This window comes from Bemisia tabaci, chromosome 6 (genome assembly GCF_918797505.1).
Source record: "Bemisia tabaci chromosome 6, PGI_BMITA_v3".
Lineage (NCBI taxonomy): Eukaryota > Metazoa > Arthropoda > Insecta > Hemiptera > Aleyrodidae > Bemisia > Bemisia tabaci.
In genome coordinates, this window is record NC_092798.1 from 44,716,793 (window position 1) to 44,925,173 (window position 208,381).

At 40.7% G+C, this 208,381-nt stretch overlaps 3 protein-coding genes across 3 annotated transcripts; all 3 read left to right on the forward strand.

Moving 5' to 3' along the window:
* Positions 1-4,650: 4,650 nt before the first annotated feature.
* LOC140224835 (uncharacterized) lies at positions 4,651-8,690 on the forward strand. Its single transcript, XM_072301573.1, has 2 exons — positions 4,651-5,366; positions 8,201-8,690. Exons 1-2 carry the CDS (start codon positions 5,321-5,323, stop codon positions 8,482-8,484), a joined length of 330 nt encoding a protein of 109 aa, XP_072157674.1. The 5' UTR covers positions 4,651-5,320; the 3' UTR covers positions 8,485-8,690.
* Positions 8,691-40,166: 31,476 nt separating this feature from the next.
* LOC109042908 (uncharacterized) lies at positions 40,167-206,840 on the forward strand. Its single transcript, XM_072301575.1, has 7 exons — positions 40,167-40,500; positions 87,541-88,012; positions 186,194-186,301; positions 187,512-187,676; positions 189,412-189,509; positions 191,841-192,009; positions 201,984-206,840. The coding sequence occupies exons 2-7, from the start codon at positions 87,886-87,888 to the stop codon at positions 202,256-202,258; spliced, it is 942 nt and encodes a 313-aa protein (XP_072157676.1). The 5' UTR covers positions 40,167-40,500; positions 87,541-87,885; the 3' UTR covers positions 202,259-206,840.
* On the forward strand, positions 175,711-179,051 carry LOC109042907 (uncharacterized). Its single transcript, XM_019059884.2, has 2 exons — positions 175,711-176,037; positions 177,001-179,051. The coding sequence occupies exons 1-2, from the start codon at positions 175,981-175,983 to the stop codon at positions 178,810-178,812; spliced, it is 1,869 nt and encodes a 622-aa protein (XP_018915429.2). The 5' UTR covers positions 175,711-175,980; the 3' UTR covers positions 178,813-179,051.
* Positions 206,841-208,381: the final 1,541 nt, after the last annotated feature.

Sequence of the window (208,381 nt, forward strand, 5' to 3'; positions counted from 1 at the left end):
TGATTAGTGAAGTTCTCCGGCCCGCATCGATGATACGGAAAATTGTGGTGGAAAATGTGCGGTCCGCGCAATTTTCAAGTATTGTAGGTGATAAGATTCCATTATATACCGACTTACTGACTGAGTCATATATTTCCTTCATCTTGCGGAATCTGGTGGTCAATTTCTTCGGGTCACCTGGTGTGATCTTAAGGGGTTCTTGTTCCACCTGTCATAGTGTAGCAGGTGGCTTTAGGTGTCTCCCAAAATTTAAGAACGATGGGGCGAATCTCGTTTATCATAATCAGCCTCGTTGCTAATTTGAATTTCAATATTAAACCTTTTGCCACCAACAGATTTGGCTTTAATGTTTAATATTGAGAGTTTATCCTTTTCAAAGTTTTTAGAGTTATATGGATTAGCGTTATCTCTGACACTTGATCCTCTCGTCCAACGATAGAAGTAATCAAGGATATTAGCAATTCCTTATTCTCTTCTACACCAAAGATTTTCTTAAATGCCAAATCGACTCGAGGTGTTATTTTATCCATATATCGATGGTGAAAGTGCAGAAGTCCGTATCTCGATTTTTGAAAGTTTTGAGTTAGCTGCATAAACGTGTAGTTGAAGATGTCGTCTATCAGCCAGCAAGAGATTATAATCGAAAAAACTCGGGAAGTCACCTAAAACCGTAGAACTTTTTTCGCGTATCTCGGGCTTAAGTGCAGGAATGCGTATCTCGTTCAGGCCTGTTCATTTTCCGGCGCGCCTTACGCACAACCAATCACAACGCGCGCTCCTCAGCATCGTTTCCCGCCAACATCGCACATAAGCTGATCAGCTGTTCTGTGTTTGTTTTCAATGGTTTTCATTCATCTATCTAAAGGAAAAGTTGATGTGGATAAATGTGGATAATCAGGCAGTCCAGCATGCATAATATCTGTGAATGCTGGTGATAGGCCGATAGTGCCCGATAGACGAGGGAAGGGGGGGATTAGGCTCTGTTACTTGTCATTAATGTTGCATACGCTTGTAATTGAAGGCGGATTATCACTCGAGGGCCCTCCAGTATCATTTCTTCATAGGAATCTACTACCTACTAGCAGCGCGCGGCGTTCATGTCCATTTTTACTCTCTGGGCCAATGCAATCATGAACTGATTGAACTGACGGTTCATCACAACGGTCAGTTTTATTACAGTCAATCCGGTCAAACAATGCTTCATTTAGTGTATTGGATCGACTAAAGCTTCTAAATAAGTTTTAAGGTTGAATAAATTCTATTTTTGATCTTAATGATCAAGAGTAGCTTCAAAACGCTAATTGCAGAAATGCGTATCTCGTAATCTAATGTCAGTTTCCAATCATACAATTCTTGATCCGGCCGTATGAGGTCAAACTAAAGCTTCTGATAAAGAATTGTAAGCATGAAATTCTTTTTTCAGTTTTTAAATGATCAAAATCCGCCAAAAATAGGTTTAAAACACTAATTGTAGAAATGCGTATCTCGTGATAAAGTGTCAATTCTTAGTGCCGAAAACGCGAATCTCGGCATTTCGGCCGTATTTTCTAACAGCGCATGAAATTATTCAAATCATTGATGAAGTCTGAAAAAGCATCTTATTCTTGGTATCCTCAAGAATTATTACCCTTCTACTGACAATGAGGAGGAATGTCGACAGTTTTTTTACTCTCCTGAAAAATCGTGTTTTCCGAGATACGCACTTCTGCACTTTCACCATCGGTATGCTATAAGCATGGTTTTCTAAGATAGACGATGTGGGCTCTTCTTCAATAAAAAACTAATCATTAGTGTCACCTGCATAATTATCATCAGTGTTAGTCAGACTGCCAGGCTTATCAAAATCTTCATCATCAGAGCTGATGCGAAAAATTGTTTTACGTACTTTATTTAGATCTTGATGTGGTCGAATATATAAAGTTGATCGGTAGGCCAATCCATGGATTACTGTTCCGTCTACTTCACTATCTTGCGGAAGATTGCGGATGAACAACTTTGCAGCCTTTACCCTCATAACAGTGTTGTCACATGTTGCTAAAACCGGTAGCTCTTTCAATAAATTTTTTCCGCACCTTCTCTGCAGTCAGCCTTGTCCCATACAACAAAAGCCTCTTTTCCACACATGTGAGGACATTCTCCTTCTTTAAACTGGAGAGAGATTCAATTTGCTAACATGCTAGTCTTCACCTAGGCCTACCACGCAGAAAATTGAGGTGATTCCGACGGTTGCCATTTTTTAATTCAGAGCAACGTGCAATATATGGCATCAATTCGTTTCATAATATCAGCTACTCGTCATTTTTCTCGAATTTTGAGATAGCAGTTCTGTTGTCACGAGACTAAAGAATTCATGTTTTTTGTCAAATTTGACAAAAACATTCGACGTAATAATATGCAGGGGTTCTTATAGAGGAAAAATATCGCATTCGATAGTGATAAGGAAACAGCACTCGATAACAACTCTAGTGCCTCTTTTAGAAATGACTTTCTTTTCCTTCTGAACATTTCGTGGAGCATGAAATAAAGGATCCGAAAACAAGAGAAGTCTACTCAAAATAACCCGATCAGAATGTTCTCGAGAGTCTTTTCTCGAAAAATTAGCCCCAAAATCTCGATAAATTTTGTGTCCTGCTTCGGCTGCCTCTTCGGATAACTGGCCAATAGGTAATAAGGCACGGGAATTAAGTGAATGAGTCGCGAACCTTTTCTAATCAGAACTTGCATTCTTCCTCTTCCGTTCGGGCGCATCAAAGTGTAATTTAGAGAACGGTTCTGATTCATCCTAGTCTCGTCCAAGTAGATAATATGACGCGGATTTTACTCTTTGTAAGTTTCATGCGTGCGCGTAATGAATTTGTTTCTCGACGTGACCATATCACATCGTTGCATCAAAATACCGACCACTGCTGTCTTTTTCATGTTCAAAACTCATGGATTTTAAAATGGAACCTACCGATCGTTGGCACCCTTTGAAATTCAACTTTTCCCTCATCTTCTTGTACCTAAAGAATAAGCCTGATGCAGAATCCCTCGAAGTCGGAAGCAATCGGCTCAGCGGGGAAATTGGATTGTTCCTTTTGAATACAATTAAAACTAAAATGATAAACTTACATTCCTTTGAGTGAAACAGATATAAAGTGAAATTCTCATCTAATAATAAGAAATAATAATAATAATCGGCTTTTATTTAACAATTATATGCATACACATTTTATTTTAATTTCGTGACTAGATACCCATGGCTAGATGCTGTCTGGGCAGGGTTATGTACGATGACATGAAGTTGTTTGGTTTTCCTAATGTTACCTAAGTATTTCTGATAATAAAGGACTTAAGTCCACTCCCAATGTTACATCTTATAAACACGTTAAATCTTTTAAAACTATCGTCTAAAAAAACGATTCTCAAATATGTAACTGAATAAAACTCAATAACTGAATAAAATACGCTTTTGTGTTTCTGACTTTGCTGTGAATTCCTGTAGTGAAATTAGGGATCTTAGTTGGGTTTGGTTTGGTCGAGCAACTAAACTAACTTCCATGTAACGCAGAGAGTATCATAGGGATGGAAGGCGCTCCAAGCCGAGTTGGCGCTTTTGAAGTTTTCTGTCAATGAAAGCTTCTAACATGTCCATTGCAATATGAAGAGTTAACACGCATGCCGCTTGCAAAGTGCTGACTATTGCTGACTACCTGCGACATAAATACTCCTGTGTTATCGTGGATGTGTTCGATGACGTTAGTTGCGATTTGCGTTTTTATTCTTAAAATTCTTTCGTAGTCTATGATCAAGTCTAGTCTTTAGAGAGAGTCGATTAGCTTTTTATTCCTCGATAGTTTGTGAATCATCAACCTTGGACCGACATTTAAAGGAGTTTCGCAAGAGCTATGGAAACAGGAGGAATCCCGATTTTTTGCCTGCCTTTCTGTTGAGCAAAATGGGGACTCAAAAAATGAACAAATAATGTACGTCCGCAGTATCACGGAAAGCAGCACATGGCATTTGACAACAAGACACATAACTATAATTATGAAAACAACAAAAAAAGGAATAGTAATTAGAGAAATAATAGCTATTATGAAGATGATATCAGTTAGAACAAAAACTCTGTTTAGAATAAGTCAAGGTAGGTTACATTTAGAGAATTTACAAGGTAAGTTGTTACATTTTTAATTGTGACTTATGACAATGTCTAAAAAAATATTGTTCCAGTTTAGTCATACGCGAGACTAAGCGTTAACATACAGTTTTGAAAGGGGCACATTTTGTCCGCAATATTTTTGAACCGATACTGTTCCTTAAATTCCTTTTTTGCCATATTTGAATTTGTAGTTTTTTTATCAAATCTTCTCATGTATGGTTCTGAGTTTGAATTTACCGACTAGGGTTTTTCACCTCTAAGTGGAAATCATCAAAATATGTGTGGTGGCTGTTTAAAAGGAAATAGAGCTATATCTCCCGTTACCATTTGAAATAAGTATTACATGTTGTGCAATAAACACTCGAATTCATCGACCAAAAACTCAGACAAAATGTGAATAAATTCTCAATAAAGTTGCGCCTGTGACTCTGAAATTGCACAATCTTTGCACCCAAGAGAAATTGACATTAATGTTGATTTCGCAGAGAAAAATTGGATAATGAGAAATAATAATCTCCAATGAATACTCCTCAGCAAGGATTTTTCATGGGAACAATTAGAATTTTCTTCTCACCAAAGGAATTCTGGTTTTGTCAAAAATAAAATTCTGGTGTCCGCAAGAGATCCCCCATTTTGGAATGATTTTTCTATTGATATTCTCTGCGTCTCTTTCAACCGAATAAAATGATCGAGTGAAGTAAATATCTAAAATCTGACGATTCCTACAATTTTGCACCTTATTGACACGTCCTCAATACTCATGCCACTTGTCAACCATTAATCAACCTGATGCATAGTTTTGCAGCTCCACGATATAAATTTATTCAAACTGGAGTTCTTCCCCGGTTCACGTGTTATACTCAAGGTTGATCCCTGAAGTTGCAATATTTTTTGCCCTCTAGATTTCTTGGCATGTGCTCATTTTTCAACTTGACACCACTCGAAATATTTGAGCGCGAGAGTCTCTATATTTTCCATTTGTATCGTGCGGTTTTGGAAAAAAGTCCTTTGGAAGCTTTCCACCCATTCTTTAAACCATTTGACGATCGTAAATCAATATCTAGGCTATAAATATGTTTTTGTAGGTGTTCATACACTTTGATAGAGCCTGAGGCTCTTTCCCACATTCGTTCACAGCTCCGTTCATTTACCAAGTCTAGTGTGGTATGAAAACTCACGATGCGCATTTTTTACTTTGGCACATTAGTTCTAACAATTTTTCTACGTGAGTATCTTGGTATCTCTTTTGAATACGTGTAAATAGTAAATACTAACCACATGAAATAAAAATGTGCATATTGTCGCTTTGATACATTTTATTTTTCGTGTGCCACTATTATACTTGAGGTCGAAACTGAGAGTACGATTGTAATTAACTGGAGGTTATATTGGGTCCTCCGGTGTCGTCTTCAGGGTAAAATGGGATTTCATTTTAACGTATGCATGAGGGCGACACAAAATAAGTATACGTCATGAAATTAACTATAACTACTTAATTTAAAAATTATAAGAATAAAAACTGAAAATCAAACCAATCATATTCCTCAATCAATGTGCAGTGAAAGTTTCTCGGAAAATCCCTGACTCTCTCCCATTTTTGTTTTACTGTAATGGTTCATTAATCACTCATTGAAAATCGCATCCTTTTTGCCTTCTCATTTTTTTCTTCTTCATTTATTAAAAAAAAAAGCATTTCATTCTTAAAAGGAACATATACCTAATATCGTATTTTTTAAGGGGAAAAATAAAACCAACATTGATAAGAAGCTAAACGAGAAAGACACAAAGATAAAAATCGGAAAGGAAACCTAACTTTTCCAACTTACGAGGTGGTGGAGATGCCTCCCTTTCGATGCGGAACTTTGTCCGCATCCCCTCCAGCCTCGTCTGAGCAGGCTGGCTTGACAGGCGGCTATCTCTTGTCAGCTTCTCATTTCCTTTTCTGTACTTCTTCGTAAAAAGCTCCATTTTTGGGGGGGCTGGCGGTGGTCCTCTGGTGGTGGTTCTTGAGGCGTGAGAACTATAGTGGCTGTGGTGAGCGTGATAACTAGAGCCTCGGTGACCGTGTGAATAATTAGAGTGGCTGTGGTGTCCAGATTTTCTGAATTCCGGGCGGGGCGGAGCCGGAGCCGGGGTTTCCTGCGGCTAATTGAAGCGCAGGAATCGTATTGTTAGGTTCTCGTCTCCTTGATCTGAAACATATTTTTGATATGATTTTAACTTAAATTGATTTTAAAATCTGCTGATTGTGAAAAATTAAACCCTGGAGATCTTAATCAATTACTGGTGCTTATACCCATTGATTGTCCATCTACCCTATACTCTTACTGCATGAATATTATTTACTCGCTAAACAACGGCAGATGATGCGTTACTCATCGCAAGGAATGATTTCCTTAAGGGGCCATACATAAATTAAATAGGACACTTTTCCCAAATTTCCGACCCCCCTCCCTCTCGTAACTCACCGTAAGGCATCCCTTACCCCCTCATAAATTAAATAACGTTTCCAACTGACGAGGTGGAGGAGATGGCTCCCTTTCGATGCGGAACTTGGTCTGCATCCCCTCCAGCCTCGTCTGAGCAGGCTGCTTGTTGTCAGGTTGCTTTTTTCCTCTATTGCTCAGCCATTTCCGCGTAAAGAGCTCCATTTTTCTAGGCGGAGGTCCTCTGCTGCCTTTATGGCTGCTGCTGGGGTGAGAATCGTGGTGAGAAGGTCTGTATGTGTTGCGAATGGCTGTGAATTGAACGGCTGCTTTGGTGCTGGTGATAATGGCGTGTGAATTCGGGGCGGGGCGGAGCCGGAGCCGCCGTTTCCTGCGGCTCATTGGAGCGCAGGAATCGGATTGTTAGGTTCTCGTCTCCTTGATCTGAAATATATTTTTGATATGATTTTAACTTAAATTGATTTTACAATCTGCTGATTGTGAAAAATTAAACCCTGGAGATCTTGATCAATTACTGGTGCTTATACCCATTGATTGTCCATCTTCCCTGTATTCTAACTGCATGAATATTATTTACTCACTGAAAAACGGCGGATGATGCGTTACTCATAAAAAAACAAAAAAAAACAAACAAACAAACAAAAAACAAAAAAAAGCAAACACACAAACAAACGAACAAACAAACTGTAGGTATTTACGATACAATAAATCAGTGTTAAAAAAAAACATTATTCATGGAATAATCACATGAAAATTATTTATTTCTGACTGTAAAAAGGAAAAACATCAACAACGAAATTCCTTTAAAATTAGATAGCTTTATTTTACGGATACACATTATTCCAACATTAGTTATCATTATAATATATTTAATTAATGAGATATCATCAATAAATGATTTCCTTTAGGGGCCATCCATAAATTAAATAGGACGTTTTTCCCAAATTTCCGACCCCCCTCCCCCCTCGTACCTTAATGTTCACTGAGCGATCCATTCATTTGTATTTATCCTTTTGTCTTTATTTATTTCTCTTTTTTTATTTGAAAGGTCAGAAATTCAACCCAGATCATGTCAGAATGCAGATGCCCCCCAACGTTCAGTTCCATTCTGAGGTGCTAAGGAAGAACGCCGTATGATCATTCAGACGTTGCCAAGTTTCATTCGATAAAACCTGAATTTACTGGGAAAATAGGGAATATTTTTTCCAAAACTTTCAGACAATTTTGTACGCAATTTAATCTAAAATATCTGAAATAGTTACGGGAAAATATGCACGAATGCTGTCAAAAATACATGATTTATCAATGGAATTTTGGCAACTTTCGAATGTTCATACGGCGTTCTTCCTTAGCATGGCAGCATTCTAGTAATCCTTTAGAGAACCTTTATCGAAATTAAAGTTGTCTTCCACTTTATTTTCATCCCTCCGGGAAAAATAGTTTCCCGCAGGAAAATCATACTCATGCGTAGCTCTCTTTTCCTCAGGAGTTTAACAGTTCTTTTTTGTGTATTTAAAAGTGTGTTATTTAGACTCTCCGTTCTATACATGCTTGTCGAATATCAATCATTACGTTTCATTTAGAATAAATAATCCTCTTTTCCCTGGAGCAGGTTTCGTGACGGCGAAATGTCCGCAACTCCCATGGTCGCTTATCGTCCACGTGACCGGGATGGAACAATCATCATACATGATTGGACCGGGACAAGCTCACATGTGTCGCAACTTATGGGAATACAGGAATCCTCTCCGGGAGCTCCAGACCCTCGATGATTGTTTGAGGATTTACACTAAATTCGAGGACTGTAAGGGCCCGAGTATTCCCATGCCCAAGATGACCAGATGGAACTGGGCTCCAACTCGGAAGGATAGACCCGTGTCTATTGGCTGCTGTTGAGCTGCGGAAATGTAACTTAAACGAAACCACTTCATGCAGCACACGGCAAGAGAAAATGTTGACTTCCAAGTCAACAAGACAGACAAGACTTGTCGTTCCAGTCATACTTCGTTTTTTTTATTTAAAAAAATACTGTATAGACACAAAAAATGAATCATGTATTCACGAAATATTCTTCCACAAATAAAGTTGAAGTATATCCGTCATGGCCTCGCAAAATCCACTTTCCCGAGGTCAATATACAATAGGAAGCAAATGAATGAAAAGAGAGAACACAATTCAGCAAGGATAAGCCCAGTCTTTTACTTTACTTTTTACTTGTACGCAACTGTATCTCACTAACCTTTCCTCAACAATAATTACCAAAGACTTAAACGTTACCTCAAACTTTGGCATGCATCACAGTACGATTAGGTACAAATCTAGCCAGCTAAAAACGTTCACGGGCAACCATCAGGATAAACCTCCTCATAGTCTTAAAAAAACTAGATATATTTTGAAAAGAACGCGCGCACACGCACAACCCCTTATTGCATGCTAAAATTAAAAGACCTCTGCAGCCTAGTGTGCGAATCACTGGTATTTCAGGGACCTCTTGACTATGTCTACTTAGGTATCGTCCACCAACGCTTCGGTTTTGGGTCTCTTCCTCCTCTAACAGTAGCGGGGGTGCCGTCGCCACTGTAATACGATTCACAAATACACTCTCGAAACCCTCGCGTCATTTATTACCTACAATATTTTTTTTTTTTTTATTGTTCACCCTCTTTACATAGACATTGGAATATTTACAATATGATGAATCCTAGACCTAAGACTAAGACCACAATAAATTATGTAAGTCTTAAACGTAATAAAAGAGCTTACTCGCATAATAATATAAAATGAGGGAGCTAATTACCGCACAAGTTTTCACGTAAATTAAAAGTTTTAAAAAATGTTGCTCGAAACTCATCTGCCAATGGAAAAAGTCGTCGCAAGTGAGTGAAAAAAAAATGTTTTTTTTAAAACTTTTTATTTACTCGCATAACCTTCCAAATTCCCGCCATCAAATACACGAAGAGTATTTACATATACATCAAACACACGAAGTATCAAACATACATACGCATCAAATACACGAAGTGTTCCGGCTCGCACGAGCTAGCGGAAACAGCGTCTCTTGTTTCGGGGAACAAGTTTTGACGAACGAGCAGTTCGTCGACCAAGTTCCGCGAACCGCCCTCGTTTGGACAAGACCTTTAAAAAGAGGAGGAAACACTCCTCGGTGGATAAGAGGGGTCCTGGACGGATCTCTAAAATACGTCCAGTTGAATAGAAATATTCCGGTGAAGTAGGAGGAGAGACACACCAAATAGATCGGGACCCAAAGAACGTGGATTCCGGTTGACTTCAGAAAGGTTGGAGAAAACTACTTCCGTGTGCATGAAAACTATTAGACGGGGTAACAAAGTAAGCACGGTGTTGCGAACTAGGGTTACGTAAGCTTTTGCTTGTAAGTTTCGAACCAGTACTTGACAAATAAACATACTAGAAAAACACAAAGCGAGATTTGCTCAAAACAATTTTAAGCTACCCCTTGCGGAATTAAAACATTCCCAAAGCATATACAGGGTGTACCAACACTGACTGCGTCTCAATTCTAGATGGATGCCAAATCTTCCCTGTTTTTGCCTCGGATGTTCCTTGCAATTGGCAGTAAACGAGACAGTAAGCAGAAGGCATTTAGGGTTTGAAACGATGGATCTACTGAAACAAAAAAAAAAACAAAAAAACAAAAAAAAACTAGTTTTGGAAAAAATAAATCCGAAAGATAGCAATACAATCGTCTTAATTGTATAGCTCTGGCTATACATATAGAGTTTGAGACGCTTCCCTTTTTTTTGGCCTCGGGTGTTCCTTGCAATTGGCAGTAAGCGAGAGAGTAAGCACAGGGCATTTAGGGTTCGGAACGATGGATCTACTGAAACAAGAAAAAAGAAGTAGTTTCGTAAAAAAGAAATCCGAAAGATGGCAATACAATCGTCATATATGTATAGCTCTGGCTATAGAGTTTGAGACGGCTCCGGGTCTGCTGAATAGCATTTCGCTGAGTTCTATCTGGCTGTCGGGCCGATTAGCTGCAAGGGGGCTACGGCTACGCCCCTTAGTAATCCATAATAAGAAAGAGATGCTTGGGCACATTCAAATCTGAAATAGATTTAGGATTAACTGTATACAACTTGTACTTTCTCATCTGTATACAATACGTGATATGGATTTCAGTCGATGCCGGAAGCGCTGGAGTGCTAAATTCAACATCAATCATCCGTCCGCTATATCTTTTGGAGATACGACGACATCAACCTCATCACTGTTGGAATATATTCACCTAGAGCCATCATCAAATTGACGGAGTTTGTTCTACGTCGTTAAGATTCGCCTTCTGTTTTGGAAAATACTACTTTGCTTGCATGCAAGTATTGCAGCCCTACACTGCTCACAGGCGTCACTGTTATCTTCATGTAGTGTCGGAGAGAGCTAAATTAACAGATCTCATAGCATGTGAACGTTTTCAGGGGGCTGGAGCCTTTTTTATGTAGAAGGCAAATGGTGTTTAATACGACAAGAAGTGCAATGTGCGGAAATACTCCCCTCAGCTTCTCTTGGTGGAAAATAAGTGATACATCGTACTATTTGTTTGCATTAAGTATACGGAATCACAGAATGGTTTCAGATGCTGGACAGTCCAATTTTGCACGTTCTCCGGGAAATCAAATTGACGCTTCAGTATAGGTCTATTGAACGTCTCATTAACATTGCCTGAAATCTAATACGAGCTACTGTGTTTCCTAAAATTATTAGCCTGGATTGTCTTAAAACACGTAGGTATCAGAGAGGCTCTTGAGGGTTAGAGTTTTTTTACGGTGGAAAAAGTCTCGAAGTTTTTGAGTTATATGTTTATACATTCATTTATGTATTTTAATCTCGATTACACAACAAATCACAGAATAATAAAAATAAATATACATAAATAAATTAATTTAAATAGAAACATGTATGAAAATCTTGTGATTATCACAGTGTATTCATTGGAGGTTAATTTTTCGCCAATTCCCTATACTCGAGAAGTATCTGGAATTACACAGCAAATTGATCGCTGTAGTTAGCACCATACATTGATGTATTATACTATTCGTGGTCAGTGTATATAATATCAATTGAAGAATTTCATTGTAGTTGTAGTTTCGTGAGGAAATTATGTATGTAAATTTCTATCAAAAAAGAAATAAAATGAGAAATTCATGCAAAATTGTCACATAATCCGTATGGCCGTCAGCGAACTTGAATCGCCATCTGCAATCAGCGTATCGTAATACACAACATAAATTTTTGGCGCTGTGTGACGAATTCGAGAACCTGTCGTTCTTCAGGATCAATTTGATCTATCTTTCTTTTTCGCCGTGCTGGATCCATGGACATAGGATGATAACTAATATCATGATCGGTTGATACTAAACGAGCATATAAAGTCTCTACATGACAGTTGTTAATGCGTTGTGACTTTATTGAAGGATCAATGCTCTGCAACGAAACCGACACGTCCATATCTTCAACGGATTCAGGGAGGGGCTGGACATCCTGATGACTGGGTTGAGGTATAACATTCTGATCATCTACAACCATTCTTTCTGGAACGTCAACAGATTCAGGGGCTTCAAAACGCACCCACTCAGGCCTAATTTCAGCAAGGTCATCGACTAGACCACCAGAATACCCTGTGATGTCATAATCCGTGATCGCAACTTTACTTCGTGATTGATTTCCACGAATAAGGCCGTCTAAAGAGCTGTCTTGTCTGTCATCAACGAGGTGTGGAACGATAGCTTCTTCTGAACGCGCTAAGTCAAGAATAAAAATGGCGTATTCCTTGGCGAGATTATAATCTATAGAAGCACAGAGGTTCTCCAAGGCGATAGGGTCGCGGACACACTCATAGTGAGTGAAAAGTTCAAGAAATTCACGTTGATGAATAATGACACGAAGTTGGTCTACAGTTGGTAATGGTAGAAAGCCCATATCATCGATTTGCTCCATTTGTACTTGCTGAGGTTAAAGAGGAGATTGAAGGAAAGAAAAACTCCACTACGAAAACAACGAATGACATAAAAGATGTTTTCGCTGGTAAACGTATATTCAAAAAGGAAAACGTGTCGGAAAACGCCAGTACGTGAGCGGCACGTACACCGTTGAGTGGAGGCGCGTAAAGCGCGATGCGCTATGAGAAGGCGAGGGGAATGCCTGACACGCGACGATACGCCGCGAGAACCCTAAACCGCGGTGAACAGCACCGCGAGAGGTAATCTGAGCCGCCGCGTACAGCGCGGCGAGAGGGACGCCTAACGCGCAGCGAAGCGCCGCGAAGGCCCTAGACCGCGGTGGACAGCACCGCAAGGAGCGCACTGGACCGCCGCGTACAGCGCAGCGAGGGAGGTACCTAGCACGCAGCGAAGCGCCGCCAAGGCCCTAGACCGCGGTGGACAGCACCGCGAAAAGCATACTGGACCGCCGCGTACAGCGCAGCGAGGGGGATACCTAACACGCGGCGAAGCGCCGCGAAGATCCTAGACCGCGGTGGACAGCACCGCGAAAAGTATACTGGACCGCCGCGTACAGCGCAGCGAGAGGGATACCTAACACGCGGCGAAGCGCCGCGAAGACCCTAGCCGTGGGGACCTACCAGGTCCTCACCGAGTGAAGCCCGGTGAGGGATGAGCCAAGAGAGAGCTCGGCGAAGTCCGCCGAGAAACGCCTCAGTGAAATCACCGCGGCGATCTAACAAGCTTTGCGCTAGTGCGCTGGAGAAGGTCCCACGGAGATGACTCCAAAGGGCTACCCGCAGTGATACACCGCAGTGAAAGAGGAGAGAGAATCCCGCGGAGAAGCTCCGTTGGGATGGCCGCTGTGAAGCACTGCGGAGAAAGCGGAGAGGAAGAGTGAAAATGGCTTACCAATTTTCCAAGCGAAAGATGACAACTGATCCGTTCGGCTGCTGGTTTTCTTTTTTTTTTTTTTTTTTTTTTTTTTTTTTTTTTTTTTTAATAAGCAAAAGTTACAAAATTAGGAATCACAGAGAATGCCAAAATATACAAAAATTTTCTTTAAGACAGGTTTCCAAATTGGAATCACATAATTTAATAAGTGGACATTATCACATTTTTTCAGAGTATTTTGCCATAACAACTGGCACTTACTTAATAATACATGGAGATCCATTAGGAAAATTACTTCAATACTGAACATAGGAACAATCTTTCATCAGTATGCAAAATGGTTGAACTGTATCAAAAATAGGTATACAATCTTTTATTAGAATTACAACAAGGAATTTTGAATTTGTCTCATCGAGACTACATAGGAACACATTAAATCAGGAAGAAACGTATATACAGGTAGATCAGATGAGTGATGATTCTAGGTCTACTTAGCTGCTTTCTTAGTGCGAGTGGTTGGGCCCTTTCCTGTAGGTTTCCTTTTGGGAGCCTTCCGTGGTTTTGGGTCACCATCGGATGGGTCATCATGCATATCATCGTCAGCGTTGTCATCGTCCTCATCATCGTCGCTGGGGGGCTCCTGAAGGTCCCCCCTTAAGAAAAATCCTTTTTAAGCTGCTCGATGGATTCTGCCGATGCTGTTGTTCCAGTGTTGATAACTTTTCGAAGTGCCTCACCGGCCCCCGCGGCGGCCGACGCCTTGAACTGTATGAGAGTGTTTTGCCACTGGGGGTCAAAGTCTGGATAACTCTCCACTTTTCCTGGAGATAGGTGGGGTGATTGCGCTAATGTTGACTTTGGCATCATGCTCAGTATGAAACCTACAACCTAAAGGGGGACCCCTAAAGGGAACCTAAGGGGGGGGGGGGGTTTCCCCCCTAAGGGGGGGGAAACCTAAAGGGGGACTGCGCTTTTTGAATAGAAAACGGATAGCCAGTAATCTGAAAGAAAAAACGCCGTAATACACAACATGCATTTCCTCACTCTTATTAAAACCTTCAACAATGATATCTGCTTCCATAGCACGCAAAGTACCATTCGAATTCAATTAAGGTGAAATTTGTTTTTATGACATGACTCGTTCTTTTTCTTCGCTATCACACACTGCAATATTTGCTCCTGACTCTATTGTCCAATATTCGCTTAGTTTCTTTCCCGATATTATCTGCAACACTGGATTTTGCATTATACTTGTGTCCGTAACTTCTGCGGTTCCAGCCACCATCAGCAATCACAGGTATAACAGGCAGACCCTCCAAAAAGCTAGCCTTTCTTATGGTAATATCTTGCTCTGTTTTGCCTGCTTCCATCATGTCTGTCTCTGGAGCTGGAGCATCAAAGAAAACCTGGAAAATAGGTAATAAACAATTAGAATCGAAAATGACTATCCTTATGAAATAATTCCAAGTATCTGCGCCTTGCTTTCAAGAAATGCATGTTCGAAAAGCTGTGCAAGACTTTTAAGGTGCTGTAAATATTGATTTTTCCTAAGCTTGCTCTTCCAAGCAATTATATTATACTCCAAGCAAATAAATTATAAGTGCCCTCTATCTATTATTCTTTATCTGATAATCAGTAGTCATTTACTCTCCCTCTCGCAAATAAGAATGAAGGTCCAACAGAGTGCCTTTCAAACGCTGTCCAATTTAAATTTGTTCTATTACTACAGTTAGCTCACAGCAGACTTAATTACGGGTTATGCTTCATTTGCTTGAAACCGAGCTAAGGGCTCGCATAAAGGACTACCTAGTCAGAGGGTGAATTAAAGTTTACGTGGGAAATATTGACCGTCGGTGCTGATGTGATGATGGCGTCATGTACCTGGTGCACACAATGTAGGTATGCCCAATGCGGCACAGTTCGTTAGCTGAGAGCGGACGCTACGGACCCGAAACATGAGGAGCAAATTAGCATCAACAGAGCGCCTGACCCATATCCTACTAGAAATTTTGGAACAATAAACGACCGAACGTAAAAAAATGTAGGAGGAGACAAATGACAATTCACCTCTAACGTCAATATCTGCTGTGCTAAGGAAGAACGCCGTATGAACATTCGAGAGTTGCCAAATTTCCTTCAATAAAATGTTTATTTTTGTGGAAAGTTATGAGTAATTTTCTTTGAGATTTTCAGGAACTTTAGGTGAAATTGCAAACAACAATATCTGAAAAATTAGAAGAAAAATATTCATGAGTTTACCAGGAGATTCGTGTTTTATAAATGGAAATTTGGCGATGCCTGGGGGTTCATACGGCGTTTTTCTCTAGCACGGCAGTATTTCACTGCATCATACCCCAGGGTTCATTTGCATGCGTTGTAGTATTTTTCTCGTCAACTTACTCGCGCGATGTCATTCAGTTTCAAAACTTTTAAAAACTCTCGGAACTTTGTTTCCTGTGCTCACCATAACGTCCAGGGCTTACGAGTTTTTAGCGTTAATGCTGTTCCTCGAATGAACGATTCGTTTGTGGGAGAGTTACCAGTGTCCTCCTATTATGAGTACATGCAGCTTATTATTTCGAATTTCGTTTCCGTTTCCGCTGTGAAGTCCGCTCAGGCATGGCGATGAAGGTTCTCGTAGACTCCTAGGATGGAAGTCAACAACTCACCGAGAGGAAGGCTCAGGCATGGCGATGAAGGTTCTCGTAGACTCCTAGGATGGAAGTCAACAACTCACCGAGAGGAAGACTGTACCTAACCTTGAGAGTGGAACGCAACTATACAACCTTTTTAAATTAGAAAATTCATCGTAACAGTAAGATGGAATTTTGCTGCTTAACCCATAATATTCAGAGAAGAGAACTTCGAAATTAACCATTAAACACCCAGTCCACCATCAACAGCTGAATTTTTAATCCTAAATGGCCAAAATTCAGTAACAGCGTTTACATTTTTAGTGTATTTTCCGAAGAAAATATTAGTGTATTTTCCGAAGAAAATACACTATTGCATTCTCCCATGATGTCGGACCCAGACCCGAGACCTCGTGAAGAGCACCGATCACGGGTCGTAGATCACGAAAATATATGCCATTCAAATTCATGTGTGTATATAAATATGTATGTATATATATAGTTAGTTAGTTATTATAATTTTGAGACATTCAGCGACTCAGGCTTGTAAGGGTGTATGTATGTATGTATGTATTTCCGCCTTTTTAAGATTTTTCGATTTTTGAGTAGTTATATCTTTCTTAGGTTGAAAGATATTTTGACCAATTTTTTTGCATTTAGTAGAGACTCATTAGAACTACTATTCTGCGGAAAAAAATTGAAATTTGAGGCAATAGATTTTGAGGGGTGGGGCTCGAAAGTGGGGGAGGTCAAATCTTGTCCACTCGATAACTCGAGCGAAAATGAATATTTTGAGCTGAAATTTTTACGGGTGGTAGTTCTCCCCTAGGACTGGTTTGGTATTGAATTTGAGCTAAATCGGCCGAGCCGTTTAAAAATGGCGAGCTTTGAAAGTTTTAGGCGAGGGGTGCGCGGCATGAGGGGAGCCGGCCGGAGCAGGGCCGCCGCACAGTGGGTCGGGGTGAAAGTTTGTGGACAAGCTGATCGTCGCACAGTGGGTTAGGGGGAAGAATGTTTTGGACAAAATTTTCATCGCACAGTGGGTCATGGGGAGGAAGCTCTTGGACAAAATTTTCGTCGCACAGTGGGTCAGGGGGAAGAAGTTTTTGAACAAGCTTTTCGTCGCTCAGTGGTTCAAGGGAAGGAAGATTTTGGACAAACTGCGCGTCGCACAGTGGGTCAGGTGAAGAAAGTTTTTGGAAGATCTGTTCGTGGCACAGCGGCCCACAAAAATCCCACTTCGGGAAATACACTTCCTTCCCGCGGTGGATGCGCGGGACACTTAAAAAGAAGAAAAACTAGATGTGCAGACGACTCTGAAAAGAGGCGTGCGAAGCGCGCGTCTTTTTTGAAATTGATCCATCGTGAGCGCCAAACTTGATCGAAAGTATCGAGAAATTTAAAAGAAAAATAACCATAACTTTCCTCAAATTTAAATTTCCTACCCAGCGCAGCAGGTGATTATTTGTTGATTATTGAAATTGATAGACATAGAAGACACAGGGAACGTGGAGCGATCCTATTGGCTGATATGGGTGGTTGTCATAGACCAAGGGGAAAACTGATGGACTAATTACATCTCGTGGGTTGCCGTTAGTCTATTAACCACCACCTTTGCCCATCGGAACGATCCGCCACCACCAATAGGATCGCATGTCTTATTTGTCGATCGCTTTGTGTTGAAGTTCTATATCATGGAGGTGATGAAGCGAATAATCACACTTCTAATAACTGGATTTATGACTTATTACTTTATTAAAATTACTTTTACATGCCGGCCTAGCATGATAACACCAGCGCGGTATCACAGAATTTGATCAGGTTCGAGGTGAACCAAGATGGACGTGCGAGCACGATCTAGACAAAGATTACATTTTGTAACTAGACAGAGATTACATTTTACATCTCGTGGGTTGCCGTTAGTTAGTCTATTAACCACCACCTTTGCCCATCGGAACGATCCGCCACCACCAATAGGATCGCATGTCTTATTTGTCGATCGCTTTGTGTTGAAGTTCTATATCATGGAGGTGATGAAGCGAATAATCACACTTCTAATAACTGGATTTATGACTTATTACTTTATTAAAATTACTTTTACATGCCGGCCTAGCATGATAACACCAGCGCGGTATCACAGAATTTGATCAGGTTCGAGGTGAACCAAGATGGACGTGCGAGCACGATCTAGACAAAGATTACATTTTGTAACTAGACAGAGATTACATTTTACAACACTATGTCTATCAATTTCAATAATGAGCCCGCAGGGGTATTTCGAAACATTTGAATGTTCATACACCGTTTCCTTCAGCAAGCGGAATGGTTCTTGCGATGATTAAATACTGTTGCGACGGTCTGAGGATGAGTTATGAGAAAATCCAGTCTCGGCCACTTTCCGTGTCTGCGGAAAGTAAAACTGGAGCGAACCGAAAAGGCAAAGAGCGGAGCGCTAATGAAGCAGAACGGAAGACGCTTCGAACCGATCCTGGAGACTTCTGCCCATGGTTCGTACTGTCATGCTTAGGAAGAACGCCGTATGTACATTCGAGAGTTGCCAAATTTCCCCAGATAAAAATAGCGTTTTACAGGAAAGTTGCGCATAGTTTTCCTTGAAATTTTGAGATATTAACGTGTGTAAAAAATCGTCTAAAAAATTTGAAGAGAAATATCCAACAGTTTTCTTGAAAATTCGTATTTTATCGGAGGGAATTTGGCAACGCCTGATAGCTCATACGGTGTTTTTCCTTAGCACGGCACTGTAGGTCGGGGAGAGGGGGAGGGGGTCGTGGAGGCCGATCCGAAAGTAGGTGGATTATTTGCTGATGAGGCCGACGGTGGACTGTTCGTGCGCCGATAATCGATGGATCCGTCCGATTCGCAACTGCACTGCACGCTCCGCGCTTCTGGTGGCGGCACTGCACGCCGCCGAGTGCACGCCGTGCACTACTTCCGGTCTCGTTGCGCCCCGCGCCGTAGCGCCGAGCCGCCTCCAGTCCAGCACCGGTCGACGCCAAAAGCAGCTTCTATTTTACCGATCGGCCACGGCTTTTGTCCCCCGATAAGGCGAATCACCACTTAGGAAGCGCATTCTCGCGTTGGATCGGATGGGCTGTCTGAAAACGATCCAAAAAAACCCGTATTTTTTCGTGAACTCTATCTCAGAGTGAAGGGACTCACCACTCTTATCTCGGCTATGGTGGGAGCTTTTACTTTCGGGACTGCAGCATTCTACTGTTGACTAACCTACATGGATGATGTTAAACAATGTGTTGGCAGTTTCGTTTTACAAACAAGCTGAAAATGGCCGAAGTTTGGGAAACTTCTTTGGCTCATGACGTCACCCGAGGCTCATCATCCACCATGCACGCACTCAAAAAACAAGTATGGGAAGAGTGACTTGCCGGCCGAGTTATGGATCATGGAGCCATGAAACATAGTTCGTGGAGCCATGCTTATAGGTTCACGACCAATAAAGTATGGCTCAAAAATCCATGCTGTAGACGGTAAGTCACTTTAGTTAGAAATTATGGATCTCCGAGCCATTTTTTATGGGTCTCAAAGTCATACCTTTTTTTGAATGAAGGTAGGTCAACAGCCGAAAAAGAGTGATGACTGTTGCTCCCCCATAAGTGTCCTGTCCATAAGGAACTGTTGAGTCCCCGAGCGTAAAAGCTTCCACCTGCTTCGCCAAGAGTCTCTTGTCTCTGTCTGTATGTCTTGTAAAATATTAGAGACTTTGTGAATCTGGCGAGAAACTCGGCGATTTGTCCGTACTGATGGACGGGTCTGCAGTACTGCTGTGCTAAGGAAGAACTCCGTCGAACATCGGGATGTTGCGAAATTTTCCACTATGAAACATTTGAACATCTCCGCCGAAATTATCAAAAACTGTAGATTGAATTTCGAATGAAATTCTTCGAAATATCGGGAGAAAAATAAACACAAGTACTCCTATAAATTCGTATTTCATCAAAGAAAATTTTGGAACGCCTGCAGACTCATACGGCGTTTTCTCTTAGCACGACAGTGTAGAGCCCCAGTGATTGCACCAATGCTAGTAATTTCACCGAATCCAGACAAATTGATCAAATTAACGCGAAAATTCGCTCAGTGGTCTATCGCGCGGAGCCGTAAAAGAGATCCCAAATCCCTCTCCGTAGACAGGGTGTCTACCGTTCCCCAAAAGTCCCCGCAATGTCCCCAATTATCCCCGATTTCTGAATATTTCTCATTCGAACATTTCTACGCATGGATAATCTGGCCTCGAAATTCAACTCAGAAGAAGCTCCTCCAGTCTTTGAAAGATAATTATTACTGCACGTAAGATACTTAAGAGTATACCCAGCCGAGTAAAGGCGCGACAAAGACATCTACGCACGCGACATCGTATTCAAGTTCTATTGTCTTCAACCTGCACAATTTCTTTCGCCGAATAGCTGGCCTGGGACACGCTGTGAGAGTCGTATTTACGAGTAGTTTTGTGAAGCGTTAAGTCGGCCCATCTAAGAAATACATGTGTTGTGCCGATTCCTACATCTGCGTACGATTTGATAATCCCTGTCTTATAAAATTTTGTCAGATTTGATCGCACATTAGTCCAAAGATTAGAAGTTTGACTGTCGAATTCCTTTCATCCAACGATCCAACCTAGCGTTATGACAATATCGAGAGGAATGGATCATGTCCGTCGGGTTCCCTAATTTAAAGGCCAGACGGGGCCAAAAATGATCCCGAAGTTGCGTTTCGTGATAGCCATTGTGTTATCCCTCCCCCTGTCCCCGCCCTTGGATGCAACTTGAAACATGGAGCTCTAAAAAGCGTACCAATTTTTAGCCCATAAAAGAATTTTTCCTGCCGTACTTATTTTCTTCTGCCGTAACCAACTTTTATCACGTGAGGAATAATTTGTATTTCTACCATGTCATTCAATCAGGTTAGCGCCACAAACAGCAGTTCTAAAAGTTGCTTTTCGCCTGTCTCAAAACTTTTATGAATCAGTCGGAAAAACGGATGAGGTCGGCCAATTGGGCGTATATCTGCCAAACGGAACTGTGTGCATTATGACGTGAGCCCTGTTATGCATATATTCTCATGGGTCTCAGGACTCATGTCTCAATGCACATAGTTCCGTTCGGCGGAAATACGTCCAATTTATATTTAGTCCCATTACGCTGATCGAGAACTACTCTAGGCAGGTTTGATTCGTTTTGGTTCATCCGCGAGCTCGCGGACGTCACAGGTCGACGGCGACCTAGGTCGCCGTCGACCTGTGACGTCTTTTTCGCTCCAGAATTAGAAATACAGATAGATAATTTTAGATCATTTCAATCGCATGGAAACGTGACTTTGAGCTGCTCTCGCGACTTACCTAGACTTACGGATTCGCTCTCCCGCACAATTACTGTTGTCAGGTCGCCGTATATCACGATTTCACCTTCCGAAAATCTGCGACAATAGGTGAATTGTTCCCGCACTATCTTGGTACCTTGTCAAGCCCACGCTTCTAACTCAACTTTAAAGCCATTCCCCTCTGAATATTTCATCTTTCAGGATGAATTTTCCAAGCACGATCATTTGAAAAAGAGGTACATTGGTGGTTAGATTTTCGTTGCCCCCAATTCCTTTTTTTGTTTCGCCGCATGCCTAATAACTTTGAGTAATTTTCATGGCAGGTAGAATATTCAAATAAGTATATGTCAGTTTTTTTTTTTTTTTGCTCCTCAGTATTTTACTTAGTTTTATACAGAGTTGATAAAATCAAAGAATAGTTAATTGGTGCCTTTTTCCCCTCTTTTTTTAAAATATTTCTTCCGTTTGCATGCACTCTAACATTGAATTTCCAGAGGTAGATGATTTAGAGAAATCCTGTGATTTGAAAGCTGTAAATTTCTTGTAGCAGCTGTAATAGTATCCAATCTACCTGTGTTAACATTACAATCTACTGAAAGAGTAATATGGCTTTTATTAAACTACCTTGTGTTTAGTTCTTTCCTCGCTGTTAGTAATTTTTGACCCTTTGGAGAGTTTGACCTTTGAACGATACATTTCCTCGCTGGTTTTTATACTGCAAAAGTTGTAATTACTGAGTAAAAGTACGAAACATTTTGGAACAATTTGCACTTTAACGTTCCTGTGTGAAGTTAGCTCGAGAGAGCGCAACATGAAGTGGACCGTGACCAAATACAGGATGAGTTTAGAAGAAATGCCAACTCGATCCGTCATTGGGCTTTGTTGATGGTGCACTGGAAAAAAAAACACATTGGATCTAGAGTCCAGACTCTTAAAAACATCGACAAGAAAAAATACTCTTGTTTCTATCAGATTTAAGCTTAAATCAAGAACCAAGCCTCTTAATTTGAGCGGATTTCCTTTTGATTTAAGCTTAAATCTGATTGAATCAAGAGTCCATTTTCTTGTCAATGTTTTCAAGAATCTGGACTCTAGATTCAATGTGTTTTTTTCCCAGTGTGTCAACTCGCCCTCCAGAGGTGCCATCTGTAATTTTTTGATAATCGTTACCCATAACTAGGAATTGCAACCATCATGCAGGACATTATTTTATTTTACATAGCCAGACACCGTAAGCCAAAGGCTAGTGTGGTGGCCGTATGTTTGGTATTGGCAACTGATTTAACTCAAAAAAACACAATTACAACAGTTTTTTACAGTTGAAGAAGAGAGAATTATAAAAATTCAGTAGAGACATACGTGCCTTTTAAAAGAAAAAAATATACTGACTCTATCGATGTACTCTCCCGAAAGAAAATTATTAAGATTTGTTCCTACGTCAAAATAACATTTAATTTATATTGACCCTATGTCGTGGTTTTTTTATCACTACAATTTAAAATAGGGTCAATATTACACTCACAAAAATTATTCTCTGAGCGTTTAATTTGGAAGTGGAGCGGGAATCCGAATACTGCCCATTTCTCAGCGGAAAAATCCGTCCGGAACTATTCCGGCGTCGCACAATGGATCGAGTCAATGGGAGAATTCGGACAAATTGTGGGAACCTTTAAAGCTTATAACTCCATTCATACAAATCTTTAAGGTTTTTGATGTGGATCCATAGGTTTTCTCGTGATCTTTTCGTTCGGAAGCAACCCTTAAAATTTAAAATGTGGCGAAATAAACCTCAAAATTTTTAGTTCTAGTAAAAAATTTCATCTCCTACCTCTCTAATTGACTCGATCCACTGTGCGTCGCGACTCGTTCAATTTTTTTCAGTACATTAACTCGGAGCAATGGCGTCATCGAAGCGTCGCGTCGCCAGTGAAAGTAGGAGACGGAGGCAAACGGACGGAGCAGGGAAGGAAGACGAGACAGGAGACACTTGACGCGACTAGAGAATAATGAGACTGGATAGGTGAGAGATTATCTAATCGCTCGGGATCTTTGATCTCGCCGAGGGGCCGAAGGGGGGCTTGGGGACTCCGTTCGGGAGCGGGAGCTTGCAGGGTCACCGGGGGGGGGGGGGGAGGTGAGGATTATCCCGCCGCAGGATGTCCACGCGCACGTCAGGGGTTTCCCGACTGGCGTGCAGTGGCGAAAATTTTGATTGAAGCAAATTTAAATTTTTTATTCTATCCATTAAAATAAAAAAGTTGCATCGTCATAAATGATTGGGAAAAAAAACTACTGATGGTTACAACAAATATGAGATATTACCTCATTCCTCTAAGGTAAGATGTCAGCTACATTTACAACAAACGTCATCATTAACAATTTCAAAAGATGAATAATCTGCCTGTTACAAGAGAATGCAGCAATGACATTCTGTTGTACGCTTTAGGAAACATACATGAGTTCCTCGTGGCGAAAATGAGGAGGGCAATAATCTGCCTATTACAAGAGAATGTAGCAATGACATTCTGTTGTACGCATTAGGAAACATACATGAGTTCCGCGTGGCGAAAATGAGGAGGGCACCGCAATAATCATCAAAATTCTCCCGCTGCATGTTAGCAATTATGATTGCCTCTTGTAACGATGCCCAATTATTGACAATACTACCAATCAAAATAGGAGAACCCCGCGAGTTTTTATTGTACACCCCTCGTGCGTGTATTTTTGTCTCATCCTCAAGTAATACATCAAAAGAAGGGGAAGAAATGAGGTTTTCAGGCGAGTTATCGTCGGCTACGTACGCAACGACGCGACGTCCCTTCAACTGGGAAGCAACGAATCAAGACTCCCAGACTTTCTGCCCAAATAACTAATGTTCCTTAGGAATTTTACCTAACATGAATTTTCGAACCTCAAAAGTTGTGCTTCTGGACCTGATTTTCAGCGATACGTCTCTCGCTATTATGCTTTTCCATCGCTCAATGCATTCGACTTCGGTGGAGACTCGTGCTCATTCCAGATCTCGTGAAATCTCTCATTGTTTCCACTTTACTATCGACTTTTAACTACTCGCATTCTGCCGTGCTAAGGAAGAACGCCGCGCCGTATGAACATTCAAGAGTTGCCAAATTTCCCCGAATAAAACATGAATTTTTGAAGAAAATTATGCATCTTTCTCATTGAAATTTTCAGACTTTTTAGATAAAATTACGTACGAAATCCTCTGGAAAATCGGAGAAAGAATACTCACAAATTTTCCTGAAAATTGTTGATTTGTCGAAGGAAATTTGGCAACACCTGAAGGCTCATACGGCGTTTTTCCTTAGCACGGCAGCATTGTGGCCGGAATCGAACATTTTACCGGCTCGAGTTACTGCGCCCATTGTTATACGACGACGCAACTTTCTGCCCGGCTAACGGCACATGTCGCGAGCCCCAGGCGCCGTGGATTCTCGCGAGAGCGTCTGACACGGGAGGCTCGCAGCATCCGTGTTAACGTTAATCGTGTTAATGACTGATAAAAGATGCAACATGATAACAGTCTGCAAATAGCCACTCGGAACGCTAAATAGCTTTTCATTAGTCGCCGACATCAATCTCGGATAAGCGCGTTTAAATGCTCCTGTCACGTAGAACAGGGATAATTGCTTCCGAGCCGGAGATAAATCGTTCGAAATGCGTCCTACTCGCCCCTTTGTTCGAAAGTTCCAGCTCGGGAGGAAAGGAAAACGTCTGATGGGAAACCGTAGGAAAAACAAACCAGGAACGCTTTTGACAATTGTTTTGAGCCGCGGCTTATTGGGAATACGATAAGGTTTCCCTCACCCGCGACACTTCCTTTTGTTTCTTCTTGATTACTCACTGCCCTTTTGTTCGAGTGTGTAAACACCAATCTAATCCTTTTATGCCCGCAATGAGTTCCTTTCGACTTGACGGAGGCGGCTTAATGTTTTCAGTAGTTTTCAATACCGTTGCGCTATCTACATGGGCGCAAGAGAAGAAATGTTTTACGGAGGTAATACTTCAAAGCCCAATTCACACTATCAAACTTTTCTTTCAACTCTTGGATGCAACTTATCGAATGAAAAGTTGGACAGTGAGATACTGACTAAACTGACGAGAAAAAACGACAATTTGATGAAAAATTGAAAGCAGGGTTTCGATTGGGTTCCTCCCGGAAGGCGCCGGCTTAGACGTCCTGTGAGAGGTTGGCAACAAGGGGTAGAGGAGGAGATCAGAAGGTTCCAATTGCGTGATGATCTCAGGGAGGATGGGGGGCAATGGCGATTGGGCGTCGCAGAGCGCGAGGCTGCGCTGTGAAAGCGACTTAATGTATGTATGAAAAATTGAACGGAAACTTGAATGTGACGCCACATTCAACTTCTCGCTCAACTTTCCGTCCAATTGGGAAAGTTGACCGGAGAGTAATTAAATCAAATTTTTTTTGTTCAACTTTCCATCCAACGTTTTGTCCAATTATGTCGGACGAAAAGTTTGATCGTGTGAAATGGGCTTACGACGAAACTTTGACTCGGAACTTCTATGAGAGCTTCTCTATTAAGGCGATTTCGATAGGATTTGAAAGTATGAAAGTTCCAGTGCGATCATCTTGAAACTCTTGCCCCGTCATCTCGCAGGTCTGATGTCTCATAATCCTTCGGGAAGACTAAAAACTTCACGAAGTCTTTAGTATAATCCTTGTTTAGTTCATTCGTGTATTCTTTCACCCGTTCCCGTTCTTGTGCTGCCTATTTTTTGTTGGTCCCATAGTGTGTTAGTCGTCGAAGTAACCATTTTGAGATATAGCTTATTTTTTGTCAAAACTACCTTCAGAAGCGAATGTATCAACAAATCTACAGCCTATAGCTGTAGTATTTCTGAGCTTTCTATTTGGATAAAATCCTGTAAAAATTAAAATCATTCCGCTTTAAATATACTGAGGTTTTGACCCGATGCTATTTTAGCTATCGAGTAGTCCTGCTTGTCTGAAGACGAGGACCACATGGCATTGCTCGTAACATAATATTGTTTTAAGAAGAGTAAAAATGATACCTAATTCCTGGTTCCATGTATTTTACCGATAGCTCTGGGCCATTTTTAGTGTTTTTTTTCTTGTAAGCCTGTAACTTAACGTATGTCTGTTCAACAGCGAGTTCAGTGAGAGCTGGATACGCTAAACTAAATGACTAAAAAATTGCCTGTGTGTATTTTAGCTTAGACCCCACGAGGTTCTCATGTTATAGAATCAGAAATAGCCGATGATAATTGACATTCGTTCGCCTTAGTAAAAATTTCGATCCTTCTCTGTGTAAAAATAGGAGTTTTCCGAAGCATTTAATCTTTTTGGATCATCGATTGCTTCTAATGCAGTTTAAGTCGTGCTTTTCCCCAAAATTGATGGGCAGCTGCTGATCTTCCAATCGCCTGGATTCTCTGAGGCTGAAATTGTGTCATCAACTTGTCACAGACAATTGGACTGAGTTAAGCAGAAAGGAACCAACCCACATTATGGAAAAAATTGAGTTATGAGTGGTTTAGAACTCAACCACTGCTCTACTATCTATCGCCAAAAATTCAAATTTTTTTTTGGAGCAAATTTTGCAGAAATTGAACTTTAAGTTTGCCGACATCGGTTGGTCCAGTGGTTAGCGCAACTGATCACAGACCTAGATGTCCCGGGTTCGAATCCCGGCCTCGGTGGCACGATTTGATGGTCTCAGATCTTGTCACCGTGGAGTGGCATGGATGTTTCTCTTCGTTTCTTCCTTCGTTTCTTCCTTTGTACTTCCGTTTCTACTGTTGTTGTTGTAATCTTCCCATCATTTAGCGGTGGCTGTTTGTCTACACGACTAAGGCCAATGAACTATACCTAGAGTGCGTAAGCTCTCAAAAAAAAAAAAAAAAAAAAAAAAAAAAAAAAAAAAAAAAAAAAAAAAAAAAACTTTAAGTTTAACTTTTACATTGAGGCTTATGCAGGAGCTAAACTTTAAGTCTCTTTTTCTCGGTTCGATCCCGATGTGGCTTGGTTTCTTTCTGTTTAACTCCGTCCAATTCATCGAAAGCAAGTAATATTCTATAGGTTAATTTCACCCCTATGCACAGAGTAATATACTTCTGGAAGGAGCTGAGCCGGCAAGCGCAAGGGTAAAAGGCCAACGACTCATAATCGGAACAATCGGATTAGCCGGCCGCAAAGGGATAGCCGGTCTATTGTCCGATGGCATCTCCGCGCTCACCTGGGCGGGCAACAGCTGGTTGAGACGGGGAGTCGCCCGAGGCGCGTGGCACCTGTCGCGGTCCCGGAGAAAGGTTTCAACCTGTGTGAAAATCATTTATTTACAACCCCATTCACCATTCACCTCCTTCACCCCTCGGGGCCTTCCCAGGGTCGGGGGAGGTCGGCGCGTGGTGTTTCGTCATCCCGCGCCTCCCTGCGCAACCGGAACGGGGAAGCCGTAGTCGAGTCCCGCGCTCCTGTGTATCTCATTTCGGGAGAGCTACCTGATGCCTCAGCCTCATGCCTGTCACTCCACTTGTCCTTCGGGAACAATGCTCTGCGTTCACTGAGTCTTCTGTTCTACCTAGAGTCCCTTTATACTGAGAGTCAAGACAACACCCCCTTATGGAGTCACAAACGGGAATAAAGATTACACAAATCGAACGTTTTTTGTAGTCTTTGATCGCCCCATTCTCCAATTCCTTTCTCCGTTTCTTCTCTTATTCCGTTTTTTCCTTGCCGAACCCGTAATTCTCTAGTCCATTTCAGATTATAATCTTTGCAATCGGTGAAAATGTTATCTTTATTCCCGTTTGTGACACTGCAAAGTCCTAAAATACGGGAACCAATCAGAAATGTATTCAAATTGTCTTGACTCTCAGTATAAAGGGACTCTAGTCCTACCGTGCTAAGGAAGAACGCCGTATGAGCCTTCAGACGTTGCCAAGTTTCCTCCTATAAAACCCGAACTTACTGGGAAAATTGCGAATATTATTTTCTAAAAGTTTCAGACAATTTTGCGCGCAATTTAATCTATAGTATCTGAACATTTTATGGATAAAATATGCATGAATGATCTCAAAAATACATATTTTATCAAGAGAAGTTTGGCAGCCCTCGAGGGTTCATACGGCGTTCTTCTTTAGTGTGGCAGTATCGCCCACCCGAGTTTTTAAACCGGAATTAGTGTTGGATACATATTCTCAGCCGGAATACATTTTGTATGTATGTATGAATATACCTCCGTCGCGAGCTGATTTTCTAATCAAGCGAGTTAATCTCATCAATGATTTTGTGTTGATTCTTGATTTCAAATTCTTCACGCGGCCACGGATCAAAAGGACGTATATTGGACCGCGTTCAGTAGAAAGGAACCAAGCCACATCAGCCATTGCAAGTTTAACTGCGCAATTTAATTTTTTACAAGAAAACATTTATGAGGATTCCCTTAAAAATCTTGAGGAATTTGCTTTGTATATACCATGCCAAAAAATTCTCTAAAATTGGCAAAAAATCCACATTACCATTTTCATGTGAAAAATATAATTGTTCAAGCAAATTTGGCATTAACTGATGTGGCTTAGTTCCTTTCTGTTTAACACGGTCAATTTATGCTGAAAGGGGTTAAAGGCAATATGTGCAATGTGCATAGGATTTGCACGCAGCATAGTTTCTTTTAGCATGAAGACGTCCAATAATTGATCTGATTTGATCAAAACCACAGTGAGTTGAGGACATGAGTTCTGCTCAGCCTGTTTTCTGCAGCTTCTTCTTCAGATTTGCCGTTTAAAGAAATGCATGTTCGATTTCTAATTTTGACGGTTCCAGTTCTTCTTCACTGGTATAATAATAATAATATACTTTTATTTGTAAATGCACATTTTTCAACAGCTCGAACAAATATTTCAAGGTTAGTGAGGATAGAAGATAAAAAAGAAAAGAAAGGAAAAGAGAATACAGATTTTTTAAAAAAGGGCGTATGCTAAAGACTCCGCTTCACTGTAAAAACATCTGGCAATAAAGACATTTTTCATCACATTTAGGAAATTTGAGTCCCTGTTTTGCTTTTTAGAGCTGAGGGGAATTTTTCAAATAGGATTTGGCCGCGTCTTAGCGAGTGGCTGTTCCTGCAGGTGGCATTTTTCAAAACATGGAATCTAGTGTTGGTTTTACTGAGAGCCATAGGAGCTAAAGATGTTTCAACTATGAAATTCGAAATGGACCTGTAAATTACGAGGGAGGGAACGGATAGAATTTTTAGATCAATGAAATGATTTGTGCAGGACTCTCCTGGCGTTAGGTTCAACATGGTTCTTATAGCCTTCTTTTGGATAATGAAGAGTTTCTCCAGGAGAGCGTTTTTTACAATTAGACCAAATAGTTACGCAATAGTTAATGTGGGACATAAATAGGGAGTGGTAAACTAACATAAGTATACTAATATCACAATATTCAGAGAGGACTTTGATTACAAATATGGCAGAGTGTAAAATGCTGCAGATGATGTTTATACGGCTATCAAAATTTAGCTTATTGTCCAAAAGAATCCCTAAGTACTTCAATATGGAGACCAAATCAATTTCTTGGTTGTCAATCAAGATGTTGAAGGAACCTATACTATTTTTGGTACTCAAAAATATTGTCTGGAAGCAGGGAAGAAATCGAGAGAAAACTGTTCCGGAAAATACGCAGAGGTGTGCTGCAGCACGTTTTTTGAAATTTTAAAATGAATACTACACATCACTCTTTAATCATTGGTGGTATCTCATCTCACAGCAGAGTGCAAGTGAGAAGTTCTCTTGTTTATTTAATGTGACTTACCAATTTGGAGTAACTCAGGATCTCGAATTGAGGCCTGAAATTAAGTGTAAAACTGCATTTTTTTAACTAGAAATGACTATGCACGCCATGGTGCATGCAGATTTGACTTCCAATTTTCTTCCATTTTGACAAAATTTTACCAAAAATATTAATTTATCAAAATGTTTCGATTAATTATTATGATTGCCCTCACTAAATCCACGAAAAAAATGCAGCTGTTCGATTATATTCATGCAATTTATTACGCATTTGCCTCCTTGCTCTTATGAAAATGCACGTCGCATTGCATGAATCGTTTAGTAGCATTTTAACGAACAAATTGATGGCAAGAATCCAAATGTAAAATTTCAAAGGCGGCGTTGTCAGTCTCATTTCTCCAATTATTTCCGAACGATGGAATTAATGACCAGCGTTCATCTTAATTCTTATTCAATTTTATGACACAGTTGCACGCGAAAGTAGAATAAGGCGCATCCTGAATCGCAACGTTGCCTTTATTTCAAAATGTTTTATTCCCACAGGGAGGAAACTAAATATTATTTTTACCTACCTTTTCTTCGCCTCATGAAAAGTATGCAGCGAAGATTTCAGGCAGTAACATTCGTCTGTTTTTTATCACAATTTTTGGGGCATTTGAAGAACAGTAGTCGAAGTACGCGTTGTGATATTCCTTTGAAATGTCGAGAAACAGTGCTGCATACCTCGTCTCAAAAAGGGGGTAACAAACCATGGACAGGACATTTTAAGTCACGATATTTATATTTCTTGAGCCTTGCATATGCAATCATTTCTGGTATCTAAAATGAGCAATATGGGGGCTGTTGTGGCACAGAAATTGAATCAGAAAGATACGAGACACACAAGGAATGGACTTAAGGCTGAGAGTTTTCAACAAGGCAATTGAAATTCGTGTTTTCATGGTTGTGTGATCGATGAGGGGCTAAGAGTTCAATAAACGTTGAAATTAGGACTTTGGCAACAGGGCTACACCGCGGCGCGTAATGGCCTCATAGTTTGGGCTCAGGTCATTTACAGTTCCTGCTGCAGTTGCGCACTATGGAATAGTCAGCGCTACGCCACGCTGCCTCATCTTGCCTAAGGATTATGGGCCTTCTGGGCGAAAACGAGAAAAAAGAGGCGTTTTGTTTGAAAAACCATGGAGGTTTTGGGCGAATATGTGATTATCAGTGAGACTTTCGGGCAAGGGCTGAAATTTTATTTTGTTACTAGGGGGCTACGCCCCCTGGCCGCTACGCGGCCCAACCCCCTGAAGGCGCTCCGCGCCATCAATGGGCCGCTTCGCGGCCCTATTTTTACCCTCCTATCAGTGTTAGTTTTATGTTTCCCCTAAAAAATTACGATATGAGGTATACTTTAATTTTAAAATTTACTTAAAATTACTTTAAAATTAAAGGGACGCGTTTTGGAATGACTGCCTGTGAAATATTGCAGTAAAACATTGAACAATGATAATCGGGTAATATTTAAGATTTTATGAGTCGGAGATCGAACCCACACCGAAATTCAAAGTGGACGCATTCGACGTCTTAGACGACTTGGCCACCGCTCGACGTTAGGTCGCGTCGGTGCGAATCTTGTGTAGATAAGTGCAGAGCTGATGCGCAGGCCACACGGCTACTGCGCAACCTCCTCAACCACTGCGCATCCTCCCGCGCATAGCGGTAGCAGTACCGGAGCATTCTGTAAACTCACTCACTTTTATAACGTGATTTTAAAAAAACCTGGGTCCTTTTTTCAAAATCTGATTACAGCGGGCTCATCTAGGGCCCATTACCTGTCGATTTACGCAAAAATCATGGAAATCGGCTCGGTAGAACGCTCAAACGAACTATGACAAAAAGTATAAATTTACATTGTTTAAATGGGAGAATTCGCAACTTTACCACGTAATATAAAAAAACCTGGGCCATATTTTGAAAATCTGAAAAGAGTTGGCTTATCTAGAGACAATTGTCCGTCAATAGCCGCAAAAATCATGAAAATCGGCCCGGTAGAACGCTGGAACTAAGCGTTACCAGTTTCGCAAAATTAGGAGGTCTTGGAGCTTATAGTATAGATTTATTCTGCACAACGTGGCAAACAATTTCTCGTTACTCTGTATAACATATTTCTAAGCCGAATCCACCAATAAACTCGCACCGCACTTTTTGTTCGAACACCGAAATGTTTTTGATCCTTCTTTTAAAATGTTTGATTGCGTGAACTTAAAATTATCGACAACGATACTTGGTTTTTCTCTAAAAGTTTCGTAAACCGCACTTTTTTGTTTGTTCATCGTGAAACTGTATGTGACTACCGCGCTGAGCCGGGGACAACTGGGGAAAGTTCGACGTGATTTTTCGAATCTCAGGGTGCCGCTTGTGATATGAGCTAGTACCTGTCTACCCATCTGCACAAAATGCAACGCGTAAAATGCGTGTTCTGTTGCCAAGCATTGAAACTCAATTTATCTTTACCCCGCCCAAAAGGGATTGGACTGGCCTAAATCCACCGAAATCATCGGTTAAAGTTGAAATTTTTTCAGTGATCGTGACCTCTGCTGACAATGAGTACCTAAAACTTTTTCCGTAAAAGTACTCGTTAAAAAATTGACGCATTATATGTTTTATTAATTAATTCTTTGGCTCACTCATTGTATAGGTGAATCTATGGTCGAGGGGGGTGGTTTTCATGCTCAATAAGGTACATATCTCATGCTTTTCTGTATGAGATCGCAATCATGCTGAGTTAAACTGTTCATGTACAAGTGTGTACCGAAGTACTGCCGTATTACACTGGAAAAAAAACACATTGGATCTAGAGTCCAGACCCATGAAAATATTGAAAAGAAGAAATACTCTTGATTCAATCGGATTTTTGCTTGAATCAAAACGAAATCCGCTTAAATTAAGAGGCTTGGTTCTTGATTTAAGTTAGATTCTGGTTGAATCAAGAGTACTTTTTCTTGTCGATGCTTTTAAGTGTCTGGACTCTAGATCCAATTTGTTTTTTTTCCAGTGTACTTGCCATTCCTTTCCTTATGCAAGTACGTGATTTTTCGAATGAGCCAGAAATCGAACTGCATTTTGCAATTAGGAACTGCAATTTCCGACTCATTTGCATAAGAACTTATCTGCGTATGGGAACTTACGGCGAATACGTTCTTTCTAAAGAGAACTGATAAGTGTAGTTTTTACTTGCGGAATGAAATCCAAGTTTCTTTGAGTTCGCCCAGGTTTTTTTTCTCTTCTTTTTTGAGGGAGATGGAGCAAAATTCCCTCCTTTCATAGACGTGGCTCAGGATGAGGGACGAGCCGGCTGCGTGACCGCTGCTCCCGTGACGTCATGACGAGCCCACGCACGTCGTCGCGGCGCACTCCTGGAGGCATTGCCGTCCCGCGTCGCGTCCGTCGCGTCGCATCTGTCCGATCGGCGCACGGCGGATCAAGTCACTGGGAGGGGTCGGACGAAATTTCGAAACTTTGAACGCATACGACTCCGTGTATACTGAACTCTGAGGTTCTAAAAGTGGTTCCGTTCGTTTCCTCGTGGAATTTTCTATCGGAAGCACTCCTTAAAATTTAAATTGTGAGGATGTAAACATCAAATTTTGCAGTTTTAGTCTTAAATGTCATGGCCGACCTCACTGAAAAAAAATTCTTGGCGTTTTTACCAAGGTCCATTGGTACCTTCACCATCTCACTTTTTTTTACAAATTATTCGTAATTTTATCAAGACAGACTGGTAAGCTTACCTCCAAACCGGTATTTTTACTGTTTTTTTAGGTAAGAATACCACTTTTATTGGTAATCAATTCCCGGTAATTCGACCACAGTCGATAAAAAATATTGGCGTTTTTACCAAGGTCCAGTAAAATTACCGAGAAAGTTCAATAATTTTACCGAGTTTTCTCGGTAAAATTACCAATTCCATAAATGGTAATTTTACCAAGAAAAAACTGGGATCAAATAAAACCCTGAATTCTTGGTAATTTTACCCTTTTCTTAGTAAATACACCGAGATTTTTTTTCAGTGCTCTCCAATCGACTCGATCCAGTGTGCGGCGGCAGAAAAAAAAGGACGAAACCCGGAGGAAGGCGAAATAATGCGTCCGCAGCTCGTTATGGGCCGCGTCACACGTGACAATTCGGTGAGAAAGTGAACCCACTCCTGTTGCCGGTTTGACGTGGGAATCCTAACGTCTTCCCGCGTTCACAGCCTCGTTTAAAGTAAACAGTTAGCACGTGATAAATGATGATGCCAGACTTTGACGATGATCCGCATGGGTATTACTTCCGTGCTGAGGATGAACGCCGTATGATCATTCGAGAGTTGCCAAATTTCATTCAATGAAATTTTTATTTTTGAGGAATGCTATGAATGTATTTCTTTGAAATTTTAAGGAACCTTAGGTGAAATTGAAAACAACTATACCTGAAAAATTAGAGGGAAAATATTCATAAGTTCACCAGGAAATTCGTGTTTTATCAATGGAAATTTGGCAACGCCTGAAGGTTCATACGGTGTTTTTCTTCACTGAAAAAAAAAAACACATTGGATCTAGAGTCCAGACTCTCAGGCATCTCAGACATCGACAAGAAAAAATACTCTTGATTCAAATGGATTTTTGATTAAATGAAGAACCAAGCCTCTTAATTTGAGTGGATATCCTTTTGATTTAAGCAAAAATCTGATTGAAGTAAGAATATTTTTTCTTGTCAATGTTTCCAAGAATCTGGGCTCTAGATCCAATGTGTTTTTTTCCAGTGCTTAGCACAGCAGTATAGCTGGACCGAGTTTAACGGGAACGCACTAAAAACCGAGAAAAATTGAATTGAAGTTCCATTTCTCCATAAAGGTTGTTTTCTTCTTTAATGCATCTCAAGACATCCTCTTTATGAATATTCCTAAAATAATTGATACCCTCACAATAAGAAAATGTAACCGAAATTTTGTGTTACGATGAGGAGTAAAGCATGATATAACCCAAGCTACGAACCACTAACCTGGCTAGAACCTGAAAGGAAACCTGGACTACGAATCACCAAAAAGTTCCTTCATCTCGCCGGGTATGCAATTTGATCTCCGGAGAGTTAAAATAGTTGGTTGAGGATGAATCTAACTGCATAATCTCCTCGCGGCCTTCCCTTTTGAACTGCTGCGGGCTACTAACCAGCTGATTAAATTGAAGTTATCCCTCACCTTATCGGATGTGCCTTCCAATCCCCTGGGAGTGAAAATTGTTGCTTCATATCGAAGCAAACCCTGAACATCGAGGCACGACCCTCGCTGAACATGCTGAAACATTCAAAGATCCTTCATTTGATTGAGTATGCGATCAGATCCCCGTGGTGCTAAAATAGGTGCTCAAGGTCAAATGAAATGCTTGCAGTGCCAAATAGATAACAGAAGAGCCAGAAAAAGTTGAACTTACTTGCTCTCAGGGTTTTTGTCTTTATAGTGCTGTGGTTAATAATGCTGAAATTCTCTACTCACTTCAATATTCAGCTATTAGAAACTCTCATTCGACCATCAAATTCAAAAAGTAAAATCTGAGAAACCGCTCCCCCGCCCTCTCGTAATTGTATCCTAATTACGAGTCGGGAAGCCTTTAAGTTTTACGGAATGTCCTCGTCGAATACTCCGGTGCAAACATTCAATGACTGCCTGCCTCGGAATTATGCCGAATGTTCTGCAAATTGCATTATGGAAATTTTTGAAAATCAGTTCATGCATGTTCCGAGCAAACAAAATAAATATTCGTCCGTTTCTTTTTTGCATGACAAAGGGGGACTTCGAATACTTCTCATTATATCACACGTTTCAGACTGCAAATTAGTCTACTGACTTTTGGCTGCGCTAAGTTGCCGCACTTCAGCGCAAACGAAAACTTTTGGGCTGTCGACTCGAAACCTTTGCGCTTATGGGCTTCTTCACTTATATCATATGTATAAAGCGAATAGTCTTGGTCCTATAAGTTGTGAGTCTTTAAGGAACTTGCCAGACTCATTGTGTACTTGATGTATTTATTCCTACATATTTCTGATCATGATCATTTAGTATTTTTGCCACCTCTTATTTCATAAAAACTCATTTATGCATCATCAAAGCTCTTGGTCGGGTTTTTCCATCCACTGTTTTTCTCAGATATATTACCAGAGTTCTACTGAAATTTGGCGGAATTTTTGAGCATTTACCACGCGTTCTAATGCATCGCCGCTTGGTACATGTATTCGCTCTCGTTTTAAGACACTGTACCTACAACTTTGATTTCTTCCACCACACGGTGTATGAACTTTTTATGAACACCTACCTACACATTGCTGCCCCATAAACGTTTACATCGTTCTCTTTTCCGGCAGAGTGTGTAAATGTTAAGTCTATAACCCAGATATATTTATGTGTATTCCCTCTGTGGCAAGAAAATTGTAAAAGGAATTCGTACTTAGTACGAAAGTAGATTACTAATGTCTGTGAGTGTCTCATACTGCAATCAAATTTATGATTTGATCATTCATTGACTCATCCTGCACAAATAATGATAAAAGTTTACTAGAATCAGGAAAAATACTTTATATTCACTCATTTATAATCTTTTTTTTTCCTTCGATTTTTCTTTCATAATATCTTTTTTAAGTATCTCCGCCGAAGGAGCGCACATTTTCATTTGACTCACTGCATTCATCTGTTGTATCTATACTATAAGCTCTCAAGCCTCCTAATTTTGCGAAACTGGTAACGCTTAGTTCCAGCGTTCTACCGGGCCGATGTTTATGATTTTTGCGGCTATCGACGGGCAATTGTCTCTAGATAAGCCAACTCTTTTCAGATTTTCAAAATATCGCCTAGGTTTTTTTATATTCAGTGGTAAAGTTGCGAATTCTCCCATTTAAACAATGTAAATTTATATTTTTTGTCATAGTTCGTTTGAGCGTTCTACCGGGCCAATTTCTAAGTTTTTTGCGGTAATCGACGGGTAATTGGCCCTAGATGAGCCCGCTCTATTCAGATTTTGGAAATAGGACCCAGGTTTTTTTACAATCACGTTATAAAAGTGAGTGAATTATCAGAATGCTCCGAGACTGCTACCGCTATGCGCGGGAGGATGCGCAGTGGTCGAGGAGGTTGCGCAGTAGCTGTGTAGCCTGCGCATCAGCTCTACACTTATCTACACAAGATTCGCCCCGACTGCCTCAGGTAGAGCGGTGGCCGAGTCGTCAAAGACGTCGGAAGCGTCCACCTTGAACATGGTATGGGTTCGATCCCCGTCTCCCGAAACTCTTAATTATTACCTGATTATCAATGTTCGTTGTTTTACTGCAATATTTCATCAAGTAGTCATTCCAAAACGCGTCCTTTAGACTTCAAAAAAATAATTTTGTTTCTTTATTCATCAAAACCAAAAATTATTTCATTCTAAAAGTAAAGTATACCTTATATCGTAATTTTTTAGGGGAAAAATAAAACTAACACCGATAGGAGGGTAAAAATAGGGCCGCGAAGCGGCCCATTGATGGCGCGGAGCGCCTTCAGGGGGTTGGGCCGCGTAGCGGCCAGGGGGCGTAGCCCCCTAGTATTAGGTAATTCTCTACCCCATTCGGAGTTTTTCCGAATAATCAAAGCATTTTTAGTCGGTGCATCTAGGAGTGCATTTCAATCTGAAGCTGGATTTATACTCCATCTCACTTTAGTTCACCTGCCTTTGTTACAACTATATTGAGGGCAATTCTTCCGAGAACTTTCAACGCAAGCATCGAGACTTTGGGATTATGCAGCCAAAGTGCACGTTTTCAAACCTGATGGTCACCTCGACCTTAGAAGAAAGTCATAATGTATGCATCGTGTAAGTCCCAAACTCATTTTCTCACCTTCACAATTTCCACCATCGTATTTAACACAAATGAGGTCCCACTAAATTCTTCTTTCCTTCAAGCATTACTTTCCAGAGAGTACACTGGAAAAAAACACATTGGATCTAGAGTCCAGACTGTTAAAAACATCGACAAGAAAAAGTACTCTTGATTCAATCAGAATCTAGCTTAAATCAAGAACCAAGCCTCTTAATTTAAGCGGATTTCGTTTTGATTCAAGCAAAAATCCGATTGAATCAAGATAATTTTTTCTCGTCTATGTTTTCAAGAGTCTGGACTCCAGATTCTGTTTTTTTCCAGTGCACTTATTAGGTTTTACAAGAACTTTTAATTTCGATTATTACGTAATGCGTAACGCTTCCCCTAGGCATTACGCAGTTTCCCCCTGTGACTTTCCATCATTAAATGTATGAAAAGTAATGCTGGAACAGCGTTGCCAAAACTAAAAATTCCCCAGGAGAGAAAAATGTTGGAAGAGGACACCCAGCGGGCCTCCGGCAATGAAATTCGGCAACAACTGATGTGGTTTAGTTCCTTTCTGTTTAACACGGTCAATTTAAAACTTTTAATTCAGATTATTACGTAACGCGTAACGCTGCCCTCAGGCATTACGTAGTTTTTTCCCTTATGACTTTCCATTATCAAATGTATAGTACTGTTGGAACAGCGTTACCAAAACTAAAAATTCCCCAGCGGAGAAAAATGTTGGAAGAGGACACCCAGCGGGCCTCCGGCAATGAATTTCGGCAACAACTGATGTGGTTTAGTTCCTTTCTGTTTAACACGGTCAATTTAAAACTTTTAATTCAGATTATTACGTAACGCGTAACGCTGCCCTCAGGCATTACGTAGTTTTTTCCCCTTATGACTTTCCATTATCAAATGTATAGTACTGTTGGAACAGCGTTACCAAAACTAAAAATTCCCCAGCGGAGAAAAATGTTGGAAGAGGACACCCAGCGGGCCTCCGGCAATGAAATTCGGCAACAACTGATGTGGTTTAGTTCCTTTCTGTTTAACACGGTCAATTTAAAACTTTTAATTCAGATTATTACGTAACGCGTAACGCTGCCCTCAGGCATTACGTAGTTTTTTCCCCTTATGACTTTCCATTATCAAATGTATAGTACTGTTGGAACAGCGTTGCCAAAACTAAAAATTCCCCAGTGGAGAAAAATGTTGGAAGAGGACACCCAGCGGGCCTCCGGCAATGAAATTCGGCAACAACTGATGTGGTTTAGTTCCTTTCTGTTTAACACGGTCAATTTAAAACTTTTAATTCAGATTATTACGTAACGCGTAACGCTGCCCTCAGGCATTACGTAGTTTTTTCCCCTTATGACTTTCCATTATCAAATGTATAGTACTGTTGGAACAGCGTTGCCAAAACTAAAAATTCCCCAGTGGAGAAAAATGTTGGAAGAGGACACCCAGCGGGCCTCCGGCAATGAAATTCGGCAACAACTGATGTGGTTTAGTTCCTTTCTGTTTAACACGGTCAATTTAAAACTTTTAATTCAGATTATTACGTAACGCGTAACGCTGCCCTCAGGCATTACGTAGTTTTTTCCCCTTATGACTTTCCATTATCAAATGTATAGTACTGTTGGAACAGCGTTGCCAAAACTAAAAATTCCCCAGTGAGAAAAAGGCTGGAAGAGGACACCCAGCGGGCCTCCGGCGGAGGAGCGTGCGTCCGGAATGCTTTCGGCGGCGGTAAACGTAGCGTCATCGTCACCGGCGCGGCGGTAATGCATCGAGCACCGGCGCGGCGGTAATGCATCGAGCACCGGCGAGAATCCAACAACCAACAAAAGCCGGGCCAGAAGCGGCCTCGATCGCGACTCGCCAGCCCGTACAAATATGCATAAGTTGGTACCAGCCCGACCGACCCGACTCCGCGCCAGCGAGAGCCCGGCCCGGCCGCCTCGTCATAATGTGGCAGTAGTGGCTCATGACTCCACGGCGGCTCCCCCTCCAGGTTGGCTAGTCTCGATTGCTCCCCACCTGTTTGCCCCCCCCCCCCGGCTCACGGTTCCCCTCCCCACGGCCATCACACTCTCGCAAGGTGATTTAGTTACCAGTCCAGTCCGTTGTACGACTAATCCTATTTCTTATTCCTTTATTCGGAGTTATATTCGTTTTCTCGGTTTCTCCTCATCGGTCGCGCCCCGAAAGTTGTGTCCAGTGTTTTCCGGTGCCTCTCCGGGTGTTTTTCCGTGGAATGTGATTGTGTTTACAGTGTTGCTGCGCCGTGTTTGGCGCGATGTGAATCCCTCCAGTGGTATGTTTACAATTTGAATCATCGCATCCCGCGACGTTGACTCGAACTCCCGGCATCGTTCTGATGGGAATCGACACCTGAGAAGGTAGGGAATGATGAGTTTTATTCAATTTTATCACGCGTAGCCGATCACGAGAGATATGATTTTAAAATGCGGCTAAAGGTGTTATGGCGTCATCTGGCCCTACGCTTGCGCAATTTTGTTATTGCACCGACCGCTTCGGAGGTTTGTTTGTCCAAACACACGACCTGTTGGCCAGGTGTCAACTTTCGTATTCAAGTGGTGTTTGTTGCCTTGAGCGAGTAAACCGAATTTCTAGAAAGGAATGTGTTCGTAGCGAACAACCGTCAGAAGTGAGCAGTGGGAATGCAGAGTACCGCTACACAATACGCATTACTATAGTCTTGTGCAACGATATAAAATGAGCGCAGAATAGCAATGGTTCTGCAGGTTCTTGGCTATTCATTTGATCTCATAGAACTTGTCAAGCCCTTCGTTAATACCCTGGAGTGATGTCAATAAGTTTTATACGTATGTCCAACGATATCGGACGTCTGGGACTTGAAACCAGACTTTTTAGGGACTGTCATAGCCTCATAGCATTCAGTCAGTTGTCTTTTCTCCTATATATGACACGTCTTTAAGAACCATGAATCGTTTACACACGCAATAAACATTACTTTTTCCTTTCTATAGTTTACATCGAGTCCGAGATCTTTGCCAGTAACATTCTAATGTATCACCAATTTTTAATTTGGATATTTCTAAGCGAGACATACTGGAAATTTGCTGAGAAAATTGTTTCTTGAGACTAGGTACGACGTCGGTTCAATTCAAATAATTCATCACTACAAGCCTACGATTATGTTCATGAAGTTTCTCTTATCCTGTCTCATCTGTACATGATTCAAATTAAATAATCTGATACTAGAAGTACACCTATAGGTGTACTTCTAGTATCAGATTATTAGGGCCGAGCGGAGATTCTATTTAGTTATTTTTTTCGCAATTTTTCTCAGACGTCCTATGAATAGCTGAAAACGTGACGAATGATCTAATGTCAATGACTTTAAGATAGTCTTTAATGACCGTATAATCATTAAATCCAGCCCGATCGGCGTGTATCCCCAAATTCCATGGGCACGGGTGGTCGTCTTCAGGTATACAAATCGTGGAAATCACAGGTAGCAAATGTTAGGTCATGGGCCTCATGTTTATTCATAACCAATTCTGATCTCATCATATGAGGCTGCAAGAAAACATGATTCGCAAGAGTGGATATTTGTTTTGAGGATATGTAATGAGGTTTTAACCTGTGAAAATAACCCGAGGGAAATTACGAACAGCAGTAGCACGGTTGAGGGGAGCTCCATTCCTGAATCGATGGTGTGAACCAATGAAATCACCTCCACTGCCCTTTTGCTGCCCTCTATTTTCGCGCAGAGTCAAAGTAGATGACGACAGTTTTCACTTTGTCTAGGTACACCGTATGACGTACAGGTGGGCACAATGTGGCGTAAATATTTCGGGAAAATTCCAATTATGGAATTTGAACAGTTTTGTCCGTTGCTTTTGCATTTTTCAATACGAAACATAATTCCTAACCGTTTATAGGGTACCTCTTTTCTGTAAGTCACTTAATTTTCGAGAAAATCAATTACAAGTCGAAAGTGTCTGTATCCGCCTAGGTCATACAAGAATTTCGGAATGTAGCCACTTCCATTTATTCTTATTGATTTTTGGGTACCTATTTCGTCCTTTAATTTTAACTGTAAGTCCCTGTGACAATATTCCACTCACATTGGATCAGACTTTGTGAAAAGAGTAAAATGTATAACTTCCAAAAACTTCGATCGATTTCAACTTAAATTTAAATAAGTCCCCGCACTGGAAAAATAATACATTGGATCTAGAGTCCAGACTCTTGAAATATTGACAAGAAAAAATACTCTTGATTCAGTCGGATTTTTGCTTGAATCAAAACGAAATCCGCATAAATTAAGAGGCTTGGTTCTTGATTTAAGCTAGATTCTGTTTGAACCAGGAGTACTTTTTCTTGTCGATGTTTTTAAGAGTCTGGACTCTAGATCTAATGTGGTTTTTTCCAGTTCGTGTTACCGCGAGAAAGCCAAAAACTTTCAGTCGTTCTCTCATGTGAATAACATGTATGCAATGCCTCAAGCAAGCTGAGATACGTGCTTTTGCAATTTTCCCAGCTGTGTATCATCAAGCCGTAAAAGCTACCTCCACCTCCACGGCCTTGGGGCTTACGTAATCGCAGGACAAATATTTGCGAGCGTGTCGAAACCATCCACTCGTAATCCTCACCGCGAAAGTGAGTCGCGTTGCCACCTATCGATCAACCCTGGTCCTCAAAATATCAAATCACGAAAACTCTTCTATGTCTCTCATCCATGCTGCTTTCGCAGACATGAGGCGATTTTAGTCGTGCAAACTTTTTGAGTATATTACCTCCAGAACGCACCCGTACAGTCCGGCAACCGCGCGTGCTGTGTTTACTATGCATTCTAGCAGTACGTTTAAACTTTAATTAATGTTGACAACCGTTTTGTCAAGTCTGCGTTAATTTACCCATAAGTTTGCTCGTCTTTGATCATTTCGATGAAAATTTAACGATTCTTAGACTTTGAAGCGGAATTTAGCGTTCGATAGTTTTGAAATAAATCAAAATTCCAATCTTATTTTGTCTCAAGCTCAAGAACAATACGAAAACTCAGCCTAAATTGGATCGAAAGTTAATTCAGGTTCAAGGAGCCTCATTTGAAATTGGAAAATGTTGATAACTTCGTTCATGTATTACTGCCCAAATCTTAGGTTCGAAAAAAGTCTATTAAGGGCTCCAACCCTATTTATTCTTTTGAACCATGTGCGAACACTGGAAAAAAACCACATTGGATCTACAGTCTAGACTCTTAAAAACATCATGAAGAAAAAATACTCTTGATTCCATCAGAATTAAGCTTAAATCAAGAACCAAGCCTCTTAATTTGAGCGGATTTCCTTTTCATTTAAGCTTAAATCTGATTGAATCAAGAGTCCTTTTTCTTGTCGATGTTTCAAGAGTCTAGACTCTAGACCCAATGTGTTTTTTTCCAGTGAAGGGTAAAAATGGTTATGAAGTTCAATCCCTCGACCACCGCCCGTCGCGTCGCTGTTAAACGTCACGGTTCAGGTGCTACGTCCGAAGGGGGAACAAATCGCGTGACTTTGATTTAAAATACTCCTGCCCCAATTTATAAGTTCAAAAAGGATTCTTGTAAACGTTCAAGGAAATAGCAGGGAAAGAGACAGGATTGGGCTTTTGGCCAGCACTGAACCTTGCATCTTTCTATACGAGGGCCGTCCCAAAAGAAACCGGACTTTTGTCATAGAAGGCGAACGGAGCGTTGTAACGAAGTTTTCTTGGGCTTGTTTGAAAGCTGATAAGCTACTGAAGATGCTTGTTTTTACAGAATGCAAAAATTCGTTTTGGTAAGGAAACTACACGCTTTGGAATAAGGAAAGTCAAACTCGAGTTGCGGTTTTTGTCTTTATTTCAAGAAAAATTTAGATACTACCTAAAAAAAACCCAGGTTTTAAGTTAAAAACTTCGTTGCTCTCTGATTCAAATGCTTAAAAATAAGGAAATTAACATTTTAAGCAGCTTACCAAGCATAACCTATTCCCCTCAAAATACTTGCCAGCTTTGTCGATGCATTTTTGCCACCGTTTCTTCAACTGGGAGAAACACTGTTGGAAATCCTCAGGTTTGAATGATCGCAATTCCTTCAAGGTGACCTGACCTGGCTCCGTGTGATTTTTTCTTATTTCCACGACTTAAATCTACCTTGAAAGGTCGACGTTTTCAAACCATTCCGGAAATTCAATAAGAGAACGCATTGTAGGAATTGCGATTATTCAAATCTGAGGATTTCCAACAGTGTTTCTCCCAATTGAAGAAACGGTGGCAAAAATGCATCGACAAAGCTGGCGAGTATTTTGAAAGGGAAAGGTTATGACTTGGTAAGCTGCTTAAAATGTTAATTTCCTTATTTTTAAGCATTTGAATCAGAGAGCAACGAAGTTTTTAACTTAAAACCTGAGTTTTTTAAGTAGTATCTAAATTTTTCTTGAAATAAAGACAAAAATCGCAACTCGAGTTTGACTTTCCTTTATTCCAAAGCGTGTAGTTTCCTTACCAAAACGAATTTTTGCATTCTGTAAAAACAAGCATCTTCAGTAGCTTATCAGCTTTCAAACAAACCCAAGAAAACTTCATTACAACGCTCGGTTCGCCTTCTATGACAAAAGTCCGGTTTCTTTTGGGACAGCCCTCGTATGTTAATGAAATAAATCCTACGTAAACCTGAAGAGATTAAGGTGCATCAAATGCCTAAATCATTGCCTATAGCTCAATTGAAAAAATCAAATTTTTTTGAGCCATTTGCACCAACAACGGAGGCTAGGGTGGTCCAAACTGGGCAACTTCGGAAAATGAACCGCGACTCAACCTAAATTTGTTCCTTACCATCCAAATATGATACCTGTCAAATATTTTCGTTCTCCGATAATATTAACACGTGCCGACTTGAGGCTGAAAATCTCCCAAAAAATTACATTGATTTAAATGGGGCGAAAATGGGCCGATCCGAGGTATTTCGTTTTTCGGCTGTAAAATGCGCCAAAATGCAAATAACTTGCTCTTAACTTACGATAATACCTAGAGGCCTATTGTGAATGAGAAAATCACACATTCGACCCAATGGGAGGGGGGAGGGGGTCACAGCGGAGCCGATTCATAGTTGCTGGGGCGCCGCGTAAAGCATCATGCGCTAGTGTGATACGCTCCGGGCAACTTCGGGAAATGGACCGCGTTGCTCCCTAGATTAGTTCCATTTGATCCAAAAACGACGCCGGCCACGTCTTATTTTACTCTCTGATAATCGTCTAGTTCATCGACGAAAGATTTTTCACATTCTGAAAAGACATCTCTGCACTTATTCGCATTTCCTGCAAGTACCTCCATTATTCATAAAGATCATCCACTTTTTTAACACAATGAGAATTGTAATGCACTGGAATTCTCGCTTTGTTCCAGAAAATGAAAACTTCCTGGACCACCAGGTGTGCACTGTCGAGTAAACTTAACAGGACTTCTCGTAAATTGAAGAACAATACGCGTAAAACTTGTTTCTTTGACGGGAGTTTACTCCCTTCCATTACGGGGGAGTAATTGCCGAGTAGATACACGTTTCGTTCTTTTCGCAAAGTTGGCTTTGAAAGAGCCATAGTTTCACAAACATATCATGAAAGCATCGATGATCGATCGGCGGACAGACTATGACTGCCAAATGCACTCCGCTCCCAGAAAACATGAGATTTTCTGCAAAACTTAGCAGTTTTACCAGCAAACCATTGTTGCAATGTACTTATCAGCAGGTCACTTGATTTGCTTTTCAAACTCTAGAAATAAAATAATTTAATTTGCAGTACGCCAATGCGTATCAGGGAGCAGGGAGCCCGAAAATGCGAGCGCGTTCCTCTCTTATCAGTTTGGCGCATGGAGCCTCGCGCAGGGCCGCGGTGCCTAGGAATCGGCTCCGCTGTGACCCCCTCCCCCCCTCCCAATGGGTCGAATGTGTGATTTTCTCAATCACAATAGGCCTCTAGGCATCATCGTAAGTTAAGAGCAAGTTATTTGCATTTTGGCGCATTTTACAGCCGAAAAACGAAATACCGCGGATCGGCCCATTTTCGCCCCATTTAAATCAATGTAATTTTTTGGGAGATTTTCAGCCTCAAGTCGGCACGTGTTAATATTGTCGGAAAACGAAAATATTTGGCAGGTATCATATTTGGATGGTAAGGAACAAATTTAGGTTGAGTCGCGGTTCATTGGGCCAAACAAAAATTTCCCCATGTTAACTTGGACCACCCTAACGGAGGCCTTTTTAGCAATGGCGAATCTTGATCGTAAGCAAGGCCAGCGGACAGGCGGATGTTAAGTTTTAATGCCCGGCTTATTAGAAAAAAATCGATGCGGTCAGAGGTCATTGACCGTTGGCTGCTATAAATGGGTCATTATACAGCGAACCACCGTTTACAGGGTTTCAAGTACGATTAGTAGTTTTAACAACACTTGATTCGAACCTCAAAATTGTTCAAATACAAGGCCCTTCGTCAATCTCTTCGCTTTGAACCTGATCTTCACACAATCAGAAAAATTGCACCATACGACTGCATACTTTAAAGACTTACTTTTTATAGTTTGTTTGTTCCTAAGACCCTTCAAGTGCTTTAAATAAAGTATATAGTTTCAGAAATTAGATCATTGCAAAACTTACTCACAAGAGCTGCATCATGTTCCGAGTTGTTACGTCGAACAAAACATGTCTTTTATAATAAGCCGCATGCTTTTACTTAAGGGAATGCAAATAAATAAGCAACCAGTTCTTGACGAGGGTGATACCTCACCTTAAAATTATCAGTGAGTTTAGTTATTTTGAGAAATACCTCTTGCGCTCTTTCCTCCGTTTTTCCGTGGACTTCTTGCTCGAAACTTTATCCCAGGGCACAAAAAAAGAGATACAATGGGTCTGCCGCGAGCAAGAAATACGGCGAAGTAAATTACAGTAAAAGGTCCTTGGCACCGGAAGACTTAATCGAAAAGTATGTCAAATTGGTCCGCACCTGTCTTCACCATAAAGCGATATTAAGTCTTATCTTTCATTTTTGAGCTATTCGGCTTTATTCTAAGCCAACATAGGGTGTAAACTTGCATATTAATCCGAAATTTTGAGCTTCGAAACTGCAACATTAACACTGTGAATAGTATTGTCTCTAAACTGTGTTTTCTCAACTAACCAATACACTGGGGAAAAAAACACATTGGATCTAGAGTCCAGACTCTTCGAAAAATTGACAAGAAAAAGTACTCTTGATTCAATCAGAATCTAGCTTAAATCAAGAATCAAGTCTCTTCATTTACGCGGATTTCGTTTTGATTCAAGCAAAAATCCGATTGAATCAAGAGTATTTTTTTCTAGTCAATGTTTTCAAGAGTCCGTACTCCAGATTCTATGTGTTTTTTTTCCCCAGTGTACATTGTGTTTCAGGTTTTGTTTAAAAAATTTTAAAGTCTTTTGGGTGAAGAATAAATTTACAACATTTCTTTCGCCAACGTGCCAACGAGTTTTACTTTAGTGTTTTTCGGATCATTTACTCGCATGAGCAGTCACTTCGAAGAAATTTCAGCAAGTCCAAATCGTCTTGCTTACGGTTTTTCATAATTTTGAATTCCACTGATTTCTAGCTTCATCGAGGAAATTCTCAACGGAAGCTTTTAGTAACACCTCTCTCTCGTTGCGAGTCGCGACATCGTGACAAGTTTGTCCCATGGTTGAAGAGCAAAAGCAAATTATAATTCAAGTACCAGGAACTCATGAGCCCTACATTCCTCGCCGGTAAAGGGGCCTGAGAGCTCAAGAGTATAACGCTCGTATGAGGATCTGGTACCACCTTTAGGTTTACGGTTCAGAACACGAGAGTCCCGGAGGGCACCGTGCCGGAAATAGCGTGCCGGTGCCGCTCTGCATATCGTCGCTCCTCTGACGTGAGGGCGTATCTGTAATTCCACATGAGCCCCGGAAAGCATAGGATTATATGGAGATCAGGGCTCACGTATAAATCGAGATACGCCCTTACGTCAGAGGAGCGACGATATGTGCGATACCGCCTTTCACGCGAAAATAACCGCGGTAGAGTGCCTTTGCTCTAATTCAGAAAATATTTTCGGCGCGTAAGATGCGAATGAAGGCATACCGCCCGGTTCAACGTGCCTTTGAAGTGCTCTAGATCACAGGAATAGAGAAAAAGTAACACGGTTTTCATGCTGCTGTGTGTATAGAAAGTACACCGTATAAGCCTCTGAGGATCACCGAATTTATTCCGTTTATAATGTTATGTTATGTATGTGTGATGTTTTAGTTCATGAATATTTACCCTCAGAATCTTCAGACCTTCGATCAAATGTCTGATGAAACTCTTTGAAAATTAGATCCTAAATATTTGAAAGTTTTCCGGGAGGTTGGTATTTTTAAAAAAAAAACTTGGGGATATCCAAAGGCTTGTGTCTTAGCATACGAGCATAGTTCACTGAACTTGGTTTACGCTATGTCCAATAACTCGCCCGTTAGTTGACTTCATATATTTCCGGGGGAAGCAGCGTATTTTTAATATAAGAGCGAATAACATCGCAGACGATTTTCGCGTTTTTGCAGTTTCTCTTTTGACATACTGTGCATTGATTAGTTGCAAATGTGGAAACAGTTCAGGCTCGTATTCTCAATAGTATTTTACGTATATTCTGGGCTGGGATCAAAAAGTATACCCTCCATGCGTGCAACAACTCTGATGCATTCACGGATGTCCCTTAAGAGGCCTCGCAGACTTTTTTTGCTCAGGTTTTTAGTGTGTCCATGCACGCGATCGCTGTGAATTGTGCGTATTGGAACCCGCTTTTACGATTCGATTCCAAGGAAAAAGAAACGATCCTTCCAAAAGATCGGCGCAGCAGCGGTTCGTTGTTCTGTAGACAACATTGACCGAATCTTTTAGTTAGAAATTTAAGACTTCGTTAAAACTCAGGCGCGAGTCACCAGGATTGCACCTAGGTTCCATAGGTTAACGTCCAATATGCTAGCCACTCGTACTCGCAAGCTCACAATCAGAGGGACATGCTGGAGAGGGAACAAGACAGCATCATTCCAGTAGGACACTCTTCATCCCTAGATGTCGCTGAGTAACCTTCGGTTTCAGTCCAATTAGCCGGAAAATTTGGTCGACCAACTATGATGTCCTTTTGGTTGATCTGACGAAAAACATTTTTTTAAAAAATATATAAATAAAGGATGTGCCCCATCAAGGAGGGTATTTCGGCCCTAACTTTGATCGAAAATTGAAACAGCTTAGACTAATATCATGTATGGTCAAATCGACTCTTAATCATCTACCCTGTGAGAACTTGTCCTTATTTGAAGTGTTTTATAAAGATTTTCGCCTGATTTACCAGCGCAAATTAGTGAAGTTTTGCAGTTTTCTCGAATAATTACTCATTTTCGGTCCTAAATTAGTTTGATTGTGTATGAGCACAAGCGACTATCACTTTCTTCTTTAAATATGTTGTGGTGGGTGTGCTGAAGATTAACATATTTAAAGAAGAAAGTGGTTGTCCCTTTTGATCATACATAAACAATCTAATTTAGGACCGAAAATGAGCAATTATTCGAGAAAACTCCAATTAATCACTACTTTGCGCTGGTAAATCAGGGGAAAACCTTTCAAAAACACCTCAAATAAGGACAAGTTCTCTCAGGGTAGATGATTAAGAGTCGATTTGACCATACATGACACCACTCTAAGCTGTTTCAAATTTCGACCAAAGTTAGGGCCAAAATACCCTCCTTAATGGGACACAGGACACATCCTTTAAAAAAAAACAGAACCAAAAGTAACCCAAAACTCGGAATTTTTTTAACTGTGTGATCCTTGGTTCGTAACAGCTGCAATCCATTGAACCGGGTAAAGGGCACTCAAGTCGAAACGGAATCAGGGTTCCGGATTAAAAATAACCGAGGAAGGAGCGGGTATGCTGATGAGCCGGAGCAAGACTGGACGAGTGGGCTGGCCGCCACCGCGCCGCTGCGTCGTCATAGGTGACCACGACCACTTTCTTTTCGAATGGCAGTTGGCGAGGAGTTGCACAACGCTCAAATTCGGAGAGCATGCCACACTACGGACCGAGTCGACGGCCCAGGCCGGCTCGGAGGTGCTCGAGACAACTTGACAACACGATGTTGCCGTTTCAAAGCCATCGTTTATGTCAGCGTAGTATGTCCTGTCACTCTGTAGCCGGATGGTTGAAATTTTGTGTTCGTCGGGTGGACATGAGATGACATCGGTTAAATGGCGAGCACTGTAAGAAAAACACATTGGATCTAGAGTCCGGACTCCTAAAAACATCGACAAGGGAAAATACTCTTGATTCAATCAGATTTAAGCTTAAATCAAGAACCAAGCCTCTTAATTTGAGCGGATTTCCTTTTGATTTAAGCTTAAATCTGGTTGAATCAAGAGTCCTTTTTCTTGTCAATGTTTTCAAGAGTCTGGACTCTAGGTCCAATGTGTTTTTTTTCCCAGTGAGGCGCAATTGGTCGGCCATGTCTTATCACTGCTTTTTTTATGGCTTTGTTGATTGGAATGGACGACAAACTAAAGGTACCTCTTGAGTTTCCGACAGTATCTCGTCCATTCCAATCGATAAAGCACGACAAAATAGCGATAAGACAATTAAGACGTAGCCGACCAATCACGCTTCGCCATTTAACCTATATCATCCGTATGTCCACCCGACAAACACAAAATTTCAACAATCAGGCTGCTGACGACGTTGTAGCACTCTGCGGGCTGATAATTGAAATTGACAGCCAAAAGATATAAACAAAAATATGGAGCGATCTTATTGGCTTAATCTGGCGGCTCTTATAGACTAAATGGGAAAATCAGGGACTAATTGTAGGGTCTCTAGTCGGTTACCGTTAGTTATAGTCTAATGCCAAACTCCTTTGTCCATTGCAACCTCCCGCTTCCACCATTCGGATCCCTCCATATACCTTTTGTCTATAGCTTCATCTATCAGTTTTCTGCTTTGTGTTCTCACAATTCGGAAGAAGAACAGGCTCTCAGAAAATATCGACCTTGGCTCGATTATAAGCGTCTAACGGACCAGCTGCATATTTTTTCACACATTTGAATTATCATTGTAATGTTTGCATATTATCGATTCTTAAAAACCGTAGAGTGCATACATACATCACGTCGCCTTATATTTCCGTTTCAATCCCCACCTTACTGGGCGCCCTCTACGCCTTCTCCCAGGAGGAATCCAATCCAGGAGCTTCTTCGGCAACCTATCTTCTACCATTCTCTAAAAATGTTCACCCCGTATAAATTCGTCATAATGTCATGTATGATGATCGGGCGAAGAGGAAGTCATGCATAGAGCCTTCTCCCTCTCTCAGTTGACCTGGAAACCACAGTAAAAATGACTGCCAATGATTCCTTAACCTTTCAGACGATTCCAAGAGGTTCGACTTAGTATTTTCATCATTAAATGATCGAAAACTTGCGTAGAGGTCTGAGAACGCGAGGGATTTTTGACGGCAACAACGTCGCCGTTGAGTGTCGAGGCAGAGACTCAGAAGCGACCGGGACAGACGCGGCGCGGAGTGGCGTCTTTTCTTTCGTCACTCCTCAGTTATGTGCTATGTGCATTGAGTTTGTTAGTCGCGACCTTGGGCGTCGCAAGTCCCATGCCCGGTGTAGCCACCGTTACTGCCAGTCAAACGCCAGATCGACACACAGTGCGCCGAAATTGCATTCAACTGAGGTGAAGGCGAGTTCGCCGGCAGGCCGTCCGATCGAAGTTGCAGCACTGGAAAAAAACCACATTGGATCTAGAGTCCAGACTCTTAGATACAACGACAAGGAAAAGTACTCTTGATTCAATCAGAATCGAGCTTAAATCAAGAACCAAGCCTCCTAATTTAAGCGGATTTTGTTATGATTCAAGCAAAAATCCGATTGAATCAAGAGTATTTTTTCTTGTCAATGTTCTCATGAGTCTGGACTCTAGATCCAATGTGTTCTTTTTTTTCCAGTGAGTCCGTGGAAGTAGCGCTCATTTAAAAGTTGCGCATCATTTCTCCTCGATCGTTTCTAAACGAATATACGGACATTACTTCCAATTTTAGCAGTTACCGGTATGGAGGGTCGGGTTGTACCACGGGCGTGGCCAGAAATTATTTTGACCCGAGGAAGGGGGGGGGGGGGAGATGAGGGCCCTGTCGGGTCCGGATTTCATATTTAATTTAACCCTATTTTCCTACTTATTATTTAATGCTGGATTTTTCGTTTCCCTTGGACTTTAAATGAATGCTTTCTTATGGATGTGGCTCGTATTGTCTCCAGGAAGTATCAAAGACGAGATCGCTTGATTTTTGGTAATTATCTACCAATGAATGAGCCTTGTTGTTGAAAACTCCGCGGAAGAAACGAAAAAATTGTGAAAAGTTAGGAAAAATTTGTTCGTTTCATAATAAGTGAAACCAAAGGTATTGAAATGCAGCCCAAGCACAAAATAAGTAATGCAACCATCAGGACATGTCATGTCATAACCATCGAAAAAGCATGAAAGTTCAATGGAATTTGCTTACTTTGCTCATTACTAACACTTGTATTGAAGAATATGCATATTTATGATCTTACCCGGTGTAGCAAACAAGTTCTGTTGACGGATTACCTAAATTTTCCTCAATGGAAAAAGAGGCAGACTTTTGCCCGAGACAGTTCCTCCTTTCGCCCATAGTGCGCGGTCCTCTTCATGACTGACGTCTCAACGCGGTGCTTGACGCGCGCTTGCGTATACCTGTTTCTTATCATGCACCAATTGCTGTATTGCGTTCCGCGACAATAGGAACGTGCTACTAATGGAGTCTCTGCCCGCCGGCAAGTAGGACTCCTTCATTACGGGCGCGCCTTGAAGAATGCTCACTGGAATAAGAATCGGCATAAAGACATGAGGACTGACGCTAAATCACTTTCCGCGTAATTCAAGCGGCAGAGAAATACTCCAATCGTATAGTAAATATTTTGGTGCTAACCTTTGAAGGTCAGTGAAAGAATACATCAACTTTAAAAGAACCTCTTCTAACTTACATTCGGTTTTTATGATACCTTATGGACAGTTTAAGGCATAGAACGTAACGTCCGCAACAAAAATAAGTCTCCTAATGAAGTCTCTGCTCACGAACTACTTCATTACAAGCGTGATGGCACAAAATATTAAAAAAATGTCAATGTCCCTGATAAGTATATTTTACAGGAGCTGAAGGCAATTCCCAGCTTAGAGGAATTTCCTCGAATGATTTCATAACGTATGAACATATCTGCTGGAAAACACGGCACGATGGCACCAACATGGACTTACTCATAAAGTATAGAATTACATCAACACAACGCTACGACTCTGAAAAACATCGCAACACAATTCATTATGACCTCATGAGCGGGATATTTGAAAACGTTATCTATCGTGTAAATGCGACCGAGCCTCTAACTAGCTTTTAATTATCTTTCTTCTTTTTAATAGCTGCTGAAACGGGCAAAGTAGCCTAAACCAACGTGTCGCCATATTTTTCGCAAGTGTATCTCTCTATCAAAGTTGCCGGAACAAGCCGGAGTTTCAAGTGGGGATTCTCAAAATTGTGTGCCACCACATAAATCCTTGTACGTTTTTAATCAGCGCTAATATTAATCTACACACATTTCCATCGATTTCCATCGATATCTACCCCTTTGTGAAACACTGGCCCTCGCCCTCACGAGCGCGGCTCGCGGAACTTCGGGCGAACTTGTTCCAGGGACTTACTATAACTTAAATTGGTTAATCGAAACTTTACTTTGTGGAACTGATCCGCCCTAACTAAGCTCGTTTACATAGACTGTGGACAAAGCCTCAGAGCAATAATGCCATGATACCGCGAAAAAAGTGGTTAGCAGCATATTGAGTTTTGAGGAAATTGACGATTATGTTCCGAGCGTTAAAATTACCAGATCAGAGATGTTCCATATGAACTCTTTAATTTTACTATTACCCCCTTAAGATGATCACTTAATCGTAATACTTATTTTTATTAGTCATAGTCACTACCAATCAACGTTCCCCATGGAACACCTCTGTTTTAGTAATTTTAACTATAGTTCTTTTCAGTGCGCGGCAATTTGTTTCAATCCTTTGCAAGAATGCTATTTTTAAAGTTATACCATAGAATCTATGGCGGCTTTTACAAATAGTGTTAATTAATGGTATTCAAAGGGTGAGGGTTGCAAATTATCATGAAAAATAAAATCTTGAAATTTTCCTGAAATTCAGAAATTTATTACTGATATTGGATATTATTTTCCGAAATCAAGTGCCAAAACTTGTGGGTTTTGTATTTTTTATTGCGTGTCACAAGTCTGTCTTTGGCGAATTTGTGAAATTTCATGAAATATTTCACAGAAATGTTCAATTTTTTATTTGCTTCACTTCACTTCACTCGTGCAACACTGCCGATAAAGGGCAAGTCTTCCAATCTCCCAATTCGGTTTAAACTTGATGCATTTTGGTGCGTTTCTGTTTCTGGTATACTCAGCCCAGTCGTGAACCAGGTCGTACTTGCAGTAACTTTGCATGCGAATGAGGGTTGATGCGTGATAGCGAGGCAACAATGCATGTGAATGAGCCATGGAAGCGCTGCAGCCGCTCCAAGAACTCTTCTCACCTATGCTCCTGGAGCCAGAGCCAGCCGCTCAGGAGCAGCCGTCGGAAGAAGTAGTTCAGGGCCGAACCGCAGACTCCGAGACCCGACCTCCCCCCCCCCCCTCTCCCACTCTCACCCCCAAGCGGCCCCCTCTCCGCGTACCCCGTCGTCCGAAGCGAGAACAGCGTAACTCCCATGGAGTGTTTACGTAGATCCGCGGTTCTTGCTCACCAAGGGCCCTCGGTTTCTTTCACCCGCGGGAACCCCATTGGTGGACGCTGCGTGGAAAGTAAACAGCGAAGACTGGCGACCCGAGGAAGTGGCGTCGCAATTTTTCCGCCGTTGTGAATCTCCGCTGATGATTTGCATTCTTGAAGGCGTGTAATTCAGTGGCGAGGCGTTAATGATCGATTATCGGCATTTCCCCCTTGAAGCCATGGTCAAGAATCGATTATTAGGTGTTCTTTGCGAAAATCCTGTGGTGTACTTTGCGAACACCCCGTTTATCGATCCTTTTCCATATGCTTAAATGGCAGATCAATCTATACACAGGGTTATTCAAAAGTTACGCACCACTGGCCATAACTTCAGTCCTAATTATGATATCGATTTGCGGTTTATGCGCGTTTTTCCTCATATCGAAGGAGGAACTCTTTTAGGTACTTTCCATTTTTTTTATCCCCTCGGAGAAAGGGGGGATGGGGCCAACTCAAAAATTTCAAATGGCCACCCCCCTCATGGCCAGTGGAGCGTGACTTTTGAATAAAGGCGGAACGGCACGCCACTGGTGTAATTATTGTCAGCGTTTGGTTGTCCGAATGTATGGGATTCGTCCTCGCGTTTTGAGACTGCTTTGAGGGATGATGTTTCGGAGCTTGATTGTTTATTTCCCTGAAAAGAAATTTTTCCATGTCGGCCATGCTTTCATTGCTAAGTTTTAAAGGATCGCACATTGCACCTAATGTATGCTTTTACGACTATAGAGATAAACCGAGTGGATTTACTGATACAACTTATTTCTTTTTGTGTTTCAGGTATGAAAACTTTTGAAAGCGAACATACATTGCCCTGGAATTTTGTCAGAAGATTGAAATATAGGTAAATGATCACCATGGAGTTATACCATTTTATCCCAATTTTTTGAGGTTCTTGACTCATTAAACAATTTTAGGACCTGACTGGAGCTTCATAATCGGCTGAAGTATCATCTTTTTATCTGAATCCATCACAAAAATGCACCACGTGCTGCTTTGGTTTTAAAGTCCTTAGAATCCTTGCACCCGTACTGCCGTGCTAAGGAAAAAGCCGTATGAACATTCGGGATTTGCCAAATTTCCTTCGATAAAATGTTCATTTTTGAGGAAATTTACGAATATTTTTCATTGAAATTTTCAGAAGAAAATTGTTAGATAAATATTCCAAACAATTCCTGAAAATTAGTGTTTTGCCAGGGGAAATTTGGCAACGCCTGAAGGATCATACGGCGTTTTCCCCTAACACGGTAGCGTAGTGCACAGTAACGCATTCAGCAGCACATTCGCGGGGAATCGCACCGGCTCGGCCGGAAAGTCGAACGGGAAACGAAACCAAGCGGAAATCGAGACAATTAATGGCCACAATGGTGAATGGTGAACGCTGGAACTCGCAACAACTATCTCGTCTCGTACAACTGCATACGGCCATTGAATATTCCACGATAATTATACTCCCTGCTCCAGATCCGAGACACCGGGGCTTTCGGTGACACAAGTGACAGAAAGGCCGCGTTTTTCGAAAGTTCCAACAGAATGAGAGATGCGTGAAGTTGGAAACCTAGTTTTTTGGTATTGTTGGCCGCACACCTCTCCGCCTGCCCGCGAGAACAATGGTGCAATCCCAGCGTTTTGAAAAATGCAAACATCAGTATTTCAACCGCTGTGAGCGGTCTTGGGGAAAATTCCGAGGCCTAGCCCGGAATAGTTAACTCTTAAACTTTCGGTGAAAGTTCAGCAATTCGGAGCTAAAAACTTAGCTTTATCTCGGGTACACAAGTTATCGTTTCAAGTTTTTCCAAATTTGGACCGATTTTTTGGTTTCCAATAAATTTGAGTTTAAAGGATAGACGAGTGCACGTTATATGTATAGATAATTATTCATGCTTTGGAAGTACATTTTTATTTTTTTCGTGTTTTGTATCTGACGGCCATCAACAAAAATCTAGATTTTCACGTATAGGCAAAAATAACGCAATTGTCATGAACCTGTTGGTTTTTATGAACTGGAATAACTTCGTCGTATCCTTGACAGAGGAACGTAACCTCATCCTAAGTTTGGAAAAGTAGCTCAATTATTTCGACTTTCCCAAGAATAAAACGGTGCAATTTATTCCCCAAATTTAACCATTTTTGCATGTAATTCAAAGGAAAATCATTGAAATCTTCAGTAGAACTGCCCCTCAGTCTAGTCACACAATATAATTTGTGAGTGAAAGTATACCAGCGTCGCAATTCAATTTAAGTACCGTTTGGGAAATGATCAAATGTGTAGAAATTTTGTGACAGCGCGTTGTAAATTTACATTCAGGGGTTTTCAGTTTTATCACTGACTCCAAGAAAAACTCAACGGACAGACGTCATTCTGTGTTTTTAAACAGTCCATCAAGTTATCAAGTAGTCATCAAACCTATATCGGGAGTAACAATTTTTCATTTCATTTCATTCCCTTTATTTTTAAATGCATCAAAATCATTTCATAACCGATATTAAGATCGAAGATTCTGGGCAAATATATTTAATGTGTTCCCAGAGGAGTATAGGCAACAGTGACAGTGAGGAAATAAGTCAATGGAATTTCCATCCTATCTCACGGCATAGATGAAACTTTTCCCCATAAGGTCATCCGTTGGGATTTTTATAAATGATCCGTCTCTTAACCCCCACAATTGTAGCAATATGAGGGTGAGCCTTGCCCCGGAGCTGAAGTCGTCTCCTTGCTGTTGAGTTCGAGCCGATTGAGAGTTCAACAAGCGTAACTCCTCTTTCACCTGCTCCTGTGTGCGAAGCAGAGCACATTATCGGGTACTAATACTCCACTTAAAATGTTACGGTCGGAGCAGCGCGGCATGGCGTCGAAAAGTGAGGAAAAAACGGAGGAGATAAAAGTGGAACTAATCGGCAGCTATGGACATTGTTTGTTCATCAGGCAGCTCTATCCTTCGCCTCGGAGCATTGACAAATGACTTACGTGCCCCCGCAAACAAATCCGTGCTTAATTTTCGACCGCGCATCGTCGTCCCGTAAAAAAACGGCTTACGGTTCCCTCCGGTGGTGCCAAAAATATTCTCTCCGAATTATGCTTATTTTTCAACTTTCTTTTTTCGAACTAAGTAAAATTTCCAGTAAAGTAATGTTGTGATTGTAATTATATAATTAACCGCGGAGTTATAGCGTTTAAGTACCGTGAAACATCTTTTCCCGTCAAATTGTACGTAAAATTCGCAAAATATGCACATCGAGTCTATGGGGATAAGGATTAAAGTGATCTTGTAAATTAGTCCGCCTTCATCTGAGAGGGTCGGCAAAAGGAGCTCACGTGAGCAGTAATTGTGGTATCTGAATGGCGAGGCTGTAGCTGTACTGTTACGTTGTCAGGATGATACTACTTTTCAAACGTCAAAGATACCGCTTTTGCCTATCCTCTCAGCTGAAGGCAAAGCTGTTTATCCAAGAAATCTAGGATATTATGAGATAAATCATTCGTCCCTCACGATATTATCGCTCTGTGACAAATTTCCCGTGTGATTCTAGCACCAGTCCTTACCTCACTTTTGCTTAGAGGGTACACGCCACCCTCGCAAATTTAAAGAATGAAGTGGGCAAACTTCTGCGATGGGAATAAATGAATGTTTTTTCATTGTTGTTTCCCTCAGTATTATCTCCTAATGTTATAAAAATATCCGGCGATTGAGTTAAATCGTCGATATTATATGAACAGTTGGACTGCGTTATGCAGCGAAGAGCCACAGGCAACAGCTCCTCATATCTTGCAAAAAAAAAAAAGAATCTGAAGATGACTGCAGTCCCTTTTCATCGCATAACAATGTTCATCAGATGAAAAAATCATCCTGCAAACTTCATACATAAATCGATCTGCTTTCAATTAATTTATCATAATGTCCCATAATCGTAGCAACATTGTTCTTATTTCCTTGCAGCGAAAGTTGATCCAGGTACGGACCTGTGTAAGGTAGTTACGACTCTGCAATTTTTTGTAAATGAATGTTTTAAAAAGGTTAGTAAATAATCGATCTGACACCAATGTGCCAGAGCCTGACAGTGTAACAGTTTCATCCGCCCTGCCCACAAGCTCTCCGATGCACTTTTTTAACCTGTCGCAAACGAGGTACATTGGTGGTGAATACCTTTTTCTTTCTTTTTTGTCACTGAGCGGAATAAAGGGGAGCTATCTTTCAACTGTTGTTCATTTGATAAGCTACTGTTTCTTTTGAAGTTCCGGAATCCTGAACGCATAAACCAACGCCGAAACGACCGGTAAAGCTTTTGTGAACCTACTTTAAGCCGCTGTGGATTGAGGTCAGCCGAGACTGAGAAGTAACAAACGGTTAGGTCCAATAACACGTGGTCTGGGAATACACATGCGTTTCGGATGGTTGATGCTGTTGAATCAGGCTGTGAGCTAATCAATTCCGCGGGGTTGAATTTTAAACGCCGAGCCACGCAGTATGCATAACCACACCATGGAAGATTCTATTTGAAAAAACTAAATTTTGAGAAATTCATTCTGAGAAATGAAATTTTTGGAAGTGTTGAAATAAGTTGTTTCTGACTGAAGTCTTCGATTTACATCATCATCCTTGAAAATTAGGCAAGTTTGTCGCCTGCGGGCTGATTATTGAAGCAATTGATAGACAAAGCTATAGACAAATAAGACAAAATGAATATGGAGGGATCCGATTGGTGGAAGCGGGTGGTTGTAATGGACACAGGAGTAGGTAGTATCCTAACTAACGGCAACCCACGAGAGACCCGGTAGTTAGTCCATCATTTCCTCCCTTAGTCTATAGAGACCATGCATTTCAACCAATAGGATCGCTCCATACTCCCTTTGTCTTCTTTGTCTATCGCTTAATCTATAAGTTTCATTATCGATTTGAACAATCGATCTAAGATGACTCATTCCAGTTTCAGAGTTGTTGTCCTTGTGAACTTTATTCACGAGTCCGAATTTATGACACTTACTGCACTGACTCTGTTAGAAACTTGCTACGCTTTTACGTTTTCAATTACGTAATACGCATTCATTTTGCATGCAATTTTAGAGAAGTAAAATTGTTTGTTTTCGAAAATATGTAGACTTGAATGACGCTGTTGTATTACTGAGCAAGAATCACTGTTTTTCCAATCAATGATTGATACTGAAATGCAATGCCATCACAACAATTTCGCAACAGAGGGATGGCTGCATCTAATTAGTGCTCTAATTTGGTGGGAGTCTTAATTTATCCGTGTAATCGAATAGGACCGGCATATTCAAACGATCCACGGAACTGAAGTCACTGCGAGTTACAGCTCAATAATTGAATGAAACGCTGCTTTTGTTTGTGTCAGCGTCAATTCAAAAATTGTAGTTATCGGAAAATAGAGTAAACATCCTGCTTCGTTTGTGAAAGTCAACGAGTGGAGCTTTTTGTTTACGAATATGCTACGCGGTTTCGCGTCTTTCCGAATGAATCGCTGTTTTGGAAGCTTTGGATTTATATGTTCGATCTAGCTTCAGCACTCGGAGAATTTACACTTTCATGTGTATCTAAACCAACTAAAACTTTTTATTTCGGAATAAGCGTGAGGTGTGTTCCCAGGCTGAAACGAGTCTATATCAGGATCAGCATCAGTGGTTTTCAAGTTACGATATCAATTTTGACAATGCAATAGTATTGGGCGAATTTCTAAGAATTAGATGTTATTGATGCACAATTTTCCTCCCAGAAAAGAAGCAAAACCATGAATATTTATACGATGTATAGTTCAAGAAAGACATATTATTTTCTGTGTACACGTGTCAATCTAAATTTATGCTGGTTTAACAATGTCTACATGTACCTAAATTTTATTGTAAGCACACGGCAGGATATTTTAGAGCTAGGAAACATAAGTTATGCGTGTATTGAAGATTTCCTCTTTGTTCAAACAAAAACATCAGCATGCTTAACCGTGAAACATTTAAAACAGCGGTTGGCAAGGCTTTTTTTCAACACAATTGCCGAAGAAGTTTCGGCTGGAAACACCACAGCCCTCTTTAGTTAGATGAGAACTGTATAAAAAATTTAAAACCTAGTACCAGGTCGCACCTTTCTAAACGAGATGAGTATTGTTGCGACCAAAGTTGAAATAAGCCAAGCGCTTGACTCGCTTGACCGATGTTGGGTGTTAGTGTTTTGTGTTGACCGTTTTATCAAAATTTTTACAACCACTTAAATCATCTCGTTTGGAGAGCTACAATCTAGTACTAAGTTTCAAATTTTTTATAACAACTTAAATCATCTCGTTTGCAGAGGTACAATCTAGTACTAAGTTTTACATTTTTTAACAATGTTTTACACTTCTCGTACAACTTAAGGAGGCTCCGTCGTTACAGCCGAAACTTCTGGTCAACTGTGTAAAGCCTTGTTACCCGCTGTTTTAATTGTTTTTTAAATGCATGTCTAGTCACGGGCTGCGGAACATCCAACACTTCTCGGCGGGCTGTTAAAACCGAGTGAAGCGACTGCATACAATTCTGATAGTTTCGCGTAAATGACCCATCTCCAAGTTATTCTTTTCAAATATTACTTTTTTGAGTTAAGAGAGGGAACGTCATCCTATTAATTCGTCTCCATCTTCGGTAGCACCCATCATAATGAATTTTTTAATTGATCGTCTTTTTCCTTTTGACATGTCACTCCTACCACTATGTCTGAATTTTCCATTTCATTTTTCAAACATGTATTATCTATTGATTCAGCTTTACGTTCGCGAGATGTTCTCGGCGGAGAAAGGATGTTGGTGAAGAAAAAAGCATAAAGAGATATCCGTGGGAGGAATATGAAAGCATGCTGTATCATTGACTGAATAGGGTTATGAAATTCCACCATTAATCACCTTCATCTTAACTTTCTGCTTAATCATTGTAAGCGTGCAAACTGCTTCCACAAGTTTTTACGAGGAATACAGATCCAGGTTTACAATCCAGGCGTGAACTTATATTAAGCCATATTGAGCCACCATTCAATCATCCGCTTGATTGACGCAATATCAAAATGAATGCAGATGGCCGGAAAACTCATGAAAAAGATTGAAGTCTCCTCTTCCATTCTTTTTCTCGACTTTAATTTTCAGGTGTCGATTTCGACTTGATCTCCTGAGCTCCAATTTGTGTTTCTTTTCTATACCTATATCTTTTGTTGGGTGTCCAAGGTCTGGCCCAGAGACAACCGGCCTCTTTACAAAAATTCATACTAGAACTAGTGGTTTACAAAAATGAAATGCGGTTATTTTCTTCAGTAGAACGGGACCTTTATCTCGAAAAACTCATAATTGAATCAGCTGTTTCCAACAGAGGATGAGACAATATTTGCAAGAGCCCTGGAGTATACATTAAAATACATGCAATCTGTGGTTTATCTAAAAATGGCATTCCTCCGTCTTGAAAATAACTATTTTAATAGTCACATTATTATGGTATTGCCTTTTCAATGAAAATAATGTTTGTCAATAACTGTCCATATACGCTCAAAAATGTCCAGTATAGCCGATATTATCAGCGCTTGAAGTGTGCAATCGAGAAAAACGTATAGTTTTGAGAAAGGAAGCCATTTAAAGTTCTCAACGTGTATGATATTTAGTGACTCAAATTGTCGGATGAAGGGCACCCCCGATTGTGCCTTTTATCGCTATAAAATGAACAGGACCTATACTATCCATATATTCGGAAAGCTCTCAAGGGGCTCAAAACGTAAAACACTCGCAAATTTGTAGAATATGATTGAGTCAGCTCCTAGTCATAATATTTCCATGGCAATACGATGTTTCCCTACACGCCCCGCATCCAAAAACCTCAGAAATGCGTAAGAAATTAAACGAATGAAAACCGAATCAATTTGCTGTCATTTAGAACGGGCGTGAAAGCGGTCGGATTACGGGGCTACAAGCTCATCCCGTGCAGTTTGCATTAGGGCGGTTTTCCGATTCTCATCCCCACTAATTTCTCCGCCTTTGCCATCAAAAGGAAATGAAATCATTCAATTTCAAAGTTCCCCCGACGGACTCAATAGAGTAATGCTTCTTTTCAAATGACGGTATAAAATGAAGAGTAGGACTCGAATAGACGCAACGACTCAAGCCGGCATAACTCCACGAGCTTTGCAGCCCTTCAAGCCGGTAAAAAATCATGTTCCTGAGGTCTTGCCATTTAGGTTATTTCATTTTCAACCTTTCAAATACGCCCCCGTTGGATTCCATGGGCTTGTGGATTAGGATTGATCGAAGACGGGGGCATGCGTTCTTTTTATCGGGTCTGATTATTCAGTCCGTCGCGAGCCTTTGCGGAATAAATTCATTGAGCTGTCATCTCTGCCTTTACAAGCCTCGGCTGTGTAATCGATGAAACCTCCGAACGAAAGGGTCAGCCCAGTCTTTGAACTTTTCAATTCGTTGGTCTCATACATTGCTGTCGAGTTATGAGAAACCGTGCAAAATAAGTAATGATGAACAGTATCACAAATGAAGGCACCAAGTTTCCGGTGTCGAGCTAAACGCTGATCAAGTTCGAAAATTACACCCCTCACAACCCTCTAGTAGCTTCACAACCCTCTTTGGCATAGCGTTACGAATTCCTAACAGCGTATTTTTTGGTTTTGGTTTTAAAAATTGAATTTTTCCTCTTTGACATGATTTTGCAGATTTTGATTAGTTTTTACTTTTTTTTTTAATGAATGATCCCCAAAAAATTAAAATTTTGAAGGAATGTGGTACCCCATGTTCCTCATGCAAGCTACAAAGTACATTAGTGTCTAGAAGCTGAGATCCGAAATTAATTCATGTCATAGAGGGAAGCAGTATTTTTACTTAAGAATTGAAAGTCTTAGAATTTTCAACAGCCTCCCTCTAAAATCACGTTTTCTCTGTAAACTTCAAACCATCGTCGTTCCTGCAAGGTTTGGATTGCTTAAGGTTTCTTGTCCGGAAATTGTGTTAAGACATCCATTTTTACAAATATCTCTAAATTTTGGAAGGTTGCGCTGCTTTACAAGCAAGGTTATGATGCATCACAAGTGTGAATCAAAGTTTGGCTTCCGGATGGGGCACCAATCTTCACCGTCATGAAAGGTATGGGGAAAGACACGAACGCAAAGAACATATTTTCACGGGACATTGCCTCTTTGAAACGGTGCCATTCGTTTGAAATTACTTCAACACGTGACTCGTTATTTGACGCATGTGTTCGTGCGTGTGTGAGTTGCTGTGCAAGTGATGAGTGCGTTTGCAGAAATCTGTCTGGTGTTTTCTTACCTTGAGTTTTATGACTGCAATCTCAGTCGGACCGTCTTGTTTCAAGTTACTGTTGAGAAATGTGGGAGGAGGTCGGTAACCATATGGGCTGCCAAATTGATTTTCAGCCAATACGTGGCCGTAATTGGTGGAGGCCCCCGTCAAACCAGGAGTACATGTTAATTGATCTACGGTAGATTCAACCTTCGCGCTTCAACGTTCACCTTAGTTCTCTATGTTGGCAATATTACTCTGGGAGATAACGTCAGTTTTACCAGTTTCTTTCAACGTTCAGTCAGTGACATGTTATCCCCATGAAACCTGTTAAATCACGGGTTAAAAAACATTAGGGATTACCCCCTAAAATTGTGGCACCACCCAAAGAGCGACGCCAAAAACGACCGGTTTTTGGCACAATTTGGGCCAGAAGGGATTTTTCTGAAACCGGGCCCAAACGATACCTTATGATACCCTAAAACTCTGCTTAAAATTTTAGCTTGAGTATACGCACGATTTTTGAGAAATGAGGGGGCAAAGTTGCCAAATCGCCATCATTCTGGACGGCATTTCTACAGCAAAAAGACGGGACAAATGGACGAATAAGTTACATTTTTGATGGGTTTCGGCTGTAAATGTTCTTATTGGGCCCCCAAGCATTTAACTGTGTTCAGTTTCAAAAATTTTGATCGCACAATGGTCAGAAGTGGGGAGAAATCGTCGACAAATCAGGATTCTTTGTCAAATTTTTAAAAATGGAAATAAAATTGTCGGTCTACTGCAGTTTTCATGGCTAACAATGTTCTTATCGGTCCTCAATGCATAAAATTGTGTTCAGCTTCACAAATTTACATCGCACAGTGGTCAAAATGACAGAATTAGTGGACAAATTAAGATCCTCTGTGAAACTTTTTAAAAATGAAGTGAAACTGTTGGTCCCCGGTAGAGTTTAGATCCCGGAAAAACTCTTTAAATTATTTTTTGGACTGTTTAAATCATTTTTTAATTTTTTCTCTCCATTTTTCTTCTTTTTTTTAAATTTCTGAAAGTTTGCATATTTTATTGAGATAATGCTACAAAGTCTATTCTATAACAACGTTCTATAGACAATACGGTCTGATATGCAGTAATAATTAAGAAAATTAAATACATGAATTTTTCCGAGATCTAAACTGTACTGGGGACCAACAGTTTCACTTCACTTTTAAAAAGTTTCACAGAGGATCTTAATTTGTCCACTAATTCCGTCATTTTTGACCACTGTGCGATGTAAATTTGTGAAGCTGAACACAATTTCATGCATTGAGGACCGATAAGAACATTGTTAGCCATGAAAACTGCAGTAGACCGACAATTTTATTTCCATTTTTAAAAATTTGACAAAGAATCCTGACTTGTCAACGATTTCTTCCCATTTTGGACCACTGTGCGATCAAAATTTTTGAAACTGAACACAGTTAAATGCTTGGGGGCCCAATAAGAACATTTACAGCCGAAACCCATCAAAAATGTAACTTTTTCGACCATTTTTCCCGTCTTTTTGCTGTAGAAATGCCGTCCAGAATGATGGCGATTTGGCAACTTTGCCCCCTCATTTCTCCAAAACCGTGCGTATACTCAAGCTAAAATTTTAACCAGAGTTTTAGGGTATCATAAGGTATCGTTTGGGCCCGGTTTCAGAAAAATCCCTTCCGGCCCAAATTGTGCCATTCTTGGCGTCGCTCTTTATCGGATGATAAGGACAATTCCAATTAATTTTGGTAGAACCGCAACATATCGGTTATCTACTTTATTCGGGTACTTATTTATTCTTTTTCTTAAAATACTATTTTCACGATTGATTTAAAAATAAGATCTTTCGCGATAGCGCGTAAAGTCGGAAATTGTAATTTAAATTTATAATGAAAAAATGAAGTTACAACTCAGACGCAAGTAATTGATTTCCTGCACGCATACATCCGACTCTTCTCTCCTCAGCCACTCTTCTCCCTTAATTTCAGAGTTGCATAATTCGCATGTTCTTCGACGACAATACTGCCATGCTAAGGAAAACAGCCGTATGTATATTCGAGAGTTGCCAAATTGCCCCGGATAAAGCATGTATTTTTGAGAACGATTATGCGTATTTTTCCTTGAAATTTTCAGACATACCAGACGAAATCGCGAACAAAATTGTCTGAAATAAATTGAAGAAAAAAATTCACGATTTTCCCAGTAAATTAAGCTTTTATTGAAGGACATGTGGCAACGTCTGAAGTTTCATACGGCGTTCTTCCTTAGCACGGCGAATAATTGATTCTCGAAGCTGAACGAAGGGATTAAATGAGCTCCGGCGAACCGCTTTGCTTCTCTCGTTCACCAACCCTTTAGTCACGATGGCAAGGACAATTTCGCAGGTTTCTTTTCAATCTGTTTCCGTGCATACTGCAAATTGCCTACGATCAACCCACCAGAATTAAGAAAATGAGGCTCTTTCAGAAAAAAACGTATCATGCATGTTGAACTTTGATTATAACTTAACCGATACGTCTCCTAAGTCGAATGGAAATTGATTTCGTGATTGAAATGCCATGGAAACAGGTGACTAGGTAAAAAATCTTGCAATTCTGCAAAATACGTTGTTTGCTGAGAGACGCACACCGCTGCATGTTTAAGAACATCGCTATGATTTTTGTGGTTAATTTTCGGGGTGGAGGTCTTTTTCATGATGCAAACATGTCATATGGATCGTATTCGATAGTGGTTCGATGTATTTTCTGGTTCGAAACAACAGAACATAATCTCGAACAAAAATTTTAGGATTTAATTTTGAAAAGCTGAAAATGAGAAAATTCCTAACAATTTCACTTTCCATCGCCGTTTGGTACTGGAAAGAATTGAAATTTGATCACAGAAAACCCGTTACCGCAGATTTCTAAATTGACTTCTGAGGCTATGTTTACATGTTGAACTAATTGATATCGATACAATCTCCTGTGTGATGTATCGAATACGATCTGTTCATTTTCTCCTAATAATTTGGATGTACAGCTCCGTTCAAAATGTTCATAGTTTTTGCTCACGTATTCATTAGTTATGCATCAGGACTTGTTATCCTCAGTTCAAGCAGCTAAGCATAGAACGTACGATTTTGTCATATCTTTAGTCATGAGCACGTCTCAGAATTTCATCTTACAAAATTGGAATAAAACACTGGAGCACTCACTCGCCAGAAAACGGTAACCGTGAGAGCGAATGTGAGGAGAAATGTTTCACTCGGAAATATGTGAGGGGTTTTTCATCCAAGACTTTTGCAGCATAGTTTTCAAAATTTTACGGATAAGTTCCCTAGTTGGCCAAAAAAAGATACTTTTAGCTCTTCTACGGATACACCCGAAACTTCATGTAAAATTTAGCGTGAAATCTCACGTAAAAACATGCGTGGTACTTTTATAATTATTTGCAAACAATTGTAAACAAATTGTGGGAGTTCGCTTATTCTTACTTCGCATTGTACTTTAGTAAAGCATTAATTTTAGTGCATTTTTTTATATCTAACCTTCTAATTTGTATGAGTAATATTAATCAGTTCTTTTAAACGGACAAATTGCACAGTGCTATCGTCTTATATGAGACAATAGTAAACTGCAAAGGGCATTGAACTGTGCCTCTGTAATATAGTTTTAAAATATACGACTACACTTTTCAATTCACGTGATAATAACTGATAAAGGGAAATTGAAAGACTATTGTGGAAGCTTGACGTTGTAAGTCACCGGACTCCCGCCCGGACAAGTAGAAAACTCGAAACAAGCAGCTAAAACACACGTAGCAGTGGCGTGGTGTGCTTTGCTATATATTAATTGATCTGTCATTTAAACCTATGAAAAAGGCTCGATAACTAGGCTGTTCGCAACGAACACCTTAATAATCGATTCTTCACCATAGCTTCAAATGGGGAATTCGATAATCGATCATTCACGCCTCACCACTGACACTTAGCAGACAATCCAAACTATAGAGCATTATTTTTCGAACGTGCCGGAGTGGAGAAGATGATTCCTATAAAAAAAAGTTTCATAATTTCAATCATAAGTTAGTACCGTCTTGAAACTTTTTATATAGTTCTCAACTAACGTGGCTTGAAGATTGGAGTTGTTGGACTAAAATCAACCGCATTATTTTCGAGACGAGTTGTCGGTAAATATTGGACAGGTTGTTGGATATTCCTTATTTTTGGCGTAAAATAGCAAGCCGAAGAAAAGAAAATTAATCGGATTGAACCAAGATGAAAGTCTTTTTACGGTAACGTGCCTTGTTGCTTTGAAAGGAATATTTGAAACTCTATTCCTGACCGTTCTCAAAAGCTATACGCAATCTTTAATCAAACCTTATAGGGAAAGTATGCACTTTTTAAACAAATCTTCTGAAAAATGTCCACCGTCGGTAATCAGCCGAGTGAAAATTTCAAAAAAAAATTTACTCTCGAAACAAACTCGGAAGGTGAAATTTACCACCCAGGAGCATAATTTTCAGCCAATACAACGAAAAAAACTTATGAAATAAAAGAGTAAAAGAAAAAGGAACACAATGAAATGTTGACGAAGCGAAGAGAATGAGAGCGCTGTCTTCCAACCGGAAAAATGAAGTTGATTGACAGATTGACTGAAGACTGACAAGAAATAGTGCATTTACATATGTTAGAAATTTCAACCGATGGAAAGGAAACTTTTTAAATTTTGCGTCTTTCGAGAGTCGTGCCTGTGAACATTGATTAATGGACATCTCCAGACTACAAAGTGTATAGCATTAGAATTTTGGAGTCCACCCGCGCTGTTGTCTTATTTTCAAATAAAACAAAATATATCTCATGCTCAGAATTCTACTTTTCATGAGATCAAGTATTTTCTTGCGTGGCTCGGTATCGAAAAAGTATCTAAAACCGCATATATGACTCGCTTCTGTATGAAGCACCTTTTTTATGCACTCGATGGACAACTTTCCAGCAATATTCACACCTTAAAAAAGCTTGACAGGAGGAGTCAAGATCATTGGTTCGGGCTTCCGAAATTCGGCGGTAGTGCCTAAAGTTCGGCATAGTTGTCTGAGCTTTTGCCGGTTTTACCGACTTCGCATGTAGCCGAGGTTGAGCTTTTTCAGGAGTGAATTTTGCTGAAAATGGTTTGGTTATTATATCTGCGTTATACATTTTGCGTAGCCTCCAACTCTTCGACGAATAGCTGCTGTGTTAGTTTCTCACACGTCGCGTCTTTACGAATAGGTCAGTCGTGCTGGTCACAGAATCGTGTTTTGATGCTTAATTCTTGTCAATTAGCGAAAAATGATAAGATCTGTCTAAACGACAACTTTTTACGTTCCATATTAGCCCAGGTATCGCCCTTTGAAAAGTTGGGTTTTTGACGTCATCCACCGCAGTAGTGACACCCTTGCTTTCATCCGAGTATCACGTTGAGCAACCAATGTAAATGTGGGTGACACCGACTGATGAAAACAAGGTGGAAGAAACTAGGGGTGACATTACCACGGTTGATGACTTCAAAAACCGACTTTTCAAAGGGTGGTATCTCGGTAAATATTCGACGTAGAAAGTTGCTGTTTGGATAGAGCGTATTATTTTTAGCTGATCTATATGAATCAAGCATCAAAACACGATTCTGTGACCAGCGCAACTGACCCATTCCTTACCTCAGGGCCCAGAGACTTTTTCTTCAGGGCGGATTGCGTTAAGAACTCCTAACCTGACCACCAAAATCCAGATGTGAACATTGCAACTGACCGATTGACGGCAACACAGCCCGCCAGGTCCTAACGAAGCTGCATTCCGCCTTGGGTGTAAGTTCAAGTGGTCATCGCAACTGGGACCGTCTTAAATTCGTGTCACGTTAAGCACCTGCGTATTATCTTGTCCGTGCAGTGTTGCAGTGCCGCTTTGAAAATCCGAATTTTAGGACCACGAAATAAAGGATCTGTGCGGGATGTGACAATCGCGGGGGAGTAAGCGACGAGCTAATATTTCTCTGGCTGCGTCGTGGGCGGAACGGAGAGGGATCGGGGGAGCGCGGTGGAGGAATGACCTCAAACAAACGAGGATGGAACCGCGAAGACGATATTTTGATTGCCCCGGTATTAAAATAACATTTTCAGCAACTTAATCGCGAGCTTGCACATTGCACTAGGCTCGTGCCGTCCGTGCAAAACGGAAACCGCGGATCTGCATTGGATTTCCATTGCAGTTGAGCTGTTCTTGATCAGCGAAGTAGCGTGTTGCACCTATAAACCGCGCGTATCTCCTCTTTACAGGGTGATCCAAAAGTCCCTTCCACCCCCTCTAACTTTTTACCTAATCAAGGTAAAGAATTGGAACTTGGGGGATGATCCTAGGTCAAAGGATGCTACTTTTTGGCCCCCCTACCTCTGGATACCGATTTTCGCATCAATCCGTTGACAAATAACCGGTGTGAATTTTCGGCCGTTTTGAACTTTAGTCGGCCGCTATTTTGAAACGGTTTGAGATATTGACTTCGGGTTTGCGCGAAAATTTTTCTTTTTTTATGCTCCTTCGAACGAGCTATCACAAAGGGGGTCTTCCTATTTGAAAATTTCAGGGGGCCAAAAAGTAGCTCCCTTTGACCTACACTGGAAAAAAAACACATTGGATCTAGAGTCCAGACTCTTAAAAAATACTCTTGATTCAATCAGATTGAAGCTTAAATCAAGAACCAAGCCTCTTAATTTGAGCGGATTTCCGTTTGATTTAAGCTTGAATCTGATTAAATCAAGAGTCCTTTTTCTTGTCAATGTTTTCAAGAGTCTGGACTCTAGATCCAATGTGTTTTTTATTCCAGTGTAGGAACATCCCTCAAGTTTCAAATCTTTACCTCGATTAGGTAAGAAGTTAGAGGGGGTGGAAAGGACTTTTGGATCACCCTGTAGTATATTTTTGCCGCGGATTAGAATTTGCACTTATCAAACGAACCATTTTCCCGCAGATCCGATTTTCAATTCACGTCCGCGGCCCGCGCGGAGCGACCCGAGTTAAACTTCGATTTTTTCCGATTCGCTTTTGCTCTCGCAGGTGGACTCTCTTCGTGTGCTGAACGAGGCATGTCCTAAGAGGTTTTTTCCCTCGCTTTGTCGGAATATTTGCATATCAAAGCTAGCAAAAAATGGACCTCCGAAAGTGCTGCAGCGAGTGATTGAAAGGTGTTAAAAAGGCGCATCTAAACGGATTGCGTATATGGAAAGGATTTGACGAACGTTGCCGAACTATCAGTCCGCGAAAAGTTGACCGAGCAAGGAGGTTGGCTCTCGTAGCGATAGCCGCTGTGCGAAACCACGTACCTCCGTTTGCGACTTTATAGACTTCCTACCATACTTTATTTTTTAACTGGGAAAATAGTAAACTTAATTTCTCGAAAACTGTCTTGATTTTTTTCGCTATGAGCAGAATATTCCGCAGAAATTTCAAGTAAACCTATATTAATACACAGTAAACCTCGGATTAACCGAAGTAATGTGGGGTTTAGCCAGTTCGGATCAGTGGTTTGGTGTGCTTTGCGATACATCGATTCATCTGTCATTTAAACCTACGGAAAAGGATCGATAATCAGAATTTTTGCAACTAACACCTTTATAATCGATTCTTTACCATAGCTTCAAGTGGGGAAATATCGATAATCGATCATTCGTGCCTCGCCACTTTGGTTCGGAGAGCCGAAAGTTTGGATATCCCGAAGTCAGTTAGTACCTTTCGTTAAATGAAACGTTAGTCGTTGAAATTAATAGAAACCACTTTAATTTTATCCTTTAGCATACACATATTTCGTATACTTTTACAAAAGTTTTTTTGTTATACAAATAAAAAATATTAAAATTAGTTGTCTGTTTGAAGCATAAAGGAATTATGAGGTAGGTTGCAATGGTAGTAGTTCTATAGTATAAAATTAAACATTAGTATTTAATTTGAGTCTCACAATAACAACGGTGAGGCTAAAAGTGTCCTTATTTTATTTTTCTTGTTTTGTCGGTTGAAAATGCGGGTGTGATCCCTGCGAAACGTCCCGGGCTTTTTATTTTATTTTAAGTATTTCTTTGAATTATTTGCGGCCTTAGTCCCGTTTTAAGTTGTTTCTTTGTTAGTGTTTCGGGCGGATTAAGTTGTTTTTTCTATAAAATTAAATCTTGCAACGTGGGTCAGCTTTAATAACCTTATAAATGGATCTCATGTGCAGTGCGCGTGGAATCCAAGGACCTGTCCTTTTCTTCGGTCTATCGTCCGTGATCTCCACTTTTTAAGGTTTTATTCCTTACGTGGGCTTGGAAATTCATCTGCCTTATCTATTGTGCTCCTGATCTCACAAAGGGTTCCGTGTTCCACGCTAGGTTCTATTGACTGTCTGGTAGTCGTAAGGGTGCGGCCAGAATGCTTACTCTAACTTAACGCGTTTGACGTTACGGCAGTTGCATGATGAAATTTTGTTTTATTTTTGTGTTTAAATTTGGTTGTAGGTACTACATTGACTTGCTAGTAGTCAATTAGTTCATTCTGAGGCAATGGAAGGAAATTCGACGCCGAAAAATTAAAAAATCATGGCACGCATCGAATAGATATGTATCCAAACAAAGTAAATGTATAATCTTTTTAATGGAACATTACTTTGTTCAATAACGTGTCTCTTGGAATGTATCAGATATATATCGACGGTGTAAGTCGGCAATCACATAACTCGGTTTGCGACGTCGTAGACTTCCTGTTATAATTTAATTTTTGAACGGAAAACGCAATTCCTTAAAACTGCCGTGATTTTTTTTCCTCTGTGCGTAGAAAATTCTGCAAAAACTTCAAGGAATGATGTCAATTTGTTCTCCTTTTAAAAAATAACATTGAGGCGGAGATTTTTGGACACCGCAAACGAGTTATGTGATTGCCGACTTACACCGTCGATATGTTTGACGGGGTTGTACCACACGTCACACTCTTTTCAACTAAGATTTTGTGCAGGAAATAAACCAGTGGTTTCCATTGTATTATCAAACTCATTTGGGTTATCTACTACAAATATATTTAGCAGCTAATGAAGTTGTTTCACTCGAAGTCGAAACTTCAACCCGGTAAAAAAGTAAACATTCATGCCTAGCATGCAGTCACATAGCTCAAGTTGACGCGCAGGAACTTGAGGTGTGTTCTCTTCCACACCGGAAAAGATTATCTCCCTGATTTATTAGTCTCGAATTGAAGTTCAATAATTTCAAAGGTTTTACCGCGTGTTCGCGGACAGGAGCCGAATCATAAGTCAAGTTCAACGTTGCGATAAAAGAAATTGGGGGTTAATCTCTGTTACGTTTGCTGAGTCCTTATTTTTATTTGATGATTTATGACGGTAATACTCTTTGGCTATCGTATTTTCTCTCTAGCTAGAGCGACTGGCAGTATTCTCTTCTCGAAAGACGGGCGGGCTGTGGTTATTTTATCTTATGCTGGAATCGGATAGTTCTTTCACCTCATATGGTGCCGTATAGCCTCTAACTCCAAGCATACGAATATGTAGGACGTAACTGCTAACCGATGATGTGAAATAGTTTTTCATTAAAACTCATGCGCGACGTAATTTTTGAACTACTTGATAGCAATTAAGTCACAGCCACTCCTTCCTAGCAATCTTAATTCCGATCAATGCTGTTGTTTTCAATGTCGACGCTTTTGCCTATGTGTGCGAAGCCGTTTTACGAACAATATCCTCTCGCGAGCAATTGAATCAGTGAGAACGAAAACACACCAACACGAAAAAAAGGAAAATAATCAAGACACACGTAAAACTACACAGTAGTTGAAAAAGTTAACACAAGGAAAAGATCTTTGGTGCTGAAAGACAAGTACTTAAGGACACTTTAAAGGTCCAAGTTGGAACAGGTGCGTTAACTTCCATGACCTTTTTGAAAACAGACTCTCTTTCATGAAAATTGAGCATTTTTGAGTTACCGAGTTGGCGCGTTTTCGTTCTCACTGATTCAATTTTCTCCCCCTCTCTCTCCTCTCTTCGGGAAGAGAATTTGGACGGCCTCAGAGCTCCAACTCAGCTTGTAATCTCGAGTGTAATTCGAACCGCACTCTAATTCCGAAAATTGTTGGTTGATTACCCGTAAGAGTTTGAGAGTAAAAAGAGTTTAGGCATTTACTGGGAATCCATTGCTTCTTGACCCGCATGCCTCCGACCGCAAGGAGCTAATTAAATATGCGGGAAATTCGGTAACGAATTGTTGCACCGCATAATCAGCCCAAACCGCAGTAATGCGAGTGCATGAGATTGACTACACTGTAGAGCAAAAGGAGCCCCGCTGGAAATCGGAAACCCGCAGCGCAGCGCCGTACAACGATGAGTCGGGCACGGATCTCCGTGGCGCTAAGGAAGAAAACCGTATTTACGTGAGGTTTCAATCGGAATCAGGTGGTTTCTGCTCGTCAGGGGAGTACCTAGAACAATGAGCCGGGTGCGGATCTGCGGTCATGAAAATGAGCCGCAGTGTTGCTCGATTGTTTATGAAATGTGAGCCTTGCTGATTGCGGAATTGTGTTTTGATGATGGCAGGCAGGGACAATAAAACCCATCTCTTCTAGCTTCTAGGCGAAGGTGGGGTATATAGCCACATATAGCATATATAGTTAGTCACAAGAATCTCCGTAACTGACTTAGAGCCGTTTTTAAGATCTCTTGTCAACCTCAGCGGGCTGATTGTCGAAATTGATAGACAAAACGATTGACTAAGAAGACATGAGGAGTATGGAGCGATTCCGTCGGTTGATATGGACGGTTCTTATAGACTAGGGGGGTAAATGATGGACTAACTATCGGGTCACTCGTGGGTTGCCGTTAATTACAAAGTCTATTACATGCGTCCTTTGTCCATTGGAATTACCCGCTTACACCAATAGGATCCCTCCATATCCTTTTTGTCTCCTTTGTCTATCGCTTTGTCTATCAATTTCAACGATCAGCTCGCTGGTCATCAAACCAGTGGTCAGACTCTGACTAGCAGTCAATCTGCTAATCAGCCCAACTACTGGTTTGCGAGAGAGAACTAAGGCTGACCGGGACTTGACCTGAGGAAAACCGGGATACATACACACCTGAACCTCCGGTCAAGCTCTTGTCAGCTCAAACCGTCAGTTTGACAAGCACCTGACCAGAGCTCTTACAATTGGCCCTTACACTCAGATGAAACGCATAGCCACAGCTCAAATAATGTCTGCGGTACACGTATATAAAAAACGTGTAACTGAGAGGTCACTAAATTCCTTGTTAAAGAGGTCTGCTAGGTCTGTATAGGTCAATTATTGCGCTTCAAGAGTCACTTCGAAGGCCGAAGATTGGAGAAAGAATCAAGGAGCGGCACAGTTTAACGGGACAGAGCAATCTCCCTATATAAGTCCTTCGAGAACTCGGTGGTAATGTAGCATTGCGTCCATGATATTGGACTCCGTGAAATAATGTTCGGCTGCTTATCACGTCCAAGATCTTGAACTTCACGCTCATCACTGTAATGAGGAATATTTTTTTTCGAAAAATCAAAGTGAGCATGCCGTTCAAAATTGTGGGATGCAGATATTCTCTGATGTTTGACGGTCATAGAGTTCAAAAATTTACCAAGACAATTTTTGTGAAATAAAGACGAAATACATATGTGCGCCCAGAAAATTCCTCATTGGTTAGGTTAGTTAGGTCGTTAGACTAGGTTAGGTCAGTTCAAGTTAGATTATATAAGGAAATATACGATTTTATATTATGATGAAAAATGGATGGACGTTAAAACTACAGAAGGTCTCCTGGATATTCGACTCCTTGCTCAAGCGAAGAAGTGAAAAGTTCACTGATGAGCATGGAGTCTATAGACGAGATGAGCAGGCAAGTATATGAAGGGAGAGCATGGAGTCCAATATTTTGGACGCGATGCTACATAATTGGCTCGGTGCCGGAGGCTGTATCATTATCAACCATTTGCTTATGATTGTGTGACCATTGCATATGATCCTACTTGATTCGATCTCAAAATTTTCGTGGGCTTCGGTAGGCTATGGCAACGGCGTGAATGCGGCAATTGTTTGCGAATGCTTCTACAGGCAGCACGCCACGCTGATTGATTTACCCGCATCAAGCTCGACGTTGGTCGATCAAGGTCGATTTCGGCCATAGCCACGGACCTGTACTTCTACAAACTTGGATGTGTCACAATTGCAACTTCGATGCCTCAAGCTGAATCATCCGTATTGCACTTCTGGTCGCACTCGTCTCCTAACAACCCCCACCCCGGAAGCGTATCTAGGAAAACCCATGCTATTTCAGAGAATTCCAAATAATAAGTAGGGAATAGATTTAAATTCACCCTGATCATTAATTCAGATGCCAATTCTTGTCTTCGGTACCCTCAAGAAAAAACGCATTGCCTCTTCTACCGTGCTAAGCAAGACCCTGTGTAGATCCATCAAGATTTTCTCTCGCTGGAACTTAACACTTTATAACATAAAAACTGTTTTACTCATGCACCTCCAATTTTCAAGTCAAGTCATAGTACTTGCAAAAGAATTCTGCAAAAACACTGCTCCAAGGTACACAAGTTTTTCTGCTATGATACGTTGTTTCCAAAAAATGTAAAATGGCGTTTACTGCGTTTTTGCGTTGCACGGCAGTCTTGCCCACCGCGTTCGTCAAAATTTCGAAGACCTGCTCTGGAAAGTTACACGTGAAGGTTACCAAAATGTTTTTCGACCAGGTAATTCTCTCGCTAGCATAAATTCAATTACCATCACATATGCGCGCTTTATAACTATACCCGGACGAGTGACATTGGTAACTAAATATCGTATAACACGAAAAAGTAACTCAACGCGGTAACTTCTAACTTTCCGAAGTAGGTCATCTGAATTTTGACGACCGCTTTGTGTCAGAGGCAATGCGCTTTTTCGCCCGTGGTGTTTGATCCGGGTCAACGTGGATAGAACACGTGTGGAGTAAATTCGGTTAAAGTACTTCGAAAAGTTAAAAGCCAAGAAATTAGTGTCTGCGCCTGTAAAATATCGTGAGTGTCAATATGATATTTTTTCTACGATAAGGACCCAAATTGTGGTTTTTGCCATTTGGGACACTGATAGGTTCTTTTCCTTAGTCTTTTCTTTTACATGTTCACCGAAGTTTGTCGTGCATTTTGGGGGAAAAACTGAACAGTCAGTTCCGATTTTCATTTAGTTTGAACCAGTTTGACCTTGAACACAAAATTCAGAGGAACACATATAAAAGTTTTCCCTAGCTCCGTATCAAAGACTTTCTTTTTTATTTTTATCGGGAGTAATTTGTTAATGGCTTTCGAATGCTAGTCAAAATGTTTCCGGTCGACCGCTATTAGGATGTGAGTGAAATCAGTGGCTGCAGCATTACTTCATAGGATCCGTTCCTGGTTGTTGACGCTATTACGACGTCCGCCGATTTGGACGATTATTATTTTAAGCGTCACGAGTTTCATAACATCAACTCTTCTGTAGATCAATTGTTATGACCTCCAGGTCTCCGAGTCAAAATTGCAGAAGCGATGACGATCAGCTTGAAACTCATTGTTTCGCATGGTTTTGTAACACGCATGAGGTACATGACCTCTCCAATCAATGCTTAAGAATACAGGAAGATGCATGATGCAAAAAACAAAAACTGACTGTCTGTGGTGATAGACCGATAAAAAGCTAAAAGACTGCAACTGTGTTTCTTCATAATAATTAACACGCAGAACGCAAAAATGTTTTTGATTTTAGAATCAACCGATGAGCGAAAAATTTGTCATGTACTGCAATACCATAGATGAACTCTAAATCCCTGTTTAAAAAAAATCAATTCCAACGCAAGTCCAATAGGAAATCTAAAACATGTTTTTCTGTTCGGAAAAAACCGTTTTTGATTCAGGCAATTATTTTTTCTTTTCTATTTTTTGGTGTTCGTGAACCTGCAAAGAAAAGTTCAGCTTAAATACGGAGGCATTCTATCGTTTAATAGACTTCCTATAATTTTGTACTTATAAATGGAAATCTATTCCAAGTCAATTCTTGAAAACTTCCATGATTTCTCTTTTCCGCTGTGCGAGAAAAATTCCGTGAAAACTGGAAGGAATGACGTTGATTCTCTCACTTGATTTTCTGAGTTCAAGTAAAAGTTATAAATCGTTTTTCAATTCATGTGTAACCGCGATATATAAATAATTTGTAATATATTTGATTTTTTGACCCCTTCAAAAAAGTAATATGAGATCGGAGATTTTAAACACAGCAAACGAGTTACGGGATTTGGGAGTTCCACCGCGGATATGAGTTGAAATTGGAAATTTTCAATCAGTCCATTGTGTATTGCGTGATTTTTTTAAGAGGGCGGATATGTTTTAAGGCGCTCGATTTCCCACTGTCTAGTGATTCTTCATGGTCTATCATAGAATTTCCCAAAAGTATACACTATACCCAAGTCAATAAGTGGCGCGTACATGGTATCTATTCGGTTAGGATGAACTAACATCTGCTGCACTACCCTACAGTAACTAGTGAGGTAATGTATCTTTTTTTTTTCGCGGAACCGAACATTTAACTTGCGGTAGAGGGTGTCTTCTTCCCCCTCTTCTCCGCATCTCTTGACCCGCGTGTCACCGCCGCTCCTCGCGATGTAAATTACCGAGGGTGAAATGAATCTTTCATCCACCCACGCTTTCAGGAGTCTGTTAGTGGACTCAAAGTTGCCAAAACGGATTTTTAAATCCATCTTTTCGAATATTGTAAGTATAACTGCGCCCCTAACGATACCCAATGGTGATGTTGCATGTGTGAGAAATTTGCGATTTGACTGTTGATTCTTATGTAAAAGTTCGCGAGAAACACGATGGTGCCACTGGTTTTCTCTGAAATCAACTCTCAAGCTCAAAAAAAGCTCTCAATAAGCTCATTCATCGTAGGAAATTGGCAACTCTCGAATGTTCATCCGGCGTTCTTCCTTAGCACGGCATTGTGCTTAATTTTGTACAAAGCAGTGGGTCATTGGTCATCGTGAGTTAAATCCTACTTTCATTATTTTCAGTTGTTTTAGTTCCCCTTCGATCAATCATTCTTGGAAGAGAGTATTCCTGTGGTCCTATTTCCCGGAACTAGTACCAAATTTCGGAACTTTTGAGAATTTTCTGGATTTTTCCCGGAACTTTTGAAATTTGTCGAAATCTTCCGGATCTTGTGCATTTTTCGGAACTTTTGAAAAATCTATAAAGAATCCCGGAACTTTCGACGGTCACGGAGTAGGGGGAAATTTGAACAGAAATGTTCCGAGTCCCGGAGCTTTTGACAGACATGGAATGGGAGTACTGGAGTGTTCCCTCTTCCTCCTCATCGAACCTAACCGCTATTTTGCAACGCTGCTTTTTTCTCGAGACGACCCCATCGAAAGTTACGGAAACGATGCGTGGCTTTATGTGGGGGTGGAGCAGCGGGTGTAAATCATACTGTGTAGGTTCAGTCACTCGAAGTTCGGACTCGATGACGAGATATGAGAAACCCGAGTCCCGATTTCCCGAAGGACTCGGATACGTTTCAATTAGAGGGAGTCGTCCAGTGGCGTGGCGTACTTTGCGATTTATCGATCGATCTGCTATTTAAATCTATGGAAAATGATCGATAAACAGGGTGTTCGCAACGAAAGTCTTAATGATCGATTCTTTACCATAGCTTTAAATGGGGAAATATCGATAATCGATCGTTCACGCCTCGCTTAGGAGTCGTCACGCGTCATCTTGAAAAATGTACCAAGTTTCAGGTGCTCTGCTAAGGCTAGATTAATGCTCATTTACGGCACTCGGTGGGCAGACTTCTCGCTGTCACGGCTGAAATTTAAACTTCAGAATGGTTGTGAAAAATGTCATCTTTCTCTCATCGTCAACTACCGGGAATTGCCAGCATCACGCCGTTTTTTTTTTTACCAAGCACGATAAAATTGGACCACCTTCAATTGAAACACACAATGTTTCTTAGAATTTAAACCGGGAGGAAGTGGTTTGAAGTTTTATTCCTCCGTGCACTGAGAAAAAAAGTATGGTTCCAGCGACTTTTATATTGTAATCACCAACAGACTCAGTTGTCACGAAGACCGTACTCTATAATCGCATTCACCCAAAGTACGGTAAATCCCATCAGATGTCAGGTTATCTATCTTTCTATCAATCTATCCATCTATCTATCTATCTATCCATCTATCTATCTATCTATCTATTTATCTATCTATCTATCTATCCATCTATCTATCTATCCATCTATCTATCTATCTTCCGATCTATGTATCTAGCTCCTCAGTATCATTGTGTGAAAAATTCTGTTGACTGATACTAGAATGTACCTTCCGGTAAAATTTGATAGGTTTTATCAGTGTGAGAGTTAATCTGATGGACAAAATTTTACGAATATATACACACAAAGTGATTACCATAGATGCAAGATCGCAGGTTTAATATTTTCATGTTCAAAATATTTTTTCCCCTCTGGATTTTTGAAAAGAAAACGATTAGTTGAATTCAAAACTACTCCTAACTCATTTTTCCCCCCTCATTAATGCGCTTTGCGCGTTTCCGTTCATTTCGGTCTAATTCAATAACTTTTTCTTAATTAGATCATCAAGGAAGATTGTGGATTCATCGGATTTTTTTTTTCTGGTGAAAAAAATTTCCTAATGGGGAACTTACTGGCACTCCATCGCCATTATCAAACTGTGAATAATTTCTTTTCTCCCTAAGTGAGGTTGGTATCTGGACATTGATTTTCAAATTCTTGCCCACTGCATGCACTGTGAGCCGATTCTCGGGTTTCCTGGTAGGCGACTTTGAAATGATATCTTGATCGGGACTTCTGGAATATTTTAATTACCTCCTCGCCAAGGATTTTCGTAACTTGATGCCTTTGAAACCGTTGATCTCATCGGGAGCTCATCGATTTGTCTACCGAGCTCCTTTGCTACTGTTGCGTGACGTCACGCAAGCCAATAAGTAAACCGGTTCCCACAGAAGGTGGCTTAGGTATATGTGACAGTTCTAAGGGTGATAGACTGTGCATCGCTGCGTGACTTTTCTGCTTCGTCCGAGTTATCTATTTTGGTACAATTTTACAAACGTAAAATTGAAGCCTTTGATGTGATTGCATGATGTTTCGTTACTCGTGGCAAACAGGGATTTTGCACGTGTTTCAGATCCACATTTTGTTAAGTTTCTGTATGATTAGATAGAGCTGGTCAATCTGTACCAATAAATAACATGAACTTGAAACAGAGAACGCTAATTATAAAGTTGTAGTTATTTATGTCTAGTTATATAAGTTTTGTTTTTTTTTTTTTTTTCGTTTTACTTTGTCAAAGCTTCATTTTTCTACAAGGTCTGATCCAGGAAATAAACTGTAGCTCAATTTTGTGCCTACGAATTGATCGTATTTTGTATAGGGGTTAAATGTTTAAGGGGAAGGGACAAATATGTCTCTAGGCATAAGCTCAAGCTATCCGTACCTACATTCTTTCTGTATCTCTTTTTGCTTTTCATTGAATGTTGAGAGTAGTTTCGGTTTTCCGAGAATTCTTATTTTCTTGTGTTGATTCATTGGTTGAAAGTTTGGGAGTCTTATTAGGCTGAATAAAAGAAAATTTGTGCGTTGAAATAACATGGACGTTTTGCCAATCATTCATGTTTAGCATACAGATGCACCGTGGCTATGAAGTAGATAGGGGGATCAAGTGACTCTTTTAATACCAGCGGAGACCGCAAACCGCAATTTGACTTGCAATCCCTTAGCTATAATGTTAAACATAGCCTCGTAACCGTTCGTTGAAACTGTTTCCTCTGGTCCGCTATTTTACAATGAAGCAAAATTTGTAAAGATTTTGTGAATTTAAACGATGTTAAGCTTACATTCGGAAATTACGCATCCAAATTAGCAACATATTGTGGGTACCTATTACAAATGAGTACATCTTACCAAACTAAAAAAAAAAAGCAAAAAAACCCCCCAAAACAGACTATAAATGAAGCAATGCTAGAAAAAAATGGCTTGAGTTGATACTAAACTCTGCGCCTATTGTTTTATTTTCTACACGAGTTAGGAAGCATTAACCTCGTAACATCACCGACTAACTTAAAGTGTTCAATGATCTAAAATAATAGACAGGAAGGGCGCTCATCATAAAGTGATTTTCCACTTTTATTTTCTCAAATGAATTCAAGGTAGTAAAGACCCATTCTCAGAACGAGAGCTCACCTCCATTTGAAAGCGGAGATTCTCTTTTTTAAACGATCATTGCTTCCTTTTTCTCTCCGAGAAGAGTAAGTGTGTATAATCAAAAACGGGGAGACTGGTAGCCATAAAAATTCTTGCATGAATGTTCAGGCTATAACTTTCTATATTGACACGTTCTTCCTGCATCGCTTTTTACCGATCATGAAGCCAACACTTCACTAACAGACCAGTCATCAGTTAGCAGCTTGTGTCTAATGAGTGTGATGTGCGAATGAGTTTGTTCGCGGTGTATGCATTTTCTCCAGTACATTACCTCTTCGCTGCAATCCTCTAACTTTGGAATTTGAAACTTTTCCAGAGATATTTATCACATATTAAATATGTAAGTGATCAGCTAAAAGGTGCTCGTTTTTGAAGGTCAGGAATCATGCCGATTCATTCATTCAAATTGATGACTATTGCAGCACGAAGGATAAACATTTTAACTTCTATACCCTTCTCGCTTCTGCTACCTCTACATTTCCAGTTTAGAAACGTCACTCAAGAAACTCAATCCCCCCCCCCCCAATTTTTCATGAAAGAACGTCCCTGCTATATCCATCGAAAGCACAGCTATGAAATGAGTGAACCTTAAAATTCTTTGGCATATAAGGAAATCCCGACTGCAACATCGAGTGAATTAATCCAACCGCCGTAAAAAAGGAAGAAAAAGAAAAATACCATTCAAAACCACACGCCACCTTCATATTTACAAAAATAACCAGTCACTCACAATATTTAGAAGTTCCACTTTTCAATAAGAATATTTCAAACTCAAGATTGTTTTGATAGCGATGACCCTCACGGATGCATCCGATTTTCAAGCGACACACAGTAGATCGAGTTATCAGGGGAGGTGGGACAAAATTTTGCAACTTTGAAAGCTTATTCCTCCGTATATATGTCGCAGGCAAATAGTAAAATCAGGCATTTTGTCAAATGCCGAGGCAAATAGTCAAATATTCTAACTAAATTTGAAATTCTGATTCTTGACCTAATTTTAGACCAAATAATTCATCGCTCCTGGAAGAAAAAATTATCAGTAAAAATTTGCACACACAATAGTTTTTTTCAACAATTTTTAACTCCTGAAGAGACACTGATCTTGAAATTTTCAGCATGTCGTTAGGTGCAGAATTTTTCTTTTCAACAATTATAAATATGAGAAGCAATTGAAGAGGAAGAGACAAAAGGAGCTCGTAGGTTTTATAAGTTATTTTTCCAAAAATAGTGAAAAATCGTCAGCTCTTCGCCATAAATTCGCAAAATTTTTTAGACCGTTAATATAGTACTATTTATTTTGCCTAGGCATTTGAAAAAATGCTTGATTCCACTATTTGCCACTATTGCACTAAAATCTTGAGGCTCTAAAAGTGGTTCCATTGGTTTCCTTGTGAAATGTTCTTCTGCATGGAGGCACCCCTTAATATTTAAAATGTGACGAAATAAATATCAAAATTTGTAGTTTAATTTAAAAATGTTATATCCGAGCTCTCTAATTGACTCGATCCACTGAGCGGCACATGTTGGCGGTCATCACCGTAAGGATAGTTTTGTTTTTGCCCGACGGATATGAGTTTTGAAAGAGTCGCCTCGCTATGTTGACAAAACAGAGGACTGCGATCGGGGTCGGCGATCTTGAATTTTCGAGCGAAGTTATGAGCGTAGCGTCGCCGTTGCGGACTGCGTGGTGATTTCACGATGCCCGAGCGGAGAAAGCTGCCAATCCGCCTCAGTCGAAGCTAGACACTCGCTCGGACGTGCGTGAACGTAAACACGAGGCCGTTGCCAAAATTTGCGCATCTTTTTCGCAATCTCCGACGAACGTTGTCAATACCTGTAGAAAATTGCAAGCGTGCGAAAAGAGGTATGTATACAGAGGGCCAACCCTATGGACGCTAGTAGTGTGCCACGTCACAGAAAAGCGATGTGTGTATCGATTCATTCTCACTGTTGGGATTGGAAGAGGTTATGTCATTGCTGTTGTTTGGATCCAATCCAATCCGATGTATTGGAGAATCCCCATGGTGACGTCACCACACTAGCGGCTGTATACAATGGAGATGTTGCATGTGTGAGGAATTCGCGATTTGACCATTGATTCTTGTGTAAAAGTTCGCGAAAAACACGACGGTGCCACTGGTTTTCTCTGAAATCAACTCCCAAGCTCAAAAAAAGCTCTCAAGTTGAGGCCAAAATGGAGGGGATATCCCACGCTATCCTGAGAGTCCACGTCTACATCAAGACAAACTCTCCATGCAAAGATAGAGGACAAATACATTGACAGGACTGCCACTTTATTTGGGGACTCCAAAACTGAAAACACGGCAACCCTGCTAATGGATTTGCTCCATATCTTTGCATGGAGAGTTTGTCTTGATGTAGAGGTGGACTCTCAGGATAGCGTGGGATATCCCCTCCATTTTGGTCTCAACTTGAGAGCTTTTTTTGAGCTTGGGAGTTGATTTCAGGGAGAACCTGTGGCACCATAGTGTTTCTATGTGTTCGAACTTTTACATAAGAATCAATGGTCCAATCGCAAATTCCTCACACATGCAACTTCCCATTAGGATAAAGAAACCGAGAGACTGAAAGTCTTAAGACAATTTTTAATCGTTTGTAATACAATCATGACTTAAATCAGATTTTATGAAACTTTATACTGCCGTTTTGTCATCAATAATGCCCAGCCGACTGTAGAAAACTCAAGCAAAAAGGTTTGAAAAGACCTCGTGCTGAGAGTAGCTCTGAACTCACTAAATATCTCCTAAAAGACTCCATCATTTACCTTACGCATTTAAAACTTGCCGGGTGGATTTTAATTAAAGTAGAATTACAAACAGGAGCTTTAGGATGTCCACAGGGTGCCGGCGCCATAGGACTGGAGATCAGGAAAAGTCGGATTTTCCCTCCATGATTTGCCGAGGGACGTGAAAAAATGTCAGGGAATTTAATAAGTAATTTTTTGCTCTGGATTAATTTTTCACGATTAAAAGAGTTTTCTCGTCTGAAGATGCCTGAACGAAGACTCAGGGTTGTTTTGAATGCTTATATAAATGACTATTTAACGATGTTGGGTGGATAATAGTCGAAATGCATCCGAAAATATTGATTACTTCCCAAGGAAATACTATGTAACGATGTGTGGACTCGCTCATTGGACTTCTTCACCATCTAACATGTTTTAATTCCTCTGTCCTCCAGGGTCGGACTGGCTCGCATCTGAGGATGCAGACCCTTGGCCGGTTGAAGGGGCATAATGTGATCTTTCCTGGTGGGGTATCCCCTACAAAGAGAGAGGTTGAGAAAATTTTGATAAAGCAGCACAAGTTTACGCTATTTTCAGGTTCAACGTTTATTAATAAATCGCAAGGAGTAAAACTTGCAAAATTGAACGTATTGAAGTAACCAACAGACTTCTGAAATTAAAGAAAACATAAGAAACTAAAGCCACTAGGACGTATCCAAGCACCATTATTTCGAAAAGAACCGAGCCAGTGCTGCGGTTTACACGAGCCTAAGACGTGGGTCTGCAAATCCATCCTTAAAAAGAATCAGACAAGAAACTGAAAAAAGAAGAAAGAACGAGTATCAAAAAGCTGAAGACAGGAAAGACGTATTCGAGACTCTTCTTTAACTTTTCTTCCGAATATGAGCGACACCTCATTGACAGCATATAGCAGAGCATTGAGAGCTCACGCTTCGCGCCGTCGCGCCTTCAATTTTTCGGATGCAGCACGGACGTCCATCGAGTACGAATAGTTGTATCTCTGCGCCGTCGTGAACGCGCATATCCTTTCCCTCCCTCTATTACCATATTGTGTTTGTTTCCGTTTGTCTTATTCGTAATTGTGCTTCAAGCAGCACGCGAGTATCACGGAGGAAGGTAGGAGAGATGTGTTGGGGCCTCTTTTTTAGTTTTTCTAACGAATCTGAGCGACACCTTATTGACAGCATAGCAGAGCACTGAGAGCTCACGCTTCGCGTAATCGCGCCTTCAATTTTTTAGATGCAGCATGGACGTCCATCAAGTACGAATAGTTGTATCTCTGCGCCGTCGTTAACGCTCATCCTTTCCCTCGCTTCCTTTCCATATTGTGTTTGTTTCCGTTTGTCTTATTCGTAATGGTGCTTTAAAGTAGTAGCATAGAGCAGAGCTATGCGAGTTCACAACTCACGCCATTGCGTCTTACATTTTTCATATGCAATGTGGACATCCATGTTGCGCGAATAGTTGCACCTATCGCGTATACACTTCAGATGCCTCTTAATTTTGAATGTCGAGATGAATTAAGGTTGAGTTTGCCCGAGATATGCTATGGTATGTCCAAATCAATAGTCATTTTGAAAAAGAAGAAATATGTCTAAAGGTCTCTCAAGCGGTCTATAAAGGGTGCGTGTGTCTAAAAATCGAACCGACAATCGCTTCTAAGGGAGTTACACATAGGGAATGAAGGAGCGGGGTGATAAAGCGCCTGTATGTCAACAAAAAGGTGAACAATTTACAGAAAAGTGTTTACGCTTCAGGAAGTAGTTCTCGGACCTCTGTTCACCAGTATCATGCGTAAAAGCACCTTTCTTTACTCATTTAAGAAATTTTCCCGGTTATATTCTCGGTCGTATTTTTTTTTTCTCTTCTTATTTTGCTAACTGTAAGAGGGGCGCGCTTATGGGGCGTATCTGCCAATGGCAGATTGGCTTTATGGCCAGTCCGAGCCTGCTGTCCTCACTTTACTATCACCATTTCAAAAGCTATCTTTGGGAACAGTAAGGTGTAAGTTAACGGCACTCCTTGTTCTTGTTTTAATGCAGGTTCGTAAATTGCGGATCGAAAAAATGAAATTATTTAATTTTTGATTGAAGTAATTCTGTCAATTTCCAATTTTTACGTTTATTTTTTGTTTAATCTTGTATTCTTTCTTTGTTCCAGGGGCAGACCGGAGCTTCAAAATCCGACTCAATTTATCGTGCTACAAATGTGATATTCGATTTTCAATACCATCCATAAGTATAGCTGTGATTTTAGTGTTAAATTCGTAATCCGTAAGGATAATCCTGTTTTCCTGGTAAATTCCGCCGCGAAAATTCCATCCGATGCGTCTCGGATCTCGGCCAGTTGCACGCGGCACATCCCTAAAAAAGTGATTTTATTTCGAGTGAAGTGTTTCGCGGGCGGGGTGGTTTATGTTTTTTAGGCGTGATTTTTCGTGCGGATCAATTTGGGCGAGTCGGAGCAACGGCGGGGATTTTTCGGCACGATGCAGTTTAGTGTAAAATGGCGGATCCCAACAAAAATAGGGCGCTGTATTCCACCGGCGTTGCCTGTCTAGGTCTTGTATGCTTCATCCTCGGCACCACCGCAGTTGCTCTCCCGCTATGGGGTTACTTCGACAATCCACACGGTGAGTCATCTCCACAACTCTTTACCATCCATCTATATTGGAATAAGAAAAAGAAAAAAAAAAGGAAAAAAAAACACTAAGAAACAGAAGTAGGGTGTCCACTAGTCCAGAATTTCCGGGAATAGCCTTGATTTTTTACGGGCGATCTGAAAGTGCTGAAAAAGTGCGGACATTTCGCAAGAAGGTCCGGAATTTTTTCCTTCGGACCACGGGGCGGGGTGCTTTGGAGTCCGGAATTTCCGGAAATATTCTTGATTTCCTAAGGGTCGTCCGGAAGTATTGAGAAAGTGAGGAAATTCCGCAAGAAGGTTCGGGATTTGGTCATTGATGTTTTGCACAAAAACACGGTAATTTTTAAGTGCAGAGCCATTTAAAAGACATATATCCGAGTAAGAAGGGGTTTCTAACATGGAAATGCCAATTTGGAAAATGAAAAGGCTGATTTTGTGTGATCGCCTATATGAGTTTGATAAAAAATATTTGTCAAAGGGTGGACTACTTCACAGATGACTCACACACGCAGATTCAAAGAACTTTTTCCTGACTTTCCCTGAAAGTGGCAATCACTGTTTTTCAACCAGCTACTACACCATAATACAACAGTAATTTCATTTCATCGTAACTGCCATCTCACAGTGAAATGAGAAACAAATTGTGACTATTCGTAATAAAGAGGGATCTTACCAAGAATGATATGGTAAAATTCAATTTGCTTAAATGGGAACTTCTCTATCTTATTCCTGGCTCTGCCATCCCAACTGAATAAGCCAGCTTTTTCCTCACCAATCAGTACACTTATAACATTTCTTCCAGTAAAATTTGGATACAAACATCGTTTGGTGACTTTCTCGTTGATAATAGTGGCAATCTCTGAGAGACAGAGAGAGGAAGACAAGCATTCCTTTAGAATAAACGCAGAGCCATTTCAAAGGCATATATCCGAGTAAGAAGGGGTTTCTAACACGGAAAGGCCATTCTGGAAAATGAAAAGGCTAAGTGTTTTCTGCATCCCTGATCGGACGATCTCCATCATGCGTAGGTATCGTCACTTCAACGTCATTGCGTGTCGAAGGGAGACACGCAAGGACCGCGCTTCGCACTCGACACGGTCATAGAAACATAGCTGCCAGATCACACTCCCGGTTGTCTAATTCTTAATTGTCCTTCGCTGGGAACGAACCTAACGCGCCTCGCCATCAACGGATGGGATAATCCCAGCCTCTGATTGCTGCTTAAAGACGGCTAGTTTAGGTAATCAAACGTTCCACTTCCTCGTCGGCCCATTATTTCTAATCGCTCTCGAACAACGCACCGCGCCGCTCGATTCGGAACGTCGTAAGCGCCGCGGCGCCCGACCGCGACTCGGGTTCTTCCTGAAATAAAGGGCGCCGAAGCGGCGCGAACGACGCATTTTGCCGGTGACATTTGGCGGGAAGAGCGGAAGGCGCGGGGCCGAAATGACCTCAGTATTGATTCACGTTGCGCGCGGTTTCTCAATTGGAGTACGTGCGCGTGCGTAGCCCGGTTGCACCGGCCGGAGCTGCAAGTGCATGGTTGCGGCAAGGTCGCCGTTAATTGTTCCCGCGAATTATGTTGAAATTGCCGCTCCGCTGAGTGGGTGGTCCCCGAGGCCCGACTACGTGCTTCTCTTCCGGGGGAGCGTCCCGTTTTCCCGCGGATGCATTTTAGGGAAAGGATGACGTTTCCGCACAAAATTGCCGATTTTGACGTTTTCTCACAAAGTCCTGGATTAACATTTACGCACAAAATCAATCAGCAAAATCCTATTTTTGGCACAACTTGGCAACACCGCGCACATATTTGCAGTATCTCTTCCGGCGGAGCGTCCCGTTTTCCCGCGGATGCATTTCAGGGGAAGGTTGACGTTTCCGCACAAAATTTCCGATTTTGACGTTTCCACACAAAAACCTGGAATGACATCTACGCACAGAATCAATCAGCAAAATCCTATTTTTGGCACAATTTGGCAACACCGCGCACATATTTGCAGTATCTCTTCTGGGGGAGCGTCCCATTTTCCCGCCGATGCATTTCAGAGGAAGGTTGACGTTTCTGCACAAAATTTCCGATTTCGATGTTTCCACACAAAAACCTGGATTGACAATTACGCACCTAAATTAAATAATTAAAACCCTATTTTCGGCACGATTTGGCAACACCACGCACATATTTGCAGCTCCTCTTCCGAGAGAGCGTCCCATTTTCCCGCGGATGCATTTCATGGGAAAGTTGACGTTTCCGCATTAAATCTCCGATTTTGACATTTCCACACAAAAACCTGAATTGACATTTACGCACGAAATCAAGCAGCAAAACCCTATTTTGGCACGATTTGGCAACACCGCGCACATATTTGCAGCTTCTCTTCGGGGGGAGCATCCCATTTTCCCGCGGATGCATTTCAGGGGAAGGTTGACGTTTCCGCACTAATTTTCCGATTCTGAAATTTCCACACAAAAACCTGGATTGACATTTACGCTCAAAAGCACGCAGCAAAACCCTATTTTTGGCACGATTTGGCGACACCGCGCAGATAATTGAATCGTGTTTCTCTTAATCCACACGCTAAAAATGTAGAGAAATTAGGAGGAAACATTTGACTATAACCCACTATTCATCCGGGAGCGCTACAGTTTCGGTAAAAGATGCCACATAGCAACGCAAGTTTTTTCATCTTTTGATGGTAAGAAAAGAGTTATACCAGATGGTTGTGGTATTAGCCGTTTTTAAAAGTACGAACCTTGAACAATATTTTGTGCGGAAACAGCGTGAGTTTTTTACACATCAAAGTACATAATGCGGTTGAAAAAGAGTGGAAGTAACACGCAATTTCGTTCTTCTCATTGAAGATGAAATCATTATGCCAATGAACATCCCAGCGATAGACTGTTTTAATTTTCACCAGCTCTCTCTCTGAGCAAACAAGTATCATAATTATTGTTCTGCTTGATGCGTGAATTAACTGTTAAACCACTGAATACGCTCATCTAAAGGCTAAGTGCCAAACCTACACAGTCGCACAACCTGCAGCATCCCGTGTAGTCTTTAATGGTATACACACATCAGTGGCGAGACGTGCATGATCGACTATCGATTTGAAGTTATGGAAAAGAATCAATTATTAAAGTGCTCGTTGCGGACACCCTGTTTATCGATCTTTTTCCATAAGTTTAAATGTCGGATAAGTCGATGTATCGTAAAGCACGCCACGTTACTGATCGACTAACGATATTTCCCCATTTGAATTATGGAAAAGAATCGATAATTAAGGCGCTCGTTGCGAACACCCTGTTTATCGATCTTTTTCCATAGGTTTAAGTGTCAGATAAGTCGATATATCGTGAAGCACGCTACGTTATACTGATACCCATTAGAAATAACGTATCATCGGATAAATTCGTTCATAACGAGTAATTAATTATTTGCCGTATTGTACAGCGTTACTGCCAAGCAATCCAAAAGTAGATGAAAAGCTTATCTTTATAGAAGGAAGCATAACGCCGTAGGCATTGCACAGAGGTTATGTATCCTAACATACTGCCGTGCTAAGGAAGAACGCCGTATGAACATTTAATAGTTGTCAAATTTCCTTCGATAAGATTTTTATTTTTTAGGAAAATTGCGAATCTTTTTCCGTGAAATTTTCAGACGTGTTAGATCAAATTATAAACAAAATTATCTGCGAAATTGGTAGGCAAAGATTCAACAATTTTCCTGAAAATTAGTGATTTTCCGGGGGAAATTTGGCAACGCCTAAAGGCTCATACGGCGTTTTTCCTTAGAGCGGCAGCATAAGCCTTTAACCTCGTGTAGAAATGACGCCCTGCGCGCACACGGAGCTCAACGACCTTGAACTTTGCTCAGACTCGGCGAGTAAGTAAAATTTCAGCGAGTGCAGTACGATCTGAACACTCGAGTCAGAAACGGTCGGATGTTTAACTCCGGAGAACTTGCCAACTCCAATAACGGACCTCGTTTTCTTCCTCCGTAATTGACTCATATCTACCTCACCCCATGTCCAACTTAAACAGCCAGCTGCCAAGTTTTATGAATAAAGTTCGTGGGAGCTGACGCAGACGAAGAAAACCTCAACGCAGTCGTGCAGAGCGAAGACACTGTATTTCGAATGGTTTTTTTTTACCTTCCGGAAAATTGCGAGAAACTTAAATCCTAGCTATACAGTCTGATGGATTTGCCTAAAAATATCCTGCGGAATCGTAATGATCCGATTTAGCCCGGGAAACTGCACAAACTGAAAGTTTTGCGACGTTTATCTCTCAACTTAGTTTAGGTCACGGAGAACACACCTTGCATGTAGTTCTTTAATAGAATTTTAATTTGATACCTGATCCGAGGAAAGAAAAACTAAAATTCTGAAAATTAGTCGAAGCTGGAGAACGTAGAGATCGACGGATAGGAAGAGGTCTTAAAATAAAAAATTATGAATTTTCCGACCGTTCGTTTGAACCGTTCCTGAGAAGAATTTAAAACCTCCTCAAAATGGGCGTATTTATGCTGAAAGGAACTATGTGCTAGTGGAAAGATGGGGTGTGCTCGTGGAAGCTGCCTAAGAAACATAATTTACAAGTGGATATAGCTCCTTTTGAGAAAATGGAAACGCGGAATTTTCTATTAAATGAAAAGAACCCGTGAGCTGTGAGCATGTGACAAGAGCTTTGTAGACAGGGCTCATGAGTTAAAGACCGCGTTGCAGGTCGTTGTTGCCGCTGACGTCACTGGCGCTATATAATATTTCTCATTCATTATTATGGCCCGAGCACTAACGAGCACACCCCATCTTTCTACTTGCACATAGTTTCATTTAGCATAAATACGTCCATCTTATCGTTAGAATGGAACGTTCTCGAAATTGCCGTGGACCTGGACCCACCCGAAAATTAAAAAGTTTAGGAGTAACAAAACATTCAGATGAAATGCATCAAATTACGAATGAAGACGAGGAGTTGATGATGATGATAAGAGAGTTCGGAATGTTTCCATCCTAGTCCTATAATGAAAAAAAAGTAACTTGGATCAAGCATGATAATTCTTGAATTTGCCGCCAGGAATTTTTTTAATCTTGCTTTAAGCTGACTTTTTCTTGATTCAAGTAAAATAATGCTTGGGTTAAGCAACAAAGTACTTTACATTAACCAGCAAAATTCTTGATTTAAGAAAAAATTCTTCTTGGCGGCAAATTTAAGATTCTTTTTTTTTTCCAGTGTATTTTTCAACCCTCACGCCCCTCCTGATATCTGTGACGGCGCACTGGAAAAAAAACACATTGGATCTAGAGTCCAGACTCTTAAAAACATCGACAAGAAAAAATACTTTTGATTCGATCGGATTTTTGCTTAAATCAAGAACCAAGCTTCTTAATTTGAGCGTTCTTCCTTTTGATTTAAGGAAAAATCTGATTGAATCAAGAGTATTTTTCCTTGTCAATTTTTTCAAGAGTCTGGACCCTAGATCCAATGTGTTTTTTTCCAGTGCGTGAAGTGCATGGCGCCACGCCACCGGGATCTCGAAAGTCCGTCGACGTCAAGCGCCAGTAGCTGGAATTGGTGGCGCTGAAGTGAGGGACCGGGAAGCGGGACTTGGTCTGTGGCCGGGCATAAACTTAATTGAAATCTACGGCCGTCGCCGGGGCCAGGAGACTTGAGACTCGGTTAATAAGATATAGGTGCAAATAAAATACGTAAATGGTACCAGACTGAGGTATGCCTCAACACGCACTAGTTAATAGGCTCTTAATGATCACCGGCTGCAGCCTCGACAACCAGAGCCACCGACCTAGATGCAATTTCTCCGCGTTGCCAATCTGCCCCATTCCGCATTCGATGAGTTTAACTTGAAGATTACGGGGACACCCCTGACCGCAAACTTGAACTCTAGCCGGTCTGCTGGTGACTGGTGAGCTTTCCAGGTATGCGCCGAATTTACAGGGTTTCCGACTTGCGTGCAAACGGGTCGTTATATTTTATCACATCAGTGCAGGCAATAATAATTAGGAATTGGGGCATAGTTGCGCTGGTAACAGAATCCTGTTTGGATGCTTGATCCTTGTAAATAGCTAAATCTCATCAATACGTTCATGGCCGAAAAACTTATTTGATATGGAAAGAAGAAATAAAGAGAGGGGACTACTCAAAATTGCAAGAATTGAAAAATGTACCATAGTTGCGCTGGTAACAGAATCCTGTTTGGATGCTTGATCATTGTAAACTAGCTAAATCTCATCAAGACGTTCATGACTGAAAAACTTATTTGATATGGAAAGAAGAAATAAAGAGAGGGGACTACTCAAAATTGCAAGAATTGAAAAATGCACCATAGTTGCGCTGGTAACAGAATCCTGTTTGGATGCTTGATCATTGTAAACTAGCTAAATCTCATCAAGACGTTCATGACTGAAAAACTTATTTGATATGGAAAGAAGAAATAAAGAGAGGGGACTACTCAAAATTGCAAGAATTGAAAAATGCACCTGAGTTGTAAATATGTCTTCTCTGCATCATAATTTACCATGATTCTCATGGAAAAATGAAGGATTCGTAGATAAAGTGGAAACATTCCAACATTATAACAATAATAAGTGGTGGCAAATTTTAAATTGAATAATCATTGTCATGAAAAAGGACAGGTGTCTTATTATGTAAGTGTAATCAGGTCCAACACATAGTTTTCCTTTTGCAGAAGTTTTAGGAGGTTCCAAAGGATTAATATCAATTATTTAATCCGTAAAGATACAATCATGAGTTCAACACGTTTCGTGAATCATTCACAACTGTGCATACTTGAGCAAATGTTCTTGTATCGTGTTTCACGTTGGCAACATTGTTCGCAATTACTAAGTATGCAGGTATGTCGGAGTAACTGTATCAAGATGGACTATGTAGTTGATACGATGGTTGAGAACGGTCTATCACACTGGGAGATTTCCATGCCTGTTGGTCGCCATGAGCTCCTGGCGTTGAGCGTATCATAAGTGTTAATAAACTAGACGGAGTGCTTACGTTTCTCATTTGATTTCCATTTCGTTCGTTTCCAATCATTCCACGAAGGTGGTCGTCACTTATGACGTCTGATTACACATCAACGAGACATTTATTTCCTCACGAAATCGGAACTAGTTTTCTTCCTCATTTTCTCATGGACGCTATTCTTGATTTAAGATCGAATTATTACCAATCGATCGACGAGAATCCTTATTAAAGTTATGAGATCTCCTGTAAACTTTATGAGACATGCAAGAAACTGTTTTTTTGTGATTTGTAACGATTACAATTCAGTAAAATTTACATATATCGACGGTTAAATTTCGAAATCACTGCACTGTGTTGCGACTTGAGTAGTGGACGTGGCATTTTGACACACTGGAAAAGAAGTCTCTTGGATCCACAGTCCTGATTCTTAAAACATTCCACAAGAAAAAATACTCTTGATTCAATCGGATATTTGCTTGAACAAAAAGGAAATCCACTTATATTATATTAGGAGGCTAGGCTCTCGAGTTACGGGAAAATCAGATTGAATCAAGAGTATTTTTTCTTGCCAAATTTTTCAAGAATCTGGGCTCTGGATCCGAGAGACTTTTTTCCAGTATATCCGTGCTGATATGTTTGAAGAATTTTCATACTTGTCTCGCAAAAATTTGTGAGAAACATGACAGCATTGAGTTGAGTCTGTAAGTACCAAAGTTGTCAAGCATACGTTATTTTATAGATAGATATAATTTAACCACTCTTAAATTACGAAGGAAAACAACTTTGACTAACATTAGATTTCTTAACTTAATTTATCAGCATTAAAACATTTCGATTGCCTGTAGTCAACAGATTTTTTTAAAACATGTTTACCTCATACTTAGTCAGAGATCTTAGTTAGAGATCATTCTGACTGCAGATAATTACGTGCAACGTGGGGACTGCAAGAGTCGCTTCCGAGAGGCAAAAGCCAGGTCTCAAGACACTCGACGAGGAGAGATAGGATCGATGAGCCGATGGAATTTCGGCAGTGCATCTAAATTTCGACGCCTTAATTTCATGGCAGAAGTCTGAGATGATAATTAATTTCCCGTCATCAATCACCTCGCGCACCCCTTGTCGGAACGCCGCTTCCCGTAACCAAATCTGAAAGTCGCGATCTTGCTCGTTCATCAAGTTTCAAGACGGATTAAACATTGCAGACGTCTTGCGCTATCAACATCGGGGCCTATCCGTATCCGTACAGTATACCTCCCTTCGATTCCAACTAGCTTCCTGGAATCTAGTCCTCATTATCATTTTTGATGTAGGTATTCTCCTACCTCCGAAAAATGGAACAACTTTCAATTTTTACATTTGAAGAGTTTCGGGACTTATTCAATTAGAAACCAGGATTTTTAAGGATGGCCGCAATTTTTCGGGATTTTTATTTTGGCACTTAATTTTGATGAAACCCTTAAGTGCCGGGACAAATCGAACAGTTTTATTTATAGTAAGGAAAATGAAGTTGAAAACCTTGACTTTTTCATTCGTCGCTCAAAGACTAATTTGTCCTAATAGAGTGCGCTTGCACAGGAGAAATCCTCCTGCTTAGGTTTTTCATCGTAGATAATCTTATCTGCACCAATACTCTCATTCGGAGCTCCATATCGACTCAGCTCCGAAAAATCTCCAAAAATTCTAACCAAATCGGTATTTTCGCTCTAAACTCCGGAAAAGAAAACCGTTTTTCCCTGAAAAGATTCAAGGAAAAAGACGAGGGAAGAAACCCTCGGTCCAGCAGAGAATTCGCTCTTGAGAATTTTTTAATCGGTTAAAGTAGCAAAAAAATTGTTTTTTTAAAGCTGTTTCTACACAACTTCCTACTCAATGAGCACTGCTCATGTAATCAGCTCCAAAGTGACAGGACAATCGTACGGATCATGTTCTATTTGTAGAACAGGCAAAATGTAGTAACTCCATCATGATCTTCTGCGAGAGTCTGGGTCCCCTTTCTCTTTCATTTTGTGTGCAGCAGTTTGAAAACAGGTCCCCTTTCTCTTTATTTTTGTGTGCAACAGTTTGAAAACATGACCTCAAGGCCTAAATTTACGTTTTTTCGTTTAAGGACGGGCATCGTGCAACACAACGTCCGAAAATTTCTGGAAAAAGACGTAGACACCATTGCGGAGAGTTTCTATTTATCCTTCAATTTTCCCCATACTCGTGTGCGAGCCTGTTTGCTTGCCCCGAGAAGATAAACGACCTCTTTACGTCGAAAAATATTCATTCCTGAACTCGGCGTATCATCCGCCGGCGTCTGTTCGTGAGACCTCGCCAAAAATAAAAAATCACGGGTGGGGAGGGGGATGAAAAGAGGGCTTTTTATTAATAAAGGGTTTAAAAACCACCAACACGTCGAGCAAAAAATCCCCGGAGCGAAAACAATACCTCGAAAAATGCCGCACACCCACTCCTGTTCCGCCGTGCTAAGGAAAAACGCCGTATGAGCATTCGAATGTTGCCAAGTTGCCTCTTGAAAAATATTTATTTTTGAAGAAACTTGGAAAAATTTGTCATTGAAATATTTACACACTTTAGACCGAATTACGAGCAACATTTTGTGAAAAATCAGAAGAAAATTACTAACAGATTTTCCCAAAAGTTCGTGATTTCTCGAATGAAATTTGGCAACGTCTGAAGGCTCATACGGTGTTTTTCCTCAGCACGGCGGTGTTGAAAGCGGGGCTGACGTGCGGGATCGCCAACTCTTACACCCCCACTTTCCACGACCCCCGCACTCCACCCTCAAGACGGCTCCTGAAAGTGAGAGTGAAAAAAGGTATGAAAAATTGTAAGCGTATACAACAGGTTCCCTGCGGTGGCTTTAATTTAATGGCTTTTCATTTATAATAGTGAGGTGGAGTGGGGGGGTGGAGGAGGGGGAAAACAATTTTACCGCCGCGTCTCGCCGACTTGGTGGGGACGTACCTTTCTCCCCCGCTTGAGTTTCCTCCTGTACCTGTTGAATCTTGTGACAAAACTCCACTCGAAGCTTAATTCAACGTCTCCCTAGCATCGCACACTCACTGGGAAAAAAGTCGCTTGGAACCATAGTCCATACTCGTCATAACCATAGTGAAAAAAAGGAGGTGTTTGCATCTTGAGGTTTGTTTACCTTGTGACGAAGGTCGGTACAACCTTGCTAGCGAAATGCGGAATTCGAAGTGTGAAAAACAGACCATTTTTTCGCTTGAATCAACTCATTATACAATTTCAAGCACTTTTTATGGAATGAATTTTTCCTTAAATTACAGCATTTCCAAGAAAATCGATGATAAAAGTCGCTGTGCCGACTTACGTCATCCAAAAAAATTCCAAGTTGCCCAAAATGTAAACACCACCTTCTTTTTCTCTATGCTTCATAACATTGACGAGAACAAATTCTCTTGATTCAATCTGATTTTTTCTTGAATCGAAGAGCCGAGCCTCTTGATTTAGGCGGATTTCCTTTTTTTTTTCAAGCAAAAAGTCCGATTGAATCAAGAGTATTTTTTCTTTTCAATGTTTTTAAGAGTCTGGACTCTAGATTCAAGCGACTTTTTTTCCAAAGCACGCCTGAGCTTGTTTCTGCCATCGGTATTAGTGATATTTAGTTGGGCACGGAGGAAAAAACTTCATGCATGGGACCCGAAGATGAGGTCATTTGGATCTCTGAAGTTTCCGGATCACGCATCCGAAAACTTGAGGTCCAGCTGCCGAAGTTCGGGTCAGATATCTGAAGTACTTCGGAATATACGGAAAGGTTCGAGTACACACAAAAGTACTTCAGGTGTCTGTGCGCTCAGGTATATTGTATTATAAGTGTATATTATATTATACATCTTATTGTATTATGTGTTGCGGCTCGCTCTCTTCTCGGGATCTCTAGCAAGCTACGATGCGATCAGAGGGCTCATTTTTCAATGTTTTGGGAGATAAATACTCCTCTGATCTTCATCCACACTTCACACGGAAAGAATTTTACAAATGCGTCCGTTTCAGAAGACTATAATCATGGTTGTACGGTTTTCATTAATTTATTATTTTTCCAAGCTGCATGCAAAGGACGGTTTACTTTATTCTCCTCGCGTGACGCGACGGAGTAAACTATTGGTACTGAGTACGGCGGCGTAAAATTTCCGGGTGCTCGTCGCACGACAAAACTGGGTCGGTCGATCGCTCAGCTATCGTCTTAAAATTTTGTGGGAGTCGCTCATTTCGGTGGAGTCATCGTGATCGAATTGTGAAGCAGAAAGGTGAGAACTTGTTGACCAAGTTACAGGCTTTATTAGGTCCTGTTGAAATCTAATTTTTTCTCGCCCGACACTCGCCGAAACTTCTTCGGTTCGCGTCACTCACTAATTTTGCGGTGATGTAATACCATTGTTGTCGAAATTCTCCCCCTAAAAATCGGTTTGCACCAATCAAAAAGGAACACATTTTTCTGTATCGTGTATTGATGCACCTGCAGTACCTATACAGGGCTCTGAAGAAGTCTGTAATATACCGTAAATCTTTCAGGCCCTTAACACTGGAAAAAAAAACACATTGGATCTAAAGTCCAGACTCTAAAAAACATCGACAAGACAAAATACCCTTGATTCAATCAGATTTAAGCTTAAATCAAGAACCAAGCCTCTTAATTTGAACGGATTTCCTTTTAATTTAAGCTTAAATCTGATTGAATCAAGAGTCCGTTTAGTTTTCTTGTCAATGTTTTCAAGAGTCTGGACTCTAGACCCAATGTGTTTTTTTTCCCAGTAAATGATTGTTCTAAAATAAGGTTAGGACCGAGGATGGCGCAGCTACCCTGTAATTTCAAATTATCCATTGTTATCACTTGTAAATTCACTCTAAAAAAATGAAAGCATAGCATTCATTTTCGAAAGTACATTCACAAGTTTCAATGATATCGAGAAAGTTTGATCGCCATCAGTTGTCTTCTACCGCAACGTAACCTAATCGCATCAAAAATAAACAACGGCGACCATCCTGTATGCTCCCGATGTGAATTTGGAGATCGACAAAAACGATATAATGTATTTCGGATACTTCGTGTGGATTTGTCGGCTGTCCTTTAGGGCCTTACCTAAAATGACGTTGGGTAGTTTTCCATTTGAAAAATGAATTATGACAGGAAGTCTGCAACGTCGCAAACTGAGATACGTGGTCTGGTAGTTTCACCGTCGAATGTGGAAGCTATCACTTACGGGGCCACACCATTCAACCCTGGAAATTACTGCCTCCTTGCTGGCTTTCCAGCGACTTTTTGGAGGCCCTATAGATAGTTGAACACGGAAATCCTGTAGAATCCCTGCGGAATTCCGCCTGCACGAGGTCTGTTTATACAGATTTTAAAATAATCGCGGTCAAAGCTACTACAGTTTGTCCCCGTCCATCCTCGAAAGAGGGTTTGCGTTGGTAACCCGCCTGGAAGTTAGGCAACATTGGAGGCTTTGCATGAGTAGCCACTCCGATCGATTCGCGACGGTCATGTTTCTTCGTTGAAATTTCACCGTTTAACGCCTATGAGCGCACGGCCAACTCACCTACTATCTTGGAGACCTACTGCTCGAAATCTCAGCCGCGTTTTTTCTGCCCACGCCCGGAGCCGGAACGAAAATCAGCGCCAGTTTTCCTCCGCCGATCAGTTTCCTTCTCGAAACTAGCGAAACTGATCGTTACGTAAATGCCGGGTGAGAGGTGGAGGTGAGCAATACATCCGCGAAAAGGGACGGGGGTTGTTTTAACCGATCAGCATCCGCAGAAAATGTAATTTTGCCGGAGACAATCGTTTTAGCAGAGTGATTTTTGTGTAGTTGTGTCGAAGTATCGAATTTTTAAATGACGGAAAGTTCTCTTGTGTCCTTGGAATAAGTTCCGAGTTTTCTAGTTCATTTTACCGTCAATACACTGAAATAAAGGGTCGGCTGATTTCATCCATTCGGTGTTCCGCACCAACTTACTTTAGCTTGCTATGTAGTACCAATAAGTTGCTGTACAACACCATTTTTGAGTTAGCCGTGTCGTAGTACCAGTAACGCAATTTTTTTTTTTTTTATCAAAGACAAAAACCCTTTATCCCGTGAACTTTAAATTGAAGCTAACATTTTAGAAACTCAAAATTTTGGAATGAAATAGTTTTATCCAGATCGTATCACACCTTAGGCTGCCTGGTGACGGCAAAGTCCTTCCTCTCATTTCTCAGCACAGTGGATAAAAATTTCTGCATATCTTCACCTTCTGGCCAAAGTATCACAAGTGCCATGCGACGTTTCAAAATTTCCACCGCCATTTTTTATTTTCTTACAGAGAAATTGTTGGTTGAATCTGTTTGAAAATGTCACTGAATTTTATCGGCAGCACGAAGAAAATTCAGTGAAATTTTCAAACAGATTCAACCAATAATTCCTTTGTAAGAAAATAAAATGGCGGCGGAAATTTTTAAACATTGCGTGGCACTTATTGTGATACTTGGGCCGAAAGATGACGATATATGAACAAGCTAGAGTGCCTGTACGAGGGTTGTCCCAAAAGAAACCGGACTTTTGTCATAGAAGGCGAACCGAGCGTCGTAATGAAGTTTTCTTGGGCTTGTTTGAAAGCTGCTAAGCTACTGAAGATGCTTGTTTTTACAGAATGCAAAAATTCGTCTTGGTAAGGAAACTACACGCTTTGGACTAAAGGAAAGTCAAACTCGAGTTGCGATTTTTGTCTTTATGTCAAGAAAAAATTTAGATACAACTTAAAAAGAACCCCAGGTTTTAAGTTAAAAACTTCGTTGCTCTCTTATTCAAATCCTAAAAAATAAGGAAATTAAAATTTTAAGCAGCTCCCCATGTCATCACCTATCCCCTTCAAAATACTCGCCAGCTTTGTCGATGAATTTTTGCCACCGTTTCTTTAATTGGAAGAAACACTGTTGGAAATCCTCAGGTTTGAATGATCGCAATTCCTTCAAGGTGTTCTCTTGAATTTACCGAAAGGACAAACTGTCAATCGCGAATATTCCAATGGTGTTCTGAGACGATTACGCGAAAATGTCCGCAGAAAAATAGGCCCGAGCTTTGGGGAGAGAATTCCTGGTTTCTGCATCACGATAATGCACCTGCCCATGCATCCCTCCAAATTCGCGAATTTTGTGCAAAGAATGCCATGAGTGTCCTCCCTCATCCACCTTATTCACCTGACCTGGCTCCGTGTGATTTTCCTTATTTCCACGACTTAAATCTACCTTGAAAGGTCGACGTTTTCAAACCATTCCGGAAATTCAAGAGAACACCTTGAAGGAATTGCGATCATTCAAACCTGAGGATTTCCAACGGTGTTTCTCCCAATTAAAGAAACGGTGGCAAAAATTCATCGACAAAGCTGGCGAGTATTTTGAAGGGGATAGGTGATGACATGGGGAGCTGCTTAAAATTTTAATTTCCTTATTTTTTAGGATTTGAATAAGAGAGCAACGAAGTTTTTAACTTAAAACCTGGGGTTCTTTTTAAGTTGTATCTAAATTTTTCCTGACATAAAGACAAAAATCGCAACTCGAGTTTGACTTTCCTTTATTCCAAAGCGTGTAGTTTCCTTACCAAGACGAATTTTTGCATTCTGTAAAAACAAGCATCTTCAGTAGCTTAGCAGCTTTCAAACAAGCCCAAGAAAACTTCATTACGACGCTCGGTTCGCCTTCTATGACAAAAGTCCGGTTTCTTTTGGGACAACCCTCGTATAGCGATAGTATGGACAGATTGCTTCATGGAGATCTTAGGGCCTAAAAGTGCAGCCATCCTCCTAACCAACTTCTAACACACAAAATTTCACTGCCAGTCTGCAGAGTCTGCAAATTCCAATTCTAACGAAGATGGCCAAGAATGTACAGAAATGAGCGTTCCTCCGCAAAAATGAGTAAATTTATGCCAAAACTGAGTCAAATACGTGCTTTTTAAACGATGGTTCGAAACAACAGTATTGCAAATTGTTCTGGATAATTGAAATTCATAGATTGGCTGCATTTCTGGGTCCTAACTTTTTTCGTAGAAGCATCGGTGAAGGTCTGATGGATTTTCGGAGTTTCACATCTATCCATACTCTCGCCATGCAAACAGGTACTCTAGAACAAGCCAGCTGCTTAGGCACTCCTGCCAAGCCGATCGACAGTGAACCCTCGGGGTAATTTTGAGTATATAGGGCAGCACCAGGCGAGGTATCCTGTTACCGTCACTGGTAACTTACCAGTGTCACTCCAGATCGGGCGCTAGTTGCACCGGTGCTAAGTATTCGGACGGCGTTAGGGATCGCTGGGTTGTTCTGACGCGGAAATCCGATCGAGATTCCCGGGGCGGCTCGAAGACGATTAGCCGGATACGGTTCCAGCTGGAACGTCAATCAACCGTGCTCCTGAGTGGAAGTCGAGGGTCGTCTTGGGGTTAACTCGTCCATCCGAGAGGAATCAATCGCCTCGAATTTCTCCCTGAAATCTCTCGAGAAGCGGACAGATGTTGTCTGCACTCACCGTCGCCCCGGTTTTGGGAAGCACTGTCGCTTTGTCATTGATATTAGGACCAAGTTTATCAGGAAGGAATTAGAGTCCATTTATAATGAGAGTTAAGACAATGTGAATCCATCTCTGATTCGTTCCCGTATTTCAGGCCTCCACAGTGCAACAAACGGGAATGAAGATTACGTTCTCACCAATTGCATATAATCTGGAATGGACCGGGGAATTACGGGTTCGGCAAGGAATAAACTGAATGAGAGAAGGAACGGAGGAAGGAATTTAAGAATGGACCGATCAAAGATTACGAAAAACTTTCAATTTGTGTAATCCTCATTCCCGTTTGTGACTCCATGAGAGGGTGTTGTCTTGACTCTCAGTATAAAGGGACTCTAGAAGGAACCAACCCACACTTTCGAAAAAATCGAGATTAAAATGTTTGAGTTCCACTGGCCGTATATTCTCCTCTTCCTAAAAACTGGAAGTCGAAAAAATAAACTAGTTTGTGAAGAAAAGGGGCCTCATGCAGGATAAAACTTCAAACCTCTTTTTCTGTTTCAACTTCATGTGGGTTAATTGCTTCCTGATGAACTCGGTCCATTTCTAAATTTCTGTTATTTGGCATGGTGCAACTCTTAGGCTGCTCTCGCAAATTATTTTTGCCCGAAGGCTTAAAATCATACAATTATCAAAATTAGTAGATCCCATGAAAATGGTTTCCAATCTTATTTTCTAGTTGTAATCTGAATGTTATTTTCACAGTAATAGGTGGTACCGGTAAACATTGCCTGGTAAAAGCCCAGGCCCGCCACATCCCATCTCGGGCCCTGGTACCAATTTTCTGGCCCGGGCCCCTAGCACGGGGGGGGGGTCCGGGGGGCCTCCCCCGGGAAATTTTTGAAATTTTAAATCTATTTGGACACATTATGAAGCTCTTATGATGGAGATTTTCCATCAATTTCTGCAGAATAATTACGCCTTTTTGTTTACTTTCAGCACCAAAAACTTTCGAATTGTTGCATTCAAAACATCTATAAAATTTTTTTTTGAGGGGGCAGATGATAATTTTCAATTCTATGGGGAGCCGGGCCCCCCTGGACTCCCCTTTCGTACGTCTATGGCAAGGGAGTTAAGCCATTGAAGTCGAGGATGCCCAGAAAGGAGCCTGTTAGCATCCGACGACGGAAGAAAATGAAACACAGTTACTAAAAATATCATTCTACATATACTCAAAATCTTGAAAATCTCTAAAAAAGTAAGAAAAATTTCATAGTGCCCTAGCGTGTTTTTGAAACTTTATTCACCTTTTGCGGAATTTTTAGGGTAATTTTTTCACTTTTCCCTACGAGACAAGGGTTACACATGAATTCGTAGTGGTTTGTCACCTGCGTCACGGGCCCCTCCAGGGCCCGGGCCCCGGTACCAAGGACCCAGTATCCCCCCCCTTGTGGCGGGCCTGTAAAAGCCTGAATAAAACAAACGAAGAATTCAAAAATAAAATGCCCCAATTGAATCAGACCACATATCATCCGCTATCTCTCGAAAGACTCATGAATAAATGTCCGTAGGTCATGTTAGTCTCAGTTAATGATAATCTTCGATGAGAAAGTTGCATTGTTGTAGACTGAGGGTGGCGTCCAATAGCAGTAGACTATGAAGGAAATCTCGCAACATCATTCTCCTGTGTACAATCTCTCCGCTTTGCAGGGAGAAGGAAAAGAGGGGCGAAAATCTAACTTCAAGACTCTTTTAATCGCTCGTTGAATAAAGCATAATCACGAGTGGGTCGATACTGTTTTATTGCGTGCAGTTTTGATTATGCACGGGTCTCTCAAGTGTTTCAGCCTTAATGATATCCGTTCATTAGTCCTTAAAAGACGCGTTGGAGAGCAGTCTTCCCCTCGGAAAGTTTGTACTCGTACCCCATGATTTCCCCGGGAACCTAAGTGAAAAAGCTGCACCAGTCGGTTTTATTAGATCGAATTTAAAAGTCTTTATTTTCTCTCGAATTTCCCTGATTTAATGATATTTGCTTAATGAAGACTATGGAATTAGTGGGAGTCTCGAAAGGATAAGAACTTTCTTTCAATGTCTCTTGTCCGCTCTGTCTTGATTGTGATGAAAGTAAATAAGTAAGAGTATCTGCCTAGATTCCACTGCGCATACTAAGTTCTTTCCTAAAAAAAAAAACGCTTGCAAGAATGTTTTAAGACTCCATTTGCTGTTCCTAAAAATTTACCGAAATTATTGTCTATTATTTACATGTGCCTAAATATTTTCCAACATTTACTTCCGTATAATATACTTTTTGTGTCAAAGTTCTTCCTGATCAGGCCATCCTCAAGTCCCTCAACAACTTTTTTATACTCACAAGATTCTTGAGCAAATTCGTTGTAGCTCCCAGGTGGATATACCAACCGCAATACTCAATGTTATGTTAATCGCAGTTGAGAGATACCCAATAGACTTTTGCGAGTGGGATTTAGGACCTTTTATTTTTTAATATGTCGTCGGGCCGATCGGGAACGGCCGGAAGTAGGGTATTGAAGTGGTCAAAACACGTACACGGCGAGAACGGAACAGATTAACGGATTTACGAGGAGGTTGCGATGAAGTTGGTGCGATTTGACCTTTATTCCCAGAAGAGGTGAGACCGCCTCCTCCTGTCGCTGCGATTGATGGATTCCCTCCACGCCACGGCCTGAGGGGAAAAATCACGTATCCAAGCACAGTTTGCATTTTGAGTTACGCGGTTCTGGTCATCGAGGGGCAGTATGTTCCCGGCCCAAGATCAACGCGTGGCTGTGCTCCATAGGAACCACTTCAGTTCTCTAAGTTGTCAAATCGTAGCTACAACCTGGGGGTAAGATTAGGTTTGCAGGATTTGTGACCTCTGCATTTAAAAGGCCTCGAACATATTTTACACTCTTTACAACGCCTTTTAGAATCGTTGAATTTGGGAAAAAGTCTTAATCACCCTCGATAAGTCTTGACTTGTGCACTTTTTGGTGAATTTCTTCACGTCCATCACTGCGGATAAAAAACACATTGGATCAAGAGCCCAGACTCTTGAAAACATTGACATGAAAAAATACTCTTGATTCAATCGGATTTTTGCTTGAATCAAAACGAAATCCGCTTATAGTAAGAGGCTTGGTTCTTGATTTAAGCTAGATTCTGATTGAATCAAAAGTACTTTTTCTCGTCGATGTTTTTAAGGGTCTGGACACTAGATCCAATGTGTTTTTTTTTTCCAGTGATTGAAAAAAAAAATCGATATTTTCATATTCCTTTCGCAGCGAAGACTTTCGGCACATAGATGAGCGTTAGCCGCATGACACGACGTTGTACTTTTATCTTTACACAGATAAACCCCAAACAAATACCAAAGATATAGAAAAAGGAATATGCATTTTTATGGCATTCATTGAGGTCTCTTAAATGTCGTCAAAGTATTTGTAAAATTTTGTTTGACATGTCTGAAAATTTCTTATGAGTTCTTGCTTTTGGCGATGAAAAACTCTTATGAAACCCCAGGAGGTCCTTGATAATTGTCTTTTAAAACTGTCAAATCTATGATCCATAAACTGTGTCCTCCGAAATTTCAAGATCCCCCCCAGACAAATCGGTCACTTTTGCGTTCTGCGGGATCGTATTTTGATTCTTGAATAGCCGAGGCTCCCAAAAAATTACAATGATTTTGACCATTATTTGACCGCCGCCAGTAATATTGGGGCAAGCAAAGTTTGGAGCTTGTCAAGCAGCTTTTATTTTCCGGCCGATTTTCAAACTGTATTTGTAATAGAGGGAGTGAATTTAGAAGAATAATTGGAATACATTTTGCAATTTGGACGTATAAATTCTGGCTCATCTGAAAAAACACTTTCGTGAATGGGGAAACTAATGGCACATACGTTGTTTTTAAACCGGGTCGGAACATACATGTAGTTCCTAATTGCAAAATGTAGTCCAATTAGTTGTTAGTGTTGGTTACTTCGCTCAAGCGCCTCATGGAGGGAAGTTACTTCAAAGCCACTTTTTCCTCCATCGCAAGTCCATTTAACTTGGTTTCCTTCGCTAAACACTTTTCAATTGAGCTCTTTGGAGAATGCAGTGGCAACGGAGTGTTATTTCGCGGACAAATCCGTGCCGGAGCAACAATCGTAATCCGAGAAGTGTGTTTGCCCCCGTAAGTTTTTTACGGCTCTTGTGTGGAGCAGACGGTCTTAACGATGCACTAAAACCATTATGCGTCAACCATCAAGGAACTTTACGAGTCCCTTTTGTTTCGATACACTATCTAACCAGCTTATCAATACCTCCTGTAACCTTTATCGAGTCTCTCCTTCCTCTCCCTCCCGCCGTTGTTGCAGTGTAATTGCAACATTCAAATGACATTCGTACTATCGCGTCTTACACGATGTTCGACTGTACAATTTTGCGAAGCTGAGAGCGAACTCCATTCGAACATTCCCATGTTTGAATTTTCAATGACATTAGGTCAAATTCTGGGTTAGATTTTTTGAAAAATTGGAGGACCCAAATGAACAAGTTGTTCAGGAAATCTGTGTTTTAATGGCTGTAGAATCATACGGCGTTCTCCTTTAGCACGATAGTTTAGTTACAAGCCTCGTTTTTTCCGCCTCCAAACATGGTGGATCTCATTGTTTAGCGTTGGACTGCTGTTGATACCCTTGCGCTCGGTTTAACGACCGTGCTTCGATTCATATGGCTTGACAAAACCATTGGCGTGGTTAAATTTTTAGTGCATCGTGATACGTGTAAAATTTCGGTCTAGACAAGAAAATCTCCCCATAACATAAACGTTCACTTCAGCTTTTCTAAGTTCAAATTTTACCAACCATTTTTGAAGCATTCAATTTTCAGTATTTAGGTAGAAGAACGTAAAATGAAGGATCTGTATCATCCTCCAAAGATGATGTATTTTTACCAGCGGTGCGTAAAAATTGAAGAAAAAAAAAGAAAGAAAGAAAAAAAAAAAGTGGTGGGAAAAATAAAAGTTGACTTCAGCATATCTGCACAACCATCCGCTGCTTTTCCTACTGTTAATCACTGGGAAAAAAAACATATTGGATCTAGAGTCCAGACTCTTAAAAACATAAACATTGACAAGAAAAAGTACTCTCGATTCAATCAGATTTAAGCTTAAATCATGAACCAAGTATCTTAATTTGAGCGGATTTCTTTTTGATTTAAGCTTAGATCTGCTTGAATCAAGAGTCCTTTTTCTTGTGAATGTTTTCAAGAGTCCGGACTCTAGATCCAATGTGTTTTTTTCCAGTGATTTTATATTTTTCAATTAAACGGATATGGAGTATGAAAAAGACGCCCATCCAGCTCCACGAAAAGGCAACGGTGAGAGCTTTCCAAAAATAGAACTAGCTCATGGTTGAGTAAGCTTCTGTTAGTTTTGTTGAAGTTAAGGCACTCAGGATAAAGGTTGAAAAATCCTCCACCTAATAATGATTCATTATTTACAAAGGCCGTGGTCCCCGGGCGTCTATTAATTCTCAACCCTTACCGCCACCGCGCCGTCCTGCTCAATTTTTAGTGCTCATCAATCTCCAGAAAAAGTCATCTCAGAAGCGATATTTTTTGGTTAAAATTAGAATGAATACCGTCAGTCACGCAGCAAGGTTGTCAAATAGGATTTTGCTGGATCAAGGCAGGAATTTTTCAAATTGACTGAAAAATGAAATAGGTCACCTGGTAAGCCGCTTTACCCTTTAAATTAAAACTAGGGGCTTACGGGGCTGCTTCGCAGCCCCTTATTTTTCCTGTACACTTTTCACTTTCACATGTTTTTTTTTTTATTTATTTATTTATTTTCATTTAATTTTCTGTTTTGTCTTTGAATCGGGTCTAATTATTTTTTTGAGAGAATAATAAACAAATGTTTTCAAAAATTGTAATTTTATTTAGTAAACTTTAAACTAAAATTTTGTTTTAATCTTCATACAAAATTATTCTTTAGGTTTTACATTTGTTTTCAAACTAATTTTAAAGAAGATCTTTTTTTATTTTTTAAATACTTTGCTTTTTTTTCGATTAAATTGTTGATTCTTCTTTTGCCATTTCTTTAAAAAAATTGCCCCGTTGCTCGTTGAGTCTTTAATTTTTGCTGAGAGAAACGCCCTTGCAGAGAAAGAGGCAAAAGCAACAGCACTATGATAATTTCTGATATGCTTTATGAAATTTGGAGAATATAAAAATAATGATTTCAAATCGGTATTTGTCCGAATACTCGGTAAAGAAATTAAGCCATTTTGGCAGCAGTTATTAAAATGACCATTGGACATTTCACCCTGAAAATGGCGAGCATCACAATGATGACAAATTATATTCATTGAACCGACTGAAAATTTGGTGACAAAATTTTCATCAAAGTTCTGATCATCAATTTTATACTTCCGAAATAAAGAAATGAAACTTTGATTTTCTATACTAATAACAGAGTTAAGTTCTTGCTTCACTAAACGAACATGCGAAGAATTCTGGAAAACGCGACCACGTTTTGGAGGACGACCGCCTCGGTCATTGAAAATTTCACCCATAACAACTGTTAAATTTAAAATTAAAATTAGTAAAAATTATTATTATTTTAACAAAATCATAACTGAAAAGTTCAATTTTTAAATTAAAAAAAATAAATCAGAAGAAAAAGGATGAAATGAAAATGGAAATTAATAATAAACATATTTATACACATTGAAAAGAAACAGGGTGAAAAGTTCTGATCGGAAATGAGAAAAAAAACTTGGAGGTTATTGACTTAATGAGGAAAAATTGGCAATAGGAAAAAGATGGAACCAATCATGAAAAACCGTAAAAAAAAAAAAAAAAAAAAAAAAAAAAAAAAAAAAAACGCGGGAAAAGAAAAATGTAAGTTGATGGCAGAGTTGAGTGTTGGAAGTAACCTCACTTAATGATGATTGTTGAATGAAAACAGCTGATAAAAAGACAGCAAACAGTAAAGTAAGATGCGTAGCAACAAAACTTATCCGAAAAACAAAAAACCAAAAACCCCCACTTCCCCTCATCCAATTTATGAGTTTTTAGGGATTTAAAAATCGGGGACGAACCCCAGAAAATAATTTATAGTTTTCCCGAAGCATTGAGAACAACACCTTTCAAATGAACCAACGCCCCTCGCAATTAGTACAGTGGTTGATTCACAATTTCATTCTATTTTTCAAATTAGATATTAAGATGGTCACCGTTTAGGGTAGGAGCTTGTAGAGGCAAGTCCTAGGGAAGGTCCGGATATTTTCCTCCCAGCAAAGTCTTCTCTGCGATTATCGTGCATTTTTAATTTTCACCCCCACCTCCTACCCCGTGAAGTATTTTTCACCATTGCTTAGTGAGTCAGATGAATTAATCATAGAATCTTTTCGTTGGGATAAATTTTCAAATTGTACCATAGTAAAAATTGGCGTATTTCAAAATACCATAGAAGTTCTTTTAGCCGACTGAAGAAGGCTATAGAAAATCATATAGCTGGCTGTAGAAAGTGGAAAAAATCATACGGCGGGGCTATAGTTCCTATCTCCGGGCTTCACTCTTTATCGCCTGGTTGTTGCTTTTTTGCCATCGCCTATAAAAGGCCATAAGAAATTGGGTAGAAATTCGTGTGCTTTGTAAATCCTTAAGTTCGCACGGAATCACCTTAATATTTACAAAGCGCACAATATATTTTCCTTTACTACTTATTTTTTTTCATCAATTAAAATGAGAATAATCCATACAGAGTGTGCAAACATTTGAAAGTCATGAGTTGAATAACGCTGATTCCGCCAGATTGAATATTAGAGCCGAACACAAATCGGAGCGGCGATGCACTGACGCCTACAAACCTAACAGAGATACTTCACGCATTGCGCAACGCGTGAAGTATCCCTGTTAGGTTTGTAGGCGCCTATGCGCGTTTCACGCTGGCTGCCCGCCAGCCGCGCCGCAGCGTACCACGGCGCTTGAAGCAACTATTTCACACCAGAGGTATTGCACAGTATCCAAATTGAAGGCGCTCCAACATATTAGGAATGACAGGCATCCTTCAAAAGTACGGAGCTTTCCTCGCAAAATGAATCAAGATACTACGGCCCAAAAAGAGAGCGGTAGTCCAAAAACTCACCGAGTCCTAGCATCCGTAATTATAGTAACGTTTAGCATATACTTTATCGCCAGGCTGTTGCTTTATCGCCATCGGCTATAAAAATCTATAAGAAATTGTGTTGCCGGCTATAGAAGCTATTGGAAATCTTACAGCCGGCTGTAGGTCTATGGTATTTTGGAACATAGATTCTACTGCCAATTTTTACCAGGGTAGTTGTTTGATCATAAACTAAAAATTTACCAGAAGCGTAAAGCATGCAGAACCCTCATGTTTGTAGGTATCATGCACTTCGTCGTAATTTAAACATTTACCTTAATTACGAATGCGTATGTGCATCAAGACATCCAGCTTTTTAGTTATGACAGATGGATGCTTAGAAACACGTTTTCGTGGCTTGCTGAAATTAATTATAATTACAAATAATTGAATAATTAAGTATAATCATTTCTTCTTCTTTTTTCAGGTATGTCCCAGCTATCCCTGTATCTTAAAAGTCTATTACAAACGTGAGTTTTATTGAATTACATATAAGATCGTTAAAACCTTGCAACCTTTAAATTTAATTTGTTTCTCTTCGATAATTCACGTTCAATTTCTACCCTACGTCGACTGAAATAATTATTTGTCAACATTACGTCACCTCTGGGCCAGGCCTGAGGAAAAGCTACCGATTTTCTCATCAAAACTATCGTCAATTTTTGGCCGCCAAGTTTAGCAGCGACCGCGGCTGGCCCACCCGGATAAGGGAGGCTTAAAATAATCCCACTCTCAAATTGAATGGACGATTCGAAAAGGGTCGTAAGTTCTGGGAGAATCCCGTGGCGCATACGCTCTTTCTAAAGTAAGCCGTTCAATTGTAATATTATTTTATGGGGCGACGCAAAATCTTGCCCATCATGAGGCTTCTCCGGCCATTTATTAAATTCCTCTTTCACGGTAATAGCTTTCGTTTAGCCACCGCCTACTCAGTGGACAGCCGGACAATTCGCCGTTGCCGCTCGCTGCTCGATTTCTAATCCTCGTGGGTGTCGTCTCTGACAGGGAGCGGAGCTTTTGCGAAGTGATTGGATTTCGATAATGGAGGTTGCGAAACACATTTCTTTGTTGCAATTCTCAATAACTCAGCTATAATAATTTTTTTATCGCTATAATTATATAATTTTTTTCATTACAAAAATGTTTTATTACAAAAAATCTAACTTTTTTTATTTAAAAAAAAGAAGCAGTGATCTTCATTGCTCGTTATGTTCACATAGTATTCTTCTGATGTTAAAATTGAAAAACAAGGAAAGAAATCGATGAAACTTCCGAAGAATAATGTTTTCTCTCAGGAGTAAATTTGGGAATGTTAGATGTATCCACCATTTTTCTACGAATAAATTTTTAAGCAGTGGCCGTAATGGCAGTAGATTATTGAGATGTTGTGAAATCCACCTCTGTAATCGATCAAATTCTCTGTGCATAGGTAAAAACCGTGTGCATGTCTGTTTGAACTTTAAAAAAAATTTGAATCCCAACAAAAATTAACCTCCTCGTCTGCGTACTCACAATCAGCTCTATGTATTTATGGATAATTTAAGCCCGAGCTTTCCTCATACTCGTTAAACCTAAAGAGCTTTTCATGAGCGTGGGAACGGACGTTGGGTAGGACCAATGGTAATGGTGTGTCACGGAATTTTACGCTGAGATAGATAGACGGTTGAATTTTCCATCTCCGCATTTAAAGGAACTTAGCCGTAAAGTAGGGAATTTGCTGGTGTCTGAAGTTTGATGAATTTTGTGTTTAAGTGGAAACTACTGAGTGAACTGAACACGGGGCTTCCTTTGGTTCATGAATTGAACAATTATTGGAGAAAATATGACAAAATGATCTAATCTGCTAAAATACACGTGTTTAAATGAGAAATGCCGCCAGATGACTTTTAAATCTATTTTTCTACTATTTCCGATACCAGGAAAAAATTGTAAAAAATTCTGTGATATCAGCTCTTTAAGCACTTACAGATAAAAAAATTGCATGCAAAACCATCGACAGGATTCCGGCTATAGCTATTTTACGTCTCATCGGCAACCTTCCAAATTTCCGCAAGTTTAATAAACGATGTAACGACAATTCGAGGGACGCCTTCTGTCTTCAACGGTGCTCATCATTTTTAGAGTATGTCATTTGCAGTCAAGATTATTTTTTCCTCGAGCAAATATTGCGAGATCCACTCATTAAAGGTCAGAAACGCAAGATGTGATCATCGTAAAATACCGGTCAACCTACCCACTTCACGCTGGTGACATGCGATGTCAATATGAAAGTGAAACCGCCAATAAACAACATTTACTTCAGCTCCTGAAGTTTTATCATCTGAATCACGTGCTTCGAGTCTTAAACGGATCTCATCTAACGACAGGAGCCTGTTATGGTCAAGAAATAATGAAAGTGTTAAAGAGGGAGGGAAGAGCTTTGGTTCTTTATGAATGAAATTTTCATAAATTGGCTGCAGAAGATGTATTGCCGCACTTATCGGAAGGATTTCTACAGTTACTATAATTAGATTTCTACAGCCTGAAAGAGAGGTCCTGTCCCAGCGCATTAACTTATTCACTTTCCTATGGGTGTAGAAAAATTCCGACAGTACCTTGTTGATTCAATTTCAACAGTGTAGCGCTGTAGCAACAGGTTAAAGAGCCTGCTTACGTCACTGAGTGCAGCAATAATGTTTTTTGTCCAAACAAATCGTCAAAATCCTTGGCAGCTGAAATTCTCTGACGAAGTTTCGCCACCGTGTCTTGTTTTTCAAGTAAATAAAAACTTTTTTTACTCTTCAGTTGATTTGATCTTTTGGAGAAGTCGGAAGTATTTGTTTTCCATGGCCGGAGGGTAGAAATCAGAAAATATATTAACAGAAGGGTTGGTTATTAGCATAAGCAAGGGATCGTGAAAGATAAATGCCAAGTGTGGGTGAAAGAAGGCTTGTAAAAACTCCCAAAAGGCAGAACTCATTCCATTACAGGCTCACTTTCAGATGAAAAAAATTAAAAGCACCAAAATTAATAAAACAATTGAGGATAACCTGACCCCAATTTTATCATACGACTATCCAGTGGTAAACATGCAACCTTTCAACATCTATGTTCAGTTCGCTGCAAAATTTTTCAATCGCTTTTTTTTTTGTTTTCTTATCTAGAACATGAGCTGATGACAGTTCGAAACGAGCTGTCGCATAGTACGTATTATGAATTGTTGAGCCTTTTTTCACCATTTTTTTTTTAGTTATCCTCTTCTGTGCCGCCATTTCTTGTCTACTATATCGTCGCCTCTCTGACGTAGACGTATCTCCATGTCCACATGGGCCATGTTATCCTTATAACTCGATGCTTTCTGGGGCTCATGTAGAAAAAGAGGCATACCTTTCCGTCAGAGGAGTGACGATATTTGTGTACCCCCCTTTCAAGGTGTAAAATGTCATTTTTTCGATACTAAAATTCTCGACGCACAGCGCAGCCTAGTTATCACCGAGCCACTATCCTCATTTGCAAGCAATAATCGCTACTGTGCTGCTCCTGAACAGCCATAGGGGACACGACAACCCAGAATATAAGATCATCATCACCGACTAATATTGTTCCAGATGTAAGAGTAACAACGACCCACCACTTGCCCTACTTACTGTCAAATTAAGTGCAATAGCAATCAACTTTAATGGGCACCAGGATACCTTCTCATTCCTGGCGTGTCCCATTTAATTGTGCATATTCGGGTGTCTCCTTACATCGTTGCCACACGGAGGAAAAAACTTTGAAATGAATGACCCTCGCATGGGCAATCTAGTATGTGAGTCTGAAACCTTGCACCGATGTGCGTACAGAGGCAATGATCAGGTTCGATTTATGGGTCAGACTGTGTGCATAAGTGCGACTGTGAGGGAGAGAAGGAGGAGGAGTTGACCAAGACGATTGCCGCGACCGCCTTATTGGGTCAGGAGGAGCGGCGTGGGTCAAGTTAACGACACCCGAGACCTCTGCTGCCCTCTGGCCGCGTCTCGCCGCAACACGTCAGTGACGTCATGCGATCCGAGATCAAGATAGAGATCGGGGCCTCCGGGGCCCTGCTCCTTGGACGCCTCCCACCGCGCGAGATAAAGCGTGTGCCACGATCCGCGAAGATTTGCAATTTTATTTCGATAATTTTTTTATTATTTTTTTTTTTTGTTTAAAAGAAATTGCTGCAATTGGGGAAAATTGGTTGAAGAAGCGGTTGCAAAGACAATTCTATCGGTGTTTCACCGGTTCGGTCTTTGTTGGTTATATTTTTCCAACTTGGGTGGATATAATTTCCGGAAAGTACGGAAATAGTACTGATTTTTAAAGAGCGGTCTGGAAGTACTCAAAAGGTGTGGAAATTCCGCAAAAATGTCCGGATTTTTTTTTTTTTTTTTTTTTTTTTTTTTCATTTTTTTCGCAATTTGAGCGAGAAATTCAATTCTTTTAAATTTTTCGACTTTCGACTGGAGGTACTGAAAAAGTACTGAATTCTTCTGTTGAGGAGGTACTGAATTTCTTGGGAATGTACTGGAAAAGTACTGATTTTTGGCCAGCCTGTTTTAGTAGACACCCTGAACCGAGGAAGGCTTCAATCAAGACGTTTCAGCCGAAACGTTTTCATTTTATTCGTGTAAATTAGCCTTGCCACCCGCTTTTTAAATTGTTTTATTATTGCATATCTTTTCACGGGCTGCGGAGCATCAATCATTACCTAATAACTTGTCTCCACTCTGCTAAACTCCATCTTTTTCCTCCTCACCGTGGGGCCCGTTCAGCGGAGGGGGTTCATTGACCTTGTGTTGCATGATGCAGGTTGGCGTCTGGCGAAACTAGGGTAGTAGGGTGGAAAAGCGACGGTGGTAGCTAGGGCGAGTGTGCGGCTGTGGGTGACGGTGTCATGCACCGGGCGCCCTCCGCGGCCGCTCGTGCACTTTGGCATGGACGGTGCATGGGTGCATCGGCGCTCGCTGCACGGTGCTTTATCGGTCCCACCGTCCATCCACGCTCACGAGCAGCGCTAACGAGGCTGATAAAAAATGCAATCAAAACAAATATTACTATGGTAACTACGGGCGCCCGCCTCTAGTGTCGAAGCGCACAGTAGCCGAAAAAAGTCGTTTCGTGACCATTGGAAGACCCCTTGAGAAACCCTGAATCTTGAGACAACATTACCTCGCCGAAATTGTCGCATCATAAGAGGCCACGTACCTGTTTTCGCGGGAATGCAATTTTACGACGTGGTAAGTTGTTGAAAAAAGGCCAATGTAACGTGCGGATATTTTGTTACATTTTAACGAAGTGACTAATAGTGATTCCTTATCGCAATACTTAAGTACACTGGAAAAAAAAAAACACATTGGATCTAGTGTCCAGACTCTTTAAAACATCGAAAAGAAAAAATACTCTTGATTCAATCAGATTTAAGCTTAAATCAAGAACTAAGCCTCTTAATTTGAGCGGATTTCCTTTTGATTTAAGCTTAAATCTGCTTGAACTGAGAGTCCTTTTTCTTTTCAGTGTTTTTCAAGAGTCTGGACTCTAGATCCAATGTGTTTTTTTCCAGTGTAGTCCAATTGATCTATTACTTATATAGTGACTGTATACGGGAGAGTATTGCCATCTCAATCATTTTACTACAGAAAAAGGGTGCCACTCTCTGATTGGCCGGCTATCATGGAGCCCCAAAGTTGGATCAATGTACACAAACCCCAGCCTCTCCGCTCCTAGTTTGGTCCAATGTAAACAAACCAGATGGTGGAAAAGTTCTACAAAGTTTTAGACGTGATTTTGGGTGCGCGATAGAAATTTCTTTGTATCCAACTTCTGAATTGAGTTCGGATCGAACTTTGATGATTATTTTTGCCGAAAATTGAGCTTTGAGTGTGATTACCATTAATTTCTCAGCCGATAATACGTGTTCCTCTGGGTCGGGTTTGTTTACATCGGTCCAACTTTGGAGCTCCATGATAACCTGAAACTGATAAACCAATCAGAGAGCGGAACAGAGATGACAACACTCTCCCGTATACAGGTACTCAAGTTGCCGCACTCCGAACTCATTCATTTCAGCAACTATTTCCTGGAAAGTTCCCTCTGAAATCCCTCTTTGCGAAGCTTCGACTTTTGCCCACGGAGCGGCACCTTGTTGGCGTCGTCGGCGCGATGGAACAATTAGGGCGAAACACGTGGAGCGTGATTCCCAGCGTGGGTAAGAGAGATCATTCGTTGCTCTTCCAGGGCCCGCATGGCTAGAGCAGGACGGAAAAGTCTTGTCCGTCTTTATCTTGGATCTGGGCGGGAAAGATGACCGAGTCCACGGCTACGACGTCCATGACCCCCCTTATTTTCTGTCGGTGGGGGGCGCGGACCCCCAATGAGGGGGCGGATACCCGTCGCGGATCACACGTTTGCGCCTCAGCCTCGAGTCCGTACGTCGCTCGGCATATCGACGATGCAAGTCGGCAATCGCATAACTCGGTTTGCGACGTCGCCAGGGTGTCTGCAAGTCCGGAATTTTCGGAAAGTCCGGAAATAGTATCGATTTTTTAAGGGGGTTCCGGAAGTACTGAAAAGGTGCGGAAATTCCGCAAAAGGTCCGGAATATTCTTCATTTTTTGGTCATTTTTGTCTCAATTTGAGCCAGAAGTTCAAACTTTTAAAATTTTTCGAATTTCGTCAAATGGAGGTACTGAGAAAGTTCTGAATTTTTCTATTGAGGAGGTATTGGATTTTTTGGGAATGCACTGAAAAAGCACTGTACAAGTACTGATTTTTGGCCCACCTGTTTTAGTAGACAACCCGGTCTACTACTTGACTGGTAACTGGTAAAACTACTTGACGTCAACGCTTGAATACTTCCGTGTTTTTTCCTCTTCATGCGAAGAAAACTCGGTGAAAATGTAAGAAATGATATAGATTTGTGCTCCTTCAAAAAAATAAAATGGGAGCGGAGGTTTTTAAACATCGCAAACGAGATTCGTGGTATGTTAGTTTCACAATCGATATGTAGGTATGACGGATCGTCAATATCCCGAATGATATATTTTGCCTATATACCGTCTGTTTCCCAAATGATATATTTTTCCTCTAATATACTGGCGTTTTCTAGTAAAACAAACGGTAACATGCGATTGCGCCAATCATTGAAAGAATTTCGATTTTTCGTAATCTCCCTGCGTCCTGTGTCTTTTGAAGCCGCATTCTTGTTCAAGCAGAACTTTCCACGCTGAGGTCTCTGCTGCTCAATCACAGTCATCAATTGGATAATTGATGAATTCAAGGTTGGTTTAAGACCAATGCCAAATCGCAGGAAATCGCCAAGATAATCGAAGCAGTATCCACAACACTGGTGTTCAGAGTACATTGGTAATGACATTTCCTGAGGATTACCATGTTCTCCGCTGAGGATAATATCAATTGTGGGGAGAGGTTTTAATCTTCATCACGCGAGAAAGAAAAAAGTATGACACGCACAACTAACATGATTAGATGAACTGCATTTTGCGATGAGATTTTTCATATCTTTAGTAGTAGTATTACAATGATTTTAGTATTCGTCGTCTCCCGGGTGGAAGAACGTAACTCTAGTCTAAGGTTGCCAAATTGACTAAAAAAATTAATTATTTTACAAAACTGTACCTGTGCATTTTTTATCCAAAATTCCTCTGATTTTTACTTGACACTTGAGGAAACATCAGATCGATTTTCAGTTAGAGATGCAATTCGTTTTTGTGTAATATGCAAGTTGTGAGGGGAGATTTGGCAGCATTAAAATGAAGTTACATGGAGGTCATGAAGGAAAAGACGTATTATGCTAACATTTCTTCTATCTTGCACGTAAACACTGGAAATTCAAACAATTTCCTTTTGCACACCCAAAATATCGCTTTAATTAAAGCAGGGAATCGCCCTCCAATTTTAATTTAATGATCCGCCCCCAATTAAGTTAATGTCTATATTTAGAAAGCCTAACAATAGTGAAATTCCAGCTGTTCCTGATTGCAAAATATAGTCAAATTTATTACTAAACGAAAAAAATGTTTCCTGTAGATCTGTGCGGTCTGGTGGAGTATTCCATCTGACAATGTGGGAGGAGTGGCGATGCGTGAATGATTGATTATCGATATCCCCCCATTTGAAGCTGTGTAAAGAATCGATTATTAAGGTTTCCGTTTGAACATCCTGTCTATCGATTCTTTTCCATAGGTTTAAATGGTAGATCACTCGATACATGACAGAGTGCGCCACGCCACTGGTCGTAGGGAACAATTCTGCCGTGTAAGGAAGAACGCCGGATGAACAGTCGAGAGCTGGCAAATTTCCTTCGATAAAATGTTTATTTTTGCGGAACGTTATGAATATTTTTCCTTGAAAGTTTCAGGAACTTCGGGTTAAACTACGCACAAAATTATTTGTAAAATCGGAAGGAAAATTTTCACAAGTTTTCCAGGAAATTTGTGTTCTACCAAAGGAAATTTAGCGACGCCTGGAGGTTCACACGGCGTTTTTCCTCAGCGCGGCAGAATTGGAAAGCTTCCTGGTGTGAATCTGAGCTCGGGGTAATTACAGACGTTAGAATCTGAATGACATGACCATTACGGTTATTGATGTTGAAGCCTTCTACCGGGAATTGATTTCGCCATCGCTTCGGTCCGGCCTAAGCCTCAAATCCATCAATTACAGCCACTCTTCGGTTAACGCGCCAGGCTCAAACTTCTTTTCGAGCACTTAATTTCAGGCCGTAAACCGTCCTGTGGATTGAAAGGCTTTCATTGATGATTTTTACGTAAGATCCACTCTTGGCGAGCTTTTCTTCTAACCTTGAGCGTTTTAATCGCTTCAATCCCGTCATTTAAGACCGTTTCGCCGAGAGCCTTTTTCAGCACCTCACACTCCGCCCCGTTCCGAGTATCAAACGTTGTCGAACCGCTCTAAAACACCGAAAAAAAATTTTCTTGAGACATGATAATTATGACCAACACTGGAAAAAAAACACATTGGATGTAGAGTCCAGATTCTTAAAAACATTGACAGGAAAGAATACTCTTGATTCAATCGGATTTTTGCTTGAATAAAAACGAAATCCGCTTAAATTGAGAGGCTTGGTTCTTGATTTAAGCTAGATCCTGATTTAAGCTAGATCCTGATTGCATCAAGAGTACTTTTTCTTGTCGATGTTTTTAAGAGTCTGGACTGTAGATCTAATGTGTTTTTTTTCAATGTATTGTCGATGAAATTTGTTTGTTTTTTTTTAAAGTTAAATCCTTGCGGATGTAACTAAACATCAATTTTCTCTCTATAGCTAAAGAAACTTTGTTTTGCTCTCCTTTTTTAACTTAAATTTAAAAATAACACTTTTTTGGACAGCGCTCCAGTCCGTGTACTTTCCTGCGTCACAGACAATCTTCAAGATGGCTGCCTTGCCACCACCTTCTGTATTTTCTCTATGGTGGTTCTGCGACGACGCCCGGCCAGGCTCCCCATTCTCATCCGTGCAGTTTGCACATCATTTTCCGGTGCGACTCGCGGGTTTTCACTCGGTGACCGCTGCTTCGCCGCGCCGTTAATTATCCTCGTAGGCAGTGGCGGTCACGCCGCGCGCGGTCCTCGAACCCGGGTCCCTCGGTCCCGCCCTGCGCCACCACCTATTCCGCAGACGTCCGTCCTGGGAATCGGGGTTGGATGTCTGCCCCATATTGACCTCGTTAAAAATTAATGTCGTCATTCGCACAAACAGTGGGCCACCATAAAGATGAAATTAATGTGCTTTCAGATAGTTGCAGCCGTGTACTCTCGCCGCACCGCGCTGAGGGAAAACGCCGTGCGATTTGGCCGATGCCAAATTTCTTCGTTTGACATATCCAGATTGGAAAAAGTACAAATGTTTTCCCCAGATCTGCATTTGTAAGACATAATGGACACTGAAAAAACGAGATTAGGGCTGGGCCCTAGAATTGCTTCATATCCACCGCCACAGGGGCAGGCCCTGCGCGGGTAAGGCCCAGCCCTACCTGGACAGGGTCTAGCTCTTGACAGGTAGGGCTGAACCCTGAAGCAGGTAGATTTGGGCTCTACGCGCGCCGGGCCTGCCCCTATGGCGGTGGAGGTGAAGCAATTTTACCTACCCGGTTAGGGCTGGGACCTTCGGTGCAGGTACCAGCCCTTAACTCGTTTTTTCCGTGGATGAATACAGAGATTGGCTTAACGTCTCGCTCAAAAGATGGTGGCGAGGTCAAGGGTCTGATATCGCATGACGGGGAGGGGAGAAAGTTTGTCAAAAGTTCTTGTATATTACACAAAAAAATGTCGAGTTTCTTCAAAACGTGGTGGCAGGGAGACTCGCTCAACCCCACACGATTTTACAGCGCAGGTGAATACCTACCTCGCAACAGGTATGTGACAAAAGGGAAGAGGGTTTCCGAATTTCCTTGTGAGGGTACTTTCCAAGCCTCCTGCAAGAGTATCAGATTAAGTTATACGAGCGTGGAACCTAACATGGAAGCTTGACGTTTCCGCACAAAAGTTCCAAGTTTGCACGGAAAAAACGAGTTTAGGGCTGGTACCTGCACCGAAGGTCCCAGCCCTAACCGGGTAGGTAAAATTGCTTCACCTCCACCGCCATAGGGACAGGCCCGGCGCGCGTAGAGCCCAAATCTACCTACTTCAGGGTTCAGCCCTACCTGGTAAGAGCTGCACCCTGTCCAGGTAGGGCTGGGCCTTACCCCCGCAGGGCCTGCCCCTGTGGCGGTGGAGGTGAAGCAATTCTAGGGCCCAGCCCTAATCTCGTTTTTTCAGTGTGACACTTCCATACAAACGCTTAGATTGACATTTCCGCAAATTTTATTTATTCAAAAAAATTTGCAACGCCGCGCAGATTATTGATTTTGAATTCGGCGGAAAGAGCTTTTAGGCAATAGGGTGTCTACAAGTCCGGAAAGTCCGGAAATAGTACTGATTTTTCAAGGGCGGTCCGGAAATACTGAAAAAGTGCGAAAATTTTGCAAGAGAGTCCGAATTTTTTTCATTTTTGTCGCAATTTGAGTTGGAAATTCAAATTTTTGAAATTTCTCGAATTCCGTCAGTTGAAGGTATTGAGAAAGTACTGAATTTTTCTGTTGAGGAGGTATTAAATTTCTTGGGAATGTACTGAAAAAGTACTGTAAAAGTACTGATTTTTGGCCAGCCTGTTCTAGTAGACACCCTGGACAATGAACAACAATATTTTAAGAGAAGAAGGAAAAATGTCAACTTAATTCCAATACCTCATCCGAGCTTGACACAAACAAGGCACGAAGCGGCCACTTTCGGTACAAGCAACGGTGCCAGAAGTTTTTCCACGGGAAATATTTTGCGCGGAAATGTCAATAACGATTTTTGTGGAGAAATGGCAAGGACAGAGGTTAAGGTTTTTGTGCGGAAAAGGCATACCTCCCCTAACGGTAAACAATGCAGTAGGAGACTCCATCAAGTTCCTTGCGGTATTATACGCTGGTTAAATCGCAAATCCTTCAAAAAATAACCGTCGGAAAAACTCCGAGATTTATATTTACATCCGGGAAACGGGCACACTGTCGGTGTGAGGTGCTCATCTCATGGGCTCGTTTTATTAGGTAGATTTCGAAGAAATATCTACCGATTGCAGACGGTACGACATCGTAATTTTCGGGAATTTTTGCTCAAAGAGCATCGATCCTGAAGCCCTAAGTTGAAAAATGTAGGTCATAAAAAAAGTACGATATATATTTATATATATATAACTGTTTTTTCCCGGAACTATCCATACGATCAAAACGAAACTAAGCATGGTTCTTCACTGCTATGAGGTCTAGATCAAGTTTCCTTTTTCGTGAAAATCGATCCACCCCTTATCCGGAAAATCTCAAGTCCAAAAGGGGATGATTTTTCAAACTCGTCCGATCTTAGTCGGTGATACGTCAGAAAACTCGTCTCGTCGTGGCCTTCAAAACAACCAATATTCACCTACCCTCTAAAACCACCCCTTATCCGGAAAATCTCAAGTCCAAAGGGGGATGATTTTTCAAACTCGTCCGATCTTAGTCGGTGATACGTCAAAAAACTCGTCTCGTCGCGACCTTCAAAACAACCTATCTTCACCTACCCTCTAAGACCACCCCTTATCCGAAAAAACTCAAGTTCGAGGGGGACGATTTTCCGACCTGTCAGGCTCATTAGGCGCAATTGTTTTCACAGAAACGATGAGTCGAAATCTACCTCTCGTTTCCACTGTGGCTGGAAAGCGTTTTTATGCTCACAAAGGGAAAGGCGTCATGATCCGTGGAGGGCAGACCCGGCGGCTCCGGCCGGCGGCGACCGTCGCGTCGCGTCGCCCGTCGGGCCGGGCCGGGGCGGCATAAGCAGCATAAGCTGGCCGAGCTAATAACGGGCCCAGTCACGAGTTTATCCTTGCCTCGTAAATCCCTCGTCTCCTCGCTCCTCTCTGCTCTGTCCCACCTAATCCTTAATCCTTTGTTTTGTCTGCTTTTTCACTCACATCCTCCTATCCTGGTCGCCCGGACTTCAGCTCCTCTGTCGCTGTGTTAGGTAAAAATGCAGTTTGAACTTTTGGAAGTTGCTGATAAAAGAGATCGCATTTAGCTGAAGGGAACTAACCCAATTTTTAGGGTCTAGTCCATGCCTAATCTCTTGAATCATGTCTAGATTATTTACTTCAAAAACAAGTGCTTTAATCCGTTTCGAATTTGAATAGGGGATGATTAGCTGTGATCGGTGAGCTCTCCTAGTACACGGGAAAAAAATTTCGTTCATGGGACCCGAAGTTGAGGTCATATGGATCTCTGAAGATTTCGGATCGCGCATCCAAAAACTTGAGGTCCAACTGCCGAAGTTATCGGGTCAGACATCTGGAGTACTTAGGTATGTAAGGATCCAGCGCGTTGACGAGTCAATATCAGGGCAAAGTCAGACCTTCAATACAAGCGGTGAGAAGAATTAAGCGGGACAGCGACAAATCATATTCAATGGCAATATTCAATTACAGAAAAAATACAATTTGTACATGAAGCAAATGCAGAATAGAAACTACAGACGATATTAAGGCATAGTAGAATTCAGTAGTGAACTAAAAGGCAAAATAGGAGATGAGAAATACAGACGGTACAAAAGCAGAGCACAATTTAGAAACTACAATCAATATCAATGTATACACAGAAAAACAGACCAATATGAAGCGTAGCAAAATTCGGTAAACGCAACTATTCGCGAGGTACAATAAGAACACAAGAAAAACAGACGGTACCAAAAGCACAACCCAATTTAGCAACTGCAATCAGTAGCAAAACAGATACAGAAACACAGACCAATATCAAGCATAGCAAAATTCGGTAACCGTAACTATTTGCGAGGTACTATAAGAACACAAGAAAAACAGTCGCTTACGCGACGTCGCAACCTCGCGTAGGTGAAAATGTTCAGGCGTGGCCTCTTTGAGGAGCTTTGCCAAATGTCTCATGTGCATAGTTACATTTGTTTTTTCGTGTTCTTTCATATGGTTACTGCGAATTTTTGTTCCGATTTTCAAAATTAAGGGATCAGCTTCCACTATATCTGCTACTTCCATGGCTAGAGTCTGCGTGTGAATTTGAACAAGCACTCGGCTGTTCGTAATTCCCTGTCGCGCACTTTGCATAGCTAGATAATTGAAGGCACTTTTTGCGATTGGAACGACGTACTCCCCCATAGATGAAGACGGAGTTCCCTGACAGTATCCAGCTCCAGCTGGCTTCCTTTCGTAAATTTTGTTGTGATCTAGAAGCTATAACGGAGCTTGCTGTAAGTTGGTTCCCTTCTGTGGGATGATTCAGTTCGATTCTTAGGAGCGTAAAGACGGACCAGTCACACCGAATAATTGAGTGATAATGATTTTTGTAATTATTCTTGTCTCAAAAATCTGTTTCAGTTGACGGAAGGCAAGACATTGATTGATTGTTCCGAGTGACTCTTTAAAACGAGAGTGCTATTGAAGTATTAACTTATACTCAATATTTTCCCCAACTTCGCAGGTGAGAATTTTCCCTGTGACGAAATTCCATGAAATGCGCCGTGAAGAAACAACCGTCAACTTAGCTGACCTCACCTCTACATAGCAGTAAAAATAATTCAGCGTTTTTTTTCTATTTCTTGTGAGGTTCGCCTGTGCCCGTGATCGATTCCGAAGGAAATAGATGGAACCTAAAGCTTGTAGCCTATCGGGCCAAGCAGACATCGGGAAAGTGAATTCGAACAGCGCAACGAGCAACGACAATGCCCCGATGTCAAATAACTGTCGGCGGTTTTGATTAATCAGGTATTCATCCTCCTCCTTCCCAGGGCGTTTCACACCCACTCTTCTGACGCGGCGGCGGCGGCGCTAGTTTCAAAGATGGCGGGCTCCGCCGGTCGTCGCGCTCCGCGTAGTCGTATTCAGTAATGACCTACTTGTGTATTACGCATTCTTTGAAGGTCGTGCGTTCCTCCGGCCTGCTCCATAAAATCCTCCTCGTTGGCTACACCTTGTCGCTGCTCGGTAAACATTTCCACTGTCATCCTTACGATACCTCATTAAAGATGTAGCGCTGTTGTCGGCCTAAACCATGCCGTTTGAAAGCTTGGAAATTACCGGAATAGGTTAGGGAACGGAATATTTAGGAAAGACCCGCACAGGCGCACAGTGGATCGAGTCAATCAGAAAGGTCGGACATGAAATTTTTAAATAAAACTGCAAATTTTGATATTTATTTTGTCACATTTTAAATTTTAAGGGGTGCTAATACAAGAAAATGTCACGAAAAAACCATTAACACCAGGGGTTTCCTCTCTTTTCGCTCCGAGATCCGAGAAATTTGCTAGTCCTTGTTGATTCGTCTATGAAGGCTGAAGAATAAGACGTGAGAAGTTATTTTTTTCTGAATTCCAGAGAATAACTTCCAGAGTCTTTTCCAGTAATTTTGAATAAAAAGTGAGGAGAGATGTAATTTTTCCCCGAAAATTAGGAAATGAAAAAAAATCAATAAATGACGTTATAGTCTGAAGACAGGAGTGAGGATCGAGGAAATTGGGCAAAATGTAGAATTTCCAAACAATAATAAGCAAACAAAGTATAACTATCGAAGAAATTAACATTTTTTCCCGGCAAGACGACCACCTACTTTCTGATTTTTTACTTAACTTTCGATCAGCCCTCATCGAAAAACACGGCAATTCCTCCTAATGTATCTTCAGTAAGATCTCTCGACAAGGTATCAAATTTAGTTCAGTAGGTTCAGGTCTCCTTCAGTCGCTGAGTAAACCTTTACATGAATGTATGTCCCAGTAAACTAGTCATAATTTAATGATAACTTAATCAGTCAAAGGTGAACGGCAACATCTTCGACGGAAATGTATCCCTCAACTTCTTGACAAGCTCTCATCAAACTCTCCCAGCTGTTAAAAATTTTGAGAATTTTTCCTCTGCCGAATCAAGTCACATTCTTTCAACATGAGAATCTGAACAACGGAAGAAACTGAAAGTCGCACAGCGCATACCTTCCTAAAAGTTGAATTTTTTCTCGCGCAGGTCGCAGGTGGCTTGCCATGTTTTTTTCTAAGGTTTCAATTAAGGCACAAGCTGTTTTGAAAATTTTATTTTATCCTCGCACTCTTAAGTATTTATCGAGAGATGGACCAACTGATGCGATTTTCTTTTGTTCGATGAACCTGTTGAACATGTGTGTCAACTTTTACGTTTTCTTTACATTGCAAATTATTTAAATTTTCACATTTTAATCTTAATCACTGCCCAAAGTACATTGTGATTTCGATGGTACAACTCATATATTAAATAAACCATAACCTTTCGTCAATAACCATTAATGTTTGTGTAGATTTACGTTTACATGTCAATGCAGTTTAAAAACGATAGCTAAATTTGTTCGATCTAATTAAAGAAAAAAAAAAAGAAAAAAAACAGAATCGCCCCGATGCACATGAGAGAGAAAAAATAATGTTGAAGATACGGTGCAGCGGAGCATAAAGGAGTCACACAGTGGTTTACTCAAGGCTAAGCCGCTTGCGTCTGTTGGTAAACATCATTAATACGTGTGCAAGGTCATGGAAAATATGAAAGAAAAAAGAAAAAATGGAAACCTTAAGTTGCACCGCAGAAACTTCCTAAGCGTATACACAAGTATGGTTTATACTGTTATGTCAAGTGGCATCGATTTCACACCTTGCGAGACTTCTTGTGATCTCTTTTGATCGACCCAAGTCTCTGAAACTGAATGAACATAATAAATGAAGAATTAAACCAACGTTTCCCAATGCTGCTTCACGAGTCAGTAAGTTTTTCCATGCGTTTTCCTGCACGTTTTGATGTATACCTATGTTTTTAGAAACTGAGTGGATTGGTTTGGAAATTATCTTGTGACACACGTTGTTCTATAAGTGCCATTATGGTGATATTGCCATACCGCGCATAAGTGCTCGCCAATGTTTTTAGTATAAGTACGGGATAGAAACTTAGCTGAACTTCAAATCAAACGCACAGCTTGTATGAGACGCTCATAATATTATAATACATATAACTCATTATACAACGACAAAAGAAAGGATCAGATAGCCTTGCGAATTGTTCCCTGTAGATGTAAAGCTGATAACCAAGGCATATTTTGACAAGAGAGAGAGACTGAAATAGGTACAGTGCATTTTCAATATTTTACTGTGTTCCTGATCACTCCCCACCTCCCGTAATAAGTAGCTATGTAAAGGAGGTAAAGTACTCCCTATAGTAGTTTTAAGGGAGGATTTACATAGATACAGCTAACGGTACAGAAGAAAATCGAGAAACCTATAAAAAGTTGCTCGCGTAATGCACGAGGACCGAGGAACATTTCGGAAGTTTGGCAACGCTGTAACGCCAAAAACTGTTCAATTTTGCAAATTAATAAACCGGCAGAGAGGTATAACTACGTCTAGTTTCATAATATCTTTAATTTTTGGCAAAATCCTCAATGATTCTTAAGTTATGAGCTTGGAACGTTACTTTTCAGCCGGGTTTGATTGGAATGACACTGGAAAAAAGTAGCTTAGATCTAGAGTCCAGACTCTTAAAAACATTAACAAGAAAAATTACTCTTGGTTCAATCGGACTTTTTGCTTGAATCGAAAGGAAATCCACCTAAATCAAGAGTACTTTTACTTGTTAATGTTACTAAGAGTCTGGACTCTGGATCCAAGAAGGATCATTTCGATATAAATGTTTACATTTTCGGGTTCCTTACGTTGCAGACTCCGCATCAAAGTTTACACTGAAAAACCGGCTTGCACTGGAAAAAAACACATTGGATCTAGAGTCCAGATTCTTAAAAATATCGACAAGAAAAATACAAATCAGATTCAATCAGATTTAAGCTTAAATCAAGAACCAAGCCTCTTAATGTGAGCGGATTTCCTTCTGATTTAAGCTTAAATCTGCTTGAATCAAGAGTCCTTTTTCTTGTCAATGTTTTCAAGAGTCTGGACTCTTGATCCAATGTGTTTTTTTTCCAGTGTGATTAAAAATTACAGCGAAGTGGATCATTTCGATATAAATTTTGACATTTACGGGTTCCTTACGTTGCAGGCTCCGCATCAAAGTTTACACTGAACAACCAGGTTGTGTTAATCATAAAAACGAACAGGAGATATTGAATAGATGCAGAAAAATTAATAGGCATGAGGCGTGGGACCCGGGACCCGGTGGGACCGTCTGACCAACGCGCTCCGTCCCCAGCCAACCAATCAATCGATGCGCTCATGAGTTGTACGGCCATTAAACTTTATGGGATAAAAAACCAATGCTGAGAGTCCCGTACGTTCATTCATATCAGGTTCCTTTCTCTTCTGGGATCGGATGGTGGGCGAAAAATAATAGCCGGAAAAAATAGCGGGTTATCAGGAGTGGGCATCGACACACGGAGACACGATACGGGGCCGGGCGCGGTGTGTGGTCAAGAGATACGGTCAGTTGAAAAATGAATTTTAATCCACCCGGCAGTGACATTAGCAGCATAAACAAAAGACAATTAACATTGCTCCGGTCGTGAAGGGCAAAACGGCTGCACCCGGAGGAAAAACCGCGCATTTACATCGGGGATACTATCGACGTTACGCGGTTTTCGCCTCGTCGAGCGGTGAAGGTCCGGCTTCGTCGTCGGTTTACGACTGGCCGCATAAAATTGCACTTTCTTAGCCGGGACCCGACGATTAAGCACCCTCGATCTGCATGGGGAGATAGGGCTCGGCTAAATGATCCGCGGCCACTAATGATACGCGAACATTTTCGGCGCCCGGTGTATGTATCGCATGTTTTCAAGTGTAATGGGAGAGACTTGAGTTGACCGCAAGTTGAATAGTCTTCCGAGCACGATTTTCAGGGGTTCTCGCCAGTTTCTTTTCTTTAACGATGTACGGAACATCCTAAGGCCATTCCAGAGGTGTTTGTTGTCTAATTCAGGGGTTTGAAGAACGACGGATCTTCCGCATTAGTGATAAGAGAGAGATGAGACTCAATAGCCCGAATGCAGACAACAATAAAAACACATTGAAATACAAAAAACAAATGGGTAGACAAGGCTAAGGAGACATAAAACAAATCAGGACGTTTCGGGCCAATTACATGCCCATTCTCAACTGGAACAGAAGCTAAAAAATGTAAAAATTAAAGAAGAATTAGAAACTTTCATGTTTCAATCAAGATTCATGTTCAGTATATTAAAAAACTGAGACTTCTTAATCTCGTTGAGCTTCGGAATTTTCTAAAATTTGTTTACCTATCAAGGTATTTGAGAAATTGCGCGATACGACTATCGCCCGTCGGTATATCTGCACCGTTCTGTAATGTAGAAATATCCTGTATAATAGAAATTGTCAATATCGCAGAATAATGTAGATTTAAAGAATGAAACAGATCATTGAACTATCTTTTGACGGAAAGAACTGTGAAACTGTGAGTGTCTCAAGTCAAAGCGGATCGGTTGAAAAAACTTACAGAATTTTAGTCATTCTTCACTCAACCTTGAGAACTCAGCCGGAATAAATAACTTCGATATGATTTGTCTCTCACATTCACAAAAGTATTTGAACTCAACCTGGGGTGCGGGAATCTTATTCGTTCAAACACTGTTCAACTTGCCGTATTTACTCAACGTATCTCAAAGCTCTTCAGATATAAGTACAATTATTAGTCACCAGTTCACTTATTGCATTAGTCATCAGATGGTTGCATCCCGATGGCTTTTTTCAACGATCCCCGACTATGATGACATGTATAATTTACTTTTTTTCGATTGATATTCATGATTTCTTTTTTCTTTTGTTCGCAGGTAAGCACCGCCTCTGTCAATATCAAATGTTGTTTTCTGTGAGTATTTTTGTATTTTCTCCAAAAACGATTGATGCGTTGATTGTGCACAGAGAGGCCAAGTATGACAGATTGTTGATGACCAAGTCCTTGTGAATTTGCCTCCGTAAATAAAAAGACACATACCTGTTTTCTGTACCTTTGTCATACCTTAAGAACCTTGGTAAGCCGCACCATGAGGCAGCTGGTGTATGCTTTTTTGTTGCTTTCACATTTCATTTAGACGACTTTTCTGCCATGATCATCAATATACCCGTGCAAATAGATTTTCAACTTCTAAAGTTTCTCGTGGCACCTTGCACACGATAAATGCATCTGAGAGGCCTTGATAGTCTTCTTCGATTTACACCATTACCATCACTTCTTTTATGTAGTCTCTGATTCTTTGTCTAGTGATCTTAAAACCTTGCTGAAGCATTGCTCCTTTGACGTACATCTCTCCAATGTGGCGATTCTCTTATTTTATACACCCGTGCAAATAGATTTTCAACTTCTAAAGTTTCTCGTGGCACCTTGCACACGATAAATGCATCTGAGAGGCCTTGATAGTCTTCTTCGATTTACACCATTACCATCACTTCTTTTATGTAGTCTCTGATTCTTTGTCTAGTGATCTTAAAACCTTGCTGAAGCATTGCTCCTTTGACGTACATCTCTCCAATGTGGCGATTCTCTTATTTTATACATATACTCGGAATAACCGCAAATAGTTCTTCATCATTTAAATCCTTTTCCCAAGGCATTGTATTTTTGCATTCCTTTAATGTTTGATCTTCTTTAATGAAAATCACTATGAAAATTTTTCAATCGGGTGGGAAAACATTCGGTCTCTACAGAAAAAATAGAGCAGTTAGTACTTATACTGTACATCTGGTGATGTAAGCAACCCAAACATTAATTTCCTCCTTAAACGAAGAAAATATAGCTATCTTCACATTTGGTGGCGGGGCATCCTCTACTTCTCTTGCGTGAACGCTCTTGAAGAACTCCCGGAACCGCACGAACATAAACTTTAAAAGCTCCCCAACAAAGTCCGCTCGGGTCTCCAGAGGTCGAACAATAGATTAACTCGGGGACAGGTGGTGGAAGAACCGGTTAACACCTTCGCCTCCCCCATTTCGAAAACAGTCCGGGTAAAATAGACACAGCTCTTACTGTGTCTCCGATCAGCTATCACAAAGGGAAATCTGCGGGATGCTCAAGTGACTATCCCAACCTCAACACATCCGACAGCGGTCGAAAGCACTAGGCAGAAGTAACGTACATTTCCAGCCCCGCTGCGCTTGACTTTCAACGGCTTCCATCGCTGAAAGTGTATCGAAAGATACGTCCTTCTAACGCCAAAGCAAGTAGAGGTTATACTCTGTTGTAGCGATGTCCGCTTATCATCCCAACCCTCCATTTTGACCAAACCAACATAACGGTCCGGTCACGATTCTCTCAGCGACGACGCCTCTATTTCGATATGCTAAACTCCGTGTACACTGTCACCAGTCTCTTAACGGTCGGAGTGGAGTCCTTGTAGTCGAGTTTAAAAGCTCCTATTTTGCCGGCATGAATGGAAGCAGGAACCGGTCGGCGCTGTGCGGTCAGTATTACCAACTTGTGGCGAACAAAGCCTCGATCGATGTAAAGTAGGGAATTTCGAGCGTACGGTTCGGAGACCCTGCTGAGCTCGAGGCAGTGGCCGCAGCGATACGCTCGGGCGACTGAGGACAAGTGAACACGGGAAGGGACTCGCAGGATGAATTGGAGACGTCTTATTTATGACTTGGTCCGTTGCGTTAGCAGTGGAAAACTTTGCATGCATTACCCCTTGCCGCTGTATTAGAATGGAGATGTTGCATGTGTGAGGAATTTGCGATTTGACTATGGATTCTCAGGTAAAAGATTGCGAGAAACACGATGGTGCCTTTGGTTTTCTCTAAAATCAACTCCCAAGCTCAAAAAAAGCTCTCAAGTTGAAGCCAAAATGGACGCCATCCTGAGAGCCCACCTCTACATCAAGACGAACTCTCCATGCAAAGATAGGGAGCAAATACATTAGCAGTGATGCTGTGTTTTCAGCTTTAGAGTCCCCAAATAAAGTGGCAGCCTTGTCAATGTATTTGCTTCCCATCTTTGCATGGAGAGTTTGTCTTGATGTATAGGTGGACTCTCAGGATAGCGTGGGATATCCCCTCCATTTTGGCCTCAACTTGAAAGTTTTTTTTGAGCTTAGGATTTGATCTCAGAGAAAACCAGTGGCACCATCGTGTTTCTCGCGAACTTTTACGTAAGAATCAGTAGTCCAATCGCAAATTCCTCACACATGCAACATCTCCATTCTATCGCCTGTATTCTTACGGAGTCTGTTTCGAAAATTCAGACCGTGATCTAACCCGCGGCGCGAAATAAAATCGCCCACGTAGAGGGGCCCATTCCCCGAGAGCTCGGAAAATTATGAGCCGTAGCTTTATTTCCAAGTTGCAACGATTAATTATAAGTTAACGGCGCAAATGCAGTGGTCGGAATCCGCAAGAATGCACTCCTCCGCTCGGCGCGGGCTGACCGTGAATAATCAGTGACCGCAGCCTGATTGTCAGAGCTTTGAAGCCGGGAAAAAGTTGCGACCTGAGACAGCGCAGCGGAGCGCCGCCAACCTTAGCGGAAACATCCTATGATCCCTCAACCGTTGCCAAATTTCAGCTTTAAAATAGTTTTTTCTCTGGAAATCTTGCGAATGCTGTTCCCTAAAATGTTCAGGTTTGGTTTTTTTTACTCCAAGTAATGGTAGTTACTCTGATGAAGTCAATGAGAAGTATGATGCAGAGCCCGGCGTTAACGATCACGAAGTCAAAAAGGCGTTCGTCTTTTCCTGACCTACACTGCCGTGCTAAAGAAAAACGCCGTATGAACCTTCAGGCGTTGTCAAATTTCCTTTGGTAAATCACGCATTTTTGGACAAATTTGTGAACATTTTCCTTCCAATTTTTCAGATAATTTTATTCGCATTTTTACCTAGAGTTCTTGAAAATTTCTCTGAAAAATATTCATAACTTTCCTCAAAAATAAACATTTTATCGAAGGAAATTTGGCAACTATCGAATGTTCATACGGCGTTTTTCCTTAGCACGGTAGTATGGTGTCAATGACTGTTGATACTCTGATCAAACACAAATATCATATTTTTCCTGTATATCATAGGCTGGTTTAGAAAGAATAAGCGCTTATATATAAGTTACTCTGTCTGCTCCTCTCTCGTGTTCCATTTATTTATTGAAAAAATAAAATAAAATAAAATAAAATCTCACCTTAAATTGTAATAGTAGGTATATTTTTTACGTTTGAAAGAAAATTCCTCAGAAAGATGGAAGGTTTTTTGTTGCATAATTTTCCCGAAATAATTCTAGAACTAGAAAGAAAATTAGGCAACGTTAGGCACAATCAGACTCATTTTGGTTGAATCCACACAATTATGGAATGGTGAGCATGAGCGTGGCGCCAACGGAACTTACTCTTTCTCCTCATGATAACTTTAGATTTAATATGTTTAAATTCATTCGTAACTTAAGTTGACCTAACATAAGCTTACTTTACCTCTTTTCACCCAAATCCACTTTCTAAAATCATAGGTGCAAGTTCAACTTTATTGTTTTATAACTTTACCAGCGGTAAACACTGATTGTTCATACACCATGATCGCTGACACTCTATCAACACTGCTAGTTCTGGATTCTGAGCTAACTTAAACCATGCATAAAGTTTATAGGCAGCCTATTCGTTCACAAGAGGGTCTAAGGCCTTGTCTCCACGAGACGTTTTCATGGGATTTGTCCCAAGTTCGAATCGCAGGAATGAAACTTCTGGGATTTTTCCCAGTTACCGTCTCCACGGGACGGGGCTCATACAGTCCTGCGACTAGTTTTCGCGGGAAGATAAATTGGTTAAAGTCGAGTATTTAACCGGGATTAAAATAATAATTGCACTCAATTGACAATTAGACACATTATTTTAACTAAACAAACATTAACAATGTAGTAATGAATAAAATATCGCACAGTTCGTTTTCACTTCTTCTTCTTCTCTCAGTGGGTCCTAAGAGTACAAGTACCATACTTGGTACTGGGAAAAATATTGATTAACTCAATATTTTTCCCAACTTCGTAAGTGGGATTTTTCCCTGGGACAAATCTCGTGAAACGGCTCGTGGAGACAAGGCCTAAGCTTTTATTCTCGCTCTTTGTTTGATTTCCAAAAAATTCAGTCCGAAATACTCGAAAGTTTCTCAGAATTAACACTTTTTCTGGAGAGAATCCGGCATCCTTAAGTGGTCATATAAGGCGTTTTACCCTAAAATAACAGCGCGATGCTCTTGAGCGGGTCCCGGCCGGCCTCCCCGGCGGAGCGTGACCGAGGCAGCGAGGAAATGATTAATACCACGAAGCTGAGTAAAAACGCCTTACGAACATTCGCTTGTTGCCTAATGTATCCCAAAAAAGTGTCATTTTTTTTACAAAAGCCATGAACATTTTCCTATGAGACCATCGTATATTTCACATAAAATTGCGCATCATATTCCTTAAAAAATTAAAAGAAAAATAATCATATAAGCTTCCTTGAAAATTCTGATTCTCCGAAGGGCAATGCGGCAACATCTGTTAGTCCATACGCCGTTTTTCCATAGCCCAGTAGAATACCGGCCATCCTCACTCCGCTGAAAGAAAACGCCGAGTGAATCTTGCGTTTGGTCTGATGAGCACCGTGTTTTCTGTTCTGTTTTCGTTTTCCGTTCTCGTTGGGACTCGCGGTCTTTAAAATAGATCACGTCCGTTTTAAGGTGAGCCCCACTGAGCTCGGAGTTTTATGCATTTTGGAGTTCATGCAGAAACGGACTTACTCAACCATCAGTTCTATTTGCCCCGTGAGCTTCGTAGCGAGTCAACCTCTGCCCGTGTTAGCTCAGCTGCCTGCAAAAATCGTCACTTCTGCTTTGGCGTATGGACGTGGCTCCATTTTCTTTTGAGCCCTAGCGAGCGTGGAGTCACTTGGAAAACAGGGCTCTTGTAGAATTGGAAACGCGATTTTAGATAAACGACGAATTGTATCTCTCTACCGCTGAACAGCGAGAGCGGCCCCGAGCAATGCGAGGTACGCCCGCTTTTCGAATGTCGCGCGTAGCTCTTGTCGTAAAGTTGTCAACAGTATGACGTCAGAATGTACGTCTCTCGGTTTTAATGTTGTATACCGAATATTTACGTCAGGAACTGCGCCAATAGTTATCGCCGTATCGCAAAACTTTCGATCGGAGGCGAATCTAGCAATTTGGCAGCACTGGATTTTATTTGAAACTATGCTAAATAATCGATTCATGTCGGAGCACCTGGCCCTTTTAAGGATATCTTAAGGATTTCTTTAACCTAACATAATCGTACCAGTCTATTTTATTGTTATCTTTGTGAAGAAACAAGAAAATGGACGCTCTTTTTCATGACTTTTCAAATGAAATAATTCATTTAACAGAACAACCGCAATAACCAGACAGCGCCGGTTTTGCCGGCTCCTCTAAAAACCAACAGTCATCACTTTTACTTTCGCGGGCCATCTCCACAGTCAATACTGCCGTGCTAAGGAAGAACGCCGTATGAACCTTCAGGCGTTGCCAAATTCCCTTTGATAAAACACGAATTTCCTAGGAAACTCATGAATATTTTCCTTCCAATTTTTCAGATAATTTTGCTCGCAATTTCACCTGAAGATTCTGAAAATTTAAAGGAAATATGTTCATAACGTTGCTCGGAAATAAACATTTTATCGAAGGAAATTTGGCATCTCTCGAATGCTCATACGGCGTTCTTCCTTAGCACGGCAGAATGGTTAAGTGATTTTACGTCACCTTTGTTCTCGATTTTGACGCCGTTCTGCTTTATTATGCTCGGCAAATCGGTGTAATTCTTCATGGTGTCCCACAATACGTGTCCTTTGATTTTCCTTCCTTTTCACCGTATCGATTGCAACCGCGGAAATTGGGTCTGAAATTAATATCCCGCGTTACGTCTCTCTTTACACTACACTCATTGCAATTTTCTGCAGCTATAATTGCAGTGTTGCCAACATGACTTTCGTACATTGATGATGAAACGATTTCCGTTTATTATCATGCAGGTTGCACGTTGCATTTGGTTGGTCGCGCCCCATTGGCTAATAAAATATTAGATAGTTTAGTGGGAGGAACCCAATCTGCCGCACAGCGCAAAAACGCCATTTTAATTTTTTTGGAAACAATGCATCGTAGCAGAAGAACTTGTGTGCCTCGAGACAATGTTTTAACAGAATTATTTTGCAAATACTATCAAGAACTTTTGAAAAGAGTTCTGCGCCAACTAACTTTTCGCACTTTTAGACCGCGACAAGATGCGCCATCTTGCTTCTTGCATTTACTTTCCATACGGAAATTACATCAGACGACCTTCTGTCGCAGTCTAAAAGTGCTTAAACTTATTTTATTAGGCCTTGGCTCTACCTTTGTTTACATGGATCCATTGATAACATACCCGCTGCAAAACGACCGGAAAGAGCGTACACTACTAACGTGGTGAACGCTCAAAACAATTTAAAAGGGGGATAACAAGGCTATAACACAAAGCAAAACGTTTCGGCTAAAAATTCAGGCATCCTCAGTTGGATGGATAAAAATAAAAATGGTTAAAAATCTTAAATAGTACCTGACTGTACCTTTCAATTGAGAATTCTGATATGACAGAAATTTTGATAACACAGTCAAGAAAAACACCTACCTACCCCTCCTTGTTTATAGAAAAAGGAGTACCCCAAAAGCCTAAAACTTGCCGGCCAATCATAAGCGGCACACGTTTTCCATAGTAAAAGTCTCGAGATGACAAAACTCTCTCTGTATTGTTATTCAAGTGTTTACGCAGCGGTATCATCGGGTGATGTGACAACGGTTGGGAGGTGATGCAGGTCCATCCTTGGTGCGCGGTGGTGTGCCCTGTTTTTCGCGTTTATTCTGCTCCTTTGTTGGCGGGTGATTAATTTTCGTGACTCGAACAATTTCCAACAATGCCCGGTTAATTGCTCACAAAGACTGTCGCCAGGCGTTTGCGCCCCTGTGCGTGGACTCGGGCCTCCCGCTGCACTTTCAATCCCGCCCACACTCCACTCATCTCTCAAAAATGAAAGTTCTTATCATCGAGTCTCTTCGTCGCGGAGGCCGTCTCCATATCACGCAATGCTCTAAAGAGAGCGGAAAGCTTTACGTCATTTTATTTTTACGTGTTAAAGGATAGGGACCTACGTCACAAAATCATTCGAAGTGTTTGGGGGGGGGGGGGGTGTCAAAAGGCGGTATGCATTTTCCGCACAAAATCTTGGATTTTGACATTCCTGGACAAAGATAGTGATGGTCGTTTCCGCACAAAGTATTTCCCTACCTCATCCGTCTGGTAACTTTTTTCTTGCCATCAGAAGATGAAAAAACCCTTTGCAACCCCGCTAATGTATTTACTCCCTATCTTTGCATGGAGGGTTTGTCTTGATGTAGACGTAGACTCTCAGGATAGCGTGGGATATCCCCTCCATTTTGTCCTCAACTTGAGAGCTTTTTTTGAGGTTGAGAGTTGATTTCAGCCAAAATCAGTGGCACCATCGTGTTACTCGCAAACTTTTACATAAAAATTAATAGTCAAATCGCAAATTCCTCAAATATGCAACATCTCCATTGTAAATTTTTAAAGTGTTTGAAGGAATTTTACAATTAGTGATTCTCGTTTTAATTTCTCTTGTAACAAGCCCATTCATTCATTCGCATCTCTTGTCTGCAACTGGCCTATTTTCGTCAATATCCTTAAGATCAGGAGGAAGTAGAAACCACTCGGAATGTTCTCTCGTGCTCTCGTATGCCTGAAAAGCTCTGTCAGTGTAAGCATCGCATCGCAGAAGAGGCAGGTTGATAATCACAGTCTCAATGTCAAGATTCCCCGAAGAGGACAGCGATTGACAGATCTTGGGTCGGTGGTTGTGGAAAGCCTCTTCGACAATGAGCACTGCACAGCGCAGCGGTGCATGTCGCGGTTCCAGAGCGAGCGAACATGATGCTTGATGAGTTGTAGCCATGCTCCGAAGCAGTGTTCTTGTTCTCATGGCATCACAGCACGCAAATCCGGCCGCATTCACCGGCTTCACATCCATTAAAATCGTGCTAGAAATTGATTTAAGGGTCAAGTCATCCAGTTCCGTTTCCATACTTTTACGCCCGGCGAAAGGTCAAAAGGCACCGGTACATGAAAACCGTAGACGCACGTTGCGAAATTTCGAGACAATCGCAAACCAAAGCCATAGAAACTCTTCGTTTAAGCTGGATCTTCAGCATTTTTGAAAAGAATGGAGATGTTGCATGTGTGAGGAATTGTCGATTTGACTGTTCATTCTTATGCCCAAGTTCGCGAGAAACACGATGGTGCCACTGGTTTTCTCTGAAATCAACTCCCAAGCTCAAGAAAAAGCTCTCAAGTTGAGGCCAAAATGGAGGGGATATCCCACGCTATCCTGAGAGTCCACGTCTACATTAAGACAAACTCTCCATGCAAAGATAGGGAGCAAATACATTGACAGGACTGTCACTTTATTTGGGGACTCCACAACTGAAAACACGGCAACCCTGCTAATGTACTTATTCCCTATCTTCGCATGGAGAGTTTGTGTTGATGTAGAAGTGATGTCTCAGGATAGCGTGGGATATCCCCTCCATTTTGGCCTCAACTTGAGAGCTTTTTTTGAGCTTGGAAGTTGATTTCAGAAAAACCCAGTGTCACCATCGTGTCTCTCGCGAACTTTTACATAAGAACTACCAGTCAAATCGCAAATTCCTCACACATGCAACACCTCCATTTGCAATTTTTTGGGGTCAAATTGAGCGTTTTTTCTGCAATGTGACAATCCTGTTGGACCGTAGCCCGCGAATCGATTGACAGCGTCTATTTTCAATGAAAATGACATACGCTAAACACGGCCATTCATTACGAGCTAACGGAAACGCAAACAAAATTATTCGGAATCTAAATAAAAGTGAAAATGTGAACAAAAACACTTGTTAGAGAGGGAGAAGCGTTCGTGGCGGATATTTGTAGTGCGTGACTTCATACTCGGCTAAGCAGATGTTCTCTTTTCGAGTTTTTCGCGCCGCGTACGCGTCCCCCCGGATTTTTCTCTGTTAGAATGAGGGGAAATCCGGAGAGGGGAGTCCCTGCCATGTAACCTTGGATACCACAAAATCAAGGTTGCTAGATTGGCAAATAGGAGCGACTGATTTTAAATGCTCCAGGTGTACACTGGAAAATAAAAAACACATTGGATCTAGAGTCCAGACTCTTGAAAACATTGACAAGAAAAAATACTCTTGATTCAATAGGATTTTGCCTGAATCAAAACGAAATCCGCTTAAATTAAGAGGCTTGTTTCTTGATTTAAGCTAGATTCTGATCGAATCAAGAGTACTTATTCTTGTCGATGTTTTTAAGAGTCTGGACTCTAGAACCAATGTGTTTTTTTTTTCCCAATGTATATTGATTTATTTTATGTTTCTTTCTTTTTTTACTTTTTAGATGCATTCGGAAATTTCCGGTGAGTTTGTAACTGTGACAACCAGATTCCGAATCTGCACGCCACTGAGGATGTTTCTAAGCTTAACAAAAACTGTAAACCTGCATGATGAACGTAGAATCCCTGGAAGTTTGTACATGTAGTCTCCTTAAAAAAATGCGTAATGATCTGAGCTCCCTACACATTTGCATATATGCTTTCGGTGTAAAGTGTTCGTGAAAAGTTATGAAAAGATGAGGAAATGGTGACCATGTTTAATTCTTGGTTAATTAAATTGCTTTATCTCGCCTGAATACGCCTAGACTTATGAGATGACTCCCTGTAAAAATAATTTATCATGCTTTCACCTTAACAAGTTTTCTTGTGCCACGATCATAGGAACACAAGAATCACTAAGAATATATTAGCTCATCAGTACCAATATAAGATGTTCCTCTAATTAATGTTTATATTACAATGTCATTCACATGAATTTTCTTTAAGTGTCAAGATATTTTCTGAAAAATTAAGGTGTTGAGTTTGAAATGTCATTTACTCAAAAATACAGCAGTGAGGTATATCCGAAGTAAGCCTCTTCCCTCGTTAAATTCTGTCAGTGTGAGCCTTACGACAAAGTGTGCAATCTCCTCGCGAACTTAAAGGTCACAGTAGCACCTAAAACGGCGTTAAAGAAATTTAAAGGCGAAACATACATTTCAAGTCAGACGTCAGCAAAGTGATTACCGAGCACAGGACGCCCACGAAAAATTGGGGCAAGCATTCATTTCTCTGACGTGTATAAACATCCAATTTATCTTTACATTGTATGGCACTTATCTGCAGCGTGCTGCTCTGAGCTTAAAATTCATCAGAGCATTCTTTGCCCTTTCCCGAAATCCTATTCTGCTCGGCATTTTATACCCCGTAGTTAACACGACTTAGGAACAGGAAGAAATGTGGCCGCGTTTTCCGCAATCGTGCCACATTGTCATGAATGAACTTTCCACCAGTATTGCCGTTTGGGGGGAAAATTTCTTATTTTCGTCGGGAAATTCGAAGAATTCAGAACTTCGTTACCAAGTCAACCCCTGACCCCTCGCCGCTATCAGCCAACAGGGAAGGTGTGAAAAAAACCAAGTAGAGAACGCTCGTGAAAACTTGCACGGTCGAATTTAGAGTTTGTGGGCGGTGAGTTTGGATGAGTAAAATGTTTAAACTTTAAACTCCTCAAAAATAATGTGGGGCATTTTGGACGTTTATTTAAGAAGAAAAAAATCAATGAGAAAATTCAGATCGCATAATGCAAGAATGTTAATCCTTTGCATCATTGAATGCAATTTTAGTCCGCTTTTGAAATTTTATAAAGGTCCAGGTGAAGGTCCACCCAAACTGAAGTCGGTACGGTTTGAAAAATTCTTCTTTCGTAAAGAGTTCCAGGAGGGTTCGCCTCTCTTTATCGGAGGTTGATATTCGTTAGTTACTACCGGTTGGGGAAAGAATTTTATGTATGTCTGACATCGATGATAAGACAAACTGTAATGTCAGGTTGTTTTCATTTTTGCCTTACTCATTTATTTTATTCGATCAGCCGGTGCGAGATCTTTGACTTTCTTTACAACTGAAGGATAGCCTCACAAATAAAACGACGTTAAAGTGCTTTGATGGACGCCATATTTTGTGTCAGGACGACGTGCGATATATCGCATCGATTGGCTTTATTTTTTCAGCTACCAATCATTTGTCTCGCGTCCTGAGATCGCAATTCTGTTGTCAGGAGACTAAAGCACTCACCTACCAATTTTTACAAACAAATTCAACGTAATGAAGGCGTGGTTTTTTTTAGAGAGAAAATATCGCATTCGAGTGCAGTTTGGATATCAGTATCGAATGCGATGTTTTCTCTCGAAAAAAACCACGCCTTTATCATACGTTGAATTTCTCTGTTAAAATTGGTAAATGAGTGCTTTAGTCTCCTGACAACAGAATTGCGATCTCAGGACGCGAGAAAAATGATTGGTAGCTGAAGAAATGGAACCAATTGATGCGATTTATCGCATGCCGTTTTGACACAAAATATGGCGTCCATTGAATCACCTTAACATACATGTTGACAAGATATACTGCTCATGAAAACGTGTAAAGGAAGACTATATATCAGTGTTCGTCTTATGCGCGGAGACTATTTCAAACTTCCTATAGGTCTCCGCCGCATTATTTCTTGAAAAGCGCTCAAATGTGAAAAATTCATGGCGGGTTCCGACAACAGCGACTAGAGCGTTTTCCTGGTTACGCCAGTGTAATTACATAGCTGCGATAACCTCTTGAGCCAGTAATGTTGAGGCGATCGATTTTTGTGCGTGTTGGCCCAGTGACACATTGTTACCCTGCATTAGAAATGAGCGGCGCTGCGCACAGTGGATCGAGGCGATTAGAGAGGGTTGACATGAAATTTTTGACAAAAACTGCACATTTTTACGTTTATTTCGTCACATTTTAAATTTCAAGGGGTGCTTCTGGAATCAAATTCCACGAGGAAACCAATGAAACCGCTTTTAGAACCTCAAAGTTTTGTATAAACGGAGTTATAAGCGTATAAAGTTTCCAAATTTTATCCGACCTCTCCTATTGGCTCGATCCACTGTGCGGCGCTCACCAGGGCGAAAACCCTCCTCGTGAGTATTTCTCACCGTTAGCGAAGGAATAATATAGGCTGCTAAAGAATGAAAATAAAAGCTAGAAGATCCTGCAAACACTGATATTAATTAAAAATCCAAACTTATATTTTGGAGGTTGTAACAATATGGAGCGGTAAGCGTACTATCCATGCGTTGAATTTCCCATTATGTTTAAATTTCAAATCGGTTAAAATTCTCCATTTTTGTGTTGTTGCAATTTTACGTATTTTTTAAATCGTGTCTGTGATGCCAATGATACGGTGAATTTCCCGTTCTTATATTAAAAGTTGATATTGAGAAGGATTGTTTTTAAGAATTTTTTTATTTCTTTGTCTTGCAAAAGCTACATCCTCAAATAAATAGAAACCGCACGTACGAAATCGTTTCACAGTTTGCGAAATTCTTTTTTAAGGTATTTTCTCGCCTCTCTCTCCGGGGACAAACCTAATCACCGGCTACAAACCTAATCACCGGCTACAAAGCAAAACCGCTCACAGGAAATATGAAAAGCATCGCAGTCTTCAGGCCAAGGAGTGGATTTCTGAATTTTTTAATGTGTCACTCTTGATTTTCGTGCAGTTTTAACATATCATAAAGATACTCACTTATGTGCATATATTTTGTGTGGAACGACCCTCTAAATATTTCAAAATGTAGCAAGGTTTATTTTGGATGAGATATGATTGATGCCACGCAGCCCGTGACAAGATATACAATAGAAAAACAAATTACACAGCCAGGGCCGGATTTAGGGGGTGGCCACATGGGCCGCGGCCCAAGGCGGCAAATTTAGGGGGGCGGCAAATTTTGAATTTTTTTAAAATGTAGGTATAAAAAAAATCGGATTCAGAAAAAAAAATACAAACGAGAAAACGTGACAAAAGTTTCTCATTTCCTGAGAGTAAAGTAATTTCTAATTGTGACGTCATTTGGTGATATAAAAGGCAGCACCTTTCGAGTTAAGAGAGGAACCAAACACGCAATTTGGCCTGGAATGGCGCGACGCGACGTGGAGAGCAATGATGACGAGGACTTAAGATGAAAAGGAGAAGCCCTCGGCGCGGCGGTCAGCGTGTAACACATATTAGCGCCTACAAGACTGCATGAAGACTTCACGCATTGCATCAAACACTATGTGATCATCAGCGGTCGGCGTGAAACGCATGGCGCCTACAAGACTGCATGAATACTTCACGCATTGCGCCAAATACAGTGCGGTCAGAGCGGCGGAAGTTAAAATTATTAAACCACCTTATGCTTGTTCTTTTTTAATTTTTTCGTTCAATACTTGTAAATGGAAGGCCTTGTCCACACAGAGATAAGTTTACGGATAACTTCTGCGTAAAGTTTCGTGAACTTTTGCTAGTAGTGTTGACAGGGTTTTCGCCAAAAATGTGTCCAACACGAGTAAACGCGTCTTATGCACCCCTCCCCCTCCGGCACGTTCACTTGATGATTTTTATTGATGTTTCGGAACGGATGAGAAGAAGGCGGCAAAATATAGGCGGCCCATGGGTGGCAAGTAGGTAAATTCGGCCCTGTACACAGCGGGTAATAAGGCTAATTTCCAAGTAAAAATGTCACCAAAACGTTTCGACTGAAAACTCAGCCTTCCTCAGTTGGATAAAACAGTAAGAAAATTGTAAAAATCTGCAACGTAGTACGTGGCTGTACCTTTCAATGGGAGAACAATGTTTTTACCGCTTTTGCAACAACAATGTCGAAACAACATTGCTTTCGCTTCTACTTTTACAATTTTTTACTGTTTTGTGCAACTATAAGGAAAGCTGGGGTTTCAGCCGAAACGTGTCGGTGATATTTACTCGAAAAATACGCTTGTTAACCGCTGTGTAATTTGTTTTATTATTTTATTTTGGATAGTGCTGTCAAATTGATATCACGATCGAGTGATTCTCTACTGCATCGCTTTGAGGGAACAATGTAAGTATTGCTATTTAAATAATCATCCCCTCTACCAACTGAATGGTTTAAATTGTCTCATTGTCGAATGCCAAGAACCCTCTAGGATTATTAAATATCCTAGAAACCCTTTGATTTTCACACAAATTCTACGATTGAGGATCATCTTGCAGACTGGAAATTCGTACTCTCTCATTTTACAGTGAAGGCATGCATGAGTCAGGCATATACGTGTGAAGGGGAAGGGCCTGGAGGTGTCTGATATATTAGAGGTTTCTGACGCGGGCTTGACATGTGGGAGGGGAAGGGATCGTCAAACAAATTTGAAAAATTGCCCCTGCCCCTGTCACCATGTCATTTACGACAGCTTGAAGACCTTAAAACTGGGGCAGTAATTTCAATTCCAGCTAAAATCATAAGAAAGTTAGAGATCATTCTTTCCCGGTCCAAGAACACGCTGCTCAAGAACAGTACGACACCCCTTAGTTTTAAATGTTATTATTGGAGCACGCGTCATGTTGTTGAGGAGCTCCGTCCAATACTGCCGTGCTAAGGAAAAACGTCGTATGAACATCAGAGAGTTGCCAAATTTCCTTCGATAAAATGCTAATTTCTGTGGAAATTTATGAATATTTTTCCTTGAAATTTTCAGGAACTATAGGTGACATTGCTAAGAGAATTATCTAAAAAATTTGATAAAAAATATTCGTAAGTTCACCACCGGTTGTCTACAAGTCCGGAATTATTACTGATTTTTAAGGGCGGTCCGAAAGTGCGGAAATTCCGCAAGAAGGTCCGGAATTTTTTTCATTTTCTGTCGCATTTTCAGCGAGAAATTTCAATTTTTGAAAATTTTCGGATTTCGTCAATTGGAGGTACCGAAAAAGCATTGAATTTTTTGGGAATGTACTGAAAAAGTACTGCAAAAGTACTGATTTTTGGCCAGACTAGGTTAGTAGACACTCTGCACCAGAATATTCGTGTTTTATCGAGTGAAATTTGGCAACGTCTGAAAGCTCATACGGAGTTTTTCCTTAGCACGGCAGAATAACAGAGCCGACACCCTAATTTATTCAAAGTGCAGAGATTTCCAGCGAGCATGTGTGTCGCTTATGTGCGAACGATAAGCACGTTCATCGTAAACGTCGATATTTGGCGTCGGCATGCATGCTTGACTCGATTTCGGGGGGATTTATTGAAAATGTGCCTGGGAGCACGGGGCGGGGAAGGGCGGGAGCTGTTTGGATGCGGGAAAAATCGGGAGGATGCTCCGTGAATGCTGAGTGGTCCCGGCGCGTGTTCGGCCGAGATAACTGGGTCCGTTTCCACAGCCCCCCCACATTCGAATCTTAAACCAAAAATTATATCATAATTTTGTGCTAATTTTGTGCTATTTTGTGCCGCAAATTAAAAATTTTGTGCTGCAAAATTAAGGGGGGAAACGCTCCTCAAAATTGGGGGGGCTGTAGAAACGGTAGCCCCCCCACTTTCGAATTTTCGAAAAAAAAGAATGCCATAATTTTGTGCTAATTTTGTGCTATTTTGTGCCGCAAGAAAAAAATTTTGTGCCGCAAAATTAAGGGGGGTAGCAGCATTCCAAATTGGGGGGGCTGTAGAAATGTTTGCCCCCTGTTTCGATTTCTCGGAAAAGGAGTATGCCATAATTTTGTACTAATTTTGTGCTATTTTGTGCCGTAGCAAGACTTTCAATTTTTTCAAATTTAAGGGGGAAAAATTGGTATTTCAAAATTGGGGGGGGGCTGTGGAAATGTTTGCCCCCCTCTTCGATTTCTTGAAAGTGGAGTATGCCATGCTTCTGCTTTAATTTTGTGCTATTTTGTGCCGTAGAGATATTATTCATTTTCGTAAATTTAGGGGGGTAAACGGGCACATCAAATTTTGGGGGGGCTGTGGAAATGTTTGCTCCCCTTTTTGATTTCTTGAAAAAAAAGTATGCCGTAATACTCTCATAATTTTGTGCTATTTTGTGCCGCAAAAAGAAAATTTTGTGCTCCAAAATTAGGGGTCCTAAATACCACCCCAAATTTAAGGGGGAGGTCGCAGGTGCGGCAGCCCCCCACTTTCGAACTTCGAGAAAAAAAGCACGTCATAATTTTGTGCTAATTTTGTGCTATTTTGTGCCGCAAAAAGAAAATTTTGTGCTCCAAAATTAAGGGGGTTAAATACCATTTCAAATTGGGGGGGCTGTAGAAACGATAGCCCCCCACTTTCGAATTTCGAGAAAAAAAGTACGTCATAATTTTGTGCTAATTTTGTGCTATTTTGTGCCGCAAAAAGAAAATTTTGTGCTCCAAATTTAGGGGGATTAAATACCACTTGAAATGGGAGGGGCGGGGACTGTAAGACAAGTTAGCGCTCCGGCGGAACCCGAATCTTCCGCTCCGGAGTCGCAGGCTCGCAGGTAGCCGGAACCTTTGGCAGCGCAGCGTGGCCACATCTCTCTCCGCTTTGACTTCTGCTCATGGAAACGGACGGAAAGGGCCAAGCACCGTGGCAACTCAATAAAGATCCGGGCGGGAGATCCGGCGCGGCGCTTTTTGCACGGGATATTTAACCAGAGAGATTTATCCTATAATCATTAAGGATCCTTTTTGGAGGGTTATATACAGTTGGGTGTCAGCGAGTTCCAAATCGAATGTTGCTCTACTGTTTTTATTTTGCACGCTACCGATTATTATTTACTGAATCGAACAGTTTTGAGAAATAAATGATTGGCTTTACCTCACTGGAATGCGCCCTGTGCTCTTTTCCAACTTTTAATAACAAAATCCAATTTTTCCACCATTTTTCGTTAGGTGCCGATGCTTGGTTTTAAATAAAGTACCAACACAATGTACATGTATATTTTTTAATAACGCTTCATTTATTCTAAAAAGCGCTGAAGTGTCCGAAATTTTCCTTTGTGGTAAAGCCTAGCTCTAGCTTTCTACTGGGCTGATTTTCATGATTTTTGCGGATATCAACAGGTAATTTTGTTTAAATGAGCCCGCTTACACAGCCTGATTTATGGGGGGGGGGGGGGGGGCATGGTGTTATGCCATCGGGCGACAAATTTCGGGGAATTTTTTGGGTTTTTTTATGGAAGGGGAGTTCATGTTTAATTTTCGCCTTTTACGTGTCACAAATCCTCGTTCCTTAATAAATCATTTCCCCTTTCCTAAATAATTGTTTGCAACACTTTCCTGCACAAATGCGCATCCTTCTCACTATCGCAGAATACGATTGCGCTTTTGATGTTTTCGAAACTTATATTTCGTGCGCATCGGCATCGCGTGAATCTATAAGATATATAATTGATCAAGAGTAAGATATTATATTATTGACCCGAAAAAAATCCCTAGCCGGGAAGAAAAAAATCCCTAGATTTCGCTAAAAATCCCTAAATCGCCAGATTTGCTCAAATATCCCCAAAAAGCCCTAGAATTTACACAAATTGCCATTTTCAACGTAGAAATATGACATCGTTTGATGTATCAGTTTGGAATATTTTAATCTGATTGGCTTGTTTGAATTTTGCCGCCCTATGAAAGCATTGAACAGACCAATAAAATGAAGGAATTGGTAGTCGCGAATTCCCCCATTTAACCAATGTAAATTTTAATTTTTTGTCACAGTTCGTTTGAGCGTTTCACTGGGTTGATTTCCATTACTTTCCGGCTACCGACAGGCGATAGTCCCTAGATGAGCCCGCTCCATGCGGAGTTTGGCAATATGACCCAGGGTTCTAATATTTGGGTTGACTGGTGAGCTGGGCAAGGGTAGGGGCAATAAGCAAAATTTGAAGTTCCCTACCATGAAAAATGACGGGAATTTCAAATTTGGCGAAAAATCGACCAAATTAGAGATATTGAATTTTGGTTTTTTTAGTCTCAGTTCGTTTGGATGATCAACCGGGGTGATTCTCATGGTTTTCGCGGCTACTAATGGAAGAGAATCCCTGGATAATCCCGCTCTATACTGAGGGCGCGATACGATGATGTCTGGACCTAAGGTTTTTCCAGCACACGCTGACACCAGCGCAACCACATCTCGGCCGATGCCGGTCTCCTTTAAACATAACAATAGACCGCTCGGCATCAATGGATCTCAATCCGTTGGCCTCCCCTGTGGCCTATTGGAGCTCCAAAGAAATTTGATGACATTTTTAAGATTTGCTTCGACTTTAACTCTCTTAGTAAACTTACATTCTGCGGAAAAAGCAGATTACAATGAACTAAATTTTTTTATGATTTGTATATATACAACGGAGATGTCGGTCCGCAAGTTGCAAATTCAGCAGAAGAAATGTTGGACCGCATTTAGCAAAAAGAAACCAGCGTGATTACAGTGTTTTCAAAATCGTGCGACTACTTTTTTTTTCTTTTAAAAATACGAAATATATGTACTGTATGAAAATTTACAGAATAACTTCCCTTCAAAATTAACAAAAATTATTTAGTGGGAAGCAAGAACTATTTCCTACTTTGGGAGATTTTTTTTTAGATAATTATGAAAAAGCAATATTTTAACAACACTGTGATTGCGCAGGTTCCTGTTTGCTAAATGCGATCCTATTGATCTTGCTATGCCGCAGAATCACGTATTTTCTTTGGTTTGACCACCGATTTGCTCGAAATTTTACCGCGAATTTGAAAATATAGACTAAAAAAACTTTTTTTGAAAAAATAAAAAAGTTGCACTCGCGAGCTGTCTAATCCTCGGTTGAAATTTCGAGGGTCAGATTCAGGTAAGCGCGAGACAATGGGGCAGCGATGTCGAGCGTGCCGAGTAGCGGTCTAGAGGATTGCTGTGTTGCCAATTACGAGATTATGGTATTTACTCATTCGATTTCCAAACATCGTAGCGCGCCCCCGGTATACTTAAATTGAGCAACAAAGGCCTGCGAAGCGGGCCCTTTGGGGGTTGGACTGCATAGCGGCCAGTAATTAAAAATGACCCATCATGAAGAACAAAAGCAATAGCATTTCTAGTTCCGTGATCGACCAGCAGGGGTATATAGGGTGTTGCAAGACGATGCAAAAATTTTCAGGTTGCTAGGGTCGCTCCGAAATAGAACAGAATACATTGATCGCAATCAAGCGGAGTGACGTGACTCAAGGGACCGGATTTATCATATCGATGGCTATAGTGGCCCAATCACACATGAAAAAATTTCTTTTGAGAATTTTTTTGGTCTTACTCCCTGAAATCAATTCATTTGAACAAAAAGACTCTGCCAAGTTTCAGACAAATTGAATAATATTAACCCATGCCGACTGAGCCATCTTTTTTATATGGGATTTTACATTGAAGAACACTTTTTTTTTTTTAGAAAATGCAATTTTCCGGAAAATCGGTAATTTCTAGAAAAAATCTGAAACCGTATTCGGAATAAGCCGAAAAAATTGAGAGGGAAGAGTCCCATCAGACACTTCAAAAACAATAAATTCACCTCTCGTTTTAGCGGTGAAACATGGGAAAGTGCTTTTATGGAGGGTAAATGACGGTATAAAAATCTCAAATAATTGCATAGGTCTGCGTCCGAAAACAAAGCTTAACATACGATGGTTGTAATTCATGAGTTTTTTCCGCTGTGTCCGATAATACTATCCCTATTTCTTCATCTCATCAGCATTTCCTGGAATATATACATATTTTCTCGTAAGAAGGGGGAATTACCATTGATCGACGTTAAAGATTTCGTCATTCATACCTTGTCTAGAGGCCCAATGTGCAGTAGTTTTCCTCAGAATCATGAATACCACACCAAGATTTAGAGAGTATTTGTGTGGGCACTTTATTTGAAACCAAACATCGGCACCAAACGAAAAATGGTGGAAAAATTTAATTTTGTTATTAAAAGTTGGAAAAGAGCACAGGGCGCATTCCAGTGAGGTAATGTAAACTAGATTTCAGAGGTCTTGAAATCAAAAATAACACATTTTCTGAAACATTCCTTAAAAATGGTCCTTTCATGATAAGTTTCGCTGGATACGTGTCAAAATTGTTGTTGCTTCTGAAATGAAAGCCAATCATTTATTTCTCAAAACTGTTCGATTCAGTAAATAATAATCGGTAGCGTGCAAAATAAAAACAGTAGAGCAACATTCGATTTGGAACTCGCTGACACCCAACTGTATATAACCCTCCAAAAAGGATCCTTAATGATTATAGGATAAATCTCTCTGGTTAAATATCCCGTGCAAAGAGCGCCGCGCCGGATCTCCCGCCCGGATCTTTATTGAGTTGCCACGGTGCTTGGCCCTTTCCGTCCGTTTCCATGAGCAGAAGTCAAAGCGGAGAGAGATGTGGCCACGCTGCGCTGCCAAAGGTTCCGGCTACCTGCGAGCCTGCGACTCCGGAGCGGAAGATTCGGGTTCCGCCGGAGCGCTAACTTGTCTTACAGTCCCCGCCCCTCCCATTTCAAGTGGTATTTAATCCCCTAAATTTGGAGCACAAAATTTTCTTTTTGCGGCACAAAATAGCACAAAATTAGCACAAAATTATGACGTACTTTTTTTCTCGAAATTCGAAAGTGGGGGGCTATCGTTTCTACAGCCCCCCCAATTTGAAATGGTATTTAACCCCCTTAATTTTGGAGCACAAAATTTTCTTTTTGCGGCACAAAATAGCACAAAATTAGCACAAAATTATGACGTGCTTTTTTTCTCGAAGTTCGAAAGTGGGGGGCTGCCGCACCTGCGACCTCCCCCTTAAATTTGGGGTGGTATTTAGGACCCCTAATTTTGGAGCACAAAATTTTCTTTTTGCGGCACAAAATAGCACAAAATTATGAGAGTATTACGGCATACTTTTTTTTCAAGAAATCAAAAAGGGGAGCAAACATTTCCACAGCCCCCCCAAAATTTGATGTGCCCGTTTACCCCCCTAAATTTACGAAAATGAATAATATCTCTACGGCACAAAATAGCACAAAATTAAAGCAGAAGCATGGCATACTCCACTTTCAAGAAATCGAAGAGGGGGCAAACATTTCCACAGCCCCCCCCCAATTTTGAAATACCAATTTTTCCCCCTTAAATTTGAAAAAATTGAAAGTCTTGCTACGGCACAAAATAGCACAAAATTAGTACAAAATTATGGCATACTCCTTTTCCGAGAAATCGAAACAGGGGGCAAACATTTCTACAGCCCCCCCAATTTGGAATGCTGCTACCCCCCTTAATTTTGCGGCACAAAATTTTTTTCTTGCGGCACAAAATAGCACAAAATTAGCACAAAATTATGGCATTCTTTTTTTTCGAAAATTCGAAAGTGGGGGGGCTACCGTTTCTACAGCCCCCCCAATTTTGAGGAGCGTTTCCCCCCTTAATTTTGCAGCACAAAATTTTTAATTTGCGGCACAAAATAGCACAAAATTAGCACAAAATTATGATATAATTTTTGGTTTAAGATTCGAATGTTGGGGGGCTGTGGAAATGGAGCCGAGATAACTGCCGTTGTGAATGGACTTTGAGAAGCGCCCACGCACTCCACCGCCGCCGCGTACGCCATTCCCACCTCCGGCCAAGGGGGACTCATTGAATTCTCCGAAAGCCTCCCCCTCTTCGGATTATCCTCGTATTCGGGAAAGAATGGTGTGTAATATGTGTCAAAAAAATCGTATTGTCTGCTTAGGCGAGAGTATTGATCAACTATATTGTAATGGAGATGTTGCATGTGTGAGGAATTTGCGATTTGACTGTTGATTCTCTTGTAAAAGTTGGCGAGAAACACTATGGTGCCACTGGTTTTCTCTGAAATCAACTCCCAAGCTCAAAGCTCTCAAGTTGAGGCCAAAATGAGGGGAATATCCCACGCTATCCTGAGAGTCCACCTCCACACCAAGACAAACTCTTCATGCAAAGATGGGGAGCAAATACATCAGCAGTGATGCCGTGTTTTCAGTTTTAGAGTCCCCAAATAAAGTGGCACCCCTGTCGATGTATTTGCTCCCTATCTTTGCATGGAGAGTTTGTCTTGATGTAGAGGTGAACTCTCGGGATAGCGTGAGATATCCCCTCCATTTTGGCCTCAACTTGATAACTTTTTTGAGCTTGGGAGTTGATTTCAGAGAAAATCAGTGGCGCCATCGTGTTTCTCGCGAACTTTTACGTATGAATCAACAGTCAAATTGCAAATTCTTCACACATGCAACATCCCCATTAAATTTCTCTTAACATAAAACATGGGCAGAGACTTGCAACGACGCAAACCTTGATACGCATTTTTCGACATCGGCCATGCATCGATGCGCAAAAAGTGTCATTTAACCAGGATTTGAATGATCATAAGAGCAACTCTTTTTTCTCCCGATTATGAACCCGAGTTTTTCCAGTGAATACGTGCTCTCACAAAGTGTGCTTTCCTCGCAAAAATCCATCCCTTCATGCTCTCGCCGTACCGTAAAAAACACACCCTTAAGCCGAAATATTGATCCGCATCTTTCGCATTTCCGAAGGCTCATACTTTCATACCTGCCACCTAAGTTGGTAAACAGTTCGTCGTTCCTCTCATGTAAAGGCCTATCTCAATCTCCGCATGAGCCCCAGAATCCATGGGTTTATACGGAAAAAACGCTCACGTGGAAATTGAGATACGCCCCTACGTCAGGGAGGTGACGAGTTATCCCAACGCGGGCGTTGCAGCGTGGTATTTAAGCTGCAGGCGGCTTTGTTGGAGTTTTCAGGCGCACCGCAGCGTGTGCCGTGTGCCGTTCGGCGGAAATCCACTTCATTGCGAAGCGGAGCGAATTCCGCTGCTCTCAACGGTGAGTTTATCAGTAATAAAACCAAATCAAATTACTTAGAGGGACAGTATTAATCTCGGGCCCCGTGTTGCCGGTTTGTGAGCTAGTCGTCACAACTCTCGCTCTTCGTGTGAATTAAATCTATTATTTCTGAGCGACACGGAAAAAAAGAGGCACGGAAAAGTCCAAACTTGGACCTTCCGATGAATTGTGGTATTCCCCCAATAAATTAGGTTACCAACACAAATTTTGGGATATTACTCCTACTCGAGTTGCATTAGTACAGCTGGACACTTTTTTTTCCCTCGAATAACTCAGAGTAACCGCGATTTAACTAAAACTTCGGTCGATCGACCGCGGGCCTTTTTGATTGTTAACAATATCAGGGTTGAAGTGACCCTCATCGTCTGCAAGAACGCGGAGGATACACTCATACAGGGTTATCCAAAAGTCACTGACCACCCCTGTAACTTTTTTCCAAATTGAGATAGAAGTTTGAAACTTTGGGAATGTTCCTCGGTCTAAAGTAGCAACTTTTTGGTCCCCCCAAAATTTTGGGGGGACCAAAAAGAAACTTCTGGCCTCTTTTCCCGTTAAAAAGCACAACAAAATTTATTCTTCTTTTTACGTCGTTTCTGGGACTCCGCAAGGACTCTTAGTTGGCACTGTGATTAGTATTGACCAACTCAATATTTTTCCCAACTTCGCAAGTGAGATTTTTCCCTGGGACAAATCCCACGAAACGTCCCGTGGAGGCAAAGGCCTTTAGCAGATAAACTTGACAAATCGGTAGATGTTGCCAGTATACTAGACTAGTCCATGAGTTTCAACGATCGAAATACGGCTCTTTGACTGAGGTAACTGTCAAAATGAAGCCTTGTCCAAAGAGACTCAATCCTCAATTTAATCCGCGACAATGTTCGTTAATGAAGTCGTGTAGCTCCATCTATTAGCGCGCAATCTGTCAGTTTCTCGCATCAGCAGAAGCGAAGCCCGGATGGGACAATATGACTGGGGGTTAGGGCAGGTCAGTAGCGATCGAACACGCCCGAATTAAACGTCGGCGTCAGGGTTGCTAGACAGCAGGGCCGAAAAGTTCCGGGAGAATGAAGACCTGCTGTATTTTATTAGGCGTGGCAGCACTGGTATGGATGCATATAAACACTACTGAGGCGTGCTTCCGCCCGGCCACTAATTGCACCTGGGCGCTCCACTGTGAAAGACTCACTCGCTTTCATCTTGAATTTAATATACTCAGAGAGGGCGCTTTACTACACCGACCACTGCGCTGCCTAGAGTATCTGTATATTGGAGAGTATTGCCATCTCTGTGCCGCTCCCTGATTGGTTCATCAGTTTTAGGCTATCGTGGAGCTTTAAAGTTGGCCCAATGTAAAGAAACACGACCCAGAGTATGGCCGACGCTAGCCCACCAAAACACATGTGACTAGACGGGATTTTATCAGTCGGCGTGTTTATATTTGCATTTACCTTGCGTTTATGAAGACCATGGTGCTTCTTCACGATTTGCGCGTGGAAATGTCAGCCACGTTGAATATCGTGCACCATCGATCCCAGTGCGCAAGAGTTGGTAGAAATGTGGCAAAATGTTCCTGTGCTGTAGGCTTTAAAAGAGCATGTTTCTTACGCAGATTGTGAATTTAGGAGTGTATTTCAGACTCTCCGATTCGCTCGCTCACCGTGATATTTGAGCCATTATCTGTAAGAAATAATTCTTCTTTTTCTCTAGCTGAAGTTTGCAACATGCCCATATTTTCACAGTTAGGCTCGAAAATTCACTGAATGTCTGATTTGGCCTTCAGTTGACGACTCGCTCAAATGAAGGAATACCTTCAGCCAATGTTCAAAGAAGCTAGACCATGTGTTGATGAAACTTTTTGGTGCCACCGGTGCGCCTCTCGACGCTAAAGTCAAAGTTGGTGACTTGAGCGTCAGCAAAAGAGCGCGACTCAGCGTGCCGCGACGCGAAACAGTGAAGAGGACCACCAGGTTCATCAACCTGGACTGAACAGTCCGTGAGACCGGAGAACCTCTGCACGAGCATTGCCAATTTTAACGCGCATCCATTCCATCAATGTAGTTCACCGAACGAAAGTTCAGAGCCGTCAAAAATCGGCGTCAATGTATCCGACACCAAACCGTGAAAAGCCAGCCGCAAACGACAACGAACCCGCGACCATTTCACTCGCACTCCATGCAACAAAGCCGAGCGCCTCCCTCCCCCCCCCCCCATCCATGCCCAAAGTCACATCCTCTCGGGTTCCATCCATCCGGACGGTTGCCGCACTGTCACAAATCTATATGAAAACTTATCTTTAACTTTACCTGCTTTGTCCAGTGCTCGGAACTCATAGGCGCCAACACGCCAAATGCTCCTAAGAAATCGGTCATTGCGCCTAAAAAATGAAGGCTCTGCGCCATCGCGGCTCCTAAAAATTAACTCCCCCCCCCCCCCCCCGAAAAACAAAAATCCTGGCTTTTCTGTTTGGTGAGTTTTCAAAATTTCCCCCAAGTGACAGCTACTAGTTCTGTAACTAAAACATCTTGCGTCTAACTTGTCACTAAATGCGCCGTTATACATACGCAAAAAGGCAATTTGGCCCCCAAAAAATCTTCAAGTGCCCCTAAAATCGAGCTTGATGCGCCACATGGCTCCTGAAACTCCAAGGTGAGTTTCAAACACTGTTATCTGAAAGCATCAATCGTTCAATCGTTGACGGTCAAGTGATTTTGCATCGTTGAGACGGTGGGGCTCTAGACAAGGTACGAATTAAAACATTATAGTAGATGTTTTCTCTTTAAAGTTTCACGACGAAAACGAATCACGCAACGGGAAGTCTAAAAATGAACTTTCAAACGAGATATAAGTGTTGACAATCAACATTGGTGTAACGGCGTAAATGCAAATGAACTTATTTGTATAATCTGATTTCCATATGATCTGTGTTGAAAATTTGTACTAATATCTCTCTCAGGAGTCGTTAATTTCCAAAAGTCCCGTTGTATCATCCGTTTTTTGCGTAAGATTTTGAAGAGCATTCATGTAACGTTAATTTCTAGTTCAGGCCCTGTCTAGTGGCCCGTTGAATCTCTCAGTCCTCCGTCTCATTTTAAACCTAGATGAAACTTGTCAAAGGTAGTTTCATTGAAGAGTTAGGGTTTTTTTTCAATTTTAATGAATCATTATCCTTTCAATGGACTCATTTGTTGTTCTACTATGTTTCAGGTAAGCTCTCAAAGTTTCCAAGTTGTAAGTTTATTTCAAAGCTCCAGCTGCGCGTAAGTTCTTCATACCTTTTTGTCTATTCTCTCTAGTATCTCCCTCACCTCTATGTTTGGTATTCTATGGCTTGATACCGCGTGATCAATGCTAAGACCAAGAAAGCATTGTCACCAGTAGATTTGTTTTTTATGTGAGGTGAAAAATGAATCTTCATCGAACCAGGATTTCTCGATATGATTTTCGCACCCCGGAAAGCACGGTACAGGCTGAAATTCTCGGTCCTGGCTGCCGAAATGGAGAATTTGCACACAACCATTTTAATGCTTCATCTAAAAGTGCCGAATGAGCTGAATTCGCGCCGTATTTTTTATAATTTTTTTTCTGGAATGGGGAATTGTAGGTATATTATAAAGATTTAAATGTTAGAAAATGTGCCGCTTTATGACGTTATCTAGCGGCATGTTCCATTTAAACACATGTATTTTAGCAGCTTAGGTTATTTTGTCATATTATATCCAATAATTGTTCAATTTAGAAACCAAGGGTATCCTCATACTCAATTTTCCTAGTAGGATCATTTTAAAGGTGAAAATCACAAAATTTAAGACACCTGCAAATTCTCTTTTCAGTAGATCTGCCGAAACGTCGCGTCGGCACATCATGCCAAGCTTTCGGCAGTTTTTGATTTTTTTTCAGCGTGAACCGAGAATCTCTGCCGAGTTTTTCGGGGCGCGGAAAGAACCGAAATATACTTTGAGGGTCTATATGCAGGTCCATCATTTTCTTGCTTGGTCTATAGAAACCACCCATTTCAACCAATAGGGTAGCTCCATACTCCCTATGTCTCCTTTGTCTATCGCCTTGTCTATCAATTTCAATAATCGGCCCGCAGAGACAAGAGTGTACGTTATTATTTCTCGGCCGATGGCAATGCGAAAACGTGACAACGTCGATGGATCCAGGCGCGCCGCCGCGAATGTGTTCGAGCTCCCCGTTCGTCCCCCATCTGTCGCGATCGTGATGCAGGGCCCTGGGGCCCCTAGGCGAGTGCCCAAATTCGTCCGCATTGTCAGCCACCTCTGATGAAGCCATCCTCTCCAGACGGCATTTTGTCATTGCACCGTCGTTGTCGTGTCGACACTCCACCGGAGTGCCGTTACGCAACGTCTTGTTGCGCACCGCCACGGTGCGAAATCTCACGGAGTATCGAGAATATTTTGCGCGATCTCTGTTATTGTCACCCGTGGTCTCAGTGGTCTTTGATTTATCTATTTGTAATATATTATCAGCGGGCCGCAATTATTGAAAACTGATAGACAAAGCCATAGACAAAGAAGACAAAAGAGATATGGAGGGATCCTATTGGTGGAAGCAAGTGGTTGCAATGGACAAATGAGGTAGGTAATAGACTAAAGTAACGGCTACCCACGAGCGACCCGATAGTAGGTCCATCATTTTCTCCCTTGGTCCATAGAAATCACCCATTTCAACCAATGGGATAGCTCCATACTCCCTATGTCTCCTTTGTCTATCGCCTTGTCTATCAATATCAATAATCGGCCCGCTCTGTACACTATGTGTGGAAAACGATGTGTGATTTACGGCAATTGTTGTGATTTTTAATAGAGTTGAAGCGGAAACTTTTTAGTAGATTTCGAAATCTCGGAGAAATGTCATTTTCTCTCTCTCACCTCTTCTCCGCTTTACTTTTTATTCAAACTCTATCACTGAGATGGTTTCCATTGAACACGAAAAAGTCTGAAGTCTTTCGGAACTAGCTCATTGCCGTCTAAAACATGGCCTGTTAGGGGTGGGGCTCAGAGTCCTAGTGGCGTAGCTTACATTATTTTGTGTATATTTTATGTCTGCCCTGCAAAAGTAAAAAAGTACAAGTAATAAGTACAATTCACGAGGCTTAAGGGGGGGGGGGGTCCAGGCCAGGGGGCCAGTACCCCCCCCCCCCCCCTATCTAGGCCACTGCAGAGTCCCTCTCCTTAACACGCCTTGAGTTTAAATGTATGTAGATGGGTCGGAAGAAATTAAAGCAGTTTAGCGGTAATTTACTGTAAAAAAAAATCTCAACATCAATATTCTCCCTCTAATATCCTTAAGGGTGCCTTGAGGGGCGGGAAAGCTGCGCCTGATGTTCCGTTAAAACTACGTTCTATCGCTAAAATAAATTAAAATTGTCAGTTGTTTCATTGCCCATTTCTTCTTTCCGAGTAGATTTAACGGTTCTCTTTCGCGAGGGTATCCTTGTAACTATTTCTTGATGGGATCGGTTCATTTCACGCAAAGGTTGGGTTTGGTTTTACAGCATGATTGGGGGCATTCAGAAGGGGAAACGGGGTCCACGGCCTGATTCTGCCTTTCAAATTCCCATAAACTGGTGCGGCACGCGGGCATGCCGCCGCGGAGGAAAGCAAAAGCCGACTTTTACACTGTAGACGATCCTCTCGCTTTATCTTGCCGTGCTAAGGAAGAACGCCGTCTGAGCCATCAGGCGTTGCCAAATTTCCTTCTGGTAAATCACAAATTCCCGGAAAAATTTATGAATTGTTTTCTTTCAATTTTTCAGATAATTTTGTTTACAATTTTATCTATAGTTCCTGAAAATTTCAAAGAAAAATATTCATAACTTTTCTCCAAAATAAACATTTTATCGAAGGAAATTTGGCAACGCTCGAATGTTCTTACGGCGTTTTTCCCTTTGCACGGCAGTGTTCCTAACCTTCCCTTTTTGCCCCGATCCCGATGTTCCGGTGTGCGGTTGGTCAGGCGTTAACTCAGTCTTAGGCGCTTGCCTCTAATTTGTCATAATAAGGCGCTTCGAGGAGGACTTAAACCACGGTGCCAAATTGTGAAATTAAGTTTTTTTTTTACAGAAAAAACAACCTAGCGTTGAGCCCTAACACATTATCATTATACATTACAGTATCATCAGTTGATGTTGATGTGCCTTAGAAAATATAGAGGGATCAATTCGAAACATTTGCATATTTCAATGGTAAAATATGAAATTTTTGCAACGCTGAGTTGCTCCAAAGAGGTTTGAGCAACAACTAAAACTTTTACTGGATAAATATCTCATCGAAAATACCACGCTTCGTCGTAAGTCCGATTCTGTATCTAGTCAAACTCATGCACTGATTTGAAGAAAATATATTACCGGGGTTGCCACTTTGTCTGGGGACTCCAAAGTTGGAACTACGGCAACCCTGCTAATGTATTTGCTCCCTATCTTCACGTGGAGATTTTATTGATGCATAGAAATTTCGATTTTTTAGAGAAAGAAATTTTGTTTAATGTAGAGAGACATGTATAAATTCAAATTGTGGAAGAGGCATGTTGCGACCCGCCAAAGTTGATTTCAGAGAAAATCAGTGGCACCATCGGGTTTCTCGCGTAAATTCTCACACGGAGAAGCCTTTAGAAGGAAATTCCTGCCAGGTGCAAGAGCTCGATTTTGCGATGGGCGCAACTGACCCACTCGAAAGCCTCCATGCGTTGATTCGGCAACAAAGTGGGCCGATCATAGAGTTGTCTGCGAATCGTGAATCGTGGCCGATGTTTTGGGCGGGCGCCCTCGTAAGTAGACCGTGACTGCGGCCGCGGCTAGCGACGAGGATGAGGCCCGAGTCTGGCCCCTGCAATCAGCTCCCCAGCCTCGGTGCGAGGGTGTCATTCTCAGCTTGGACCCGTCCAGGCGCCGTCCCGACACGCTGCCGATGAACTCGTGAAAGCGAATCCGAATTCTCCGTCATTGAAATTCAGCCGAATCACTCTCCGCGGATGACACGCGTCGCCACCAAGAGCCCAGAAGCCCCCCTATATTCGGAAGTTGTATGCGATTCCATCGATAAATAGCCGAGATACCCATTTTTCAGCCATTTTCGGCCGCCATTTTGTGAAAAATCAAGATGGCGACCTGGGACTTGCGCCAAAAATTTTCTTTTTTTATCCTCTTTTCAACAGTGGGTCACAAGTGGGGGGTTGCCATTTGAAAAAAAAAGTTTCCCCCCGCCCTCCCCTAGGGGGCCCCCTAACAAATTTTGGGGAGTGCCAAAAAGTAGCTTACTTTGACCCAAGAACATCCCCCAAAATTCGTTTTTCTACGTGTAGCCGTTTAAAAACAAACAGCCGTCCCGGGACTTTTGCCGCACCCTGTATGTCGAAGGCAATGGACCACTAGACAAGGTACGAATTTAAGCAATCTGATATACATGTTCCTTAACCAGAATTTCACGTAAAACACGATGCACACAGCGAAAATTACTGAAATCAACTCCTAACAAAGATATCTACCTTTTTATTTCACATTGGTTACGAGGAATTTGAACTGCCCGCTCACAAGAAACTCAAAGCTCTGCGTGAGTCAAATCGCGCACTACAACGGTTTCAGCAAGCTTTTCAATCAAGCAATGTGCATTTTCCACCATGTGTTGTTCAAACTATAAGCAATTTGCTATAGCTGAGCCAAAGCGTCAAGATCGAGGTTGCCAGATTTTTGTATCCATGATAACGTTTAGCGCGCGATGTGGATCACGTAGAGCATTGAGTTTTCATATGCGGATGGTTTGAATTCACGCACTGAGAATCATTAAATATCTTCATAAGGTATTGATTTTGGTAATTTTCGTTGTGCGCATCGTGTTCTACGTGAAATTTTGGTCAAGAAACACGAATCAGAATGCTGGAATTCGTACCTTGCCTAGTGGTCCATTAGTCGAATCAGGCATTTTATCAAATGCCTAGGCCGGTAGTCAGTGGTAGTTTTCGAAATTCTGTAAATTTATGGCGAGGAGTTCAAGAGTTTTCAATATTTCGGGGAGAATTACTTTTCAAATCCGCGAACTCTCATTGTTCCTTCCTTTTTACATGCTTTTAGTAAATTTAAATATTATAATTTTAAAAATTGTAGGTTTTATGACGCGCTGAAGATTTCATGAGGTATGTGCATTCGGGATCTTGAAATCGTTTAAAATACTATTGCATGCCGCTTATCTTTACAGAGATTCTATCTTACAGGATCAACTAATTATTTTATCTGAGATTAGGGTAAAGAAATCAAAATATTTGACTCCTTGCTTACTCATTGACAAAATGCCTGATCTGACTATTTGCCCTCGACATATGTACCGGAAAAAAGTTCGATTCATACTGAGTATCGATGTTCAGTTCAGGTATTCCAATTTTTAAGCACGGAGACCGAGCTTTGGTACAGCTAACTGAAATTCGGTTTCTATCAGAGGCGATTTTACATGTTGCCAACATGGCTTACCCTCCATTCATATCTTTTAAATATATCGATTTTTGGTGAGGTAAACATTCACCAAGAATCGATTGTTTGACACATGCACATTTACTTGAAGTGAAAACAGCGGTGCCGACTTGCAGGAATCGCCACTAGTTTCTACGACCGAAAACCTCGGTTACCAGAACAGATTCGATATGAGCCAGAATTCAGTCCCTGTGAACGAACTTTTTCCTCTGTGGATTTTTTCATCAAACGTTCATGGACACGCTTATCGAAGCAGTATGCGAAGAGGGAAAAATATGAAGATAGGTACAGGAGCGCCGAAATCGTGAAAGCTAAATAAATAAGCAAGTCGCTTCGAGTCAGCACAGGTTCATTTACCGCTGCCAAAACAAAAAAAAAAATCAATAAAAAATTGGATCGCAAACCCATTTCCGTTAATATCACGCAATGTTCGGGAGAAAAAAACTGAGGTTAGGCTTTGGCTTAATTCTTTTTTTCAATTTAAAATGTTTTTGCAGCTGAAAATGAGCTAGTAACGGCTGAAAACGTTCTTTTTTCAATGCTTCAAAACTGAATCTTGTCGAATCATGTTTTTACTTTCTACTTCGTCACGTTTTTATTTTTGATCGAACAGGAATTAAAAGAATAACAAAATTTGACTTTCCCGTTATCACGATGAGTTTGCTTCGTTTTTAGTCGACTTCATTGAGGTTATATCCAGTTGAGTAAACTTCATGCTGCTATGACACAAGCTCACTTTTCGCGCTCAGTCAAACATAGGATGATTAACTAAAACCAATAAATGGTAAACACTCATCTGTTGGGTTTACTTCATCCTAACCATGGTTTGGATGAAATTGATTAAAGTATATTTCAGTGTGACAGGGTAAGGCTTGTAAAATTCTGGAAATGTTTTAAAAAAATTAGTCTCGATTTCCGCTCCTTCTTTAGACTAGCTTCAATAGTTGCCCCATTGCTCGAAAGACATCTACGGGGAAAACATTTTTTCTGCGATTGTTTTGAAAGTAAAAAGCGAAATAGTAAGAAAAACAAAACGTAAACACTCGAAACGAAGATTTTCGATCAGAATCCCTCAAAATGTGTATCAACATGTCGCAGGCCAATTTGTAGGAGGAAAAATTTGAAAGGACCCGTTAAAATACCAAACGAATTGTCAATTTTCTAGGATACACCAAGTTTGGTATGTCCTTAAAAAAGACGTCTGATTTTGTTCGGACTTTGCAAGGGAAAGTAGATTAAAATACCAATTGTTCCTAAAGACCTCTCATAATTATCTCTTAATCTTTTCCTGCCGAACTTTTAATAATTTGTATCTTCAGCACATTTCACAGAGAATTTAAAAAGAGAACCCTAATACTTAGATGATTCGACGCATTCATGCTATCAAGAACTATGTGCATAGGATGACCACACAATATAGTTCCTTGTAGCATGAAAACGTTCAATATAATACTCTATTCTAAAATCAGAAAAAATCCAAGATTGAATGAATGAATGTTCGCTCATCCATGACGGTATAACGCAATGTGCCTGTTTGAATATTAGCCTGCGAGATGAATGTTGAGTTTGAGTGATAGCTTTGAACAACTATACTTTCTCGTATCTCTTGTCAGATAAAGCGAGCACTCCTTTGAACAGATGCGAATAGACTCATTTTGCGCCTTCAACTGTTGAGATACGCAACACGCACGTATGTAAATGTCAACTGCTAGAGCTCGGAAACAGCCATTCCTGCGATACCGTCTCGTTGCGTCGCGTCGCCGCGCCAAGTTTTTGTATACAAAATACAGGGTGATGAATTGAAGCCCTCAAAAAGTTCAAAACAGAAAACTCTCAATGAAATGTATTTGTACTCAAATACTTCTAACTGTGGTTTGATCGTACTGAGAAAAACCCGTAAGAATTAACCGGGGTACCGGAGTACGGTGTCTTACATTATCCGCACGTTTCGGCTCATAGAATTGTTTTTTCGGCTCTGACAAGCGTCAACAGTTCAGTTGATCTTTTTATCCAGTTTGGTTCTTATCACCGAACTATTTTTACGGTTCAGTTTGGTTTGAAATATCGCTTACATAAAACTGAGAATAGTTACATGAACCAAAAACAGTGCGATCTTTAGAGCGTCGCACTCCGATTCTTTGAATCTCAGCACAAACTTCTCCATAAAATATTTGGAAGGACGGAGGAAACACATGGATTCGTCAAGGAGTTAAAAATGCTCAAAAAATATTCACCTACGTGCATTAAAATGAAACTTTGTATCCGGAATTTCGGACGCATTTCGGACGTTCAACGTCCGGCCGAAAGTCTTCCGGATGCAAAGATTCATTACATATATTGCATGTGAGTCAGTACTTCACAAAAAAAATTTAACTGCTGGACTTTGAACTTCATGATAGCACTGAAAAACAATATCGCGAAGCGAGAAATGAAAGCTCTCCGCCTTTACACAATCTAAGCGATAATATTCAAAATTAGTAGAATCAATGCGTTTTTAAGAGGTTCCATTGGTTGGCTGTGCAAGCTCGATTCATCAAACAACCATTTGTGAGATCTCAATAGTATTTGAATCAGTGAGTTCGAAAACACACCAACTCGGGTTTTTTTCGATTTTCACTTTTCTACGGTTTCGTAACACTTACGGATAGAAGCATCTGCACGCAGAAGGAAATTTCGAAATTGCAATGATCGGAAGTGCTCGAAACAGCGACGGGAAAAGGGAAAAATCGAAGTATTTCATCGGAAATACCAATTTTTAGCCATTTTAAGGGAAACGGATGACCATCCGATTTTGCGGTTTTCTTTTTTCGGTTCAGTATACCTTGTACCAACAAGTTATATACAGGGTTATCCAAAAGTCACTGACCACCCCTGTAACTTTTTTCCAAATTGAGATAGAAGTTTGAAACTTTGGAAATGTTCCTCGGTCTAAGGTAGCAACTTTTTGGACCCCCCAAAATTTTGGGGGGCGGCCCCCCTTAAGGGGGGCGGGGGCTAACTTTTTTTTTTCAAATGGCAACCCCCCTTTTGTGATACCTCATTCGAAAGATAAAAAAAAAAGAAAATTTTTGGCGCAAACCGCAAGTCAAAATGTTGATTTTTGACAAAATGGCGGCCGGTCAAAGTTCAAAATGGCGGAAATTTGGCATTTCCGTTTTTTACTGGCGGATTGGTCTGAAACTCGGAATCTAAGGGTTTTTTGGGACGAGAAAGACGATTCTGGCATCGGTTTTCCAGAAAAGTCAGTCCTTTTCAAAATGGCGGCGGTCAAAATGGCGGCCTAGAGCGAGAAGTGGATATTTAGGCTGCTTATCGCTGGATTTGCATGAAACTTGGTATCTGGGGGTATTTCGGCACGAGAAGAACGAATCTTTCATTGGATATCTGAAATTCCGACGAATTTCAAAATGGCGGCTAAAATATGGCGATAAATCAGTTTTACGGCTGTTTACCAATGGATTTGCATGAAATTCGATATCCTGGTGGTTTTTGGCTGGATAAAAAGAAATCTTTCATTAATTCTTGAAATACTAAATAATCGATATCGCATTTCATGCAAATACATCGGTAAACAGCCGTAAAACTGATTTCTCGCCACTTTTTCGCCGCCATTTTGAAATTCGTCGGAATTTCAGATATCCAATGAAAGATTCGTTCTTCTCGTGCCGAAATACCCCCAGATACCAAGTTTCATGCAAATCCAACGATAAGCAGCCTAAATATCCACTTCTCGCTCTAGGCCGCCATTTTGACCGCCGCCATTTTGAAAAGGACTGACTTTTCTGGAAAACCGATGCCAGAATCGTCTTTCTCGTCCCAAAAAACCCTTAGATTCCGAGTTTCAGACCAATCCGCCAGTAAAAAACGGAAATGCCAAATTTCCGCCATTTTGAACTTTGACCGGCCGCCATTTTGTCAAAAATCAACATTTTGACTTGCGGTTTGCGCCAAAAATTTTCTTTTTTTATTATCTTTCGAATGAGGTATCACAAAAGGGGGGTTGCCATTTGAAAAAAAAAAGTTAGCCCCCGCCCCCCTTAAGGGGGGCCGCCCCCCAAAATTTTGGGGGGACCAAAAAGTTGCTACCTTAGACCGAGGAACATTCCCAAAGTTTCAAACTTCTATCTCAATTTGGAAAAAAGTTACAGGGGTGGTCAGTGACTTTTGGATAACCCTGTATATGTAAATATTCAAGCGTTACCTATCTACGTCGAAAAATATAAAATTTTCAGGGCAGGCTATGAAAAATCGGTATCTGAAAGTCAGTGAGAACGAAAACACACCAACCGAGAAATTTTTAAACGCTTAATTCTCTGTCATCAAACATGGTGTATAGATTTCAACTTATGGTGCTTTACAAAGTCTCTAAGTACTTTTCCTTTGGCACCAAAAAGGTTTTTCTTACACTAACTTCTTCGCCCGCTGCGCAGTTTTAGGTGTTTCCTGAACAATTTTTTTTTCCGAGTTGATGTGTTTTCGAACTCACTGATTCATTTGAAAAAGAAGACTGAAAACGACTTTTTAAAACTTTGTCTCGCCGCTAGTGATGACAGATGAACGTCACGTAAAACAACTTGCCAAGTGCGTCAATCGAAGTGGGCATTGTCAGCAGGTTGCCATGCAACTTTTCCATACCAGGTAAATATATTGTGTGGGCAATAATTTTGCGTGTTTCGGGGATCACTACGAAAAAAAAAAATCCTACGAGGAGACCTAAGTCCCAGGCTTGCTTCTGGATTATTGGAATTTTTTTTCTGTATGTTCCAACACAGTTCGCCTAGTGGGATTTTAATATTGAAATGGATGGGCAGTTGTTTTTTCCCGAAATAAAATTCCCCGGTTTGAACACTTTCACTCTTTTATAAACGCAAGTTGTTCCGCCGTATTGCAGGAGTTTTTGCTTCAGTGTGAGCTCCACGCGAATCTATTTCTTTTTTTATGTCCGCGCAACTGAAAATTGATATGGGTCCGTTGCGTACCATGGACGCTGCTAACAGAATTTTTTTTTTGTGTTTTTTTTTTGTTTTGTCGATGGAACATACGAAAATTACGTTGAATATATTGAAAATGTCTAAAGTCCACTCCTTAACTACGCATCGCGCACGTAGCATCATGCACTATCAAATTTTATTCTACGGGCACATTTTTCTTAGCCACTGCGGGGCAATCAGGTTTACCGCGAGAAAGATAGGAAAAACCCTGACCTAAATGAATAAAGAATCTCGCAAATTGAAACACATATTTCTCGCGTATGTATAATTTCAATCGTTCGGAGGTTTTCAGATTGTGCAACACAAATAAATTAGGGAAAAAAGTATACTTAAAAACGATTAAAATCACGGTCTGAATGAGTTCTTAAAATGGTACTTGCTTAAAAGTCACTAGGTTATTTTATGTACTCTGGGAAAATTTGAGACGGACATCAACCTAACAGTGCCCACTGGCGCGGTGAATTTGAAAACCTCTGATAAGACCATGCAAATTCTGCGTTTTTTAATGAATTCATCGAATTCCGGATGTGCTCAGCGTGATTACTTTATTGACCGTATTTTATGTGCGATAGGTACACTGTCCCCACGAAGTGTTCAGCTTTTCGCGGATTTTGAAGCATAGTAGCTGCTGTAAAAGCGTTCTAGCCTGCTTCAAAAGAGCTGAAAAAAAGAAGGAAAAAACAATCGTAGACCATGAGCATTGCCACATGGAGAGACAAACTAATTTTGAACGCATGCTTTGCAAGGAGCGTACCATCCGTCAAAATTGCCAGCCCATTTTTATACGCTGCATGTCATTACGTAGGTTGCATTTGGTGGCGACCAGAGAGTGAAATGTCACCACTCGTTTTTTTTTGTGGCGCTCAAGTAATATGAAGCCATGAAGGTAAACTTAGTCGAGTTTTGAGTTGTGTGAAGGATAGCTCACATATATTTGAAGTGTTCAATTGAAGTAAACGTTCGAATTTCTAGGGATTAAGTTCACAAATGAAAGCGACTACACTGAAGTCATTATTGCCCACCAAAATCTTGATTCAATGTTTCCTGTCACGGTCGGAATCGTTCTTCTCGCATGTATTGTCAGTTTTTTTGTAAGTGATACATTTCAAGTATTGTTTATTGATTTAATTTTATTTCCATGCATGTTAAATTTCTGAAAAAAATATCTCTCCTCATACGTACTTTCTAATATACCATATGAAGATTTAAACATTCAAGTGGCTTTGAAATTCAATAGATAACAGAATGGTTTTTTGCGAGCGCACCCTATTTCCGGCCTCTCGCCCTCGTTACACATACTGTGTCATCCCGACTTCGTATGCGTCAGTACATAACACATATAACACATGTTACTAATCCAAACTAACACACAAAGGTTTTTTGGAAACTAACAATGTAGATTTGTCCGTTTGCCTAGTAACATCCAATGGATAAGTTAAGTTTCTTTACTTAAGGGACTTAGGAAGAGAATCATACCTCCTGAATGCAGAAAAAGTAGGCAAGCTCTGATAGTTTTGTTGCTGCGTTACAGACATTTAAATGCCCCCTCCCTACCATATCCTCTCAAGTTTCACTGCACTAAAAACAAATGCTCAATTGATTGTCTTGGAAATTTCGAGGCTGCTCTGATGTGTATTCAAAGAATGAAGAGACATTTACGGCTCTGATGTAACATTTTGAAACCAAGTGACCCGAATCTCAAGTTGAAGCGTAGTTGAAGACGATATTTTGGGTGTTACCCATTACAAGGATGGAAGGGGTTTTATTTTTAATAAATGTTTTTGAAAAGCTATACACAGGTTTTCGGAAAAGTTTCCGCGAATTTACCCAAATGATCTCAATTAAACGTATCGAAAATCTCGATGCGATATTTACGTTCGTTTTATTTTCTTTTAATGTATCAAAAAAAAAAATTAAACATCATCCGAGTTTCTAAATTGTTACAATGAAGGAAGATATTTTCCCTGTTAACCTTGATAAAAACTGGAGCAGATATTCAAAAATGATAACACGCAGTCCCACCGCATTCCTACACTCTAGCATGCGCTAATATGCAGCTCACGCTAACTGGCTGACTGCACCGCCTTTGGCTCAATGCGAGAAATATTCACGCAGTCTTGGAGGCGCTAATATGGGCTTCACGTCGACCGCACTGTTTGGCGCAATGCGTGAAGTATTCATATAGTCTTGCAGGCACTAACGTTAATATACGTTCAACACCGGCCGCACTATGTTCGGCACGTTTGAGTGTCTTAAAAATGATTTTATTAGAATAGAGAAGATTTTCCCACTTGCGGACTTGAAACTCCGGACCATATGGACCGTATTACTCCCTTTCTCACCCCGTCCATCGAGCTTCTTGAAAATGACTTTATTAGAATAAAGAGGATTTTCATTTTATGATTTTTTTTTTTTCATACCAACTTTTTCCGTTAATTTCAGGAGGCAGGCAGCTTGGAAAAAGCTGTCAGCTATCAATACGAGCGAATATCTAGGCATCACAACAACGAGAATATTGAAGACAGAAAGATTTCCTTCCAATCGCATTGGAGTGGAGGAGGTCACGATGGCAATCAAAACATTATCAATCAGTATGCTCAAAATTCTATCCTAAAAGGTCACTCCGAGAAGCAGAAAACAGACGACCAATCCTTAGAGGATTTCCTTTTTTTGACTAATCAATTTACTACCAGTGTCGATAACAAGTACACTTTTGAAAAACTGTACCACAAATGTCTAAAGGATGCACCGTCAAAGACCAATCAATTTAATGAAATCATTGTGAAAAGCAAAATCGACGCTGATTTAAAAAGTACCCCCTCACCTGAAAATGAATCTTCTATATGCGATACAGAATGTTTAATTAGTATCGTCCGCGAAAAATACGGGAATAATTTTTTGATGCAAAAGTCAGGTCAACAGATGATAGAACACATTGAGCGATTAAATCTCAAGACAACCGGGAAAAATATCGGTTACTTTCCTAGCTATAACGGAGCGAGTCTTCCTGACAAACTGCATGCCCTGACCTGTTTCGTCAAAGCTGTGTCAATGTTTTCCTCTGATTTGGAAGAAACATCATTTGAAAAATCTGTGCCAAGTGTCAAATTGGTGACAGCTGATTACCCAGAATCCTTCCCTCCGAGTCAAAAGCCAGAATACTACGATCAAAATTTGCAATCTAGACTTAGGAAACTTACTCAGAAGGCATCGAGTGTGAGCTCGGAAATTGGCTCAGCAGTGAAAGAGCGTACCATCGACACAGCTGGGAAAGTCAAGGGAGGCGTGAGTGAAGTAGGACTGAGGATCAAAGATGCAGCTATTGATGCTGGGCAAGCGGTACATACGGAAGGCAGAAAAGCAGTCGGAACGGTTGGCAGAGAAAGCCAAAAATTTGCGAGCAAGACGAGTAAGGAGACTAGAAGACTCGCTAGCAATGTCAGTCAAGACGGAAGATCCCTTGCGGCAAACGCTGGTAAAGATAGTCTTCGCAGATTCACATGGCTTAGGTCTATGTTCGGAACGAGAACCAACAGAGGAGACTCTTTCGTCAGCCGGCGGTCGAGTAGCCAATCGCCGCTGAAAGCTTTTCAGAACGATGACCTGTTCAAGTGCATACTTAAAGCCACAAGCTCCTTGAACATACCAGGGCAAGCGGTTAAATCCCTCAAGCAGTCGACAAGTTTCGGATGGAATCTGCTTCGCAAGGTGGCTTTTAACAAAAACAAACGAAAGCTCGGGTCTCCGAACGGTGGCACGCAAGAATCACCCCCTTTGACGGTGGAAAACTTGGTGAAACTAGATGGAATGCGGAAGTTCGTCGAGGAAGTCAAGGGTTGTTTGAAATTCTTCGATCATGACGAGGAGGGTAATTTGAGGATCAACCAGATGTATACATCCGGAGCGACGAAGACGATAATCAAGTGGTACCCGCCGGCTGCCTTAGCCTTAGGAACGGCCAGTGCGATAACGAACAATGTGACGCTGAAGAAAGATGAGAGAGGCGACTTCACGGAATATAAAATAAATCGGGAAGGGTTGATGAAGGATCTGGCCTTGGCCGTCGTTAAGGCGAGTCCAGTCGGTAGAGCCCTGGAAGCTGCTGATACGCTCAGCTCGATAGCGAGGACAGTGACGGGATCTTGACCATAGCCTATGTGATGCAACGGCCTTTTTTGTAAAATGGACCACTATGGACAAGTTACGAAGTTAAGCATTCTAATACATGCTTCCCGACCAAAATTTTACGTAAAACACGATTTATGCTACGAAAATTACTGAAACCAACTCCTAACTAATATATTTGACGTTTTTTGACGCGTGAATCAAACTTCCCGCTCATGATAATACAGTGGTCTACGTGAGTCAAATCGCACACCAAACTTTACCATGTCAGTCCCTGCGGTATGAAAATCGTGCAACCTCAATCTTGACGCTTTGGCTCAGCTATAACAAGTTGTTCATTGTTTGAACAATACAGGGTGGAAAATGAACAGGGTTCGATTGAGAAGTCTGCCGAAACCGTTGTAGTGCGCGATTGGACTCACATACAGTATTGAGTTTCTCGTGAGCGGGAAATTCAAATTTCCCGCAGCCAATGTAAAATAACAACGTGAATTCTTAGTTAGGAGTTGATTTCAGTAATATTCGATGCAAGCCTCGTGTTTTATGTGAAATTCTATTTTAGAAAAATGTATCAGCATGTATAGATTCGTACCTTGTCTAGTGGTCCATTCAATACCCCCACTGGACATCGCTGAAATAATATGATCCTCTATGTAATCCACGTGCTCTTACTAGAGAGCACTTATTTCTTCCTGAAGAAGTTTTCTTGCGGTGGTACTTTTTTCTGTATTTTCTGGTACCACTTTAAGTTATATTCTGGTTGAAAAATACAAATTAAAGTTACCCCGTAGTTACAAACTTGTTGGTTATTTTTTCAACTTCTCTTTAGTATATGTACATGTAGAATCTACATTTTGAAAATATGTATTGCACCAACATTTTTCGACAAACAGTGTATCGCAGTAAATCATACAAGTCTTCATCTCATCCATAACAATTGACTTTGCTTTATTTCATCCTTCCAGGGAGTTCCTGCAAAATAGCTCCAAAGCTCAAAGCAGAAATTTTTTTCTTAAAACTTCGAAATTGCATTTGCAATTCACTCCGTATCTGAAATCACGGGAAAAATCCATACATTTTTTAGCATAACATCGCCAGAATTACAAAATCGAAGTGTGTATGCGATTTAATGCAGATGCGTTGCCGGTTGTTTTTTAAGTCTGTCTCTCCGTAAACCTGAAAAACAAACTGCCCACACGCGAGGTAAATTTAAAATAGTGCGTAACAAACCAAGTAGATCGCGCGTAAAGGAATAGATTTTAGACTTTCTTGATGTGCCCATCATGATAGTTCTTTATCACCGGTCGAGAGTTTAGTTTGCGTGCAGCTGACCCCTTTTAGCATACTGCTGTGCTAAGGAAAAACGCCTTATGAACCTTCAAGCGTTGCCAAATTTCCTGGTGAACTTATGAATATTTTACTTCCAATTTTTCAGATAATTTTGTTCGTAATTTCACCTAGAGTTCCTGAAAATTTCAAGGAAAAATATTCATAAATTTTCTCTAAAATAAACATTTTATCGAAGGAATTTTGGCAATTCTCGAATGTTCATACGGCGTTTTTCTTTAGCACGGCAGAATACGCGGCACGCAGAACTGATCCGTCGTTGAGACTGATGACACTCCTCGAAACCAACACGCCATTTCGATTCTTTTCTTCACTGCTTGCGAATAAAAATCCCGAAAATAGCATTTTCCGCAAAGCCGCCCCCGCGTGTAAAAGCTTTTTCCAGCGAAACCTGTAACGCCGAAGGTTTAGCGCTTGAAAATTCACTCCTTAAAGTCAGTCAACATTAAGCGTAAGCCCAAAGCCCATTAAAAGCTTAGTTCTCGCGAAGAATGGCTCCTAACGAGCTGAAAAATCACTCGGGCCAAGCTCTTGTTTTCCAACTTCCAACTCGAATTGACGCGTTTCCTCGTGCTGCCTTGTTGAGATAGACAGTAAGTGCATTTGCAACATGGGCCTCGGTTAACACATAGCTTTACGCGCTTTGAGGCTCACAGCTGCATGAACTTAGTGCTATCTCCCGCAGCATGGCAGTGTGGGCGGTCAGTTCAAATTGCATGGCGGCCTGGTGACGAGCGAATGCCCTGGAGGAATTAATTTACCTTCGAAATTTCTCTATTTCCACGGACTCAATGCGTCAATGAGTGAGGTGTGAATGAAAGTTCTAAGTCACGTGAGTTAGGTATGGGTCGGAAATAAAACTTATGTTCTTGTTTTGATTTTAGTACCAAGAAATAAGCATCGAATGTGGTAAAACTCAAGCGTGCACTGAAAAAAAAACACATTGGATCTCGAGTCCAGACTCTTGAAAACATTGAAAAGAAAAACTACTCTTGATTCAATCGGATTTTTGCTTGAATCGAAACGAAATCCGCTTGAACTGAGAGGCCTGGTTCTTGATTTAAGCTAGATTCTGATTGAATCAAGAGTAGTTTTTCTTGTCGATGTTTTTCAGAGTCGGGACTCAAGATCCAATGTGTTTTTTTTTCCAATGTGTGTGTATAGTTTCAGCTCTCTATATCCCCTCAAAAATATGTAGTCCCATCAGGCGCTTTGAGAGATGGAAATCAATATCTCTATAATTTATGCCTAATGTGGATCATACATCAAGCTGCAAGGAATTTAACGAGTCACGGTCTTTTGCACAAAAATTTCACCCGATTTAACTCGCAAGAAAAGAGTTAGTTCAAAGTGGCGATTTTTGGCGACCATGATAACCGTGTTTAGTATCCCGTGAAGAACATATTGAATAAAAACGAATTTAGCTATACTCTCCCTCATAAAATTGACGAGTTATTGCGGGCCTAAGACTGACGATCACATCGGTTTAAACGTATCTTGAGGCCTGAAAGAGTTTACTCACCAATAACGAACTTGAATAACGCAAGACTACCGCTGTGTTGTTTTACAAACTTGATACACTGGTCCTCTCATGTATCTACTTTTTCCCGACAGATTTTAAACGCCACACAGTGGAACGAGCTTTCGGAAAAAGTCGGACAGTTTTTTTTTTTAAGTAAACGGCAAATTTTGATTTTGATTTTGTCAGATTTTATATTTTCAGGGGGTGCTTCTGAAACAAGATTCTACGAGAAAACCAAGGGAACCCCTATTAAAAGTTCGACGTTTCGGATTAACGTAAATATGAGCTTTTAAAGTTTTCACTTTTCGTCCAACTTCTCACGTTGACTTGTTCCATCGTGCGCCAGTTTTTGACTCATTTATGAAGGTCAGTAGCATATGTTTAAATGATCAGGAAAAATTAAATAATCATGCGGCTGTAGCTTTGACGCGGGGTTTTTGAGGTATTTTTTCCGGAAAGATGTGACACAAATTTAGGAGAAGGAAACGTGGTTCAAAGTCTCAAAGGCTCTCTTTTTTTCTCGATAAAATCTGTAATCAACGCCCTCCTCAGAAAATGTCTCATTGCAGCCGCTGATTGGCGCAACTTCTTGATTTGCGTGAGTTACAAGTGATTTACAAGTCGCAGTGGTGGCGCGGCGTGCTTTGCGATGTACGATTGATGTGCCACTCAATCCTATGGAAAAGGATGGATAAACGGACCGCGTTAAACAGAGAGGAACCGAGCCACATCAGCTATTGCTAAATTTAATCGGGCAATTTAATTTTTTACATGAAAACGGCTGTGCGGATTTTTGTGCAAGTTTCAGTGAATTTTCTCCATAATACAAAGCAAATTCCTTAAAAGTTTCAAAGGAATCTGCACAGGCGTTCTCTCGTAAAAAAATGAAATTTCCCTGTTAAATTTGGCAAAGCTGATGTGGCTTGGTTCCTTTCTGGTTAACGCGGTCCAAATAGGGTGTTCGCAACAAAAACCTTAAAAATCGATTCTCTACCATAGCTTCAAAGGGAGAAATATGGATAATCTATCGTTCACGCCTCTCCACTGACGAGTGGAAAGCATGTTGACGACATGGTGCATGAGAAATAGTTCATTTGAGTCGTGTACCTGTATATCATGAGATTATCGACTTTTTAATCCCGTGAATGGGCGGAGCGACGAGGAGAGAGCAACTACATTTTTTAAACCAATGTCTCTTTGCGCTTTTCCACTACGTGTAATAATGAGCTCCACTGGAGTAAAAAACCGTATTGCGTTACAATTTTTAGACGTCGCTGGGATGAAAATAAAATCAAGCAGATTTTAGTATCCGTTTAGTGGGCCGTGCGCGCGGTCATTGTGAATGAATTTTCTGCAAGAAACTATTAAAATTGTTTGAAAACATTCCACCATGACTGAAACACTTCAGACATCAAAGCTTGTGAACTAACTTAACTCTCAACGTAACTTTCAATGCGATGATTTCTCGCACGGTCACTTTGGTCGTACTTTTCACAGCTATTTCTGGTTCTTTTGTGAGTATTTCTTTCAATGTTATTTGATTAAGCACTCGTTTCTTTTACTCGAATTCAATGTCTTGCTGAAAGAGGAGCATTCAACATCCCTCCTATGACGACCTTGTAGGCAAAATTCGAATGAAATCTTTGCGAGTTATCTCTAAAGCTTTCGCTTGGAAACTATTTGTCATTAACAAACCTGAAGTTTGCAATTACAATGAGACAAATTTAAAATTTTGCAGCAATAGTTAGCATTCTTCAGATTTAACTTTCACCAAAGCTTTTCTTAAAAATGGCGGGCATTTTCAAATTGAACGATCAGCGTTATTGAATTCGTCAATTCAGACCTTCCATGAAAAAAAAATTAAAAATAAAAATAAATGATAGGATCAGCAGGGTGTCTATGGTGGATTTTCCCGATTCTATCAGGATTTGAGGTCAATCAGGATTTAATACCGATTTCACGAGGATTTGAGAAAAGTCGGCCGTCCGACTTTTTCCTCTCTTCGTCCGAATAATTTTTTTCCGTAAAAAATCAGGATTTGGAATAATTATGAAATCAGGAATTAGCAGTCAAAAATCAGGAAAAATCAGGATTTACCAAAATAAACAAAACTAGACACCCTGATCTAATTGGATGTTGTTGAATTAATTTCAGCATATTTTATGCAAGTAAATCCAAACTGCATGGTAAATTTTTTTCGTCAAGTTTTTTACATCACAATTTTTCTAGGCTAACTTCCGCGGAGTAGTCAAATAGTTAGATCGTAGTTGTAGCTGTTGTGTTTGATTATTGTTACAATGATTACATCATCTTGGTTAGAATATTGTCATCAGATATTCGTTAGATCTCCGATTCAACGTACGTTGACTTTGGTTTTTCTCGCGAGTGGCATGTTTGAATCGTCTGATTCCAATATGAACTACAAACACTAAATTCGTTTATCCCATTTCTTTTACGGGTCCGTTTTAATATTTCAGAAGACTGTTGTCACCGAGAGAAATGACACAAAGCAGAACCAACAACATCTCATTCACCTTAAGGATCAAGGAGAAGATGAAAATCCGAATTCGAGTTTCTTCAAGTCACAATGGGTGAAAAATTACGGAGAAAGGGAAGACTTCAACGTCCGAAATTCTCAGGACGCAGGTTATTTCGACATAAATCGAGCTACCGATCAACCATCACACGAATTTCCAGAATTGGCCGTAAAACCCTCAGTCATCGTTCAGCCACGCATACTCGAAGAAATATACCAAATATGCTCGGAAAATGTAGCAACAGGGGATAGTCAAAATGATGACGTCATAATCAAGTGTAAATCAGAAATTGCTCCAACAAAATTCGCCGATCATATGCAGGATCCAGAGAAAATCGCCAGTTTTGAAGGATTCGATCTGGAATGTTTGGTCAATTTACTCAGTGAGAAGTATGGGAGCAGTCGTTCGCTAAAAGATGGGAGTCAATGGCTCATTGATTTTACCAGGCGTAATTCCGAAAGCAACGTGAAAAGTATCAATTCACCTCCCGGACACGCCCCAAGGTACCTTTTTGGGGAAGTGCATCAAATTGCGTGCTTCATAAAAGCTGTATCTTTGTTTCCCTCCAATTTGGAGCACCCAACCGATGGATCCCATTACAAAAGTGTAAAGTTGGCAACCGCCAATCATGAGACAGGTCTGCCGACAGAGGACGCTGATCAGAATTTGAAAAGGAGGTTGTTGCAGAAGGCTTATAGCACTCTCAGCAACAAGGCCAATTATGAAGCTGGTCAGGGCCTCGCCGCAAGCGTCCTTCAAAACGCCAGAGAAGGAAGTCGGTGGCTCTGGGAGAAAAGTGCCCCTATAAGGGATACCGTAAGCACAGAGGGAAGGAAATACTTTGATAGGGCTGCTTCGGGGAGCAAGTACTATTTTAACGCAGCGTCGAGAAGATTCAGGGGCTCAAAGAGTGCACAAATTCAAGATAATCTAAGTCTAGGCGGTAGATCATTCGCAGAAACTGCACCTGGAGTGGTAAATCATCTTCTTTCCGCAAACGAACGGAAGAGCCCGTCCCGGAATAGGTCCTTCTCGAACTCAGCGTCAGAGGAAAAATTAATACAGGCTCTCAAGAAGGATAACTTGTTCGATTGCCTTCTGAAAGCAGTAAGATTCATCCCCGGTCAAGCTTTGGGACTGGTGACGGAGAATATAACCGGGACGGCCACGAAAAGTTGGGGCTATGTCCGCGGCGTCGGAAATTTGATTTGGAGAAGAGGTGAGAAAAGTCCACGCCGTAGTCCAACCAGCAGTCCGTCGAGGAAACCAAACGGTATCAGCAGTCCATCCAGGAGCCGGAGTCCAACTCGAAATTCATCCAATACACCGCCAAGCTTAACGGACGTGGTGACTGGGCCTGTGATGCAGAAAACGTACGACATGGTCAAGCAGTGCTTCGAGTTCTTCGAGCATGACGAAGAGGGTAAATTGATACTGAATCAGCAGTACGCGGCAGGAACGGCAGAGACTGTGCTGATGAAATTCCCGACGACGGCGTTGATGTTAGGAACGGCTAAGGCCGTAACGCAAAATGTCCGCATGACGAGAGATGCGGACGGAAAATTCAGTGATTATAATGTGGATACCCGGGGGTTGGTCACAGATTTGGGAATGGCCGTCGCCAATGCGTCCCCGATCGGTAAAAGGCTGATGGGTTTAAGTAATACGCTAAGTAGGTTGGGTACGTATGGTACGTTGCTGAACGATGTGGCGAACAGAATTGCGAGCTCTGAAGGGAATCAACCGAAATGATTGAAGGTCCGCCTCCGAATTGAAAAGCACACTGGAGAAAAAAAAACCACTTTGGATCTGGAGTCCAGACTCTTGAAAACATTGACAAGAAAAATGACTCTTGATTCAATGAGATTTAAGCTTAAATCAAAAGGAAATCCGCTCAAATTAAGAGGCTTGGTTCTTGATTTAAGCTTCAATCTGCTTGAATCAAGAGTCCTTTTTCTTGTCGATGTTTTCAAGAGTCTGGACTCAAGATCCAATGTGTTTTTTTTCCAGTGCACGCATATTATACCTAATCTGGAAATACCTATTATAAAGTGAGCTACGTTTTTTCATTCCTATTTGCTCTGCTTTTTAATGTTATTAATGAATCTACTACCATTTATGTATCTTTCCCTCCATTATTGTTTTAACACCAAACCAAGCACTATTATTCTATTTTGATATTCCCTCTAAATTGTAGAAAATATTCGTTACAAATATAGGTTATTATATAGGTTACGAATGATGTATTTTGTTTTTTTCCCTGATTTAAAAAAAACACACGTAAACAAGTAAAAAGGTAAACTCGATCTTTCGTGGCAAAAATGAGTTAAGTCAATGAAATTTTTTTCAAGTTGGGTATCTATAGGTATGGACGCTTTCTCTTTAATCCTATCAGGGCCTACCCTTCCATTGCTCTCAATACTACTGCAAACAATCCAATACCGCTCCATCCTTTGGTTGCCAGAAGCGAGGAACCAAAAAATGTACACAGTACAAGTGAATACAGAAAATTCCTCTTCATATGAACAACTTCACATCTCTGTCGGACAGAAGGCGCAGAAATCTATGTGTATTGCTTTTGTCACCAGATCTTTCCTGAATAAAAATCTGCATTTCACAGATAATAACCATTATTAATTGTTACCAATTATTTTTCTTTTTCATTTTTGACGGAGGTTTTATCGAGTGCCCGCCTGTTCCTCTCAAATTAGTGAATGTCGAGATGGCCAGCTTTTATTTTAACGAATAAGTCAAAAACCCAAAACATTGGAATTTTCGGCCTGTGAAAATAACCGCTGAGCTGACGATGAATCTCCTCTTTTTCGTTGCATATTAGTCCAGGCAAATGAGCCATGAAAGGGGCTATAGCCTGCAAAAATCCCGGGTAGCAATGTTTTCATCGATTCCTATGTAATATTTGACGCTGAATCCGAATTTCAACTTTGCGCCATTGAATTCGGACCGGAAAGTTGCCAGATTTGGCAAAAATGGCCTAAAATCGGCCTTTTTTCCGGATTATGGCCTGTAACTTGCTAAAAATTGATCTGACGATAAAATTAGTTATTTTCAGAAATAAAGCTCGTTACATTTCCTATAAAAAAGTTCCTATACCTTTTTTTGCTCAGGGCAAAATCAAGCGCGCTGGCGGGCTCCAAACTATGAAAAACGAGTAAAAATTTGGTTTTTTGCGGGCTATGGCCTGTAACTCGTCCGAAATTGATCTAACGACAATTTGGTTGTTTTAAAAAAAAAGTTCGTTAAATTTCCCGTAAAAAAGTTCCTATACACTTTTTTGCCGAAGGCAAAGTTAAGCGCGCTGACGGGCACCGAACTTTGAAAAATGAACGAAAATCGCGTTTTTTAGGTTTTTGCAAAAATCCCGGGTAGCAATGTTTTCATCGATTCCTATGTAATATTTGACGCTGAATCCGAATTTCAACTTTGCGCCATTGAATTCGGACCGGAAAGTTGCCAGATTTGGCAAAAATGGCCTAAAATCGGCCTTTTTTTCGGATTATGGCCTGTAACTTGCTAAAAATTGATCTGACGATAAAATTAGTTATTTTCAGAAATAAAGCTCGTTAAATTTCCTATAAAAAAATTCTTAAACACTTTTTTGCTCAGGGCAAAATCAAGCGCGCTGGCGGGCTCTGAACTTTAAAAAATGAGCGAAAATTGTGTTTTTCGCGGTTTTTGCCCGATGTCTCCTGTTTTAATCGTCCGACGAGTGATTTCTGGACAAATTAAGTGCAGATGATAAAATTTACACTTAGTGAAATGAATTGATGTTAATAATAAGGATAACCCAACACATTACAGTATGCGCAATTTTCGCACATTTTACAGAGTTTGGAGCCCGCCAGCGCGCTTGATTTTGCCCTGAGCAAAAAAGTGTATAGGACCTTTTTTAAAGGAAAAACGAGCTTTATTTCTGAAAATAACTAATTTTATCGTCAGATCAATTTTTAGCAAGTTACAGGCCATAATCCGGAAAAAAGGCCGATTTTAGGCCATTTTTGCCAAATTTGGCAACTTTCCGGTCCGAATTTAATGGCGCAAAGTTGAAATTCGGATTCAGCGTCAAAAATTACATAGGAATCGATGAAAACATAGCTACCCGGGATTTTCGCAGGCTCTTTTCCTTGTTTGCCTGGACTATATCTGACAAGTGAAATGATTTTGCGAGAGACAAAAGTGATCCGAGCACTCGGTTTTCACGTGCACCTCTATTTAGCAAGAAATTTTAAAATATAAAATAGTGTGATTTTCTAAATTTATCATTTTAGTTAACAGCAATATCAAAATCATAACTGTGATAGAAATATATATTTAATAATAACAATTAAATTATTTATAATGTGAGTCTTAGAAATTGAATATATACCATTAATCTTAAAATAATGGGTAAAATTGATGTCTCTATTATCATAAGTTTAATAGTTTTTTCTTTCATTTTCCTTTCGCTTTTCAAAGATGTCAATATCCGTCCCCCTCCCCCTTCATTTCATTAACTTTCAAATGTTGAAAACCAGGTAGACAAGCCATGTATATAGACTTTCTGTTTGTCAGATTCTGAAGAACTTTTTTCAAATTATTCAAATTTTATCAAGCCAGACACTCATTACAAAATGGCATTTCGGTACTGAGAAATATTTCCATGAAATAAATTCCATATGAATTTTTTATTTCTCATAATGGTAGCACAGCTCCAGTATTACAGTGACAATTTTTTTTAAGTAGAATGCATCGTGAGAGCGTAAGGCGATGTAAAAGTGCTATACCTATGTATATATTTTTTCCCCACTCTAATTCAAATAAAAAAAAAACTGACGTTGATTTGCGTCATAAGCTAATACTTTCAAAGTCATGACGTCAACAATGTAACAGCCAGCACGTACATGAACAGGTGCTCTCATCATTCTTGCTAAAATTTGCGAAAGCTTTGTCAATTTCCAGATCACATAAGTTCAACTTTACTCGTCCACCAGGGAAAATTTTAAAAACCATCATGCCTGTGTCCTTTTTTTTCTCTCCGATTCACGTGGGCAAAATAACGAAGTACACGAACGATTTTTCAGTTAATTTCAACTGCGTATTAAAAACTTGCGTGAAGCAACGATCAAGGTCGACAAAAAGCACACATCATTACTGTAATTAAAAAGTATCCCTCGTCAAGTTTTGAAAAATTACGATTAAAAATGGTTTTTTACACATTTGAATAATCCTACCCTTATTGTCAAAATCGCCTCTCTTGTCGCAATTTTCCCGATTTCACCGTGGTCTATCAACGAACGATATGAAGGAGGAGCTTCTGTATACGTCATATCAGAAACATCAATCCAAATTTCTGAAAAACTAAAATCAAAACGGCTATCGAAAATGCATCTACACATCCAGCAAATGAGTAGAATTTGCTATAATATCCTCACGCAGATATACACGGTACTTTAAACTTATCAATAAAAACGCAGTACACCTAGAAATCACCCGATCACGTGAACCTTAGGATTAGGGTAGCATTAATTTATTTTGACTCGAGTGGACGATCAAATTTTTCGGTGAGAAAGAGGTGTAAAATGATGGGTACAAAACGCGCTGATTTCTTATTACGGCTCACAGAAAAAAGAGCAGGGGGTTGTTGGACGATATGAACAGAACATGTCCAATTAATTGTGGCAGTGCCCCAATAAATTACGTCACAAAACCCAGATGTTGCGGTACTATCCTTATTTGAGTTTCGGTACTGTCACAGTTTATTGGAAATGTTCAAATCATCCAAAAAAATGTGAGTGGTACCACAATTTTAGGATATAACTCCTTGCACTTTTTTCACGGAGAAAAAGAAAACACGACGGTTACCACGGCAATAATGTCACACGGGATTCCACGGTATAGTGAAATCGTGGATTTTGGTAATATTTTTGATGAGCACGGTAGCATAACCATGCTCATAACAGTATGCCTGTGCCCACAGTAATATTACGGTGAACACGGTCATATCACCGTGCTCATCGTTACAAGTATCAAAATCCACGGTTCTCCTACGGTGGAATCCCGTGTGACATTACTACCGTTGTAACGGTAGGATAGCTGTGATTTTTTTCTCGGAGTTCCGTGCTTCAAAGTTTGAATTTTTTACACTGCAAAAAAATTCTATGCATTTTTATCAAGGTCCGTTGGTACCTTTACCATCTCACTTTTTTTTACCAATTATTGGTAATTTTACCAAGACAGACTGGTAAGCTTACCTAAAAACCGGTATTTTTACTGTTTTCTCAGGTAAGAATACCACTTTTATTGGTAATCAATTCCCGGTAACTTTGCCATTTTATCTCGGTAATTCTACCACAGTCGATAATAAATATTGGCGTTTTTACCAAGGTCCAGTAAAATTACCGAGAAAGTTCAATAATTTTGCCGAGATTTCTCGGTAAAATTACCAATTCCATAAATGGTAATTTTACCAAGAAAAAACTGGGATCAAATAGAACCCTGAATTCTTGGTAATTTTACCCTTTTCTTAGTAAATACACCGAGATTTTTTTTTCAATGTAGCTTCCATCGTGTATTACCAAAAATATAAAGACATCTGTGTAGTGTGTATGTGTAGTAGCACCTAATACCTCATTTCTGTTAGTGTAGACCATTGCACTCCAGTTCAAGCCGCACTCGCAACGTATTTGCCGAACCTGATCCTGAGTGAATCGCTGCGGCGGAATTCAGTTTCCCTTAAGTTTTGATCGATTTGCGAGATGGACGACCTTGAAAACAAACCGGAGTTGGTGGTCGTTTCCCTTGTTTTGATTCATCGAAGGGAGCGCGGTCGTTAAAACCCCAAACGGACCATGACCCGGTTAACGCTGGAGTTGGCAAGTTTACTTCCCTACCTGTCTCGAGATAATTAAAACTCGTGCTTTTTTCGACAAGAATTTGACCTAGATTACGCACTACTTGCGCATTATCTATAGATTTTGCAAGGATACGCGTTAAAAACGGTATATCGACGGTGGAAGAATCAGACCATCCGAAGGACAAGAGGTGCCTTACGGGGGAGGGTAGGAGGGGTCTAGCGCTGCCTTACGTAAGCCGTATTTATTTGTCAAACTTTCGTTTTTTTATAATTTATTTCTTCCAAATTTCGTTAATTTAAATACTGACTGGTCCAAAGTTCGTTTTCTTTAGACGTTTATTGTTTTTTGTTTAAAATTTAATTTTTTCTGAACTTTTTGAATTTAAAAACTGGTTATTTTTTCAATACAACTGTTATTTTTTATGATCTCCTACCAGCGATTAGTAATATTGAAAACAATACCGCTTCATTTGAATACCATTTTTATAATTAAATTATGCATTTAAATGATAGAAGGGGGGTCTGCCCAGCCTTACGTAATTATTTGAGGGGGTCCAGGCTAGCCTTACGAGTGCCTTATGGGGGATCAAAACATCGGAAAAAGTGCCTTGCGTAATTTGAATTAGTTGCGATCGAAAACACACCAACTCGGTAACTCGAAAATGCTCAATTTTCATTTAAGACGGTCAATGTTTACAAATGTCATTAAAGTTAGCACATCTGTTCCAACTTAGACCTTTAAAATGTCCTTAAGTGCTTGTATTCCGGCATAAAAAATATTCTTCTTAGACTAATTTCTTCATTTACTGTGCAGTTCTGTGTGTGTCTTGGTTACTTTCCTGTTTCCGAGTTGGTGTGTTTTCGTTCTCACTGATTCATTTATGGACGACCCCTCACTGGTAAAAAAAACTTCTTGGTTCAAGAGTGCAGCTTCTTGTCGCCGGATTCAAGAGTTCAAGACTCTTAAATCCGGCGACAAGAAACTGCACTCTGAAGTCAATGCACCGCGGCATTGGTCCAAGAGGTTTTTTTTTACCAGTGAGCTGAATACGATTCTTAGTAAGATTTTGAGAACGATTTAAAATTTCGCTCAAGAGGATATTGGCCTGTAATCATAACAAATCGCCATACCATTTGGCAATGCCCAAGTGGCTGCAATTTAGCGTGTTCGTCTTAATGGTAACATAATGACGATCCGGCGGGAATTCGAACTCGGGAACGGGGACGGAATCCACCGGTCGGTGCGCCCGGCCCGGCCCGGCGCGGCGCACCGAGTATGAGAGAGCAATTTAAATGGACACTGATCGCAGTGCAAGTCTCCGAGACGGCCATAAAACACCGACAGCTTTCGGTCGAGCATCACCTCTAGCGTTTTCGGAACCCCAGGAATGCGGGCGTAAAAATCGGACATGCTCCAAGAAAGCTGTCCGCTTCTCCTCGACTTGGGCCGGACCTCACGCTCGCATCGTTCCTCGATGGTAAACTGCACTTTCAGGAAAATGCGGACGATGCGCGGTAACTGCGGGGCTTTTGCGACCTTGAAACGTCCTTGAATCTTCTCCATCTCTTTCGATCTGATCCCGAGCGGAATTCAGTCCAAGAGTGAATGCAGGAGGAATGCATTGAGGAGCTCTAAAGGGCTTCCTTCACATAAGAATGGTTGGGTTCTCGATTCCTCCTAATCCGAGCTTAAACCTTAAAATCAGAAACATCACCCTAGTAGGAATAGCTCTTAAAAAAAGTTCTACAAAGAGTTGTCCAAAAAAATGTAAAAATTTATACATTTTTTAAAGTTCGGAAATTTTAAGTAAAAGAACTCTTAAAATACTCGTTTTAGGAAACCCTTTTGAGGAATTTTTTTAAGTAAGAAAATAGTGTTATTTTAATTAAAAGAAAATGTAAAATTTAGGTAAAAATCAATTAACTATATCCTCAATTTTTACGGGCTGCAACTGTTTTTTTTATACTTTCCTGTTCATCACTTTTTTTCCTCATTTTTGCCCGCAGGAAGTTAGAAAAAAGAAGAAAAAAAACGTAAATTTTACTCTAAATTTACTTAAAATTTTGCTTCAAATTTATGTAAAAAAAGCCCCAAAAAGAGTTTCCTACTACAAATATTTCAGTTTTTTCACGTAATTTTTAAGTGGTTTTAAAGTTAATCTTAAGAGATCTCTTAAAATTCACGAGTTTTTTACAATTTTTCTCAACAGCCACTGCTACTAGGGCAGTTATATCCACCAAGGCATACCTGAGCTAATTTTTCTGTATGTTCTTTTGTTGCAGCTGGTCTCTCGACGGAGAGAGGATATTTCGGACCATGGACTGTTTGCAAACAACAGCTCTACGGCCGAGCCAGGTGTGGAGAAGGGATCTCCAGGTTCCATCCAGTTGGTACGTATTAAAATTCTCTCAGCTACTTGTTCAATAATTGCAGGGCTCGGGTTTTTGTTCTAACCTCACCGTTAATACGAAAAACTCCCAGTCATTCCACGAAATTGATACAAATATCCTGTAACTTCGATGTTCCGCTTCCCGAGCAGCACGTACAATATCGGCAGTTCTCAAATACACACATCTGACCTTTCCATTTTACATAGGAAGTATTTCGTTCGTATCGAAAATGGTACAACTCCAAAGATTAAGCACTTTCATGTTCACTATCTTGTGACTGAAAAATCTCGGTTCTTAGCTGCAAAGCTCCTTTGAGCAATTGAGTAACGTGCGCCCAAAATAAATGTCCACCCACCGAAAATTTTTGGCGGAACTCATTCATGGCGTTTCTTGGATTTTTTTTCTTTTTCTATAGGTGTCTGTTCTCCTAAAGTTTCACTTACGTTTATCCTAGTTTTGAAATATTCACAATGGATGCAGCTTATGATTACATGTATAGCTTTTCGTATTTCATTCCTGTAGGTTTAAATGAAACTCTCATCAGATAAAAAATGGCAGTAAGAACAAAAAGATGGGTTATTACTGATTCTAATTTTACTGAAACTCACTCCTCTTATACAGGGTTATTCAAAAGTCACGCATCACCGGCCAACCCTGTAGTTCTAATTAAGATTTCGACTTGCGGTTTGTGACGTTTTTCCTCATTTCAAGGGGAAAACTTTTTTTAGGTACTTTCCAGTTTTTGATCCCCTCAGGGGGAGGGGGACGGGGGGCAACTAAAAATTTCAAATGACCACCCCCCTCATGGTCGGTAGTGCGTAACTTTTGAATAACCCTTTGTATGTATAAAGTCGCTCGTACAATGTACTCCGACGTTCTGCGACACCCAAACGCCACATATGCTTACCCTCTCAGAGGTTATCGGGCATCTGACACCGCAACATCTCATCGTCAACGCCCTGGGGACGTCCCGCAAAGGGATGGCGGCAGGGGCCCTGCCGCCATCCCTTTACGGGACGTCCCCACTCCTCACTCCTCTTAACTTTGAAGAATCCTGACGAAATTGGCTTATTTACAATGAGCGGTGAGATCTTTGGGTGTTTTCAGTACTTTTCAAGTAAGCTCAAGCAATTATGACCCTAAGACTTGAGTTTTTCGCCGTGTTCGGTTAGCGTCGTTAATTTACTTTTCTGACTTGGGCATTTTTCAGTTGCTGTCAAAGTGGCCGGCCTGTTCGCCGTGGGCGGAGTTGTCATTCTCGCCATATTCTGCATCCTCAGTATCCTTCAAATTGCAATGGTCGTCTCCAAAGAACAAGTTGTCATGCCTTACAGCTCAGCCGTCACCACAAAATTAGCCTTAGCTCTTGTAGCAGGTGAGAAGAATTACCCCACTTCCCTCAAACAACCTTACAAACACAGAAAAAAAAATTAATTTCCTTTCAGAGAGGAGGATTTTGCTCTTGGTTTCTTCTCTTCGATTTACAGTCTTTGTTTTATCTTTGTTTCAAATCAAGTTCTAATTACAATTTAACTCCAAAAGTTATTTTTTTATTTTATTTCGTATGTTTCGTATTTAACTCCATTAGGTTTTTTTGTAAGCTGAGTTGTGCAAACATATGCAAAGTAAAATATAAACCGCATTGACTCAAGGGGACGGTTATTTTTCTTTAGCGAACTGGGAAATAATCTGAGCTGAAGTAAGAACTTGGAGGCAGCATTTTTCTTTCTAAGCCATGGAAAACAATTTTTTCAGTGGTGAAATTTCGCATATTTCCTCACTGTGAGCTAGAAAGCAGTGTAGTGCGAAAAAGTCCTCAGACTTTTTTCACTGAAACAGTGTTCTACAGAGAATTCGCTGTGTGCGCACTCAAATACCTACTGTGACAATTTATAAGTTGTCCACTCCGTTAAACTTAAACCCAGGACGTAGTAATACATTTCAATTCGCACACACTGCGGTTCAATTTCGAACATGCGTTGAACTTTCCAAAACATTCTCAATACTGGATGTTATCATGGGTGAATGAGTAAAGAATCATTTTTAAGTTTTGGAGAAGAACGCGTCTAGAGTTGAGAGTCTTGATTTCCGAATATTGTAGGGTAAAAGTGAGCCTTAGTGCTCAACTTTTCCTAGAATATACGTACCATGAGAAGAGTTTTACTCGAAATGACATCTGTATTTTATTTTTATTTTTTCGTGTATACTTTTACCATTACAAAATTGAAAATCAGTAATACTGCTGAAAGATAATCAGCCGAAACAACTTCATAGAGCCGGATTTTATTCTGTCAAAAACACCTCAAGTCCACTTTCAGCGCTCGTTTTTTTTTTGGAAAAGTCTAGAAAAAACACGAAGACAGTGATTTCGCTGTCGGAGGAACATATTTTCCATGATCCATGCATCTCTTTCTGTATCCTCATGCCGTAGTTTTAAATAGCTGCTGGATTCCTTCATAAAAATTAGATCAAGCAGCTGAGACCTGTTTCTAATTTCCGTTAGCTTTGGCAACCAAGTTGAAACGAGCCTGTGCAGATGCAGCATTTGTATCAGACGCTATTGATTACGGAGCTAATCCATCACTGGAAAATCTTATTAAATACGATTCAGTGATTTATTGTTTCAAATACCGCATTATCTCTAGACGTTTCCTCTGTGGAGCGCAAAGTGTGGCCTTAACTTTAGCGCAAGTGTTTAATTTCGCATTTCGATGCATGTGAACCAGAACAGATGCTTCCTAATTCAGCCGCTTTGTTCCGGTTATTGTCAAGAATTAGACGTAGTTATGCTAAAAGGAACTATAATGCACGCATTCCCTAAGCACATAGCTCCTTTTAGCATAAGTACGTCAAATTATATCTCCGTCGAGTGATTGAAAATTATGACTCTCCGTCGAAATCCGTGCAAAACCTTAAATGTGTACTTGCCATTTATGTGTTGAATTTTCTAATTTATTTATTAATTTTCTACAGGCAATAGCCCAATATAAAATTCATAGTAAAAATGTACATAAAAATGAATGATTCATGATGTTTGTATGCTTCTTCACGGATTATCTCATTGCCCCCATTAAATTGACACTTTTAAACACAGTTATTTTTAATTACAGCACTTTTGGCCATCATCGCAGCTGGCCTATTCGCCTTGCAAACGGACGATCATGAGAATGACTTCGAGGTTACAAGGGGCGAGTCATTCTACATGCAAGTAAGTAGTTTCGTTTTAAAGCTGTTGAAAATTCTAATTCACCACGTTCAGGGTGGGGATTCGCTGGATGGTGATAAACTTCATGCCTTTTTCGGTGCAAAAAGGCACTTGTAAGAGTTTTCGTCGAAATTCCAGAATCCGATTTTTCGACTCAACTCAACAATAATCACTCCCATCCAAAAGTTTGTCTCCGTGGACTGAAGCCCGAATCACACGCTGAATGTGGCTTAAATGTGGAAGTCATCGGCCTGATGCCTGAATTTTTGAAAAATTCAGCAACGAGTCTCAGCGACCATTGGATAATCTCGGATTTGTCTGAATTATTTAAGTAGATTTGATACAAACCTGGATGAAAATAACTCGAATTCGCGAATTTTCAGCCGTTGACCGATGACTGTTTACTTCCATGTTCAGCTGCCAAATTCAGCGTGTGATTCCGGCATGAGGTTCCTATTCACGTGAACAGCAATTTTCTTCTCCATGTAGGTGAGGGTAGTATTCTGCCGTGCTAAGGAAGAAAGCCGTATGAACATTCTGTAGTTGCCGAATTTCCCTAAATCAAACATGTATTTTCTACAGCATTCATGCACATTTTCCTTTGAAATTTTTAGATATTTTAGATTAAATTGCGTACAAATTCGTCTGAAAATGTTAGGGGAAAATATTCACAATTTTTCCAGTAAATTAATGCGATTTCCATCGAAGACAACGTCTGAAGGCTTATACGGCGTTTTTCCTCAACACGGTAGTATTCCTCAAAATCCCTTGTGACAAAAACGTAAGGCTATACGCGTGGAAAGCGAAGCGGGGTTCCAAGTTCGATAATTCTTCATGTGACGAACGTCAAGAAAAACAGCGTTAACGCGCGTAATGGGGTGAAAAATTAATTATTCAAGACACCGTGGAAGCGGCAAACAAGAGGGATCTTTACACAACTCCAGTGGCGTGGCGTGGCGTGAATTGCGATATATCGATTGTTATGCCATTTAAACCTATGGAAAAGGATCGATAAACAGGGTGTTCGCAGCGAACACCTTAATAATCGATTCTTTACTATAGGTTTAAATGGCATAACAATCGATGTATCGCAATTCACGCCACGCCACTGCACAACTCCTATCGACTGATGATTTCCTTCGACTACTCGTAGTCATGGCAACAAAACAGCGGGAATCGGAACTTGACTCTTGGGTCACACATGCTCTCAAGCAGGAATGAATGCTTCGAACTCTCTCAGGGCACTCTTAAAATCGTATTTCCGCCACACCTGTTGAATACATCGAGGAAGCTGCTTTCCCTTTCCCCCTCCTGTCTTGATTTTTCCACCTCAAATCAACAATCCCTGCGGAGTTGAACTCCTCCCCTCTTCAAAGTTGCTCTACCGTATCCACGGTCTTCGTAAAACCGGAACATTGATAATATGAATGCATTTTCCTTTCCTTTCACGCTTTTCTATTAGCATTACAATCAAAAAAGTTATTTAGAATCCACATTTTAAGAGAGAAGGCTTAGACGAATCTATCTTCATATTGGCTTTCATTTCATTGATAAAATATAAAAATATATATCATAATTCCGAAGTTTAAATGGATCCAACTACATATAATTTCTTTAGGAGGGAAAACATGAGTTGTAGACAGCTTATCTTTGATTAATCCACGATCTAAAATTACACTACCATCTTAGAGTAGAATTTCAAAACCAGATGCGTAGCTGGAAATAGAAGTAGCGTATCCATAGAAGGGATTGAAAGCCTCTTAAGTCTTGGGGGAAGTATTTCAGATAACAGAGAAGAAAGAGGGGGTCTGGAGGCCCTCTAAACCTATTTTCCACACAGCTACGCTTGTTAAATGACTTTAAAATGTCTACTTGTTGAACCTCTACAGTTTTCAAAATTTAAATTATTAGTTGTGGCTTACATGTATTAAACTGTAACGTCACGTGAGACCTATCCGTAGGCCGTTTGTTCTAACATCCTTTGGATCCCTTTAATACCCAAACTTAACAATGCTTTTTTCAGACGTTTCATGTGGCAATGGCGAGGCGTGAATGATGATTATCGATATTTCCCCCATCTGAAAGAATGTTGGAGAATCGATTATTAGGGTGTTCGTTGCGAACACCCTGTTTACCGATCCTTTTCCTTACTTTTAAATGGCAGATCAATCGATATATCGCAAAGCACGCCACGCCACTGCCATGCGGATGTATCATTGAAGAACGAGCCCAAGAGTCATCAGAATGAGTGATCATTCTTCATTATAACCTCTGCAATAAATTAGTTTCTTTACATATTTAATTTTATTACATTTTTTTAAAAATTTGTTTCAGATCGTCCTTCTCATCCTCAACTTTTTGTTATTTATTGTTGCCTTATACGATGTTATGTTCGCCAGACGAATGGGTGGCGACCCAACGATGTGTAACCGAGACCCAACAGGGGCTGCCGCCACCACTTTCAATAATCCGGGATTCCGGGAAAAGTCATCCATGCACCCAGGTAAAAACTTTGAAAAATAATCTTGAATCCTAAGAGAGCAACAGGGTGGTTTGCCTTCATTTTGACCGGATAGACAAAACAGCTCTTACGAAACGGAATGCTCGCATCCTCAGAGATTTACCTCGGTGTAGTGCGCTTTTATGAGGACAAAAAACGGCAAGAGTGGCGCATCGTAGCATACACGCAATGTGTGAAGTATTCATGCAGTCTTGCAGGCGCTAACAAGCGTTCCACGGCCGGCCGCATTGTTAGAGCGATTGACCCTGCGCTGATTGTTGTGCTTCATCACGAAAGCTCGAAATAGCAAGGTTAGATTATACTTGAACCGAGTAACTTCCGTTTATCTGAACAAATTACCAAAATGTTGTGGACCTTTGAAAATATCCGTACGTAGATTAAATAAGCCTCTTAAGTAAATTTACGAAGATACAGCTATTTCAACGGGTTGAAATTGGTTTTGCTTACCTATTTTAATGCCAGCGAATCATACTGTTGCTCATTTGAAACCGTTTTCCATCATTCGGTGCGTCAATCACCTCCATTCATACAAGCAGGTGAAGCACCTACTCGATTTTCTTGGAAAACGTATTGAAAGTCGCTAATATTTCTGTTAGAAAGCATGTCCTGAATTGTGTTTTATTTATACGAGAATGCTGGAACTGACTATTTTTCAGTCAGAGCAAAGAGTCAAGGTGTCTCTTCAAAAATCAAAAAGTTGGTAAAAATTAATAGAATGTTGACGGTTGCGGGATTAAGATACAGGGTCATTCAAAAGTCACGCACCACTGGCCATAACTTCAGTTCGACTATGATATCGACTTGCAGTTTAAGACGTTTTTCCTCATAGAGGGGAAAAATTTTTCAGGAACTTTAAAGTTTTTGATCCCCTCGGGGGAGGGGGGCGGGGGGCAACTTAAAAATTTCAAATGACCACTCCCCGTATGGCCGGTGGTGCGTAACTTTTGAATAACCCTGCATGTTCATATTTCAACGAGCTTGGCATCTGGAATAGACCACCTGACAGGATGTAAGGTTTGAAAACTACGACAGTAGATTCCTCTTTGAAATTTTACGTAAATGAAAACACGGTGGACACATCAAAATTTACCAATTTCAGCTCATAAATGAGAAATCAGCGTTTACTGTCATCGGCAGTTTAAAAAACTTACCAACCTTACCAAAAAAAAAACAAAAACCAACGACTGCTTGTATCGAATTGATTACGTAAAATTTTATTATACTATCCCGCGTTGATTTTAGTTCCATAGGAAGCATGAAGTTCTTACTGTAAACTCAGAACACTATAATTCCTTTTGTTATTAGTTAATAAGGACAAAACGAACGTGTTTGGAACGAAATTTCAATGAGAGCACACCTACAATACTGTTCTACTTTTAATCTTCATCCTGTCTCGTGGCTCATTATATTCTTATTTTTTATCAATCGACGATGGAAAACCTTTTGTTTCAACTTTTCATTAATTACGAACCTTCTTCTCGGAAGCAGAATACGCCAAACACACCAACTTCATCATCAATTTAACCCAATGAGTACATGAAAGTTGGAAGAACAACTTCATAAGCAGGGCTTTGTAAAAGTTACCTTTTAAGTCCGGAAAGTAACGACCGCAAGTGCGGCCTTGATAACTGGGATACATAAAAGCAAAAGGCCCACACGACGGGAAAGACCTCCGGCCGAGGCTTTGAAATCGAGCGGTCAACATGCAGGCTGTAAAAGCTCTCGGTCAAGAGCACGTAAACTTTTCGACCATAGATGCACAAGAATAGATCATATTCGATAGCGGTTCGATGTGTCGTTTGGTTCAAAATAATAGGACATAACCTCAAACAAAAATTTAGGATTTAAGTTGGAAGAGCTGAAAACGAGAAAATTCCTCACTGGAAAAAAAAGTAGCTTGGATCAAGAGTCCAGACTCTTAAAAACAACGACAAGAAAAAATATTCTTGATTCAATCGGATTTTTGCTTAAATCGAGAGTCAAGCCTCTTAATTTAAGCGGATTCCTTTTTGATTCAAGCAACAATCCGATTGAATCAAGAGTATTTTTTCTTGTCAATGTTTTCAAGAGTTTGGACTCAAGATCCAAGCTACTTTTTTCCCAGTGCTAACAATCTCACTTTTCATTGGCATTTTGTACTCGAAAGAATAAAAATTCAATCGCCGAAGACCCGTCACCTCAGATTTCTAAATTGACTTCTCGTCGTCTCCTGCACGAGGAAACGTAACTCCATTCCAAGGTTGCCAAATCGCCTCAAACAATTTCTTTATTTTACAAAGTGACACCTGTGCAATTTTATGAAATACTTTTCTGATTTTTGCGTGAAATCTGAGGAAAAATCAGTGAAATTTTCAGTTAGGAATGCCCAAGATTCTTCTAGTTACTATGCAATTTGTGCGGCGGGAATTTGAAACATCGAAATAAAGTTACGATGTTACGTGAGGGAAACGGCGTTTTGAGGCTATGTTTACATGTCGAACCGATCGATATCGATACAATCTCACTCGTTGATGTATCGATAGTTTCGACGGGGGATGCTGCGACCGGGGTGACTTTTTACATTTTTCCCGGCGGGGGGTCGGAGGGGGGGGGGGAGTGCGGAGGTTGCGTACTATATCACCTCTCACCTCGCCGCGGTGCGGGGAGGCCGGCCCATCCCGTCTCGTCAAAGTTGACATTAATTTCCATCACAAAGCTTAAGCTACCCGCACGCGACGATCGCGGGTATTGAAACTGTCGGAGTTCGATCGGCACCTACGATCGTATTCGATTGAAAGTCCGAAGGTGCGTTTGAGTTCCGGATCGGTGTTAGCTCGGTGTGAATTAGTTTCCTCGCAGTTTGGTAAGTAGTGGCTTGTGATGACCGCTAAATAAGTTTATCGAGCCTCATCGACTTTCGCTTTCCTCTCATCGAGTAATTGCCTCGCGTTAAATGTGTTCTTGCATCATTCGGCAATATTCTCGATGATTTTTAATAATCGGATGGAGTTCAAGTGATTCGACGGACGCTAAACTTTGTGTCAGAACGACATGTGATATATCGCGTCAATTTATTTCGTCGGCCAGAATTTAAAGGGAAATTTGTTATTCTCCCAAAGCAGCTCACTCGATTAATACCCTCTCGCCGAGACGTTGACTCGAAGAAAATCAATATCGATATAAGACGCTGGAAGTAATTGATTTTAGTTTCTTCATTATTTCACTCTTCGTCGGTTTTCAGTATGTTGACAATGGCTCTAATTTCTAATTACGTTTTAATTTATTTGGCTGTGAACTTGCAGCGCGTTGATCGAGTCTGCCGCCTCTCGAACGAGGTGGAAAGAGGCGTTCTAAATGTAGCCAAATCTATCCTGCGTTTTTCTCCTTCAATAGTTGTAACTTCGAGGTATAACCCGCGATAAAATATAAATAAAAATTGACTTTTTAAATCCAAAATAATATGTACACTTTCAGAATTTGTTTAACGTCAAAAAAAAGATTTTATCAAGCAGTGAAAAGAATACGTTAAAGAGAAAGCAAAATCAGCGACAAAGTTACAAAAAACCAAACGTATGAACTTCCTTCGTATTTCCAGTTGTGGAACTTTCCTTCTAATACACGAGCGAGGCTTTTCATCGCAAAAATAAGTGTGCTTGCTTCTTCTAATAAGGATTGCATATTAGAAAATTATGGACAAGCCTGACCATGCAGGGAAAAGAGAGTGAGAATTTTGCGAACAATTTGTTGCCAAAGTAAGTCTGATACATACAAAAATTGTGAATATTTTTCCCCAAAAATTTTAGGCAATTTTGTGCGCAATTTCATCGAAAACCGAAAAGTTCCAAAAAAATGTGCATAAATGTTGTCAAAAACACATGTTTTATCAAGGGAAATTTGGCAACTCTGGAATGTTCATACGGCGTTCTTTCTTAGCACGGCAGTGGACCTTTCTCCGCCAGCCCGTCCCCGGCAAGAGAGCCATTCTTATGGACTGAAACCATAAACAAAGACTGGCATCGAAGTAGAAATCAATGGATGATGGATGAGTATAGTAAATCCGAAGAGACATAAAACATGCGGAAAGAAGGATCGCGCGTAGTCCTTCAGGGGCTTCGGCCGAGTCGTGTTACCCGCAGGAACCGCAAGCCTATCGTTCACGCGGAAATGATCTCTGTTATTTCTCAATCTCGATGGACCTGAAATATTTACAACCGGCGATTGCCCCAGTTCTGCTGCGGCTCTCCAGCGGAACAATCGAGTTCTTGAACTTGAGAGAAGCCTCGCGCCACCCCGCAACCTTCGGGCAGAGGAGCCGACGTCGCCATCTTGTCATATTGTTCGGCAAATTCCTCGTTTCGCAAACGGAAGAACCTAACTTCATTTAGACCCAGTTTATCAGAAAGAAACCGAACCCACATTTTCGAAAAAATTGAGTTTAGAATGTTTTTGAGTTCTGTTATAGTCGTTTATTTTCTCCTGCCAAAATCTGAATGTCGCAAAAAGGAAATTAGTTTGTGAAAAGAGGGGTTAAAGTTTATTTTCTGCGTTGAGCCTTACGCAGGAAGGAAACTTCAAACCTCTTTTTCTCAGCTTCAACCTCATGTGGGTCGGTTCCTTTCTGATGAATTCGGTCCATTTCAACGTTACGTGGTCTCAACAGAACAATTGTGTTTTTACCGGGAAAGCGTCGAGGGTTTCCCACGGAAAATTCCTGAAAACTGAAAAGCTGGTGCTTTTTTCCTTACTGTAGAATGAAGTTCATTTGAGATGGACGTATCGCCCCTTGTTCACAGCTCCACGCGAAACCGAAAATGACTGCTGTCATGTGACACAACTAGTTCCTCGCGTTAAAACCCGCACCAAAAGTAAATCCACTCAATAAACTCGATTGAACATTTTGGAATAAGGTACTAATATTTCCAACTAATTTTATAAAAGACAACTATTCTGGGTTAAGTCCGAATCGAAAGGTGCATCGCAGCGGATGTTTGACAACTGCGAGCGAAAAAATGAGCAACCTGGAATGCTATCCATTCTCCCGGAGCAATAACAAACTGTTTTGGTTGTAAAACGCACTTAAATAGATCGATCCAGTTATTTGAAAGAGGGTCCGGGCCGCACGGGGCTTAATGGCTCGGCCTTTTGTTGGGAGGGCCATGATTTTGATAGCACTTCCAAGAAATTGCCGCTTCTCGCCGTCTTTTTTTCGTTTCTTAATTATCCTCATTTCACCTTTATTAACTCATCTTGTACTTCACTTCACGACCGGATCGTGAGATTATAAAAACAATCAACCGTGATCGAGGGTTTTGGCCCACCGCCTCGATAAACACGTTCTTGGCGGATTTAATTAAAACAAATTTCTTTATGCCAATCCTCATTAGGAGTCCTTTGCACTCGCAGTCTTCAGTTCGAAGAGACTGGAAAGATTTTCGCAGAAAACGTCTACCTCATGTGTGTTCCTCGCGTGGATGGACTCATTTTGCTTAAATTCGTTCAGAGAACTGCCGTATCAACGTCAAGGGTTTTACCATCATCATGACATGCCGCGCAAAATTCAAAAGCACGTTATTTTATACTCTGGAAAAAGGGTGACTTTCGATTGACTCTGTCTGGCGTTGATCATTTTAGGTTGCTCCATTCACGAGAAAAGTCAAATTAGGGGCCAAAAATTACCTTCGAGAAACTTACTTACTTTTTTGCTTGTAACGAGAAAAGTGAGTAGATCGGTTGGGCATGACAGAAAAAGGTGGAGGAAAGCGTTTAAAAAATAACGAATTTGCTTGTAATGGGCCTGTTGCAAAATTTTCCCGGAGCAAAAATAAGACTTATTCCTTTCAGTAAATGTCTTAAAAATCACGATGAGCGCATTGGCAAAGTTTGAAATGCAGTCCTAAACTCCACAATCTGCGTAGGAAATTCGCGTTTATTTTTAGCTTCCCGCTTTAAAAACGATACCACGGCACAGGTGAACATTTCGTTAGAGGCTAAGTCGTTCTATCCAAACCCTATGTGCACTAGGATATTATACACAATATTCAACATGGCCAATACGGATCCGCCAAAATACATATTCCTGGACAAGATTCTAACCATTTGTTAACAACCCAGCGTGTTTACATTCACGATTCCTTCGCGTTGATAAAGGTCCGCTTTGGTGTACCTTGTGCTCTCGATTGCAATTTGCGCGCGGAAAGCGTCGGCTTTGTTGGGTATTGCCATTGCGAAAGGGTGAATGGAACGACTCCTCAAACGAAATGTTCACGTGTGCCGCAGTATCGTTTTGAAGCGGGAAGCTCAAAAAATCGAAAATTTCTTACGCAGACTGTAAAGTTAGGAGTGCATTTCAAACTTTGCCAATGCGCTCGTCGTAATTTTGAGCGATCATGCAGAGTGGATCGAGCAGTTCATTTTTGGCATTTTGGCCGCACGAGCACCCACGCTTGCTAAAGGTTACCCTAGTCGTGATACACCAGGAGTGCAAACGAACGAGATAGAATACGAGGGGGTGGTGTGGTGGACCAGTGAAGATGAGGTGGGGGTGGCACAATGGTTGCCCCGGCGGAAACTCAGCGTCCTGTTATCTCCGCCTCTACTCAGTTGGTGAATGAATAGCGGGATCGCTTTTGTATTAGCGGCCAATTTACAATTCACTTGGTAGCAGCATTCTCATTGCCACTTGATGCCACGTTGCGCCAGACGATGCGCTGCGCCGCACAAGTATAGCATCGTTCAAAAAGCTCTTGCCCACGATCAAGTATGTTTTATGGGCCCATAATTTCAAGTCAGGAAGTTACTTTAGGTATTATTTTGAAAAGTCAATCATGGCAGGGCTCAGGCTATCTTAAGCTCACTTCACACTATCAAACTTTTCATCCAACTCTTGGATGTAACTTGTCGAATGAAAAGTTGGATAGTGAGACACTGATGAAAGAAAACGACAATTTGATGAAAAATTGAACGGAAACTTTGTGACGTCACATTCAACTTTTTGTTCAACTTTACATCCAGTTAGCGCCGCCAATTGGATGGAAAGTTGAACGAAAAGTTGGAACGAAATCTTCCGACCGACATGAGCTGAAGCTGTATCTTCGCGAACCGCAGGCTGGTGACGATATCACACTGCAACGGTAATTAATTAAAAAAATTTTTGCGTCCAACTTTCCACCAAACTTTTCGTTCAATTATGCCGGAATTATGAGCATGAGAACATCGTTGGTTTCCGAAATGAAAAATTATTAGAGGAGATTTGGCCAAATGACTTAATCTACGGAAATCTACGGACTTAATCTACTGACCTAATCTACGGAGTCTTTATGTAAAATTCATGTGTTTAAATGAGAAATGCCGCCTGATGACGCCACAAGGCGGTAGCTTTTCTAACTTCTATAATATTTTTCTGCAATTTTCCATAATAGAAAAAAACTATCTGAAATAGTGCAAACGCAGCTCATTAATTACGCTCAGATGCAGCAATAAAAATTGATTGTGCAAATCCTCCATAGAGGTAATTCCGGGTAAATCTCCCCGATTGCACGCAATTATCCTGCGAGGAACCATGTGCGCCATAACATCGTTATATATATATATCATAAATGCGACCAATCAACATTGTAATGCAGTGATATAGCCGTCTCTTTTTACGTTAGAACCCCATTTTCCTCATCTCTGTCACGATAGATTTCCCCTAAGACGATAGATTCATTGCAGGAAATAAGGATTTTTCCTAGCGTGCGGCGTTATGTAGTGGTCTGGGCAGTGGCTCACACACCTGAACGTTTTAATTAACCGCATTTCAACTTCATACACCTGCTTGATTCCTCTGTTTATGCTCGGTGCACTTCTCTGCACTACCGATGCTTTCAACGTTTCTTTATTTTCCGCCTCTTGACCGCGATGGTTTTCAAAGTCAAGTTGAGGCGAGAAAGAGAGACGTCACAGGGTCAATCTTCACCTTACCAATGTCTTTATAGATGTTCTGATCTCTAACACGAATCCGTCAACATTTCTCTGCACTGGAAAAAAAAAGACATTGGATCTAGAGTCCAGACTCTCGGAAACATTGACAAGAAAAAATAATCTTGATTCAATCAGATTTAAGCTTAAATCAAAAGGAAATCCGCTCCAATTAAGAGGTTTGGTTCTTGATTTAAGCCGAAATCTGATTGAATCAAGAGTATTTTTTCTTGTCGATGTTTTTAAGAGTCTAGACTCCAGATCCAATGTGTTTTTTTTTTTTCCAATGTGGCTATTTTTCCACAGGTGAATTATCTAGTCTCTCTTCTTCTCTATTTCTCTCGCTAGTTGTGAAAGCTTCAAGCAATGATTTTGATTAAATTTGTTAATTTTCAAGAAAATAAAACAGGAGAGAAGGTTCAAAACACCGCCAACGAGATACTTGGTTTCAGTAACGAGGCGTGAATGATCGATTGTCGATATTTTCCCATTTGAAATTATGGCGAAAAATCGATTATTAAGGTGTTCGTTGCGAACGCCTTATTATCGATCCATTTCCACAGGTTTAAATGACAGATCCATCGATATATCGCGAATTACGCCACGTCACTGCTTGATTTGCGAGTTTCGCCGTCGTCGACATGCTTTCCTGCTAATGCAGCTCTCGGTTACAGGAATCGAGAGAGAAACGAAAACGCCTTCATTTCTTGTGTATGCAATACGGGCGTCCATGGAGCAATTATAGTTGTATCACGCATCCTCATCAGGCGTTCGGCTCGGCGTGTTTGTCGGTCAATCAAAACGAACAGCTCTTATGATATCGCTCGCATCAATGATAGACCGCCGGCATTGCACAATTGGAGGACCGAAAGTTTTATATTTATAATCGATAGGCGGCGCTTTTTGCGAACTTGATATGCGCCAAAAAAATCGCATCGAAAATTTTCGAACCTGGAATCCTGGATCGCAGTGCCGACAGTCCATTGCGCTAGCCACCCGTAAGTCGTGACCATTGAGGGGCATAGAGCGAAATAGAAGTACACTAGTTCAGCACGACGCTGTTTTCCACCCTAAATTTCTCGGAGTCTGCGGTTTCGGTCGATTTAATAAATTCTATTTTGGTTGTACTGATCGAACCAAGAAAAATTAATCAAATCAATCCGAAGTAACCTTCAATACAGAAATATTTAAAAGTCTTCTATTCATGTCAATCTTAGGTTAACATATAGGCTTTGGGATGAAGTTCACTTTCAGATTTCTAATATTGTGATAACTTCGTCGTCGTCTTCTTCTTTTTCTTCTTCTTCCTCCGCCTCTTCTCCCCTCTCTTCTTCTTCTCATCCTTTTTCTTCTGCGCATCTAATTCTTCTTTTTCCTTTTCTTCTGCTTCTAATTCGTCTTCTTCTTCCTCTTCCTTTTCTCTACCTTCTTCCGTTACTTCCTCTTCCTTTTCCTCTTTTTCCTTTTTCTTCTGCGCATCGAATCTTCTTCCTTTTCTTCTTCATCTAATTCGTCTTTTTTCTCTTCATTTTCTTCTGCATCTAATTCTTCTTCTTCCTCTTCCTTTTCTCTCTCTTCTTCTTTTTCTTCTGCATCTTATTCTTCTTCTTCCTCCTCGTTTTCTTCCCTCTCTTTATCCCCCTTTTCTTCTGAATCTATTTCTTCCTTTTCATCCTCTTCCTCTTCCTCCTTCTCCTCCTTCCCCTTCTTCCCTCTCTTCTTCTTCCTTTTCCTCTTTTTCCTTTTCTTCTGCGCATCGCATTCTTCTTCTTCCTTTTCTTCTGCATCTAATTCTTCTTCTTCCTCTTCCTTTTCTTCTTCTTCCTCCTCCTCGTTTTCTTCCCTCTCTTCATCCCCCTTTTCTTCTGCATCTATTTCTTCCTTTTCTTCTTCTTCCTCCTCCTTCCTCTTCTTCTCTTTCTTCTTTCTTTTCTTCTTCGTCTTATTCTTCTTCTTCTTCTTCCTCTTGTCCTTTTGCTCGGAATGATTGTTCAATCGGAATATTTTGATTTGTGTTTCAGGAGGAGGCATCTCGATGACCCACGCGAGCGGGAAGCCGTACCTGTCGTCGACGAACGGGTCGGTGGCCTCCATGTCGACGACGCTCTCCTCCAACGGCTCCACGACCGGCTCCGTCTCCCGGATCGGTCCCCTCCGCTCCAGCCTCAAGAAGCCCCGGACCCAAACCGACGGCCTCGGCATCCAGAACCCCGGGTTCAGCGGCACCTCGCCCACCCTCTCCAGGAACGGCAGCGTCAAGAAAGTCAGGATCCAGACCCACAGCACCGCCGTCTAATCCCCCGAAACAGGATCACAAACGAGACCCTCCATTAGCGTTCAGCTCACCTACAAACTGGCTTCAAAGAGGTTCATCGATGCCTTTCTTGGTCCTCTCATTGGCCAGCGCTTTGAGTCGGGGCAATCGATGAGTCTCTTTGAAGCCTCTAGTTTGTAAGCGGACTGGACGCTATTCGCATCTTGGCAATGGTTGAAGCTTTTACTCTTGCCTAAAGCCCAATTCACACGATCAAACTTTTCATTCAACTTGCCGAATGAAAAGTTGGATATTGTGATACTGACGAGAGAAAACGACAATTTGATGAAAAATTGAGCGGAAACTTGAATGTGCCGTCACATTCGACTTTTCAACTTCAACTTTCCATCCAATTGGCGAAAGTTGGAACGAAATCTTCCGACTGACATAGGCCGGAGCTGTATCTTCGCGAACCGTAGGCTGATAACGATATCACACTGTAACGGTGATTTTATTAAATTTTTTTGAGTCCAACTTTCCATCTAACTTTTCGTTCAATTATGTCGGATGTAAAGTTTGATAGTGTGAATTGGGTTTTTGTTATTTCCTTTGGCAAACATATCAAAGTTTTGTAAACTTGTTTGGCTCATTACGTCATCTGAGGCTCTTCATCCACCTCGGAGGTAAGATGACTCTTGTTCCCATACAAGTGTCCACAAGTAACAAGTGTTGAGTCCCCGAAAGTAAAAGTTTCCACCTGACGCCAATACACTAGTGGAGGGTCTCTTGTCCCAGCGCAGGGCGGTCTGGCCCACGTGGCTCGCAGAAAAGAATGCCTTGCTACAGTGATCAGGAACCTTGTCAGAATTGGACTTTGTTTTGCAATTGGAATCTACAATTTCTGGCGCCTCCGCAAAAACACTCATGTGCGTAGGGAAAGTAATGCTAACATACGTTGTTTCCGAACTGAAAAATTGTAGTTCCAAATTGCAAAATTCAGTCCAATTGATCTAGAAAATCAATGGTGGTAATCCTGCTAGACTGTCTAGTTGAGAGAACCACGGTATTTTCACAGCGTGTAAGTGCGGTCGTGTCGCGATACTTCATCTTATTATGGTTTTTATTTTGAATGGTTTCTCGGAGCAAGCTGCTGTCAATGAAAAAATCCATCTCTGTAAAGTATAAGCAGACGATAATATCGATTATCTACCCATTGATTTCAGCCAAATCCGAAGTGAGCTCGGGTCCATTTATCTTTCAGTATTTTAGGCAGTGTACGATGTTTTTCAATTTGTTGACGAGTAGTTCGAAGCCATTTTCCTGACTTTTATTATTGTTATCAATACTACGTACGTAGCAGAGCACCTTTCGAGGATATGAATGTTTTTCAAACACTATTGCTTTTATGCCCGTCCATTATTTTAGTTTCTATTATTGTTTTTATAATAATTTTTATCATTATCAGCATCGTTTTTTCGCATGTAAATTTTAATTTTTGTTGGTTTAAATATTGCGTTTTCTGCCTTACAGTGTATTGAAAGTAAAGTACCTACTCAACACTAATTAGAGTCGCGTCATGCAATTCCAGTGTAATATTTTTTACAGTATTAATATAGATTTTTAGATTTGTTTTGTTTCAGATTTGCGCATCAGTGTGATATAGCGTAGATATTGTATTATACTTACTCACATCTCATGAACCAAATTGACGCCATGAGCGAGTTCTCTGATTTTCTAAAATTTTGTCTTACTTTCCTTCAATCATCTTGTTTATTGTTACTGAAGTAAATTTTGAAAACTTTATGAGACCATTCATCATCTCACTGGTGATCCAATCACTGCATAGCAACTGATGCGAAGCACAGCAACATCAGTATAATCAGTACCATACTCCTTTGAGAAATATAAAAAAGGATAAGGTCCTTCAGGAATTCAAAATTTTTACCAAAAAAAACCTTAAGAAATGCCTAGCTGCCATACATTTATTTATTAATTTCATTTTACCATTTTTTCTTTTTTGGGTCTCGTCTATATTTACTCCACGTAATTTACCGCAGAATAAAAGAACGGTTTCTGGGGCTAAAATTATGGGTAAATTTCAATGTATTAGAGCGAGAAGCCTTTAATATCTGAAATTAATTTTTGGCATTTTTAACGTTGGTTCTATTAATTTTTATTCAATGCGAGGAGCATTTAAATCCAGCTGAAAGGAACGGAGTAATCCAAATATTTAGTTATTAATGACTGAGCTTAAGCGTACCTTACTTTTTGCTACCGAAAATCAAAACTTACGGAAAATCTTTAGAATTCTAAACAAGGGCCCAGAGTTTATTTTTTTTTACACTGGGAAAAGACGAGAAACATTTGAAAAGATTTTCCTATGTTTTGAATTTATTTGATTTCATTGCTTTCTCCTGAAATGAGTCCAATTGTATTTGTCTCTTATCCGTACCTTATCTCAACAGTTATTTTTAGCAATAAGCCGCAATACATCTAGAAAGAAAATGTTAAAATGTGAACCCAACTTCCTATTTGTTAGAGCTTATTGTAATTTTACTTTTTTCCCGACTATAATCCTCATTATAATAAAGTTATATCTCCGTACTGTTCTCTACACAAAATGCAATCAGCAATTGATTTCTCAGCTTTTAGTTTTTGCGTTTGCCCTCCCATTCAGCGTAACCGCTGCATATACGTTTTCAATTAATTTTACGCAAACATATTCACTGATTCATAATGGTCTCGTTTGTGAAGCGAGAGTCATTGACGGAAAGAATACATTTTGGTCTCTAAAATAAAAAAAAATGACAAGTGATACTGTATGTATACTTGTCATAATCTAATTGAGTGCTTGGTTTTATTTCCAAAAAAAAAAAAATGAAGAAGGTTTACAATATACTGCAATACTATTTCTGGAATTTAAGCGTTCTCGGTTTGATGGATTACATACGTATTTGATATGTACTGATAGCGCCGTTTTAAAACCGATACATTTAGATATGAGTCTTTGCGTGATAATGTTGAAGGCGACGCGTTTGGGAAAAGGCTAAGTCTCTGAAGTTGTGTTGAGCATCATACAGTGGATGTACAATTTTCTGTTGTTCTTGAAAATTTGGAAAAAATAATTTTTTGCACATACTTCTCTCTTCTTTATTGAAGCAGTGAACAGACTGTAGTCTACATTCACACTTAAAAGTAAGTTACTGAAAATAACTAAGATATTTTGAAAGTGTTGTCGCCTTCGATTCAGCTATGTTTGCGCCGCCTTGTTATAATCGGTGTGCCTTGATAATCTAATAATAATATTTTGGAGTGCTGTAATCAGAATGTATCGTGATATGAATCATAGGGACCCAATCTTATTAATCGGCTGAAATGTGTCTTTTCCGAGCAAGATGAAACTGTTTTTCCAAGAGTATTTCTTTAACCTTATTACTCGAAGAGAGCCGAGTAAGTAGGTACACTTCTGTTATATTTTGTAAAGGAATTTGTACTGCGTAGTTTTATTCTATTGTTTTCGTATTTAATGCGTTGTTTTGAATTGTAATTATATATCTGATGTAAACGCATTGTTGGTTAGTTTTACTCTGTTCTTTTCAAGTGTCGTGCAATACTATCCTCAAGAATCTACTCAGCCCAGCTGAATGAAGCATTCTTGCAGAACGGAAAAGTTTATCTGCGAAACCCTGAAACGCGCAAAATTAGTATCCTGAGTTCACTGGTGAAAAGTATCCATTAAAGTTTCACCATTTTCGATGGTCTCAAGCCAATACAATTTCTATACGAATTGCAATAAACTGAATTTTTTATTTAATTCATACAAGTATATTTGAAAAGATCATCTTAAGGAAAAGCATATGTAACTTCACGAAGTGGGTATGTTGATGCCTTAAGTCGAAAAACAAGTACCGAATTGCATATCGACGGTGAAACTACCAAACCACGTATCTCGTTTGCGGTGTTTAAAAATCTACGCTCGCATTTTATTTTTTGAAGTAGACCAAATCAATATCATTCCTTGAAATTTTCACAGAATTTTCTTCGCACGAAGAGGAAAAATCACAGAAATTTTCAAGACTGGACGTTAAGTAGTTTTTCATTTAAAAAATAAAGTGTGACAGGAAGTCTGCGACGTCGCAAACCGAGATACGTGGTTTGGTAGTTTCACCGTCGATATTTCGTTAGAATTCTAAATTTTACCGCAATAAGCGTTGGAGTACACTCCTAAAATTTTTAAGAGGAATCGCCGAATGAAGTACCTATCTTCTGTTTGCCTGTTCTTTGATAATAATTTAACATTTAGGCAAAAACGTTTAAAAGTCAAAATATTAAAGCATCAGCTTCCAAAGCATGACATCAGTATTCTCTCAAATACAAATTTGAAACTAGGTGATCCCCTGAGCAAAAACGAAGCAAATCACTCCTTCCCTGTTTGTTACTACACTTGAGGATAGATTCATTGTTTCATAGAGAAGTTTCATTCTTTATTATTTATTTTGTTTAATACTTGTAAAAATCTATATATTTATATTTTCAATGTTGATATTAAAATAATATAAATAGTTTATATTTCACTTTATAAATTATTTAAAAAAAGAAAACAAATAAAAAATATTGATTAAAATATTGTTTGAATTAATGTTCTTGCTTTAAAAACCTATGCCCATTCATTTTCCATTTCCTTCTTTTGATTGTTCAAATCAGTTTCCTCAAACTGTGGTCTGCCACACACTGGGACGAGTCTATGGGAGAAGTTCGACAAAATCTGGAAATTTTGAAAGCTTAAATTTTCGGAAATACGAACCAAAAAAGTTTAAGTGGTTTCATTGGGTCTGTCCTAAAATGCCCTTATACACGGAATCATCCCTTGAAATCAAATTTGTGACAAAATAAACGTCAAAATTTGAAATTTTAGCGAAAAATTTCATGTCCGATCTCTTTAATTAGCTCGTTCCACTGTGCGCCCGACCAAAGCCCAATTCACACTATCAAACTTTTCATCCAACATAATTGAACGGAAAGTTGGATGCAAAAAATTTGATTCAATTATCGTTTCAGTGTGATATCACCAGCCTAGTTCGCGAAGATACAGCTTCGGCTCGTGTCGGTCGAAAGATTTTGTTCCAACTTTTCGTTCAACTTTCAAAGTTGAACAAAAAGTTGAGTGTGACGTCACATTCAAGTTTTCGTCCAATTTTTCATCAAACTGTCGTTTTTTCTCGTCAATATCACACTATCCAACTTTTCATTCGACAGGTTGCATCCAAGAGTTGGATGAAAAGTTTGATGGGTACTATGAATTGAGCTTTAAATAAACACGGCTGGGGAGAAAGGAAAATAGGATCAAGAAAATGAGATGAGAGAAGTAGTTTAAGTGATTGCAGTAGTTCAAAGAAATAAAACATTTCTTAGAATCTGATCTCATCTGACTTAATTTAACAGAAACAAAACAAAGCAAGTTACTTATTAAGGAAAAATGAGTTAGAGGTGATTCTAATCCAAACTGACCGCACATTTTCTCATGCTAATATTTTTAAGTCGAGAAAAAATATTCCGAATATTTCTAAATATGTTGATATATATCTCTATATATAGTAAGTCGAGTTTAATCTATCTCAATGTCGTAGGCAAATAGTAAAATCAGGCATTTTGTCAAATGCCCGGGCAAATAGTCAAATATTCTAACTTAGATTGAAATTCTGGTTCTTTTCCTAATTTCAGACAAAGTAATTCATTGCTCCTGCAAGAAAAAATTATCGATAAAAATTTGCACACACAATAGTATTTTCAACAATTTTTAACTACTGAAGAGACACTGATTTTGAAATTTTCAGCAAATCGTAAAACACAGAATTGTTAGAATTTCAACATTTAAAAATATGAGAAACAATTGAGGAGGAAGAGACAAAAAGAGTTCGTAGGTTTGATGAGTTATTTTTCCAAAAATAGTGAAAAATCGTGAGCTCTTCGCCATAAATTCACAAAATTTTGTAGAGCGTCAAAATTTGACCACCTGCCTAGGCATTTGACAAAATGCCTGTTTTCACTATTTGCCTGCGACATCTAGGTATATCTTCAAGCACTGCGACTTACACCGTCGATAGGTATGCTATTAATACCATGTTAGTGTACAATGCTCAATGGTTTTTAGTTCCAAAATCAGCA

Bases quoted from the DNA above. Each gene is read 5' to 3' on its own strand.
- LOC140224835 (XM_072301573.1), top strand. From the start codon at position 5,321: ATGCGCATTTTTTACTTTGGCACATTAGTTCTAACAATTTTTCTAC. The intron at 5,367-8,200 runs GTGAGTATCTTG...TCCCTGGAGCAG, and splicing joins AGTTCTAACAATTTTTCTAC to GTTTCGTGACGGCGAAATGT.
- LOC109042908 (XM_072301575.1), top strand. From the start codon at position 87,886: ATGGCGGATCCCAACAAAAATAGGGCGCTGTATTCCACCGGCGTTGCC. The intron at 186,302-187,511 runs GTACGTATTAAA...GGCATTTTTCAG, and splicing joins CTCCAGGTTCCATCCAGTTG to TTGCTGTCAAAGTGGCCGGC. The intron at 187,677-189,411 runs GTGAGAAGAATT...TTTTAATTACAG, and splicing joins AGCCTTAGCTCTTGTAGCAG to CACTTTTGGCCATCATCGCA.
- LOC109042907 (XM_019059884.2), top strand. From the start codon at position 175,981: ATGATTTCTCGCACGGTCACTTTGGTCGTACTTTTCACAGCTATTTCT. The intron at 176,038-177,000 runs GTGAGTATTTCT...TTAATATTTCAG, and splicing joins CAGCTATTTCTGGTTCTTTT to AAGACTGTTGTCACCGAGAG.